The sequence below is a fragment of the Athene noctua genome, chromosome 28, assembly GCF_965140245.1.
Source record: "Athene noctua chromosome 28, bAthNoc1.hap1.1, whole genome shotgun sequence".
Taxonomy (NCBI): Eukaryota; Metazoa; Chordata; class Aves; order Strigiformes; family Strigidae; genus Athene; species Athene noctua.
The window spans coordinates 789643-1067954 of record NC_134064.1 but is presented as its reverse complement, the minus strand read 5'-3'; the positions used below and the strand labels follow the sequence as shown (position 1 = coordinate 1067954).

Sequence of the window (278312 nt, the reverse complement as noted above, 5' to 3'; positions counted from 1 at the left end):
ACGTGGCCAACTCCTTCGGCACGGCGGTGGGCTCGGGGGTGGTGACCCTCCGGCAAGCCTGCATCTTGGCCAGCGTCTTTGAGACAGTGGGCTCCGTCCTCCTGGGAGCCAAAGTCAGCGAGACCATCCGGAAGGGGCTGATCGATGTGAAGATGTACAACTCCACGCAGCAGCTGCTGATGGCGGGTTCGATCAGTGCCATGTTTGGTGAGGAATGGTGGGGGGGATTTAAATGGGGGGCGCTGTACCCCAGAGATGGCTTTCTGACCAGGATTTTCTTTCCAGGATCTGCTGTGTGGCAGCTAGTGGCTTCGTTCTTGAAGCTCCCCATTTCTGGTACCCACTGCATTGTTGGAGCAACCATTGGCTTTTCGCTGGTGGCCAGAGGCCAAGAAGGTGTCAAGTGGTCTGAGCTGCTAAAGATTGGTAAGTCTGGCTCTTGTGACCCCCCTGTGTGTGGCCTTCATGTGCCCCTGAGCTTCCTCTTGCAGCAGGGGGATGCTGATTGTGCCTCTTCTCTCCTAGTGTTGTCCTGGTTCATCTCACCCCTCCTTTCTGGCATCATGTCTGCTATCCTGTTCTTCCTTGTCCAGAGGTTCATCCTCCGTAAGGTAAGTGCTGTCCACCTCATTTTCTCATGCCCTGGGGCTCTCGGGTGCTCCCTTGTCTGCCTGTAGAGTGGTTGTTGATTTATGTGCACCAGGGCTTCTCCAGACACATCCATCCTTATGTTGACACTTGGATGAGCCCTTTGGGAGGAGCTGAACAGGTGGGACTGTGAGACTTTTAGCTGCTCCGCAAAGCAGAGCCTGGAAGGTGCAGAGGCATCATTTCACCTCCCCTAAAACATCTGGGCCAGGAGTGTCCTGTCTGGCCTCAGCAGAAACTGCTGCACTTTCCAAGTAGTGAAGTAGCCCAGAATTGATAGGAAAAGCCTGTCAAGCAGTTCTGATCTTAAATCCTGGTGCAAGGCTAGATCTCCTCTTATTCAGGCTGCAGATGGAAGCAATGACCAACAGTGGTGGCTGTTTTTAAGCCAGGAGGGCCAGGATTGTCACTGGTGCTGTAGAAACTGTGCCTTCCTCCCATCTGAGGCCCCAGGTAAAGTGGGGGCTGTTCAGGCTGGCTCTGGGGTTGTTCTCCCACTGTTGGGAGTGCCTGGAAGCCCAGGAAGAGGGGTTGCACACCCAAAGGTGCTCGAAATGGAGGTGCAGCTTTAGACCACATCTTTCAGAGATGATGATGGTGACCCTTGAGTGCAAGATGTGCTAGCCCAGAGCAGGGGGTATCTAGCCAGCTGTACAGAGAAACTCCAGCGTTTTCTTCTGCATATTTGTGGTTAACTTAAACTATTTGAGGTCTTAGCTCTAACTATTTCTGGTTTGAGAGATGTTAAGATATCACTGCTAGTTTCTACCTGGCAGCCCTTTAAAACAATTCAGCGTCACTGCTGTCAGAGTAACCTTGCATAACTGGCCTTTCAATGCTGGGCTGGCCCTATTGTGCTTCATTCCGGTACTGAATAGTCCCGTTGATCTGTCCTGCTCAGTGTTCGGTGAGGCTCAGTGTGTTTGTACCAATGCTAGACCCCCATTGCTGGGCAGCAGTGGAGATTAAGTGCTCCTGCTGCTCGGGTGAGGGCCTCTCTGTGCAGGTATGTGGTCATATAAGCTGCTTTTGTGAGTAACATACTTTTTAATTTCATCCAAGTCAGCTGGAAAGAGGTGAAAGCTTTGTCTGATAAATGGTTTAGTCTGAAAGCACCTGGGGATTTGAAAGAAAACATAGCTGGAGGCTGCAGAGGTCTGCAGGAGGGGTTCAAGAGCCAGGCAGCAGATGAGATACCCCAGCCTTGGGGGTGGTGGGACACTCGGCTGGTCCTGCCCTGGGGAGCCCTGTGGGAGCCACAGTGTTCTGCCACCTTCTCTGCGGGGCTCTGGCAGTGGCAGCCCTGTGAGTTATTCTCAAAAACTGTCGGGAGCTCTGGCTTTTGGCAGGGTTTGTGGGAGCATGGTATTTGACTTGCTCAGCAGTTAACTGAAGGCACAAACCCCCTTTTGCAAAGGGGCTGTTTCTTGGTTGCTCAGGGTCTGGCTTTCTGCAGCGCTGGTCCTTGTCTTGCAGGCAGATCCCATTCCCAACGGCTTGCGAGCTTTGCCCATCTTCTATGCCTGTACTGTGGGGATCAACCTCTTCTCAATCATGTATACCGGTGCACCTTGTAAGTAGGCATCAGAATACTTGAACCTGAATTTTTTAATTCTTTACAAAACCTCCATTAAATGCACGATTTACCCCTTTTTTGCTTTACAGGGCTGAAATCTTCTAGAAGGCGGCTGGCCTGTGCCGGTTACAGAAGGCTGCAGGCTAGCGTGCGCTGAGTTCTGGGCTAGGTAGTTGCCCAGCCAAAGAGACCTGCTCAAACTAAATCCCTCCAGACCTTTCTCCTTAGACTTCACAGGACTGGCAGATAACATGACTCCCCCTTCCCTTCTCTTACCTGTGCTAAAACTCAGGTACCTGGCTGCTGCTGAAGAGACTCCTGGGGCTGCCGGTAGCGAGGCTAGAAGCAGGGATGGAGGCTGTGCCTCCTGATTCACCTTGTCCCTATGAATAAATTAATTATCCCTGGCAAGAAGAGCTGGCACCTGTACTGAGAAGAGGAGTTTATTTCAGTTTGCAAAGCCAAATTGAAATGCTTGTTTGGCTGTTGTTGAGGGGGACAGGTCACAGACAGGAGTAGGAGAGGGCTTGGCAGGGGATGGTGGCTTTGCCTGTGGAGCTGGAGGCTCCGTAACCTCCATCCGCCGGGGTGACTCGGCATGAGCTGTTTTTGGTCTGAGCATGGGTTTCCTGTTGTGGAGGAGTCTCTGGAGGTGGGCTGAAGGGCAGTTGGTGCTGGCTCCACAGGGTTTTCTCTGTAAACAGTGGCTGGAAAAATTTTTGGAGGGCTGTCAGCTTCCCTTTCCCTTGCCTGTGCAGCCTGGGGGAGAAGGCAAGGTTGCTGTGGTGCTGCTGGAGTTATGGGGGCTGTGAAGCAGCAGCGCTGCTACTCCAAGATCACTTTATCACTTGGCACCCCTGAGGCGGATTCATGTTTATCCCGAGTCTGCAGCTGCAGGAGGGCTGGGTGAGCGCTGTGCCACTCAAGTACGGGGTTTGTAGCCTTCAGTGACCCAGGCTTGGCACAAGCAAATAGCCAAATGCGTGGGTAAAGCAGCTGCAGTGTTGCTGGTGGTGCATTAGGGGCCATAAGTTGTTGTCTGCAGCAGGAGTTGAGCAGTTGCAAGCACCTGATACCCTGACTGGGGGCTGCAGCAGGCTGTATCATGAAAAACCTCTGTGAAAAGTCACACTGCATGTGGGAATGCTTTTAACTAGGTCACATAACACCTCTCATGCCTTGAAACTTGATCTTAAGTTCCCAGGGACTCGAGGAGCAGGAGAAACATCTCCCCAGCAGCGGGAGGAGTGAATGGAGACGGGGGGGGGGGGGGGGGGGGCTCTGGTGGGAGCAGCCCAGGTCCTGCGTGTCCTCCCCAACTGGGGGAAGCGGCGCTGTCGCTGCAGCAGCTGTGCTGGGTGGTTTTTTTTTTCTTTGACATTGCAGCAAGTGAGGAGACAAGGGCTGTGAGGAGCCTTCCTTCTGTCCCTGCTCAGGGTACACACCAGCTCCTGGTCGGGTTTGGCTGCAGGAGGGAGGAGAAAGTGTCTGCACATGTGAAAGATTAGCTTTTGATGGGGGAGACTGTAACCTGGAGTGGGGGGAGGGCTGGGGGGGGGGAGGGCAGGGGGGAAAGGGCTTCTGTGTGGGTTAAGCTCTTGGTTTCCGTGCTGTCATTTCTCCCTGGCAGGCAAATTAGCTCAGGGATGTTGCAGGTGATGGAGTCCCTGTGCTGGGAGGAGCAAAGTCATACATTGAGGAGGCTTTTGCCCAGAGGTTTTGAAAGATCCATTGTTTTATTTCCTAGTGCTGGGCTTTGACAAACTTCCTCTGTGGGGTATCCTCCTAATTTTGGCGGGGAGTGCTGTTGTCTGTGCTCTCGTCGTCTGGTTCTTTGTATGTCCAAGAATGAAGAAGAAAATTGAACGTAAGTAATGCCTCTCTGCAATCCTTTGGGGAAGGGCATGCTCGGACTAACCAACTTCTTTTCCCCGCGGGAGATCTCATTAGCTGCAGGGCTGTTATTAGCAGGGATCCTCAGCTTCAGTTATCGCTTAAGCTGCTCTGAGTCACTGGGGCACATCTCATTGTGCTGGACCCTGTGTGCTCCTCACCTGCAGCAGTGCCAGAAAGCTGCTCCCTGGAACCCCAGAACACCCCTCGAAGTAGCTGTTGTGCTGCTGAGTGGTGTTTGGCAGCTGAATTCTGAGCAGGGTGATCTCTCCTTGAACTGCATGGGACAGCAGGCAATATTAAACAGCCCGATTTTACTATTTAATAGAGAAGAGAAGGCAGGAGAAAACCTGCCTGTTAACCAGTGTGTAACCTTTAATCCTCTGCATACCCGCTGATCAATCTTTGGCCTGGCAGATGCAGATCACAAGTTTAAAGCTGTGTAAGCTGATGAAATCCTTTCCCTGTAGCAAAAAAAAAAAAAAATCTCTATTGAAAGGCATCCAAAAGAGCAGTCCTGAGCTTTGCCTCCTGAAAAGTACAGGCAGCTCTCCTGGAGTTGTGTGTGGTCTTGCATATAAATTTTGTGTGCAGTCTGGGGCACTTAAGGAACTGGAGATGAGGGGATAACCAGTGTCCTTGTCAGACTGGTGTAATTGGGGTGTGACTAACAGCTTTATGGCTGCCCTTGACATTCTTCCAGCTGTTCAAGCTTTGGCTTAACTCCTGCCTGCAAGGCAGGCTCTCCTGCCTGCTAAGGAGCACTGCTGGGAGGACGTGGTGATGCAGGGGGAGAGGAGCTCTGCAGGAGCTTGATGCCACAGCCTGGCCCTTGTAGTGAGCAAACTCTGGGAAATGGTCATGTTTGTGACAAGGAGGTGGTTTTTGTTGTTGTCTGAAGGAGCTGACCTCATGTTTTCACCTGAAGAAAACATGCTTTTCCCGGTAGAGGGGGAGGAACAGTCTCAGCTTCCAGGGCTTGGTGCCACTGGCTTAGCTCTTCCAGTGGGACAGGAAACCAGGCTGCCCTCAGGAGGTGGAGACCAGCTCCTGTTTGGGTTTGTCACCCACCGGTGGGAGCTGGAGAGGAGCCCGGGTGGGCAAGTCCTCCCAGCAGGCTGGAGCTGATGGGCTGGTGGAGTAACTGGGCTCTGCTGGGCACCTTCTCATCAGCTTCAGGGGTCACAACCACCCCAGGAGCAGGTCCAGAGCATCCCACGGCCACTGGGAACAGGAATGGGACAAACATGGCTCGAAATGGAACCTCTGCCGTAGGAAGAACAGGCATAAAAGCCCCATAATGGTGCTCACCACACCCCGTGTGGGTGGGGGGAGTCTAAAAATAGGAGATGAGCTGGCTTGTGATGGTTTGGCTGTTGTGCCTGGTACAAGGTGCGACTGTAAGTTCAGGATGGGGAGGGGAAGCTGTAAATTTTTTATTTAGTTGCCATAAATCTGAGTGGTCAGGGGTGTGGGCTTGCTCTTGGTATTGGGTGTGGTGGTGGGAAGGGGTTTGATGGCAGCTTCCTCCCTTTGCAGGAGAGATCAAATCCAGCCCTTCAGAAAGCCCCTTGATGGAGAAGAACATCAGCCCGAAGGAGGACCACGAGGAGCCCAAGGTGCCCCTGGGCGATGCCAAGAGCCCCATTGCTGACGTGAGGTCAGCTGTGCCCCACCGGGCAGTGGTGGAGGAGAGGACTGTTTCCTTCAACCTGGGGGACCTGGAGGAGGCCCCGGAGCAGGAGCGGCTCCCCAGCCTTGACCTGAAGGAAACCAGCATTGACAGTGGTGAGTGGTGGACAGGGGGGGATATGGGGGTGCTGGGGTGGTCTCTCCCCCCACTCCGCGTGCTGAGCCCCTGCTGTCTCTCTTGACAGGACCTATGCCACTGCCCAATGGCAACCTTGTCCAGTTCAACCAGGCCGTGGGCCACCAGATGAATTCCAGTGGCCAGTACCAGTACCACACCGTGCACAAGGACTCCGGCCTCTACAAGGAGCTGCTGCATAAACTGCACCTGGCCAAGATGGGGGACTGCATGGGGGACTCGGGGGACAAGCCCCTGCGGCGCAACAACAGCTACACCTCCTACACCATGGCCATCTGCGGCATGCCCCTGGACTCCCTCCGGGCCAAGGAGGGCGAGGAGATGGAGAAGCTGACCTGGCCTGTGGCGGACACCAAGAAGAGGGTCCGCATGGACAGTTACACCAGCTACTGCAACGCGGTGGCGGACGCTCACCCAGCGGCTGACGTGGATCTGAACGCAGCGCAGGTGGAGATGGGTGGCAGTGAGCGTAAGGGCAGCAGTGGCTCCCTGGAAGAATGGCATGACCAGGACAAACCTGAGGTGTCCCTCCTCTTCCAGTTCCTGCAGATCCTCACAGCCTGCTTTGGCTCCTTTGCTCATGGTGGCAACGATGTCAGGTCAGTTGGGTCAGCGGGAGTGGTGGGCTCGCTTGCTGGGGCTGGTGCTCATCTTGCCCGGAGCTTCTGGCCCTCTAGTCCAGCTCTCCTTTCTCTTCCAGCAATGCCATTGGGCCCCTGGTTGCACTCTACCTGGTCTATCAGACCGGTGATGTGGCTACCAAGGCGGCAACTCCCATCTGGCTGCTGCTCTATGGAGGCGTGGGTATTTGCATCGGCTTGTGGGTCTGGGGAAGGAGAGTCATCCAGACGATGGGGAAGGACCTGACTCCCATCACACCATCGAGGTAAGGTCGGCCTTGCGGGAGGCTTCAGGTGGTCCTAAAGCTGCATCCTGCTCCTGGAGCCCTCTCCATGCTCTCCTTGGGGGTTTTGTTGCTTGGGTGGTGGAGTTGGGGTGGGTGTGGCCCCATAACTTATCCCTGTGTCCCTTGCGGGGGTCAGTCTGGGGCTGCTGGGGGTCTGCAAAGCCAGGTGAGGAGCTGACCTTGCTGTGCAGGGTGTGCCTGGGGAGAGCAGCCCCCCCGTCTGCCTTGGGCTGAGCCAGCCCGATGCCCCTGGAGTGCTGGAGCTCCCGTGCCCCTATTCTCACCCGCTTTCTGTCTCTGCAGCGGCTTCAGCATCGAGCTGGCATCTGCCCTGACGGTGGTGATCGCCTCCAACGTTGGCCTCCCCATCAGCACAACCCACTGCAAGGTAGGTGGGGGTGGTGGGAGGGGGACGGTGCTGGCTTGATGCAAGCTCAGGCCCCCCCAGATCCTGGTGCTGCCAAGGCCGAGCTCTGCGGGAGCTCCCAAGCACAACCTGCTCACTGGCTCCGAGTTTGTGTCTGTGGGTGGTACCCCAGGGCTGGGGGAGGGGGTACCTGAGGAGGTGATCGAAGAACAAAACCCCTTTGGGGGACCCTTGGCCTCTGCCCAGTGGCCGTGGGAACCTCCCTGTCCCCATTGCTGCTCTGGGGTGGCAGCTCCTCGCTCTGCTCTTTGCCTGGGGTCTGCTGGGTCCCCGGGGCTGGACCGAGCCCCACGGTGGAGGCTTTCCCTGGGCACCCCACCAAGAGCTGGGGGGTGGTGGGCACTGGGGGTGCCCCACACGGCTGCCATGCTGAGCCATGCCCCGGCTCCTCGGGCAGGTGGGCTCGGTGGTGTCGGTGGGCTGGCTGCGCTCCAGGAAGGCGGTGGACTGGCGCCTCTTCCGCAACATCTTCATGGCCTGGTTCGTTACCGTCCCCATCTCGGGCCTCATCAGCGCTGCCATCATGGCTGTCTTCAAGTACGCCGTGCTGAAGGTGTGAGGGCACCGGGGTCCTGCTGCTCCTGCTTCCCTGCTGCCACCCTCCCCTCCAGGAGCCGGGGAGGCTCATCCCACCACGGGGTGGGGGCTGCTGTCATCTCTGGGGCTTCCTCAGTTCTGCATAGTGTTGTCACTGAAGTACATATATTTTTTTTTAATATAAATGTCTTGGCGCTAAGTTCCTTGAGGGGGTGCAGCGCTGAGCCTGCACCTGCCCCGGGGGTGACTCCCCTGCTGCGCTGTAGCTTTAGATTAGCAGTTATGGGAGGCCACTTTTCTTATTTTTAATGACTTAATTAAGATCCTCTGGCAGTGATTCCTCCATGAGTAAGGACTGGGGCTGGTCTTTGCCCCTCCTCGGAGGGCTTGGGGGCTGTGGGGCAGCCCCCCAGCGCAGGCTCTGCTGCGTTCAGCTTTGCCTCCATTGCTGTAGTGGTGTGGACATCAGATGCTGCCCAACCATCCTGCTCGGGGGTCCCTGGGGGGCAGCCCCCACGCCCCCCCCCCCCCCCCCCCCCACTGCTGCTACCTCGGACTCAATAAAAATTTCCTTCGTACGCTGGTGCTGTCGGTGATTCTGGGGCTGGAGGGGGTGCTGGGGCGGCCCCCTCACCTGCTGCCCTGTGGCCTCTGCCCTGCTCCTCCATGGGGGTGGCTGATAAGAGCCTCACGTGTCCCCGTGTCACGGAACGCCTGTAAACAGCCCCGGGCTGCACCCCAGCCCTGCGTGGGGGGGTGCTATCACAGCCCCACATCTGGGGGGCAGCTCCTGGCCCTGTTACCAGCCCCTGGGGCCCCCGGAGGCAGGAGCTGTCCCTGCCCTGTTCCCGGCCCCGAGGTGCCCCAGCGATGCTCCCTCCCGTCCTGGGGGGGCCCGGCCCCGGTCAAGGCCGGGCGGGGGGACCCGCGTCAGTGCGTTGGCACCAGGGTGTTGCAAGATGTGCGGGCGATTGCAGCGGGGCCCGGGGCTGGCTCTGGGCCTGGGTGGGTGGGGGGCCGCTGGGACACCCGGGGCTCTGGGGGGGTGCAGAGCCCTGCCTGGGGGTAGAGGCATGGGGGGCGCGCGCCAGGGGGGGTCTGGGCTGTGCCTGGGGGAGCTGCGGGGGGATGTGACCCGCGGGGGGGGGGGCATTTCGCACCGGGACTGGGCTGTGTCCCACGGGACGTGGGTGCCCCCCCCTGTCCCCGTCCCTCCGGTGTGCGGTGCTGGGGGTGGCCCCCGGTGCTGGACCCCCCCATCTGCCGCGCAGCATCTGCCTCTCCGGGGGGGTTGGGGCGCCCATCGGGGTGGCGGCGGGGCCGGTCCTTGACCCCGGTTAATGATTCGCCGCCGGTCGCTCCCCGCTGCCAGCGGCCCCGCTGGGCAAACACCGGCCCCGGGGGCTCCGGGCCGGGCGCCCGCGGCCGCTCCTGGCGCCGTCGGGGCCGGGGCCGTGGGAGGCCGCTTCCTCCGGGGGGGGGCTGGGGCACCGCGGGGGGAAAGGGGGGGGCTGGAGGGCGCGGGGGGGCCCGGCCCGGGAGGGGCACGGGCTGGGGCGGGGGGGAGCCCCTTCGGGGGGGCACGGGGCAGCAGCGCCCCGTTTGAGGGTGTATGGGGCGGGCGCTGCCCCGCGGGGGGGGCACGGGGGGGGCCCTGCCCTATTTTGCGGGGGGAGGTACGGCGAGGGGGGCACTGCCCCGTTTTGGGGGTCACCACCACGGGGTGCCCCGAGTCCCGTCCCGGCTGTTCGCCCGGGGGGCCGGGCCGGTGCCGGGGGCCGGGGCGGGGCGGTCCCGCGGGGCCCCGTTAAAGCGGCGGCGGCCGGAGGCGGCGGCCGGAGGCGGCGGCGATGGGCAGCGAGGGGGAGCGGGGCCCGGCGGCGGCTCCGGGCCCGGGCCAGGGCGACCCGCGGGCACTGCGGAGGGACTGTCAGCACCGGTGGGACCGGGAGCAACAGGCCGGGGGGGCGACCGGGGGCAGCAGGACCTGAGGGTGCAGGGAGAGGGTTGGGGGGATCCGCTGGGGGAAGCGGGTCTTCGGGAAAGGACCCCCCGGGTGTGCGGGTATGGGGGAGGGCTCGGGGGGGCAGAGGCTCTGGGGTCACCCCTCATGTAGAGACGCCGGGGGGGTACTCACCATCCCCCCTCCCTGCCCTGTCGTCGTGCGTGTCCCGTGTGTCCTGTCTCCCCCCCTGCCCTGGCCCTGGCTCCATTTCCAGCTCAAAAGCCCATTTTTCTGCTCCAATAACTCTCTGTGGGGCCCCTGGGCCAGGGCGGGTGCAAAGGCCCCCCCCAGCCCCCCGTCCAGGGACAGAGGAAGTGGGGAGGGGTCCCCATCCCCTTCTCTATGCCACCCCCAGCCCTAGACACCCCATAACCCCCTCCCCGCTCATCCCCAGCATCTTTGTCAACCGGAGCCTGGCGCTGGAGAAGATCAAGTGCTTCGGCTTCGACATGGACTACACCTTGGCTAGTGCGTTTTTGGGGTGCGGGTGGGGGGACTGAGGCAGGGTGGGGGGCAGTGGGACCCCCCCAGCCCCTGCCCACGCCGCCCTTCTGCCCCCCCCCGCAGTGTACAAGTCCCCTGACTACGAGGAGCTGGCCTTTGCCCTGCTGCTGGAGCACCTCGTCTCCATCGGGTACCCCCACGAGATCCTCGCCTACAAGTATGATTCCACCTTCCCCACACGGTGAGTTTTGGGGTGAGGGGTGGGGGCACAGGGTGGAGGTGTCGGTGGGACCCCCCCATCCCCGCTGACAAGGTGTGCGGCGCAGGGGGCTGGTCTTCGATGCCCTGTACGGGAACCTGCTGAAGGTGGATTCCCATGGGAACCTGCTGGTCTGTGCCCACGGCTTTCGCTTTCTCAAGGGGTGAGTGTGGGACCCCCCCACCCCGGGGGCTGGGGGGGTGAAGGACGGGGGGGACCCTCGGAGTGGGGTACAGCTCCATGCTCCCTCCCCAGGGCGGAAATTCTCCACTATTACCCCAACAAGTTCATCCAACGGGACGACATGAAGCGCTTCCACATTCTCAACACCCTCTTCAACCTCACGGGTGAGTGAGATCCTGCCCTCCCCCGCCAGTGCCCCCCCCATCGTGGGGTGCTGTCCCCGTGCCCCCCTGCGTCCCCTCTCACAGCCCCCTCCCCGCCAGAGGCCCACCTCTACGCCTGTCTCGTGGACTTCTTCACCAACTGCTCCAGATACGTCAAGTAAGAGGGAGATGGTGGGTGAGGGCTGGGACCTGGTGGATCTGGGGGGGGGACTCTTCACCCCCATCACCCCCCTCCTTTTCCTGACTGTTATAGCTGCGACACCGGCTACAAGCACGGGAACCTCTTCATGTCCTTCCGCAGCATGTTCCAGGACGTGCGTGAGGCCATGGACCACGTCCACCTCTCGGTGGGTGCAGTGGGCAGGGGGCTGCGGGGAGGGGGGGATGCTGAGGGTGCTCCACCTTGGCGAGGTTTTAGCCAGCCCCACCCATCCCCTCTGCAGGGCTGCCTGAAGGAGAAGACGCTGGAGAACCTGGAGAAATATGTGGTGAAGGACGTGAGTGTCTGTGGACCTCCATGGACCCCCCACCCCTCCTAGCCCCCTTGGCCGGGTCCTGGTGGCCCCCTGCCCCGCCACACACTGACTTGCCCCTTGCCAGCCCCGTGTGCCGCTGCTGCTGAGCCGCATGAAGGAGGTGGGGAAGGTCTTTCTGGCCACCAACAGCGATTACAACTACACCGACGTGAGTAAGGGGTGTCTATGTCCATCCCCCCCACACCCTGGGTCCAGCCTGCCCTGGGTGGGGGGCACCTGGAGGGGGGGAGCGAAGAGCAGGCAGGGCTGTGCCCTCCCGGGGGACAGCGGTGACCCTGGTGTCCTTGCAGGCCATCATGTCCTACCTGTTTGACTTCAGCAATGGGGACAAGGTGAGTCTGCCCCTGGTGTGGGCTGGGTGGGGGGTGCTACTGGCAGCCCCTCACTGACACCCCCCACCCCGACACCCAGCAGACCACGACCCCGCAGCGCCCCTGGCGATCCTATTTCGACCTCATCGTGGTGGACACCCGCAAGCCACTCTTCTTCGCTGAGGGCACCGTCCTGCGCCAAGTCAACACGGTGGGAACCCCGTCACTGCTGTGGGGTCAACTGCGGCAGTGGGCACCGGTGGGGCACCACAGGGTGGATGTGCCGTTGGGTGGGCACTGAGCGGGCACAGTTAGCAGTAACTGTTGGTTGCCAGCTGGCTGAACAGGAGCCAGCAGTGTGCCCAGGTGGCCAAGAAGGCCAGTGGCATCCTGGCTTGTACCAGCCCTGGCGTGGCCAGCAGGGACAGGGAAGGGATCTGAGCCCTGGGCTCGGCACTGGTGAGGCCGCCCCTCGCTGAGTGGGTTCAGTTCTGGGCCCCTCACCCCAAAAAGGCCATTGAATGACTCGAGCGTGGCCAGAGAAGGGCAACGGAGCTGGGGCAGGGTCTGGAGCACAGGTCTGCTGGGGAGTGGCTGGGGGAACTGGGGGGGTTCAGTCTGGAGAAGAGGAGGCTGAGGGGAGACCTCCTGGCCCTCTGCAACTCCCTGCCAGGAGGGGGCAGAGAGGGGGGATGAGTCTCTGGAGCCAAGGCCCCAGCGCCAGGCCCCGAGGGAATGGCCTCAAGCTGCCCAGGGCAGGGTCAGGCTGGCTCTGAGGAAGGATTTCTGTGCAGAAGGGGCTGTTGGGCGTTGGAATGGGCTGCCCAGGGCAGGGGGGAGTCCCCGGGATCCCTGGGGGGGTTGAAGAGTCGGGCTGAGCCAGCGCTGAGGGATCTGGGGGAGTTGGGAACGGTCAGGGGGAGGGTCATGGTTGGGCTGGAGGAGCTGCAAGGGCTTTTCCAACCCTGATGGTTCTGTGATACCTGCTCCCACCCTGGGGTCTTTTTCTCCTGCAGGACACAGGGAAGCTGCGCATTGGCACGTACACCGGCCCGCTCCAGCACTGCGCCGTCTACTCTGGCGGTGAGCACCCGGCTGGGCTCTGCGGGCAGCGCAGGGGAACGTGCCCATGCAGTTCTCTTGACGTCTGGCTGTCGCAGGCTCCTCGGATGTGGTGTGTGACCTGCTGGGCGTGAAGGGCAAAGACATCCTCTACATGGGGGACCACATCTTCGGGGACATCCTCAAGTCTAAGAAGCGGCAGGGCTGGCGCACCTTCCTGGTGGTGCCCGAGCTGGCCCGGGAGCTGCAGGTCTGGACAGAGAAGAGTGGTGAGCAGCACCCGGCCAGGGACACGGGCCCTGCTCGGCCAGGGACAGAGCTGAGCCCAGCTGGGAGAGGTGGCCTGGAGCCTCCTGCCCCCGTCAGTGACAAAACTGTCCCCGGTGGGATGTGCCCCAACAGCCAGTGGTGGTGGTGCCAGGCAATGGGGGACGCTGCCTGCACTGAGCCGGCCCCATTGCACTTGCAGAGCTGTTTGAGGAGCTGCGGAGCCTGGATCTCTTCCTGGCAGAACTGTACCAGTGAGTTGTCACGGGATGGGGGGCAGTGTGTGCAGGCACCTGTGGGCGCCCCTCCCGGCGAGCCCCCAGCTGGGTCTCTCCCACTCCAGGCACTTGGACAGCGGCAGCAGCGAGCGCCCAGACATCAGCTCCATCAAGCGTCGGATCCAGGTGATGCCAGGGGCACCGACTCAGCTGGCACAGAGCTCAACCTACCCCCCAGATCCCCCCCACGGAGACACCCCGGGGTGTTGGGTGCCCTGACCATCCCGCTGCGCCCGCAGAAAGTCACACACGAGATGGACATGTGCTACGGGAAGATGGGCAGCCTCTTCCGCTGCGGCTCGCGCCAGACACTCTTCGCTAATCAGCTGATGCGCTATGCAGACCTCTATGCTGCTTCCTTCATCAACTTCCTCTACTACCCCTTCAGCTACCTCTTCCGAGCACCCCCTGTTCTGGTACGCAGCTCCCGTTCCTCCCCTCCACTCCATGCCTCCCCCCGCCTCAGTTTCCCTCCCTGGGTATGGGGCTGATGGAGGCATTTGGTGGGCACCCGATGCCTTGGCTGGCCGGTTCTGGCCCCTCTCTGCCAGCCCTCTCCCCACCACAGATGGCACATGAGTCGACGGTGGAGCACAGCCGCCTGGATGTGGGGGAGGCAGGCACAGCCCTGGCCCCCTGGCTGGCCCAGCACAGCCACCCCAGCCAGCAGGTGGGTGGCAGGGGACAGAAGCAGCTGGAGGCTCCAGGCATGGGAGTCCCAGCACTGGCCCCTTGATGCCGGTGGGGTCCTGAGCCCTCTGAGCCCCCCCCCCCTTCTATCTCACTTTGCTGGGGTCCCCCAGGACTCCAGCGGGGAGGAAGAGGATGATGGAGAAGCCTGAGCCCCCCCCAGCGCTAACAGCTGCTGAGCTGGCAGGTGCCACCCCCAGGACGGCGTTCGGTGACCCCAGACCACTTGCGCTGCCAGCAGCAGGCTGAAGCCACCCATGGTCACCCACCCCTCTAGTGGCCACAGGATGGCTGGTGGCCTTAGCTCATGGCCCAGGCCATGCCTCTGTCCCTGCAGTGGGGCCCTTCTCCTGGCTCCCGGCTCTGTCAGGAGAAGGGCCCCCCCAAGCTGCCTGTGCCCCCACTTTCACTCATGGCTCCCCCCGGCGTCAGCTGCTTCTCGCAGCCCCCTCACTGCCAGCCTGGGGCTGCCCGGGAGCGGGCAGAGCTGGCAGCACCGCTGCTCCGGGTACCACTGGAAACCCCCTATGCAGCGTCTGGTGGTCCCAGCAGCTGCTGCCCCCCAGCTCGGGTGCCCCAGGCTCCAGGTGGAGGGAGGTGGATGTTGGTTGCTCAAGCGTAGGAGGGTTCTGGAGGCAACTGCTGCTCCCTGGAAATCCCTTTTACCTGCTATTATTACTTTTCTATTTATAGAAGACACTCAAACTCCCGGCACCAGAGAGACAGAAAATTGGCTATTTTAAAGGAAAACTGCTTTGCCCTCGAGCCTGGGAAACGGGGGCAAAGGGCAGTTCCCAAATCCTCAGCCAGCACCAAGACCCCCCTCCCCACCTGCCAGCACTGTCCTGCACCCCAGAGAGGGCCGGGCCTGCCGTGCTCCCCAGACCCACACCAGGACTCCCAGCTACTGCTCTCAAGCCCTCCTCCAGCATCGAGGTTTCTCAATAAAGATGCTGAGCCAAGCCTGGTGGTGGCCATTTCGGGAGGAGGCAAAAGGGTGGGATGAGGCCAGCACTGCTGCTTGCTGGGAACAGCAGTGTGACAATAGGGCTCCCCACCTTCACGGCAGCCGCATCTCCTTCCTCCTCAGAGCAGCGAAGCCGGGCCGAGTGCCAGCTCCTCGTGCCGCTGCTTGCTCTGGGCAGCCCTTGAGGGAGCAGGAGAGGCTGCTGCAGGGCCCTGAGCGCAGTAATGGGGCTCAGCTGAGCCCACCGGCCTGTCCCAGACCCCCAGCCATGCCCAGGGCTGCACAAGCCCAGCCTGCTGCCTCCCAAGGGCTTCTGCACCCCCTGCGGGTGCCTCCTCAGGGCCCGTGTGGGAGCTGCTGGGCCCCGTGGGTACTCCAGCCCCTCGCCAGTCTGGCACAGACACGGGCTCTGCACATGGGGACCAGCCAGATGCTGGCTGAGCAGGGCACAACGCAGCAGCTCTGGAGGAAATCCCTGAGGCTGGCACTTCCGAAAGAGTGGAAGGTGCCTGGAGCACTGCAGAGCCTGACCGAGAGCATCCTACAGCAGGAAAATCGTGTCACAGCAGAGGAGCCAGGGGCGGGCCCAGGGGAACAGCCCACATCTCCAACCCCACACCTTGCCTGCTACATCTGGCTGCAAGTGTTTATACTTCTAAAACAGTACTTATATATTTGGAATAGGCTTATTTATTAAGTGCCACCCCTGCACATTCACATTTGGGAGGCAACAAGAGAAGTCGGGGAAGTGCATGCAAGGCAGCACAGGGGAGCAAGCAGCCCGTGCCCCACCAGGAATCCTTCAGTTGTCCTCTGGGGGATACACACTCAACCCCTCCAGCTCCACCACCTCTGGCAAAGCCTCATTTTTCCGGAAAAAGAACCGAGTCTGCTCTTCAACATCCAGGATTTCACTGAGGGATGACACCACAGGGTCATGGTCCTTCAGCATCTCCGGATAGCAGCTCCCAAAGTGCTCTATCCGCAGCGAGCGCCGCACCGGTGTCAGGAATTTCAGCTCCGGGCCCTCCAGCAACTCCTTTCCTCTGTGGACAGGACAAGAGTTTTTAGGTAAATCCTGCAGAGGAGAGCTGGCCCGGAGGGTGCTTGCTGCCAGGAGCAGGCAGCTCAGCCTTACCTGGCTGCAGACATAACTTGTAACTTGATTGAAACGGGCAGGCTGGTCATGGACCTCCCCGTCAGGCAGGGAGTCACCGCCGCGTGCTGCCTCTCACTTGGGCAAGGCGTTGCTGGCTCCCAAGGCACGGGCTGAGCAGCCTTTTCCCCTGATGGGAGAGGAAAAGGGCAGCGTGGTTGCAGAGAGGGCAGAGAGCAGCAGCCAAGAAGGGGTTACAACACCGCGGGGCTCAGACATGGGCGAGGGCGCCTTGCTGGGCCTGGACAGTGCCCAGCCCTGGCAGAGGGATCTCGCCCCATTTTTGAGGTCAGGATTCTGGACTTTAACAACACTCAGTCTCCATCAAAGTCAACAGGGACACGGGGTGCTGGGACACATTGCAAACCATGCTGCTTCCCTGCCTGCAGCAGCAGGGAACCCCAGCCTGCCCACACTTCCAGCCAGCCCCCCCCCCCTCCACATTACCCTCTGATGTTTTGTCTGTAGCCTTCAAAATATCAAGGACAACTTCTCTGAGCTCCTGTAGTGGCTGCCGGGAAAGCAGAGAACAAATCAAGGTAGGTCTGACTTGGGAATGGAGACTAGAGTTACAACTGAATATGAGAAAAGGGTTTTCCTGCATTGTGACACCCTGTGCTGGAGTCAGTGGCAAAAAGCTGCAGAATTTCCCTTCTCCAAGTCAGACCTCCCAGCACCCAGACACGGCTGGGCAGGCGTCCACCCCGACTGGGTAAACCCCAGCAGATGCTGCAGTTACGCAGAGCTGCCATCACGCTGCTTCCAGCTACAACTCTGACACAGCGCAGGGTGTGTGTGTCCTCCCCATCCTCCCCCGGCCCCATTCGTGCCCACACAGCACTGCCTGCTTGGCTGATTGGAGCCAAAGTCATTTCCACGTGACAAAAGTGGACTGGCAGCTCTAAAAGGCTTTTTTACCAGTGACTAGTGCTGCTAAACTCATCCCAAAATCCAACCCCTAGATCTTGAGGAAACTGGGGGGTACAGAGACAGGGAGCTGCTGAAGAGAAGCGTGCCTCACTCACCACAGCACCAGCACAGACTGCGGCTTTGTACAACCCCGTCACGTCAAAAGGGCCGCCCCGGGCCAGCAGTTTCGCTTTGCAAATCCAGAACTTGGCAAATTTCTCTGCCTGGGGCACTTGGGACAACACCGCAGAGAGGTCCTCTGTCTTGGCGCCCTACAAGAAGAAGGGCAATGTCCTAGAGAAAGGTGCAATTGCAAGGGCCAGAGGTGTGCACTGGAGAAGCTGTTGGTGTAACCGCTCTCCCAGCACTCTCTAGGAAAAGGAGGGTCTGAAGAGTCTGAGTTTTGTCTCCTACGTGACCCTGGACAGGTAACAGCTTTTCTGCCTCTATTTTCCCCTTGGTAAAACAAGTCTAGAGGGGTGTTGAGGGATAGACTCTTCAGTGCTGGCACCAGCAGAGCCACTAAGTCCTGGCACAGGGCTGGTGCTCAGCGTTCCTGGGATGATCCTCCCTGGCAGCTGTGAGGTCCACCAGGGACGTACCTCTCACTGGCTCCATCAGCCCGGGCTGCTGCTGCAGAAATTCCTGCTGCACACCACGCTGCCAGGTACCAGGACACCAGCGAGGACCCATGCGAGCCCTGTGACTGGGTATTGCTCTGTTTTCCCCCTTAGCACAGCTCACTGTGTGCCTTTGGCCTCTATGTAACTCCACGGGGACTTTTACTTTCCCTACATACGATGTTACCCCTCTGGCAACTGCAGCCAAGGGAGCAAGAACGCTCCCAACACCTCGGTGCTGCTTGGGAACATGGCCCTCAACTCCTGGGATGCTCCAGAAGGTTCAAGCAGCTCCTTTCCCATAATTACCTCCTCGATGAGCTTCAGGCACTCAGTTAATATGTTGTTGATCTTCTCCAGGCAGAGCTGCTCTGGTTTCTCTCGCTTCTCTTCCACCTTGACGTTTCTCCAGGACAGTTTCAGTGGCTTCTTCTGGAGCAGCGTCATAGGTGGCCGCTTGTATGTCTTGCCTTTGGATGCCAACCACTCCTCCAGCTGTTTCCTGTCAAAGCACCAAGGGATCACTGTTAACCGCCCCAGCAGACAGCCACCACTTGCCAGGCTGCTCTTTTCCCTTGCAATTTCCCTCTAGCCAACTTCCGCTGCTTGGGAAGAAAAAGTCTATCTATCCTAAAAACGCATCTGAGCTCTAGGCTGGGAAAGGAAAACCCCCTCAAGTTTAAGTGTGCCTTGAAGATAAAACATGAGAGTAGCTGCACACTCTCCTCCGACGTGCTGAATGGGTGGGAGAAGAACCCAAGGTACCACCAAATCGCATCCCCACCCTGCTCTTCTCTGGGGTATCAACCTCCAACAGGCATTCACTGATAAGGGGACTTTGGACCCTGTTTCCAGCAGGTTGGTGCTGGTTCACCCAGTTAAACAGTTTAAACTCTGCCGTCCCCTGGAGGCAAGGACAGAGTTGGCCAAAGCTGCTACTTACTTACGATCTGCAGCGGATGGGGTCTTGGGAACACGCCTAGCCTGTATGCCGCTTGCCTTTGGCAGCTCTGATTTAAGCCTATCTCTCCTACTTGTAAAATCACTCTTAATTGCTTGAGTTTCGGAGCTGTGTGTGCTGTGAGGGTGGTTTTGGGGGACTGTCGCTCGGGATGATGCTGTGCGTCCGACAGGTACCACCTTCACATCCTTCCTACCCGCCTCCCTGTTAGCCGTGGGCCTTTGCCCTTGCGTGGGGCCACACGGCTTCAGGCTGGGTTTCAGGTTTGTGGGCCCCTGGGGCCTGCTGGAGGGTGCAGGTTTTACAGGAGATCTTTTCATTTGGGGTGGCCGACTGTGGTGCTTAAGATTTCCCCCTGGAAGCATGCCGAGTGGCTTTCCTACGGGTTGCCTTGCCGGATTAGTTTTCTCCTGGTTTGCCCCTGGTTTTTTATGTAGCAAATTAGCAGAAGCAGTAAGTAACGGAGGGGGCTGCAACGGCTGAGTTTTGACACTTGGTTTTTGAGATGTGCTTTTTGAGCCTGGCAGAGTTTTCCTGAATTTATCCTGAATAGGCTCTTCCTTAGTCCGACAGCTATTAATTCTGTCCTTTGGGCCTGTGATGGTTCTTGACATCCTGGCTGAGCTTTGCCTGTGAGCCAAGAGTCTCTTGTTCCCAAGATTGTTTCCATCAGACTGAAAAACTGTGTTCAGCACAGGCTGTGCAGAGGCTTGTGCTTGGACGTTTTCTTTGTTACAGCCCGGCCTGTCCTGCAGGCCCTCAGTTAGGGAGCAAGGTGCCCCAGGAGGGGGGTGGTCACTGCTAGTCTGAGGTGCTGCAGCACTAACAGTCTCCTGTGCAGGCTTCCTGTTCATTGCTGGATTTTGGTGACCAGAGTTTGAAGTTGGGAGCCTTCCTCTGGCCTGTATAGTGTGGCTTGTTCTTGGCACAAGCCCCGTGGGAAGATTTGTCCTCTTTCTCGGCTGCTCAGGACGCACCACCACTGCTCTCTGGGAGGTACTTGAAGACTTCTGCTGAGCAGCGTGGCCAGTGTGCTGTGTGGATTTGGCAACAAGCTTGCCATCCCTCTGAGCATCCTTCGCCGTGTTTCTGAGAGCATCCTTCTTGTTCCTGTCAACCTGGAGAGACAAAGTGAACCTCAACGCTGAGGAGAGCTCAGCTTCCTCAAACCCTGGCAGCTGGCTCCTGCCCCAGCCCTGCTAGTCCAGGAGACATCCACGAGGGCCTGCAGTAACAAAGCAGCTGTCAACAGAATAATAACACAACACCCCCCAGCACATGGGCAGAGGATAAGTCTCCCACGCTAAGTTCTTCTGAAAAATAATTAGTTGACTTATTGACAACTATTTAGCAATCTGTTGACTGCACCCCATTTGGGGTCGGTGGAGGAGTCCATTAGACAGGAGTTAATGCAGACAGGTAGATTCAAGGCCGAAGGCAAAGCTAGCAAAAGAAGGAGTAGCTGTACAGATAGCAAAAACCAAACACCTGTGGTCAGCAAAAGCATACTAGTTTGAACAAAGCAAGATATGGGATGATGTAGTTTGGCAAGTTTGGGGCTTTTATATACAATTAACCAATACAAATGATTGTAGAATTTAATTGTATTTAATACAATTAACCAATGCAAATGCTTGTAGAAGCACGTGGACAGCATGTGTAGATAGCATGCAGCCTATTAGAGGACAGATAAGTGTGTGTACGGAACTTAAGAGTACTATAAATGTAACCAGAATCAGAGAATAAAGGGGATCTATCTGATCATCGTATTAGTGTTGTGTCATTCATGAGCCCGCATGAGAAAATAAAGATCCTGGCGGGGGTGGATAACAACGCCGGCAGGGTTGGGAACTCACTACCCTGATTTGGGTATCCTGTTCTGCTCAGACTCGCTTCAAGTGTGAAATACAAAACTAGACTCAAAAGATTTCTACTTACATGCCCTAGTTTAGAAGAGACTGGTTCTGCGGGTGGATTCAGGCAATTCGTCTTGTCCTTTAAACAGGGTCTGTAGGAAGCCAAACAATAGATCAGGTTATTTAACAGCTGTTGCATAAAAGGTTAAATATCTAAAACACTGCTGGGTGTCTCCGTCACAGGAGCTTATGAGCAGCTTTTGGAAATCAAAAAAAGCTGTCAAGGAAGTACCATGTAATATTAATTCTTTTTGTTTCGCATGACAACAGAAAAGCAACACAAACCACTGACATGCAGGTTTGTCGCAAAACTTAGGGCTTCCACTGACAACAGAAGTGACCAAAATGGTTCCTGCAGGCAGGGGGGCCTGGCAGGCAGGAGACTACAAGAGGTCTGGAGGGTCCTGACACTGCTGCCCCGGCCACCACCCCACCTTGCCCCGCATGCTGCAGACAGCCAAGGCGGCTCCTGCCGTGCTGCAGGTCGCAGGGGTGTCTTGGGGCACATCAGCCAGGGTTTACCCCGCCATGGTGAGCCCAGGCGGTGGCAGCAAAGCAGGGAGGTGGGGCAGCAGCCCTGGCTGTCAGCTCCACCCTGTCCTGTCATCCTCCTCCTCCTCTCTGAATTGGAGCCCTCTGACAGCAACCAGCTACAGGGTTCTCCCACCCCTCCACTCTGGAGCTAGCAGCTCAGCCATTAAGGAAGATTAATGCCTGTGCAGATATTTTTCTGCAATGAAGGAGCCCAGAGAATTAGGGTATTGTCCTCCATTCTACACAAGTGGTGTACTCTGCCATAAAGAAAGATCATGAATCTTCTCTCCTTATTGCTATGTGGTGTTTTCCAGAGCCTGGCACCAGGGACTGGTTGGCTCTTTCTGGTCTCTGATCCTGCTTCCCTTTATCTTCTCCCCATGGAGAGGTTTTATGGCTTCCTTTGCGCTATAATGTCATCAGAAATACTGAAACGGGGAGTCTTTCAAGCGTTCAGATTTGTCAAGTGCATGAGCAGTTTTAATTAAAAGCTTTGCAGAAAGGTGTCTCACTATCCGCAGCCTGCGAGCTGCATATCCACACACAGCCTGGCTCCAGAGGAACCGAGAAAGGCAGCGAAGGCATCCCACAGCCAGGTAACTCATTTAACATTTCTTTTAAATACACTGAAAATGCCCCTTCCTAATATTAACCTATCCCAGAATGCCACTGAAAGCTGCCATTAACAAGCAGCAGCAAGACTTGAACCACCTTTTCTTCAAGACCCAGTTAGGAAGCTGAGCTATTGGACCTGTTCTGCCAGAGCTGAGATGAGAAAGTTTCATAGAGACTCAGAAAATATCCAGAAGAAACAATATCAACCAGCAGGAAATGTCAACACTCAAACCATCCCTTTGCTCCTGCTGCCAGTAACTCCAGAGAGTGCTGCTGGGGCGCTGTGGGGGCAGAGCTGCCCCCAGTTGCTGCCTTGACAGAAGGATCCTGGCAAGAGGCAACTGTCTGTGCGTCAGTGAATCGCTGCAGAGAGAGGGCAGACACTGGCAAGCTGGGAAGTCAGCTTTACCTCAGAGAATCACTGAGTGATTTGGGTTGGAAGGAGCTTTTACAGATCCCAGAATCACTCAGGTTGGAAAAGCCCCTCGGGATCATCGAGTCCAACCCTCAGCCCGACTCTACAAAGTTCTCCCCTACCCCACATCCCCCACAGCTCATCCCAACGGCCCTGAAACCCCCCCAGGGATGGGGACTCCCCCCTCCCTGGGCAGCCTGTTCCACTTTTGCTGGGAAACATTTTCTCCTCATGCCCAGCCTGACCCTCCCCTGTGGCAGTTTAAAGCCAGATCATCTAGTCCAACCCCAGCATCCCCAGCATACTTTACAGTCGAGCATTTCAGCTTTTCTTTGCCCACTAGGTACTCCTGGAGCCATCTTCTTCGCTCTCCTGTGAAGGGAAGGTAGGAAAATGCAGTGCACACATCACAACCTTGGTATTTGAAATACCGACAAGAATGGATTTCTTTTACATTCACAGCAGTACCATATAGGTCTCCCGAGCTCCCTGGCCGAGTCTGGCAATGCTGTTCCCAGCATCCCAGAGTATTTTCATGAACGTGATACTTCCAAGGGGCTTATCGGCACATGGAGACCAGAACGCTCTGATGCTCACAGCATAATGCAACTCAGAACCTCAGTTGTGTGGGCCTTGGCCAGTTTGCAGAAGGAAAGGGGAGATGCTGCTGACAGCCCTGCCTTGGCAATGATCCCCTAAGCCTGTACCCTGCCGTGGCCAAGCCCTCTGCTAACACAGGCAAGCAGGAAAAGTGAGGAGCCTCTCAATAGAGGGGACAGGGGATACCTCTGACAGCCCCTGTTTGGCTGCAGTACTGGGGCATCCCGTGGCCGGACAGCCTGGCCTGGCTGGAGCCCAGCACCGCCCCGTCCCCAGGGCCTCACCCCTGTCCCACTCTCATCTGACAGCCCATGCCCAGGGCTCTGAGGGCACCTCAGTCCCACCCCCACCAGCCCCCCAAGCCACCCCCTTCCCTTGACACTGCCTCAAAGCTTCCACAGGGCCCCAAGAGCAGCGCAGCACCCATGGGTGCCCCCAGTCTCCCCAGCACGCCAAGGCCCCCCACAACTCCTGCCCTCCCAAACCGCATCAGTACACATTTTGTGCGTACCCCGTGTGCACCCTTTTGCGTACGCGACGCTCTCACCCCCCGAGACCGCCCCAACGCTCCTCCCAAAGACCCAGAGGCCACCCAGTCCCTCCCTGCCCCCTACTCCGCCGGGCCACCCAAGCCTGTCTCAGCTCACACCCAACGCAGCACCCCCCAGGTCACCTCCTGCCCCCCAGCACCCCGCAGGGTCCCCGCTGATCGCCGCCGGCCCACAGCGCCCTCCAACCCTCCGCCCCATACCAGCCCCTGCTCCCATCACCCCCCACCGGCGCCCAGACCTCCCTCCGCTCTCCCCCGACGTGCCCGCACCCCCCAGCACCCCCGCGGCCCCTCACCCTGCGCGGCCGCCCCTGCCCGCTCCATGCCGGCGGCTCCGCTCAGCGCGGCCAATGGCCCGCCCGCCGCTACCCAGCGCCGCGCCGCGTCCGTTGGCCACCGCCTTCTTCAAACCATCCAATGGAGAGCGAGAAACCGCCGGACCGGCGGGCGAGAGGAGCTCTGATTGGCTAGAGGCGGGCAGGGAGGCGGGGACAACGAGTCCACCTCGGCGTCCGCATTGAGGGACGGGACGAGGCGGGGAGAAGGGCCGAGAGGGGGCGGAGCTTACTGCGTGCTGGGGGCGTGTAGGGGGCGTGGCTGGTGTGGCGGGGGCGTGGCGAGGGCGGGCGGCGGTTGCCCCGTTAATTAGAGCCGATTTCCGTCAATTAGCGTGGGCCGGTGTAGCGTGGAATGCCGTGCCGTATGATGCCATGTCAGTCATGCCGAGTCATGTCATGCTACAGCCCACCGCAGCACACTGGGAGCTGGTGGTAGGGGCTGGGACAGCCGTGGCAGCCCCGGGGGGCTGCTGGGGGCTGTGGGTGACCCCCACTCCTGGGCCGCCCACCCCAGCCCCGGCCCCCAGCTGCAGGTTTGGGGGGGTCCTGTGGGTGTGGAGTGGGTCCCAGGGGTGTGAGGCCACCCTGTACCCCTTGGGCTTTGCACCCAGGCCTGGAGAGCCCCCAAACCAGCCGAAACAGCAGGATTTTCCCATCCGTAAGCTACCCCCACGTCACTTAACCCCTGTGAGAGCAACGAACTGAGCAACGCCATCCTGGGAAACCTTTTATTTTCATTATCAACAAATACCCCCATTCTCGATAACAATACCACAATATTTCCAGTAAAATTATATATATTAAAAGCAAGGGATAGACACAATAAATAGGGATAAGTTGGGGTACCTCAGACCCACAGGGCCCAGAGCTGCTATTTCACATGAAATAGATGGGGAGGATGGGGGTGCCAGTGCGGGGGTTTGTACTCGGTACATACAGCCTGAAAACCGGCAACTGCCGGTTGGGTTTGGTTGGGCACGGAGGCCCCTCAGTGCCCGCTCAGCTCATAGGTGGCAATGTTGACCTGGTCAGGCTGGTTGGTGATGCCAACGGGCTGGCGGGGCTGCAGGGAGGTGCAGATGAACCAGCCAGGGAAGGCAGCTGACTCGAAGCGCGTGGTCTTCTCGTTTGGGCTGTCCAAGCGGTAGAAGATGAAGCGGGTCAGCTCCACGCTCTCGATGTCCTTCCTGATGTCAGCTTCCTAAAGTTGGTGGGGCAAAACAGGGTTAAGGGTGGGATGGAGCCCCCCTCCCCATGGGCTATGGAGCCAGTGGGACCTCCAACTCACCTCCAGCTGCAGCACAGGCTCAGCACCACTCATCACACATGACATGTAGAGTTGGAAGCCCTTGATGCCCAGTGCAACTGGCATCCGCCCAGTCCCTGGGCCACCCTGTGATGTCCGGGGTCGGTACAGAGCGATGTTGAGCTTCACTGCAGAGAGAAGAGATGGGTTAATAAGTGATCTTGGGGCTGTGGGGTGTCTCCTGGGTGGTCCCGGGGTTGGGGATGGGGACATTGTGTAAGGACTGTGTCCCCTCACCTTTCCGCCCAGCATCAGGTCCTTGAAGGTGCAGGGCCACTAGCTGGGTGGGTGACTCCAGCACAAAGCACTTCTGGTCGATGTCAAGGATGTCAAAGGACTGGGAGCGGGTGTAGCGGTAGACGGGCGCCTTGGCATAGCTGCTCTCAACCCTCTGGAAGGAGACGGGCTCTGCAGGAAGGGAGACGGTCAGGGGGATGCTGATGCTCCCAGGTTCAAGTGCATCCCCAAGAGCTTCCCCCAGCTGCGGTAACACCCCAACCGCCACCCCCCCTTACCAAAAATATCATCCAGAAAGCCTGCAAGGTCACTGTCAGCAAAGTCCTTGTGCGTTGGCTGCTTCAGGAGCTTGGTCATGGCCACCACAAGGATGGCGGCCCGGCGAAAGTTCCTGGCAGGGTGTTCCTTGGTCACGGTGACCTGGATGCCCACTCCGGGTGATGTCACCTCTGACTCCAGGCGAGGTTTCTGGGAAGGAAAGGGGACGTGGGGTGAGAGCCCGTCTTCAGGATGTGGGGTGAGAGCCCAGCTTCCCCATCATGGGGACCTCACTGTTTCCACCACCCCTGTGTTACCTTCTGCAGGCAGACGCAGTCAGGGTCATAAAATGTCTCCTCGTTCAGGCTGAAAGGCAAAGGGAGATGGTGAAGCCAGGGCCACCATGGTACCAGGGAAACATCATGTCCCCAGCGTCCCTTCTGGCACAGCCACACTTACCTGCTGCTCTCCAGTGTGTCTAAATCGGGGACGAATGCCATTGCCGCTGCTGACTGGAAAAGCCCACGCAGAGACCTGTCGGTACCTGTTGAGTACTGTGGCACTTGGCTGCCTGCTCCTGCCTGTCCTGCCTGCAGCGTTACTTGGGCACTCTCTGAGTCTGGCGTCTGTGTGCTGGGTTTTCAAGAGTCTCTGGAAGGAAGCACTGTCAGGGCGGGATTTCCACCTTTCGCAATGGGTTTGCTCAGTTCCTCTAGTGAGACTGGGAGGGCTGGGGAGCTGGCTGCCCCCAAGCAGTGCTGTGGGGCTGTGGGAGGGGCTGTGTGTGGGGCAGAGCAGAGGCAATGCTTTGGGGTTGGTGTGTGAGGCAGAGTAGGGGGGATGCTTTGGGGTTGGTGTGTGGGGCAGAGAGCAGGGGTGATGCTTCAGGATGGGTGCGAGGGCAGAGAACAAGGGTGATATTTGGAGTCAGTGTGTGGGGCAGAGAGCAGGGGTGATGCTTGGGGTCAATGTGTGGGGCAGATGCTCGTGTTTCGGCCCTTGGCAGCCTGGCTGACCCAGCAGGAATTGCCCCAGCCACAGGCCCATCCCACCGGGGCCACAATGATGCCCATCCTCGTCAGAGCTGGGGACCGTGGCTGCCCCGGAAGGGGCCAGTGTTGCAAGCACTGCTGCTCTGCCATTTCCCCACAGCCTCCTCCTGCGCCACCTGGGCCCATGGCTCTGCAGCACTGTGGCCGTCGGGGCCCTCTCCATCAACCCTCCTGTCCCCACCATACCCATATCAGAGGCTGTAGGACCCCCCAGTCCCCCCAGTCCCTTGTGCCCACCCTGGGAGATGCGGTGCCTTTCGGGTCACACCTCGTCACCCCCCAGCAAGCAGCACACCCACTCCCCAGGATGCCGCACGTCCAGCTGGGCTGCCAGCGGTTGCACCATGCTGGCCGGGCCAGGGAAGTGCGTGGCTGGGCTTGCGTGGCCGCGGGCTGTTGGGGTGGTTTCCTGGGGCCAGTTTCGCTTCCCAGAAGTGCTGACCAGCCCTGCGTGGCTCCTCGACTCGGGGTGACTCACCCGGCAGGAAATTTCCAGAAACTCCGGAACTCCCCGGGGCACCTCCTGCCTGCCCAGTCCTGCTTGTGCCCCCAGCCAGCTCTGCCTGTCCCCCACGCAGGGGCGAGGTGCGCCGGCTGTCATCATGCTGAGATGCCCCTGAGGGCCTGAGGTCCCCAAGGCCAGGGTGTCCTTCACACCATGGCAGGGGTCCCCAGGTCATAGTGGGGACCCCAGGCCGTGGTGGGGATCCCCAGGGCACTGGGGGGATGTTGGGGGGTCCCCACAATGGAGGTCTCCAGGCTGTGGCAGAGGTCCCGAGGCCATACTAGTGGTCCCCAGGCCATAGTGGGGTCTCCAGGTTGGGGGGGGGGGGGGGGGGGGGGGGGGGGGCAGGGCGTACTAGGGGTCCCCAGACCGTGGTGAGGATCCCCCGGCCATGGTGGGGGTCCCCAAGCCATAGTGGGGTCCCCCGGCCATGGTGGGGGTCCCCAGGCTGTGGTGGGGGCCCCAGGGCGTATTAGGGGTCCGCAGGCCGAGGCCTGAGGCACGGGCCGCGCCGGGTAACCATGGCGACCACCCTCACCCCCGGCCCCGGCCCTGCCCCCGCCCCTGGGGGTTCCTCCCCGCCTGGCGCGCAGGCGCCTTGGCCGGGCTCGCGCGGGGCGTGGCGGCAGGCGGGGGCGTGGCGACGCGGTGACGCAGAATTCGGGGCGGGGCGGCGCGGGGCGGGGCGGCAGCCGGCGGTTGGGGGCCGCTGTCAGAGTCGGGGCCACGAGTGGGGCGGACGGACGCGCCGGTAGGTACCGCGGCGGGGCCGGGCGGCGGGGCGGGGCGGGGCCGGGGCGAGGGCCAGGGCCAGGGCCGGGGGGAGGGCGCGCCGGGCCGGCGGGGCCGGGGCAGCGCTCCGGTGTCCTTGGCGCCGCCGCCCGGGCGCCTCGGGGCGTGGGGGAGGCGGGACTGCTGCTAGAAGGGCAGCCCGGCGCGGCCAATGGGAAGGCGGCTCGGCGCCTCGCCACGCTCCTATAGGCGGGAAGGTCGCGAGGCCCGGGCGGTGGCGGCGGGCGCTGATTGGTGAGCATGCAGCGGGGGCGGGCCCGGCGCGCGCGCGCGTTCCTGTGTCCGTAAGGGCCGCGCGCGGCGGGCGGGGTGTCCCGCGCCCCCTTCCCGCGCCCGCCCGCACGTGGGGCCCCCCCGGCCCCCCTCTGCCCCGCCCAGGCTGCCCCGGCCCGGCCGGCGGGTGCATCCCCCGCTGCGAGCCGGCGGGGCCTTCCGCGGCGGCATCGGGGGGCTCCGGCGGGCGGGCGCCGTGAGACACCCCTTGGAGAGTGTGAGCGCCTGACTCCGGCTGCCCCGGGGGCCCTCGGCTACGCCGGGCCCGAAGCGCCCGGTGCTGGAGCAGCTGGGCCCGGAGCCCGCGGCCCTGGGACAGCGCTGGGCCCGCTGCTTCCTTTAACGCTGAATTTGTTCTGTTTTTAACCCCCCCAAAACAACCGGTTCCCAACTAGCTGCCTTTAGGGGCAGGTGTCACAAATCCCGGCTGCCAGAGGTCAAATTTAGTACCTTAATCTGCTTAACGGTACGTTCTCACCCGTCCCAGACGTTAATCTGTTACGAGTATTCCTGTTGTTTGACCTCTCGGTGAAATTTGGGCTGTGGTCCAGCTGTGCCCAGGAGGGCCTGGCCAGCAAGCCGGGGATTCCTCTCCTTACTCTCTCCTCAGCTGTAACTCTGTGCATGAACCTTGTGTTCATGCGTGACCCCTGTATCGGTTATCTTGGGTTTGGTTTCCTACGTTCTTGCTCCTGGTCGTTGTGTGCTGTTATGATTTACCTCGGAAACATTCCTGCTCCGAGCTCGCCCTGGTTTGTGGTGCGGCATGGGCTTGTGTGCCTTCAAAGCCAACCCTTTCTGTGAGAGACCCTCAAAAGACCGTCTGGTTCTGCTCCTTTTGGGTCAAACCTTGGCATTAACCCCCCTGTTTTCCAGAGAGGTCACCGGGACGCTGCTGAGCAGCAGCACCGAAACCAGACACCAAAGCCAGAGACACCGGCGACTCTTTCGTCCTAAAGCTTTTTCCCTGCCATGTGCATTCTTGTGCGCCGACACCCAATTCAGTCGGCTCTAAAATATCTGCCTGTGTTATGCTGCTTAAACCTGAGGAGGGTAAGCTGGGAAAACATCTTGTGCTGCCGCACTCTCTCTTCTGCTCCTGCCTGCCATTTCTTGCCTGATAATGGTCCAGGTTTGACTGCAGGCAGAAGGGAGCAAGCAGGGTGGAAGGGCCAAGTGGTCTTTACTTTTTCCTCGGGGTAAATCTGAAAACACTTTGGCTGAGTTAAAGTGATCCTAGGTCTTCCTCGGGCTATTTGGACCAAAATCTTGTGTTTTGAGGCAGGAAGTGTAGCTGCTGCCATGCCAAGTAGTCAGAACAGCAAAGAAAATCTGGAAGCGTGGCTGATGAAACACCAGTAATGAAGGTGTATTTTTTTTCTCTGCTCAGCTGTGAAACTTCATTTTAATACGGTGAACGCTTGATAGCTGCTTTGACATTGGGCTGCTGCTCATTAAACTGGTTGGGGATATGGAAACTGGCCAGTTGGGTCACCTCCAGCCTCGGGTCCTGCCTTTTGCGGGAGGAGCTGGGTGGAAAGGGCAGCTCCAAGAGGAGCTGGCTCTCTCCCTGAGATGATCTTGCTCCAGTGCTTTCCCTTGGGCTGCGGCTGATGGTTGGGTGTGTGTGACAAGGAGCATGGTTAACCCCAGGCCTCCCTGTCCATGTGGGGCTGCACCCCACCATGAGCTGCAAGGTGGACATTGCTGGTGGACCTCTGAGAGGTCCCACACTGGCTCTGGGTTGCTCTTCTGGGTTTTCTGGGCAGGGGAGAGCCCCTTTCTGGGTCCTTCCACCACGTTGGCCTTCTTGGATCTGAGCTTTTACAGAGAAGCTATGAAGTGGTCTGCCCTGGAGCCAACATGCCAAGTGCTTTACACCACCATACTTTATGAGGGGTCTTTCCCATAGATGGTTTCTTCCCAGCTTTATCCTGGTGCCTGTAACCCAAACAGGTGACTTGGCCAAGCAGAGTGGCTGTGGTGTGAGTAACACAGCAAAAATTGAGGCCAAGATCCTCCACCTGGGAGAGTGATGGAAAAGGCTTCCATGTTGGGTCAGCATGATGAGAGTTGTTCTGTGGCTTGCACAGAGCTGGAGGAGTGTACCCTGCTAGACTTGATCAGCTCTGTGTGAAGAAAAACCTGATGTTCAGTGTTAAAATCCATCTGGTAACAATTTTTTTATGCACCCTTCTGGGCATGGTGCTTTAAAGTACTTTTCTTTAAACTTGTACAGTGTCCCTGCAAACGGGACATTGAAGGGCCAAAGCGTCCAACTCCTGCTGGAATCTGAGTTTCATAGAGCGGATTTTCCTGTTTAAAACAAACAGAAAGAGGATTCCCAGAGGAAGAATTAAAAAATCGAAAGAAATCAAAGAATACTTTATGGATTTATTATTGGAAAAGTTGTAGATGTCGTTGCCTAAGAACTAAAGAGGAAAGCGCTGGGGGAACCTGATACCTTATACCATGAATCCAGGCTGTGTTTCACCATCAAGCTGCCTTATTTTGTACGGTGCAGATATAAAAAGGTGCAGGTGCCTTTGATGTGCAGCGGCTCATTTGAGGCTGGTGTTGGGAACCCCACTAAGCAAATCTACTTTTCACTGTTGCGTCGGGGAAGATGACGATGCCATGGAGCAGGGATGGGGGAGGCAGACCTGGCCGTGTTGAGCATCTTGAGCAAAAATAGTTTTCCAGCCATTGGGGACTTGGCTTCAGGACGAGGTGGATGGATTAATCTGATTTAAAACCAGATCCTAAATTCAGTTCTCCGTTCTTGGGGCTGACAGGGGGGTGGGTGGAGCAGGGGTAGTCTCTCTCTGTGCTCTCCTGCAGTAATTTTTAACCCACTTTTCCCTTCTCTCCCAACAGGAGCTTGTGTGGAGGCAACAGGACAAACATGCTTAACTTAAGGACTTGTGCAGCAAAGCTGAGGCCGTTGACGGCCTCACAGACTGTAAAGACAATTTCTCAACACAGGCCGGCAGCACCCAGGACGTTTAAACAGATCAGGTGCTACAGCGCACCGGTGGCTGCCGAGCCTTTTTTGAGTGGGACTAGTTCAAACTACGTGGAGGAAATGTATTATGCTTGGCTGGAAAATCCCAAAAGTGTACATAAGGTAAGGAGCAACCTTGCCAGGATATTGCCTTCGCTTCTCTCTCTGTGTGTCTGAGCAGTGGGTTCAGGTAAGTGCACACGTCCGAAGGATTGAATTCAGCCAGAGGGGCCGGCTGGTTGTGGATGGTCCTTCTGCCTTGTTTTGCCCGAAAGAAACATCAGCAATTCCTTGAGCAAGAGCCAAGAGGAGCTTCTCTGTTCAAGAGGGAATGCAGTGGGCTTGTGGGACGCAGGCAGCATCCTGGATCACAGCGGATACAAAGAATGCCTTCTGGAAATCCACCTTTAACCAACTCCTGATGCTTCATTTTTTCCAGCTCTGATGGCTCATCAAGAGGATTTATTCTGGAGTGGAGGGTGGGGTGGAGAGGGTATTTTCTACATCTTGACTGGTTTCCTTTTTGCTTCAGGCATGGGTGGTGTTACATGTTGGAGCTGTAGCTAAGCTTGACTCTGAGCTTGTGTTCATAAAGCCAGACTGCTGATCTGCAGCCTGAGGAAGGGAACTGGGTCTGGTGGCCAGAGGGATTTCCACCAGCTACTCCCTAACTTAAAACTGGGAAACCAACCTGGCTGTGGGCAGTATGCACAGAGGTCTGTTTGGATCTGAATTACTGAAGCTCCTCCAGTCAGAAGGCCAGCTCTAGTGTCGAGTCCATCAGGTGAGGGCTCAGCTGGGAAGAGGTTTTCTGAAACCTGACTGCATTTCTTCCCAACCCCAGTGTTTCACAAGGAAAATGTTCCTGTGGTGACTAAGTCTCAGCATTACCCAGGGGATTTTTAAGACAGTATTGTACATGTCCTGATGTAGAGCAGGGATTTTCTTTGCTCAGTAGCACGTGAGCAGTCTGCAAACTGTGATGGTTAAATGAGCAGTCAAGGGTGAGTAAGGAATCTCATGCCCCAACACCTGCATCAGTGTTGAGTGTATTTTCAATGGCGCGGTCCCATGCATCCAAAACGCAGAGCCTGTAGCATGCTGTAAAGGTATTAAGGTAGGCTCAAAGCTGGATTTTCACAATGTTGACTTTATGCTGCTTTTGAGGCAAATGGGTGGCTGAGCCAAGTAACACAGACTCAGAAAACACAAAGTGTATTGATTTGGGTTGTGCCCTTTGTCAGAGAGTGACTTGAGAGCTCCCCAAGTGCACATATGTGTGGTGCAACCGAGTCCTTCAGAGATGGGATATGGAATTAAAAGCCATGAATCTAAATGCTGTAATATAAATTAAAAACAAGTGAGGGTTACACCACACCTGTCCCAATGGCAGGCACAATTGTGTCTTTGGCAAAGAGGCTTTGTGGTTTGATACTGGCTTTTTAATCTACAGACCCTGCTCAGGCTTGAATGTTGCTCTGAGCAGATGTGAAAGTAAACTGAGATTAACAGGGGCAGTTGGCTGGGAGGTGTATTTGGGTCCTGAGGCCAGACCTCTGGATCTCTTCCGCTCTTGTCTCCTCTTTAACGTAGTCCCTATAGTTTCATCAGCTTGCTGGCAGGTAGGCAGTGAATGTGGTGCTGTACAGGAGTCCTCATGTATTCTCATCTGAAGAAATTGGGGGAGAAATTAGGATTAGAAGGAGCCTCTGGAGCCTCTGCTTTAGCGTGGCCATCTTGGAGGTGACATCTAGCTTCATGGCTAGACCAGGTCACTCAGGGCCTGTGTGGCCAAGTTTTGAGCACCTACAAGAGTGGAGCTCCCACCACCTCCACAGGCCCCCTGTGTTTATGGCGAAGAATTGCAAATGTGCATTAGTCACCCCTGGAAATCAGTGTCCCTTTTAAATTACTTCTAAGTGCTTAGAGAGCAGTGCAGGAGTTGATACAAGATTTTGCCTCCAGTGGGGCTGGGAATGGTTTCTGGCAGTAGGAGAAGCAGCATGAAAATGAAGTGGGGTCTTGTCATTGCCAGGAAGTGAGCCTGACACTGGTAGTGTCAAAAGCAAGTCTTAGGAACTGCTTTTTAAACAAAATCGAGCTGGTGTCCAGCTTGGCAGAAAGGGGGTTGGACCAGGGGGGTTGAACTAGATGATCTTTGTAAGTCCCTTCCAACCTGAATCATGCTGTGATCCTGCAAAATCCAGCTCCATGTCCCAGAACTTGAGGTGCGGCTGATACCTGAGGTTCGGTGCAGCCTTTGCTGTTGCTCTCTGATGCACTTGGCCTTGCTGTGGCTTCTGCTGTTGTTGCTGTTCACTCGTCTCTCCTGGATGGATCCCACCTCATTCTGGTGGGCTCACCAAGATCCATTCCCAGCTCCTAGCTTTGCCCCTGTCTTCTCTCTGCACTTTTTTGTAGCTCATCCCATCCTCGATGGGGACACCAAGCTGCTGTGGTAGGATCGGGGTTGTGGCTGTCCCTTGTCTTGGCTTGCGAGCGGTCTCTGCCAGCCTGTGTCCCCTCTGGCATGACGCTGCAGCAGCAGTGGATGGTGTCAGCCCTGTCCCTGATAAGTGTTGGCCTCCATCCCGTTAGATGCAGGGTCAGATCTGAGGGTGGAGTTCCCAAAAAAAGCCAGGCTGTCACACAGACCTGGCTGCGGCTTATCAGTTCCCTGCACAGAGCAGGGACGGGCTGCGCCTTGCCATGCTGCTTTGTGCTGGTGAGTGTGAGACCTTCTGCCAGGAGACAACTTTGCTGTTGTCACCAAAACCCCAGGAGCCTTCCAGCCAGCACGACCGTCCCAGCTGAGCAAAATTAATTCACTTCCTTTGTGCAGACACTGGTGGTGTAAGCTGTAAAATATACTTAATTGCTTGTTTAGAGTAGGGAAGACCTTTTTTTTTTTTTTTTTTTTTTAAAAAAAGCTATTTTAGACTTTTTTCTGCATGCAGTCCTTCAGCTGAACTCCACTTTCTGAGTCTGATGAGCAACCAAGAGTAGAGCTAGGGAAAAAGGAGCTGAGGAGGTGGAGGTCGCTGCTGGTGGGCTGCCGCAGGGTAAGGCTTGCTCCTGGGACCGTGTCCCGAGGGTGCAGGGACACGCTCCTCATGCCCCCTCTTCGCCACTCGGGTATGATGCTGGCTGCCAGCGGTGCTGGGCACAACCCCTGCCATGTCCCCAGCACCTGAAGTGACTCGCTGCCTGCAGGGCAGGTGGCCGAGAGCTCTGCGATGAGCTCAGTCTTCCTAAAGAGCATCCCTTGTGTTTGGGTTAAACTGCTGAAGGGATGCAGCTCTCCCCATATGTACGTACATCAGTCTTTAACGTGGATTTCTTAATATGCCGGTGTTTTGATTTTTATATCAAAGTGGTTTTGTGACCACAGTGTGTGTAGGCCGTGCTGTGTAACCCAGCTTCGCCAGCCCTACGGCAGGAACCTGCGGTCTGCAGTGAGGCCAGATCCCTGGCAGGTGCTTCTGCTGTGTCCTTTGCAGTCGTGCTCACAAACAGGGGCCCAGGCTGAATTTTGTAGTCATCTTGCTTGAGAGTTTGAAATGTTTGGGTTTCAACCCCCATCTTCAAAAGCGAGCACCCTGGAGAACCAAAGGGCCTTGTTTATGTTGACAAGGGACAAGGCAATGTGCAGAGCACGAACCCATCGATCGCTGCTTGGCCCCTTACTCTCAGCAAAGGTTGCCTGCTGTAAATTTTGTTCAGGCACCTCCTTTTCCAGCCTTAATCCCTGAATGTTCCTCCTCTTCTCCCTGCTAACGCAGGAGGTGATGCCTGGCCTGCCAGCCATGCGGAGCAGGTGTGGCTGGTGCTTTCTGTACCCTGGAGTCCGTGGCAGGAGAAGCAGCAGGGAGGCAGCCTGAGCTGGAGGTAGAGGCCATGTATCCTTTGTGCACCTCCCAGCCTGGAGCTGCCCCAGTCCAGTTTGAGGTGCCCTGCAGCAGGTGGAAGATGTCACCCCTCTCTCCTTGCCATGCATTCCTGACCTCTGAGCTGGCTTTGTGGCGGAGGCTGGGATGTAGCAGTCTGAGCCCACGCCCTTCTCTAGCAACCGAGTCAGATAAACGAAGTGAAAGATGCTGGTTTCACTGGGTGAGCTGGTTTTGGGGCTGTTGTCAACAGAGAAGCCCGTGGTGAGCTCTGCTCTCAGACTTGAGCTCAAAACCCCTCTAAAGCCTGGCCTATCCAGGCTTGCTGCAGTCAGCTGCCTCTCCTGTCCCACTTCGCTGGCACAGAGGAGTGCCAGGAAGGCTGCGCCGGGCTGACGCCTTGTGCTGTGGCCGTGGTGGGACACGTGGCCGTGGGACCATCCCAACAGGGACCTGGGGTTGGTGGTATTTAGTGCGCCGAGAGCTGAGGGCTGCCTACGCACTTGGGAGCAGGGACATACTGGCTTTGAGCCCTCTTGGTAAAAATGAGTGAAGCTGAGCTCTTTTATCTACTATATATATATATTTTATACCCTGTTATATATCTTATACCCTATATATATATATACTTGCAGCCTATGAGAGCTGGAGGAGTGCTTGTAGGGCTGCTCCGGGCATGGAGAGGGTCAGAGGGAAATAACCCAATGAGCTTTATTACTGCTGTTACCTTTGGTGAGTGCTGGATTAAGGTGAAGTCTTTCCTGTGATAACGCAGGATAACGCTGATGGGGCCCTGTCAGACTCTCCCACGGGATATGTGAACTCCAGGGGCACCTCCCTGGGTCACCAGAAACCCTGGAGTGGCCTTTGAATATTCTTGTATTCAAAACTACATCAACAACTTGAAAGCTGATGTTTTTGTAGTGCTTATCAGGGGCAAAGCCTGCAGTCAGGCAGTTTGAAATACTCTCTAATTACGTTGGGCAATAAAGCATTTAGCGAAGGTGCCTGAGCTGACCAAGCCGGTGCTGCACCTTGTTTGGAGAGCTTAAAAGGAACTTCTTTCAAAACAGAAGCAAATTGCATCTCCCAGAGGTTAATATTGTTGAATGTCAGAAGGGAGGAAGTCATAAAGGCAACACTGCTGCCTCCTGGCTCTGTTCCTGTTCCCCCAGCACTGCTGACAGCCCCCTCCCTAGGCTAGCAGATGCTCCCTTTCTCTTGCCTGCCTTTATTTTCCAGTACATTAAACAACCTTAAACCACTGAGCAAAGCTGCCAGCCAGATTCCTCCACATCCCAGGGTGCTCGGTCCTCCCGCTCTCAGGAGCTGATGGCTTCTGGGGCACCCATGATCTCTGTGAGTCTGGGGAAGGGTAGGGGCTTGGGCTGCTCTCACCAGTGCCCAGGAGTGAGGATCGTACAAAAAGCAGCTCTCCTTTTTTTCCTACTGAAATTTCCTTTAGCAGACAGCAATCAGAATGGGGTTGAACATTTTCTGGCTTTGCTCTTTTTTTAATTTTTTTTTTTTTTTTCTTTGAGGGAGCTATTGTTTATCAGTTATGGTGCCAAATTGTTCCAGATTTTATTTACGTTCCTTCAGTGTGACCTATTTCTAAATTTAATCACCTTGTGCAGCCATATGATGGGGCGTCTGGGTAAATCAGGGCTGGAAATAGCTTCCTGGGGCATGTGATGGGCTCTGCAGCCGGAGGAGCTACAGGGAAGGGGGAGAGCTGGTGCTCCTCTGGCAGAAGTCTGGTCTTCAGTCCTCTCCACCCTGCTACCACGGTGCAGAAGCTGCTTTTTCTTCCCCAAATCACCGCTGGAGCTGCTCTTATGGCTCTTTTCAACTTGGTTTAAACACGCTGGGGTTGGCTGGGCAGCACTTCGCCCGTCTCTGCATCACCAAGGTTGGGTTTGCTGCTCTCCGCAGACACGAGGCGTGCAGGGCGCTGAGCGCTGGGCTCTTGCTCCCAGTTAGTGGAGAGACCCTTGGGCTGAAACCAGAGTGCAAATCTGACAGGATTTGTTTGCTCTAGCTGGTGTCTCAGGTACGTGCAGGCGCGCAGACGCCTCCACCTTGCCTCTGTCATCTGCTATTGCTCTGTGGCACGAGGGCAAGGGCGGGAGCGTGCCAGGAGGACGTGGCTTGGACTTTGCTCTGCTGGTCGCTCCCCTTCTGCAGGTCCATTACTGCTTCTCCAAGTAGACAGGTTAACTTGGGTTTGGCCTGGGATGCCTCTGGGCTCTTCCAGCAGTGCTGTAACCACAAAATTACACCAAGTCTGTCGGCTTTTTTTGGGTGTTTTGCTTTGTTTTCCTAACACCTAGAAGCACCCATCTGCTGAGGGGAACAGGAACAGAGGTGATAACTGCTTTGTTAAGGGCATGGAGAACTGGCATGGGAGTTTCCACATAGTGCTGGCATTGGTGTCACCAAAAGGGTGGGGAAAAATTAGAGGGGACAGAAAAAGAAAAAAGTCGTTGCTGGTTGAGGGCTGGACAACATGGCTTATGCTGGGATTTGGGTCTCAGGACATTTAGATAACTGAAAAGAGAAAGAGGTGTATTTGATTAAGGGGCAAAAGTATTTTTCAGGAAGTATTGTGGGTATTTAGAGGGCAGTCTCTTGCCCTGGAGAGAAGGAAACAAGCTCCTGAAGACCAGGTTGGGGCTCATTGTGCAGAGTAGTGGTTTCAAGAGCCAAGCTGGGCGAGTGGTGTCATCTGTTCCTGTCCTAAGCACTGATGCCGAGGGAGGGAGCACTCTGGGGATGGTCTCATGCCAAAAGAAACAATCCAGATGGATGAGAAGTAGGATAACGGCATAACTGGGATAGTGGGAGAGCTTTAGTGCTCTCCTGTCCAAGGCAGGGGGGTGCTTTTGGAAGCAGCTACATGGAGCTGGGGTGCAAGGGAAGAGTCAGCTCTACCCACAGGGATTTTACTCCCTGCTGTGGCAATAATTGAGTTGGGACCCCAGTAACCTCGAGTGAGGAGATGTTTGGGTCGTGGGTAATGACCCTATCACCTCTCCTCTTTCCCTAGTCATGGGACATCTTCTTCCGCAACGCCAACGCTGGAGCTGCTCCAGGCACCGCTTACCAAAGCCCCCCTCCACTGAGTACCAGCCTTTCCACGCTGTCCCAAGCCCAGTTCCTGGTTCAAGCACAGCCCAACGTAGATAAACTGGTGGAGGACCATCTTGCAGTACAATCTCTCATCAGGGCGTATCAGGTAAGGAGATGGGCTTTGCGCCCGGGGGGGCATGGCTTCAGTAGAGGGGCATGCGGTGGCCGAGACTTTGTGCAGTTGATGCGTGTGTTTCGCATGGAGGGTGTGCAGGATGCGTGCTGGGCTGCCTGGTTTGTAACAGGAGTTGCTGATCTGTTGGGGCAGAAGCTCAGCTGATGCTTTGCTGGACAAAGGAAGATTAAAGCTATTCTCACCCAAACAGAGCCATTACAGTGGCAGGGAGGGGGAGGTCTTCTCTGCACAGGGTGGTTTGCTGGCTTCTGGAATGATGCTCCTGTGCTGTGGGCTCTTACCGTGCTCAGCAGCGGTGAGGGATGCTCATTCTGCTTCCCCCACGTTGCTGAGAGAATTTCTGAAATCCTGAAAATAAAAGCGCAGGAGACATTTCCTTGTGATTTGCAACCTGCAAGGGTGCTACTGGGTTGAAAATCAGACCAAAGTCAGCCTTCCAGGAGAAACAAGTTTTGAGCAGGAGGTGACCAACCAATATTTTAACTTGAGAGAACATTTAAATGTGTTTGTACATCTGTGTCATCCTTTCACCTTTGGTTGCACCCTGGTTTGTCAGCTGTGGGGGCTCTCGTGGGGGTTGTGGTGAGAAGGTAACAGACCCAGGTGCTGTGGAGGTGTGACCATGGTCACGTCACCTGTTCCTGTAAAGAAGTGCCCGCTGCACGTTGTGTTCCTGCTCAGGTATGGGGAAAATCCAATGTACAAGGCCACAGGTTAAGGAGAGAACTGCAGCACTGGGTGAGTCCAAAGGTGTGCCCAGCCTTGGACCTGCTCTCTGGCTTGAAGAAAGTGCCCCCGCCCTGCGCACCTCTGCAGCCGAGGTCCTGACGTCAACGCTGGGCACCGCCCGGCTTTTCTCTAAGAAGGGAAAGCTGGGACATGTTTGTGAGGACTTCAATCTTCCATCGTGGCTGATTTCATGGGAGGTGACCACCCTGCCAGCTCTCCAGTTCAGGTGGATCCTGGTGGGCCATTTCTAGAGGCCGTGCAGCTCTCCCTGGGGGAACAAGCAGGCAGATGCCAAGTTCAAACAAGCAGTGACTGGTGTAGTTGGAGGCAGCAGCTCTTAAGTCAGCGATTTGAACGCAAAATCCATGAGCTCTTCTGCATTCCCATCATTTCCTCAGTCTCTGAATGGCAGTGCTGGGAGGTGATTGCTCTTGGATGTATTTTTCTAAGCTATCTGCAGTGAGAAACCACCTCCCTCCCTACCCTGGTGTCGCCGTAGGGCTGTGGCTGCAGTGGGGTGTCCAGTGGGGGAAGCTGAGCACAGTGTGTGGAAGGTGAAAGAGTAGGAAGGCAGGAGGAGGCCCTGATGGGTAGTTTAAAACCATTACCCCTTGTCCTATTATTACAGGCCCTACTTAAAAGTTTGTCCCCATCTTTCTTCTAAGCTCCTTTAAGTACTGAAAGGCTGTGATAAGGTCTCCCTGGAGCCTTCTCCGGGCTGAACACCCCCAACTCTCTCAGCCTTTCTGCACAGGACAGGTGTTCCAGCCCTGGGATCATTTTTGTGGCCTCCTCTGGACCCACTCCAGCAGGACCACGTCTTTCTTGTGCTGGGGACCCCAGAGCTGGGTGCAGTGGTCCAGGTGGGGTCTCGGGAGAGCAGAGGGGCAGAATCGTCTCCCTGGACCTGCTGGGCACTCTGCTTTTGATGCAGCCCAGGGTATGGTTGACTTTCTGGGCTGTGAGTGCACGATGCTGACTCATATACAGTTTTTCATCCACTACTACCCCCAAGTCCTTCTCTGCTCTCAATCCAGTCATCCCCCAGCCTGTATCCATGTTTGGGATTGCCCCAACCCAGGTGCAGGACATTACACTTAGCCTTTTTGAACTTCATGAGGTGTGCATGCACTCACTTCTCCAGCCTGTCAGGGCCCCTCTGGATGCCATCCCTTCCCTCTGGAGTATCAACCACCCCACTTGGCTCAGTGTCATCTACAGACTTGCTGAGGGTAAACTCAATCCCATTGTCCATGTCCCCGACAGAGATATTAAACAGCACTGACTGCTGAGGACACCACTCACCACTTCTCTCCTCTTGTATATTGAGCCATTGGCCATGACTCTTTTGAGTGTGACCACTGAGCCAATTCCTTCTCCACAAAGTGGTCCATCTGTCAAATCCACGTGTCTCCAGTTTAGAGACAAGGATGTTGTGTGGGACAGTGTCAAACACTTTGCACAAGTCCAGGCAGATGATGTCAGTCGCTCTTCCCTTACCCACCAACGCTGTAACCCTGTTGTAGAAGGCCACAAAGTTTGTCAGGCACGGTTCGGCCTTAGTGAACCTGTGTTGGCTGTTACCAATCCCCTCTGGTGCCTCAGCAGAGTTTCCAGGAGGGATCACCATGATCTTGCTGGGCACAGAGGTGAGACGGACTGAACTGTAGTTTCCCAGGTCTTCCTTTTTTCCCTTTTTAAAAATGGGGTTGTTTCCCCTTTTCCAGTCACTGGGAACTTCCCACCAGTCTGCCACGACTTTTTGAATATGATGTGTAGTGGCTGAGCTGCTTCATCTGAAAGTTCCCTCAGGACCTGCAGATGCATGCCTCCAAGTGCCATGAACTCATGCACCTTCAGGTTCCTTGGATAGTCTTGACCCTGATCTTCTGCAGTGGGTGATACTTCATGGTCCCAGTCCCTGGCTTTGGATTCTGTGAATTCTCTGCTAGTGCACTTGCCAGTGAAGACCGAAGGAAGAAAGTTAAGTACCTCAGCCTTCTCCATTTCAGTTGTAGCCAGGTCTCCTGTTTTGCTTGTTGGGGGAGTACAGTTTCTTCTTTCATCTTCCTTTCTTGTGCCATGTACCTTAAGAAACCTTTCTTGTTATTTTTCACATTCTAGCCACATTCAGCTCCAGCTGTGCCCTGGATTTCCTGATCCCTGCCCTGCACTCTTGGGCCATATCCCTATAATCTCCCCAGGATGTGTGTCCCTGCCTCTTTCTGTGTTTCAGTTTGGATAAGAGGTCTTGACTTAGCCAAGCTGGCCTCCTGTCTCCCCTGCCTGACTCCTTGCATGTCGGGACTTAGAGCTCTCACACCCTAAGAAAAAGGTAAATATCTCTCAGCTTTTGTTCACTCCTTTTCCTCCGAGGGCAGTTTCCCAAGAGGTACCATGCACTAGTGCCCTAAACAGCTGAAAGTTTGCCTTTCTGAGGTTTAGGGTCCAGCCTCTACTTTTTACCCTTCCTCGACTGAGAATTCCACCAGGATGTGTTTGCTGCAGCCCAGGCTGCCTCCAGTCTTGACCCCTCTGATAAGTTCTTCTGAATTAGTGAGCAGCAGGTCCAGCAGTGCCTCTCCATCATCTCTATTAGGAAGTTGTCCTCAGCACACTTGTTTCCTGACTGCTTGCAGCTCACTGTGCCGCTTTGCCAGCAGATGTCCAGGTGGTTGAAGTCCGCTGTCAGGGTCAGGGCCTGCCAGCATGATGCTTCCTGCAAATATCTGCTGTGGTCTTGCTTTGGGTTGCAGGCTTCTTGTTTTGGCTTGTGTTGCATGTGGAGAATAACAAGCAGCATGACTCCAACGGGGGGAAAAGACCTTCTCCTTGCCCCAACACCGATTTGAGGAATTGCTGTGTACTTGCAAGCTGCCAAGTTGACCTCAAAGCCACTGGCTGATTGCCTGGTCCTGGTGAGAGCACCCTGGCCGTGGGGAGCAGTGTGGTGAGCTTATGTTCTGATGAAATGATGGGCTAGCCCCCGTGCTTTGTTGCAAGATGGACAAGTAAAAAGTTCCCAGACAAAGCTGGCCCAAAGAAGAGCTTTCCATGTGGCCACCAGTGCTCAGGGGCACATGGTCATCTGGCCCTGCAGAGAGCATGGGGGGGATCGGTGCTTTCTTAGCAATTTGCCTTAACGTTGGTGGCTGATTTCAGGCTCTTTGCCTGGTAAAACCACAAAAATCCTTTCCTGAAATCCCCTCGGGATACTCTGAATAGGAATTCCTTTCTGGTAAATAAGGTCAGATCAGTATGTCTGGTTTGTACAAGAGGTTTAGTAATCCCCTCATATTTGAGTGCTTTTTCTAGTTGATGGCTGGGAATATAATTTTCGCAGTGTAAAGAAGGCATTCCACCCCATACCATGGCAGGAGTGTTTCCTGTCCTGCTCCCAGCTGAGCCTGAAGCTTCAAGAGCAGCAGCTGTCAAGAAATAAACTGTGACTTGTCAATTGGAGGGTGCTGGCCACCGAGGTGAACTGAGTTTGCCCATCAAGATGTGCTGGGGTCCATCTGTGGGTATCTCCTCCTGTGAAAATCAAAACTCCTCATTACCTCTCGTTACTCTCTGTGGCTCCTGAAGTGGATCAAACGCAGCGTGGTGATTCCTGGCCTGACTGCTACCACCAGGAGCCATCAAGGCTCTCTTGGTGCCAAAGATCTTTGGTATTTCCACACCTGCCCTTTCCCCGCAGAGCAACATGAGTGACCCAGGTCCTGTTGCAGGTTCCTCTCTTCAAAGGATGCTGTGAGCTGCTGACCTCCGATAGCACAGACAGGCAGCTATTCCTCAGACACATTCCTCTGCCTTTCAGGAACTCCTGCTGCTGGTGGAAGTGTTTGTTTCCTCTGCCACGTTGGCAAGAGAGCACCTAGATCTGCGGAAATCTGGGAAACTGCCTCTTCATTTTCTATGATGCTTCGGAGGAAACCACCAGTGCGGAGTTACTGTGTCCATAGAGGGGAGGTTCTCGGGTTGGACACAGGGAAAGCAGTGGGAGACCCTTGGACCTCAATTCTGGAAGGGCTCTGCTGTGAAGGAGCTGGCCTTGCCCCACCGAAGCCTGTCTTGGGGCAGAGCAGAGCAATCCCTGTAGCTGGTGGCACTCACACCTACGTGCTGTAGTTGAAAGTAAACCCAACTTCTCCAGGCTGCAGCCAGAAACTGGGGTGGCTCTGCAGAAAATGTAAAGTGGGAAACTGTGCATAACTTTTTTTTTTTTTAAGGAATGTCTCTTCAATTAACTTGTTTTAATGACTAATTTGTGTTATTGCTTCCAGGTCAGGGGTCATCACATTGCAAAGCTTGATCCTCTCGGCATTAGTTGTGTAAATTTTGATGATGCGCCAGTAACTGTTTCTCCAAACGTCGGTGAGAATTACTCTGCAAATTAATTCTAATGTAATTTAACTTTTTTACCCCTCCCCTCTTTTGTTTCTCTCCCTTTCCCCTCTCTCTCTTGGTACCTGTTCTCCTTTCCATTCCTGGCCCATTTCATAGATTCGAGGGCATCATGTAGCACAACTCGACCCACTGGGCATCTTGGATGCAGATCTGGACTCCTCCCTTCCAGCTGATATTATCACATCCACAGACAAACTGGGTGAGGGCTTTGAGAGCAGTTAGTGCTGCATTGCTTGAGCTCCTCTCTTTCAGCTTTATAGGTAGATTGCTTCACCAGTAAGGGGGGAAAGGTCTTAAGTTTCCTTAGTAATGATCACTCTAAATTTATAGTCAACCAGCTGCTGCGGAGCAGTTCTGCCCCCCTCCGGCTGTCATGGCAAACGGGTCTTGTGCCAAAGCCCTGTTGCTCAGCTCATGTTTCTCCTCCAACCAGTGCCAATTAATTATGTCATTGAACTTGCTCATCCAGGGATGGAAGCAATTGCATCTCCTGGAAATGCAAAGCAGAGAGGTTTTGTGTTGGTGAGAGCTGGAGGTCTGTTCCCTCAGCTCCTCTTGCTGCTCTTGGGGACCCTGAAAGCTGGGGGGAATGGGCTGCTTTCATCTCTGTGGGGCTCAGAAGCACCTCTTGGGGTGCCCCTGTGACGATGCCCTGTCCTCCTTTGCTCCCAGCTTGCTGCAGCATCTGTAAATCTCTTTATTGCCCCTTTTTACTAAGACTGAGCTATGAGTCCCTGCCGGTGATCATAACAAGGAAGCTTTGGGATGTGTTCCCATCCAAGTAGAGAGGTGGAAATCCCAGTGCCTTCGAGTGAAAGATGCATGAGTGTTGCACAGAAGTGTGTGTGGTGCCTAGGACTTGAAATCCTAATCTGAAAGTGCTTAAACTCGGTACCTCTCAACGTGCTTTAGATTTGATCTCTAGTACGCTGCCATTCTTCTAGCTAGAATGAGGTTGCGGCGCTGAGCTCTGTCCCCTTGCTGGTGCTTTCCAAGGGTGGTTACCCCGGCACTGTGAGCGCTCAAGAGGCATGCTTCTAACTTAGAGTAGAGCAGCAGTAATGATTACTAACCTTGCACAACTGGAAGAGCTGATCAGAGTGTACAGTGCATGTGAATGATCTTGATTCCTTGTTCAGCTGCCAGCACAGGGATGCCAGCCCTGGACCTGCTGGACCTTCATACAGGGTTACATGTACTGGGAGTGGTTAGGGGAGGATTAGGTTCTAGTTGTCCCAGTTTACTGGGTGATGGAGAAGCTGCTCCATCCCAAGGTCTGGACTTCTGACGTGCTTGTCTGAAGGACCAAGCCCTGGCTGGGCCCTGGGATCCAGCTGGCTCTGGGTTGGAGCAAACCCTGTGCCTGGAAGATTTTGAAGGGGAAAGGTGGGGAGATGGTGGCCATGAACCCAGGCACAGGAGAGGACACAAGTGCTCATAGTCAGCACTGTGAGAGGAGCAGGGAGACTTTTTTAGGCGACTTTGAAGCCCCACCTAGAGGAAAGGGTGAGGAAAGCTTTTTCTAGCTCAGGGTTTTTGGCCTCTGCTATGGGCGCTACAGTCCCTTTGAAGCAGAAAGCAGAGGAGAGCCCTGAAGCCCTGTGCCTGGCAGATGTGTTACCCTTTGGAGAGAAGAGCAGGGTCTTGCATGAAAGCCAGAGCCGGGATGCTACAAATGGTTGCAGTGACTGCTCTTCCCTCACCAGAAAAGGGAGCCAGGTGTGGGGAGCAGAGTTATTGTGCTGCTCAGTAAGTCTCAGACTCAGAGAGCGGTCTGACCTTCAGAGGTCACCTAGTCCAACCCCCCTGCACAAGCAGGACACCTTCCACTAGCCCAGGTTGCCCAAAGCCCCATGGCTGTGAACCCTTCCAGGGAGGGGGCAGCCACAGCTTCTCTGGGCAACCTGTGCCAGGGCCTTGCCACCCTCAGAATAAAAAAACCCACTTTCTTCCTTATGTCCAATCTAAACCTCCCCTCTTCCACTTTAAAACTGTTGCCCCTTGTTCTGTCACTGCAGGCCCTGGTAAAGTCTCTCTCCATCTTACTCATAAGCCCCCTTTATACTCCAGAATGCCTCAGTAAGGTCTCCCTGGAGCCTTCTCCGGGCTGAACACCCCCAACTCTCTCAGCCTTTCTGCACAGGACAGGTGTTCCAGCCCTGGGATCATTTTTGTGGCCTCCTCTAGACCCACTCCAGCAGGACCACGTCTTTCTTGTGCTGGGGACCCCAGAGCTGGGTGCAGTGGTCCGGGTGGGGTCTCGGGAGAGCAGAGGGGCAGAATCGTCTCCCTGGACCTGCTGGGCACTCTGCTTTTGATGCAGCCCAGGGTATGGTTGACTTTCTGGGCTGGAAGTTCAAAGCTCATGTCCAGTTTGTCACCCACCAACATCTCCAAGTCCTTCTCTTCAGGGCTGCTCTCCATCCATCCATCTGTCCATCCCCCAGTCTGTGCTGGGACTAGGGATTGCCCTGACCCTTGCACTGGCCTTGTTGAACTTCATGAACTTCACATGGGCCCACTCCTCCAGCCTGTCAGGGTCCCTCTGGATGACATCCCTTCCCTTCAGCGTATCAGCTGCACCACTCAGCTTGGTGTCACCTGCAACCTAGCTGAGGGAGTCCTTGATCCCTCTGTCCGTGCCGTCGATGAAGGTACTAAGCCATATTGTCCCAGTACGGGCACTGCTGCTTACTGATTTCCACCTGGACACTGAACTCACAGGGCTGCTTCAGCGAGGAGGGTCAGTTCAAAGGGCTTTTCTTCTGCTTTGACCATGGCATTCCCCTGAAGCAAGGTGTGCTCCAGCAGTGCCCTTGCTTCAGAGGAAGATGAGCACGAAGCGATCCAAGAACAGGTCCTCCCTTGGAGCCCCAGCTGCAGAGCTGGGCTGACAGCGTCGTCACAGCTGTAACAGAACCTGGATAAAGCAGCATAAGCTCCATTTTTCCTGCTCCCCCAGGGTGAGCAGTCACGAGCCCAGCAGCGTGACCCAGCCTGGCTCGCTGTGGTGGAAAGTGTTCAAGCATGTCTGTAGGCATCAGCTGGAAGAGAATCTCAGCCTGTGATCTCCGTGTCTGAGCCAGGCGATAACTTTCATTTCTGTTTCTTCATGGCTTTCATACTAAGATATCTCTCATTGCGGTTCCTGGCGTTGATTTAATTACCAGGAACCCTTGAATTTGTAGGAAATAATGAGTCCTGTGAACAAGCTACGCTGGTATCAGCCCCGAGCTCATGCTGGGGTTGTGTTCCGTGGTAGGACCCCAGTCTCAGATGGCTGTGTCTAATTGAAGGAGGCTTTATTATCTTGCTGTAAGTATTATTTATACTGAATAGACTTTCCTCTGGTATCCTTATCCTGGAAAACCTCATCTGGTCAATCCTAAAATACAACTTGGCGAACATAGCTTGCGAACAAGGCTCAGCAAGAGGAGAGGAGAGCAGCGCTGGCGCAGAGCGTGGGCAGAGTTCTGGCCGAGCCCAAGATCGAATGTTGCTTGCTTGTGGCAGAGAAAGCCAATTTCTAAGCAGATCCTGCTGGCTTTTTTTGCTTTGAGAGAGTATTTCTTAACACTTGACAGAGCAGTTAATAACAGGAGTGGTTTTGAAACTTGGAAACAATATTGTTTCCTCTTTCTGAGCAGTAAAATCCTTAAAAGTCAGCCTTTGTGGTGTGAGCTCTGCTGCCAACATCTTAAACTGTGGCTGGGCAGTGCTGTAATTCAAAGGAGTTGCATGGTTAATCTCAGAAATGGATCTTTCTTCTCAATTGCCTTTTGTTTAGCAACTGGTTTGTGTCTGTTTTGGAAGCTCTCTTCGGATTAAGTAGTGTTAGTTCTGCAGAAAATGTAAAGGGGAGAAAGCCTGCCTGGGGGTACTTGGTCTGATGAGTGGTGGGGCTGGAGCCTCCAAATTCGTCTTTCTCTTGTCTTTTCTTTTAAAAAAACAAACTAATATCTTCCTGGTCTTCTACTGCAGCTGATCTGGCACGGTAAGTGGTGTAAAACAAGGACAAAGATGACCACAGGGACTTGATGTGACCTGTCCAGGAAATAATACGTTAGTGTGCTGAAATCCAGGTGGTGTGTCCAAACGAGTGTCCGTCTGTCCATGTCTTTCTGCGGAAGGCAGCTGCTGCTCAGGGGAATTGATGGAAATCGTTCCCTGCTCGGGAAGAGCCAGGCAAGCCCCTGCGGGGAGGTGGACTGGGAGTGCTGCCCCCTCCCCTTCCCCCAGTTTGAGGCCTTGCTAACTGAATGTCTCACTTAAACGTATGATTGTTCCCCGCTGACTAAAAGGAGAAGTGTTTCCAAAGCCTTTCTTGTAACCCAGGTGAGATTGAGGCACTCAGGTCACCTAACCTTGACTCTGGTGACGCACGCTGCCTGCTGCTCGGGCAGCCCTGCCTGCATCTGGCACGGCATCCCAGCGCTCCCACCTGCCTGTGCCTGCCTCACCGTTGGTCTTCCTCATTAACAGCCTGCTCATTAACACCCCGATCCCCCTTCTGCCTGTGTGTAGGTAGCAGCAGTGCCTCCTTGGGAGTGACCTTGAAATCCTCCCGGTAGCAACGAGCAGAGCAAAACCCTGCGGGAGCAGATGTGGGAGGCAGCTCCCTGCTCTGCAGAGGATAATGCTCCCCTTGATGCCGCTCGGTGGGAAGATGCCTTTTGGTCGTAGCAGGTGAAGATGCCGTGCCGGGAGGTCTCCCTCTCCCATGAGGTGTGCCCGTGAGAGGAGATCTCAAACCATGCAGCTCAACTGCTCCCCAGTGTCTGATGCCCTCCGCTCCCTCCCTGCTCCTCCCTCCTCTCACCAGACTTTCCACTGGGATTTCTTTTCCGCCTAGTGCGTAGTCATCCTCCATTCCAACCCTTTTGCCTCTGATGTTTTTTGACTGTATTTTAAATACTGTATTTTTTTGACTTGTGCTTTCCATGACTAGTTTTCACGGTTCCAGAGGTTTTTTTTTTTACTAACTTTGACTGCGTCTCTCTATCTTCTCCCTTTCTGCACCCCCCTCCCTGCCCACCCCAGATCTCGCAGTGTTCAAGGAGCGGCTGAGAGTGTTAACAGTAGGAGGTATGCAATTAATGAGCCTTTAACCCTCTGGAGTGCAGGACTCTCTTTGAATAGGTTATTCTGGGCATGAACCAAGCCGGTAAAGCGGTCCCCTCCCATCTCACACCACTCTAGAGTTTTGTAACATGTTTATTTTAAATTTGTCCCACTAGAAGTCTCAATGTAGGCGCATGGTTAGTGATGCTTCACCTGTAGTGATCCCAATTTAGAGCTTTGCTGGCCTTTTCCATACTGTGTGTTTGCATGCTTAGCTTGCTAGAGTACACGTTTTGTTGTGAAAATTAATTTTACGAGGCCTCAATCTCCCCGATGGGTTTGAGTCTCCTAAAAATCCAAGCTGTCTTTTCCTGACTCTCCCTTGGTTTTGTTGCGGTGAAAATTTGGCAGCTCATCCTTAGCCTTCCTCCCTATCTGATGGTATTGCTGCCTATAAATACTGAGCACTGTCAAAAAAAGCTGTCAGGCTGCAGCAAAGCAGAAGCAGAAATGCTTAGAGCCCTGAAAACTCCTTGTAAAATCTGATACCCCCAAAGTGTGCCTGTCTTCAAACCAGTGTGGCAGAGACAGCCGAAGCCCTGTGCCACGGGGCTGGGAGCTGCAGCAGATTAACAAGGCTTCCCTGAAACCTCCAGCCGGCAGTTTATCTGGGATACTGTGTACTAATGCTGCCTCTCTCCAGGACTTCTGTTTGGATAGGAACTACAGAGAAGTCCTGGAGACACGGAGGCCAAACCCTCAGCTCCTTCCATCTGTGGTTCAGTGCCCCCAGGCCTGGCCCTCGCACTCCCCTGGGTCTAGCTTAATTCCTTCTTGGGACTAGTGGCAACCAGGAGGGTGATGTGGGCAGAGGAGAGGATGAATGATGGTGGCACCCAGGAAAACCGAGCCTGCTCTTGGGTGTTCCCAGCCTCTGGCAAGCACCGTCCTTGGAAGTTGCACAGGGAGGAGTTGTGGCCAGCCCTGTTGTCAGCTTGTCTTCCATTCCTGACCAGAGAGCAAGGGTTAGACTCTTAAGATTAAGTTCAAGGAGGGCCAGCTCTGGAGAGGGGGCTATTTTTGCCTCCCTTTGCCTGGAGGAAGGTGGGTTACGCTGTTCTGCAGTGTTTAGGGGGGTGGCATCCCCCGAACCCTTCCTAGAAGAAACTCCAGCAGGGGCGTTGGGCTGGTTTGGAGGGAGCTGGAAGGGGTGGTGGTAACTCTGCCTCTTCTGTGGCTCCTGCCCTGGGTTAGAAAACACTGTGAAACCTGGCTCTGTTGGGAGTTTGGGAGGGATGAACAGGGAAGATGCTGGGACTCTAGGCTGGCAGTGGGCAGCTTCACTCCACCCTCTTTCCAGCCAAGCTCCTGCTTCAGAAGGGTCTTGGGACTCCCCAGTCCCCTCCCCAGCTCTGCTTCTGCCTTGCTGCATCAGTCCAGCGAGTTCATTGTCCCTCCTCCTCCGTGCCTCAGTTTCCCCAAAGAAAACCGTGAACTTCAGCAGGCCCTGAGGCACCTCCGATGGCTTTGAGGTACCGAGGAGCTACTGCGGGCCCTGGCAGGGACCTTGCCATGCTGTGACAGCAGCAGACGGTGGCAGCAGGGCTCATCTGCAGCAATTAAACCCGATGGTTGGCTCTGAGCCTGCTCGGCACCTTCTCCAGGCACAGCTCAGCTCCCCACAGCCCCACGTGCTGCAAGTAGGAGCTGCCTACGAACCGCGAGGTGCCAGCACCAAAAAGGAGGGGGTTTGCTGAGCAGAGCTAGGCTAAACCCCTAATTAAAAAGCTGTTAATTGGGGTAAGAGGGTATCTGGGCAGCAAAACCCCTGAGGGGCTGGCTGGCTGCCCTGCTCCGGGCTGAGCTATTCAGGAGAGTCCGTTGCAGAGCCCTGACGCTGTTTTCTCTTGCTTCTCTTTCTCTCCCTCTTTGGGGTTTGTCTGTTGTAACTGTTTCCTTCTCCACACTGACTCTTCATTTTTAATTCCCACCATGTGGTGACACCTCTGTTGTGCTCGGTGCTTCTCAATTCCTGTTTCTTTCCTCTCCCCTTCGTTATAATTTGTGGTGTATTTTTTGCGTTCTTGGGGCTACAAACTTCCTGACTCTCACCCTGGATTTTAATTGCCAATTTACATGTGTATATGTATTGCTTTGTGTTCTGTTTCCTGCGTTACCTTTTGTAATAACCTTGTTGTTCTGTGCTTAATGTCTTTTTGTTTAATTATGGCTTGGTTTTTATCCATATAAACCTCCTTCATGCTTATTTTTGGTTTTGTGCTGCTTTTTTTTTTTTTTTTTTTTTGTCCCTTCCCCACCTCTCCCAAATGTACCCGGTCCCTGCGTGACGGTGTCCCCCCATCCCCTTTCCTTCCTTCTCTCTCTTGCTTTCGCTTGTCCCACCCATGAAAAATCCTGCAGGCTTTTACGGGCTGGATGAATCTGACCTCGACAAGGTCTTCCACTTACCCACAACAACTTTCATTGGTGGAAATGAATCGGCTCTTCCACTCCGGGAAATCATCCGTCGGCTGGAGGTGAGGAGGGCAGGGAGGCCTGTTTGCAGGCTGGGTCAGGGGCAGAGCAGTTGCTTTTTGAAGGTCTTGGGCCGCTGCTGCCCGCAGCCTGGGCCAACCTGAAGATTTGAAGCTTTCCAGGTTGGGAGCTGCTCCTCAGCACTTGCCCCACTCGTAGCAGTGTGTTACCTGCTCATCTCTGTTTGCCTTCAGCTTCATGCTGCACTGGGGCAATGCATTGGGTCTACCCAAGGCGGAGCAAATCCCAGGCAACTAAATATTGCGGTTTTGGAAACTTCTCTGGCTGTGTTTTCCAGTTCAAAGCAGCAAATGGTGCTGGGAGATCCCAGGAGCAGGCTGGAGGCAGGTGATGCTCACCTCCAGGCACTGCAGTAGTGCTGCTGCCCTGTGTGGTGGCCCCTTGGAGGGTCTCTGTGCAGGAGCAGCACCAATCCGGGGCCGGGGCTTCCAGCTCATGCAGCTGGTTCCCCTTTCTTGCCAAATTTCATGCCCTGCTCTGCCTGGTCTCAGAGCACAGATGGCTCTCAGGGAGGCTGCAGGCTTGCTCAGAAGGTCTCTGCTGAGACAAGTTGACCTTGGGAAGAAGCAAAACTGTGTCAATGTCTTAGATAAGCTGCAGGAACAGGCTCCTTATTTGTTGGGGGAGGTTGTTTTGCTGATTCTCTTCCCACCATGTGAAGTGAGGTTTGTGGATCTGGTCACAGCTGATGCCACCAAGAGGGAAAATCTCGCCTCTGAGGTGGGTGCAAAGGGCTCCCCCCTGGGCCCTCAGGGAAAGGGAATTAAACATTTTGATGCTGGGTCATGTGCAGGGTCCAAGCTGCCCAGAAACATCCCAGGACATCCCCTGCAGTGTCCCCTTTCCTGGGAAGACAGCTCAAACCAGGGTCCCAGAACAGGGCTGAGAGAGGACCAGCTGCTGGGCACTGCTCACGCGTGTCCCCGGGCTGCCGGCACGGGCAGTGCTTGCCCACGTTCAGGCAGGGCAGCGTGGCTGCCAGGCAGGAGGGTTTGTCTCTGCCAGTGCAGGAGGGCTCTTTGTCCTGCTGAAAGGTTAGAGGGGAATGAAAGAACCCTGGCACGGTGGTCCCAGTACGATGCCTGTCTTCTTTACTGGGGGTGAGGAGGTGCTGAAGGCTCTTGTTTCATGGCCCTTCCTGTCCCTTCGGGGCAGATGGCGTACTGCCAGCACATCGGGGTGGAGTTCATGTTCATCAACGACTTGGAGCAGTGCCAGTGGATCCGGCAGAAGTTTGAGACCCCTGGCATCATGCAGTTCACCAATGAAGAGAAACGCACGCTGCTGGCCAGGCTGGTCCGCTCTACCAGGTACCCTGGGGGGTTCTTCACCTTCTCCTTATCTCCCCTTGCTGCCAGGGGTGGTTTGCTCACAGCCAGAGCGACGTGGTCGCCACCTGAGTCACATCTTGACGTCATCTGTCATGGCTGGCTGAATCAGCAGGGTGACGCCAGTGAGCTGCTGGGCTGGCAGGCTCAGGTGCTGGCAAAGAGCCTGAAAACATGGATGATCCTGAAAGAAAAGGTCTAAAAATAAGGTTTAAGTGCAACACAGTGTTGGGGTGGGGGAGCAGCCAGCTGGGCTCCGCAGGTGTGGACTGGGGTGGCCGGGAAGGCTGTCGGGCTGCTGCGTGATGCCTGTTTAAGCATCACTCAGTGTTCTGGCTCCCCTGGTGCACTCCTCATCCTTCCTCTGGTTTCTGCCCTCAGCTGTAGCCCTGGCACTGATCCCTCTCTCTCTTTGCCTTCCAGGTTTGAGGAGTTCCTCCATCGGAAATGGTCTTCGGAGAAGCGTTTTGGTCTGGAGGGCTGTGAAGTGCTGATCCCTGCCTTAAAGACCATTATTGATAAGTCGAGTGAGAAGGGAGTGGATTATGTTATCATGGGGATGCCCCACAGGTAACCTTGCCTCTCTCCAGGGCAGTGCTTGGGGTGTGGAGGAGAGGGATGCTGCTGGGGTGCGGTACTGGAGGGCACACCAGTTGCTGCCATCACCTAACTGGTCTTGGTTGTGGTGAACCTTAGCTGGAGAGCTCAGGCTTTGGCTGCTGTCTGCTCATTGCAGTGCTCTCAGCTTCATCTCATTTGTAAATTCACCTGGAGAGGGGTGGTGACTCAGGTGGCAGAGCTGGAATCCCAGAGCAGGATCCGGCCTGCCCGTGCCAGGGCAGCTGTTGGGATGGGGGTCTGCAGTCTCCTCAGGAGCCCACTCCCCTGGTGATCTGCTGTCACAGGAGGTGTGGGGTTGTTGCACCACCTCTTCATGACAGAGGGGATGGCAGGTCACCGTCAGCACTTGATGCTGGCCTGGTGCTGCTGGTTGCCCACAACGGTCTTGCTTTTGTAGGGGACGCCTGAATGTTCTCGCCAACGTCATCAGGAAAGAGCTGGAGCAGATCTTCTGCCAGTTCGACTCCAAGCTGGAGGCTGCTGATGAGGTGAGTCTCTTCCTCTGCCTGTAGCAGGTTGCTGTCCCCTGTCCCGGTGCGGTCCCTGAAGGCCGTGGCCTTGCAGCGTGAGCTGGATTGTGCCACCGCTTGTGGTGTCGCTCGGTGGCGTCAGTGTCACAAGGATTTCCACGTTGCACGAGCACCTGTGTGACTGAAGCTTTCGTGTTGGTGCCGGTGCGGGTCTGTTCTTGCCTGTCCTGCGGTGACCTGTGCCCTGGTCGCTGCCGGTGTCTTGAGTGCAGGTTGTGGGCAGTCAGCGATGCTCTTGGGGTGAGCAGCGAGGTGAGGGGAAGGGGCCTGGCGCAGAGGTTGGCCTGTCCCCTCGCAGCAGCCCCTGGTCCCCACGGGGCCTTAAAGCAGTTCCAAAAGCCCTGAGGCGTGAATCCCTTATGCTGCAGGCTCTGCCTCTGGGATGCTCTCATGCTCCAGAGCTTCCAGCATCATAAACCAGGGTGATTTGGCTTTTGGAAGGCTGGGCTGGCTTTATCCTGCTGTGCCCTTCAGGTGGGGTTTTGAGGGGGGGAAAGCAGCATCCTGGGGCATCGAGGTGCCCTGACTGGGAACCGCAGCGTCTCGCGAGCGGTGCCGGGGGTGGCTGCGCTGCTGCCGTGGGCACGGCTGGAGTGAGCGTCAGCTGTTTTCTGGTGTCTTCCCCAAACCCACCACATTTGCTTCTTCCCCTTCCCCTCCAATCATAGATGGGGCTGACGCGTGTCTGAGGCTTGCTGGCGGTTTGGCACCTGGAACAGGCTACTTTGGCTTTGCTGCGTGCCAGGTCACTCCTAAAGTGAGGGCCTGCTGCTTTCTGCCAGTGCCTCCAGAAAACGCCCCCTTTTTCCAGCCCCTGCGGTCAGCACTGCCCTGCCTCAGGTCTCCTTCCATGCCCCCCGTTCCCGGGGGTGACTCTCCTGTCCCCTCCGCCAGGGCTCCGGTGATGTGAAGTACCACCTGGGAATGTACCACCGGCGGATTAACCGCGTCACCGACAGGAACATCACCCTTTCCTTGGTGGCAAATCCTTCCCACTTGGAGGCAGCTGATCCTGTTGTTCAAGGCAAGACTAAAGCGGAGCAGTTTTACTGCGGGGACACGGAAGGGAAGAAGGTGAGTGATGCTGAGATCCCCACAGTGAAGTGGCCTGGGCTGGACAGGGTTTGGTGGGAGGCAGGTTGATGGCAGGGGGGGCACTCCTGTTTATTTGGGGCCAGTTCTGTTTAACATCTTTATTGATGATCTGGACAAGGGGATCAAGTGCCCCCTCAGTAAGTTCGCAGATGACACCCAGTTGGGTGGGAGTGTTGATCTGCTCGACGGTGGGGAGGCTGCAGAGAGACCTGGCCAGGCTGGAGCCATGGGCTGAGCCCAACTGGAGGAGTTTCACTGAGGGCAAATGCTGGGGGCTGCCCTTGGACCACAACAACCCCCAGCAGGGCTACAGGCTTGGGGAGGAGTGGCTGGAGAGCTGCCAGTCAGAGAGGGACCTGGGATGGGTGATTGACAGCTGGATGAACAGGAGCCAGCAGTGTGCCCAGGTGGCCAAGAAGGCCAGTGGCATCCTGGCTTGTACCAGCCCTGGCGTGGCCAGCAGGGACAGGGAAGGGATCTGAGCCCTGGGCTCGGCACTGGGGAGGCCGCCCCTCGCTGAGTGGGTTCAGTTTTGGGCCCCTCACCCCAAAAAGGCCATTGAATGACTCGAGCGTGGCCAGAGAAGGGCAACGGAGCTGGGGCAGGGTCTGGAGCACAGGTCTGCTGGGGAGCGGCTGGGGGAACTGGGGGGGTTCAGTCTGGAGAAGAGGAGGCTGAGGGGAGACCTCCTGGCCCTCTGCAACTCCCTGCCAGGAGGGGGCAGAGAGGGGGGATGAGTCTCTGGAGCCAAGGCCCCAGCGCCAGGCCCCGAGGGAATGGCCTCAAGCTGCCCAGGGCAGGGTCAGGCTGGCTCTGAGGAAGGATTTCTGTGCAGAAGGGGCTGTTGGGCGTTGGAATGGGCTGCCCAGGGCAGGGGGGAGTCCCCGGGATCCCTGGGGGGGTTGAAGAGTCGGGCTGAGCCAGCGCTGAGGGATCTGGGGGAGTTGGGAATGGTCAGGGGGAGGGTCATGGTTGGGCTGGAGGAGCTGCAAGGGCTTTTCCAACCCAGAGGGATCTGGGATTCTGTGAAAGTGAAGAAACACAGCTGGTTTTTGTTTGCTGTGCCCCTTCTCCTACCCTCACTCTGCCCTTACCCTGACTTTGTTCCCCCATCTGTCTTTGGGGATGACTTTGGTAGGGGCTCATCCTCCCCAGGCTCCCATTGCTGGTTCCTCCATCTCTGAACATATGGCTCAGCTGGGCTGCGGGGAGCAGCAGGTGCCCCAAGCTCTGGTCGGAAAGCAAGGAAATGAGGGGTGCTCCCAAAAGACAACCTGAGCATCACAGCTTGAGGGGCTCGGCAGGAGGAGCCGCAAGCTGAAGGATTTCAGCGTGACCAGGGAGAACCATTCCTGGGGCTGGAAAGCTGGAGCTGGCAGCAGGAGGCAGCTCTCCTCACCCGGGTGGGAGAGCAGGTGGGGAATGGGCTGCGGGGGGGGTTTATTTGTGGTCTGATTCATCACAGACCTGTCTCCAACACCAAGAAGTGGAAGGGTGAGATCAGAAGTGCTTCCCTTCCTCCTACACTCCAGGGGCTGGATATAAATAGATAAACTCTGTCCTCGTCTGACAGGCAGTGGCCTCAGCCAGCCCTGGCTATGACAGCAGAAGAACGTCACCGAAGCTGGAGTGAGCTCCTTGGCCCGGCTCCTCTGCAGAGGTCTTCTGGGGTGAAAGCGTGGGGGAAAGGGGCATTTTTCTCTTCCCCCTGTTAGAAAAAGGCTTTGCTTTGAGATACGTGTGTTTGGAAATGGGACTCGCCTCCCGGCTGCTGTGCACCAAGTGCCACCCCAGGGCCTGACCAAGGCACCCCGAGCATGCTGCCTTGGCTCAGGGGCAGAGCTGGTGGCCACGGCCTTCTACCCAGTGGTGGTTCCAACCACAGCTGGCTCTGCTCCGACCCCCGAGAAAGCATCAGATGCATTCACAAGCTACTCTGTGTTCTTCTGGGATGCCAAAAGCTCACAGGTCTGAGACCTGGGCCCTTTCCTGGCGCCCGCCATGCCCGCAGAGCCCCCCTGACTGCTGTGGCTTCGCCTCTCCCAGGTGATGTCCATCCTCCTGCACGGAGACGCCGCTTTCGCTGGGCAGGGCATCGTGTATGAGACGTTCCACCTGAGCGACCTGCCCTCCTACACCACCCACGGCACCGTCCACGTTGTGGTGAACAACCAGGTGAGGACCAAATCCCCTGCATCTGTGGGGTTCCTCGCAGAACAGCCACTGCAGGCTCAGGTCTGGATGGCAGTTGGCAGCAGGCAGTAGCTGTTTCCCAGCCAGTGTTCCCTGGCAGGAGCCGTAATCCTGGGGTCAGCAGAGGGTACTTCATACCTGGCTGCTCAACCACAGCAGCTTTTGAGTGCAGCCTGGCGCAGAGTTGGTGTGATGCGAGCTCGGCATGCGAGATCATGCAGGGCTGCTCCGTTTTGCCCCTGTGTAAACCAGAGACATTCCACTGGGACCAGCCCATCCCCACGGGTGCGCTGGGATGATGGCCTGGCCTCAGGGACTGGGACAGGCCGTGGCATCCAGGAGGCAGGAGATGGGCAGGTTGTGCTACGAGTGAGCAGTGCAGCTGTGGGGGAACCCCCAGCTCAGCCGCAGCAGCTGAGCCACCTGCGTGCTCTCCTGCTGCTTTCCTGAGCCAGTAAAATGCAGCTGCCCCACGCCGAGCCAGCTTTAACATCAGTATCTAAAGAAGGAGCTGCCTAGCAGAGCTGTTTTCCAAATCCTTACCCCTGTGCTGGTCCTGGTCCCTCTCAGATTGGCTTCACAACAGACCCCCGGATGGCCCGTTCCTCCCCATACCCGACTGACGTCGCTCGCGTGGTGAATGCGCCCATTTTCCACGTCAACGCAGACGACCCTGAGGCTGTTGTCTACGTGTGCAACGTGGCAGCGGAGTGGCGAAGCACCTTCCATAAGGACGTGGTGGTGGATTTGGTAAGTAACGTGGCATGAGGCTGTACCCTAAAGCTGTGGCTCTGCTGTGGGTGCTCACCAGTACCTCTTGGGGTGTATTTTCTGAAAGCTAAGGTTTCTCCTCAGGGCTTGTCTGGCCCTTTTGATGTGAGGAGGGGGAGGAGGTGGTGTAAAGCTGTAGTGGCACTTGGAGAGACAACGCTGTCTCTGTATGGAGCCTGCCCTCGCCTCCCACATCGGGAGCACACGCTTGAGTCCCTCCTGGGCTGTTTCAGACTCTTCCTAGCAGAGAGACCCAGGTACCTCCCACTGCTTTCGGAGCTGCGGGTTGCAGGCAGCTGCTTTCAAAGGCTCTTCCCGTTCCCCGCAGGTTTGTTACAGACGCAACGGTCACAATGAGATGGACGAGCCCATGTTCACGCAGCCCCTGATGTACAAACAGATCCGGAAACAGAAGCCAGTGCTGCAGAAATACGCAGAGCTGCTGATTTCCCAGGGGGTGGTGAATCAGCCGGAGTATGAGGTACTGTCCCACAGGGCCTGGGAGGAAAACTGCAGGCGGCATCTCCCAGGAGAATTGTTTGTTTGGTTCAGACCTGGGTGTGAATGATGTGATGGGGCCCGTTTCTGCTCGTGTTTGTCACCTGAAGGTGGCAAAGCTGTGCAAGGGTTGGGCAAGCGCTACAGACCTGGCAGTGACAGGATTAGGCGCTGAGATTTGTCCTTGAGCTGTGCCAGCTCTGAGCAGCACAGGAACATCTAGTTCAAGGATTGCCCCGTGATCAGCACAGCACAGGCCACACTGGGCCACCACAGCGTGGCTGGGACCCGCGGGAGAGCTGGGCTCTGCGGCACTCGGGCTCGTGGTGCCCTGGGGGTGTCTGGGGCAGGTTCCCCGCCCCGGTTCTGCTGCCCTGGCACCAAGCACTGCAGCAGCTCTGCTGGCTGCTCCTTGCCTTGGTACCGCTTTGCAGCGTCTTTAGGGTTGGATGCGAGTTGTCAGGGCTGTCCCTGGTGGGACAGGTGCTTCCAGCAGCAGCTCTGCTCTCTGAGGCTGAGCTGTGCAGCCCTGGGCCTCCCCTGCTCTGGGGACCTCATGCTGAGGCCCCCAGGGTTGGCACCCTTGTTTGGAGACCTCTCGTTAATGCTTTTCTGCCTCTCAGGAGGAAATTGCCAAGTATGATAAGATCTGCGAGGAGGCCCATGCGAGATCCAAGGATGAGAAGATCTTGCACATCAAACACTGGCTGGACTCACCCTGGCCTGGTAAGTCACTCACAACGTTTTGGAGGTCCCTAGCAGAAAACCTGGTTTCTCTAGAGCTGTGGCAGCTATTTTCTAGTAAATGGCTGGGGGAGACAGGGTAGTACTCTCCATTCCTGGCATCCCCACCGTTGCTTGAGGGTGTCTGTGAGCTGAGCTCATCCCATGGAGCTGGGCACGGCTCCCCCAGCACAGCGGACTGCTCCTCCTCCGGCAGGTTTCTTCACTCTGGACGGCCAGCCCCGAAGCATGACCTGCCCTTCCACTGGTCTGAACGAGGAGGACTTGACTCACATTGGTCAAGTGGCCAGCTCGGTGCCGGTGGAGGATTTCACTATCCATGGAGGTAAGAGCTTGTGGAAACTATTCCAGAGAAGATGTGGGATTGGGCTGGAATGTGACCTGGAAGGAAGGGACCTGCTACAGGGCTCCGATAGGTGTGGCCAGCAGGTTGAGGGAAGGGTTTCTTCCCCTCTGCTCCACTCCCCTGAGACCCCACCTGGAGCCCTGCATCCAGCTCTGAGGCCCCCAGTGAAGGAGGACGTGGACCTGTTGGAGTGGGTTCATGAAAATGATCAGAGGGCTGGAACACCTCTGCTGTGGAGAGAGGCTGAGAGAGGTGGGGGTGCTCAGCCTGGAGAAGAGGTGGCTTCAGGGAGACCTTACGGTGGCCTTTCACTATATAAAGGGGGCTTATGAGAAAGACAGAGAGAAAGACTTTACCAGGGCCTGTAGTGACAGGACAAAGAGCAATGGTTCTAAAGTGGAAGAGGGTAGGTTTAGATTGGACATAAGGAAGAAATGTTTTACAGTGAGGGTGATGAGACACTGGAACCTGTTTTCCAGAGAAGCTGAGGATGCCTCATCATTGGAAGTGTTCATTTGAGCAACCTGATCTAGTGCAAGATGTCCCTGCTCATGGCCCTAAGTGGCCTTTGACACTTCTTCCAATCCTAACCCTTCTGTGAGTCTACAAGAATTAGTTCACAAGGGAGCTGTGGTTAAGGGCAGTGAACTGAGCAGTAGCTCTTCTTTGGAGCTGATCCTTCCCTGCACGCTGATTCCTCATCCCTGGTTCATCCCCCTGGCAGAGGTGGATCCATTTCCCTGCCCCGGGCATTCGCAGTCTGTCCGTCCATGGGCAGGTTGTGGAACAAACACAGTGTCACTGGAGCCTCCTACGGTGTCACAGGTCTACGAACCATCTTCTGTCCTGGCAGGTTTGAGCCGTATTCTGAAAACCCGTGGGGAGATGGTGAAGAACCGGACGGTGGACTGGGCCCTGGCAGAGTACATGGCGTTTGGCTCCCTGCTCAAAGAGGGCATCCACATCCGTCTCAGCGGCCAGGACGTCGAGAGGGGCACGTTCAGGTAAAGCCGTGCTGCTGGAGGCCTTTCCAGGAGAGATCTGAAATTGAGGAGCAATTGAAGGAGCTGGGAGTGTTCAGTGTGAGGAGGAGGAGGCTGAGGGGAGCCCTCATCCCTCTCTGCAGCTCCTGAGAGGACATTGCAGAGAGGCTGGGGCTGGGCTCTGCTCCCAGGGGATCAGGGACAGGACAAGAGGGAACGGCTGGAAACTGCCACAGGGGAGGGTCAGGCTGGGCAGGAGGAGAAAATGTTTCCCAGCAAGAGTGGTCCGAGAGTGGAACAGGCTGCCCAGGGAGGGGGGAGTCCCCATCCCTGGGGGGGTTTCAGGGCCGTTGGGATGAGCTGTGGGGGATGTGGGGAGGGGAGAACTTTGTAGAGTCGGGCTGAGGGTTGGACTCGATGATCCCGAGGGGCTTTTCCAACCTGAACGATTCTGGGATTCTGTGAAATGTGACAGTGGACTAACACCTTCCCCTCTTCCAGCCATCGCCATCACGTCCTGCATGATCAGAATGTGGACAAGAGGACCTGTATCCCCATGAACCACCTCTGGCCCAACCAGGCTCCTTACACCGTCTGCAACAGCTCCCTGTCGGAGTACGGTGTCCTCGGTGAGTGAGCAGCTCCACACTTGCCTCTCGGGGGTGAGGCCACTCTGGGACTATAACCCCCTCGCTTCTCTCCCATCCCTCAGGCTTTGAGCTGGGCTTTGCCATGGCCAGCCCTAACGCCCTGGTGCTTTGGGAAGCCCAGTTCGGGGACTTCCACAACACAGCTCAGTGCATAATCGACCAGTTCATCTGTCCTGGGCAGGCCAAGTGGGTCAGACAGAACGGCATCGTCCTGCTGCTTCCCCACGGCATGGAGGGCATGGTAAGGGGTCCCCCAGCTTGTGGGCACCCAGGGGTGCCTGTTGCCCAGCAGCAGAGCTGAGGGCAGCAGCAGCAGGCAGCACTGCTGGCAGGGTGGGGCATCAGCCTCTTGCACCAGCCTTGCCCCCCCTGCTCACTGTCACTCCCTGCTTGCTCCCCGCAGGGCCCCGAGCACTCCTCCGCCCGCCCGGAGCGGTTCCTGCAGATGTGCAACGATGATCCCGATGTCTTCCCCGTGAGTGGCGGCCGTGCCGAGCTCAGCACGGCCCCTCCCGTGTCCGGATCCACCGCTGCCTTGAAATGGGGAGGGGGGGCAACCCCGCTGGGGTGGGCTTGGCAGGGGGGGTGTCGTGGGGCGGGTAGCAGGAGGTGTGGGATGCCCTGAGCTCGCGCTGGGGCCGGGAGGGTTTGGGGAAAGGGGCTGAACCCGGTGCCCAGGCTGCACCTCCACCACCCCTGGGGCTGCTGCAAAGTGCGAGGCAGAGGCGGCCCCAGGAGCAGCATGGGAGGGGGCTGCTGGCCCAAAGGGGGGGGCACAGACCTGCAGCCTCTCCCAGGTCTCAGTGTGCTCCGGAGCGGGAGGGGTGGGAGGGAGGGAGGCTGGGGGCCACTCTTATCCCCACTGCTGGAGCTACGAGGCCAAGAGGCACCTTGTGTTTCTTGAAATCCCCTCGACTGCCGAGGCAGAAACTGGACGACTTCGATGTGCGCCAGCTCTATGACTGCAACTGGATTGTGGTGAACTGCTCCACTCCGGCCAACTTCTTCCACGTCCTCCGGCGCCAGATCCTGCTGCCCTTCCGCAAACCGGTCAGTGCCGGCAGCTCCGCGCCCCGCTCGGTGCCAAGGCAGGGCAGCCCCTCGTGTCTGCCCGGCCTGGGGACGGGACTCGCAGGGGGCTGGTTCTTACCTTGGCAGCAAACACGGGCCGTGTGCCTCTGCCTGGGCCAGGGACCTCTTGGCACTCGGGGCTGGCTCAGTACGGGACGTGCTGCCAGGCAGCTCGTGCAGGCTGGGGCGGCCGCAGCCCCTCCCTGCGCGCTGTGGGGAGACGTGGGGGCCCATGATCAGTGAACAACCAGGTCCAGCCGCCTGCCTTCAGCTCCGGCTGTGGGACATGCAGGTCCCCAGCAGCACCTCAGCCTCTTCCCCACGGGAAAGACAGTGCTGTCTCAGAAACCAGCCGAGCACAGCGGCTGAGCGGGGAGCAGTTTCTTGCAGGGGAGGGCGCTGAGGACGGGCAGGTCGGTGCTCAGCTGCTGCTGGCAGCAGAGGTATTTCTGGTGAGGCTGACTGCCTTGCCCTGCCTCTTCTCCCCTCCTCCAGCTGATAATCTTCACTCCAAAGTCGTTGCTGCGCCACCCCGAAGCCCGCTCCAGCTTTGATGACATGCTGCCAGGTACGAGTGGCACGGAGGTGCCTGTTTGCCCCCGCGCCACTCTGTGGGATGAAGGGTGAAGGGCAGGAGCTGGCCACCATGGCTAAAGTCCACCTGGCAGCAGCTTCCCCGCGCCGGCGAGCGGCCGAGCGAGGCTGCTGCCAGCGGCATCGGGGCACGGCGGGCGGCCTGCACAGGCTGTGGGCTCCTCCCGCCCTCCCCGCTCCCCTCCGGCGCCGAGGTGGCGTGTTCGCCCCCGCCGCGGCCGGGCTGGGCCAGCTGCACCCATCTACCCAGCAAATTGGAGTCACCCCTTGTTAGCGCCGGGTCTGGCAGCCTGGAGAGACGTGGTTCAGCTTCCCGGGGTTTGCCACGGCTCTTCCTCCACCGCCAGCCCCCTCCTGCCGCAGCGGTGCAGCCGGGGGTTGGCAGCCCCCAGTGTCACAGAGCCCAGATGGTTTGTACTGGGAGCTGGACCCGGTACCAGCTGGTTTGTCTCTGCCTCTGGGCTTTGCCTGCCCAGGCTGGAGCCCCGGGAAGGTCTGGCGGGGGGGTGGGTGCAGGCAGCTGCCGGCGCAGTGCCCTGGGCCGCTGCGGCTGACGCTGCCGTCCTGTCCCTTGGCAGGCACCCACTTTCTCCGTGTCATCCCCGACGGCGGCCCCGCGGCCCAGAGCCCCGAGCAGGTGAAGCGGGTGCTGTTCTGCACCGGGAAGGTCTACTACGACCTGACCCGCGAGCGCAAGGCCCGGCAGATGGAGGCCGACGTGGCTATCACCAGGGTGGAGCAGGTGAGCAGGGTCCGAGCCCGTGAGCTGGGGGTGCCGTGTCCCCTGGGATGCCCGTGTGACGCCGCTCCGTGTCCCCCGCAGCTCTCCCCGTTCCCCTTCGACCTCCTTCAGCGGGAAGCCCAGAAGTACCCAGCTGCTGAGCTGGTGTGGTGCCAAGAGGAGCACAAGAACCAGGGCTACTACGACTACGTCAAACCCCGGCTCCGCACCACCATCAACCGCGCCAAGCCCGTCTGGTAGGGACACGGGGTGGGGAGGGGGCTGGGATGCTGGGGAGGGGGCTCGGGGGTGCAGAGGCCCCCTCACCGCCCACCTTTTACCCCGCAGGTACGCGGGGCGAGAGCCAGCCGCTGCCCCTGCCACTGGCAACAAGAAAACCCACCTGACGGAGCTGCAGCGGCTCCTGGACACGGCCTTCAATCTCGACGCCTTCAAGGACCTGGCCTGAGCGCCACCGCGGCGGCGGCAGCATGCGCCCGTCCGTCTGTCCGTCTGCCTGTCCCCTGCTCGCCCCCCCTCTCCTTAACTACAGACCTTGTAAAACCCCGTGCTGGCGCCTCGAGTCCTTGTCTGCCCGGCACCGGGGCCAGCGCTGGTGCAGCCGTCCCGGCGGGCGGGAGGGGATGCAAACTGCACCTTCCCCCCCCCAGATCTGTTCCCCGGGAGGGGCTGGTCCCCCGCGACGCTTCTCTTGGGGGGGGCGGTGCACTGCGTCCAGCCCTCTCCCAGTTTCTCCCAGTTTGATGCCACACTTGCCCCTGCAGCCTCTCTGGGGGAGTGAGTCGGGGGTGGGCTGCCCCCCTCGCAGGGCCCAGGCAGGGCTGAGGCTGCTGCCTCCCCCCCGGCCCCCCCTCCCCGCGGCTTCCAGCGCCCCCCTGGGGCCGTTTGCCCGTTCGCGGGAGCGCTGCCTGCACCCCCCGCGCCCCTCCCGGCCTTGAGCCTCCGCATCCGCCGCGCCGCGTACTCCCGGGGGGGCCCGCGAGCAGGGGGGGTGTCCCCGGCCGGCCAGGGCCGCCTTCGGCTTCCCCGATAAACACCGAGACCCCCCCCGCCGCCACCCGGGTCCCTCGGCCGCGGGGCAGGGGGCGCTTCCCCCCCCCCCCCCCCGAGTGCTGCCACAGGCGTGCGCGGCCTCCCCCAGCGCGGGGGGTGGGCCGGTGCGGGGGTGCTGCCGCAGCCGGTCGCACGCAGCCCGCCCCCCCCCGCCGCCTGTCGTGCCCCATCGCCCCGCACACGCCGTGTCGCGACACGGTCACGCGCTGCGTCCCGCTGCTCACGCGCAGGTTGTCGCGCGCGGTGCCCGTGTCCCGAGCACCCCCCCCGCCGCACGGCTGCGCCCCTCCCCACTGCCCCCCCCCCCCCCAGCTCAGCCGCTCGGCGCTCGGCTGGTCGCGCCTGGCGGGGCGGGGCGGCCCGCGCATACTGATGCGCTCGCGGCCCCATTGTGCGCGGCGGCGGCGGCGGCGGCGCGGGCTCGGCCCGGCCCGGTTCGGCTCGGCTCGGCCCCGCCCCGCCCCCGCGCGCCCCGCCCCGCCCCGCCCCCCCCGCGCCGCCGCCGCCGCCATGGAGCCGGGGCCGCGCGCGGGCTGAAAATCCCGCGCAGCTTCCGCGCAGCCGCGCGCGCCCGGCGCCGCCAGGGCCATTTTGGGCCGCTCGCGACGGTGAGTGCGGGCAGCGCCGGGGCGGGCAGGGACGGGCAGCGCCGCGCCGGACGGGTCCCTGCGCGCAGCCCCGCCGCGGCTGAAAATAGCTCCGCGACCCCCCCCTCCCCTTCCCCCCCGCCCCGTGCCCAGGGGCGGTTGCCATGGCAATGGGGGGGGCGGCCCGGCCCCCGGGCCTGTCTCCGCGGTGCCACCGGCCCCGCGGCCCGGGGGGGCGAGGGCTGTCACGACGGCGGGGGGGCGCCCGGGGCGGGGGGCCCGATGGTGGCACCTCCCGGAGGGCCGGGGCAGGCCCGGCGCGGCGCGGATGCCCCCCTGCCCCCCCCCCCCCCCCGGCCTGTGGCGGCCCCATCCCCGCCGCCCTCCCGCGGGGCCGGGAGGGAACCGAAAGCGCCGGGGTGACCCCGCGGGCCCCCCCTCGCCGGGCTGGAAATACCCCGGGCGGCGCCGGCGGCCCCCGGCGCGGGGCGATTCCACGGTGGGGGCCGCGTCGTGTGTGTGCGCGTGTCCCACCCCCCCCGCGGCCCGGAAAGTCCCCGCGGCTCCCCCCACCCGCAGGCGTGGGGGAAAGCCCACGGCAGCCGCGGCCCCGGGGCGGGGGGAGGTGTCTGTGCCCGCGGGGGTTTTTGGGGTGGGAGCGCGGGGGACCGGCACGGGGGGGAGGGGCGGGGCGGGGGGGCGCTTCCTGGGAGGGCCACAGACCCCCCCCGGGGGGCGGCCGCCTGCCGGCCGGGTCCCGGTGCCAGGCCCGGGCAGGACGCCGAGTCCCGGTGCCGGCGGCCGGGGGAGGCCGTGCGGGCTCGGGGCCTCCTCAGCCTCGGCCCCGCGGGGGTCCCCGGTGCCCTGCCCCTGCCGGGGGGGGGCCGTCCCCTAACCCGCCGTTTCCTCTGCCTCCCACAGCCCCGGGGACGGTGACGCCGTCCCGCAGCGCCCGCCACGGCCTCGGAAGACCCAGCGCGCGCCCGCCCGTTGCCGATGAACTCCATGAACCCCATGAAACCCTCCCTGCCGCCCACGCCCCACGGGTGAGCGCCCGCACCCCGGGGCTGCCCCGGCCCCGGCCCCTGTTCCTCTGTCCTTGTCTTAATTAATTTGTTTTTCTTTCTAGTGATGGTTCATTTGCATACGAGGCTGTTCCTTGGCAACCGAGCACCAATCAGCCGGCGGGATCCCTCTCCGTGGTAACCACCGTCTGGGGTGTCAGCAACACCTCCCAGAGCCAGGTACCCGCAGCATCCTCGTCCCCCACCCCGGGAACCCCCCCCGCAGACGGGCATGGCTGCGCCCTGCCTGACCCGCTGCCCGCCCCCCCACCCCCCACCGGCACCCCCCAGGTTTTCGGCAGCCCCATGGGCCCCGGGGGGAGCAGCTCCAGCACCCCGCTGCTGCCCGGCATGGCTGGCACTGGCTCAGGCATGAGCTCGCCGCCGTTCCTGCCGCAGCAGCCCTTCGCCGAGGGGGCACCCGGGAAGGGCTACGTGCAGCCGGGCGTCTATGGCCGCAGCACCTACCCCGGCGGGCCGGGCTTCGCTGCCAGGTAAGGCCGCCGCTGCCCGCCCTGTCCCGTCCCGTGCCCTGCCGCGGGGCCGCCGCACGCCCCTTCCCCTCATCTCTGTCCTCCAGCTACGCTGGCAGCCCCGGCGGCCCTGGCGGGATGGGGCTCCCCTCGCACGCCAGCCGGCCCCCTGCTGACTTCACCCAGGCGGCCGCTGCCGCCGCTGTGGCCGCCGCCGCTGCCACCGCCACGGCCACAGCTACGGCGACGGTGGCGGCGCTGCAGGAGAAGCAGAGCCAGGAGCTGAGCCAGTATGGCGCGGTAAGAGCCCGCCCGTGGCGGAGCTGGGGAGCCGGCGGCTGTCCCTGCCCCACCGTGACCCCCCGTTGTCTCCCTGCCGCAGATGGGCGCAGGGCAGCCCTTCAGCAGCCAGTTCCTGCCCCACGCTGGACCTCGCGGCCCCTCTGGCATGAGCCCGGCCGGCATGGCGGGCGTCATGGCTCCCTCCGGCGTCTCCCCCGTGAGCATGAGCCCTGCGCGGGCGCCCGGTACCAGCCCCCTGTATGGCGGGCAGCGGATGCCCCAGCACGCCTACCCTGGCCCCCCCCCGAGCCAGCAGCTCCCCCGGCAGGGCCTCAAGCGGGCGTACTCCAGCGAGGTGAGCATCGGTGCCGGCGGGGGCCATGGCGTGCCGCCGGCCCCCTCCTGCCAGCGCTGAGCCCTGTGTTCCCGCAGGGGTACCCGGCGCAGCAGTACCTCCAGGGCGGGCAGTACGCTGCGGCTGGCGCCCAGTACGCCCCCAGCGCCCCCCAGCCCTCTGCTCCGTCCCCCTCCTACCCTGGCCACAGGCTGCAGCAGGGTATGGGCCAGTACCTCTCTGCCTCGGGCAACTCCGGACCCTATTACAAGGTACCGCAGCAGGGCCGGGGCGGGGTGGCCAGGTGTCTGCTGTGCGCTGGTGCCAGCCCCTGGGGATCTCCCTCCTCCCGCAGCCGGCTGAGCAGTTCAACGGGCAGAGCGCCGCCTTCGGCACCTACAACCAAGCGGCCGTCAACGGGGTGAGTCCCAGCACCGGGGGGGGTGGGGGGGCAGTGCTGGCCTGGCTGGGCGCTGAGGGTGCGCGGTGCTTCTGCAGCCGGGCCGGTCGCTTCCGGGGTACCCCAGCTCGCCGCTGGCCGGGAACCCCACGCCGCCCATGACGCCGGGCAGCGGCATCCCCCCCTACGCATCCCCGGGTCAGGACGTCAAGTCACCCTTCCTGCCGGACATGAAGCCCAGCGTCACCTCCCTGCACCCGTCTCCCTCGGGTAGGTGCCCCCGGCAGGGGTGGGGAGGCTGCTGGGGTGGGGGGGCACGTCGGAGAGACCCCCCTGCCCCCGCCGCCGTGCCCTGAGGCCCCGCATGAGCGGCACTGCTGGTACCTTGTGGCCGTTGCCCCTTTAAGGACAAGGTGCTGTGGGGAGGGGCTTAGCGCAGGGGGCGTGGTCAGTGCCGGTGGGGGGTTTGCGGGGGGGGTGGGGGTGGGTGTGGCATTGCAGGCACTGCCCAATGAGAGGGCAGCTGGACGAAGTGACAGGGACTTCTGGGGGGGGGGCAGGACGATGAGTAGTGGGGGGTTGTGCAAAGGGCTCAGGGGGAGGGGCTTCACTGCGAGGGTGGGGCCTCCTGGAGTGGGCAGGGCCTCTTGGGTAGTGGGAGGGGCATCTCAGAGGGCGGGGCTTCTCAGGTGGGGCCTCCCATATAGTTGGAGGGACCTATTGCCTAGTAGGTGGGGCCTCTGGGGTAGTGGGCGGGGCTTTCAGAGGGGTGGGTTACCCGCAGGGATGGGGGGTGGCTGTGTGGGGTGGGCCCTGGCAGAGCAGGAGGGGCCGGTGGGGTAGGGGTGGGCGCTCCGGGTGGGCCAGGCTCCCGGGGGTCGCAGGGTGCTGCACTGGGGAGGTTGAGGGGCTCCAAGTGGGAGGAGCTGCCTGTATGGGTGGGGCTGGCCAGTGGGAGGAGCTTCTGTTGAGCCATGGGGTACCATGGGGCGGGGCTTGTAGCTAGGGGGCAGGGCTTGCCAGGGCGTGGCCAGGGCAGGGGGGTCCCTGCTGACAGCGTCCCTGGCAGGGCCGGCCCCCGGGGAGGAGCTGCGGCTGACCTTCCCGGTGCGGGACGGCGTGGTGCTGGAGCCCTTCCGCCTGCAGCACAACCTGGCCGTCAGCAACCACGTCTTCCAGCTGCGCGACTCCGTCTACAAGACCCTCATGATGAGGTGGGGGGGCGGCGGGGGGCAGAGGGCTGCGCGGGGTCGCACGGGACGGCGTGGCGTGGCACGCCGCGGTCTGGCGTGGCCGTAGTGGCGCGGCGTAGCTCGGCCCGGCGCTGCGGCGTGTCCCGGCGTGCGCTGTGGCACGCGGTGTGGCTCGGCCCGGCGGGGCCTGGGGCAGTGTGGTGCGGTGGTACCTGGCGTGGTGGCTCGCGTGGGACCCTCCCCCCTGCTCGCGCCCCTGCCCACACCCCTGCCTGCCCCGCCAGGCCCGACCTGGAGCTGCAGTTCAAGTGCTACCACCACGAGGACCGGCAGATGAACACCAACTGGCCGGCCTCAGTGCAGGTGAGCGTCAACGCCACGCCGCTCACCATCGAGCGCGGCGACAACAAGACGTCCCACAAGCCGCTCTACCTGAAGCACGTCTGCCAGCCTGGCAGGAACACCATCCAGATCACCGTCACTGCCTGCTGCTGCGTGAGTCACCGAGGCGGGGGCCCGGGGTTGGGGGTGAGCAACGGCAGCTGGGGCCGTGGCTCAGCGCCCCCCCACCCCGTCTCTCCGCAGTCCCACCTCTTCGTCCTGCAGCTGGTGCACCGGCCCTCGGTGCGCTCGGTGCTGCAGGGTCTCATCAAGAAGCGCCTGCTCCCCGCTGAGCACTGCATCACCAAAAGTGAGCGCTGTGCCTGGTCCCCCGGCCCCCCCCGGGCCCTGGGGGGGCTGCAGCATGGTGGGGGGGACACACACACCCAGATGATGCCACCCCCATCCCAGCGTTCAAGTTCTGACCCTTGGTGCTTGTGTGTCCGTCCCCCCCTCCCCAAGTCAAGCGCAACTTCAGCAGCGGGACCATCCCGGGGACCCCGGGGCCCAACGGCGAGGACGGTGTGGAGCAGACGGCCATCAAGGTGTCCCTCAAGTGCCCCATCACCTTCCGCAGGATTCAGCTCCCGGCCAGGGGCCACGACTGCCGGCACATACAGGTGGGGGTGGTGGTGGCCAGGGGCTGTCAGGTGCTCCCCACCCTGTGCCCGGCTGCTCCCCCTCCGGCCCAGCTCAGCCACCGCTTTCCCCACAGTGCTTCGACCTGGAGTCCTACCTGCAGCTCAACTGCGAGAGGGGGACGTGGCGGTGTCCTGTCTGCAAGTGAGTGGGCTCCCAGCGGGGCCGTGCCCGCTTTCCCTGCCTGTGGCGGGGTTTTCCCTGCCCTCACCCTGCCTCTTCCTGCCTGTGGGGAGGTTTTCCCTGCCCTCACCCTGCCTCTTCCTGCCTGTGGGGAGGTTTTCCCTGCCCTCACCCTGCCTCTCCGTGCCTGCAGTAAGACAGCCCTGTTGGAGGGGCTGGAGGTGGACCAGTACATGCTGGGCATCCTGATCTACATCCAGAAGTAAGTGTCCCCACTCCATCTGTCCATGGCCAGCGCTGTGCCACTCCCAGGGGGGCTGTGCAGCTAACACCCCCCCCAGCCCCAACCTGAGCCTCCCCCCCCTCCTGCCACCCCCAGCTCGGAGCACGAGGAGATCACCATCGACCCGACCTGCAGCTGGAAACCCGTCCCGGTCAAACCCGACGTCCACATCAAGGAGGAGCCGGAGGGGCCAGCGCTGAAGCGGTGCCGGACCCTCAGCCCCACGCACATGGTGCTGCCCAACATCATGGAGATGATCGCGGCCCTGGGGCCCGGCTCCGCGCCCTTCCCGGCCCTGCCGCCACCGCCGGCGGGCGCCACTGCCGACTACGGCGCCCCGGGTACGGGGGAGCCCACGGGGGACGGGGATGGGCCCTGTCCCTGCCGTCTCCGATCCCCCCTGCCCCAATCGCCTCTTTTTCTCCCGCAGGTTCCAGCTTTCCGGGACCCGGGGGCTTCCCAGAGCCATTCCCTGCCCCCGGTGCCCCCGGCACGCCGACGCTGAGCGACTTCGCCCCGGGACCCCCCCCCATCTCCTACCAGTCTGACATCCCCGGTGGCCTCCTGGCCCCTGAGAAACCCCCCGCACCCCCTCTCCCTGCACAGGTTAGCTGGTCTGTGGGTGGGGGGGCTCCCCCCCCAGCACCCACGTCTCCCTCCAGGGGGACCAGGGGTGTCCCGGTGGGGGGTGGGTCTCACCACCGCACTTTCCCCCCACCAGCTGCCCCCGCCGGGGCGGATGGAGCCGTCCCACCCCCCGATGCAGCCCCCGGGCAGCCAGCCAGCGCAGCCGCTGCACCACCGGAGCGTGCCAGCACGGCCCCCCCTGGGCCCCCCCGGCCCAGCCCACGCCGCGGAGCTCACCTTCCCCCCTGCGCCCGGCATGGCCGGGACGGGCGATGGCTCAGAGCCTGCCCTCGACGTGAGTACCCTGGGCGGGGGCGGCCGGGGCTCCTGCTGCTGGTTTGGGACCCTGGCCGCCGTGGAGTGGGGGGGGCAGGAGCTGGGGGGGGGAGCTGGTCGTCACATGCTGCCACCCCCCAGCTCCTGCCCGAGCTGACGAACCCCGACGAGCTGCTCTCCTACCTGGGCCCCCCCGACCTCCCCAGCAGCAGCAACGATGATCTTCTCTCCCTCTTCGAGAACAACTGAGCCATCCTTGCCCTCCTCACTGGACCCCCCACCCCCCCTCCACGGGGCCGGGGGGGCAGCACTGGTGTGCCCCTGCCCGCCGCAGAGCCGGGATCCCCCCCCAAGGGGGCTTCCTCTGAAAGGATGCCACGGGACAGACGGACAGATGGGCTTGGCCCCCCCAGAAGCACAAAGCTGTACATAGTGTAGAAACACTACTGCCCCCCCCTTCACCAAGACCCCCCCCTCCCCGTATTTAAAGGCAAGTGCGTCGCTGCGGGGCTGGCCCGCACCCCCCCCTGTATAAATGTGCATACGCTTCTCCCTGGAACACACGCGCCCGGCCGGGGCTGCAGGGTGCGGGGCTCAGCCCCCGCCTGCCCCGCGCCCCCCCGCTGTCGGGCTCCCTGTACCGTCTCCATATCGCTATTAAAGGATTTCGTTTCGGCGGCGCTCACGCGTGTCACTGGCCGGGGGTGCTCCCCGCGGGCCCCCCCCCGGGCCTTCGTCACCCTGCAGCGGGGCCGGGACAGCCGGTGGGGGCTGGCGGGGCCTGACCCTCCCCGGGGCGGCAGCGGCCAGCGCGGGCGGCGAGCCGTGCCCGCCGCCGTCAATCATTAACCGCGGGCAGGGCAGGCAGCGCTGCCCGCAGGCCCCGCGCGGCATGGCGGGGGGGCGCCCGCCCCCGGGGGTTCCCTCGCGGCGGGAGCGGGGCTCGGCGGCGGCGCGGAGCTGTCCGGGCCCGGCCGCCGCACAGCCCGCGGCGGGGCGCCCCAAGGAGAGGCCGCGGCCGCCGGCCCGCACCGCCGGGCGCTGGAGCCGCCCCGGCCCCCCCGGCCCCCGCCCGGCGCCGCGGCCCCCGTCGCCCCCATCCCCCGCCCGCCGCACCGCGCATGCGCGCCCCGCCCTGCCCAGCCGCCAGACCCGCGCGCCCCCCGCCCCCGCCTTTTTTTTTTTCCCCCCTCTTTCAAACGCGGCGCCGCCGATTGGCCGCCCGCCCCGTCACTCCGCCACAAGACGGGCGCCTGTTGGCCGGCACCGCGGGAGAGGCGGGTCCTCCGCGACCGTATATAAAGGGCGGCGGGCAGCCCCTCTCCTTCTGCTGCGCCGCGCCCGCCACACGGAGCCGTCGCCGCCGCCTCGCTCCCGCCTCGCCATGGCCAACCCCGTCGTCTTCTTCGATATCGCCGCCAGCGGCGAACCCCTGGGCCGCGTCACCTTCGAGGTGGGGGGGGTGGGGGGCCGGGCAGGCCGGAGGGCGGCGGCGGGCGGCAGCGCTTGAGGGGGAGGGGGCGCCGCCATTTCCTCGCCGGGGCGCGCGGGGCCGCTCCGGGGGGAGGGGCGGGGGGCGCTGCGCCTGCGCGGCCCGGGGGGGGGTTGGGGGGCGGCGGGGGCCCGCGCCGCCTCCACGTGGCCGCGACTCTCTTGGGGAGGGGGTGGGGGGTGGGAAATGTTAACGGCGCCCCGGGCTGCTCGGCCCCGGCGGGGAGGGAACAAAGGACCCGGCGCAGCCCCCGGTGCCGCCGCCCCCGCTGCGTGCTGAGCGCGGCGGAGGATGCGGCTGGGCTCGCCCGGAGGGCGGCGGCGGTGCGGGGCCAGCCCAGGGTTTGCCGCCGCCCTGCACCTCCCGCCCTCCGCCGCAGCGTCTGCTCCGCCTCGCGGCCGGCCCCGGCCCCTCCGCACCTGCCGGCCCGTTAGCGCAGGCCCCCGTTGGCCTTGCCGTCAGCCGCATTCCTGCCCCGCCGAGGAGGCTCCGCGCCTGTCTGCTCCGCCCCGGGGAGCGGCGCGGGGGGGGGGCGGCGGCGGCGGCGGCTTCCCCAGCTGCGGGATCGGGGCCGCGGCTGCCCGCGCCGCCATTTTGTCCCAGTCCCCCCCGAAACGGGGCCGCCCTTCAGCGGGCGGCAGCGGCCTCCGGAGCCGCTCGGTGCATCGGGGCGAGTCGCGTCCCCCATCCCGGGAGATGCACTTCTTAGGGCGCCGGTTGTGCTGTCCGTTCTTGGAAAGCCGGCGGAGCGCGCGATCGGGAGCAACCCGATCGCTGCGGGATTGTCACGGCCAGAGCGAAGCATTTAGCGCCCCGCGAAGCGGCCCCCGGGGGTGCGAAGCATCTCTGGCACGGCCGGGCACTGCGCTGCGGCTGTCGCAGAGCCCGCGGGGAGCGCGCTCCCTCCCCGCCTGGCAGCGCCTTGCTCTGCAGATGGCTGCTCCCTGCCCAAAATCCTCCTCAAGTCATTGGGAGGTGGCGTGTGCTCTGCCTGCGAAGGCTCGAGTCAAAGAGGTTTTTAATTTAATCCCAGCCAGCGGAACGAATGCACATCTGCCCCGCTGCTGAGGCGTGTGGCGGATTTAAACTCGTTTGGATGCTGTGTCTGTTCAGTTCCCAGATGAAAGCACCAAGTGGGGAGTGCCCTGCAGGTGCGGGCACGGCTGGGATCCACCTTCCGGAGGCTGCGAGCAGCGAGGGGGGGAGCCCCACAGGCCTGGGGGTGCCCCCCCGAGGGGGAGGGGGGCGGTGGCCAGTCTTCACCCCAACCTGACTGATGGCCTCTTCTCTCTTTGCAGCTGTTTGCAGACAAGGTCCCCAAGACAGCAGGTTGGTAAAGTGGCACTGGCCATGCTGTGGCTACACCAGACTCTGATGCTCTCCCGAACTCTGGACAAAATGAGCCATTCATGGTGGTTTTCCTCTTCCTTTGCAGAAAACTTCCGTGCCCTGAGCACCGGCGAGAAGGGATTCGGTTACAAGGGATCCTGCTTCCACAGAATCATTCCTGGGTTCATGTGCCAGGTGCGTGGTGCTCCTGCTGCAGCAGGGAGGTGGGCGGGTGAGGAGATTGGCGTTCGCATGGGTTTAGGAGTTGGGTGCTGGCAGATTTGGGGTGGGAGGATGGTTCTGCCTCTTGCCTGCAGCCTCTGCAGGGCCGCCACGCCTGCTTGGAGAGTTTTCTCTTGTGCCTGTGACCTGAAACGCTGCTTCTTTGCAGGGTGGCGACTTCACACGCCACAATGGCACTGGCGGCAAATCCATCTATGGGGAGAAGTTCCCTGATGAGAACTTCATCCTGAAGCACACGGGCCCTGGCATCCTGTCCATGGCCAATGCCGGCCCCAACACGAACGGCTCCCAGTTCTTCATCTGCACTGCCAAGACCGAGTGGTGAGTTGGGGGCTGTGGGAGGGCAAGTTTGGGGGTCCCTGGCTGGGGAGGTGACAGCCCAGCCGTGGGGATGGCACACGCCAGCCGTGACCAGTGCTTCTCCTACAGGTTGGATGGCAAGCACGTTGTCTTCGGCCGTGTCAAGGAGGGGATGAACGTGGTGGAGGCCATGGAGCGTTGTGGCTCGAAAGATGGCAAAACAAGCAAGAAGATCACCATTACCGACTGCGGGCAGCTCTCGTAAACTCTCCGTCAACTGACCATTCCTCGGCAGCCTGGGCGCTGCACCTCACTGCAGCTCACCCCATCCCACCCCGCTCCTGACTTACTGCTGCGTTTCTACTGGGTCTCAGCCCCATGTGCATGGTCCAGCTGGGCCGCAGTTACCTTTATGAGTCTAAATAAAACGAGTTAAACCACAGTGCCCTGTTTCTTTTTCCCCTTACTGGGGTGGGTGGTGTGTGGGGGTGGAAGGGGGGGATTCTGGAGAGGGGGCATGAGGACCCTTGCAATGGGGCTATGCCAGGCTCTCAGTAGGGTCCAGAGTGAACCAGGCAGCTGGTCCTGGCACAGAGTCAATCCTTGGGGGCCTCTGCTGCGAACTGGAGAGACACATTCCTGCCCCTGCTCAGGCTGCCATGGACCCCTGCCGCTGGGGGACTGCCCCCCCTGCCCCCGGCTGCTGGGCTGTTGTGGGAACTTGGACCCCAGTGGTCCCAGTAATTGAGGGTCCACGTCTAGGAGGATCCACTTGCTCCCGGTTGTCCCTGGGGGGGGCAGTGGGCCTGTTGGGGGGTGCCCAGCTCTGTTAAGGGTCCCAGTTTGGGGCCGGGCTCTGGGATGAGGGGTCCGCCTGTGCCCCCTGCCTGAACTTCCGCCCGTACTGAGAGCTGCGCCCCAGCCGCCCCATTCCTCTCCCCTGGCGCTGCGGGGGGCCCCGCTTCGGGGCCGAGCTCTGCCGTGGGGGAGGAGGCGGGGGGGCCGCGCTCGGGCCGCAGGGGGGCGCCGGGCGCTGCTTTCGGCCCCGGCCCCGCCCGGGAGGAGGCCCGCGGCGGCGGCCCCGGCCCGCGGGCGCTGCCGGGCGGGGCGGCGCGGGGGGGCGGTTTCCGCGGTGCACCGGGGCGGGAGGGGGAGGCGATTCTCCGCAGCACCCGGGCGGGAGGGAAGCGGGCGGTGTGGCAGCGGGTCCGCGCCGGGGCGGCTTGTGGAGCACCAGGGCGGGGGGGCGGGCGCCTCCTCGCCCCCCCGATGTTTTCCCCTCCCTCGGCGGGTCAGAGGGGGCCGCTCTCTTCCCGCATCTCCCCGTCACGGCGCTGGAGCTCCGGGCCGGGGCTCTGGGAGCTCCTGCCGAGCTCCGGCTCCCTCTGACCCCTCTTCTCTTTCTTGGCCTCCTTCGGGCTCGGAGCGTTCGCCGGGGTCGCTCCCAGGGACCGGCCGAGCCGGGCCGTGGCGGGGGCTCCCGCAGCCCTCGCTGACCGTGGGTGTACGGACGCCCCCCGCTGCCAGACCCGGCAGGGCCCGCTGCCCGCCGCCCTGCCGCTGGCTCGGGACGGCGCCTGGTACACGGAAACGATCCCCGGCTGCGCGACGTACAGTGATTTCTGAATGTTGCTTAATAATCCTGCTCGCCCTGACTGCTCTGTGAAAGCTGACCAAGGGCCACTGTCTTCAGCAAAAATAAGAGATGTCCTTGGAAAGCAGATGTGCTTTAACAAGTCTGGTTTTGTAGTGGATAGGTAGCCATGAGCCAGCAGTGTGCCCAGGTGGCCAAGAAGGCCAGTGGCATCCTGGCTTGTACCAGCCCTGGCGTGGCCAGCAGGGACAGGGAAGGGATCTGAGCCCTGTGCTCGGCACTGGTGAGGCCGCCCCTCGCTGAGTGGGTTCAGTGTTGGGCCCCTCACCCCAAAAAGGCCATTGAATGACTCGAGCGTGGCCAGAGAAGGGCAATGGAGCTGGGGCAGGGTCTGGAGCACAGGTCTGCTGGGGAGCGGCTGGGGGAACTGGGGGGGTTCAGTCTGGAGAAGAGGAGGCTGAGGGGAGACCTCCTGGCCCTCTGCAACTCCCTGCCAGGAGGGGGCAGAGAGGGGGGATGAGTCTCTGGAGCCAAGGCCCCAGCGCCAGGCCCCGCGGGAATGGCCTCAAGCTGCCCAGGGCAGGGTCAGGCTGGCTCTGAGGAAGGATTTCTGTGCAGAAGGGGCTGTTGGGCGTTGGAATGGGCTGCCCAGGGCAGGGGGGAGTCCCCGGGATCCCTGGGGGGGTTGAAGAGTCGGGGAGTTGGGAAGGGTCAGGGGGAGGGTCATGGTTGGGCTGGAGGAGCTCCAAGGGCTTTTCCAACCCAGAGGATTCTGTGAAAGTGAACTACCCAGACCACGCCAGCATCCCAGCCCCTCTGGCACCTCAGTGAAACCGTTCCCTTATCTGGCATCAGAGATAAGGAACGGCAGCAAGACCTGCTCCAGTGATGCCTGGATCAAGAAAGAAGCAGATGGATCATGATGCCACAGATTTAGAGTTGTGTGTGTGCGTGTCAAGCGGCAATCAGTCAAATTGTGCTGGACCTGAATGCTTGAAAGGTGCAAGAACCATGTATGAGATCACGCTCAGGATGCCCCAGTTTGAATGGGACACTTCATGCACATGAATGCAAGAATTCCTCTTGTAATGCTATACTTTGTGTCCCAGCCTCTCTCCTTGGACGGCAGAATTTTGGTGACAGCTCGCCATCATGGCCACATGGTACTGCTGGTTCCACCACAGCTGGGAGCAGCAGTTGCCCCTCGGGGCAGAGACGGGGAGGACAAAAACAACCCAAAAGCACCCCAAGTGCCCACCTCCAGGGTGGGATGGGGCCACACACATGTTGGCATTGCAGGGCCACCAGTGCTGGCCTCATCCCTTCCCTTTGGACAGAAAGTTACCGCCCCACAAAGGTCAAGCCTGGGATGGGAAATCGTGAGGGTGGGAGACCGTTGGGACAGGAAATGATCACGAGGCTGAGAAATCATTACTAGGATGGGAAACCATCATTGTGATGGGAGATCATCATTGGGAGAGAAATCTGTTGGGATGGGAAACCATCGCGGGTATGGGAAACCATCACTGAGGACAGTAGGACGGGAAATTATTGAGATTTCTCATGGGAAGTTGTGGTGTGAAAACTCAAAGCCTCGCAAGGCTGGCCGGAGCCGGTGCTGGCAGAGCGGTGGCGGTGGGGAGGGATCCCCCAGAACGCTGTTCGCCCCCCAAAACCCCACCCTGCCCGCCCGCCGTGGCCGGTACAGCAGCAGGCTCCTGTCCCCCCGGGGCTCCTGCCCCCCGGGGCTCCTGCCCTGCGGGTGACGCCCCAGCCAGCTCTGCCCCCCGATATCTCACCCCGTCGCCCCCGTCACTTCCCCAACAGAGGTTCCCTCTCCGTCTGCTGACGGTGTTGGCGGTGCCTGGTGTGAGCTTCACCGCCCCGGCCGTGCCCCCCCCGTCACTGCTGCCATGCTGCACTCTGTCCCGGGGCTGCCGGTGGCCTCTGAGCCTGCCCAGCTGCCCCCCATCACCTACCAGCTGCCCCAGGCCAGTGTCTGGCAGAGGAGGGCAGGGCCCGTGGGGGCCCCAGGGCAGCTAGTGCAGCTTCCCCCTTTGGTTATGTCTAAAATTTAATACCTAAGATTAATTTTTAGTAATTCAGCCTGACTGGGTTTTAAGCCAGCCGTGGTGAGGGGCTGTACAGGGCACCAATGAGCAGCATTGGCACTGAACTGTCAGTGTGGTTCCTCGAGCACCTGTGCTCTATGAATTAAACCTATAAACCAATATCTAATTATTACTTATTCCTGCTATTAATAATATCCTGAGAAAAGAGTTTTTTTAAAAGCTGTTCGTTTTACAGTGCAGTTCCGCCCTGTGCCCCTGCCCATGGCTGGGGACAGCAGGTGGTGGTGGTGACACTGGTGTCCCCCCAGCTGATGGGGGGCTGTGGTCTAGGGGGATCCCCTCTACCCCACAGGCTGCATGTTGCTGCCTGCCCTGCCTCCCCCCCCCCCAATCTCAGCACTGGGTGCAGGGCCCCCCCTGTGCTCCGCACTGTCCCTATCAGTGCCCAGAAGCCTTTGGAAACCTCCAAAAAGGAAGCAGTGGCCATCGAGGACAGCGTCCCCGCTGCCAGCCCCCGCCAGCCTGCTCTGGCTCTGCTGACCGGCAGAATCACGACAAAGCCCAAAGGTGAATTTTAGGGGGTGTGGCAGAGCCCACAGGTGGGTGGCCAAGCTCCGCATCCATCCCCATGGCCCCACGGTTTGTTGCTTTGTCAGCAGCTGTGACCACCCTGATGGCCCCTGGGGAAGCCTACAGCTCTGCCCAAGCAGGGGCCGGCCACCTTCACTGAGGCCTTTCCTGAGCAGGCACAGGACACCACTGTCAACTAGCTGCTCACCTGGCTCAACACCGTGGATGGCAGAACACTGTCCCCAATGTCCCTGACAGCCCCAGCTTGATTGCCCTCTTCCATGAGCTCCCCAATCTCTCTGACTCTGTGGCAGAGGGCGGCTGCCCCAAGGAGTGAGCAGGGGCTGTGATGCTGGGGGACAGGATGGACACCATCCCCGATGTCTCTGACATCCCTGGTGTCCCTGAGGTCCCCAACAGCACCTCCTTCCTCAACCAGCTCCCTGCCTTCTCGGAGCACAGGGTCGAGGGCGACTGCCCTGAGAGTCAAGTTGTGGTAGTAATGCTGGGGGATCCTAAAACCCCTCCTGGAGAGGAGTGGGTTGCGGGTGGTGATGTCCCCCTTGCTGGACCCCCAAAAGAAGCAGGGTGGGGTGGTGATTGTCCTCCCCACCTGGCTGCCAGAGAGTACTGGGGACCCTTCTCAGGGGAGTCTTACAGAGTCCCATAGAGAGTTCAGAGATTCTGGTGGAGACTCCTGTGGAGGGTCCCTGGAAGGGTCCTCTGGAGAGTCCCCTACAGATCCCCCTGTGGATCCCTGGCCAGACCCCAGCTGCTCCCCAGCATCATCCACCCCACACGGCCCAACTGGTGGAGGAGGCCCTGCTTAAGCAGCTCCGGGTGGTTTTGACCTGCTTGCTGCCACTGTCTCCTGGCAGGTGATCCCAGAGCGGGCAAAGTGGGTGGCATGCAGGTCAGACGGCACCCCCAAGGTGTAAGAAACCTCCTGGCAGGACAAGATCCCACCAAAGAAGATGGTGGTGTGCGGGGTGGCAAAACACTCAAAAACCCTGCGGGAGGGGAAGCTGGACAGGGATGGCATGGCAGCAGGCAGCAGCAGGCAGCAGCAGGCAACAAGTGGGTGGCAGTGAGCATGGGGCATCTGAGGACACCAGTGTGCCCTGGGGACAGCGGGGGCCCTGCGCCCGCTGGCCTCCCATCCCCACAACACGCAGCCCCAGGACAGGCTGATGCGCAAAAGTCTGGGGCTGAGGGTGCCCCACACAGACCCGAAGGAGCACTCGATGAGCTCCCGCAGAGTTTCCACCCTCTGGGGTAGTGTGAGGGTGCTGGGGCTGGGGTGCTGATGCCCAACCAGAGGCCAGGCTGGCCCTGGCATGACCCCACATCCTCAATCCCCAGCTGATGGCCCCGAGCCCCCAGGAGGGGCTGCCACTGCCGCTGCCATGCCCTCCTGATGACTCCGTGCTACCCTTTGGTGCCTGGGGGAGCCTTACAGCTGCCCCCACCCTGCTGGTGGAGCAGGAGGGGTCAGTGCCCATCACACTTGAGCAGAGGCCTGAGTGGGAGCGCAGGAAGGAGCTGCCCAGAAGGAGCAGGTGGCCCTGACTGGGCCATCTGCAGTTTTTTGTGCAGAGGGAGACTGACACAGAGATAGCCAATGAGTACAGTCACCCACAGCATCATGCCCCATAGCACCCACCTGCAGAGGAGATGTGGAGGCAGAGACCCACCCACCCACTCCAGCCCCAGCCCTCTCTCAGATCCCTGTTCCTTGCTTAATTCATTGAAAGAGTTGGGTCTTTGCTTCGCAGCACCTCTCTCTGCCTGCGGTTGTTTGCACAGTGGGAAGGGCTGTGAGGGGGTTAATTCAGCCTCTGCCCATCCCATGGAGGGGCTGAGGAAGGCCACCGAGAAGACGGGTACCCAGGGCACCGCTCTGGGTGGCAGGTCCCCTTGGGAGAAACCATGCTGAGTAGTATCAATGCCAGGAGGATGGAGGCCCCGGTACCAGCATCACTGTCATGGCCTCAGCACCAGATCACTGTTGGTGAGCTGGATTCGGCCCTGGGAAGGAGCCGCAGATGCCCCAGGGTGACCAGGCAGGGACTGGCTGAATGTGGAAAACTTAGCTCGCAGCTGGCTTGGGGCTGGCGGTCTCAGATCCTGGAGCGGGCGCTGTGCTGACTGCCCAGCCCGCTCTACCCCCTCTATGGCCTCATCTGGCGCTGCTTGGACCTCACCCAGAAAAAAACCCTGTCCATGGGTGAGCCCTGAGCCAGTGTCATGAAAAATTCACACCTGGCCCTTGCTGACCGAGGCGAGGGGCTGGGACACAATTACAGAATTACAGGGCAAATATTTTTTCATGCACATGCCATGTCTCAGCCCAGTTGGGGCACCCCGAATGTGCCTTTACACAGGGTTCTTCAACTTCAATTGTTCAGGTACAAGACGACTGGACTAATCGCTAACACCCTCACTACTGATTACTCCTCATAGTCGAACTTTGCAAAGCAACTCTGTTTTTTCACCATTCTTGCTGCCTGAGGCAGGCAAGTGCCCTGTGTCAGCTGGCACCCACAGCGCAGAAGAGACTTCCCCTCAGGACAATATTCCAAGGCCAAGGAGAAGAAGGTGGTGGTGTGCCAGGTGGTAAAACAATGGAAAACACTGTGGGAGGAGAAGCCAGATGGGGACAGTCAGGCAGCTGCAGGCAATGAGCAGGCAGCAGTGGGCAGCAAGTGGAGGGCATCTGACAACACCAATGTGCCCAGGAAGCGGGAGAGAGCCCAGGGGACGCAGGGGGGCAAAGTGCCCTGTGCCCCCCCTGACTGCTGTTGATAGGGAAGGTGTGGACATGCATCCCCATGACATGTGGACACCTGGACCCACCAACCCTGGCCACAGTCCTCTGCCATGTCTCTATTTATTGCTTAATTCATTGAAAGTTTGGTGTTTATTTTGCAATGCCTCTGCTTTGGGCATTTGCACAGCAGGAGGCAGGAGGGTTAACGCAGCCCCTGCTGCATGCGTAGATCTGCCCCCCGACCTCTTCACCCTGGTATATGGGGAACCCCTGATGATTCCAGATGGAGAAGTTTAATCAGAACCTTAATTCTCAGACTTGCGGTAAATGAACTAGAAAGAGGTCTTATAAATCTACCTGCTACTACGGAAAACACAGACAGTCGCACAGAGACACAGAATCCCAGAATCATTCCGGTTGGAAAAGCCCCTCGGGATCATCGAATCCAACCCTCAGCCCGACTCTACAAAGTTCTCCCCTACCCTACATCCCCCACAGCTCATCCCAACGGCCCTGAAACCCCCCCAGGGATGGGGACTCCCCCCTCCCTGGGCAGCCTGTTCCACTCTCTGACCACTCTTGCTGGGAAACATTTTCTCCTCCTGCCCAGCCTGACCCTCCCCTGTGGCAGTTTCCAGCCGTTCCCTCTTGTCCTGTCCCTGATCCCCTGGGAGCAGAGCCCAGCCCCAGCCTCTCTGCAATGTCCTCTCAGGAGCTGCAGAGAGGGATGAGGGCTCCCCTCAGCCTCCTCCTCCTCACACTGAACACTCCCAGCTCCTTCCCTGCCTCCTCACAGCATTGATTCTCCAGCCCCTCACCAGCCTCGCTGCCCTCCTCTGCCCTCGCTCCAGCCCCTCCAGATCTCTCTCGTACTGAGGTGCCCAAACCTGGACACAACCTCCAGGTGTGGCCTCCCCAGTGCAGAGCACAGGGGGACTGTCACCTCCCTGCTCCTGCTGGTCACACTAGTGCTGATACAAGCCAGGAGGCCGTTGGCTTTCTTGGCCACCTGGGCACACTGCTGGCTCCTGGTCAGCCACACAGGAGATGCCATTTGAGCCTTGTAACAAGAAGTTTCTTCTTTGGCATTATAGTAGAACAAAATTGCCTGGTACTTACAATGCTTACCCTGCAACAAGGAGGCATCTGTGCACTCATGAGTTCCATCTGCTGCACTGATGTTAACAAATCTTAACAAATTGAACATGATGTCAGTGTTATTTCCAAACATTTACAGTCATTAAATCAAATCACAGTATCTCCTGATGGATTTTCACTTTCTGAACTTCTTAGTTTCTTTAAATTTCCAAAAAATATTAATGAAAGCTCTTATTATTGTAATATTATTTATCTTTTTTTTTTTTTTTTTGAATGTGGTTTAGCTTTGCGTTGACATATGACAGAACCAAACAATCCAACACACCGATAGTGATTATCCTCGCATCTGTCCCCCGCTTGGGAAAGTCCTTCTCTTCCGCCATCTCTGTGTTCATGCCCAGCCATTTCCCACGCTCTCACCCTCACTCTGCAGGGCTGTTAGCCCAACACCCCGAGGAGACCCAGGAGGGCCAGATTAAATGTTCAGAGCTACCAACACAGAATGGGGAAATGAAGAGGTTATTATATAAAGTAATTTGTACAAGGAAAGAAACCACATGTACCAAATCTAACGGAGCAAAAATTCAGCCTTTCAGTGATTATCACAACTTTGATGTTTCTTTCATAAAAAGATGGGAATGAGGAAGAAGAAACCTACCTAGGTTGAGGGTAGAACATGACTAGTTAAGGGATGACTAGGGATTACTCTGTCCAGAGAGGGCAGGAAAGACATCCCAGGATGAGGGTGAATTTTACTTCTGATGAAATGGCATCACCCTGGCAGCGTGAAGGTTACAAAGACTACTGAGAAGGCTGCAGTCGCAGGATTTTTGTGAGACCGTTATCCTGGAAGGGGCTTTGCCTTGCCAAAGCAACCACAAACCAAACATTTCAACTGGAGCACTTGAACTACAACATCAACTACAACTACAAGGCCAAAATGCTTTTATTACTCACTGTACATCCATTCCAAAATACCACATAAATCACTACAAGGTCAATTATTTTTATGACTCTATTACAGAAATGTGTGCGCTTTCTTAGAGGTAAACAATTTCTCTCTTACAGCCAAGGTCCTGCCCTTATTTCTCCTCTGCCAAGTGTTCTTGTACATATATCATGGAAATTAAGGAACATAGCAGCTCTGTCTCTTGGGAGCCTGATTGCTATCCATTCCTAATCCTTCATAAGATTTATTGATAGGGGGCTTAATTAAACAAGAAATACCTGAAGATGTTTGCAGAGTTCTACAGCAGGGAGCTCTCCAGAAACTCATTTACTCTTCTGAGAAACCAAAGAGCTTCTGGTACCTGTGTTAGCTCAGTCATTCTACACTGCACTGGAGCTTGTAACGTAGGCATTGCTTGTACATGTGCAAGGGTGGCGGAAACAACTGAGGGTCCCTGTTAAAACCAGCGTGAACTTACATTACAAGGGCAGTGTCGATGTGGTGATTCTGGGGATGACAGTGGCTTTGTAAAGCTACAAAGAGAGCCTCCATCCTTAGAGCAGAAACTCTCCTCACCCATTTCTGGGGACATAGATTACCTTTCACTAAGGAAGGACGAGCTTTTGTCCTTTGAGCTGAGCTGTTAGATGAGAAACATGGGTGCAGTTCTTGAGCCTCCCGTGTTCCTTGGACAGGTCATACCCATCTGCTGAGTCTCACTTTCCCCACTCATAAGACGGAGCTGAGGATGCTGTGATTTGCTCCTACAGCCCTGTGAGAGGTGAAGGAGGCATTGAGAGCTCCTGTTACTGTAACATGAAATACCCACTTGTAGAGCTGGAACCTTGGAGATGGGCAAAAACAGAGGATGGAAATGTGGTCGTGGTGTGCTGGTGTTCCTGGGGGACTGAGGAATAATTTTCCTCTATGACTGATGAGGACCTTTGCCGGTTTTTGTTTGCCTGTTTGGCTTTCTGCATCTGGGATGAAGATGTTGGAAATACCTTTGACCTCCCCTTTCTTTTCCTGGTGGACACAACAGCTCTGTGGTCTTTGAGTCTGTGCTCTTGAGTGTGTTACATGGTGCAGAGGAGCATGTGCTCCCTGGTTGTCTCTTACACGGTGCCCCGAAGCTGTAGCCATGGCAGTCCTGGCTGTGTTTTCCTCCCCTGCCTTTCTCGCTGATCTCCTGTGGGTGATGCATGACCCATGTGACCTGTAGGAAGCCTGAGCCTCCGAGCGCCCCAACACAAACAGGAGAGCAGGCATGAGGACGCTGGTTATTTCTCCCAGGCCTTCACTTGCTTGTCCCTGTGGGACAGCTCAGACTCCAGTCCAGCAATTTGCTTTGCTTAAAGCAGACTTTGCCTCACTTACGGCACAGTGGTCTTGGCACTATGGCACTTATGGCAAGTGGTCACAGCTCCTGGACTTGCTTTGAGTTTACGCTCCAATGTCTGCTATTCAGAAGGCTTTCAAAAATTTCTGAAGTTGTGCCACATCCTCTCAGAGTCTGAGAGTTGTATTGATGTAGTAATGCCCTCAGGTCATCTGTAACCAGCAGCCAGCGCTTGATTGGGTTAGTCAGCAGCTGCAGCAGAGCGAAGGGGCAGAGCCCCCACCTCCATTAACAGCAGTCAAGATCGAGTTGGAAAGCAGAATGATTGCCTTCTCCTTCCGGGGAGTCAGGGCTGTGTAAGGAGGGGTCACTGTGTCCTACAGCATTACTTCAAGGCAGAGAGCTGCAAGCCAAATCATTAATTTTTCTCCTTACTTTGCTGGAAAGATCCAGACATATTTGGGGCTTGCAGTGTGGAGTGGGGATTAGCTGATGGAGGACACAGCTACAAAATTAAAGGAAGCAAAACACCAGTATTTTGGGCACTTCTCTGGTGCCAGTGACAGCACAGTAAGATGCAGGAAGCACCAGTGAGCGCTGCTCATGTTTGGCTGCTGTGCTCACCTGTACTTCTGCGTCATGAGAAAGCAGCACAAAAGACACTATTTCAGGGAGGAACGTGCTGGTGTTTCTATGAGTGCACAAGCAGCTGGGTGACCCCTTTACAGGCCACAAGCACCGTGTGCATGACTGGGGACTGCACGGTTACCTTACTGTAATGCCACATAAAATCAGGGTGGCAGGCGGAAACTATGGCCAAACAGTGATGGGAAAAAAAAATCTACCAAATTTTCAAATGAGACTGGAGACTTGCGTGCCTCAGGGCTCAGTTAGATACACCTTGACAGAGCTGATGTTTGGCAGAAGTCAACCCATATCTCTGCCACGCGGGCAGCTCTGCATGCTCCCTCCCTGTTTAGGGGCAGTCACTTCTGAAATCGTAAGTCACTCCTGAACGCTGGAGCCAGGAAAGCCAAAGAGCTCTTTCAAAGTGCAGGGCAAGCTTTAGTCACTTCATGCACAAACCTCTGTATGAATAATAGATGTGAAAAACACAGCTGCCTTTTCTGCTCGTGACATGTAAGGAAAGAGGTGGCCAATCCTTCATACGTGTCCATTCGTAAAAAGTATTCTGTACCTTTGTCACCTCCTCTACCTCCTACCTATCTGCCACCAAGTGTTCTCCAAATCACTTGCCACGCTGAGCTACGTGTTAAAGGATTTCACCAGACAGCGGTACCTCCGGGCTGGCTTATTAACAACTCAGAGCCCGGCCATCACCTCAGGGGGTCTCAGCGACTAACAAAAAGCGCCCTCTCTCTCTCTCTGTGATTCTACATAACATTATGCAATACAAAAAGTCTTTGGTGTTTTCCCAGGAACTCTCAGCTCTTAATTCTTCCCCAATTTCAGAAGTCCATTATGTTCCAAGAGCTTCAGCTAGTTCTCATCGTTCCATTCCAATTCTTCTTCTGATGCCACTGCTCACTGATACAGTCTTTGGTCATCACGGTTACTTCTCTTCTTAAACAATCTTCATCATAATTCACCTTTAAACTTCTGAGAAAAAAACCTCAAGGTGTTCTGTTTACCATATACTTAATCTATGTCTAGCTGTTAATCACTTAGCCTTTCTAATTTGCTTACTCCAATTGAGTCACTTATTTCTTATCTTTTCTTATGTCTAAAACTTAATACCAAAGACTGAGTTTTGGTGATTCATCTTGACTGGGTTTTAAACCAGCCGTGATGAGGGGCTGTACAGGGGACAAATGAGCAGTATTGGCATCGAACTGTCAGTGTTGTTCTTAGAGCACCTGTATCCTATTAATTAAATCTATTTTTAAAAAATCTATTTATCAATTACCCCTGCTATTAATAATATCCTTAAAAAGTCTTCTAAAAGCTTCTTCCTTTTACAAATTCCCTCTTTGTTTTTCCATCGCATTCCTGTGATCCTTCTTATTTCTAATTCCACATCTCTCTCTATCTTCTGAATTATAAAAGAACAACAACTGATACAACATTGCAATAAATCAGTCACACAGACTATTATGGCTATAATCATTAAAACAGTAACCATTAATGTATTTAACCAAGTCGTTAAGTTCAGAAACCAGAATGCCAACCAAGAAAAAGTGTAAGTAAATCCCCAAGAAGTATCATCTCTCCGAATTTGCTGCATAGTTGAACTTACTTCCCAGATTTTATGGACATCAGTTAATTCTCCAGATCGCTCTGTATCCATACAACAGCTAACACTGAAAATAGAACAGACTCCTCCTTGTGAAGCTAAAATCATGTCCAGTGCCATTCTATTTTGAATAGTCAGTTTTGAAAGTTCTGTCACCTCCTTGTGCAGGGTAAGCAATCCATGAGCAGTAGAGTTTGCCAATTTCTCAGTCTCCCCAGAAACATTTAAAATTGCTTTTTCCATTTCACTAACTCCTAAAGAGGGGATAAGCCATCTAACAAATGAATTAAATCCAGTTGGTCTTTCAGTTAGGGGATTGTTTGTTCTTTGAGTTCGAGTTAGGTTCTGTGCCATGTTGAACCTGCAATAGTTTTTGGATGAATTTCTAAATCAGTGGACATCATTCTAAAGTACAAATACCTCCCCAGTTCAGTGGTAAGGCTTTATAGGCCTTGTTTCCACATAACTAAAATATTCCTGGATCTTCAGGTGCTCGCCAGCTTAAATGCAATCCTGTAGTAACAGAAGTAGTATTTTGACATTGAGTCCAATTTCCTACAGAAGAATGATTTTTACATAAACGCTGATTATCAACACTTGGGGGATAACATCCCTGCACACAATGGGGCTGTGAGTAATCTCCTGAATCAGATAAACCTGTTTCCCAAATTTGTTCCTCCTAAGTCTCAGAGAAGGTGTTGTTATACCAATATTTGTTCCAATTTGCATTTTGGGGAATTGGAATTCCCACTAATTGAAACCCTTGAGTCACTGTTTTAGGTAAGGCTACACAAATCCAACAGTCACTTAGATTCAAATTGTTAGTAAAAGATCTTGTTGAAGACACATGCACATGTTCTTCCCACATATTCGCTGGATTAACTTGGTTAACATCCCTAGGTTTTTGAATGGATCGCTTACTTTGATATAAATTTGAACAATAGTCTGGATGATTTACACGAGCTGTGGCATGCCTAAACTCATTAGTCCAAAAAGAAGAATTTAATTGTGGTCCCCACATCACGTTATGAATCACAATCCTAAATTTAAAAGTGAAATGATTGCCCGTGATACAGAGAAATGATTACTTGTTTTGAGATTTATTTCCTTATTTATTATAGAAAACTGCTTAGCAACTTATTTACTTATTATAACAAGTTATAGTATTTTTTTTATATTGCTCAGAATCCTGCTTGCCCAGACTGTTCTGTGGAATTTTACCAAGGACTACTGTGTCCATCAAAACAAAGCAGTTCACTGTGACAATCTACCGAGGATTACAATGTTCAGCAAAATATTATACTTTTGGCTTTGGTGGCTCTAACTAGTTGGAATTTTGCTAATGAGTAAAGATAGCCATATACGGATGGTGGAAGTTCTGTTGGTTCTCTTAGATAAGATAGAAAGTAAACTGTCTGAAAAACAGTCCTGTTATTCAGGAAATTGGCCAAGAGAATCTGCGCATGCTCTGGGGAAAAAAACAAAGTGAGAAAGACTACGAGCCTTCCTCCCAAAGACCCCCGAAGACGGCCACCAGGAGGCAATGTGCAGGTGCAAAGATAACATAAACGGTTGACATCAGCCTTTTGAACTGTCCTGGTTCAGCTGGGATAGGGTTAAGTTTTCTCCCAAGCAGGGGGAAGGGATCTCCAGACGGGTTATTCATACCACGCTGACGTCAGGTCTGGTGCGGCAGCGCGGGAAGCTTTCCTTTGTGGCTTTGGTCGTGGGAAGCACATGCGACACGCTAGCTGTATCCTTGTGGTATTTCTCTGCATATCTTTTGTCTTGTTTACTGTTATTACTGTTTGTCGTTGTTATTATCGCTATTGTTGCTCTTCAGATTGTTTTATTACACTGTTGTATTAAATTTCTTCTTATTTTTAAGCCAGGGTTTGTGCCCTACTTGTGTCCGAGGCTGGGGGAGGGACAATGGCAATGTGGTCTCTGGTCCCGGCGGGGCTTAAAACCATCGCAGCCTTTTTGGCACCCAACACGGGGCACAAGAGAGTTGAAATAAGAATCAAAACGGGACAGACCCTGACCAGAGTGTGTTAGAGCAATCTGTTGGGTGTGATTTTTCTGTTTGTATTTGTACTGTTTGATAAGAAAATGTTTGCAATGCTGGCCCACTTGCTTGCATGGTGGGGCTGGATTAATCCTTATATCCAGTGTATGATCCCAGTGCTGGTGTTTGTTGTCGGTGGAAAATTTATAAAGGGTCTTATGTTGATGTACTGGCTATTGACTGCTTATAATGCTTTTGTATCGCTGTGTGGGGGTGGGCCGGTACCTGTTTGCTGCCTGGGCTTTTGTTAGGGGTCTCACCCCCTCTATGGGTGAGCCAGGGGAAGAGATCCTCTCGGGTTTTGAGAGTTTCAATTATCCTTGGAGCCTGCAGGCCAGTGTGATTGCGGCACTGTGCTTTCTGGGTGTCTGCCAGATCTTGTTCGGGGCCATGTGGCACTTCTAACAATAGCAGCACCTGGAAACCTGCCCCGAGGTCAGATAATAGTGAGTGGCAAGGGGTGTGGGAAAAAGGCAAAGGCCTGAGTCGGTGGGCACCTCCAATGCTTTGGAACTTCACTCCCAAACAAATGCAGAGCCCTGAGAAGCTGATGGAGTGCTTAGAAAGGGTGTGTTACCAAACTGGCAAAACCCAGGAGACACAAATCGCTGCAATGTGTTGGGGACTTGCCCATGCCTACCGTGTCCTCTTTAATACCACCTGCTGCCCTCAAGGGGAGAAAGGCCTGCAGGAGCTGAGAGTGAACTTACTGTACAGCAGCTGGGCCGGGGGAACAGGCAGAGCCAGCATCAGTCGCCTCCACCAGCACAGCAGCTGAGCCAGAGAGCCAGCCAGGGCCGGGATCAGTCGCCCCGATACAGAAAACCAAATATACCAGAAAGTCAGTTCGCAAAGTGGGGGATGAGGATGAGCCAGGCCCATCAGGGGAACAGGAGGAAAGGCCAGAGGTGACTGTCCGATCTCTGTCCCCGACTGAGCTGCGAGATATGCGGAGAGATTTCGGCCGCCTGGGAGGCGAGCAGATTTGCACCTGGCTGCTCCGATGCTGGGACAATGGAGCCAGTGCTTTTGAGATGGAGGGGAGAGAGGCCGGGCAGCTGGGATCTTTGGCCAAGGATGCTGGCATTGACAGGGAAATAGGGAAACAGACTCAAACCCTCAGCCTTTGGAGGCGACTCCTGCTCAGTGTAAGGGAGAGGCTCCCCTACAAGGGTGATCTCCTATGTCAGCTAGGCAAATGGACCAGCATTGAGAAAGGCATCCAGAACCTCAGGGAACTGGCTGTGTTTGAGATGATCTATGGTGATCTGAATGATGAGCAGTCACCCATGGACCCAGATCAGGCCCGTTGCACACACCTGATGTGGCGACAGTTCCTGAAGAGTTCACCAGAAGCGCACTCAAAAGCATTGGCAATAGTGTCCTGGTGGACAGACACCTGACTCTAACAGTGGATGGAGTGGTTGGCAAGCTCCGGCAATATGAGGGAAATCTCCCCTCATCTCAGCATTCCTGGGTCTCAGCTGTGGAGGAACTGTCTCAGAGGCTCCAGAAAGTGGAAGAAGACATGTCCTACGTTCCACCTGCACGGGCTGATGTCTCAGCCATTAGAGGTAAACGTTTCTCCACCCAAGAGAAAGGCAGCAGAAGGCACGCACCATGAGGTACTCAGTGGTTTTTCCTCCTTGACCATGGAGAAAACATGAGGAGGTGGGATGGACATCCCACTGCTGCCCTAGCTGCACAAGTAGAGCAGCTGAAAGGGAAGACCATCACAAAAGAGGAGTCCTCTAAGAAAAGCGTAGCTCCAATGTCCAGTCAGAAATCCCCCAGGCAGAATAGAATGGTGAACATTATGTCTGACCCTCTTGAGGGGATGTCACGTCCCGCTCAGACGAGGGGGACAAGTGACTCAGATTCGCAAATCCCCAATTGGAGCTGACAACAAGTCTCCAAGTTCAAGCATTTATTAACTACCTACAATGTACTAATTGAACACACGATAATTGGCTAAGTACAGAGCAAGTTGTGGTGAGCAATATAATATACTTTGCATTTCTTAATAGAAAAAGGAAAAGAGGGAGATAGAGGGAATGGGGGAATACAGATCAGCGGTCTGGGTTCCTGCGCTGATCCTGCCGGCGAGGGTTCCAGGAGATGGCCGTCTTCTTCGCTGGCATCTGTCTTCTTCGCTTCACTGCTCTCTCCAGATGGCCGGGGGGGGGGGGGGGGGGGGGCGGGGGGCAGGGAGAGGGGCAGAGAGAGAGCGAGCCCTTTCTTCCCCCCTTTGATTTATACCCACTTTCCTTGGGTCCGTCCCCTAGGTTGACCCACATAGCTATGTATCCCATGTACAGGGAGGGGTAAGGTGTTTCATGGGGTGATGTCATTAGCATGATCATGACAACTCTTGTTAGCATATTGAGGGGGGTCAACTTTAATATGCATTTTGTGGATAATGAAGCAAAGTTCATTCACTGGACACATGGCCCTTGAAATTTGCCCAGGTGCCCCAGGGCAGAGCCGTCCTGTCTCCACAGGGCTCTCTCCCTCAGCTACATCGGGCAGCGTTATCAGCTTCGGCCTCCACAGCATGCACCCTGTGACTCAGAGTTTGGTCTTGCGAGTGTTTGAGGCATTTCTTCAATCAGCCTCAACTTTTGCTTTCCCAGGCTGTATGTCTTAGTTTCTCACAGGCCTGGTTTCTTGTCTCTCACAGGGGACCAGTAAATCATTCTTGCAAGAAGTGAGTGATGCTGAGCAGGATTAGAGGGGCCCTGCCTCCAGCCAGGTGGAGGAACGGGATAATGGGATTTACTGGACAGTGTGGATCCCATGGCCTGGCACGTCAGACCCACAAGAGTATAAGGCTTTGGTGGACACTGGCGCTCAGTGCACCCTGATGCCATCGAGCTACAGTGGGGTTGAATCCATCTGCATCTCCGGAGTGACAGGGGGATCCCAGCAGCTGACCCTACTGGAAGCTGAAGTGAGCCTGACTGGGAGGGACTGGCATAAGCACCCCACTGTGACTGGCCCAGATGCCCCGTGCATCCTGGGCATAGACTACCTCAGGAGAGGGCACTTCAGAGACCCAAAAGGGTACCGGTGGGCTTTTGGTGTAGCTGCCCTGGAGGAGGTGGAACAGTTTTCCACCTTACCCGGCCTCTCAGAGGATCCCTCAGTGGTGGGGCGGCTTAAGGTTGAGGAGCAGCGAGTGCCGATTGCTACCAGGACGGTGCACCGGTGGCAGTACCGCACCAACCGAGATTCCCTGGTCCCCATCCATCAGCTGATTGTCGCGGATGAAAGTATTGACACGGTAATGATTTAGAAAAATAATTTAGATTTATTAATAACTAACAACTATTTGTCAATACAAAATAACTCAGACAGAAAAGCGACTTACTCAGATTCTAAAATGACAAGATTCACTCTAACTTACTTAACGGTACCTTAATTTATACACATATGTACATGCACATACACAAACCAGACATATACATACAGGAACAAAGGGGTTTGGGTTCCGTAAAATGAACACAAAAGGGACAAGCACACAGGAACAAGGGTAAGGGTACGTACCCACACACACACACCCACCAATAAACAGGTGAAAGAGAAGCTAGCGCAAAGAAAATTTCCCTCTCGAGTTTAGAGCAAATATTCCCAATGCCTTGGCATTCCTCAACGGGCGATAATGGAGACTCGAGCGGGGGGACTTCGCCCTGGCCTTCCGTCTGGAGCAGACGATACCTGAGAGGCGTCCCAGCTCAGGGGAGATGCTGGTCACAGGCCGCTGCGATCCAGGAGAGCTCAAAGGGCCTCTCTGGTGGTCGCAGTTTATAGGGTCCAAGATGATTGACTTTTGTCAAATGCTATCTGGTGCCTTCTGGCAGTTGCACAAGAATTTGAATAACATGCAACCCTGTTATTGTTCCATCTGACCACATCCCAGGCACAGGGGTGTCAGGCCATCAGGAGATGATGGGCCATTATAACCTTTTCCGAGCAATCAGAGGGGGGCAGGAGCCAGGCTCCTCAAGGTTATCAGTCCTTATCTCCACAGATTGGTGTATGGCTCGGGGGAATGTGGATGGAATCACACCTGGCACCAAGCAGCCCAACAAGGACGGCAGGGAGGGGTAGGAATTGCACCACCACAATCCACCCCGTGACTAAAGTCAATTTATCTTGTCCATAGAGTGGCAGTGTGGTTGCCTCTTGCCTCTATGCCTATAAACTGAGGATGCCATAATCTAGTTATAATTGAAGGAAATTTTGTGTTTGATTAGCTTCAAAAAAAAAAAATTATTTTGTGATAGTATACACATGGGGATACTTTTGTAACTGAGCAATTTGTTGAACCATTCTCCAAACCTTAATATACAACACAATTATGAGCAGTAAACATACTAAAATTAGAATTAAGAAAAACATGACCGGGTAGAACATGGAATTAAACAGTCCTGTTGTGGTTGGTGACCATCCAAATAAGCTTTCCCACCATCGATGTTCTCCATCCCTTTTGACTCTTGTTAGCACCTGATGTATTTCTTCTATATCATGCTGGACCATGATAAGAGTCTTTTGTCCAGTTTTCCGTACATATAGCATGTAAATGGGTAGGCACAATGCTGCAGAGGTTCTTATATTGAAGATGAGGGTTGTTTCCACAGTGCTGCTGACAGGCTTGCTGGATGTGGTGTTTGTTTCCACGATGTCGTTGGTGGAGTTGGTTATTTCTGAAAAGGAAAGAAAAGAGAACTCTCGGGGGGGGGGGGGGGGGGGGGGGGAGACTGAGCAGGTTATGTTTTGTTGATTAGGGATATCAATTAGACTCAGACCCCAGAGTGAAAAAGTAGGTGTATCTACTACTACTACTACTACTACTACTACTACTACTACTACTACTACTACTACTATAAAAATAACAATAATATCATAACATAGAAAATATACGATAAGACAGAATAGTGCACTTAAACAATTAGGAACACACAGGGTAATGCATCAAATCGCTACTGCCAGGGAGAGAATAGTGATTAAGAAAGATCCATCACCACTTGCCTACTTTACTATCATCCAGATCCGCAGTTGCTGGTAGCCCCAGTCGCAGGGAGGATTTGGGGAGCCTTTCCCTGCAGTTGGGAAGTCCTACGTGGTGCCTCCACCCATAGGTGAGGCTGCCAAAGTCACTGTGAGCGGGTCCAGCCTTGGTACACCCAAGCGGAAACATCTGGTTTCAGTCTCACATTAGGTTCCCCCCAGAGCCTGGCCAGGGCTCAAGGAAGAAGCCAAAGGAGTTTCTCTGCTCATCTGATGGGATTATGTGCAAGGTCTCACATCAGGTCTCTGTGACAGACACCTGCCTCCATGACTCTGCTGCTCTATTCCCATACAAAGGGAAGGAAAGATACATCCCAGACATCCTCTATGCATGGTCATTAAGGATTACATTCTAAGTTAACAGTTTTGGTTCAGGGCCTGTTGCCCAGGCTTCAGCACTTCCACCCTTTACATCAGGATAGGTGGTTTATTATAACTTAGTATAATACCTGTTAGCATGTTGGTTATCAGTTATAAAATATACAGAATTCATCTACAGATCAGCTCTGACTTGGGCCTATTGTCCAAGCCTTAGCACTTCAGGTTACCCCTTAGGATGCTGGATAAATCCATCTAGTACTGATTTTATGTTTTATTCCATTATCATCAATAGCATCCCATGCTAGAAATCCTCGTGGCTTGACCAGGGTTACTGGTATTGTTCCTACAGATGGGATTTTTGCCGCCACAGGCTGTCCTGCTTTCACTGAGGACCAGGTGTGCTCATTGTTCAGGGTTTTTCTGAAGAAGGTGTTAAGCAGGCTCGAGTAATTGGACTTCCATAGGGACCATACCGATTATTTAACTGCTGTATAATCTCAGAAAGACGGCTGTCCCATTGTCCTCCATGTGGTTTAAGATATTTTTTTAGCAGTCCATTGGCCCCCTCAACTATACCATTAGATTGTGGGTAATAAGGTGTATGAAATACCCACTTTATTTCTCTTTGCTTTGCCCATTCTTGTACTTCTTTACTGGTAAAGTGCGAGCCATTGTCACTCTGGATAGAATCAGGGACAGGTAAAATTGAGAACCATGAGGAAAGGCCTCGAATAGTATTCTGTCCATTAGCCTTCTGGCACTTGGTAGCTGCAAGAAGTCCAGATATTATCTCTACACCTGTTAAAATATATTTGTACCCAGCAGAGGATTTTAAAGGACCAATGTAATCAGTTTGCCAAGTGGACCACAAAGTTTTCCCCTCTTTAATGTGTAAAGGTGGTGCTTTGGCAGGGTGGTCCATCTGCAATTTTAATTTACACTGGGGACACTCAGTGAGTATGGTTTCACATGTTTTTCTACTGAGGGGCCATCCCCGGCTTTGAGTCAAAAAGTAAAGTGCTTCTCGACCTGTGTGGCCTAATTTTTGATGTAACCATTCTCCTAATCGATACCATGTGTAGTTTGAGGAATTTTCAATGCCTATTTTCCTAATTTTTGTCAATTCATCCACCCTTTGGTTCCAATTTGTAGCTGGTTTATTGTCATTAGCATGGGCTTTTACCCATCCTATTTGGAATGGCGTTTTTCTGGCCATGGTTAATGGTAACTGCCAGTCTGCAGTCTCCAGATTGGTGATTTATTCATCTCCCAGTTTAGGGCTTCCCACTGACAAAGCCACTGTGTGGCACCTGCCCAGACAGCATAAGAGTCTACAGAAATGGGTTTTGCTTCATTTTGTGCTGCCAAAACAACTGCTCTTAACTCTCCTACTTGAGCACTGCCTTCACCCTCTTCAATAACTTGTTTGCCTGTTTTGATTTCTAATGCAACAGCTTTATATTGCCATTTACTATCCACTCTTTTTGCTGAGGCACCGGTAAACCAGACACCCTCTGTTGGTGAATCTGCAGTGAAGGGGGGTGCGTCTAAAATTGGTGAAGGTTTAAATGGTTGTTGTAATGCTAGCGGGTCAGTATTAACAGGCATTTGTAATTTAGAAACTTTTGTGTGTCCTTCGGTTAATTGCATTTCATCTGCCACGCCCACTAGATAGGCACACCATTTCCTAATTGTAGGTTTTTGTGCAATTCCCTCTGGGGGAGCAGTCCCTTTTAGGATTGTGTCCAATAAATTAAAGGGACCTCTGGTCTGAACAGCTTGTTCTTGACGAATTTTCTCGACTTGTTTAACTGCACGGACTAAAGACAGAAGACCCTTTTCCCACTCTGAATCTCTTTGCTCTGTCTCTTTAAATGCAGTTGAGCTGAACAGTAAGGGTCTCTTTGGCCCCTCAGGGCCCATTTGAAATAAGTTGCAGTCGGTACCATGTTCTGCAAAACCCCATTCCGCTATAATAGGATCATGAGGATGAACAGGTCCTAGGGATTGATATGTTTTTAATTCCAGTAGCAGAGTTTTAATTGCTTCTTCGTGTTCTGAGTCCCATCTCCATGATTTTCCTTTTCGTAAAAGTGAATACAGTGGACGGGCAATGATGGAGAATCCAGGTACATGTTTTCTCCAATATCCTAAAGTACCCATTAGCTGTTGTAATTCTTTTCTAGATTGTGGCATTTCTGATTGTTCTATTTTATTTAGAGTATCTGGTGGGATTGCCGCACTTCCAGCAATCCACCAAGTGCCCAGGAACTTCACTTCTTTACTTGGTCCCTGACATTTTTCAGGTGGAATTTCAATTTGTGCCTCATGCAGTGCTTGCCAAACTGTTGGTGCCACCTCCCCCACCTGGTTAGGAGAGGTTCCTCCGATTAGAATATCGTCTATGTACTGATACAGTTTTACCTCTTCAGGGAGTGAAACTGTAAAAGTTCAGCAAGTGCAGCATGAGCCATTGTGGGTGAGTGTTTGTATCCCTGTGGGAGTCTGTTAAAGGTGTATTGGATACCCTCCCACGTAAAGGCAAATTGTTCTTTATCTTCTTCCCTTAAGGGGACCATGAAGAACATGTCTTTTACATCTAGCACTGCCATCCCAGGGTGTGCGGGGCTTGCAGTGTAGCGGTTAAAGTTGCAATGTTGGGGACTGCCGCTGTCAGTGGGGCTGTATTAGCATTTAAACGCCGATAATCGGCTGTTAACCGCCACCTCCCGTCTGGTTTACGGACTGGCCAAACAGGAGAATGGTATGGGGAGTGAGTTCGGGAAATAACCTGTCGTTTTTCTAAATCTACAATTACTTTAGAAATCCCAGTTCGTGCTGCAGCAGAAACAGGGTACTGTGGGACATTAGTAATTTTTGATTCGGGAAGGGCTGGAGCTGCACGGAGCACACGCACTGTGGCAGTTTGTTTTTTGTTAGGGTGAGGGTTGGCAATTGAACCGAAGGACCACAGGCTGCCGTCTGGCAAACGCCAGGTCCGGCCGTTCAATGCGTCAAAACCCAGGAGGTTTTCATAGTGCTCCTTCATCGCAAAGCGAAGAGGAGTTACCTGTTTTTCGCCAGGGAGCCGCAAATGAAGTTTTGCTGTCTGGCAGACAGTGCTAGTTCCTGTAACTCCGGTGATTTTAACCTTTCGCCGGCTAGGTCGTATGCCTGGCTTATCGGCATGTCGCTTTGTAATTATTGAAATTTGTGCACCAGTATCAATCACAAATTTTATTAACTGTTGTTGAGGACCAACTGGAATTAGAATGTAAGGGCCGTTCTCATTTATCCACTGATAAGCTTTTACTTGCCGGACTGGCAGGCCCAATTGCCGTCCGGACCTTATCATTTTTTTGATCTTGTGTTTTGCAACTGATCCTCTTGAGGGAGGAAAGGATTCACTTTTTTCCTGGGGGCTGGCGAGGGGGAAGTTGGAGTATTTGGAGCGTTACATCTTTGAAATGCCTGAATTAGGCTCCGAATGACGCCAGTAGGCTGCCTCTGAATGGCGGCTCTAGGAATTCCTAGTGACAGTGCTTGCTTCCATAGCTCATTTCTCCACTCCTGGCCCCTGGATTGTCGGTCAGGAGGGTTTTGTTCCTGAGAATTATTTTGATGTGATTGTTTAATTTGCCTGACAGTGCGACCTGTATTTTTTGTTTCATTGGGAATTTCATCCCATCCCATTTCTCAGGCATGGTTTATAGTTTCATGCACTAATGTTGCCCAAGTGGGTAATCCTTTTAATTCTAAGTCTACTTCCTCACCAGTATCAACAGTTCGTTAGATTTATCAATTCGTTATAATTTAAGTCTCTCTGGATCTCATCCCATTTTCCAATGAGGAAAGGTTTGAGCATGGCAGGGGCTCCTTTTATCAGCAGTTTGAGTATAGCAGGAGCTACTGGTGCCGAAAGAGGAACATCAGTAGGATTACGCTGATGCATGGCTTGGATACAGGCAGCTTTTGTAAAAGCTGCGGAGAGGTCATTTAGAGATTTGATAGGTATCACCAGAGGTTCTCCTCTCTCTAACACATCAGTGCCACCAGCCCAATAGGCCACTCTGCTTGTTAGCGAGTGGGGGTCAGTCGGGGGGTTGGGACCAGCATCCAAGAAGACACCAGGACCCCAATAACCACTGGCTTCATCGCCATCTAGTAAAATTCTATCTCCCCCGTTTAGAGACACTCTCCATAGGTACTCAGTTTCAGTTTCTCCCGGCTTACGGCCGAAACGATCTTGTAAATTGGCTATTTGAACTGGATCAAAAGGGGTTGTTTTGCTGATGTGGCTTCTCACACCACCCCGAGATCCTGTTGTTAGTTCTGTTTTAATAATTGGTCTGACTGCAAGTGGAGGAGACTCAGGCGGTTGAAAATTATTTTTGTCTGAGTCGTCATTATGTGTATCGCTCCAAATATTACCATCCCAATCTTCAGGGGACACAATCAATTTTCTGATTTGAACGATATCAGGGGGGGTCGGACACTGCATTAGCATCATTTCAACGCGTTCCCCCAGTTTTTGTTGTTTCAATTGGGATTCCTTAAGTTGCCCTTGCAGCTGCTCTATTTTAATTGACAACAGCAGATTGGTGGATTTCTGCTCTGTAATCTCATTTTGTAAATTTTGTATTTTACGATTAAACTTCTGTCGTTCATGACAGGCAGCTTCCAGGCACACTCCCAACATTTTACAAAACATACCTTTATTTTTTCCAAATTTAGTTGCGCCTCTGGCATTAGTTAACTGTTTTTCTACCTCTTCCTAGTTGTGCAAATTATTATAAGCCCAATCCTCTGGGAAGGTGGGATTTGGTTGGATACCGTGTTTTTGTAAGTATTCGGTGATTTTGCTTGTCATCCTGCCGACTACACCAATTTGTCGCGGATGAAAGTATTGACACGGTAAAGATTTAGAAAAATAATCTAGATTTATTAATAACTAACAACTATTTGTCAATACAAAATAACTCAGACAGAAAAGCGACTTACTCAGATTCTAAAATGACAAGATTCACTCTAACTTACTTAACGGTACCTTAATTTATACACATATGTACATGCGCATACACAAACCAGACATATACATACAGGAACAAAGGGGTTTGGGTTCGGTAAAATGAACACAAAAGGGACAAACACACAGGAACAAGGGTAAGGGTACGTACCCACACACACACACACCCACCAATAAACAGGTGAAACAGAAGCGAGCGCAAAGAAAATTTCCCTCTTGAGTTTAGAGCAAATACTCCCAATGCCTTGGCATTCCTCAACGGGCGATAATGGAGACTCGAGCGGGGGGACTTCGCCCTGGCCTTCCGTCTGGAGCAGACGATACCTGAGAGGCGTCCCAGCTCAGGGGAGATGCTGGTCACAGGCCGCTGCGATCCAGGAGAGCTCAAAGGGCCTCTCTGGTGGTCGCAGTTTATAGGGTCCAAGATGATTGACTTTTGTCAAATACTATCTGGTGCCTTCCGGCAGCTGCACAAGAATTTGAATAACATGCAACCCTGTTATTGTTCCATCTGACCACATCCCAGGCACAGGGGTGTCAGGCCATCAGGAGATGATGGGCCATTATAACCTTTTCTGAGCAATCAGAGGGGGGCAGGAGCCAGGCTCCTCAAGGTTATCAGTCCTTATCTCCACAGATTGGTGTATGGCTCGGGGGAATGTGGATGGAATCACACCTGGCACCAAGCAGCCCAACAAGGACGGCAGGGAGGGGTAGAAATTGTACCACCACACTGATCCGCCAACTAGAAAGCCAGAAGGTGATCAGCAAAACTCACTCACCCTTCCACAGCCCTATATGGCCAGTGAGAAAGCCTAATGGTGAATGGAGGCTAACTGTGGACTACCGTGGCCTGAATGAAGTTACACCAGCGATGAGTGCTGCAGTGCCGGACATGCTGGAGCTCCAGTATGAACTGGAGTCGAAGGCAGCCAAGTGGTACGCCACGATTGACATTGCTAACGCGTTCTTCTACATTCCGATAGCACCAGAGTGCAGGCCGCAGTCTGCGTTCACTTGGAGAGGCATCCAGTACACCTGGAATCGATTGCCCCAGGGGTGGAACCACAGCTCCACTATTTGCCACGGACTGGTCCATACTGCACTGGAGAAAGGTGGGGCTCCAGAACACCTGCAGTACATTGATGACATCATTGTATGGGGGGACACAGCCGAAGAGGTCTTTGAGAAAGGGAAGAAGATAATTGAATTCCTCCTGAAGGCTGGCTTTGCCATTAAGCAAAAGAAAGTTAAGGGGCCTGCAAGGGAAATTCAATTCCTAGGGATAAAATGGCAAGACGGGCGTCGCCACATCCCAATGGAGGTGATAAACAAGATCACAGCCATGGCCCCACCAACCTCTAAAAAGGAGCCTCAGTCTTTCCTGGGTGCTGTGGGGTTCTGGAGGATGCACATCCCGAACTACAGCCTGATTGTGAGCCCTCTCTACCATGTAACCCGCAAGAAGAATGATTTTGAATGGGGCCCTGAGCAACAACAATCCTTTGAACAAATTAATGGGAGATTGCCCAAGCAGTAGCCCTCAGGCCAGTCTGGGAAGGGCAGGAGGTTAAGAACATGTTCTACACCACAGCCGGGGAGAATGGCCCTACCTGGAGCCTCTGGCAGAGAGCACCTGGGGAAACTCGAGGCCAACCTCTAGGCTTTTGGAGCCGGGGATACAAAGGCTCTGAAGCTAATTACACACCAACTGACAAGGAGATACTGGCAGCGTACGAAGGAGTTTGGGCTGCCTCAGAAGTGGTCGGCACTGAAACACAGCTCCTCCTGGCACCCCGACTGCCGGTGCTGGGGTGGATGTTCAAAGGAAAGGCCTCCTCCACGCATCATGCAACCGATGCCACGTGGAGTAAATGGGTTGCGCTGATAACACAACGGGCTTGAATAGGGAACCCCAGCCGCCCAGGGATACGAGAGGTGATCACGAACTGGCCAGAGAGCAAAGATTCCGGGATGTCACCAGAACAGGAGGTGACACGTGCTAAGGAGGCCCCACCATATAACGAGCTGCCCGATGAGGAGAAGCGATATGCCCTGTTCACTGACGGGTCTTGTCATATTGTGGGAAAACATCGACGGTGGAAGGCTGCTGTGTGGAGTCCCACACGACGGGTCACTGAAGCTGCTGAGGGACAGGGGGAATCGAGCCAGTTTGCAGAGGTGAAAGCCGTTCAGCTTGCTTTGGATATTGCTGAGCGGGAAAAGTGGCCGAGGCTCTGCCTCTACACCAACTCATGGGCAATGGCGAATACCCTGTGGAAATGGCTGCAGTAATGGAAGCAGAACAACTGGCAACGTAAGGGTAAGGCCGTCTGGGCTGCTGAAGTATGGCAGGACATTGCAGCCCGTGTGGAAAACCTCGCTGTGAAGGTGAGCCATGTGGATGCCCACGTACCCAAGAGTCGGGCCACTGAGGAACATCGACACAACAGCAGGCAGACCAAGCTGCTAAGATTAGAGTGGCTCAGGTGGACTTGGACTGGCAGCGCAAAGGGGAACTGTTCATAGCCCGGTGGGCCCACGAGACCTCGGGCCACCAAGGTAGAGACGCAACATACAGGTGGGCTCGAGATCGAGGGGTGGACCTCACCATTGACACCATTGCAGAGATCATCCACGGATGTGAGACGTGTGCTGCAATCAAACATGCCAAGCGGGTGAAGCCCCGCGAAATGGAGAGCGATGGCTGAAATATAGATATGGAGAGGCCTGGCAGATCGACTGCATCACACTGCCACAGACCCGCCACAGGAAGCGCCACGTGCTCACAATGGTGGAAGTAACCACTGGATGGCTGGAAGCTTACCCAGCGCCCCACGCCACCGCCCGGAACAGCATCCTGGGCCTTGAGACCCAAGTCCTGTGGCGACACGGCACCCCAGAGAGAATTGAGTCAGACAACGGGACCCACTTCCGAAACAACCTCATAAATGCCTGGGCAGAAGAACACGGCATCGAGTGGGTCTGCCATATCCCCTACCACGCACCAGCCTCTGGGAAGATCGAGCGCTACAATGGACTGTTAAAAACCACATTGAAAGCACTGGGAGGTGGGACCTTCAGAGACTGGGACATGCGTCTAGCAAAGGCCACCTGGCTTGTCAACACAAGAGGGTCTGCCAGTCGAGCTGGCCCGGCTCAGTCAAAACCTCCACGTGCTGTAGATGGGGATAAAGTCCCTGTGGTGCGCATGAGGAATATATTGGGAAAAATGGTCTGGTTTAGTCCTGCGCCAGGCAAAGGTAAAGGCAAACCCATCCATGGGATTGCTTTTGCCCAAGGACCGGGGTGCACCTGGTGGGTGATGCAGGACAATGGAGAGGTCCGATGCGTACCACAGGGGGACTTGATTCTGGGTGAGAACATGCCCTGAATTATGCTGTGCCTTTGTAAATTGTTGTTTTGTTATTGTTAACTGCTGAATGGCAGCTGGACATGACGCAGTTGGTATAGAATAAAGGGGTGGATTATGTCCTGGTTCAGCTGGGATAGGGTTAAGTTTTCTCCCAAGCAGGGGGAAGAGATCTCCAGACGGGTTATTCATACCATGCTGACGTCAGGTCTGACATGGCAGCACGGGAAGCTTTCCTTTGTGGCTTCGGTCGCAGAAAGCACGCGCCACGACGGGCTAGCTGTATCCTTGTGGTATTTCTCTGTATATCTTTAGTCTTGTTTACTGTTAATACTGTTTGTTGTTGTTACTATCGCTATCGTTGCTGTTCAGATTGTTTATCACACTGTTGTATTGAATTTCTTCTTATTTTAACATGGGGTTTGTGCCCTACTTGTGTCCGAGGCTGGGGGAGGGACAACGGCAATGTGGTCTCCGGTCCCTGCAGGGCTTAAAACCATCGCACTAACTAACCCAGCCTTACTCATGCATATGTATGTTTGTGTGATGTAATCCAATGAATATGGATATCCACACTCTATAAGTTCTTGATAAAATGTGCTGCTGATGTGCAAGCTTTGTGGAGAAATCCCCTCGCACCCTGGCGCTGGAGTAAACATCCCTGCTGTGTAGCACTATTCGAGTTGTAGAGTCTTTTTTCTGCAAATCACCCGATATATTAAATCCTCGACAGCACCAATCTCCATTCTCACCAGTTCCCCACATCTGATGGTCAGAGCACCGTGTCCCACCTCCCCATGTTGGTTCCTCTATCTGAATGCGATACAAAAACCAAGATCTGAGAACCCAACCGTTTAGACTTGCCACAGCCCTCGGTCCAAGTATTCCATGGATCAAGTCTACATCTAACATTTGCACAGAATTCGAGAAAATTATTAGACAGATAAATGGGGTCTCTCTTGGCTGGTCTTCAGATAACTGGATGAAAAAATGATTTTGCCAGCCTCTGCTTGGTGACCTGTAATCCGACCCGTAAGCTCTCAAGAACAGTCACTCTATACAATCACAGTTCTGTTGGTATCGGCATCCCGATAGTGCAGCACAAACTCTGTCCACAAGGTGTAGCCCCAGGAAAAGATACAGATCAGCACAGGCCAGACTAACGCTTTACAGCAGCCCCTTATGCTTCGGGTTCTTCGCAGACACGAGAATGATGGATCCAAGCCTCTTTCCCAGATACCTTAATAGTATAAAAAGAAGTTAACAAAACAGTACAAGAACCTTCCCATTTTGGTTCGAATCTTCTTTTCCTTTTAAAATTCTTTATGTAAACTGTGTCTCCTGGTTGGATGTCGCGAACCTGAATCTCAGGGGTAACTCCGTGGTACCAATAAGCATGATTGCGCATTTGAAAAAAAATAATTTTGCACATATAAAAGATATTGTGTAGCCTGTTCACCTCCACCCAAAAGACCTGTTTTTGCTGGCATGTACGTACCTGGCACAGCAAGTATGCTTCCAAATAAAATTTCAGCCAGGGAAATTCCAATCAGCTGGCTTGGCGTAGTCCTTATATCCCGTAACACTAAATTTAAAGCATCAGGTCACTTTACAAACCTTAACTAGTTTTTCTTTTAAGGTTCTATTCATTCATTCTGCTTGGATTCGGGGTGACTTGAGTATGAAATTGACTAAAAATTCCTAAAGAATTATAAATTGAAATTAAAACTGAAGCTGTGAAATGGGTTCCTTGATCAGAATCAATAACTTCAGGAACTCCGTATCTTGGAATTATTTCCTTCAGTAAAATTTTTACTACTGCTTTTGAATCATTTTTCCTAGTAGGAGAAGCTCCTACCCATCCTGTTAGCTGATCAACTATCACTAACACGTCAGAGCACCCCATTGTTTTTGGCATTTCAGCATAATCAGTTTGAAGTTTTTGAAAAGGAAAGGTGGCTGGAGGCCTTTTTTTCACTGGGAGCCTTAATTCATACAGAAGCACATTGTCTGCAGAGTTTACATCCTTCACAGATTCTTTTGGCTGCTGCATAAATTCCCAGGGCAGCCCAAAGTCTTTGAATCGGGAGTGCTAAGGTCTCTGGCCCCCCGGGAGATTTATCATGATGGCATCACATAACTGCTAATAAACATTTTTTAGAAGAAGAGGCTTATTATTGAGCATCCATTGTCCTCCTCACCCTTGGTGTCCAAGTTGGATCCACTGCTCTTTTTCTTCATCAGGGAGGTCTTCATATAATTACTTATATCTATTTATCAGTTACTCCTGCTATTAATAATATCCTGAAAAAGAGTCTCTAAAAGCCTGTTCCTTTCACACACTGCCAGTGAGCTGTGGCTGGTGGGATAAGCTGGCTAGTGTGGCTTTCTTCCAGTCCGGGTGACAGCACAAGCACGTCCAGCACAGGTCCTTCTGTCTGGTGCAGTTGAATATACAACCTCATGAGAATGTCCAGGCAGGTGATTTGAAAAATTCACCTTTCATGTGCACTTGGATGCTCATCTTTGAATGTACTTGGAAAGCAGACAGCAAAGGGGACCTAGCACACTCCACAGCACCGGTAGGCAATTCCTGCAGGAATTAGCGCCACTAGGAAATAGTCTCATTTGTCCTCTCAGCGTAAGGCTGCCAGGTGACAGCAGCCTGGGAGGGTCGCATCCCAGTGCTTTGTGCAGCTGTTTCTCTGCACAGGGACACTAAATCCTCCTGTGCGAGGAGTGGAGACCCACCAGCACCTGCCCGGAAGATGCAGCTCTCGCAGCATTGCTGGTCCTGCCCAGGACTCGCTGCCTGCAAATTCACTGGAATCAGGAATATCCTTGTTCTTCCAGAACTGTTGAACAAAGGGGAGGTTTCACTCCATGTCTGTGTGTGTGGTGTTGTTGGGGAGCTGCTGTGCCAGATGGAAAGGGGCTGTGTTTTTCTAGACCACCTGCCTGTGTTACTCAGGGAGGGAAAATTAAGACATAGACTTAGTTCCAGTGTTCAGACTAAGTGGAGAGCATGCAAACAATCACAGTTCTAATTAGCTAAATTGCTTCAGAGGTCTGCTTTCCCCAGGAACTTTTGCTCCATTGCAGATCAGCTGAGGCCGCGCATCCCCAGGAGATGCAGAGAGAGCCAAGGAGGTACAGGACCACCTCCCCGCTGAGCACATCCAGCACCAGGAATGGCTCTCGTGGAGGCTGTGCCCTCTCTGCTGCTTGGTGGGAAAAAGCACTGGTCCTGGGGACAAGGGAAGTTACAAGGCCTCACCAGGGAAGCTGTGTGGGCCATTTAACTCTCCCCTCTCCGGCAAGGGTATGAAGGGGATTTAAATCAAGGGAACTTGTGTAGACAATCAGGAAACAGCAAGATGTCAGCATGCTGGATGAATCAGCCGTGGGTAACTGCCCTTGCACCGACGCCTCTGCTGCCCTTGCACCGACAGTCCAACCTTGCTCCTGCATCCGTGTGCACTTTTTGAGGTGACCAGTCCCTGCCCTCCTGCCCTGGTTTGTGCTCTGGAGCTCTGGGCAGATTTTTGGGGGAGTCTGGCCCTTGCATTTTGCTCCTTAAAGTATGTTTCCTTTCCACAAGATTTCCAGCCTGTCACTGCCACAGGGACAGCCCAGTTCAGCACCTGTCACCAGGCACCACACTGCCGGGTCACTCCTGCTCACAGCAGCTCTAACACAACCTGCTTTCAGAGCTGCAATGCTGTCCTCAGCCCAGGACTGTTGGCTGCAGCCCATGTCAGCAGAGGAACTCTGGGAACATAAAATTATTGCCCTGTGTTTGCTGCAAGAGGCAAAAAATGTTAGCAGCCCCAGACTTCTCCAAGGAAGCTACCTGAGCAGTTTTGTGTATGCTGGAGAGAGGTCAATGCCCAGTAGCTCCCTGAGCCTCCTCCCAGGCTTCTCCCAGAGTGTTCTGTCCTCCCACTGTAAGGAGCAAAAATTACAGCAACATCGAATGGTTTAGGCTGGAAAGGACCTTCAAAGATCATCTAGTCTATCTTGCCCCCGCCATCAGCAGGGACATCTCCCAGTAGATCAGGTTGCTCAAACTCCCGTCCAACCTGACCGTGAACATTTTCAGTGATGGGGCATCTACAACTTCTCTGGACAACCCGTTCCAGTGTCTCACCACCGTTACCATAAAACATTTTTTCCTTATTTCCAACCTAAACCTACCCTCTTTCAGGTTAAAACCCTCACCCCTTCTCCTGTCACTGCAGACCCTGCTAAAAAGTCTCCCTGCACCTTTCTTTTTGCAGTAAGGTCTCCGTGGAGCCTTGTCTTCTCCGGGCTGAACCTCAACTCTCTCTGCCTTTCTGCACAGAAGAGGTGTTCCAGCCCTGGGATAACTTTCGAGGCCTCTTCTGGACCTGTTCCAACAGGACCACGTCTTTCTTGTGCTGGGGACCCCGAGCTGGATGCAGTGGTCCAGGCAGAATCATCTCCCTGGACCTGCTGGCCATGCTGCTTTTGATGCAGCCCAGGACACATTCGGCTTTCAGGCCTGCAAGTGCACAGTGCTTACATATGTCCAGTTTTTTATCCATCAGTGCACCCCCAGATTACTTGCTGGCAGGGCAGCATGTGAACAGAGGAAGCCTTGGTGCTGTGTTCAGCAATAGCTAAACCATGGGTGTCCTGCCAACACTGGTTAGGTCACAGTTCCAACACTCAGCAACATATGGGCTGCTAGGAAGAAAATTAACTCCATCCCAGTCAAAACGACAACAGACGGTATATCCATTATGGCTTGACAGCAGCTTTGTACCACTCTGTTTTATTTATTTATTTTATTTATGGTGCATTTGGTGTGCAAACAACATAGTGGCTGGGTCTGGTATTGCCCTACAGAGTATCACCTCCTGTGCACCTGGGGACGGAGCTGGCACAGGGAGCAGAGGTGAGGTGATGACTTGTTAACAAGCCCCATCAGTGCCTCTGCGGCTCAGAATTTATCAGGTTGGTAACACCAGGGAAGCTGAGTTCCCACAGCCCGCACCATGGTCCCATGCCCAGTTTCCTGCCTGCTGACACATGTCTCTGCTTGTCCCGAGATGAAGTTCAGCACAGAATTGGTGAATTCCTGGGTTTGCTGTCATGATGACCTGGACAGTTGTGCTCCTGATCTGTATTTACTGCTATGCAGTTATCCTGAAATAAATGGTCGGTCCCTGGAGCTCTCATTGCACACCAAACCCGAGCCCTGGCGGGGCTGACTCTGGCCCTTGCAGGGGGTCCAGGGCAATGGGCTCAGAAGACAGGGCTCTGGATTCCATTACTCCGGGGCAGGAGGGTTCTGGGCTGCTCCCACAGTGGTTGGCTGCCTGTGCTGGCCCGACACGGAGGCCGGGCTGAAGGCAGGCGGGCCGGCGTTTGTCTGGGCTAGCCAGGGGCAGGACCCTGGATCTCTGTGGCAGAAGGGACAGGATTTCATCACAGGTGACAGCGGCTGCTGGTGTCTGTCCCAGCTCGCAGGGTGCTGGGGTGGATGGTCCGGCTGTTCAGGTGCTGGTGGTTGGGATCCCAAAGTTTTGTCGAGGCGCCTGCAGAGAGAGGAGACTGGTGAGGCCCCATTGAGGGTGGGTGCTGGGGTGTGGGGCAGCACTGGGCACCCTGTGGAGTGTGGGCCCCCGGCTGCACGTGGGAGCCGTGGGCACAGAGAGCTCTGTGCAGAAAATGGGGTGCCCCCCACCCCTCGGCTGGGGCTCTGCTCGCCTCCCCTGGGCTCATCTCCTCTCGGCCCTCACACTCCTGACCTGCCTGCTCTGCGAGTGCCAGGAAGGAGACCTGAGCCCAGCAGAGCGAGGGGAGCAGAGCTGGGCACGGCCCTGCGGGGCCAGGAGAGCCTCCTGTTCTCCTGGCTCCTGGTGCTGCCCGAGACCAGCACTCGGCTCCCCTGCCCGTCCCTGCCCAGACAAGGGGCAGCCTCGGCTCTCGGGGAGCAGAGGGGCCCTCCGTCCGCTCTTCAGAGCACTTATCCAAAGAGATGCAGACCTCTGCACAGACAAAGCCCCCGGGAGCCTGCGCTGAGCACACGCACGCTGGCAGCGTTTGGGCACAGATGGGACAGAGCGACTGTCCTGCTCCAGCGCCAGGCTGAGGGCTGGGAAGGTTCATCATCACGGTCTGAGCTGCCGGGACACCCTGGCCGAGGGGAACACATGGAGTTTACAGCTTCGCCTAACAGGGTGATTTCTGCCGGGAGGTTCGCTGGGAGGGAGATGTCCCTATTGTGCTGCTCCCTCTCCATGGCAACGCCCTTCCTCACCATTCTTCTTCCTGACCTTGCCCTGCCGACCTCTGTCACTGGGTCTGCTCTTGGTGGGGCAGGGTCGCTTTTAAGTAACACTTGCAACAGGGAGAAGGATTTCAGAAAAGAGTGCCCATGAATTGAGAGGGCAGTTCCAACTTCTTGCAGCAGAAATCTCCGTAGACTTTGGCCAGCGACTAACTCGGCACTCCAGAACACCCCACCTCTACATGCTTCACGGCTAATAGAACAGCCCTCTGAGACAGAAGTTTGGCAACACTCACCATTTTGACCGCCTGCACACACAGATCACACACCAGCAGATCGCGGAAACCAGAATGTAGCCCAGGAATGCCAGGAAGCCTTCTATGATGTACCTCCAGTAATTTTTAGGAGTCACAGCATCTGATCTTCTCTTGCCGTCCCTTCCTAGAGGAACAAGTCTGTGCGTTAGTGTGTCCTGCACACAACTGGTAATCTCACAGGTCTGACATGGCCAGGGCCAGTTCCTTCTCCCTTTGTCAGCAACTCTGAGCCAGTGACTGCCCTGGGGCTGTGATGTTTCCTTGGTTTGAGCAGGAGAAAGGCAACTCCCAAAGCCATTGCACATCAATGCACTCTGGAGCGCCCCTTTCTCCTCTCAGCTTTGCTTATGCTCTGGGGTGGCCATAATTGAGTTTTCCCAGTGTCAGGGGTTCCTCCCCCTTCTTGGTCACCCTTCCCATCTGTGCACAATTCCTTTGGCGCTTGCCCACTGTCAGTCTCCAAGGGGACAGACTCAGGTCCTCTCGGGAGAGGCCTGAACCTCGCTCTCCCTCTTCCCCTTTTCCCCAGTGTGGGCACTGCTCGTGTGCCTCCAGTTTTCAGAACTCGTCTCCCACTTACGTCCCCTTGCAATACTGCTCAGTACCTGATTCGTACTGAAGAACTCTGTCAATCCTGGCATGGTCGGCTTCCCCGGGGTTGGACAGCACTGCCAAGAGTCAGAGAAAGGTAATGCCTCAGAGAAATGTCATGGCTCAGGCACAGATGGTGCGGAAGGATGGTGCAGGTTCCCTCTAAGCCTGTGCCCGATCTGTCAGTGCACCCCTTTGGCCCTCAGGTCACAGGAGGGATCCTCCTCTGCTGTGCCTGGGGCCTCCAGGCACCCACCGCAAGCTCTGGGATGCAGGTGTTGCTGGAGGCCCATTCAGTTGAGTCACATTGCCCGCTGTCTGCGTGATGCTCTTGTTCCCCAACTGGCAAAGTCCTGAAATTCCTGTGATGGGCTGTGCTGGGAGGTGAGCGACTTTCTGAATCCACAAAGGGTTACAAGTGTGTGTGTAAAAAACTCCACCTCCCAGAGGTGAAGGTCCTCCTCAAGAGAGCCCTTCCCAGCTTCTTTTAAAACACTTGCTCTGCACTAACAGCTGTGGGCTGTGCTGCTGACAGGGTGTGCAGTCGCGGGCACTGCGGGCAGAGCCTGCAGACAGGGAGACGTTTGGATGTGTGACACTGGGAGACCGAAGGACAGCAATTACCTGGCATGCCCGTTGATTGAATTGCCCCTGTTGTTTCATCAGAGGCTGGCGTCACCTGGCTGCCGCCTTCCCGAAATGCCTCCTTCTCCACAGTCTCATTGTCCATCCCTTTAGAAAGAAAGAAGGTCAGATTAAGTCGAAGGAACTGTTCCCCTTCAGGAAGATGACGTCTTCAGAGGGCAGTACTTCTCAAAATACATTCACAATGCTAAGTAACAAAGCATGCACATTTGGGGACGCACCTAGCCACTAGTCCAAACAAGGTGTCATTCATGGAGAAAAGTTTCAGCGCTAGACCCTTTCCAGTTTAGCAGTAGACAGCAAATCCTGATTGCCCAGAGACTAGGAGACTGCACGTGGTCTTGTTCACATTCCACTTAGTACATTTTTGGCAAACTGCAAGGTGATGGCAGGCTACGTCCTTCAGAGAGGACAGAAAGGTGCAGTAGCCAGCGGAGCAGGGGAAAGCTTTTGAGCAGCACTTCCCACAGTCCGCTGAAACAAGTGGAAAACCAGCAGCCAGTTTTCTCAAGCAGAATTAGAAGGAGGATGCTAAAGCACCCTAGAATGAATTCACAGTCCTTCCTTTTTGCTGCCTTAAGGTCAGGTGTTGAAGTGCTAAGGCTTGGACAAATGGCCCAAGCCAGAGTTGACCTATAGGTGAATCCTGTATATTTTATAACTGAAACCATTGTGCTAGTAGGTATCATACTAAGTTATAACAATGCACTTATGCTGATGTAAAAAGTGCTAAAGCGCTGAAGTACTGAAGCCTGAACAACAGGCCCCAAGCCGAAGCTGCTTAGTGTGTAATCATTAACAAAGTACGTAAACTCACTAGTGAAAGAGGCAGCTTAGACACAATAGAATCAGGAGTGAGGAGAGAATGTATCCAACTTCCCTTGTTCAGCCTGTTCAAGGCTGAGAACCCAAGTATTCGGCCTTGTTAGAAACTCCCTTGGTTTCCCCCCCTGAGCCCTGGCCAGGCTTTGGGTGGAATCCAACAGGAGGATGAAACCAGAAATTTCCCGCTCAAAACAAAGGTGCTGGCTGTTGTGGCCTGTCGATCTCGGGTATCTAAGGCTGGGCCCGTTTGCAGCGACTTTGGAAGCCTCAGCTACGGGTGGACGCACCGCGTAGGATTTCCCCCTTGCCGGGACAGGCTCTGCAAACTCTCGCTGTGACCGGGGCTGCCCAGCCTCTGCGGATCTGGATGATGATGATATATGCAAGTGGTGATGTATTTTTCTTAATCTCCATTCTCTCTCTCGTGTAAGTAATGATTTAATGCATTACTCTGTTTTTTGCTGTTTGCTGCTTTAAGTGCACTGTTCTGCTTTTTCTTACTGCATGTATTCTGTATTACACTGTTATCACTAGTAAAATACGCCTGCTCTTTTCACTCTGGTGTCTGAGTTTAATTGGTATCCTTAATCAGCAGAACATAAATTGGTGTCAGAAGTGGGATCCGACAAAAATGCCATTATTTAAGTTCAAAGGTAATTTGTCTCAAGTCCACCAGATACTCCCGATTGGAAAAAATCCTCCCTAGTTCACTGGCTCAGGACTGGGCTCAGGTCAGAGGACCGTGCAAACAATGGGAGAGATGGCTGAAAGAAGCCAAAGAATTAGATGTTTTAAATTATAGGAAAAGGATACCTATTGGAAAAGGAAAATAAACTACAGATTCAAGCACACAAGGATGGATTTTGTTACCTGCATATAGAAAACAAAACCAGAGTAAAGAGAGGCTGTTGTTGGAGCGCTCCCAGATGGAGTGATAGATATGTGATTTACGGAGTCAAATAGTGATGGTGTAATGTTGGAGAACAGTTTGCAGAGAGCAAGGCCATGGGTCTCTGCAGGAGCTGATTGCAGCCATCTGAGGTAAACAAAGGAAAAACCCAGGGTACAGTTATGCCTACAAAGGACTGTTATGTTAACAAAGAGAGAAACTGAGGTACACAATGGCCTTGAGTGTGATGGTAAACAACCTTGGGAAAGAAGGCAGGCCAGAAGAGGGAAGATGTTGTGACATGCCTGAGATGCCACAGGGGGCTGGGATATTATAATGTAGCCTTTTACATGTATCCAATAGATCTGTGAGTAGTATGCATGGTTATTGTAGAGTGCTTATATAAGGGGTGATTCCTTTCAATAAAGCTGAAGCTTGCTCTATCATTCACATTGAATCGGCTGCTTGCTTCCTCCGCCCGCTGCAAGTGGCGCACCGAACAGGGTTACCCGAACTCTGCTTTTCCACCGAACGGAACCTGGGAAGCGGCGGAACGGATTTCGGAGCAGGAAGGCGATAAGGTCGCTGCCGGGGGCAGTAGATGTGTGCCATCTCCTAAAGTGTCGGGATTTATAAGTCTGACATCAGAGTAGCTGATCCACAATATTGCTTCAGGAGATATTGCGCACTGAGAAGGGCTACCCCGGAATAGGCCGCAATAGGGATTACCCAGGAAAGGCCACAAGGAATAAAAGGCTGAATCGGGATTACCCAGGAAAAGCCTTCACTGGTCATTGGCTACTTGATCGGACTTTAAGGAAGGTCGTCAAGCTGCACCAGGAATTTAAGAAATTTTCGCCCGGGCAGGAATATGGAACGAGAGGTAGTCCTAAAATTTTTTGCGTTTAAGAAAAGCGGGGAATAAGTCCGATAAAAGACTTAGCCGCGCTGATTGGTCTGGGCAAGGCTAAGGGACACTTTAAAGAGCCAAATTTATTGTTTGAAGAAGCAGAATGGTGTGATAATCTTTTAGACCCTGATGCTGTAAATCCTGAAAAAGAATCTGGACTGTTTGGTCTGTGTCCTCCCTTAACTGAGAATGATCCGTAGGTAAAAGTGAGGCGAAAAAAAAAAAACACATAAAAGTGAGGCGAAAAAAACCTTGGCGCAAGGGAATATGGACATGGCAAGAAAAATTCTTACTCCTGTAAGCTATGAGCCGAGTCATCAGCCACGTTGGCAAGAACGGCATTTTTCTGTTATTAAAGATTTAGAGAAAAGCGTTAATAAGAACGGGCTGCAAAATCTCAGACTACAACAGCTGTACTGGAGGCGATGGCTCAGGGATATCGATTGGCCCCATAAAAATTGGCTTTTTAAGAAAAAAATGGCATTCACGCCGACACAGTACCCTACCTGGAAAACCGACCGTGTGGATCTCCATGCTTAACGTTCGGAGCTGGTGGCGGCGGCCCGGGGCCTCCCCGACCCCCCCGCGGAGCGGCCGCCTGCGGCTGAGCCCGGCACTGCGCGCTCGGCACCCCGCCAAAAGCGGCAGGGGTATGCAGCACAGGCTTTAGTGTTCTTAATGGAATCTTTGTATTTGTATTATTTGTCACTTTATGTTGTGAGTGATGAGTGTCAGGAGCTCCTCTGTGTGTGCGTGCGTGTGCGTGTGTGAGAGCGGCCGCTGCAGCCGCGGAGTTCTCCGGCCAGGGAAGCGGCCGGCCAGGAACTGCAGGGTCCTAGTGCCCGCCCGCTGGGGCATCGGTGCGGCGGTTTGTTTGGTCTCAGTGTTCTAACTGTTACAGGTGAAATACCTCCTCTAGCAGGAGGCAGTCATTCTGTGTTCATTGTTGTCTTGAATTTAGGTGCATACTCTGTGGGGAGAGTGCACCTCTGAACCATCTGCCTAATGAAAATATTGTTAAAAAATCATCTGCAACCTTACAGAGGTTGTTTGTTTTACCAGGGGTTGTAGATGCTGATTATGAAGAGAAAAATCAATATTATGGTCTGCACCCCTGTGTTCAGTAACAAAAGGATCAAAAAATTATTTAGCTTGTTAATTTTACTGCGGCTCCCCCTAATATTATGCCAAGAAGCCGCAATTACTCAGGATTTGGATCAGCAGGTACCCCTTAAATATTTTTGGACTAAAACAGTAACACAAGGTTAACTTCTGGTAAAATGTACTCTTGTTTAAGCTAAAAAATCTGTCGAGCTGACAGGCATTTTAGATACTGGTGCAGATGTGACCATAATATCTGTGAGCAGATTGGCTGTTAGCCCTGGTACCTCAAATGCTTTTCAGGGTTGGTGTCATGCTGTAACAATTTAAAGCAAGGATCTCCTTCATGTAAGGGGCCCAGAAAATTGGGTAGCAAATATTCATCCATTTATATTGGAAAACCCCTATTGCATTTTGGGGTCATAACTGTATGACTCAATGAGGAACTCAAATTGGATTAAATTTGTCTTAATCACCACTGTAGCACAACCCACCCTGAAACCCACCCTGACACTCACCTTGTAAACTGAATCACCTGTGTGTATTGTCCTGCAACAACTTAAAACTGTTATTAAGACTTTAAAAGATTTACAGACACTGTTAGGAACCATAAATTAGATACAGCCGTCGTGGGCCTAACTCATGATGATCTGCATAGCTTATTTGATATTTTGTGAAAAGATCCTTCACTGACATCACCCAAAGTACTCACAGAGAAGGCAAAACAAGATCTTCACCGCATAGCTAACACCGTCTCAAACAGACAAGCATCACAAGTACACTGCATTCCCCCACAGGACAAACCATCGTAGAAAGAGCATGCCAGATCTTGAAAGTGCTTTTGCAAAAACAAAAGGGGGGAGAGATCTTGGCTCCAGGTCAACCATTTGCTCTGCTGTAAAACACATGCATTTTTCCACCAGAATGCCAGAGCAACACAAAACCAGTTTTCTTTATCAAGGCATCCAGCTAAAAACATCACTGCAACTTGCCCTGAATACCAGACAGACTCCATCTCTTCAAACCTTTTAAACATCTCCCCTGTGTTACAGGTGTCACCAGTATTGTGTCATTTCTCATCACAGATACCAGATCAACAAGAAGTCCAGAGCAAAGCTCAAGTGTTAACAAAAACCTAGAAAGGGGTAACTGGGAAGGACCATTTTCTTTAATAACCTGGGGAAGAGGTTATGCTTGTGTCTCCACAGGTCTCATCTCCAGTGGTCACCGACAGGGTGTGTGCAACCACAGCTGAGGGTGAGAGGCAGCCAGCACTCAGGATCCAGCTGTGGGTGCTGTGGGTGCCCCTGTGCCGACAGTTTGCGGTCTCTTCGACTGATCATTTAAGCAGAATGTCTGGGTAATGTTTGCTACTACAACAGAACAAATTAACACTACAGTTGCCAATTCTTTTAAGAGAAAATGCTAACAGTAATTGTAACTCCTTGATGAAATATATAGGCTGACTAGTCACTAGCGAAAGATGTAGTTTAGATAAAATATAGTTATTAATAAGGATAAGATGCTGTAAGAATGTGTGTATTCCACTTTCTTTGTTTAGTAATATTAAGAATTAAGAGCTCAAGTGTTTAACCTTATTTAGAAACTCCCTTGGTATTCGCCCTGGAGTACTGGCCAGGCTCCAGGTGGAACCCAACAGGAGAATGAAATCAGATGTTCCCGCTCAAAGGAAGTTGCCAGTTATTTTGGCCTGTTGATTTAGAGGCTGGACCTGCCTGCAGCGACGTTGGATGCCTCACCTACGGATGGACGCATCACGTAGAGTTTCCAGTTTGTGAGGAAGGGCACTGTGAATTCTCGCTGTATCCAGGGTTCCCTAGCAGTTGCGGATCTGAATGTTAGTACTTCTATTAATTAAGTGTGCTATTCCGTATTTTCCTCACTGTTTATTTTGTAGTATTTAGTCATATCCCTTTAATATGGGTAGTATGGGATGCTTTGTACTTAATAGGGTACCTTTAACAGTTTATTGCATGGTTAGGAATAGTACTATTGATTGTAGTAATTATTAAAATAGCATATAGTTGTATAATGACAAATATTAGTAAATCTATGCTTGTGCAGCCTGCACAAAAAGAAAAAGGGGGAATTGTTGGAGAACGGCTTGCAGAGAGCAAGGCCATGGGTCTGTGCAGGAGCTGATTGCAGCCATCTGAGGTAAACAAAGGAAAAACCCAGGGCACAGTTATGCCTACAAAGGACTGTTATGTTAACAAAGAGAAAAACTGAGGTACACAATGGCCTTGAGTGTGATGGTAAACAACCTTGGGAAAGAAGGCAGGCCAGAAGAGGGAAGATGTTGTGACATGCCTGAAGTGCTGGGGGGGGCTGGGATATTATAATGTAGCTTTTTACATGTATCCAATAGATCTGTGGGTAGTATGCATGGTTATTGTAGAGTGCTTATATAAGGGGTGATTCCTTTCAATAAAGTTGAAGCTTGCTCTATCATTCACATTGAATCGGCTGCTTGCTTCCTCCGCCCACTGCAGTGTGATGCTGGAATAAGTTGCTTGCTGATAAGCTGCATACTTGTCAGACAGTGGCAGAGAAAGCCACAGTGCGAGTAGCATGATATAAGTATAGTAAAAGAAGAGGTCTGGATTCGCTGTGTACTTTGACCACTGGCACTAATATTGACTCTGAGACTTGGAGCTTGTATATTGTATGTATGGTGTTAAATTTGGATTTGTTTTTTGTCATAATTGTCCTAGTGGTACTTGTGGTTAAACTGTGTTGTTTGTGTGAATGGTGTAAGGGAGCTCCTTGTGTGGTAATATAAGATCGATCTGTTGAATCTAAGAGTGTGTGTGAGATGCAGTACTACTGTGAAAATGTTATCATGACTCTTGTGATTACTGAGATAGGAAATTCCCTTTGTGATGCGATAGAAAAATAAAGTAGCTGGGTGACCTTGGGGAGTGGGACCCCCGAAGGAGTGCAGGGAATCGAGATACTCGAGACCGCCCTAAAGACAATGAAAATAGGATTTCTCATAAGGGAAAGTTTATGGCTTTGCTAAAAGACAGCATGTCTCATGAAAAAAAAAAAAAATCCACAGTGTTCCAAGTAATGAGCTGTGCTGAATATATACACAGAGAGGGCTGAATAAACCTATCATGAGAGTGCAGAGTTCTAAAACTAGGAATTCAGGGACAGCTCAGCCTGTGGCACCCCTTCTCGAACCTCAACGGGACCCTGCATCTGCCCGCAGAGGACGCCCCCCCGCTGCCTGCCCCCCCCCCCCTCCCCCCCGCCCCGGTAAGTGGTTCAGCACAGTTGAAAGACGATCAGGCACCGTTTTCTGACTTGCACCCTTTGCATGAGGCAACGGAGGTGAATCAACATTATGATCAGTACAAATGAATTAATGGCCAAGCTCCAGGGCAGTGGGTGCAGAAGGACCGATGATCCCATGTGGAGCTTAAATTTTTTGGGTTTTTTTGTTTCGGAACAAGCAGTCCCTGCAAACTGTAAGAGCCCTGATTGACTCTGGAGCAGAGGCCTCCTTAATATACTGGAATCCCAAGAAGTATAGAGGAAAACCTGTGGGAGTTAGGGTCTGGTGCTCGTAAGATATCGCGTTGTACGGGAAGATAAAACATAGGCAGACGGATGTGATGTCATAAACCCAGGGTATAAAAAGCGGTGTTATACCATAATAAATGCCATTTGCCATCCATCACATTGATGTCTGTGTGCAGATGGACCGAGCGGCCTGGGGTTGGCCGCCGTGTTGTTTTTCCCTGAGCCAGGTCGTTAAGCATCATTAGGCAACAACAACCTGTAGGTATTACTGGGTTGGGAGGAAAACAAATTAAAGCTGTACAAACACGAATAGAAATGAAAATAAGAAACCTCCCCAAATGATTATATTCAGTCATTATTGTTCCCATTCCTGGACATATAAAAGGTATGGAGATTCTAAAAGGACTAACTTTAAATCTTTCTGATGGTCAATATTGTGCTGGTTTAAGCCCTACCGGGACCGGAGAGCACGTTGCTGTTGCCCCTTCCCCACCCTCAGCTGGGCGGGCTGGAAGTTAAGCACAGACCCCGGTCTAAAATAAGAAGAAATTTAATACAACAGTGTGATAAAACAATCTGAACAGCAGCAGTGGCAATGTTAACAACAATAAACAGCAATAACAATGAACAAGACAAAAGATTACAGAGAAATACCGTAAAATGGTCAGGGAACAAGCCCGCCGCGTGTGTGTGCGCAACCCCAAAACCAAAAGCGAAAGTAAAAAGGCTCCGCCCCTGGACCTGACGTCAGCATGGTATGAATAACCTGGCTGGAGATCCCTTCCCCCTCTCTCTCTGCTGGGGAAACTTGACCCTATCCTAGCTGAACCAGGACAAATATCAATTTGGAGTTAAACCCTGTATTAATGCCAGACCTGTTACCGTCAGTAAAGTAAAAGTGCCTCCTGTGCAGATCCCGGCTGCAACTAAGTTAGTCACAGTGAAGCAGTGTAGAATTCCAGGAGGACATGAAGAGGTATCACAGACAATTAGAGATGTATTAGATGTAGGAGCTTTAAAGCCGACCCCGACAGTGTGGGACAATCAGATATGGCCTGTCAAGAAATGTGACGGATCCTGAAGAATGACAGTGGATTTTAGAGAACTAAACAAACACACTCCACCACTTGCAGCAGCCGTGCCAGACACTGTCACTTTAATAGAAAAAGTTCAGAAACATCCAGAAACTGGGTATGCTGTAATAGATTTGGCTAATGCATTTTTTAACATCCCGATTGCAGAAGACCACAGGGATGGTTGCATAGCCCCTCTATCTGTCATGGATTTGTAGTTGAACACTTAGAAGAAATACAGCTGCCCCCTCACACACAATTAAGCCACTATATAGATGATGTTTTGATCCAAGGAAATGATTAGGAGGAGGTACAACAAGTCTTGAATTACTGGTAAATCACATGAAACAGAAGGGTTGGGAATTTAACCCGGAAAAAAATTTAAAAAAAAATCCAAGGACCGTCTCAGACAGTGAAGTTTCTAGGAATTCAATGGCACTGTGGGCATTGAGAAATACTGCCTAAACCCTGACAAACAAAAATTTTTTTTAGATTTTAGATCCATTGAGCTATTCGATTTCTGGAGGCAACATATTCCCTGCTTGGGATAAATGTCAACCCTTTGGTATAAGGTGACAAGGAAAAAATATGAATTTGAATGGGGAAATGAACAGCAAGCTGCTTTTGAATTAGCTAAAGAAACCATCAAAAGGCTTTAGATTGATGGCCTCTGCAGAAAGGACAAGTGGAGTTAAATGTGTCAGTAAATGGATGCCCAAAGCTCACAGCATTCTGTCCAAAGGCTCCAACAATCATGCCAGCCCCACATAGCCTTGACCACCCCAGAAATCCATCTCATTTTCTAGAACAACCTGTCTTAGTTGAACTCCCCACAGTGGGAGCAGCACCACTGGTATTGGATACCCCAATAAACAAGTACACCTGGAAAGCCAAAGATGCTCATGGAAAGGAGCACAAAATTAATACAAGGTAGATTATCCCATCCTTCTAATTATAACCCACCTCCGGTTCTCAAAATGAACCGAGAAGCTTTTCTTTCCTTTTTCTTGCAGGTAAACCACCCGGCGACAGATATCCTGAGTCACGACGGGGGATCCTTATGTGGATTTAAATTGTTTCATGGTGTTGATATAGTCTTATTAATGTTTTTAGGATGTATTGTCTGTCAATGCAAAATTGCTTTGGGTGACCGTTCTCTTCTCCCTTGGCTCCAGGGGAAGCTCTGGCTTCCGAAGTATTAACCAAGAATGGGAGGAGAGCGAATTTGTGGTTTTAGGTCATTCTGTTGCCAGTATTACGATCAAAGAACAGACACCAAATCAGGAGAAGGTCCTTTTGCTAATGGGGCCTGGACTTTAAAGGTCATTATTGAGCCCGTGAAGGCGAGATGGAAATACCAAGGCCTAAACTATCGATTGTGTAGGCAGATCCCAGCTCCAGCGAGCAGGACCACCATCTTCAGCTCCACAATTGACAACAACAACCAGAATTTATCCCCTTTTGACAATTTTGTGGAGGTTGCTCTGTTGGTTCTTGCTATATTTTCTCTTGTGGGATGTATGTGTTCATCTTGTCAGTGTCCATGTAAACCGTCTTGCAATTGTACTTATCCATGTAGACAATCATGTCCTTCCACCAATTCCCAAGGACCTGGAGCACATCCTTAGGCCCAGCCTCAGACTCATTTTGGTTAAATATGTTTAGTTAAAATATTATTAACTGACATGGTTATTGTTACTGTTACCTTTATTATATGTTTGGTTATAATGTTGTTAAGCATTGTTAGTGTTAATATTGTTTTATTTGTTAGTTGTAGTGTTATTACTAATTTATCTTTTTTTGAATCTGGGATAGAAGTTTCTAGGCCCCGATGACATAAGTGCTTTAGGATAAGGGGGCATGATAACCGATTTCTCTGCTACGTATGCTGACCCCGACTCTGGCAGAGCAGGGCAGCAGACCGCATGGACTGCCAGAGCTGCAAACACTCAGTGGTACATTGCCAGAACCATGGAAAAATAATGGATCACATGTTAGTGGTGATTCCAATTTACTATATAGCCTTATAAAATGTTTTGGTTAGATAATTTTGAGCATGACATATTTGTTAGGGATGTTGTTAGATATATGCTTGTTTACTGAAGATATTCATATTTGTTAAAGATATTATTAGTTACATATTTATTAACGGAAAATTTATATATATCCGTTAAAAATGTTATTAGTTATATGTTAGCCAAAAGTATTATTAGTTATCATGTTGCGTGCTATTTCTATCCTTTCTGTCTTTATATATCTATGCTTCGTGCCACCACGAGGACAGCAATGTTGAGCCATGAGTTGGTGTAAAAGACTGTGTTAGACTGTGCTTGTCCCAACATTGCTGCTGCATCACTACCACTACCTGGCCTCAACATTCTGTTGCCATGAAGAATTATGCTCTGAAGGAGATAAACTGTTCCCGAAGAAACTACCATGTCTGCCCGAAGCCAGAACAACGACATCCTTGGCAGTGCCTGTCAAGCTGCGCTTGTATGTGAGGCAAGTGAAGACCACCGTGAACACCCGGGCATGCGCACATGGAAGAACACAGGGTGGCACATATGACAATGAACTCTGTGGAAATGGGTGGATTCTTTAGAGAAATTGTGGGGACTGGAACAATAAAAGGACTACGTAGTCTTTTCTCGGGGCTTGGAGCTGGGATTTCGACATCATCTCTCTCTCAGCAGAGCTTGGAGCTTGGAGCAACCTTATCACCTGCACTGAGACTGAGACAACGGGACATTGCTGGATTCGTGGTGGTAGTAACTGATCTTGCTGCATCTCTTCCATTTGCTTGCTTGGGTATTCTGTCTTTTTCTTCTTCTCTCTGTCCTATCGCTGTTATTACTTGTTATGAGAAATAGAGCTTACAAGGTTGTAGGGCATTTAACCTCATTTGTGTCTTCAGTTCACTCCTAGGATCATTGAAAAACCCTCCCTGATATTGGATCGGGACATGCCTGACGAGACATCATCAACTAATGAATGAAGACTAATGTCAATAGCCATAAAAATGGTTTGAGAGCCATGATTCACCTATAGGTCAAAGGACCGAAGGAAGTGCTAAGGCTTGGACAACTGGCCCAAGCCAGAGTTGACCTATAGGTGAATCCTGTATATTTTATAACTGAAACCATTGTGTTAGTAGGTATCATACTAAGTTATAACAATGCACTTATGCTGATGTAAAAAGTGCTGAAGCACTGAAGTACTGAAGCCTGAACAACAGGCCCCAAGCCGAAGCTGCTTAGTGTGTAATCATTAACAAAGTACATAAACTCACTAGTGAAAGAGGCAGCTTAGACACAATAGAATCAGGAGTGAGGAGAGAATGTATCCAACTTCCCTTGTTCAGCCTGTTCAAGGCTGAGAACCCAAGTATTCGGCCTTGTTAGAAACTCCCTTGGTTTCCCCCCCTGAGCCCTGGCCAGGCTTTGGGTGGAATCCAACAGGAGGATGAAACCAGAAATTTCCCGCTCAAAACAAAGGTGCTGGCTGTTCTGGCCTGTCGATCTCGGGTATCTAAGGCTGGGCCCGTTTGCAGCGACTTTGGAAGCCTCAGCTATGGGTGGACGCACACGTAGGATTTCCCCCTTGCCGGGACAGGCTCTGCAAACTCTCGCTGTGACCGGGGCTGCCCAGCCTCTGCGGATCTGGATGATGATGATATATGCAAGTGGTGATGTATTTTTCTTAATCTCCATTCTCTCTCTCGTGTAAGTAATGATTTAATGCATTACTCTGTTTTTTGCTGTTTGCTGCTTTGAGTGCACTATTCTGCTTTTTCTTACTGCATGTATTCTGTATTACACTGTTATCACTAGTAAAATACGTCTAGTCCTCCTTCAGGATGAAATGCAAACAGGCCCAGGGCCCTGAGGAGCAAAAGGCACCTCTAGAGAATAAATTCCGCAAACGCCGCGTGCTCTGGCTCTGAGCTCTGCGTCATGTCTGCATAGCCTGTGACTGATCTGGCTGTTTTGGCAGCAGGGAGCATTAAGTAGAAAGTGCCAGCAAATTCTTGGAGAAAGGATCGTGCCCATCACAATACAGAGCAAATGCAGGAGGGAGCTATTCGGCCAGTGTCTGCCAGGCAGTGGTCACAGCCCCATTCCAAAACACCCCAGTCCCGTGGAACTCCTAACACAAAACCAATTACATCATGTTTTTCTAGGACAGAAGTCCAAATCGCACCTGAAAGTAACTGTGTATGTACCAAGATCATGTCTGGCTACTCCAAAAAGCTCTCATTCTCTGAACCTGACAGTGTGACTTAGCAGGAGGAATGGTAAAAATAAATAAAGGAGGTTTTTTGCTACTTTGCAGCTGTAGATGAAGAGGAAAACTTGGAAGGCTGTGTGAAAATATTCCCGAGTTCTTGGTGTTAACCAGGTGGCTGCCTGCCTCTCTACATAACAGATAGTCTATGTGGAGGGAGAAAATGATGCATGCAGAGGTTTTATACTAAAAAAGTCTCCACATTTTTCCTCACTGTGATCAAGAACTGGGCATTAGACCAGTAAGTCAATGTCTTGAAAATTAAGGGGAAGTTTGAAAGGAGAGCTTAATAAAAAGCTGATCACCCTTTGGAAGGCATGTTGCCTGCAGTATACAGTTCTGGGAGCTGTAGTACTAAAGCAGTGTTATAAAGCTGTCCCTACAATTACATTATTTTCAGAATGAAATATGGCCTCACCCTGCCGGCAGGCTGTTGACTGACTTGAGGTGCCGGGCACTTCTTTTTAGCTGTGGAAGTATTGACAGCCCCCGCTGCAGCACAGAAGGGAAGTGGTGGGAAATGGAGTGAGTGCTGCAGATCCCCTGGCGCTGCATGTGGTCGCCTGGAAGTCTAGAAAAGGAAAAAGAAAACAGCCACAAAATCTCAGTGTATAGTTTCCAGTGCAGAGCAGCACCATAAGTAAAAAAAAAAAATAAATAAAAATAAAGCATTGATTGTGATATTTGGAAGTGATGAGTGGTTCTCAGGTACCTTCAGGATATTACATTTTCTCGTCTGCCTCTGAAGAGCCAGGCCCCTTTAGGCATCTCTCACTGAGCATCCAAATACTGGAGCATCCAGAATAACTCTTGACCATAAATCCAGGTTTTGCTACTGTCTCTTCACAGTGCAGCCTTGAAGCAAACACGTGAGCTCACAGGCACGCCCAGGAACGCAGCCGGGTGCTGCCTTTTGGTGCCTTCAGCACACGCACGCTGAGAGAACGCACCACCAAAGCAGACCTACTTTTGTTCAATACTCTGCATTTTTATCACGTTATTAGTTCATCTTTTCCTTGTATACCCTTCAGAACACCAAGTCAAAAAGCTGTTCATCTGAGTTAACTTGCTGCCTTACAACAGGCAGACTCCCTGGATCGGTGCTGATGCGATGATGTCCACCATCACACATAACCACAGGCCCAAGTGTCCTCTTCCTGGAGAGGAGGTTACCCAGGACTGAAAATCTCACTTCAGTCTGCACCCACGATCATCACTGGAATCGAGAACCAGTCAAAACTGAGCCATATATTTGACCTTTGACCTTAGACGTTCGTATCATTATTTTTCCAGAGTACATTAACATTCCTTCTCTGCCTGTTAACAGAGAGGAAGAGGTTTCTGAGCCAGAGCTCCGAAGCACGGCCTTCTGGATGAGCTTTAGCCTTACTTCACCCCTTCACCTCTGTTTTCTAAGAGGCCTCCATTGCTCTCAGGGTTTTAGAACGCGCCTACAGCCGTAGCACCCATAACAATCCTTAATGTACTGACACCGGCCTAGGCTTGGGCGACAAGGCAGAGAAAAGGGAAGGATTAAAGCAGATTTATCACAAAGATTTTTGTTTCCTCCGTTCTGATGTGCCATTCCTGCAGCATCGGCTTCTGCAGACTTCTCTTTAATGACACAACCCTGCAAACAGGAGGTCGGCCCCAGGGGATGGCGGATGGGGCAGTCAGAGCTCTAGACTAAGCCCAGACCTCACAGGCCTACGTGCACGCCTGCGCTGTGTGTGCTCACGCCAGCGCCTTCGGGGTGGCTGCTAAAACTCACCTGTTGTCGGGAGCGACCAGCGGCTTCTCTGCCAAGGGGAGGGAAGAGCCCACGATGATTTCTTGTACCGGCTGGTGGGTGCGGGAAGTGCCTAAAGCTGGCTGGTTCCGCCTAAAAGAAGAGAAATGTACGTCTCTGAGGTACTAAATTGTGGGCAAGAAGCAAATCAACATTGGCCTGCCAGCCCTAACAGCCATGTCTGAGCCTGCCTGCCAGCTGTCTCTCACTGGACAGCTGTGACACTGGGACGCCTGCTTAAGGAAGGAAAGGAAATCACGGGGAGAAGGAGAGAGACAAGGGAAAAGACCTGTTCCCACCTCTGACTCATTTCCCTGCAGCCCTCTCCAGCTGCTGATCCTCCCAAATGCAATTCATCTGCCTGTTTATGCGGATCTCCTGATTCTTGGCTTGGCTGAAGCGCATCTGCCACTTCCTTGCTCTGGCTGATGCCCCTCCCTCCCTTTTCTTTCCAAAAGCCCCACGTTGGGCTGACGACCCTTCTGCAGACAGACAGCTCTGTCTCCCATCCTCCCTTGCTCAGTCATCTGTCTTTCTCCTTTTCTTTCAGGTTAGCTACTCAGCCGAATTCACTGAACGTATGAGCTGAGGGTTAAATTACACTGCCAATTGCAGCCAGGTTCCTGTGTCCCGGCGTGGTACCGCAGCAGAGACACAGATCACCCATCTGCAGGTGTGTCGTGGTTCGAGCCCGCCGGCAGGCAAACGCCAGGCAGCCGCTCACTCACCCCCCGCTCCTTGGGCACGGGAGAGGGAATTGGAGGGGTAGAGGTGGGGAGACTCAGCGGTTGAGATAAAAACAGTTTACCAATTGAAATGAAACAAAACAACAATAATAGAAAGTAGAAATGGGAAATGCACAACCACCTGCCACCGCCCGCTGACTGATACCCAGCCTGTTCCCAGCTGGTGATCCCGGAGAAGCCAAGATCCTGAAAAAGCAGTCCTGGAAGCGAGAGAGAACAAACCCCTTCCCAGCCAACCCTCCTTTACATCCTGAGCGTGACGTTACACAATGAGGAATGTTCTCCTGACCAGTTTGGGTCTGCTGCTCTGGCCATGGCCCCTCACAGTATCTTCTGCACCCGCCCATGGCAGGACAGGGGGAGTTGGAATGTCCTTGATCTCCTGGCAGCAACTGCACACATCCCTGTGCTATCAGCATTCTTCTGATACCAAATCGCACACTGAATCCAAACACAGCACTACTCTAGCTACTAAGAAGAAAAATTAACGCTGTCCCAGCCAAAGCCAGGACAGCAGGCGTCTCCCCTATGCTCCTCACTGAAGGAAGCAGTTTGGGGTTTTGTTCCAAAATCACCCAAGTCCAGACTCCCTTCACAGGCTGCCTTAGTCACGGCTTCCACTGGGGTGACTCTGCCAGCAGGACTTCAGTCAGTAAACAGTGCAAGTACCACAGCCATCGCTGTCTGTCATGAAAATCTCCTCCTTCCTTTACCTCATAAAGGTATTATTTAAAATCAGAAAGATTTGACATTGGTTTTCAGCTGCTCCAAGCAGCAGCTAGCTTCACAATGCATTCTTCGCGATGGACACAGGCTCCTAATAAAGAAAAAAGATGCTGAGTATATCTCAGCCAGAATGAGAACAACTTTTCCCATGTGAGTCCAAGTGACTTCATGGGGAGAAGAACTTCTGACTTCTGTGGGACTTCCGTGACTCTAACAACTACAGAACCAAGCCCTGCCTACGTGGCACCAAAGCAAAGGCTTCTGAAACCTCTTTTCATTACTTACATGATGGTTCTGCTAAATAGGGTGTGATATGAGCTCAGTGTGCAGCTGCAGTCAAGAGCAGATAGTGTCTAGAATTACTAGAAGAACTGCAACGTGTATCCTCAATTATTCATCCTCTTCTGGTTCCCCGTTTCGAAACAGAAAGAGTAGAACTAGAAACGGTTGAAAAATGGCAACAGCAATGAGAAGAGAAGCCTGGAATGGCTCATGGGCGAAAGCCTCAATAGACTGAGAGTCTTCAGCTTGGAAAACTGAGAAGGAATATGAAAAAGGTGTGTAAAACTACAAATGCCTTGGAAAAGAACAGGTATTAACTCTTTTCATAAGGAGAACAATGGAGCACCAAATTGCTCCAATTATCAGACAGCAGATACATTAATTATTGTGCAGAAATGCAAGAAAGTGCCATTTCCTACAACTCGTAATTAAATTCCACAACCAAGAACACTGCAGAACCAAAATAATAAGTAGATTCCAAAGGAATTAGGGTGTGAATTGAAGTTCCTGAACTGCTGGCTAGAGGAAGGAGATGGAACCTGGGGCAGGATCATCCTCTACTTATCTGTTTCTTGTACTTTTTCCATAAACATCAGAGACAAAGCCGTTGGCTCAGCGAGCCTCTGGCCTGACCCACGGCTGTGGTTTAACCCAGGGCAAAGCTGCCGCGTCCCCCCAGCGCTGGGGAGCACTCCAGCCTTACCTTGACTTTCTGCGCCTTCTCCTTCCTGCCATTCTCCGCAGGTTTCTTCTCTGCTCCTGGCTGATGATGACGCTATCAATGTAAGAGAGAAACCTCGTTAATGGACGTTATGAGATGTCAGTGAAGGTAATAACGCTTCTGCTCTGCTTATCACCTGCCTGCTCCCTGGTTGTTTTCCTCACCGAGCCCTATTACAAAACCACTATTGATTCAACCCATTTGCATGACACCTCTGTAAGTTAACATCGGCAATTAACAACTGAGCATTTGTAAAGTTGTAGGGACCAACTCCATTCTTGAGACGTAACAGGAACGTGCCCAAACTTTGTGTTCAGGTGAGATATATGACCATGTTCCAACTACTGTTTCGACTGGAATTCTTTTAAGCCAGCTAGCCCTGTGCATATCATCCCACAACCTGATGAGAGCCGAAGGGCAGCACGAGAGCCAGGACAGCGTACGCTCTGATGAATGACGCTGCGGGCTGACAACCAGAGGCCAGCGGAGGTTTCACGCGGGGATGTCAAGCACAACGACTGTCCTTTTCCCAGCAGGACAGAGCCTTTCAGGGCACCGCCAGGGCGCAGCTACCACAAACAGTTCAGTATGAGTCCACAGCCCCTGGCTCTCAGCAGGGGAGTACCTGACATGGCTCACACGGCGCTGGTAAATGCATACCTCTCTGTCAGGGGCCTTATTAAACACGGTGCCAGCCAGGTACTCCTGTACGTATTTCAGGCGCTCCTCCAGTAGAGTATTTAGCCGGTATTCCTTCTCGGGTATTATTCTGCCACTTCTTGAGATCTGCCATAAACAAATATAATGTAACTGAGAAGGACATGACAGAACAAGGTACGTTTTTAAAGGGAGCCCAATTTCCCAGAAAGGCTACCTTCTCTTCCCAGTTAGTTACCACCTCTGCTTCTGTCACAGTGGTGGAAATCACCTTCCGAGCACAGAATTGTCGTTTCTTTGATCCCGGGGACCCCATCAGCCAACCGAAGAGGGCAGGAGAGCCCCAGTCACATTTCCTAAAAGCTGTGGGCTCAGCCTTGCTCTTCAGGGGCCGCTGCCCAAGTCAGTGGAGGGCAATTAAATACTTGCCTTCCTACTGCACAGGGGTGGCATCTGCCTGTGCTAGACAGAGTCACACCCAGGAGTGCATAAGTATTTTTTAAAATGTTCAGCACATTCACCTTTACCAAATCCTGCAGCTTTCCATTAAAGTCTTTTAAAAACATAACACTGAAGCTATTTAAATAGCTATTAGAGTCAAAGATGCTTAGATTTCACATTTTAAAACCTCTGAGAATCGATAACCTAAGAGAATCAATGCTGCTGGGGGATATGGTGTGGGGGAGAACTTTGTAGAGTAGGGCTGAGGGTTGGACTTGATGATCCCAAGAGTCTTTTCCAACCGGAACGATTCTGTGATTCTGTAATAGGATTCTGTGTATTTGCAAACGGAAAGATTTTGCAGAGGCAAACTCCAATGAGCAAAGATATGTACGCAGCAAAAACATAAAACCATTCTGAATTTACCAAGACCTCTCCATGAAATATCTTCTTCTGCCGGGGTGTGAAATACAAGCAGACTGACAGACATTCTCACACAGCCCCAATCGTGCAGCAATACAGCGACGTGTGCAATAACTTCCTGGAACTGCACTGCTGAGCAGCTCGGGGCTGAGCCACGGCTCTCCAGTATTTACCCCGCCTCAATCCGTTCAGCCCCTGTTCCCAGATCACACAGACAAGCGTCACGACTGCTGCATGACAGAGGTGTGCTGGGAGCGGGAGCGTGATCCTCCACGGAGCGTGGCCTCGACCCGACGGTCAGCACGGCACTCCTGGCGTGACACCCTCACCCACCAGCAGCCGCGGGCCAGCGCCTTCACAGCCCCAGGCGGCCCCTAGGCCCGAGACGTGCCCAGCGCCACCTACAGCATCTCCTCAGCTGTCACCAGTCTCTTCAAAAACCGCTCAGCTCATGGAGCTGAGCCCCAAGCCCCGCTTTACCCCTCCTTCTGCCTTTCTGACTCCAGTAGTGCAGCCGTGAGCGCCACAGCCCCGTGTTGCTGCGACATCCAGCTGAACAACGGCAGAGAACAACGGAGTGGGGAATGCTCTGACTAAACACCCCACCCTCGGTCACAGTGTGATCGTGTGGCTTTGATCTGGCACAGCAGAATTGCACGTGTTTGGCTGGTCAAATTCTTACCAGTGACAACACACACCTCTAACAAATCAGCAACAGGACTATCAGTGATTTGACTTGCACAATATTAAGAGAAACAAATAATTCTTTTCGTTTTTTCTCAGAAAAAGAAATTTTTCAGTCTCACCAGTCCTGATCTCTGAAGATGTTGTCTTATCCGGGTATTTTTGAAGTATTCACCCAAGTGTTTGTCTCTCAGGCTATCGTAGCTTTCCAGTAATCTGAAATAAAAGCAATAATACAGATTCATATAAGCCCCTTGACAGCCAGATTATTACAGCTTCATTTACAGAGACCTGCGCAATAGCTTGCTGCACAAAATGCTGTCTTGTTGAATCATGCCCAACAGTTTGTCAGGTAAATGCCCATCAGATTATGTAAAAGCAACATCTTACAGCCTCTGGAAGATTCCTATCAGAAAGAAGAGATGTCTACAGCAGACAGAGCAGCTCCGCACCGAACGGCGTAGCACCACCAAGGCACAGGCTCCAGCAGAGCCCAGCCCTGGAGGTCTCCTCCGAGACCAACCCCCACAACAGCCTCCGCAGATAACAGACTCTTCCGAGATTTCAGAGCGCGCTTCCGAGGCTTGAGAGAGACCGACCAGACAGCACCGCCACGGCTCTGAAGGGCTGTTTGGTCCAGCGGACTCCCGGGACTGCCCTGCTGTAGAGGCCAGAAGGGTTGGGCCGGGCTCCTCTCTGCTGGGCTCTTCCCCTTCCCAGAGCCCTGGCACAGGGGTGCCAAGTCCTCCTCTGAATCCAGAGCAATAAAAATGAATGCAAGGCCTCCTCAAGTCTCTTCCAGTTCCCGAGTCAATATGCTAAAGGTTCTCTAATGCGTACCTTGAACAATCCAAAGTGAACAAATTGATCTCTCTCCTATTTATTGGTGAGAAGCTGTAAGACCAACAAAGGAAGAACCGGACCACGCAGCCCATCCAAGCAGGACCCTCCCCTGCTCTACCCAAGGCACGTCCTGCATCCCTGGAAACCCAACAGAGGGGAATCATCACAGCTACCTCAGAGCAGAGGTTCCAAAAGCTGAACCTCAGGTATGAGTTGAACACAAAAACTGAAGCATCCGTAATCAGCAGACACAGTTTTAAATAGTTCTCAGCACAACCTTATCCGACTTCACCCTCTGGAAGACAGGAGCAATAACAAAGGAAGTGACAGTAGGCTTCAGTTTTTAATACTCTAAGTCCACTCACATTTGTGAGCGCATAAATTTATTGCATAATACGTTCAGCCTGACCCTTGGGCTCTCTAGGCAGGTTGTGTTTTAATTACACAACAAGAGATTCAACTCCTTTGCTTCCTTTGGCTTTACATTTAAATGCCACCGTACCTGTATTCCACATCCTTCAATAGGATAATTCAAGATACATGTCTGTTGCTAGGCTGAATTACCTCACACAAAGGCGTACTCAACAAAACAACGAACGCTTTTTAAAAAAGAAAAAGAAATCAAAAAACCCAAAGAGATCATGGATTTACAGCAATTTTATCTGGGGTTTCACAAGAAACTCACAGGTAGCCTACCAACAATAAATTAAACTTGAGACAAATGATTTAGCTCACCCGGTTATGCACGTTGGTGAAACACCAGTACTACAGCAACTGTTCTACGTTATTTTTTTAATCCACTGTTTGCATTTGCTTTTGAAACCACCAGATTACATCAGTTGTGCTGAGGATTGACTCATGCTATCACCTGGCAGCTGCACACAGTGGCAGAGGAGAAAGTCAATCCAATTCCTTTTCATTGACTTCCTTCCATCTAACATTTCATGGACCAAACAAGCAGCTAAAATGCAACTCCCACTGGAGCAGAGGGATGTAGCAACTTCAGTTTCAAAGAAGTCTGTACATGTATTTTCTCATATAAATGATGAACAGGCTGGTCCTCAAAAATGCTGAATTAAATTCAAGGTTCAAAAGGGTACTGGAGGGAATGAGGAAATGTTTTGGGCCTGAACCAAGACCCATTAAACCACGGGAAAGAAGGCAGCTGGATGCCCTGGGCTTCGGCAGAGGCACGGTGCGGCGGGCAGCCCGAGCTCTCTGCCGGGGGAAGGCCCCTCTCGCCCAGGAGAGCGGCACAGGGCTGTAAGGGACTTTTTGAACTTTATTTGTCTCAACGTTGCTGCTTCACGACTACCACTTCCTGGCCTCAGCACCCTGTTGTTGCGAAGGAGTACGCCTTGAGGGAGATGGAAAGTGCCCAATGAATCCACAACGTCCGCCCGAGGCTGGAACAACAGCGGCCTTGGTAGCGCCCACCAAGCTACACCTGCGCGCGGGCCGGGTAGGCGGTGTGAGACGGTAGGCAGTGAGGAAGCAGGTCGACCCCCGCCAGCAAGACCACCGTGACCACCTGGGCATGCACGCATGGAGGACCATGGGGCGGCACACATCACAACAAGCCCCCGTGGAAACGGGCAGACTTTTGGAGAAATCGTGGGGACGGGCCACTATAAAAGGACTGTGTACTCCTCTCTCAGGATGCTGATGCTTCTTGGGAACTCCGACGGAGCCAGGAATGTGGAACATCATCATCGGCACCGAGAACGAGCCGACGGAACATCGCTGGATCCCTGGTCGTGGTGGTGGTAATTGCACCTCGACCGCTTTCTTGCTTCAGAATTCTGACTTTCTCCTCTCTTTTGCTCTGTCCTATCGCTCTTATCAGTTGTTATAAAAAATAAAGTTCATAAGGTTGTACGGCATCTGACCTCGCTTGTGTCTTAATCTTGCTCTTGGGATCGTTTAAGAACCCTCCCCGATATCGGATCGGGACAAGGGCCACCGCACAGAACATGCCGGGCACTGGCGCCGGCACAGCATGGACCTGGGCTCATTGCTGGCTCCACAGAGCAACGCAGCCTGAGGCTTGTGCAGCACCTCCCCAAGAGCAAGTTATCTGAGAAACGTCACGAGTTTCCTAACTCGATGACTGTCAGAAACAAGCTCTTGAGCAAAGCAGACCCCTGGTCTCATTTAGTCCTCTGCTCCTGCACGTGTTACCAACAAAAGGATAACAGAAGCTCACGTCTGAGAAGTTTTCTTCCAGAGATTTAAATATTTAAGAACTATATACAAATGTCACCCTTGGATGTACACTGTTTGTTCCTGATGTTTTTTTTGGTTTTTTTTTTTTTTTTTACTTTGCTCAAAATCCTTCTTCACTTGCATCTAAATTTGAGTAGAGTTCTCCAAATTCATGCCAAATCCAGACTGATTCAAGTGAAGCAATCTCCTCAAAATTCTTCAGCAGGGATGTTCCAGATGTGGCACTTTTACTACGGAGTCGCTGAGAAATGGTGACATCCCATTTTAACAATGCCTTTTCAATGGGCATCCACTTTTTTTTTTTTAATAAATGTTTGTCCTGGGTTGCAGTGTATTCTATTACCATCCTCATGAGCTGTTGAAATCAGGTGGGGCAGTGTTTCCTTGCTTCCCTCCCCCCGCCCCTCCAGACTATCTTTCTGCTAATGGCCCATCAATGCCATGCAGCGTGACTCATTATCCCGTTGGGAGATGCTCCAGCAGAGGGAGAACACCAGCATTCCATCCTGGATATAATCTGAGATTCTAAATACCAGAGACTCTTTTCCACTGGATTTCCAGAGGACAGGAGCTACTTAGACACCACTGGACTTTTCTGAGGAAGAGCAGATTTTTTTTTCTACGGGATCACTGCTTCGCGGGGACTGCAGCCACCATTCCACCAGACTGCTACCACCACCCTGATTAACAGGGTGTCAGGTTGTATCCTGACTCTCTTAGTTTAACCCAGTGTTATCTGCCTTTTTTTTTTTTTTTTTTTTTCCTTATTACATTGTTATTCTGACTTGTTGCCTCCCACTAGTTTGTTTTCAAACTAGCAGAATGTTCTTTACCTTGCTGACTATCATAGATGAGAATATACTTTACATTATATTAAAGATTAGATTTTTGGAGTTTCAAAGGGAAAGGTCACCATCAAAAATCTCTCTGCTTCTCACCTGTCTAGAATTTTAAATTGAGGGACCATATACCATGGGAAAAAAGAATATTCCCCAATTTACATATCCCTTGCATTAACTAGCCATTCTACCGAAACAGAGCAAATCGGGATTACAAAACCAAACACAAACCAGAGCAGAGCTGATGACCAGGATTTTAGTCAGTTAAGGAACTGTCCACTTGGAACTCCGCATTCAGCAGGATTTTCGTTGTAGTGTCACTGCCGCTACTATTTATTAACAGTATCTAGTTTCTCTCAGCTTGCGGTGCACAGCGCACTGTACTCAGGGCCAGGGCTGTGTATCACAATGATTTTTAAGACCGCTCTTTTTCATTTGAAAGGATTTTGAGACAAAGTCACAGCAGGCATCCTGCATCAGTTTGGTAAAGCAAATCTTTGCAGTAAACAATTTACAGTGCAATTAAATCAGTGACTGCTCCCCAAAGACATAATCTAAGAGAACCCCAAAGCTGTAGCTCCGCACTGCTGGAGCCACGGGGAGCCGGAGCCCCGGTGTCGCACACCCCAGCTGGAGCTTTCTGCCCCTCAGCCAGCCAGCCCTGCCCTGGGGGAGACCACTCCTCACCCCAGCAACCTGCTGGATCTCGCACCGTGTCTGCTGGGGACACGAACAAGAAAGGCTCGTCCGGCTTTCAGGCAGGACAAGTCTCACCACAGGCTGTCAACCACAAACGGCAAGTTCAACACCCCCAAGGCAGGGGCACCGGCCCAGCGCGTTCCGCTGGGGAACAAAGACTCCTCTGAGGAGACGTCCCAGGCACCCGGCACCTGAGTGCCATTCCCTCCCGAAGAAAATCTTCAGCCACCGTCATGCATGTCCCACTTCCACAAAGAGATGCTGTCAGGGTCTCCAGAGAGGGAAGCAGATGCTGGCAAAGCAGTTTTCTGCAGAACTGGGATTTGGCATTAAATCCTGACAGTAAGGACTTTGTGAGTCCCCGCTGGGAATGGCCGAACAGGCCCGTGTGGGCCTAGGACTCAAAAGATGGTGCAAGTCCGTCACAGAGAACGGGATTTTGCCATCTATGTGCCAGTACAGGCATCCAGAAGGTAACTGCTGCCTTTATGACACTACTCAGCAAAAATGTTTACTTTTATTTGGGGCCTCCAAGCTTATGCCAGGCGAATACAGCCAGTGGGTTCCTCTCTCTCCGAGGCCATCTGTTCAGAAGATGAAAAGCCAGGAAAACAATGCCCCATCTCCGCAGAAGGAGGCTGTTGCTGTGTGAGGAGCCAGGGCTCTGACACATGTACACTGACCCTCCTGCTCCGAGGGGGAGCCGCTGCCCGCAGCTGGGCCACCCGCCGCCCCGCACTGTGCCTCAGGGACTTCACCTGGAGGAACTGCCCTGGCTTCCACAGTTATTAACCTCAACTACTACTGCCGTGCTTGTCAGAAACCACACCGTGATACAGCTACCGAACAAACTGACCCGAGTCAGCAGGCGACATTTAGATGGGGCTTCGGAGCCCAACAATAAATAATTGGTCTCTTCCAAGCCCACCAAACCCTTAAGCACACGTACTGTTTCACTCAGGTGATAGCCACGGGAGGGAGAGGCCACAGTCTCTCCAAATCACCTCGTATCTTTGCTGAAAAATCTGCAGGATCCCTTCAACCCTGGACATCTGGCATCAGTGAGACCACCGCTCACCTTGCCCCATGGAGGCACCGCTCACGTTCCCCTGGGTTTTGTCTCAAAAGCGTCACACTACTTCCTTTAGTCTTTGTTTCACCTGGCTGTTGAACCTTTGTCTAACCTCACTGTTTGGCTGTTCTCAAACTCACAACCTGCAGCTCTGAAGCTGGACAACAAAAGGGAAAGGCCTGAGGCCACGGCCCCGCTCCCAGCACACGCTGTCACCGCAGCCAGGGGCCCGGGATGCGCAGAGGAGCCGGGTTCAAGGCGCTGACCTGCGCCCGACGGCTCCCACCGGCCAAACCCCGTACCCAGAACCACCGCTCTGCCTGCGCCGAGCGCCGGGAAACACCTTCAGGGCTTCCAGCTGTTTGTGGTGCAAATTCCGCATCGTTATTCTTACAGAATCGAAAGGCCAGGGCCGTGAAACGAGTGCAGCCACCCAGTTCACCCCGTTCACGTGCAAGGGGTGACCCCGACTGCACCGTGTCCCCCATGGCCCCCCTGCTGCCACTGCCTGGGACCGCACGGGAGGGACAGTGACCGGATTGGCCCCAGCCCCCCCCCTGCTCTCCAGAGCCTGACCGAACTGGCCCTGGGCCCTCCAGAGACCCTCGCAAGCACCCCCCAGCCCCCAGAGCCTGACCAGACCAGCCCTGGGCTCTCCAGAGCCCTCCTGAGCACTCCGCCTGGAGCCCCTCAACACCATCTCCAGTCCCCTGGGGCCCCCCTGGGCCCCACTCACTGCGGCGGTGCGCAGCTCAGGTCAAAGGGCTCCTGGTGTGGCGAGGGGCAGCTCTGCCGAGGAGACTGTTGGGTCTGGGTCTGGCTCCGGCCATGCCTGGGAGCTGCTGGTGGCACTGGTCGCCATGTCCCGATGCTGCTCGCCATGGCCATGATGTTGTTCGCCGCCTCCTCCTCCTCCCTGATCGCCTGCACTCATTGCCGCAATCCTCCTCCTCCTCATCACTTCACGTCTCACGTTGTGGCAGCTGGATCGGCTCAGTGTTACTTTACCAACAAACGACGCTGCCCTGCCGCTGCCCCAGCAGTGGGGGTACCTCTCCCCCAGCTCTCGAGCTGCCTTTCTGCTCAGCTGGAGCATCCCACCGATGGCCACGCTGGCGCCGGAGGTTTGCTACTGCAGCGGGGCTCACCTGAGGAAGGTGTCCAGCCAGAGCTCTTTCCTCCCGTGGGACCTGCAGAGACAGGAGAACCAGTATCACACCCCGCTGCCACCAACCTGGGGTCGGGCTGTTTCCCCCCACACACACAGTGGGAAAACCCTGACCTCTGGGGTCAAGTTCGCTTCTCAAGGGGCGAAGCGGTTTCCTAGCCGAAGCAGAAAGCATCAGGCTGATGCTTCTGCTTCCCCTCACTCCTGAGGGCCCCTCTCTGCAGCTGTGCTCCTGTCCCAGCAGCTGGAGCACACGGACTGCAGGCTGTTCCTCCCCAGAGCAGCCGGGAGCGGGGCGGGAGGCAGGGGCCAGGACCTCAGGCCACTCCGACACCAGCAGGACCTGGCCAAAAAGCAGCTCTCCCCTTGTTCTTGGGCCTTCCCAGAAAGAGGCTCCCACTGCACCCAGCAGCTTAGGGACTGACAGCAGCTGAGCAGCGGGAGGAGGGAAAAGCAAGTCTTTCTGCTCTCCTGGGCAGATGGAGAACAGAGAAGGTCAAAGCCAAGGAGGCTCTGCTCCTCACCGAGCCGTGTCTCTCCAGGAGCCCCTTTTGATCCTGCAACTCTGCAGCCTTTGGGATCCCCCTGGGCTGAGGAGCACTGTCACAGACACGGGGCTTCTCCAGAGCCAGGAGCAACAGCCCAGCTCTGCCAGAACTGCACGTGGGGCTTCCTGGGACCAAACGGGATCGACTGCCTACACACAGCCCCCCCTCAGCCCACGCCTTGCCTCACCCCTTTGACAGTGCACAGCTTGAGCAAGGGCTGTGTCCAGAGGGCAGAGGGCCAGCTCTGAAAATAAGCCGAGTTGCAAAATGCTGCACAAGCAAAGCGGTGCCTCTGCTTCCCCCCGACCCCGTGACGCGAGCCTGAGGAGCCAGCTGGGCTCTGAGGGAGAGCTCCGGCCCAGACAGCCCAACGCCTGGGTGACACATCACCGCCACTCACCAGAAAGTGACCACGCAGAAGCTGCTGGCCCAGACAAGGATGAGGGTGCTGCAGCAGTCCAGGCCCAGTACTTGCACATTTCTGCCTCAGGAGAAGCCATCTGGGCCAAAAAGATTTTACTGAAGCAAAGGGTGGGAAAAAGTCACTTCCCCTAATAGCCAATATCCTGATAGAGACGCAGGTTTTGATTCCAGAAAGAACCTTCATTCTACACCCAGGTAAAAGTCAGATGAAACTGGTACCTGTTGGCCGCCTTTCTGTCTTTGTTGACTGAAAAATCACAATGATGAATGAAGCAGCCTACTGAGTTCCTAACCTGACCAATCCTAACAAAGTCTGGCACTCGCAAGTACTGAGAGCTGTAAACTCCATTCACAGTAAAAGCTGAGGAGAAAGTCACGAATCATCTCCCATTCTGCAAGTCAGATTCTTGGCTGTTTTCTCACTACTGCTGATTTAACTGTAAATTGCTTCAAAATAACACCTAAAATTCTAAACTTTTCATACCAGTAAGCTCTTGCTGCCATTAGAGAATCATTGTGCTGAGAGGCACTAGGAACACACAGCAATATTTAGATATATACATTCTGTCTTCCCTTAGATGAAGTTATTTTGTAATTTGAAACCTTAGTGGAAGGATTTTTGCTTTCATCCTGATCAGACATTTAAGTGCCAGCCCTCTGCTACAGCTGCAGCAGAAGTATTCAAGCTGCTGCAGCACCAAATTAAACTTTTCACTTTCCAATTAGCTGTTGTTTTTTCCCTTTCTCTTAATTGTTCTATTTGAACAAGCAGCTTAAGTATTTGCTCACTTGGGGAAAAACACTGCTATCCTTCTTCTGTTATGATAAGCCACTGATCTGAAGGGCAGAAGGCTGAGACCCCCACAAAGCTATTTAGAAGAGTGGGAAGAATTTGAGAGTCCTAAGTTGGACGTTCTTTGGCTGGTCAAAACTGAGGAGGGGGAAGACGAACTACAGGGAGCTCAAGGGAAGCACAAGAGGGCATCCGGGAGCCAACAGCCTGATGGGGGCATAAGGCCGCGCTGCAGCGCCGTGTGTCAGGCACAGTGTTTTCAGGAGCTGCAGAGGGGAGTTAATGCCCCCGACGAGAGCACAGCTCGTCTGACGTGGTGGCCCTGCTGGTCCTGCACGTCCTGGAAAGATGAACTGTCCCTGGGAGAACTGGCGAGGAGAGCTGCGGGGATCGCTGGGACATGGCAGACGGACGTGCGGGCTGACGTCAGGAGTGCGGGATTTGCTCGGGCCAGCAAAGCAAGTGGGAGAAGAATGGGGTGACTCCTGTCAATGCAGAAGAGGGAAATACCGCTTAGGGAGGAGAGTTACTAAGATTGAAGGGTGGGAGCGCCAGAAAAAATGTGTACTGCCTGGCCCTGAGTAACTTTAAGCTGCAAACTGGAAGAAAACACTTTAATGCTTAGAAGATTTGGGTTCTGCAACAGCCTTCCAAGGGAAATAAAGAAAGGAGGTGATCGAAGGAAATGATCACCTGCTTTGCAACTTATTTACTTAGAGCAATTTATAATGATTTCTGAATGTTGCTTAATAATCCTGCTTGCCCTGACTGCTCTGTGAAAGCTGACCAAGGGCCACTGTCTTCAGCAAAAATAAGAGACATGTCCTTGGAAAGCAGATGTGCTTTAACAAGTCTGGTTTTGTAGTGGATAGGTAGCCATGTAAGGTTGGTAGAAACTAGTATACTGGTGGTTTTAGATAAGATAGAGGTGGTAAACCTTCTGGAACCACTCCTGTTGCTCAAGAAACTGGCTAAGAGAATCTGTGTGTGGTCCGAGGAAAAGTGAGACAAGGTGAGGAGGACTGTGAGCCTTCCTCCAACAGACCCTGGAGACGCCCACCAGGAGGCAACGGGCAGATGCAAAGAGAACATCGACTGCTGACACCAGCCTCTAGAGCTAACCCAGCCTCACTTACGCATATGGATATTTGTGTTATGCCATCCAATGAATACGTAGATCCCCACTCTATAAGTATTTGTTCAAATGTGCTGTTGGTGTGCAACCTTTTGGAGAAATCCCCTTGCACCCAGGTGCTGGAGGAAACACGCCTGCTGTGTAACTCTCCGCGTTGTAGAGTCTGAGTCCGTGAATCAGAGGAAGCAACCAGCCAACCCCTCATCGCTTACTATGGAGGTCAGTAAGCTTTTGATGGGCCTGGAGATCTCTTCCAGTCTCTCCTTCCTCCAAATTAACTGCCTCTTCAGGCATTGTCTTGCAAGATACATGTTCCCTTTTTAATTGCTCCGATGTCTTCTTGTTTGAAATACTGAACTATTGGTGCTCAAAAAGCGCTATGCTGGCAGGATCATTTCTCTTATGAATTGTGCTTAGGTACCAATCCAGATAATGCGGTTTCATATAGCAAGAATTACATTTTTTAATCACTTAACAAGCACAGGAAGGACTTTACCATGTTCGAACTCCTCTCCTGTTACTGCTGGCAGGGATGCAGATCCCTTGTGTGCAGAGTTCTGCTGGGGAGAGGCCGGGGCGAGGATCCCCATTACACGGTACCGGTCTGAGGGGTTCACCTGGGATGTTAAAACAACTGTGCTTATGTTTACACACCCTAGGGTCCTACAGTGGTAAATTAAGATTACTGTCTCTGGGTTGTGTCAGCAGTTCAGGATTTGGCCATTCCCTATATAAGCAAGCCAGTAACTGTCCATCTAAACTCTGCCATGCAATTCAGGGAGGACTGAAGGTTGACAACCTACATCTTAGACGAAGAACTACTCCAGAAGTGTTACTTCTTTCTGCAAATTAGAATAAACAATAGCTCTTACCATTTCGGGGGGGGGGGGAAAAAAAAGCCACCAAAAAAAAAAAGAACAACAACTTGTTCACAAGAGCAGAAGCCAAAGCCTTTGGATAGAGTGGACAGGTGCTTGCTACCAGCATTGCCCAGGAAACCCCACCAAGAAATCCCAGCAGGCTGGAGTAAATGCCATGTCCTGGAGCACATACACTGCAGTTCGCCTGCAGTCTTTCAATACCCAAGGATATTCCTTCAGATCTGCAGCACCGACTTCACAAACTATAGAATACTCAGTACACCTCAACCTCAAAAGTCCCGTTGTTATTGCAGTGCCATGAGGCCAAAACTGTTGGTCCTTAACAGCGATGAGAAAAAGGATCATTCCCACACCACTCCCCAAAATACTGCTACTCTGAAATTTGCCTACACTGCTACAGCTACTGCTTCACTCCAACTTCCCTTAAGAAAAAAGTTCTGCCATTCTTCTAGCACTTGCTCTAGCCACATGTGCAAACAATGCTTTCTTATTCCTTATGGATCAGGCTTTTATACTTAACTTGGCTTTTTTATCGTCTGCAGTCAGGTTCCTGATAAGCAATAAAGCACCTTGTCTTGTAGGCACTCCCCTCTTCTCCCCACTCTACCCCCATTAAAAGACACACCCACTCCACCCCACGCACAGACCTTGAATCTAAACTAAAGAACAGGTATTCGCTTGAAAACTGTCACTTAAATGGCTATCCAAAGCTGAAGTACTTCCAATGGTCTTATTTTTTCAGCGTGAGGTGTCTCTGAAAAGCTTAAAGATGATGAACAATCACCTTATTCATGTTTTGCCCACAGTTTAATTGCACGGAGCGTGAGCAGGAAGTTCTCTTCCTTTGGCACTAGATGTAGCATTTCATCGGTAACTCCGAGAAAAAAGTTCAAGTACAGCAGCTCCGAGTAACAGGTGCAGGTCTGTTTTATGCTACGCTGGATCAAGAGCTTACGGTTTATCGTTCAAATCTGTGAAAACAAGTTTGGATTACTCGCTCTGTAGTACATTAAAAATTATAGATTACACACAACATTCAGTATCCCTGCAGGCAACTGGCACCCTCAACAGCTTCGCCACAGTTTACAGACGTGATACAGCCTGTTGCTAGTTTCTTCCTTTCTCCACATCTCTCTCCCTCCCCCTGTCCTTCTCTTTTTTTCTGTCACCACGTGCTGCTTCCTGGCCTTATTTTTCCTCTGTCTCCTGCAGCCTGTCCCCTCTCTCCCCACTGTCTCCCCTGCTCAGCTGCCTGGGCCCTCTCTCTGGGCCTCTGTCCTGCCCCCCATCCCCTTCCGCTCTTCCTCCGTCTCCATCCCGGAGGCCATCGCTGTTCTGTCCTTCTCTGCCCCTTGTCCTGACCCACACCCTGTTTCTCGGTCTCTAGGGACAGTTTCCATCTTGTCTTGCTCTGTGCCCTGCTCTCTGCCCCTGCCTCTCCCTTGCTCTTCCCTCTCACCCTTTCCCCTCCGTCCCTCTCTGCTGCTCCCCGTCCCCTGTCTCTGTCCCTCCACTCTCCTGGTGCCTTCGCTGTCTCTCGCCCCCCGGCCCGCTCACTCGCCCTGCGAGTCTGTCCGTCCCTCTGTCCTCCTTCCTGCCCTTCTCCTCTCTCTGTCCCTCCGTCCTGAGGCTCACCACTCTCTTTCTTCCTGCCCCCGCTGTCCCCTTCCCCTCCACCCTCCTCCCGCTCTGCCCCTCTGCCCGGCTCCTCACCAGCATTTCTCACTGCGGAGCAGCCCGGGGAGGCGGCCATGGGGCTGGGGGGCGGGGCCGGGCCGGGGGACGGTGTCCCCGCAGGGTCAGACCGCGGGAACCGGCGCCCCGGGGCATGCTGGGAGCTGCAGTGCTGGGCACGGGGCTGCCGGGCGGCCATGTTGGTTCCCGGGGCATGCTGGGAGCTGCAGTGCTGGGCACAGGGCTGTCGGGCGGCCATGTTGGTCTCTGGAGGTGCAGCCTCTGCTCCAGCTGGGGCCCGGCTGAGGTCAGTACTGGGGTCACCCGTGAGGAGTGAGGCCCTTGGGCAGGTGTTGGGGTTTCTCCTGCCCGCTGGATGCCCGGGGGGTTGTGTGTGTGCTCCTGGCCAGCTGGAGCTGGGCCTGGCCAGGGCCGGCCCAGGAGTAAAGTGAGAGCTGGGGAGGGGAGGGGGAAGGAGACAGACTCCCTGGGCACGGGCACCGGGCAGCCCTACCTCCAGAGCCCCCAGGACACCCCCCCAGCACCTTGAGTTACTACAGTAATGGGAGTAGTGTGTTCTTCTGTTAACTCTTACAGGGCTTTTGTTGTCCTTCAACGCACAGTGTCCAAGGCATGAGTCAGGCTCACATCGCCCTGCAGCTGCGCTGTGCCAAGCAGCTGCCCGTGGCATTGCCAGCGTGTCCAAAAGGGAGGAAAAAGGTGAATACGTGAGCGGGGGGAAACCGTCTGGTATGGCAGAGGGGTGAGCTCTCAGGGTGGAGTCCGGGTGGTTTCTGCCTGTATCCATCCTGTAAATGTGGCTGTCAGAAGGAAGCATGAGAGAAAACATGATTTCACCAATACAGTATGAGCTCAGAAATTGTGGAGTGTTCTTGGGAAATCTGATCTTTTTTTTTCCCGATCTCTATATAAAACCAGAGTATTTGAAATGTGGTTTTTAGAGCAATACAAGAACTTGTATGAGTCAATCCGTTCCTAAACAAAGGATTGATTTCCCAAATTGCTAAATTCGTATGCACAAGTGCCATATAAGTACTTTAAATAAGGAATTGTCAGCTTTCCAGTTCCCTCCAGCCACTACTGCACCGTCCATCTGGGCCTTGCCTGGTGCTCCGGGTCTCCTGCAGCCCGAGCGCCTCAGCAGATCGGCTGCCTCGTGGTTCCCCACTCGCCTGCTCTCCCCCAAGGCCGAGCGGCACTAGTGAAGCTGTCTGCTGCCGCTGCCAACCCACCCGCCCCTCCAGCCCCTCCAGCACGCTCCCAGTGCCGGGGTTCTCTAAAGGTGTCTCTACCCCCAAAAAGCCCTGGGCCCTGGAAGGGAAGGACCGGGGCTCAGCCGCAGCCCTGGGGACATGGGAAGGGGCCACTCGGGGCTCCTGGGGGGCTGCGGCTCCCGGGCACAGCACGTAGCCCGGCTGGAGCTGGGACCCCTCTCCCGGTTTGTAGAGCGAGAGGATTGTCTGAGCGCGCGCAGAGGCCGTGCAGATGGCTCCGGCACTGGCCTGCACCGGGGGAATCAACCCTCCCACCTCGAGCATATTCTTCCTGCGCTCAGTGAAGCTGCTCAGATGAGCCAGTGCAGCTCGGGGCCTGCCTAAGCGCAGCCTCAGCTTTAATCCTGACCCTCCCGGGGACTCCCTGCCAAGGCAGAGTCCTGTGCTCCCCCCTCTGCCACCGGTCACCCGTGGCCCCTGAACTGCATCACCCACGTGCACTGGCCAGCGGCTTCCGCACAGTCATGCCCACAAGCCAGAGGCATTTGCTTTGCAGGGGATCTGTGTGACACGGCGTCAGCAGCACAAATATTCAGTTAGAAAGCAGAGATAAACTCTGGACTGAAAACACAAATGCAACCGTCTTCAGCACAGGAGGGAACAAACATCGATTACTTGATCACATTGAAAGTTCCTCTCCCATGTAGACTGATCCTCAGTGACTTCGTGTCAAATCCACCCAAAATCCCGCTCGTTTCAGCCCCGTTGCCCAACCTGCACACACGGTGACGGCCCCGCCGTGCCGGGGCAGAGCATCCTGCAGCCACCGAGCAACGCCTGCCAGGTGCCAGGGGCTGGAGGGGTCTCGCGGGGGCCCCGGGGCTGCGCGAGAGCTGGGGGGGCTCCGGCAGCGGAGATCACAGCCAGCGCTGGGCTGGAACCCTTTACACCGACCACCCCTCCTGCAGAGCCCGCACTGACTCCGTGGGCCCGGGGAGCTATTCCCGCCTGAGCCCAGCAGAAGCAAAAGGCTGGGCTTGAACCATTTATAAATGTGAACCGGAGTTGTTCGGATTTAAGAGCTCTCAACGATTCCAAGTCCCGGGCGGTCCCTGGAGTGTGGCCAGCGACACGCCCGGGTCCCCGAGGAGAGCACAGCCCTCCGGCACACGCCCGAGGGTCGCTTGCCTGCAGCGTGGGGTGGAGGCAGCCCCCAACCTAAAGACCCCCGGGCAAGGGCACTGCCGCCCCCGGGACCGGCCGTCCCCCATCTCTGCTGAGCTGCCCCCGATGCGCTCGTCGGAAGCAAAGCACCAACGTGTGCCGGGGCCCTGCGCTGCAGCGAAGACAGCCCCGGCTCTCAGCAAAACGTCCGCAGACGAGACGCAGATGACGGACAGAACAATGCAGTCAGCACGCAGACACGGATGGACACAAACGTGAAACCTCTTATTCCACAACAACACAAGCACAGAAAGCACATCTACCCTCACCCCCCCACCCAACAGCCGGCAGAAGCAAGCGGTGCCCAGGGAAGGAAGGGAGGTTCAGCCAGTCCAACATTCCTGTGTTTTAGGAAAGCGAGCCTGACAGCTGTGGAATAATCCTTGCAGTTATGGTCTTCATGAGCACGAGGGAGTGATGGTTCGTGGGTTGGCTCATTTCAGTTGTCTGCTCCACACCGAGAAGCTGCTCCCGACCGGCACAAATATGCAGCATTTTGTGTAAATGTTGCGGGACAGAGCACTGAGGCAGCAGCAGAAGAAGCTTAGGGGAGAGTTTCTTCCCCATCCTGGGCCTGTACTGAGGGCGCGACAACCGCGTCTGGGCTTCTAACATCCTACAAAACGACGAGAAAAACATTAGCTTTACAAAAAACACGCTAAGCTTTGAGCTACTGATACACCACTGTAAGAGATTTACTAAGAGCAGCTGCCAGAGCAAGCAGAGGAGCCGGTGCTGCCCTTGACCTGGGGCTGCACTGCTGGGTGGCGGGAGCTGCTCCGCAAGGGGCGAGGGGCTGAGGGGCCGCCAGCGTAGCACCAGAACTAAGGCATTTGCAAGGAGATTTTGGGAACAGGGAAGGGGGTAGAAGCTGCCACTCCAAGGGATTTACCATCCCCTACCCAGTGGCCAGTAGCAGATACTTAAGGGAAGTGTAAGGAACGGGACCAAGTGCTGCACCCGCTGCCTCTGGCAGGGACGAGCCCGGGGACTCGACCGGGCGCGGGGCAGCAGCTGACCCACGCAGGACTCACCTCACGGGGCTGCTGCTCCTCTGGCCCTGCCAGCAGCTCCCAGGGCATCTGGGTTGCCTCCAGGGGACTGTCCTTACTGTGCTCGTGTTCTCAGCAGCTCTCCCTGCACTACCCCCCTCTCCCCTGTTGTCACAGAGGTCTGGCTGATCCCCCTCAGCTTTCACCCCGCCCGCTCTGGCCTCGGCTCCCCCTCGGCTCTGGCTCAGGGATGTTTCTGCCATCGGCTGCTCTCCAAAGGACGTTGCTCCACACAGCTCTCCCCCACAAATTCTCCCTCTTCTGTGTCCTCTCACTCAGACAGAGCTCCTACCACAACCTCTTTCCCTTCAAATCCTCCCTCCTCCAGGTCCTCCTCTCTCTCAGACACAGCACCAGCCACAACATCCTTCCCTGAACATACTCCATCTGCATGGTCATCTCCCCCCGACACCAGAATCATCACAACGTCCTTCCCGGAAAAAATTCCCTTGCTCCCTCCTCCTCTCCCTCAGGGGCTCCACCCAACATGAACTGCCTTCTGAAACCTCTGTCCTGCATGTCCTCCTCTTCATCAGAAAGCTCAATCGGTACTAAGTCTATCCCTACAAATGCTCCCTCCTCTGGGTCCCGCTCTCCCTCAGACACAGCACTGCCCACATCTTTCCCTTCAAATTCTCCCTCCTCCAGCTTCTCCTCTGCCTCAGACATAACACCAGTCACGTCTTTGCCTTCAAATTCTCTCTCCTCCAGCTTCGCCTCTCCTTCAGACAGAACACTCCCCATGTCTATATCTTCAAATTCTCTCTTTCCCAGCTTCTCCTCTCCCTCAAACACAGCACTCCCCATGACTTTGCCTTCAAATTCTCCCTTTTCAAGCTTTTCTTCTCTTTCAGACACAGCACTCCCCATGTCTTTCACTTCAAATTTTCTCTCTTCCAGGTTCTCCTCTTGCTCAGACACAGCACTCCCCATGTCTATCACTACAGATTCTTCCATCTCCATGTCACCCTCTCCCTGAGACACAGCACTGACCATGTCTCTCCCTTCGAACTGTGCCTCCTGCAGCTCCTCCTGTCCCTCAGACACAGCACTCCCCATGTCTTTCCCAAATTTTCCCTCCTCCAGCTTCTCCTCTCTCTCAGACACATCACTCCCCATGTCATTCCCTTCAAATTCTCCCTCGTCCACGTTCTCCTCTCCAGCAGACACAACACCTCTCACGTTTTTCTCTTCTAGTTCTCCCTCCTCTAGGTCCCCCTGTCCCTCAAACACAGCACTGCCCATGTCATTCACTTCTAATTCTTCCTCCTTCAGGTCCCCCTCACCCACAGACACAGCACTGTCTATGTCTTTATCTTCAAATTCTCCCTTTTCAAGCTGCTCTTTTCCCTCAGACAGAGCACTGCCCATGTCTTTCACTACAGATTCCTCCTCCTCCATGTTCCCATCTCTTGTAGACACAGCACTGCCCATGTCTTTATCTTCAAATTCTCCCTTTTCAAGCTTCTCCTCTCCCTCAGACACAGCACTGCCCATGTCTTTCACTACAGATTCCTCCTCCTCCATGTCGCCATCTCTTGTAGACACAGCACTGCCCATGACTTTCCCTTCAAATTTGCCCTTTTCCACCTTCTCCTGTCCCTCAGACACAGCACTCCCAATGTCTTTCCCAAATTCTCCCTCCTCCAGCTTCTCCTCTCTCTCAGACACATCACTCCCCATGTCTTTCCCTTCAAATTCTCCCTCCTCCAGGTTCTCCTCTCCTGCACAAACAGCACTGCCCATGTCTTTCACTTCAGATTCTCCCTCCTCCAGCCTCTCCTCTCCTGCAGAAACAACACATGTCAGATGTTTCTCTTCTAGTTTTCCCTCCTCTAGGTCCTGCTCTACCTCAGACGTATCACTGCCCATGTCTTTCGCAAATTTTCCCTCCTCCAGCTTCTCCTCTCCTGCAGACACAATACTGCCCATGTCTTTATCTTCAAATTCTCTGTTTTCCAGCTTCTCCTCTCCCTCAAAGACAGCACTCCCCATGACTTTGCCTTCAAATTCTCCCTTTTCAAGCTTTTCTTCTCTTTGAGACACAGCACTCCCCATGTCTTTCACTTCAAATTTTCTCTCTTCCAGGTTCTCCTCTTGCTCAGACACAGCACTCCCCACGTCTATCACTACAGATTCTTCCATCTCCATGTCACCCTCTCCCTGAGACACAGCACTGACCATGTCTCTCCCTTCGAACTGTGCCTCCTGCAGCTCCTCCTGTCCCTCAGACACAGCACTCCCCATGTCTTTCCCAAATTCTCCCTCCTCCAGCTTCTCCTCTCCTGCAGACACAACACCTCTCACGTCTTTCTCTTCTAGTTCTCGCTCCTCTAGTTCCTCCTGTACCTCAAACACAGCACTGCCCACGTCTTTCACTTCTAATCCTTCCTCCTTCAGGTCCCCCTCACCCACAGACACAGCACTGTCCATGTCTTTATCTTCAAATTCTCCCTTTTCAAGCTGCTCTTTTCCCTCAGACTTAGCACTGCCCATGTCTTTCACTACAGATTCCTCCTCCTCCATGTCGCCATCTCTTGTAGACACAGCACTGCCCATGACTTTCCCTTCAAATTCGCCCTTTTCCACCTTCTCCTCTCCTTCAGACACAGCACTCCCCATATCTTTCATGTCATATTCTCCCTCCTCCACGTTCTCCTCTCCAGCAGACACAACACCTCTCACGTCTTTCTCTTCAAGTTCTCCCTCCTCTAGGTCCTTCTCTCCCTCAAAGAGAGCAGTCCCCATGTCTTTCTCAAATTCTTCCTCCTCCAGGTTCTCCTCTCCCTCAGACACAGCACTGCCCATGTCTTTCACTACAGATTCTTCCTCCTCCATGTCACCCTCTCCCTGAGACACCGCACTGACCATGTCTTTCCCTTCGAATTCTGCCTCCTCCAGATTCTCCTGTCCCTCAGACACTGAACTGCCCATGTCTACAACTTCACATTCTTCCTCCTTTAGGTCCCCCTCTCTCGCAGACACAGCACTGCCCATCACTTCTCCTTCAAATTCTTCCTCCTCCAGCTTCTCCTCTCCCTCACACAGAGTACTCCCCAAATCTTCCCCAAGTTCTTCCTTCTCCAGCTTCTCCTCTCCCTCAGACACATCACTCCCCATGTCTTTCCCTTCAAATTCTCCCTCCTCTAGGTTCTCTTCTCCTGCACACACAGCACTGCGCATGTCTTTCACTTCAGATTCTTCCTCCTTCAGGTCCCCCTCACCCGCAGACACAGCACTGCCCATGTCTTTATCTTCAAATTCTCCCTTTTCAAGCTTCTCCTCCCCATCAAACACAGCACTCCCCATTATTTTCCCTTCAAATTCTCCCTCTTCCAGGTTCTCCTCTCCCTCAGACACATCACTCCCCATGTCTTTCCCTTTAAATTCTCCCTCCTCCAGGTTCTCCTCTCCCTCAGACACAGCACTTCCCATGTGTTTCTCCTCAAATTCTCCCTCCTTCAGCTTCTCTCCTGCAGGCACAACACCTCTCACGTCTTTCTCTTCAAGTTCTCCCTCCTCTAGGTCCTTCTCTCCCTCAAAGAGAGCAGTCCCCATGTCTTTCTCAAATTCTTCCTCCTCCACGTTCTCCTGTCCCTCTGACACAGCAGTGCCCACGTCTTTCCCAAATTCTCCCTCCTCCAGCTTCTCCTCTCTCTCAGACACATCACTCCCCATGTCTTTCCCTTCAAATTCTCCCTCCTCCATGTTCTCCTCTCCCTCAGACACAGCACTTCCCATGACTTTTCCTTCAAATTCTCCTTCTTCCAGGTTCTCCTCTCCCTCAGACAAAGCACTCCCCATGTATTTCACTTCAAATTCTACCTCCTGAAGATCCCACTCTCCCTCAGACACATCACTCCCCATGTCTTTCACTACAGATTCTTCCTCCTCCATGTCACCCTCTCCCTCTGACACAGCACTGACCATGTCTTTCCCTTCGAATTCTGCCTCCTCCAGATTCTCCTGTCCCTCAGACACTGAACTGCCCGTGTCTACAACTTCACATTCTTCCTCCTTTAGGTCCCCCTCTCTCGCAGACACAGCACTGCCCATCACTTCTCCTTCAAATTCTTCCTCCTCCAGATTCTCCTCTCCCTCACAGACAGTACTCCCCAAATCTTTCCCAAGTTCTTCCTTCTCCAGCTTCTCCTCTCCCTCAGACACATCACTCCCCATGTCTTTCCCTTCAAATTCTCCCTCCTCCAGGTTCTCCTCTCCTGCACACACAGCACTGCCCATGTCTTTCACTTCAGATTCTTCCTCCTTCAGGTCCCCCTCACCCGCAGACACAGCACTGCCCATGTCTTTATCATCAAATTCTCCCTCTTCAAGCTTCTCCTCTCCATCAAACACAGCACTCCCCATTATTTTCCCTTCAAATTCTCCCTCTTCCAGGTTCTCGTCTCCCTCACACACAGCAGTCCTCATAACTTTCACTTCAAATTCTACCTCCTGAAGTTCCCCCTCTCCCTCAAACACATCACTCCCCATGACTTTCCCTTCAAATTCTCCTTCTTCCAGGTTCTCCTCTCCCTCAGACACAGCACCCACCATGTCTTTCACTACAGATTCTTCCTCCTCCATGTCACCCTCTCCCTGAGACACCGCACTGACCATGTCTTTCCCTTCGAATTCTGCTTCCTCCAGATTCTCCTGTCCCTCAGACACTGAACTGCCCATGTCTACAACTTCAGATTCTTCCTCCTTTAGGTCCCCCTCACCCGCAGACACAGCTCTGCCCATTCCTTTATCTTCAAATTCTCCCTCCTTCAGCTTCTTCTCTCCTGCAGACACAACACCTCTCACGTCTTTCTCTTCAAGTTCTCCCTCCTCTAGGTCCCCCTGTCCCTCAAACACAGCACTGCCCACGTCTTTCCCAAATTTTCCCTCCTCCAGCTTCTCCTCTCTCTCAGACACATCACTCCCCATGTCTTTCCCTTCAAATTCTCCCTCCTCCAGGTTCTCCTCTCCTGCACACACAGCACTGCCCATGTCTTTCACTTCAGATTCTTCCTCCTTCAGGTCCCCCTCACCCGCAGACACAGCACTGCCCATGTCTTTATCTTCAAATTCTCCCTTTTCAAGCTTCTCCTCTCCCTCAAACACTGCACTCCCCATGTCTTTCCCTTTAAATTCTCCCTCTTCCAGGTTCTCCTCTCCGTCAGACACAGCACTCCCCATGTGTTTCTCCTCAAATTCTCCCTCCTTCAGCTTCTCCTCTCCTGCAGGCACAACACCTCTCACGTCTTTCTCTTCAAGTTCTCCCTCCTCTAAGTCCTTCTCTCCCTCAAAGTGAGCAGTCCCCACGTCTTTCTCAAATTCTTCCTCCTCCAGCTTCTCCTCTCCGTCAGACACAGCACTGACCATGTCTTTCCCTTCGAATTCTGCCTCCTCCAGCTCCTCCTGTCCCTCAGACACAGCACTCCCAATATCTTTCATGTCATATTCTCCCTCCTCCAGCTTCTCCTCTCCTGCAGACACAGCACTGCCCATGTCTTTATCTTCTAATTCTCTGTTATCCAGCTTCTCCTCTCCCTCAAACACATCACTCCCCTTGTCTTTCCCTTCAAATTCTCCCTCCTCCGCATTCTCCTCTCCTGCACAGACAGCACTGCCCATGTCTTTCACTTCAAATTTTCTCTCTTCCAGCTTCTCCTCTCCCTCAGACACAGTACTCCCTATATCTTTCACGTCAAATTCTTCCATCTCCAAGTTCTCCTCTCCTGCAGACACAACATTTCTCACATCTTTCTCTTCAAGTTCTCCCTCCTCTAGTTCCTTCTCTCCCTCAAAGAGAGCAGTCCCCAGCTCTTTCTCAAATTCTTCCTCCTCCATGTTCTCCTCTCCCTCAGACACTGCACTGCCCATATCTTTTGCTTCAAATTCTCCCTTATCCAGGTTTTCCTCTCTCTCAGACACAGCACTCCCCACAACTTTCCCACGTTCTCCCTCCTCCAGGTTCTCGTCTCCTGCAGACACAGCACCTCTCACGTCTTTCTCTTCAAGTTCTCCCTCCTCCAGCTTCTCCTCACCCTCTGACTCTTCTATCTCAGTGTCCTCGTCATCACTCTCAGAGAGGTCCTCAGCTCCCCCCAGCCCCTCGGGCTGCATTCTGCCTTCCTCCCGGCCAAGGTTATCCCCTCCCCCTGACAGCTCCTCTTCCCCAGTTTCCTGCTCTTCGAGATCTGCCTCGCTCTCCATCCCCTCCTCCAGAACATCCTGTTCCCCACGTGCCAGCTCTGTGCCAAGCTCCCTTCCTTTCCCTGTCACCTGTCTTTTAGGATGTCCTTCTGCCATGGCACTCTCTTCAGGAGCAGATTCCTCCACCACAAGCTGACCCTCTGCCTGCAGCACAGCCAGGATTTCCTCCTGCGGCAGCAAATCTCCCACCCATTCTACTTCTTCTCCTGCCTCTTTGGTGCAAAATTCTCCTTCCTCTTCAATAAAATCTGCCTCCTCAAGTGCTTGAGTTTCCTCTACCCTCTGCCCTTCTTGTGACACTTTTTCTTCTGCTTCCTGCACATCAAGTGTTCTTGTTCCTTCTGCCAAGAATGTTCCATCTGGTGCTATTAAAAAATAATAAAAACAATAGTTTAATTGAGAATTGTGTTAGTGTTAAGGCTGTTTTACAGGGTTATTATTAAAGAGGCTACCTCTCCCAAGCAATGAGGGGACATCAGCATGGTGACAAGAAGAAAGCTTGCTGTGCTACTTCTCATCATGCACCTTTGCTCTGACTACATTTCTAGTGCTGCTGTTCTGACGCCTGGCATAACTAGTTTAAGCCAAAATGCCGACGCATGACCATCTTTCAACTCTGACAGCTCTGCCTGCCCTCTGAACTATCCCCAGAGACGAGAAGGAACCTCCAGCCTCCTGTATACACTCTCCAGATGAAAGACAACACACCTTACAAGAGTGTGCTCTTAGGCTACATAGAGGAAGGAGGTCAAAAGGCTCCCAGCTGACCAGAAAAACAAACTTAGAACACCCTGGATTCATGTGCCAAAGTAAAGAACGTGCACAACTAGCAATTTAAAAACAATAGAGATGGCCTGTTCCTGCCAGCTGCTAGACCCTTAGAGGATGGCAGAAGGAAAAGGAAGAGCAGCAGTGCAGACTGAAGTCAGTTTTAACCTGTGGGTTTCTTCGCTTTTCAGACTCACTGCTGCTGGGGAGTAGAAGCTTAAGGTGACCTTCCAGGACGGCTCCCAGCAATGAACGGCTCAGGGTGCAGGGACCAGAAAGGTTCTTGGAGGGAACCAAGACCAAGCTCACTGCCGATTAGGCCAACTGCTCACCGGGGGATGAGCTTGGGAGACAAACGGGGCACAGCACGGAGATGGAGGCTGCAGCTCAGCTTCCCTCCTCATCTGCCAGTCCCACCCTGCCTGTCCTGGACATTTGCCTCCCCAGGAGCCCCCAAACTCCCTGCAAGCAAAGGGAAACTTGCTAGGCTCCTGCCTTCCACAGCTGTTTTCTTGACTGGCAGCCAGTTTTTCATGGCCTGCATTCTTTACCTAGGACCATTACAGCTACCAACAAAGCAGTTATTTACTGTGATACAGGTTAACTACACATGACTACAGAAGCCAGCGAGTCAACACCAAATTTTATACGAGTTAGGAAAGAGCAGACGTAGCGTTTGATAGACTAGAAAGGAAAGGGAAAGGGCAAGCACTTCTAGAAAAAGACTTCAGATTAATTAGATTTCATCCCTGCTCAACAGCCAACCTCACCTTCACTGGCATCATACTCCCCACTTGATACGACCTCTTCTTCCACATCTGGACAGGAGTCATCAGGTTCGGAATTCATGTGATCACCATGTCCAGCTGCCGTTGCTGTTTTCACCCGGACTGGACTGCAATCTTCAAGAACTACCACAAAGTTACAAAAGAGGAAGCCGGAAAGAGAAGCCATTAAAAAGCGAAAGGGGAGCAGAACTCATCCAGCTGCCTCAGCTTGGTTTAAAATTTGAAATGTTAGGGCAGACCCGATTGGAGCCATGTCAATCTTCACCAGCAATAATTCAGGTAGATTAAAACCAGATGGAGACAACCACGAAAAATCCAAGGGAAAATTCATGCAGGGGCATCTACTGAACCGTAGAGCAGCAGTCTTCCACAACATTTTCACAACGGTGAGATTGCTTTTGTCAGGCGGTCTGAAGGGGGGTTCAACATGGGAGCAACAATATTGTTTTATAGACATAAATTTGTTACTGTTCTATCAATACTTTTTCTTAAAAAAAAGGTCTATGTTAAGCTCCCAACTACAGTTCTGATGGTTCCTCAGTTCCCCAACTTCAGTGTGTGAAGACCTACACTTATCTAAAAATAAGTGGAGAAGTATTTTCTGCTCTGTAAATGCAATGCTTGTGATACTTCACAGTCAAGTCATACATCTGACAAAACAGAACTGGCAGTCTTTCGAAACACCGAGCCTAGGGCAGGGTGACAAACACCGCTGACAATAATTCTCTCTCTTGGGACTGGCAATATCTCCTTGTCACAAAGAGTGCAGCGAGATCAGAAAATGCGCAGCAGGAGCCCACCCCAGGTACTTCCACGCTTCTGACAGACCCTGTCACACCACCCGTCGTGATCTGCCTGGACTCAGCCTACATCTGAACCACCCCAGAGGAGCACTCTGCACCTTTTGCTTTCTTCAGCGTATACAATTTTCTCCAATAAATTAGTTCTGCACTGCTAATGACAGCACCGGTTAGGAAAAACCCTGTCAGATGGGTCTCAGCAGGACAAAACAGAACAGTGCCTATCATCCTCCTCTCAACACCACCCTGAGAATGACCCTTGGAGGCTCAAGAATGGACTGAGAGCCAATTCTTTCATTGCTCTACACTCTGTTTCTTGACAATTCTTTCCTTGCTATAGAATTTACCTAGATAACCCCCAGGTAGACGGGGACAAATCACTATGCAAATTAGGAGGTCGTTCCTATCTATCATTTTTAGGATTCAATGGTTTTTCTTGTCCTTCCTTGACCTGCACCATCCCTGAATCTCAGGTAGTCTCCTGGCAGCAGAGGTGAACAGGACTGGACTAAGGATCAAACGCCGTTACCTACTTACCATTCGGACTATCTGTCTGGATTGGATAGAGGATCTCTGTTCAAGCCTAGAGCCATGAAACCGTGTGTGTTGGATGTAAGCACACAGGAATCGTGCTAATAAAGAACAACACTCTTTTCTTAGGCCAGCTCAGGACCAGATCACTAGCTTGACACATTCCATTGATACAGCATAACATTCTGTCCTCTAGGTTTGTAAGGTTCTTCTTCAGTAGTCCTTGCTCAACTCTAGTGTTGAAGAGCCTAGTGGTGAAAGTGCCTAAACTGAAGTTTCTTTCACACAAGAGAGGGGTTCCGGAGCCAAACATCTTTGGAGGCTTCAGCATTATTCAATGAACAGCACGTTACTGTCTTTACTGTCTCAATTCTGAATGCAAACCAAAACAAAAGCAACGCACAAGACAGTCAAAGTAACCCAGCAGCAACTGCCTTGCAGAGCACTAAGCAGCAGCATTCCAATTGTTTATGCCACACAAGACTATCTTAGATGCACTGCAGTGAACTGAAAGCAACAGAAACAGAACCAAAGCCTTCTGTTAAAATAAAGGGAATGCATTCTGCATTCCACTGCAAATCCAGCACACAAAGAGACAACTGAAAATTTCATCTACCATGGCCTGTGGCTCTCCTGTACGCCAGCACCAGTGCAGACAGCTGTTCTTTTATGCTGCCTGATTTAACAGCACCCAGGACATTCCCCTGTGACCTGGATGACATCGCAAAGCAAGGGCTTACATTTTTTCCCCTTCCAGATACAATAAGGCAAAGCCTTGCTCTTGTGGCCAACCTTTTATTAATTGCCCCTTACCCATACAGGTAAGGATGAAACTGCAAGATGCCCATTTTATCAACAGTAAAAATGAGGCCTCGCACAACCATTTGATTTGCTCCTCCCCAAAAAATCCACGACACAGTGAAGCAACACAACCATGGATCAACTGACACAGTTTTGATCTTCATCTGCTGCACTGTGATTCACACAGTAATTTTTGGTTTCTTTTTGGATCATTATCAACAGATTCCCCCAACCTGGCATACAGACTCTCCTACAGGTAATCAATCACGTTTGGATTTCATAATAATTGCATGACATGCGAAACCCAGCTACTGGAGTGAAAAACAACGGTCAAAGCCTTACGCTGGAAACACTAGAAAAGAAACAATAAGGCAAGGCCACGTTCTGGGTGGGTGTTTAGCTCACAGCCAAGAGAGTATTCTAGCAGCCTGGAAACAGCCCAGAACTGCCTCCCCCGTGCTGCGCCAGGACCTGCTGTGAAGGCAGACAGGCACCCTGGCGTGCACTGGTCACCCACAGCCGGGCAGAGGGTCTGTACTCACCGCTCCCCTCGTCACTGTCAGGACCCTCCTCATCGCTGTCAGCTGCTTCCAACACGCTGCTTTCCGATGGCCTGAGATCCTCCCCATTGTCCCCCCTACTGCTTGCATCCCTTTCCTTGTCTTCCTCGAGCAGACTTGCTACTGCCACAGCCTGTTTGAGCTCCCCAGGAACTTCAGGAACCTGACGCTGTACTGATGTTGTATCTTCATCAAGAGTTCCAGCGTCTTCCCTCGCTGTTAGATCTTCTGGGTTTGTCTTTTCTTCTTCATCTGCTTCAGCCTCAGAAAGGCTCGCTGCAATTTTTGGTAATATTTTAAAATATCCAACTCATCTGCAGTGCATTACAATAACTTTGCAGGACTGCTTTTAAAAAAACCTCAAACATGGAAGCTAAAAATTCCCTAAAATATGTCAACGACTCCCATTAATTAATTAAAACAAGAACAAAGAAGCTGTGTTTGAATGGGAACTGCCATTCTAAATCAGTGGACTGCCCTGTATAGGGCCAGACCAGCAAATCAATAAAACTCCGCAATTTTCCTTAGAATTAGCAAAGGGGGAGGTGCGGAGCCCTCGCCCCCTGCCAGCTCGCTGCAGCGGTGCTGTGAGGATGCTGCCTCGCCCTGAGAAGCCGCGGAGGCGCACGCTCATTCCACAGCCACGGGCAGCAGAGCAGCGCGCGGGGCCACGGGCGGTGGAGGTTCGGCCTCCAGCATCTGCTGCCACGGACCTGAGGCACAAACGACTAGGCAGCCACCGCCTGGCAACGACTCTGGCACCTCCAGCCTGCCCCGGACTCGCGCCTCTGTTCTGACGGGAGGTACGTTTAGAGTCCCGGGAAACACCATCGCTCCCAGGCGCTGACAGGAGTACAAACAGTTCAGAGACAGAACCACTCCAACGTGCAGATTACACACTGCACCAGGGGAACTGTCAGCCATTCTCCCCAATTCACTCACTGGCTTATGGTCCACAGGGATTTGAATGCCAAGGTCCCTCTTACACGCTCTTTATTTATGTCCAACTCATAATATTGGATGCAAAAGTCACATCTGTGGCACCTCGGCTATCTGGATTTCATTCTCAGCTCTGTATGCTGGCTGAACTGACCCAAGGGGCCCAACAGCTTCAGACCCTCTTGAACACGTGTCATGATATGCTGAACTAAGGTGAGACAAAATCTGTCCACAGCACGTACTCATAAAGATCCAGATCCCATTACTATTAGCGTGTTATTTCTGCCAAAGCAGCACTCAGAGCTCACAAGAGGATTCGTGTACTGATTGCTGAAACACAGAAACATAGCATCCATGCCCAAAAGCTTGCTATCCAAAATCCTGGTCTACCAACTCTGACACACACATGCTTAAGTTGAAGCGAGTTCTTCTTTGAAAAAACTACAGGTGCAAGGCTCGGCAGATGATCTCAAAGCACAATAAATGTACAGAGCATGTGGAATTTCAGCACACAAGCAGATGAAAGCTGAAGCTAGCAACAATGAAATGGGGTCATGTTGTCTTGGAGAATTTGTAAATACGAAGAACGGAAAAGACCAGCTTAAGGATGTGCAAAAAGGCATAACTAAAAACAGTGGTGTGGAATTAAAGAAAAACGTTTTCAATCATGAATATCCAGAAACATCTTCCACTGTGGAGAGCTATTAGGCACTTTACCAATCGCCTAAAAAAATGGAACTAGTAGTTGCTGCTAATGTTGCTTGAAATATTTCCACCTATAGTATTTCCAGAGAGTCCTTCATTCAAGCAGAAAGCTCTTCTTGCCCTCAAAATTACCAATTAATACTTATTTTTCATAAATTTATTATTACATCTCAGTTGGGAGAAACCCACATCTTTTTCATCCCTTCTCTCCACCTCTTCTGTTCAGTGGTGGGGAAAAAAAAAGTAGCAAGATTTCATTACAAAGGGGGAAATATCAAAAATGAACAAATAGGAAAGAGGAATGAATGATCATCACACACTGCTAGAGCTTGAGAGGCAGCTGAGTGAAGTCACAGAGAAGTTCATAATGCCATGCACTAACAAGCAGAAAAGAATGCTTAATTGTACTGATTATTCCTGAATCACAAGCTATTTCTGATTATCATGAGAGAACAAAAATTAAGATTCTTTTTGATCGCTGCAATGCGTTTATAAGCAAGGATGTTTCAAACCTAACTGGAATTTCTGGTGGACTTTTTACTTTCTATAAAAAGACTGGATCTTTCTTGCAGCTGCAACCTTTTCACAAAGAGCTGTATTGCTTAATATTACCATTGCTTAATTCACCTAGAAATACAAATGTGAAAGTAATGTTTCCATTTAACTCGAGAAACGGTTTGCACATTAGGACGGTCAAATGTAAGGAATATGAAGTAATTGATTTTGAAAGAGCAGGAAATGGAGAAATCCTGGTACATGATGACAAGCGAGAGGCACAGAAGTCAGCTCAGGATCTAACAAAGCCATAGAGGAGAAAAGTTAAGAGAGAACTAAAACACTGCCACAAGGAAAAGGCAGATCAGTTCCGACTTACTCACGACATGGTGAATGGAATGCTGCTGTTCACTGAAGACATGAGAAATTGCCTGCGAGTTTTCCATGGGATTATTGATGAAGATAATCCCACGCAGGCAGCAGGGAGAGCTGAGCTGACGGCATCTCCTCCCTCGGCCAGCACGGGCCAGCGGTGCGCCAGGGGACGCCGCCGAGGTTCTGGCTGCTCAGGGCCATTAAAGACAGCACTGCTAAACCACCAGGAGGCACATCGGGTGTGCCGGGGGCTTCTCAGATAAAAGGGCGTATCCTCAGAAGGTGTCAGTGGTCTCGGACGTCAGTGACCGCTGACACAAAGTGCTGATCTGCCCAAGTATTTAGAGCTAATTTGCCAACTGGCTCCATCTCCATTTCTGCACCTCAATAGTTCAGCAAAGTCTGCTGTGAGCTGCCACACCCTTACACTGCCCGTGGGTTTTGCCGTATTTCAGTGATGGATGGTCGAATTAACCACAGATAAAACAGCTACCTTTTTCCAGTTCAGAAGGAATTGCATGTGTTTTCCTGTGTTTTCCCCTTAACACATGTACCAGGCACGTACAAGATGTAAAACATGCACAAAATGTAAAACATGCATCAGGTCAACTTCTCTAAGCCTCAGTATGAAATAAACTAACCTTGTTCATCGTCCTGGAAGTCACTGTCAGAGTATCCATCATCTTCATCCTTCTCACTGTCAGAGACCTCCAATGCCTTCTCTGATGCGGTTTCACTCTCCTCTGCAATGTCCAAGTCGGGTTTTTTATCACCTGAGGGTGACTCTGATGTTCCATTCGTTTGACCATCAATCTGTCTCTCTTCTGCTTCAATATCTTCATCATACTCTAAAATACAAGAATCATACGGTGAGACGGAATTCACAACTAATAAAGTTCTATTTAAGCAGGCAGAGCTTAACTTCATCAATCTCCTTTTGCCTTTGCATTTGCTCAGTCTTTTTAACGCCATGAGAGAATCTACGACCACCGACAGGAAGAATAAGAGCACATTATCATAAAAAAGCATCGTATTCCTCATAAATAGCATAGCAAAAATGCAGTAAAGCTACTGAATGATGCATCAAGTATGATCAATACATTAAAAACAACAATCAGAACGATTAGCCACTGACAGGAGTAGAAAAAACGAGAACTGGGCAAACTCGGAAATAAAATGCAAGACAGTCTCTTATGACAGGAGAAAATCCTCTTGCAACGAATAAAAAATGCAAGCAACAGAGAAAGCTGGAGAAAGGTAATCTACTGCAGCACAAAAAAAGACACATGTGGATTGACGTGGCTAATCAGCAAAGAAGTGGCTTACAAACTGAATGAATTAAATCAATCCAGCCAAAGGGTGCTGCGGAGGAACATTCTGTCATGGCACTGCTCTGGTACCTCCTTCAGCTCCCAGGTGAAATCCTCAGACAAATGAAGCTGACAACAGAATTGCCATTTTCACCCCAACACGGTCTGGATTCCGTCCCAGGCCACGAGCCTGACAAGCTGTAGTAGCTGACAGACAGCTCTGCTCACATCTGTAGTAAAGACTGGCCCCACGCGTACGCATTACAGAATCCTCCCCTGCCCAGCCAAGCTGCAGCGGCTGCAACCCCAGGCACCAGCGCGTAGCGATGTCAGTGATTTCCCTGTGAAATTCAGTAATTCCTCTGCCACCACCAGCTCACTGCGCGTGCAGCAGAGAGGCAACAAACCCAACTGTGCCGGAGAGCTGCCACCGCTGACACACCAGCTGTCTGTCCCTCGTGGCCATCACTTCTCACCTTTCCCATTTTATTGCCCACCCCTTCTTCTTTCGATCGGTGCTTTTAAAATACTGAAGGGACAGATGCCAGGGACAGAAATCAAGAGTACCTGATGCAGAACCAATTAGGCAGATAAACGGTTACCCAGACAATGAGAATTAAGGGAATAAGGAGATTTTTTTTTTTCTGTGTTCAAAATCACTTGCGATTCCAACTGCATTGTTGGAAGTGAGGCCTCCTTAGGCAACTGTCAGAAAGGTGCCCCCCTGCTGAAGGAAAAAGGCTTGATTAATGCCAAACACAGATCCAGGGGGACTAATGAGGAAGCTGAGTAGCAGCAGCACTGCAGAATTATGAAAGTAAAAATAGGAATAGGAAGTAGGAATTTAGATCCCTCTCTAAATCTGACTCACTCTGAAGAAGCCTTTATCATAAGAGCTGAGCCCACCGCCTCTCCCGCGGGGGCAGGCAGAGTCCCCGACAGCAACAGGGACCGGCCCGAGGTGGCACATCCTGGGCGTGCAGGTGGAGCTGCCACGCACCGTTTGATACCAGAAATATTGCATTGGCCTGCCACAAGAAACGCCCCTCGGGCAGACTTTCAGCAAGGGCAGCCTCTCTCCGGTCTTTCTTTTTAAATCTGCCGACAGAAAGGAGGTGGGCCTCAAGCAGAGGGGGAAGGTCAGCTAGCTACAACAGGCAAGGGGAGCGGTCAGTAAGGGGAAAGGACGATGGTCCGGGGGGGTCGGAGCAGAGGAGGCACGAAAGGAGGGCTGGTAGGCCTGGGGCAGAGGAACAAAGGCTCAGACAAGCCAGGACCTGGAGGTTGGGGCAGGTGTCCCCTGAGCGGTGCCTGGGGCACTGTGGTGGAGAGGGGGCGGGAAAGAGCCTTAGGGAACAGAGCCCTGCACGGCCCCTGGCAACAGAGGAGAGGAGACCAGAACACTTCAGCTAGCGCTGCATCTTGCTGACCTTTGGCTGCTACGTGCTCTTCCCACCTTCCCTCCCCTCCTGCGCCCAGCACTGAGCCTCCCCCCTCCCCAGTCCGTCCTCCCCTGCCACCCACCTCGGAGCAGGCAGCAGCACCTTGCCCACGGCCTGCCCCTGCAGCCGCCATCTTCTCTCCACTCCCCCGCACTGGAGCTCCCCTCAGACTGGCCGTCTCCCTGCCCACACCCACCCCGGTCCCTCCTCCTGCTCTACCTGTCCTCGCCTGCTGCCATTCTCCCCCCTCACGGCTGTCCCTGCGCTGTGCCCCACTTCCCTCCTGCTTTCCCATCGCCCTCAGGCTCCTGTTGCAGCCTCTCAGACCTTCCTTACTCACTTCCTTGGCTCCGGCAAAACCCTCTCGTCCTGGTGCTTGGCCCAAAGAAGCCCCACTGACTTTATCACCCAGACACAGGCATCGCCACACTCCTCGCACCAGGTGTCCTCAGAGAGGAAGCCCCAGGCAAAGGCCGAGGCCCGCAATCCCAGACCCACAGAATCCTACTCTCCCGTTTTTCATCCCCTGCTTCTCTTTTTGTCCTCCATAGTTTGGACATTTGCTTCCACACATGGTGAGATCACTAACACTGAATCTTTCTGTTCAATGCTGCTCTTTACCTGGCTCAATGCACACTCCATCTCCAATGCACACTCCATCTGCCCCGGAACCCACAGGATTTTCCTCACGGTCCTCCTCCATCTTTTTCTTGGGAGGCACTGGCTTGTTGTCCAGGCCCATTGCAATAATGCACCTATAAAACAACAAGGAGAATGGGAAGGTATCATGTTTTTCTTGGTGTGAACAATGGAAGGGCAGCAGGCAGTCAGCTGTTCAGCTCATTATCAGCACTGAAACCGGGTACCCATCTGCCTCTGTGTTGCCACTCAGACCCCACGGTTACTGATAACCACTCCCTTGGAGAAGCACCCTGAAGTTCTCAAGAGCTCCACGACCACAGGTACAGTTCTTCCTTGAAGGAGAGTGACACTGTCCCCACTTAAAGGTGACGGTTGAAGTATAAACTGACTAAAATCAAAATGATCAAAGTGTCCATTCATTCCAAGCTACGCCAACAATGATCTGTGAAGATACAACCACTGAGAAGGGCAGGCAAGTGCCAAGGCAGACCCGTGCTGGATCCTGATCCTGCTGCAACACCCAGTACAGTGATAACTCTCGTTTTGGTTTTTAATTTGTCGGCTCGGTCTAATAATGGCGGGGCAAGAGGCAGATTGAAACTGAATTCTTTTCACTTTCTGTTCTGGTTTTCCTACCCAACAGAAACCCAAACAGTTGGAAAACAAAGCATTTTGAGTGACCTGTGAGACTGCTCCTCTTGTATAAAGAGGAGTGGCAGCCTCTGTCTCATGGTTGGGAGGCTCATCTGAGAGACCAGGGCTCCTGCTCCTGATTTCACGTTACCCGCAGACACGGAGAGCCACCCTACACCACCCACGAGGGTCGGGACACTGTGCTCTATGGAGTGTGTCGATGCAATTCTGCAAGCAGAGGGTGACATTGAAACCAGAACTTTCACCGTAGCTAACCACAAGTCTCTGGAAAACCATGTTTTCTTCACAGACAAGGGTGTCTTAAAATCTTTCCCTCCCCCAAAACTGCTGTTTAAAAATAAATTACCCCGTTCTCACAATCACAAAGAAAACGCCCAAAACGACAGTTAAGTCAGCAGCGCTCTGCGTACTTATTTCACCAGCACTTTCACGAGAGGCAGGCAAGGGGTGTAAGTGTGGCACCCCCTGGCCACCGCTCTGCTCAGGGATGAGGAAGAGCTGCAGGGTGCCAGAAAGATGACCAAAGAGGAAACAAGGGATAAATTCAAACTACTGGGCTGCGAGGTCCTTGTGAGCAAAGCACACTCGTCTCCATACCTGTAGCAGGGAGATGCTCCCTCCACACTGACAAATCTGAAGTATCCATGTCTGCCTCCCACCGTGGAGGGCCTCCGGTGTCTGTACTCACAGCAGCAGCTCAATCTGTCCACTGTCAGCCCGTTGAGAATAAAGGTGAGGCTGAAGGGGAAACCTCGGTGCCTCCTTGAGATGAACTGAAAGGTCTCTGCGGTCACAGAAGGGATTCAAAGAAGAGAGGTTATGCTTTGCTGCCAGGCTGTTGCAATCGTCGTATCTCACCTGCATCACCACCAGAGCACCCAGCCCTCTGAGGTCAGGCACTCTGGTTCTCGGGTACATTAATTAGTCGGTAATACCCCACCTCCTCCCCACACAACAGCCGCGTCTCTCTCCAACCCCAGAGTGCCAAGCTGGACACCCCTGTGACAAGCCACTCCGTTTGGGCGCTCACAGCCACAGCAGAACAGAGAGCAGAGCCTCCCATCTCCACAAAATTAACTCCGCCCGTGCCTTACAGGAGTGGGCATCGTGCACAGGAGGTTTAGGATTCCTGGCACGGGCCCACCCGGTGCAGGGCAGCAGCATGTCAGAGCCCCCGCAGTGGGACACACCTGGCAGGGGCAGCCGAGGCTCCAGATGAGCACAGCTCAGCACCAGCGGCTCTGGGCCCGCACGGATGCGGCTGGGCTCAGGGAACACCGGGCACCGGAAAGATGCTGCTTCTGGAGCCGTTCCAGCTGCTCTGCAAGGCACTGCTTGGCATCCAGGCGGGAGGGCACCGAGGCGGCCACCCTGCTCCCTGCCGGGGGGACGGGGTTGTACCCCCTCTACACCGGTCACTCCCTCAGGCCTGTGAGTGGGGCTGGGGACAAGAGGGGCAGGCACAGAGGACACAGCGGGGAGCCAGCCCAGCAGCCCCGTGAGCTGATCCGCGGGCACGCCGCGGTGCTCCCACAGCCTCGGGGACGAGCGGGAGCGCAGGGAGCTCTGCACCATCTTCCCACGCCCGCTGAAAACGCCAGCACAGGGGTTCTGTGAGCTGGAATGAGGGGGTCATCGGTGGAATCACTCCTCCTCACAAGTGACAATGTCCCAGCCATTGCCTCTTCCCAGGTTCCCAGAACACAATTCACCTTCCACTGGTGCTATGGAATTGCACTCACGTCAGAGAGATGGGAGTTGGGCTCCCCTTATCTACTTTTCCTTCTGGAGTAATAAGCAACATGCACCGATGTACTGTGTAAAGCCAGAAACAGATAACCCCTATTTAAGGACAATCTGCTCCTACTACTACTTTATTAACCACACAGCTCTATATGAAATTAACCTAAGCTACAGTATTTTGCTAAATTAGTTCTCTAAGTTTCTTCCACCATAATTTGCAGAAGTCATTCTAACCTCACTTTCAATCATGAAACAGTAGATCCAGATTTAGTGTGGAGGTAGATGGTATAGAAATCCCTGGATGCATATACCTTGACTGAGCTCAGCTGAAGTAATTTTGATACCACACCAACTTTTTAGCAAAAAAAAAATACATGATGTCACCAGAATTGATATGAATTCTTTGACTCTTCACCCTCACCTCCTTCCAATAGGTTGCCTTTGTAGACACAAAGGTTTTCTCCTCCACAGTGCTGCTGATAGACTGTGATTTCACTCCTCTTATCAGCATCCTTGCCCAATAAATGCAGATTTCTTCCCAGAAAGGCCATGGTGATACATGGGCCGCTGTGTACCCCGGACCTGAAGACTACTCCAGAATTCTGCAGCAGGAAAGACACAAAAAATGCATTCAGCTTCCAACTCTAACAAAAGGTGAACACAAAGAGCATGTACGTGTGGCGTACACTTGAGGCTTCCAGTCTTTTAAGATGAGCCTTGGGCTGCTTAAATTGGAAAGTGCTTTGTAACATGCAGAAGGGGAGGAAAATGTTTCAAACTGAAAATCCACTGCATCTAATTGCCCAAAATTGCAGGAACCGTGACCCGTATGGTCCCCCCTAATCCAGGGTTCCTACAATTCCCTTTTACAGGAGTCAAAACTGGCTGGAGATGTAGTATAACAGATGAAGTTTTCACACCCTCAAGGCATTTCCTATATCCCTCTGAAGTTATGGTACCAGATATGGTCACAGACAGGATCGGATCGACTAAACCAGAAGGCTTTAAGTAAGAGTTCCCATGGTTTTTCTGCTCAAGCACCCTTTTTTCCCCCAGCTGATGAAAAACACCAAATGTTTTAGTATATAGAGAGATGGGTGGCACTTACATTATATATATTCTATATATTAACTTTATATATATATTTATAATATATATATTTTAGTTATGAATTTTATTTCTTTCAAAAATTTGGTGAATATTTATGCAAACTAGGTAAACACGTCTTTCAACATTAGGCAAATACACCAACAAGGAAGATTATATACCTGTCCATAAACAGAGAAGTAGAGAGAGCTGACTTACCATCCTTGGAGGTACCTCTGCCTCACTGGGTACAGCGACGGGACGCAATTGTCTCCCTCTGGTCACCCCAGTTCTCACTGTTTTTCCACTTTTTTGCTGGGGTGGAGGTGGTGTTGGTATCAGACCGGTGTTAATGATGGAAGATATATTGGTCACGTATTTTACTGTATTTGGTCCTTTTATTTCACTCCTCTCCTCCTGTGAAAACATTTTAACAAGGTTAAATAGGTTATGCAAAACCAGCCACCGAGCGCATTGAACCAACCATGGTTTGACGGCTCTTTACACCTCGTAAGACACACACTTCTACAACAGTTCCGTAACTCGGTGCATGCACTTTTGTTCATGAAAAGATTTATGTGCTAAACATTAGGCAAATACACCAACAGGGAAGATTATATACCTGTCCATAAACAGAGAAGTAGAGAGAGCTAACTTACCATCCTTGGAGGTACCTCTGCCTCACTGGGTACAGCGACGGGACGCAATTGTCTCCCTCTGGTCACCCCAGTTCTCACTGTTTTTCCACTTTTTTGCTGGGGTGGAGGTGGTGTTGGTATCAGACCGGTGTTGTTGATGGAAGATATATTGGTCACGTATTTTACTGTATTTGGTCCTTTTATTTCACTCCTCTCCTCCTGTGAAAACATTTTAACCAGGTTAAATAGGTTATGCAAAACCAGCCACCGAGCGCATTGAACCAACCATGGTTTGACGGCTCTTTACACCTCGTAAGACACACACTTCTACAACAGTTCCGTAACTCGGTGCATGCACTTTTGTTCATGAAAAGATTTCTGTGCTAAAACCCTTTCTTTTAATTTGCAAAGCAACCGGCAGCTGCTTGGGAGCGTCACCCCCATAGGTATATACAGCACTGTGAGCCGGGTACTGCTTGTAACCGTGCAGGGTTCTGATCCCCAGCAGACGGAACCCCACGGCACTGCTGCGCTCCCTCCGCTGGCAAGCAAGTTCCAAAGCATCCCAAAGAGTCTCCCGACAGTAACATCATTTGGCATCAATTACACAAGATGTGGTTCAAAACGCTTCTCTCCCATTTGTAGTGGAGGTCTAGTCCTCCTTCAGGATGAAATGCAAACAGGCCCAGGGCCCTGAGGAGCAAAAGGCACCTCTAGAGAATAAATTCCGCAAACGCCGCGTGCTCTGGCTCTGAGCTCTGCGTCATGTCTGCATAGCCTGTGACTGATCTGGCTGTTTTGGCAGCAGGGAGCATTAAGTAGAAAGTGCCAGCAAATTCTTGGAGAAAGGATCGTGCCCATCACAATACAGAGCAAATGCAGGAGGGAGCTATTCGGCCAGTGTCTGCCAGGCAGTGGTCACAGCCCCATTCCAAAACACCCCAGTCCCGTGGAACTCCTAACACAAAACCAATTACATCATGTTTTTCTAGGACAGAAGTCCAAATCGCACCTGAAAGAAACTGTGTATGTACCAAGATCATGTCTGGCTACTCCAAAAAGCTCTCATTCTCTGAACCTGACAGTGTGACTTAGCAGGAGGAATGGTAAAAATAAATAAAGGAGGTTTTTTGCTACTTTGCAGCTGTAGATGAAGAGGAAAACTTGGAAGGCTGTGTGAAAATATTCCCGAGTTCTTGGTGTTAACCAGGTGGCTGCCTGCCTCTCTACATAACAGATAGTCTATGTGGAGGGAGAAAATGATGCATGCAGAGGTTTTATACTAAAAAAGTCTCCACATTTTTCCTCACTGTGATCAAGAACTGGGCATTAGACCAGTAAGTCAATGTCTTGAAAATTAAGGGGAAGTTTGAAAGGAGAGCTTAATAAAAAGCTGATCACCCTTTGGAAGGCATGTTGCCTGCAGTATACAGTTCTGGGAGCTGTAGTACTAAAGCAGTGTTATAAAGCTGTCCCTACAATTACATTATTTTCAGAATGAAATATGGCCTCACCCTGCCGGCAGGCTGTTGACTGACTTGAGGTGCCGGGCACTTCTTTTTAGCTGTGGAAGTATTGACAGCCCCCGCTGCAGCACAGAAGGGAAGTGGTGGGAAATGGAGTGAGTGCTGCAGATCCCCTGGCGCTGCATGTGGTCGCCTGGAAGTCTAGAAAAGGAAAAAGAAAACAGCCACAAAATCTCAGTGTATAGTTTCCAGTGCAGAGCAGCACCATAAGTAAAAAAAAAAAATAAATAAAAATAAAGCATTGATTGTGATATTTGGAAGTGATGAGTGGTTCTCAGGTACCTTCAGGATATTACATTTTCTCGTCTGCCTCTGAAGAGCCAGGCCCCTTTAGGCATCTCTCACTGAGCATCCAAATACTGGAGCATCCAGAATAACTCTTGACCATAAATCCAGGTTTTGCTACTGTCTCTTCACAGTGCAGCCTTGAAGCAAACACGTGAGCTCGCAGGCACGCCCAGGAACGCAGCCGGGTGCTGCCTTTTGGTGCCTTCAGCACACGCACGCTGAGAGAACGCACCACCAAAGCAGACCTACTTTTGTTCAATACTCTGCATTTTTATCACGTTATTAGTTCATCTTTTCCTTGTATACCCTTCAGAACACCAAGTCAAAAAGCTGTTCATCTGAGTTAACTTGCTGCCTTACAACAGGCAGACTCCCTGGATCGGTGCTGATGCGATGATGTCCACCATCACACATAACCACAGGCCCAAGTGTCCTCTTCCTGGAGAGGAGGTTACCCAGGACTGAAAATCTCACTTCAGTCTGCACCCACGATCATCACTGGAATCGAGAACCAGTCAAAACTGAGCCATATATTTGACCTTTGACCTTAGACGTTCGTATCATTATTTTTCCAGAGTACATTAACATTCCTTCTCTGCCTGTTAACAGAGAGGAAGAGGTTTCTGAGCCAGAGCTCCGAAGCACGGCCTTCTGGATGAGCTTTAGCCTTACTTCACCCCTTCACCTCTGTTTTCTAAGAGGCCTCCATTGCTCTCAGGGTTTTAGAACGCGCCTACAGCCGTAGCACCCATTAACAATCCTTAATGTACTGACACCGGCCTAGGCTTGGGCGACAAGGCAGAGAAAAGGGAAGGATTAAAGCAGATTTATCACAAAGATTTTTGTTTCCTCCGTTCTGATGTGCCATTCCTGCAGCATCGGCTTCTGCAGACTTCTCTTTAATGACACAACCCTGCAAACAGGAGGTCGGCCCCAGGGGATGGCGGATGGGGCAGTCAGAGCTCTAGACTAAGCCCAGACCTCACAGGCCTACGTGCACGCCTGCGCTGTGTGTGCTCACGCCAGCGCCTTCGGGGTGGCTGCTAAAACTCACCTGTTGTCGGGAGCGACCAGCGGCTTCTCTGCCAAGGGGAGGGAAGAGCCCACGATGATTTCTTGTACCGGCTGGTGGGTGCGGGAAGTGCCTAAAGCTGGCTGGTTCCGCCTAAAAGAAGAGAAATGTACGTCTCTGAGGTACTAAATTGTGGGCAAGAAGCAAATCAACATTGGCCTGCCAGCCCTAACAGCCATGTCTGAGCCTGCCTGCCAGCTGTCTCTCACTGGACAGCTGTGACACTGGGACGCCTGCTTAAGGAAGGAAAGGAAATCACGGGGAGAAGGAGAGAGACAAGGGAAAAGACCTGTTCCCACCTCTGACTCATTTCCCTGCAGCCCTCTCCAGCTGCTGATCCTCCCAAATGCAATTCATCTGCCTGTTTATGCGGATCTCCTGATTCTTGGCTTGGCTGAAGCGCATCTGCCACTTCCTTGCTCTGGCTGATGCCCCTCCCTCCCTTTTCTTTCCAAAAGCCCCACGTTGGGCTGACGACCCTTCTGGAGACAGACAGCTCTGTCTCCCATCCTCCCTTGCTCAGTCATCTGTCTTTCTCCTTTTCTTTCAGGTTAGCTACTCAGCCGAATTCACTGAACGTATGAGCTGAGGGTTAAATTACACTGCCAATTGCAGCCAGGTTCCTGTGTCCCGGCGTGGTACCGCAGCAGAGACACAGATCACCCATCTGCAGGTGTGTCGTGGTTCGAGCCCGCCGGCAGGCAAACGCCAGGCAGCCGCTCACTCACCCCCCGCTCCTTGGGCACGGGAGAGGGAATTGGAGGGGTAGAGGTGGGGAGACTCAGCGGTTGAGACAAAAACAGTTTACCAATTGAAATGAAACAAAACAACAATAATAGAAAGTAGAAATGGGAAATGCACAACCACCTGCCACCGCCCGCTGACTGATACCCAGCCTGTTCCCAGCTGGTGATCCCGGAGAAGCCAAGATCCTGAAAAAGCAGTCCTGGAAGCGAGAGAGAACAAACCCCTTCCCAGCCAACCCTCCTTTACATCCTGAGCGTGACGTTGCACAATGAGGAATGTTCTCCTGACCAGTTTGGGTCTGCTGCTCTGGCCATGGCCCCTCACAGTATCTTCTGCACCCGCCCATGGCAGGACAGGGGGAGTTGGAATGTCCTTGATCTCCTGGCAGCAACTGCACACATCCCTGTGCTATCAGCATTCTTCTGATACCAAATCGCACACTGAATCCAAACACAGCACTACTCTAGCTACTAAGAAGAAAAATTAACGCTGTCCCAGCCAAAGCCAGGACAGCAGGCGTCTCCCCTATGCTCCTCACTGAAGGAAGCAGTTTGGGGTTTTGTTCCAAAATCACCCAAGTCCAGACTCCCTTCACAGGCTGCCTTAGTCACGGCTTCCACTGGGGTGACTCTGCCAGCAGGACTTCAGTCAGTAAACAGTGCAAGTACCACAGCCATCGCTGTCTGTCATGAAAATCTCCTCCTTCCTTTACCTCATAAAGGTATTATTTAAAATCAGAAAGATTTGACATTGGTTTTCAGCTGCTCCAAGCAGCAGCTAGCTTCACAATGCATTCTTCGCGATGGACACAGGCTCCTAATAAAGAAAAAAGATGCTGAGTATATCTCAGCCAGAATGAGAACAACTTTTCCCATGTGAGTCCAAGTGACTTCATGGGGAGAAGAACTTCTGACTTCTGTGGGACTTCCGTGACTCTAACAACTACAGAACCAAGCCCTGCCTACGTGACACCAAAGCAAAGGCTTCTGAAACCTCTTTTCATTACTTACATGCTGGTTCTGCTAAATAGGGTGTGATATGAGCTCAGTGTGCAGCTGCAGTCAAGAGCAGATAGTGTCTAGAATTACTAGAAGAACTGCAACGTGTATCCTCAATTATTCATCCTCTTCTGGTTCCCCGTTTCGAAACAGAAAGAGTAGAACTAGAAACGGTTGAAAAATGGCAACAGCAATGAGAAGAGAAGCCTGGAATGGCTCATGGGCGAAAGCCTCAATAGACTGAGAGTCTTCAGCTTGGAAAACTGAGAAGGAATATGAAAAAGGTGTGTAAAACTACAAATGCCTTGGAAAAGAACAGGTATTAACTCTTTTCATAAGGAGAACAATGGAGCACCAAATTGCTCCAATTATCAGACAGCAGATACATTAATTATTGTGCAGAAATGCAAGAAAGTGCCATTTCCTACAACTCGTAATTAAATTCCACAACCAAGAACACTGCAGAACCAAAAAAATAAGTAGATTCCAAAGGAATTAGGGGTGTGAATTGAAGTTCCTGAACTGCTGGCTAGAGGAAGGAGATGGAACCTGGGGCAGGATCATCCTCTACTTATCTGTTTCTTGTACTTTTTCCGTAAACATCAGAGACAAAGCCGTTGGCTCAGCGAGCCTCTGGCCTGACCCACGGCTGTGGTTTAACCCAGGGCAAAGCTGCCGCGTCCCCCCAGCGCTGGGGAGCACTCCAGCCTTACCTTGACTTTCTGCGCCTTCTCCTTCCTGCCATTCTCCGCAGGTTTCTTCTCTGCTCCTGGCTGATGATGACGCTATCAATGTAAGAGAGAAACCTCGTTAATGGACGTTATGAGATGTCAGTGAAGGTAATAACGCTTCTGCTCTGCTTATCACCTGCCTGCTCCCTGGTTGTTTTCCTCACCGAGCCCTATTACAAAACCACTATTGATTCAACCCATTTGCATGACACCTCTGTAAGTTAACATCGGCAATTAACAACTGAGCATTTGTAAAGTTGTAGGGACCAACTCCATTCTTGAGACGTAACAGGAACGTGCCCAAACTTTGTGTTCAGGTGAGATATATGACCATGTTCCAACTACTGTTTCGACTGGAATTCTTTTAAGCCAGCTAGCCCTGTGCATATCATCCCACAACCTGATGAGAGCCGAAGGGCAGCACGAGAGCCAGGACAGCGTACGCTCTGATGAATGACGCTGCGGGCTGACAACCAGAGGCCAGCGGAGGTTTCACGCGGGGATGTCAAGCACAACGACTGTCCTTTTCCCAGCAGGACAGAGCCTTTCAGGGCACCGCCAGGGCGCAGCTACCACAAACAGTTCAGTATGAGTCCACAGCCCCTGGCTCTCAGCAGGGGAGTACCTGACATGGCTCACACGGCGCTGGTAAATGCATACCTCTCTGTCAGGGGCCTTATTAAACACGGTGCCAGCCAGGTACTCCTGTACGTATTTCAGGCGCTCCTCCAGTAGAGTATTTAGCCGGTATTCCTTCTCGGGTATTATTCTGCCACTTCTTGAGATCTGCCATAAACAAATATAATGTAACTGAGAAGGACATGACAGAACAAGGTACGTTTTTAAAGGGAGCCCAATTTCCCAGAAAGGCTACCTTCTCTTCCCAGTTAGTTACCACCTCTGCTTCTGTCACAGTGGTGGAAATCACCTTCCGAGCACAGAATTGTCGTTTCTTTGATCCCGGGGACCCCATCAGCCAACCGAAGAGGGCAGGAGAGCCCCAGTCACATTTCCTAAAAGCTGTGGGCTCAGCCTTGCTCTTCAGGGGCCGCTGCCCAAGTCAGTGGAGGGCAATTAAATACTTGCCTTCCTACTGCACAGGGGTGGCATCTGCCTGTGCTAGACAGAGTCACACCCAGCCGTGCATAAGTATTTTTTAAAATGTTCAGCACATTCACCTTTACCAAATCCTGCAGCTTTCCATTAAAGTCTTTTAAAAACATAACACTGAAGCTATTTAAATAGCTATTAGAGTCAAAGATGCTTAGATTTCACATTTTAAAAACCTCTGAGAATCGATAACCTAAGAGAATCAATGCTGCTGGGGGATATGGTGTGGGGGAGAACTTTGTAGAGTAGGGCTGAGGGTTGGACTTGATGATCCCAAGAGTCTTTTCCAACCGGAACGATTCTGTGATTCTGTAATAGGATTCTGTGTATTTGCAAACGGAAAGATTTTGCAGAGGCAAACTCCAATGAGCAAAGATATGTACGCAGCAAAAACATAAAACCATTCTGAATTTACCAAGACCTCTCCATGAAATATCTTCTTCTGCCGGGGTGTGAAATACAAGCAGACTGACAGACATTCTCACACAGCCCCAATCGTGCAGCAATACAGCGACGTGTGCAATAACTTCCTGGAACTGCACTGCTGAGCAGCTCGGGGCTGAGCCACGGCTCTCCAGTATTTACCCCGCCTCAATCCGTTCAGCCCCTGTTCCCAGATCACACAGACAAGCGTCGCGACTGCTGCATGACAGAGGTGTGCTGGGAGCGGGAGCGTGATCCTCCACGGAGCGTGGCCTCGACCCGACGGTCAGCACGGCACTCCTGGCGTGACACCCTCACCCACCAGCAGCCGCGGGCCAGCGCCTTCACAGCCCCAGGCGGCCCCTAGGCCCGAGACGTGCCCAGCGCCACCTACAGCATCTCCTCAGCTGTCACCAGTCTCTTCAAAAACCGCTCAGCTCATGGAGCTGAGCCCCAAGCCCCGCTTTACCCCTCCTTCTGCCTTTCTGACTCCAGTAGTGCAGCCGTGAGCGCCACAGCCCCGTGTTGCTGCGACATCCAGCTGACCAATGGCAGAGAACAACGGAGTGGGGAATGCTCTGACTAAACACCCCACCCTCGGTCACAGTGTGATCGTGTGGCTTTGATCTGGCACAGCAGAATTGCACGTGTTTGGCTGGTCAAATTCTTACCAGTGACAACACACACCTCTAACAAATCAGCAACAGGACTATCAGTGATTTGACTTGCACAATATTAAGAGAAACAAATAATTCTTTTCGTTTTTTCTCAGAAAAAGAAATTTTTCAGTCTCACCAGTCCTGATCTCTGAAGATGTCGTCTTATCCGGGTATTTTTGAAGTATTCACCCAAGTGTTTGTCTCTCAGGCTATCGTAGCTTTCCAGTAATCTGAAATAAAAGCAATAATACAGATTCATATAAGCCCCTTGACAGCCAGATTATTACAGCTTCATTTACAGAGACCTGTGCAATAGCTTGCTGCACAAAATGCTGTCTTGTTGAATCATGCCCAACAGTTTGTCAGGTAAATGCCCATCAGATTATGTAAAAGCAACATCTTACAGCCTCTGGAAGATTCCTATCAGAAAGAAGAGACGTCTACAGCAGACAGAGCAGCTCCGCACCGAACGGCGTAGCACCACCAAGGCACAGGCTCCAGCAGAGCCCAGCCCTGGAGGTCTCCTCCGAGACCAACCCCCACAACAGCCTCCGCAGATAACAGACTCTTCCGAGATTTCAGAGCGCGCTTCCGAGGCTTGAGAGAGACCGACCAGACAGCACCGCCACGGCTCTGAAGTGCTGTTTGGTCCAGCGGACTCCCGGGACTGCCCTGCTCTAGAGGCCAGAAGGGTTGGGCCGGGCTCCTCTCTGCTGGGCTCTTCCCCTTCCCAGAGCCCTGGCACAGGGGTGCCAAGTCCTCCTCTGAATCCAGAGCAATAAAAATGAATGCAAGGCCTCCTCAAGTCTCTTCCAGTTCCTGAGTCAATACGCTAAAGGTTCTCTAATGCGTACCTTGAACAATCCAAAGTGAACAAATTGATCTCTCTCCTATTTATTGGTGAGAAGCTGTAAGACCAACAAAGGAAGAACCAGACCACGCAGCCCATCCAAGCAGGACCCTCCCCTGCTCTACCCAAGGCACGTCCTGCATCCCTGGAAACCCAACAGAGGGGAATCATCACAGCTACCTCAGAGCAGAGGTTCCAAAAGCTGAACCTCAGGTATGAGTTGAACACAAAAACTGAAGCATCCGTAATCAGCAGACACAGTTTTAAATAGTTCTCAGCACAACCTTATCCGACTTCACCCTCTGGAAGACAGGAGCAATAACAAAGGAAGTGACAGTAGGCTTCAGTTTTTAATACTCTAAGTCCACTCACATTTGTGAGCGCATGAATTTATTGCATAATACGTTCAGCCTGACCCTTGGGCTCTCTAGGCAGGTTGTGTTTTAATTACACAACAAGAGATTCAACTCCTTTGCTTCCTTTGGCTTTACATTTAAATGCCACCGTACCTGTATGCCACATCCTTCAATAGGATAATTCAAGATACATGTCTGTTGCTAGGCTGAATTACCTCACACAAAGGCGTACTCAACAAAACAACGAACGCTTTTTAAAAAAGAAAAAGAAATCAAAAAACCCAAAGAGATCATGGATTTACAGCAATTTTATCTGGGGTTTCACAAGAAACTCACAGGTAGCCTACCAACAATAAATTAAACTTGAGACAAATGATTTAGCTCACCCGGTTATGCACGTTGGTGAAACACCAGTACTACAGCAACTGTTCTACGTTATTTTTTAAATCCACTGTTTGCATTTGCTTTTGAAACCACCAGATTACATCAGTTGTGCTGAGGATTGACTCATGCTATCACCTGGCAGCTGCACACAGTGGCAGAGGAGAAAGTCAATCCAATTCCTTTTCATTGACTTCCTTCCATCTAACATTTCATGGACCAAACAAGCAGCTAAAATGCAACTCCCACTGGAGCAGAGGGATGTAGCAACTTCAGTTTCAAAGAAGTCTGTACATGTATTTTCTCATATAAATGATGAACAGGCTGGTCCTCAAAAATGCTGAATTAAATTCAAGGTTCAAAAGGGTACTGGAGGGAATGAGGAAATGTTTTGGGCCTGAACCAAGACCCATTAAACCACGGGAAAGAAGGCAGCTGGATGCCCTGGGCTTCGGCAGAGGCACGGTGCGGCGGGCAGCCCGAGCTCTCTGCCGGGGGAAGGCCCCTCTCGCCCAGGAGAGCGGCACAGGGCTGTAAGGGACTTTTTGAACTTTATTTGTCTCAACGTTGCTGCTTCACGACTACCACTTCCTGGCCTCAGCACCCTGTTGTTGCGAAGGAGTACGCCTTGAGGGAGATGGAAAGTGCCCAATGAATCCACAACGTCCGCCCGAGGCTGGAACAACAGCGGCCTTGGTAGCGCCCACCAAGCTACACCTGCGCGCAGGCCGGGTAGGCGGCGTGAGACGGTAGGCAGTGAGGAAGCAGGTCGACCCCCGCCAGCAAGACCACCGTGACCACCTGGGCATGCACGCATGGAGGACCATGGGGCGGCACACATCACAACAAGCCCCCGTGGAAACGGGCAGACTTTTGGAGAAATCGTGGGGACGGGCCACTATAAAAGGACTGTGTACTCCTCTCTCAGGATGCTGATGCTTCTTGGGAACTCCGACGGAGCCAGGAATGTGGAACATCATCATCGGCACTGAGAACGAGCCGACGGAACATCGCTGGATCCCTGGTCGTGGTGGTGGTAATTAGTTGCACCTCGACCGCTTTCTTGCTTCAGAATTCTGACTTTCTCCTCTCTTTTGCTCTCTGTCCTATCGCTCTTATCAGTTGTTATAAAAAATATAGTTCATAAGGTTGTACGGCATCTGACCTCGCTTGTGTCTTAATCTTGCTCTTGGGATCGTTTAAGAACCCTCCCCGATATCGGATCGGGACAAGGGCCACCGCACAGAACATGCCGGGCACTGGCGCCGGCACAGCATGGACCTGGGCTCATTGCTGGCTCCACAGAGCAACGCAGCCTGAGGCTTGTGCAGCACCTCCCCAAGAGCAAGTTATCTGAGAAACGTCACGAGTTTCCTAACTCGATGACTGTCAGAAACAAGCTCTTGAGCAAAGCAGACCCCTGGTCTCATTTAGTCCTCTGCTCCTGCACGTGTTACCAACAAAAGGATAACAGAAGCTCACGTCTGAGAAGTTTTCTTCCAGAGATTTAAATATTTAAGAACTATATACAAATGTCACCCTTGGATGTACACTGTTTGTTCCTGATGTTTTTTGTTGTTTGTTTTTTTTTTTTACTTTGCTCAAAATCCTCCTTCACTTGCATCTAAATTTGAGTAGAGTTCTCCAAATTCATGCCAAATCCAGACTGATTCAAGTGAAGCAATCTCCTCAAAATTCTTCAGCAGGGATGTTCCAGATGTGGCACTTTTACTACGGAGTCGCTGAGAAATGGTGACATCCCATTTTAACAATGCCTTTTCAATGGGCATCCACTTTTTTTTTTTTAATAAATGTTTGTCCTGGGTTGCAGTGTATTCTATTACCATCCTCATGAGCTGTTGAAATCAGGTGGAGCAGTGTTTCCTTGCTTCCCTCCCCCCGCCCCTCCAGACTATCTTTCTGCTAATGGCCCATCAATGCCATGCAGCGTGACTCATTATCCCGTTGGGAGATGCTCCAGCAGAGGGAGAACACCAGCATTCCATCCTGGATATAACCTGAGATTCTAAATACCAGAGACTCTCTTCTTTTCCACTGGATTTCCAGAGGACAGGAGCTACTTAGACACCACTGGACTTTTCTGAGGAAGAGCAGATTTTTTTTTCTACGGGATCACTGCTTCGCGGGGACTGCAGCCACCATTCCACCAGACTGCTACCACCACCCTGATTAACAGGGTGTCAGGTTGTATCCTGACTCTCTTAGTTTAACCCAGTGTTATCTGCCTTTTTTTTTTTTTTTTTCCTTATTACATTGTTATTCTGACTTGTTGCCTCCCACTAGTTTGTTTTCAAACTAGCAGAATGTTCTTTACCTTGCTGACTATCATAGATGAGAATATACTTTACATTATATTAAAGATTAGATTTTTGGAGTTTCAAAGGGAAAGGTCACCATCAAAAATCTCTCTGCTTCTCACCTGTCTAGAATTTTAAATTGAGGGACCATATACCATGGGAAAAAAGAATATTCCCCAATTTACATATCCCTTGCATTAACTAGCCATTCTACCGAAACAGAGCAAATCGGGATTACAAAACCAAACACAAACCAGAGCAGAGCTGATGACCAGGATTTTAGTCAGTTAAGGAACTGTCCACTTGGAACTCCGCATTCAGCAGGATTTTCGTTGTAGTGTCACTGCCGCTACTATTTATTAACAGTATCTAGTTTCTCTCAGCTTGCGGTGCACAGCGCACTGTACTCAGGGCCAGGGCTGTGTATCACAATGATTTTTAAGACCGCTCTTTTTCATTTGAAAGGATTTTGAGACAAAGTCACAGCAGGCATCCTGCATCAGTTTGGTAAAGCAAATCTTTGCAGTAAACAATTTACAGTGCAATTAAATCAGTGACTGCTCCCCAAAGACATAATCTAAGAGAACCCCAAAGCTGTAGCTCCGCACTGCTGGAGCCACGGGGAGCCGGAGCCCCGGTGTCGCACACCCCAGCTGGAGCTTTCTGCCCCTCAGCCAGCCAGCCCTGCTCTGGGGGAGACCACTCCTCACCCCAGCAACCTGCTGGATCTCGCACCGTGTCTGCTGGGGACACGAACAAGAAAGGCTCGTCCGGCTTTCAGGCAGGACAAGTCTCACCACAGGCTGTCAACCACAAACGGCAAGTTCAACACCCCCAAGGCAGGGGCACCGGCCCAGCGCGTTCCGCTGGGGAACAAAGACTCCTCTGAGGAGACGTCCCAGGCACCCGGCACCTGAGTGCCATTCCCTCCCGAAGAAAATCTTCAGCCACCGTCATGCATGTCCCACTTCCACAAAGAGATGCTGTCAGGGTCTCCAGAGAGGGAAGCAGATGCTGGCAAAGCAGTTTTCTGCAGAACTGGGATTTGGCATTAAATCCTGACAGTAAGGACTTTGTGAGTCCCCGCTGGGAATGGCCGAACAGGCCCGTGTGGGCCTAGGACTCAAAAGATGGTGCAAGTCCGTCACAGAGAACGGGATTTTGCCATCTATGTGCCAGTACAGGCATCCAGAAGGTAACTGCTGCCTTTATGACACTACTCAGCAAAAATGTTTACTGTTATTTGGGGCCTCCAAGCTTATGCCAGGCGAATACAGCCAGTGGGTTCCTCTCTCTCCGAGGCCATCTGTTCAGAAGATGAAAAGCCAGGAAAACAATGCCCCATCTCCGCAGAAGGAGGCTGTTGCTGTGTGAGGAGCCAGGGCTCTGACACATGTACACTGACCCTCCTGCTCCGAGGGGGAGCCGCTGCCCGCAGCTGGGCCACCTGCCGCCCCGCACTGTGCCTCAGGGACTTCACCTGGAGGAACTGCCCTGGCTTCCACAGTTATTAACCGCAACTACTACTGCCGTGCTTGTCAGAAACCACACCGTGATACAGCTACCGAACAAACTGACCCGAGTCAGCAGGCGACATTTAGATGGGGCATTTTGATCAGCTCTGAAGCCGGACAACAACAAGAGAAAGGCCTGAGGCCACGGCCCCGCTCCCAGCACACGCTGTCACCGCAGCCAGGGGCCCGGGATGCGCAGAGGAGCCGGGTTCAAGGCGCCGACCTGCAACCGACGGCTCCCACCGGCCAAACCCCGTACCCAGAACCACCGCTCTGCCTGCGCCGAGCGCCGGGAAACACCTTCAGGGCTTCCAGCTGTTTGCGGTGCTCAATTCCGCATCGTTATTCTTACAGAATCGAAAGGCCAGGGCCATGAAACGAGTGCAGCCACCCAGTTCACCCCGTTCACGTGCAAGGGGTGACCCTGACTGCACCGTGTCCCCCATGGCCCCCCTGTCACCACCACCCGGGCCTGCACGGGAGGGACAGTGACCAGACTGGCACCCAGACCCCCCCCCTGCTCTCCGGAGCCTGCCTGAACTGGCCCTGGGCCCTCCAGAGCCCTCCTGAGCACCCCACCCGGAGCCCCCCAACACCATCCCCGGGCCCCCCAGGCTCCACTCACTGCGGCGGTGCGCAGCTCAGGTCAAAGGGCCGGCGCTCCTGGTGTGGCGAGGGGCAGCTCTGCCGAGGAGCCTGTCGGGTCTGGGTCTGGCTCCGGCCACGCCTGGGAACTGCTGGTGGCACTGGTCGCCATGTCCCGACGCTGCTTGCCATGGCCATGATGTTGTTCGCCGCCTCCTCCTCCTCCCTGATCGCCTGCACTGGTCGCCGCAATCCTCCTCCTCCTCCTCACTACACGACTCCTCCTCGCTACTCAACACCTCCTCACTATTCGCTTTCTCCTCCTCAAATGATCGCTGCTGCTGGTCGCATCCCGGGCATTATTAGGACATAGAGGGGGCGGGGCTTCACTTGGCCAATGGCGGCAGTGCTGCCAATGGTCGCTAGGAAACCGAGTGGGGGCGGGGCTTCACTCGGCCAATGGCAGCAGCGATGTCTGGGTTGCTAGGAGACGGGTGGGGGCAGGGCTTCACTTGGCCGATGGCGGCAGCGATGCCAATGGTCGCTAGGAAACCGGGTGGGGGCGGGGCTTCGCTCGGCCAATGGCGGCAGTGCTGCCAATGGTCGCTAGGAAACCGGGTGGGGGCGGGGCTTCGCTCGGCCAATGGCGGCAGTGCTGCCCGGGTCGCTGGGAGCCTCGTTTGCGTCTCAGTCTGGCTCTCAGGATGGTTTCAGAACCCTCCCCGGTGTTGGATCGGGACAGCCCCGTGGGGGTGTTTGCTCCCCAGGCCTGTGCCACACCCAGCTCCTCGGGACCTGCCCCACAGGGCCCTGCCCCAGCACCCTTCCCGGCTGCCGCGTGGGCCACAACAGCCGCAGCCGGGCACAGGGCACCGGCGTGAGCACAGGGAACACAGGCTGCCCCTCTGTGCTCTCACCCCGGCACTGGAGACTTCCACCCCAACTCCTCCAGGGAGGAAGAGGCCTGTGTCCCGATGGCTTCCCACCCCAGAAAGGCCGACCTTCCTCTCCTGGGGCCCTCCCACCCATACACAACGCCAAGGAGGAGAAATGTAGCCACTGCTTACTTTTGCCTGGCACTGAACCAAAGCCTTGACGGTCGGGGCAGTTAACGTCAGCACCTAGAAAAGAGAACAAAGGCCAAGTGGGAGAAACTCCTCTAATAGTCTGTGCTAGAAAGCAGAGTCACTCCCTTGACCCAGCTGGAACCCCAGAGACACTTACAGAGCCACTGAGGCCCAAGACTTTCATGAGTAGACCAATCAAGGGCAACGGGGTCACCGGCATTTCCTGGGCTCTGCTCCTTTGCCTGTGCACAGGGAATGGACAAAGGAAGAGCTCTGTATCACTGAACCCGGCTTTGCTCTCTCCCCTGCCAGCCCCTCCAGCACCATTTACATCAGAAGAAATCCAGGCACAGAAGGAGCAAGTGGCGGCAGCCGGATCGGCTCAGTGTTACTTTACCAACGCAAGGCTGAGCAATTCGGCCAGCGCTGCCCTGCCGCTGCCCCAGCAGTGGGGGTACCTCTCCCCCAGCTCTCGAGCTGCCTTTCAGCTCAGCTGGAGCATCCCACCGATGGCCACGCTGGCGCCGGAGGTTTGCTACTGCAGCGGGGCTCACCTGAGGAAGGTGTCCAGCCAGAGCTCTTTCCTCCCGTGGGACCTGCAGAGACAGGAGAACCAGTATCACACCCCGCTGCCACCAACCTGGGGTCGGGCTGTTTCCCCCCACACACACAGTGGGAAAACCCTGACCTCTGGGGTCAAGTTCGCTTCTCAAGGGGCGAAGCGGTTTCCTAGCCGAAGCAGAAAGCATCAGGCTGATGCTTCTGCTTCCCCTCACTCCTGAGGGCCCCTCTCTGCAGCTGTGCTCCTGTCCCAGCAGCTGGAGCACACGGACTGCAGGCTGTTCCTCCCCAGAGCAGCCGGGAGCGGGGCGGGAGGCAGGGGCCAGGACCTCAGGCCACTCCGACACCAGCAGGACCTGGCCAAAAAGCAGCTCTCCCCTTGTTCTTGGGCCTTCCCAGAAAGAGGCTCCCACTGCACCCAGCAGCTTAGGGACTGACAGCAGCTGAGCAGCGGGAGGAGGGAAAAGCAAGTCTTTCTGCTCTCCTGGGCAGATGGAGAACAGAGAAGGTCAAAGCCAAGGAGGCTCTGCTCCTCACCGAGCCGTGTCTCTCCAGGAGCCCCTTTTGATCCTGCAACTCTGCAGCCTTTGGGATCCCCCTGGGCTGAGGAGCACTGTCACAGACACGGGGCTTCTCCAGAGCCAGGAGCAACAGCCCAGCTCTGCCAGAACTGCACGTGGGGCTTCCTGGGACCAAACGGGATCGACTGCCTACACACAGCCCCCCCTCAGCCCACGCCCTGCCTCACCCCTTTGACAGTGCACAGCTTGAGCGAGGGCTGTGTCCAGAGGGCAGAGGGCCAGCTCTGAAAATAAGCCGAGTTGCAAAATGCTGCACAAGCAAAGCGGTGCCTCTGCTTCCCCCCGACCCCATGACGCGAGCCTGAGGAGCCAGCTGGGCTCTGAGGGAGAGCTCCGGCCCAGACAGCCCAACGCCTGGGTGACACATCACCGCCACTCACCAGAAAGTGACCACGCAGAAGCTGCTGGCCCAGACAAGGATGAGGGTGCTGCAGCAGTCCAGGCCCAGTACTTGCACATTTCTGCCTCAGGAGAAGCCATCTGGGCCAAAAAGATTTTACTGAAGCAAAGGGTGGGAAAAAGTCACTTCCCCTAATAGCCAATATCCTGATAGAGACGCAGGTTTTGATTCCAGAAAGAACCTTCATTCTGCACCCAGGTAAAAGTCAGATGAAACTGGTACCTGTTGGCCGCCTTTCTGTCTTTGTTGACTGAAAAATCACAATGATGAATGAAGCAGCCTGCTGAGTTCCTAACCTGACCAATCCTAACAAAGTCTGGCACTCGCAAGTACTGAGAGCTGTAAACTCCATTCACAGTAAAAGCTGAGGAGAAAGTCACGAATCATCTCCCATTCTGCAAGTCAGATTCTTGGCTGTTTTCTCACTACTGCTGATTTAACTGTAAATTGCTTCAAAATAACACCTAAAATTCTAAACTTTTCATACCAGTAAGCTCTTGCTGCCATTAGAGAATCATTGTGCTGAGAGGCACTAGGAACACACAGCAATATTTAGATATATACATTCTGTCTTCCCTTAGATGAAGTTATTTTGTAATTTGAAACCTTAGTGGAAGGATTTTTGCTTTCATCCTGATCAGACATTTAAGTGCCAGCCCTCTGCTACAGCTGCAGCAGAAGTATTCAAGCTGCTGCAGCACCAAATTAAACTTTCCACTTTCCAATTAGCTGTTGTTTTTTTCCCTTTCTCTTAATTGTTCTATTTGAACAAGCAGCTTAAGTATTTACTCACTTGGGGAAAAACACTGCTATCCTTCTTCTGTTATGATAAGCCACTGATCTGAAGGGCAGAAGGCTGAGACCCCCACAAAGCTATTTAGAAGAGTGGGAAGAATTTGAGAGTCCTAAGTTGGACGTTCTTTGGCTGGTCAAAACAGGAGGGGGAAGACGAACTACAGGGAGCTCAAGGGAAGCACAAGAGGGCATCCGGGAGCCAACAGCCTGATGGGGGCATAAGGCCGCGCTGCAGCGCCGTGTGTCAGGCACAGTGTTTTCAGGAGCTGCAGAGGGGAGTTAATGCCCCCGACGAGAGCACAGCTCGTCTGACGTGGTGGCCCTGCTGGTCCTGCACGTCCTGGAAAGATGAACTGTCCCTGGGAGAACTGGCGAGGAGAGCTGCGGGGATCGCTGGGACATGGCAGACGGACGTGCGGGCTGACGTCAGGAGTGCGGGATTTGCTCGGGCCAGCAAAGCAAGTGGGAGAAGAATGGGGTGACTCCTGTCAATGCAGAAGAGGGAAATACCGCTTAGGGAGGAGAGTTACTAAGATTGAAGGGTGGGAGCACCAGAAAAAATGTGTACTGCCTGGCCCTGAGTAACTTTAAGCTGCAAACTGGAAGAAAACACTTTAATGCTTAGAAGATTTGGGTTCTGCAACAGCCTTCCAAGGGAAATAAAGAAAGGAGGTGATCGAAGGAAATGATCACCTGCTTTGCAACTTATTTACTTAGAGCAATTTATAATGATTTCTGAATGTTGCTTAATAATCCTGCTTGCCCTGACTGCTCTGTGAAAGCTGACCAAGGGCCACTGTCTTCAGCAAAAATAAGAGACATGTCCTTGGAAAGCAGATGTGCTTTAACAAGTCTGGTTTTGTAGTGGATAGGTAGCCATGTAAGGTTGGTAGAAACTAGTATACTGGTGGTTTTAGATAAGATAGAGGTGGTAAACCTTCTGGAACCACTCCTGTTGCTCAAGAAACTGGCTAAGAGAATCTGTGTGTGGTCCGAGGAAAAGTGAGACAAGGTGAGGAGGACTGTGAGCCTTCCTCCAACAGACCCTGGAGACGCCCACCAGGAGGCAACGGGCAGATGCAAAGAGAACATCGACTGCTGACACCAGCCTCTAGAGCTAACCCAGCCTCACTTACGCATATGGATATTTGTGTTATGCCATCCAATGAATACGTAGATCCCCACTCTATAAGTATTTGTTCAAATGTGCTGTTGGTGTGCAACCTTTTGGAGAAATCCCCTTGCACCCAGGCGCTGGAGGAAACACGCCTGCTGTGTAACTCTCCGCGTTGTAGAGTCTGAGTCCGTGAATCAGAGGAAGCAACCAGCCAACCCCTCATCGCTTACTATGGAGGTCAGTAAGCTTTTGATGGGCCTGGAGATCTCTTCCAGTCTCTCCTTCCTCCAAATTAACTGCCTCTTCAGGCATTGTCTTGCAAGATACATGTTCCCTTTTTAATTGCTCCGATGTCTTCTTGTTTGAAATACTGAACTATTGGTGCTCAAAAAGCGCTATGCTGGCAGGATCATTTCTCTTATGAATTGTGCTTAGGTACCAATCCAGATAATGCGGTTTCATATAGCAAGAATTACATTTTTTAATCACTTAACAAGCACAGGAAGGACTTTACCATGTTCGAACTCCTCTCCTGTTACTGCTGGCAGGGATGCAGATCCCTTGTGTGCAGAGTTCTGCTGGGGAGAGGCCGGGGCGAGGATCCCCATTACACGGTACCGGTCTGAGGGGTTCACCTGGGATGTTAAAACAACTGTGCTTATGTTTACACACCCTAGGGTCCTACAGTGGTAAATTAAGATTACTGTCTCTGGGTTGTGTCAGCAGTTCAGGATTTGGCCATTCCCTATATAAGCAAGCCAGTAACTGTCCATCTAAACTCTGCCATGCAATTCAGGGAGGACTGAAGGTTGACAACCTACATCTTAGACGAAGAACTACTCCAGAAGTGTTACTTCTTTCTGCAAATTAGAATAAACAATAGCTCTTACCATTTCGGGGGGGGGGAAAAAAAAGCCACCAAAAAAAAAAAGAACAACAACTTGTTCACAAGAGCAGAAGCCAAAGCCTTTGGATAGAGTGGACAGGTGCTTGCTACCAGCATTGCCCAGGAAACCCCACCAAGAAATCCCAGCAGGCTGGAGTAAATGCCATGTCCTGGAGCACATACACTGCAGTTCGCCTGCAGTCTTTCAATACCCAAGGATATTCCTTCAGATCTGCAGCACCGACTTCACAAACTATAGAATACTCAGTACACCTCAGCCTCAAAAGTCCAGTTGTTATTGCAGTGCCATGAGGCCAAAACTGTTGGTCCTTAACAGCGATGAGAAAAAGGATCATTCCCACACCACTCCCCAAAATACTGCTACTCTGAAATTTGCCTACACTGCTACAGCTACTGCTTCACTCCAACTTCCCTTAAGAAAAAAGTTCTGCCATTCTTCTAGCACTTGCTCTAGCCACATGTGCAAACAATGCTTTCTTATTCCTTATGGATCAGGCTTTTATACTTAACTTGGCTTTTTTATCGTCTGCAGTCAGGTTCCTGATAAGCAATAAAGCACCTTGTCTTGTAGGCACTCCCCTCTTCTCCCCACTCTACCCCCATTAAAAGACACACCCACTCCACCCCACGCACAGACCTTGAATCTAAACTAAAGAACAGGTATTCGCTTGAAAACTGTCACTTAAATGGCTATCCAAAGCTGAAGTACTTCCAATGGTCTTATTTTTTCAGCGTGAGGTGTCTCTGAAAAGCTTAAAGATGATGAACAATCACCTTATTCATGTTTTGCCCACAGTTTAATTGCACGGAGCGTGAGCAGGAAGTTCTCTTCCTTTGGCACTAGATGTAGCATTTCATCGGTAACTCCGAGAAAAAAGTTCAAGTACAGCAGCTCCGAGTAACAGGTGCAGGTCTGTTTTATGCTACGCTGGATCAAGAGCTTACGGTTTATCGTTCAAATCTGTGAAAACAAGTTTGGATTACTCGCTCTGTAGTACATTAAAAATTATAGATTACACACAACATTCAGTATCCCTGCAGGCAACTGGCACCCTCAACAGCTTCGCCACAGTTTACAGACGTGATACAGCCTGTTGCTAGTTTCTTCCTTTCTCCACATCTCTCTCCCTCCCCCTGTCCTTCTCTTTTTTTCTGTCACCACGTGCTGCTTCCTGGCCTTATTTTTCCTCTGTCTCCTGCAGCCTGTCCCCTCTCTCCCCACTGTCTCCCCTGCTCAGCTGCCTGGGCCCTCTCTCTGGGCCTCTGTCCTGCCCCCCATCCCCTTCCGCTCTTCCTCCGTCTCCATCCCGGAGGCCATCGCTGTTCTGTCCTTCTCTGCCCCTTGTCCTGACCCACACCCTGTTTCTCGGTCTCTAGGGACAGTTTCCATCTTGTCTTGCTCTGTGCCCTGCTCTCTGCCCCTGCCTCTCCCTTGCTCTTCCCTCTCACCCTTTCCCCTCCGTCCCTCTCTGCTGCTCCCCGTCCCCTGTCTCTGTCCCTCCACTCTCCTGGTGCCTTCGCTGTCTCTCGCCCCCCGGCCCGCTCACTCGCCCTGCGAGTCTGTCCGTCCCTCTGTCCTCCTTCCTGCCCTTCTCCTCTCTCTGTCCCTCCGTCCTGAGGCTCACCACTCTCTTTCTTCCTGCCCCCGCTGTCCCCTTCCCCTCCACCCTCCTCCCGCTCTGCCCCTCTGCTCGGCTCCTCACCAGCATTTCTCACTGCGGAGCAGCCCGGGGAGGCGGCCATGGGGCTGGGGGGTGGGGCCGGGCCGGGGGACGGTGTCCCCGCAGGGTCAGACCGCGGGAACCGGCGCCCCGGGGCATGCTGGGAGCTGCAGTGCTGGGCACGGGGCTGCTGGGCGGCCATGTTGGTTCCCGGGGCATGCTGGGAGCTGCAGTGCTGGGCACGGGGCTGCCGGGCGGCCATGTTGGTTCCCGGGGCATGCTGGGAGCTGCAGTGCTGGGCACGGGGCTGCCGGGCGGCCATGTTGGTCTCTGGAGGTGCAGCCTCTGCTCCAGCTGGGGCCCGGCTGAGGTCAGTACTGGGGTCACCCGTGAGGAGTGAGGCCCTTGGGCAGGTGTTGGGGTTTCTCCTGCCCGCTGGATGCCCGGGGGGTTGTGTGTGTGCTCCTGGCCAGCTGGAGCTGGGCCTGGCCAGGGCCGGCCCAGGAGTAAAGTGAGAGCTGGGGAGGGGAGGGGGAAGGAGACAGACTCCCTGGGCACGGGCACCGGGCAGCCCTACCTCCAGAGCCCCCAGGACACCCCCCCAGCACCTTGAGTTACTACAGTAATGGGAGTAGTGTGTTCTTCTGTTAACTCTTACAGGGCTTTTGTTGTCCTTCAACGCACAGTGTCCAAGGCATGAGTCAGGCTCACATCGCCCTGCAGCTGCGCTGTGCCAAGCAGCTGCCCGTGGCATTGCCAGCGTGTCCAAAAGGGAGGAAAAAGGTGAATACGTGAGCGGGGGGAAACCGTCTGGTATGGCAGAGGGGTGAGCTCTCAGGGTGGAGTCCGGGTGGTTTCTGCCTGTATCCATCCTGTAAATGTGGCTGTCAGAAGGAAGCATGAGAGAAAACATGATTTCACCAATACAGTATGAGCTCAGAAATTGTGGAGTGTTCTTGGGAAATCTGATCTTTTTTTTTCCCGATCTCTATATAAAACCAGAGTATTTGAAATGTGGTTTTTAGAGCAATACAAGAACTTGTATGAGTCAATCCGTTCCTAAACAAAGGATTGATTTCCCAAATTGCTAAATTCGTATGCACAAGTGCCATATAAGTACTTTAAATAAGGAATTGTCAGCTTTCCAGTTCCCTCCAGCCACTACTGCACCGTCCATCTGGGCCTTGCCTGGTGCTCCGGGGCTCCTGCAGCCCGAGCGCCTCAGCAGATCGGCTGCCTCGTGGTTCCCCACTCGCCTGCTCTCCCCCAAGGCCGAGCGGCACTAGTGAAGCTGTCTGCTGCCGCTGCCAACCCACCCGCCCCTCCAGCCCCTCCAGCACGCTCCCAGTGCCGGGGTTCTCTAAAGGTGTCTCTACCCCCAAAAAGAGCCCTGGGCCCTGGAAGGGAAGGACCGGGGCTCAGCCGCAGCCCTGGGGACATGGGACGGGGCCACTCGGGGCTCCTGGGGGGCTGCGGCTCCCGGGCACAGCACGTAGCCCGGCTGGAGCTGGGACCCCTCTCCCGGTTTGTAGAGCGAGAGGATTGTCTGAGCGCGCGCAGAGGCCGTGCAGATGGCTCCGGCACTGGCCTGCACCGGGGGAATCAACCCTCCCACCTCGAGCATATTCTTCCTGCGCTCAGTGAAGCCGCTCAGATGAGCCAGTGCAGCTCGGGGCCTGCCTAAGCGCAGCCTCAGCTTTAATCCTGACCCTCCCGGGGACTCCCTGCCAAGGCAGAGTCCTGTGCTCCCCCCTCTGCCACCGGTCACCCGTGGCCCCTGAACTGCATCACCCACGTGCACTGGCCAGCGGCTTCCGCACAGTCATGCCCACAAGCCAGAGGCATTTGCTTTGCAGGGGATCTGTGTGACACGGCGTCAGCAGCACAAATATTCAGTTAGAAAGCAGAGATAAACTCTGGACTGAAAACACAAATGCAACCGTCTTCAGCACAGGAGGGAACAAACATCGATTACTTGATCACATTGAAAGTTCCTCTCCCATGTAGACTGATCCTCAGTGACTTCGTGTCAAATCCACCCAAAATCCCGCTCGTTTCAGCCCCGTTGCCCAACCTGCACACACGGTGACGGCCCCGCCGTGCCGGGGCAGAGCATCCTGCAGCCACCGAGCAACGCCTGCCAGGTGCCAGGGGCTGGAGGGGTCTCGCGGGGGCCCCGGGGCTGCGCGAGAGCTGGGGGGGCTCCGGCAGCGGAGATCACAGCCAGCGCTGGGCTGGAACCCTTTACACCGACCACCCCTCCTGCAGAGCCCGCACTGACTCCGTGGGCCCGGGGAGCTATTCCCGCCTGAGCCCAGCAGAAGCAAAAGGCTGGGCTTGAACCATTTATAAATGTGAACCGGAGTTGTTCGGATTTAAGAGCTCTCAACGATTCCAAGTCCCGGGCGGTCCCTGGAGTGTGGCCAGCGACACGCCCGGGTCCCCGAGGAGAGCACAGCCCTCCGGCACACGCCCGAGGGTCGCTTGCCTGCAGCGTGGGGTGGAGGCAGCCCCCAACCTAAAGACCCCCGGGCAAGGGCACTGCCGCCCCCGGGACCGGCCGTCCCCCATCTCTGCTGAGCTGCCCCCGATGCGCTCGTCGGAAGCAAAGCACCAACGTGTGCCGGGGCCCTGCGCTGCAGCGAAGACAGCCCCGGCTCTCAGCAAAACGTCCGCAGACGAGACGCAGATGACGGACAGAACAATGCAGTCAGCACGCAGACACGGATGGACACAAACGTGAAACCTCTTATTCCACAACAACACAAGCACAGAAAGCACATCTACCCTCACCCCCCCACCCAACAGCCGGCAGAAGCAAGCGGTGCCCAGGGAAGGAAGGGAGGTTCAGCCAGTCCAACATTCCTGTGTTTTAGGAAAGCGAGCCTGACAGCTGTGGAATAATCCTTGCAGTTATGGTCTTCATGAGCACGAGGGAGTGATGGTTCGTGGGTTGGCTCATTTCAGTTGTCTGCTCCACACCGAGAAGCTGCTCCCGACCGGCACAAATATGCAGCATTTTGTGTAAATGTTGCGGGACAGAGCACTGAGGCAGCAGCAGAAGAAGCTTAGGGGAGAGTTTCTTCCCCATCCTGGGCCTGTACTGAGGGCGCGACAACCGCGTCTGGGCTTCTAACATCCTACAAAACGACGAGAAAAACATTAGCTTTACAAAAAACACGCTAAGCTTTGAGCTACTGATACACCACTGTAAGAGATTTACTAAGAGCAGCTGCCAGAGCAAGCAGAGGAGCCGGTGCTGCCCTTGACCTGGGGCTGCACTGCTGGGTGGCGGGAGCTGCTCCGCAAGGGGCGAGGGGCTGAGGGGCCGCCAGCGTAGCACCAGAACTAAGGCATTTGCAAGGAGATTTTGGGAACAGGGAAGGGGGTAGAAGCTGCCACTCCAAGGGATTTACCATCCCCTACCCAGTGGCCAGTAGCAGATACTTAAGGGAAGTGTAAGGAACGGGACCAAGTGCTGCACCCGCTGCCTCTGGCAGGGACGAGCCCGGGGACTCGACCGGGCGCGGGGCAGCAGCTGACCCACGCAGGACTCACCTCACGGGGCTGCTGCTCCTCTGGCCCTGCCAGCAGCTCCCAGGGCATCTGGGTTGCCTCCAGGGGACTGTCCTTACTGTGCTCGTGTTCTCAGCAGCTCTCCCTGCACTACCCCCCTCTCCCCTGTTGTCACAGAGGTCTGGCTGATCCCCCTCAGCTTTCACCCCGCCCGCTCTGGCCTCGGCTCCCCCTCGGCTCTGGCTCAGGGATGTTTCTGCCATCGGCTGCTCTCCAAAGGACGTTGCTCCACACAGCTCTCCCCCACAAATTCTCCCTCTTCTGTGTCCTCTCACTCAGACAGAGCTCCTACCACAACCTCTTTCCCTTCAAATCCTCCCTCCTCCAGGTCCTCCTCTCTCTCAGACACAGCACCAGCCACAACATCCTTCCCTGAACATACTCCATCTGCATGGTCATCTCCCCCCGACACCAGAATCATCACAACGTCCTTCCCGGAAAAAATTCCCTTGCTCCCTCCTCCTCTCCCTCAGGGGCTCCACCCAACATGAACTGCCTTCTGAAACCTCTGTCCTGCATGTCCTCCTCTTCATCAGAAAGCTCAATCGGTACTAAGTCTATCCCTACAAATGCTCCCTCCTCTGGGTCCCGCTCTCCCTCAGACACAGCACTGCCCACATCTTTCCCTTCAAATTCTCCCTCCTCCAGCTTCTCCTCTGCCTCAGACATAACACCAGTCACGTCTTTGCCTTCAAATTCTCTCTCCTCCAGCTTCGCCTCTCCTTCAGACAGAACACTCCCCATGTCTATATCTTCAAATTCTCTCTTTCCCAGCTTCTCCTCTCCCTCAAACACAGCACTCCCCATGACTTTGCCTTCAAATTCTCCCTTTTCAAGCTTTTCTTCTCTTTCAGACACAGCACTCCCCATGTCTTTCACTTCAAATTTTCTCTCTTCCAGGTTCTCCTCTTGCTCAGACACAGCACTCCCCATGTCTATCACTACAGATTCTTCCATCTCCATGTCACCCTCTCCCTGAGACACAGCACTGACCATGTCTCTCCCTTCGAACTGTGCCTCCTGCAGCTCCTCCTGTCCCTCAAACACAGCACTGCCCACGTCTTTCCCAAATTCTCCCTCCTCCACCTTCTCTTCTCCTGCAGGCACAACACCTCTCACGTCGTTCTCTTCAAGTTCTCCCTCCTCTAGGTCCTTCTCTCCCTCAAAGAGAGCAGTCCCCATGTCTTTCTCAAATTCTTCCTCCTCCAGGTTCTCCTCTCCCTCAGACACAGCACTCCCCATGTCTTTCACTACAGATTCTTCCTCCTCCATGTCACCCTCTCCCTGAGACACAGCACTGACCATGTCTTTCCCTTCGAATTCTGCCTCCTCCAGATTCTCCTGTCCCTCAGACACTGAACTGCCCATGTCTACAACTTCACATTCTTCCTCCTTTAGGTCCCCCTCTCTCGCAGACACAGCACTGCCCATCACTTCTCCTTCAAATTCTTCCTCCTCCAGATTCTCCTCTCCCTCACACAGAGTACTCCCCAAATCTTCCCCAAGTTCTTCCTTCTCCAGCTTCTCCTCTCCCTCAGACACATCACTCCCCATGTCTTTCCCTTCAAATTCTCCCTCCTCCAGGTTCTCTTCTCCTGCACACACAGCACTGCCCATGTCTTTCACTTCAGATTCTTCCTCCTTCAGGTCCCCCTCACCCGCAGACACAGCACTGCCCATGTCTTTATCTTCAAATTCTCCCTTTTCAAGCTTCTCCTCCCCATCAAACACAGCACTCCCCATTACTTTCCCTTCAAATTCTCCCTCTTCCAGGTTCTCCTCTCCCTCAGACAAAGCACTCCTCATATCTTTCACTTCAAATTCTACCTCCTGAAGTTCCCCCTCTCCCTCAGACACAGCACTCCCCATGTCTTTCACTACAGATTCTTCCTCCTCCATGTCACCCTCTCCCTGAGACACAGCACTGACCATGTCTTTCCCTTCTAATTCTGCCTCCTCCAGCTCCTCCTGTCCCTCAGACACAGCACTCCCCATGTCTTTCCCAAATTCTCCCTCCTCCAATTTCTCCTCTCCTGCAGACACAACACCTCTCACATCTTTCTCTTCGAGTTCTCCCTCCTCAAGGTCCCCCTGTACCTCAAATACATTAATGCCCACGTCTTTCCCAAATTTTCCCTCCTCCAGCTTCTCTCTCTCAGACACATCACTCCCCATGTCTTTCCCTTCAAATTCTCCCTCCTCCAGGTTCTCCTCTCCTGCACACACAGCACTGCCCATGTATTTATCATCAAATTCGCCCTTTTCAATCTTCTCCTCTCCCTCAAACACATCACTCCCCATGACTTTCCCTTCAAATTCTCCTTCTTCCAGGTTCTCCTCTCTCTCAGACACAGCACTCCCCATGTGTTTCTCCTCAAATTCTCCCTCCTTCAGCTTCTCCTCTCCTACAGGCACAACACCTCTCACGTCTTTCTCTTCAAGTTCTCTCTGCTCTAGGTCCTTCTCTCCCTCAAAGAGAGCAGTCCCCATGTCTTTCTCAAATTCTCCCTTTTCAAGCTTCTCCTCTCCCTCAGACACAGCACTGCCCATGTCTTTCACTAGAGATACTTCTTCCTCCATGTCACCCTCTCCCTCTGACACAGCACTGACCATGTCTTTCCCTTCGAATTCTGCCTCCTCCAGATTCTCCTGTCCCTCAGACACTGAACTGCCCATGTCTACAACTTCACATTCTTCCTCCTTTAGGTCCCCCTCTCTCGCAGACACAGGACTGCCCATCACTTCTCCTTCAAATTCTTCCTCCTCCAGATTCTCCTCTCCCTCACAGACAGTACTCCCCAAATCTTTCCCAAGTTCTTCCTTCTCCAGCTTCTCCTCTCCCTCAGACACAGCACTCCCCATGTCTTTCACTACAGATTCTTCCTCCTCCATGTCACCCTCTCCCTGAGACACCGCACTGACCGTGTCTTTCTCTTCGAATTCTGCCTCCTCCAGATTCTCCTGTCCCTCAGACACTGAACTGCCCATGTCTACAACTTCAGATTCTTCCTCCTTTAGGTCCCCCTCACCCGCAGACACAGCTCTGCCCATTCCTTTATCTTCAAATTCTCCCTCCTTCAGCTTCTCCTCTCCTGCAGACACAACACCTCTCACGTCTTTCTCTTCAAGTTCTCCCTCCTCTAGGTCCCCCTGTCCCTCAAACACAGCACTGCCCACGTCTTTCCCAAATTTTCCCTCCTCCAGCTTCTCCTCTCTCTCAGACACATCACTCCCCATGTCTTTCCCTTCAAATTCTGCCTCCTCCAGGTTCTCTTCTCCTGCACACACAGCACTGCGCATGTCTTTCAATTCAGATTCTTCCTCCTTCAGGTCCCCCTCACCCGCAGACACAGCACTGCCCATGTCTTTATCTTCAAATTCTCCCTTTTCAAGCTTCTCCTCCCCATCAAACAGAGTACTCCCCATTACTTTCCCTTCAAATTCTCCCTCTTCCAGGTTCTCCTCTCCCTCAGACAAAGCACTCCTCATATCTTTCACTTCAAATTCTACCTCCTGAAGTTCCCCCTCTCCCTCAGACACAGCACTGCCCATGTCTTTCACTTCAGATTCTTCCTCCTTCAGGTCCCCCTCACCCGCAGACACAGCACTGCCCATGTCTTTATCTTCAAATTCTCCCTTTTCCAGGTTCTCCTCTCCCTCAGACACAGCACTGCCCATGTATTTCACTACAGATTCTTCCTCCTCCATGTTCCCATCTCTTGTAGACACAGCACTGCCCATGACTTTCCCTTCAAATTCGCACTTTTCCACCTTCTCCTGTCCCTCAAACACAGCACTGCCCATGTCATTCACTTCTAATTCTTCCTCCTTCAGGTCCCCCTCACCCACAGACACAGCACTGTCCATGTCTTTATCTTCAAATTCTCCCTTTTCAAGCTGCTCTTTTCCCTCAGACAGAGCACTGCCCATGTCTTTCACTACAGATTCCTCCTCCTCCATGTTCCCATCTCTTGTAGACACAGCACTGCCCATGTCTTTATCTTCAAATTCTCCCTTTTCAAGCTTCTCCTCTCCCTCAGACACAGCACTGCCCATGTCTTTCACTACAGATTCCTCCTCCTCCATGTCGCCATCTCTTGTAGACACAGCACTGCCCATGACTTTCCCTTCAAATTTGCCCTTTTCCACCTTCTCCTGTCCCTCAGACACAGCACTCCCAATGTCTTTCCCAAATTCTCCCTCCTCCAGCTTCTCCTCTCTCTCAGACACATCACTCCCCATGTCTTTCCCTTCAAATTCTCCCTCCTCCAGGTTCTCCTCTCCTGCACAAACAGCACTGCCCATGTCTTTCACTTCAGATTCTCCCTCCTCCAGCCTCTCCTCTCCTGCAGAAACAACACATGTCAGATGTTTCTCTTCTAGTTTTCCCTCCTCTAGGTCCTGCTCTACCTCAGACGTATCACTGCCCATGTCTTTCGCAAATTTTCCCTCCTCCAGCTTCTCCTCTCCTGCAGACACAATACTGCCCATGTCTTTATCTTCAAATTCTCTGTTTTCCAGCTTCTCCTCTCCCTCAAAGACAGCACTCCCCATGACTTTGCCTTCAAATTCTCCCTTTTCAAGCTTTTCTTCTCTTTGAGACACAGCACTCCCCATGTCTTTCACTTCAAATTTTCTCTCTTCCAGGTTCTCCTCTTGCTCAGACACAGCACTCCCCACGTCTATCACTACAGATTCTTCCATCTCCATGTCACCCTCTCCCTGAGACACAGCACTGACCATGTCTCTCCCTTCGAACTGTGCCTCCTGCAGCTCCTCCTGTCCCTCAGACACAGCACTCCCCATGTCTTTCCCAAATTCTCCCTCCTCCAGCTTCTCCTCTCCTGCAGACACAACACCTCTCACGTCTTTCTCTTCTAGTTCTCGCTCCTCTAGTTCCTCCTGTACCTCAAACACAGCACTGCCCACGTCTTTCACTTCTAATCCTTCCTCCTTCAGGTCCCCCTCACCCACAGACACAGCACTGTCCATGTCTTTATCTTCAAATTCTCCCTTTTCAAGCTGCTCTTTTCCCTCAGACTTAGCACTGCCCATGTCTTTCACTACAGATTCCTCCTCCTCCATGTCGCCATCTCTTGTAGACACAGCACTGCCCATGACTTTCCCTTCAAATTCGCCCTTTTCCACCTTCTCCTCTCCTTCAGACACAGCACTCCCCATATCTTTCATGTCATATTCTCCCTCCTCCACGTTCTCCTCTCCAGCAGACACAACACCTCTCACGTCTTTCTCTTCAAGTTCTCCCTCCTCTAGGTCCTTCTCTCCCTCAAAGAGAGCAGTCCCCATGTCTTTCTCAAATTCTTCCTCCTCCAGGTTCTCCTCTCCCTCAGACACAGCACTGCCCATGTCTTTCACTACAGATTCTTCCTCCTCCATGTCACCCTCTCCCTGAGACACCGCACTGACCATGTCTTTCCCTTCGAATTCTGCCTCCTCCAGATTCTCCTGTCCCTCAGACACTGAACTGCCCATGTCTACAACTTCACATTCTTCCTCCTTTAGGTCCCCCTCTCTCGCAGACACAGCACTGCCCATCACTTCTCCTTCAAATTCTTCCTCCTCCAGCTTCTCCTCTCCCTCACACAGAGTACTCCCCAAATCTTCCCCAAGTTCTTCCTTCTCCAGCTTCTCCTCTCCCTCAGACACATCACTCCCCATGTCTTTCCCTTCAAATTCTCCCTCCTCTAGGTTCTCTTCTCCTGCACACACAGCACTGCCCATGTCTTTCACTTCAGATTCTTCCTCCTTCAGGTCCCCCTCACCCGCAGACACAGCACTGCCCATGTCTTTATCTTCAAATTCTCCCTTTTCCAGGTTCTCCTCTCCCTCAGACACAGCACTGCCCATGTATTTCACTACAGATTCTTCCTCCTCCATTTCACCCTCTCCCTGAGACACAGCACTGACCATGTCTTTCCCTTCGAATTCTGCCTCCTCCAGATTCTCCTGTCCCTCAGACACTGAACTGCCCGTGTCTACAACTTCACATTCTTCCTCCTTTAGGTCCCCCTCTCTCGCAGACACAGCACTGCCCATCACTTCTCCTTCATATTCTTCCTCCTCCAGCTTCTCCTCTCCCTCACACACAGTACTCCCCAAATCTTCCCCAAGTTCTTCCTTCTCCAGCTTCTCCTCTCCCTCAGACACATCACTCCCCATGTGTTTCTCCTCAAATTCTCCCTCCTCCAGGTTCTCCTCTCCTGCACACACAGCACTGCGCATGTCTTTCACTTCAGATTCTTCCTCCTTCAGGTCCCCCTCACCCGTAGACACCGCACTGACCATGTCTTTCCCTTCGAATTCTGCCTCCTCCAGATTCTCCTGTCCCTCAGACACTGAACTGCCCATGTCTACAACTTCAGATTCTTCCTCCTTTAGGTCCCCCTCACCCGCAGACACAGCTCTGCCCATTCCTTTATCTTCAAATTCTCCCTCCTTCAGCTTCTCCTCTCCTGCAGTCAAAACACCTCTCACGTCTTTCTCTTCAAGTTCCCCCTCCTCTAGGTCCCCCTGTCCCTCAAACACAGCACTGCCCACGTCTTTCCCAAATTTTCCCTCCTCCAGCTTCTCCTCTCTCTCAGACACATCACTCCCCATGTCTTTCCCTTCAAATTCTCCCTCCTCCAGGTTCTCCTCTCCTGCACACACAGCACTGCCCATGTCTTTCACTTCAGATTCTTCCTCCTTCAGGTCACCCTCACCCGCAGACACAGCACTGCCCATGTCTTTATCTTCAAATTCTCCCTTTTCAAGCTTCTCCTCTCCCTCAAACACTGCACTCCCCATGTCTTTCCCTTTAAATTCTCCCTCTTCCAGGTTCTCCTCTCCGTCAGACACAGCACTCCCCATGTGTTTCTCCTCAAATTCTCCCTCCTTCAGCTTCTCCTCTCCTGCAGGCACAACACCTCTCACGTCTTTCTCTTCAAGTTCTCCCTCCTCTAGGTCCTTCTCTCCCTCAAAGTGAGCAGTCCCCACATCTTTCTCAAATTCTTCCTCCTCCAGCTTCTTCTCTCCGTCAGACACAGCACTGACCATGTCTTTCCCTTTGAATTCTGCCTCCTCCAGCTCCTCCTGTCCCTCAGACACAGCACTCCCAATATCTTTCATGTCATATTCTCCCTCCTCCAGGTTCTCCTCTCCTGCAGACACAGCACTGCCCATGTCTTTATCTTCTAATTCTCTGTTATCCAGCTTCTCCTCTCCCTCAAACACATCACTCCCCATGACTTTCCCTTCAAATTCTCCCTCCTCCGCATTCTCCTCTCCTGCACAGACAGCACTGCCCATGTCTTTCACTTCAAAATTTCTCTCTTCCAGCTTCTCCTCTCCCTCAGACACAGTACTCCCTATATCTTTCACGTCAAATTCTTCCACCTCCAAGTTCTCCTCTCCTGCAGACACAACATTTCTCACATCTTTCTCTTCAAGTTCTCCCTCCTCTAGTTCCTTCTCTCCCTCAAAGAGAGCAGTCCCCAGCTCTTTCTCAAATTCTTCCTCCTCCATGTTCTCCTCTCCCTCAGACACTGCACTGCCCATATCTTTTGCTTCAAATTCTCCCTTATCCAGGTTTTCCTCTCTCTCAGACACAGCACTCCCCACAACTTTCCCACGTTCTCCCTCCTCCAGGTTCTCGTCTCCTGCAGACACAGCACCTCTCACGTCTTTCTCTTCAAGTTCTCCCTCCTCCAGCTTCTCCTCACCCTCTGACTCTTCTATCTCAGTGTCCTCGTCATCACTCTCAGAGAGGTCTTCAGCTCCCCCCAGCCCCTCGGGCTGCATTCTGCCTTCCTCCCGGCCAAGGTTATCCCCTCCCCCTGACAGCTCCTCTTCCCCAGTTTCCTGCTCTTCGAGATCTGCCTCGCTCTCCATCCCCTCCACCAGAACATCCTGTTCCCCACGTGCCAGCTCTGTGCCAAGCTCCCTTCCTTTCCCTGTCACCTGTCTTTTAGGATGTCCTTCTGCCATGGCACTCTCTTCAGGAGCAGATTCCTCCACCACAAGCTGACCCTCTGCCTGCAGCACAGCCAGGATTTCCTCCTGCGGCAGCAAATCTCCCACCCATTCTACTTCTTCTCCTGCCTCTTTGGTGCAAAATTCTCCTTCCTCTTCAATAAAATCTGCCTTCTCAAGTGCTTGAGTTTCCTCTACCCTCTGCCCTTCTTGTGACACTTTTTCTTCTGCTTCCTGCACATCAAGTGTTCTTGTTCCTTCTGCCAAGAATGTTCCATCTGGTGCTATTAAAAAATAATAAAAACAATAGTTTAATTGAGAATTGTGTTAGTGTTAAGGCTGTTTTACAGGGTTATTATTAAAGAGGCTACCTCTCCCAAGCAATGAGGGGACATCAGCATGGTGACAAGAAGAAAGCTTGCTGTGCTACTTCTCATCATGCACCTTTGCTCTGACTACATTTCTAGTGCTGCTGTTCTGACGCCTGGCATAACTAGTTTAAGCCAAAATGCCGACGCATGACCATCTTTCAACTCTGACAGCTCTGCCTGCCCTCTGAACTATCCCCAGAGACGAGAAGGAACCTCCAGCCTCCTGTATACACTCTCCAGATGAAAGACAACACACCTTACAAGAGTGTGCTCTTAGGCTACATAGAGGAAGGAGGTCAAAAGGCTCCCAGCTGACCAGAAAAACAAACTTTGAACACCCTGGATTCATGTGCCAAAGTAAAGAACGTGCACAACTAGCAATTTAAAAACAATAGAGATGGCCTGTTCCTGCCAGCTGCTAGACCCTTAGAGGATGGCAGAAGGAAAAGGAAGAGCAGCAGTGCAGACTGAAGTCAGTTTTAACCTGTGGGTTTCTTCGCTTTTCAGACTCACTGCTGCTGGGGAGTAGAAGCTTAAGGTGACCTTCCAGGACGGCTCCCAGCAATGAACGGCTCAGGGTGCAGGGACCAGAAAGGTTCTTGGAGGGAACCAAGACCAAGCTCACTGCCGATTAGGCCAACTGCTCACCGGGGGATGAGCTTGGGAGACAAACGGGGCACAGCACGGAGATGGAGGCTGCAGCTCAGCTTCCCTCCTCATCTGCCAGTCCCACCCTGCCTGTCCTGGACATTTGCCTCCCCAGGAGCCCCCAAACTCCCTGCAAGCAAAGGGAAACTTGCTAGGCTCCTGCCTTCCACAGCTGTTTTCTTGACTGGCAGCCAGTTTTTCATGGCCTGCATTCTTTACCTAGGACCATTACAGCTACCAACAAAGCAGTTATTTACTGTGATACAGGTTAACTACACATGACTACAGAAGCCAGCGAGTCAACACCAAATTTTATACGAGTTAGGAAAGAGCAGACGTAGCGTTTGATAGACTAGAAAGGAAAGGGAAAGGGCAAGCACTTCTAGAAAAAGACTTCAGATTAATTAGATTTCATCCCTGCTCAACAGCCAACCTCACCTTCACTGGCATCATACTCCCCACTTGATATGACCTCTTCTTCCACATCTGGACAGGAGTCATCAGGTTCAGAATTCATGTGATCACCATGTCCAGCTGCCGTTGCTGTTTTCACCCGGACTGGACTGCAATCTTCAAGAACTACCACAAAGTTACAAAAGAGGAAGCCGGAAAGAGAAGCCATTAAAAAGCGAAAGGGGAGCAGAACTCATCCAGCTGCCTCAGCTTGGTTTAAAATTTGAAATGTTAGGGCAGACCCGATTGGAGCCATGTCAATCTTCACCAGCAATAATTCAGGTAGATTAAAACCAAATGGAGACAACCACGAAAAATCCAAGGGAAAATTCATGCAGGGGCATCTACTGAACCGTAGAGCAGCAGTCTTCCACAACATTTTCACAACGGTGAGATTGCTTTTGTCAGGCGGTCTGAAGGGGGGTTCAACATGGGAGCAACAATATTGTTTTATAGACATAAATTTGTTACTGTTCTATCAATACTTTTTCTTAAAAAAAAGGTCTATGTTAAGCTCCCAACTACAGTTCTGATGGTTCCTCAGTTCCCCAACTTCAGTGTGTGAAGACCTACACTTATCTAAAAATAAGTGGAGAAGTATTTTCTGCTCTGTAAATGCAATGCTTGTGATGCTTCACAGTCAAGTCATACATCTGACAAAACAGAACTGGCAGTCTTTCGAAACACCGAGCCTAGGGCAGGGTGACAAACACCGCTGACAATAATTCTCTCTCTTGGGACTGGCAATATCTCCTTGTCACAAAGAGTGCAGCGAGATCAGAAAATGCGCAGCAGGAGCCCACCCCAGGTACTTCCACGCTTCTGACAGACCCTGTCACACCACCCGTCGTGATCTGCCTGGACTCAGCCTACATCTGAACCACCCCAGAGGAGCACTCTGCACCTTTTGCTTTCTTCAGCGTATACAATTTTCTCCAATAAATTAGTTCTGCACTGCTAATGACAGCACCGGTTAGGAAAAACCCTGTCAGATGGGTCTCAGCAGGACAAAACAGAACAGTGCCTATCATCCTCCTCTCAACACCACCCTGAGAATGACCCTTGGAGGCTCAAGAATGGACTGAGAGCCAATTCTTTCATTGCTCTACACTCTGTTTCTTGACAATTCTTTCCTTGCTATAGAATTTACCTAGATAACCCCCAGGTAGACAGGGACAAATCACTATGCAAATTAGGAGGTCGTTCCTATCTATCATTTTTAGGATTCAATGGTTTTTCTTGTCCTTCCTTGACCTGCACCATCCCTGAATCTCAGGTAGTCTCCTGGCAGCAGAGGTGAACAGGACTGGACTAAGGATCAAACGCCGTTACCTACTTACCATTCGGACTATCTGTCTGTACTGGATAGAGGATCTCTGTTCAAGCCTAGAGCCATGAAACCGTGTGTGTTGGATGTAAGCACACAGGAATCGTGCTAATAAAGAACAACACTCTTTTCTTAGGCCAGCTCAGGACCAGATCACTAGCTTGACACATTCCATTGATACAGCATAACATTCTGTCCTCTAGGTTTGTAAGGTTCTTCTTCAGTAGTCCTTGCTCAACTCTAGTGTTGAAGAGCCTAGTGGTGAAAGTGCCTAAACTGAAGTTTCTTTCACACAAGAGAGGGGTTCCGGAGCCAAACATCTTTGGAGGCTTCAGCATTACTCAATGAACAGCACGTTACTGTCTTTACTGTCTCAATTCTGAATGCAAACCAAAACAAAAGCAACGCACAAGACAGTCAAAGTAACCCAGCAGCAACTGCCTTGCAGAGCACTAAGCAGCAGCATTCCAATTGTTTATGCCACACAAGACTATCTTAGATGCACTGCAGTGAACTGAAAGCAACAGAAACAGAACCAAAGCCTTCTGTTAAAATAAAGGGAATGCATTCTGCATTCCACTGCAAATCCAGCACACAAAGAGACAACTGAAAATTTCATCTACCATGGCCTGTGGCTCTCCTGTACGCCAGCACCAGTGCAGACAGCTGTTCTTTTATGCTGCCTGATTTAACAGCACCCAGGACATTCCCCTGTGACCTGGATGACATCGCAAAGCAAGGGCTTACATTTTTTCCCCTTCCAGATACAATAAGGCAAAGCCTTGCTCTTGTGGCCAACCTTTTATTAATTGCCCCTTACCCATACAGGTAAGGATGAAACTGCAAGATGCCCATTTTATCAACAGTAAAAATGAGGCCTCGCACAACCATTTGATTTGCTCCTCCCCAAAAAATCCACGACACAGTGAAGCAACACAACCATGGATCAACTGACACAGTTTTGATCTTCATCTGCTGCACTGTGATTCACACAGTAATTTTTGGTTTCTTTTTGGATCATTATCAACAGATTCCCCCAACCTGGCATACAGACTCTCCTACAGGTAATCAATCACGTTTGGATTTCATAATAATTGCATGACATGCGAAACCCAGCTACTGGAGTGAAAAACAACGGTCAAAGCCTTACGCTGGAAACACTAGAAAAGAAACAATAAGGCAAGGCCACGTTCTGGGTGGGTGTTTAGCTCACAGCCAAGAGAGTATTCTAGCAGCCTGGAAACAGCCCAGAACTGCCTCCCCCGTGCTGCGCCAGGACCTGCTGTGAAGGCAGACAGGCACCCTGGCGTGCACTGGTCACCCACAGCCGGGCAGAGGGTCTGTACTCACCGCTCCCCTCGTCACTGTCAGGACCCTCCTCATCGCTGTCAGCTGCTTCCAACACGCTGCTTTCCGATGGCCTGAGATCCTCCCCATTGTCCCCCCTACTGCTTGCATCCCTTTCCTTGTCTTCCTCGAGCAGACTTGCTACTGCCACAGCCTGTTTGAGCTCCCCAGGAACTTCAGGAACCTGACGCTGTACTGATGTTGTATCTTCATCAAGAGTTCCAGCGTCTTCCCTCGCTGTTAGATCTTCTGGGTTTGTCTTTTCTTCTTCATCTGCTTCAGCCTCAGAAAGGCTCGCTGCAATTTTTGGTAATATTTTAAAATATCCAACTCATCTGCAGTGCATTACAATAACTTTGCAGGACTGCTTTTAAAAAAACCTCAAACATGGAAGCTAAAAATTCCCTAAAATATGTCAACGACTCCCATTAATTAATTAAAACAAGAACAAAGAAGCTGTGTTTGAATGGGAACTGCCATTCTAAATCAGTGGACTGCCCTGTATAGGGCCAGACCAGCAAATCAATAAAACTCCGCAATTTTCCTTAGAATTAGCAAAGGGGGAGGCGCAGAGCCCTCGCCCCCTGCCAGCTCGCTGCAGCGGTGCTGTGAGGATGCTGCCTCGCCCTGAGAAGCCGCGGAGGCGCACGCTCATTCCACAGCCACGGGCAGCAGAGCAGCGCGCGGGGCCACGGGCGGTGGAGGTTCGGCCTCCAGCATCTGCTGCCACGGACCTGAGGCACAAACGACTGGGCAGCCACCGCCTGGCAACGACTCTGGCACCTCCAGCCTGCCCCGGACTCGCGCCTCTGTTCTGACGGGAGGTACGTTTAGAGTCCCGGGAAACACCATCGCTCCCAGGCGCTGACAGGAGTACAAACAGTTCAGAGACAGAACCACTCCAACGTGCAGATTACACACTGCACCAGGGGAACTGTCAGCCATTCTCCCCAATTCACTCACTGGCTTATGGTCCACAGGGATTTGAATGCCAAGGTCCCTCTTACACGCTCTTTATTTATGTCCAACTCATAATATTGGATGCAAAAGTCACATCTGTGGCACCTCGGCTATCTGGATTTCATTCTCAGCTCTGTATGCTGGCTGAACTGACCCAAGGGGCCCAACAGCTTCAGACCCTCTTGAACACGTGTCATGATATGCTGAACTAAGGTGAGACAAAATCTGTCCACAGCACGTACTCATAAAGATCCAGATCCCATTACTATTAGCGTGTTATTTCTGCCAAAGCAGCACTCAGAGCTCACAAGAGGATTCGGGTACTGATTGCTGAAACACAGAAACATAGCATCCATGCCCAAAAGCTTGCTATCCAAAATCCTGGTCTACCAACTCTAACACACACATGCTTAAGTTGAAGCGAGTTCTCTTTGAAAAAACTACAGGTGCAAGGCTCGGCAGATGATCTCAAAGCACAATAAATGTACAGAGCATGTGGAATTTCAGCACACAAGCAGATGAAAGCTGAAGCTAGCAACAATGAAATGGGGTCATGTTGTCTTGGAGAATTTGTAAATATGAAGAACGGAAAAGACCAGCTTAAGGATGTGCAAAAAGGCATAACTAAAAACAGTGGTGTGGAATTAAAGAAAAACGTTTTCAATCATGAATATCCAGAAACATCTTCCACTGTGGAGAGCTATTAGGCACTTTACCAATCGCCTAAAAAAATGGAACTAGTAGTTGCTGCTAATGTTGCTTGAAATATTTCCACCTATAGTATTTTCAGAGAGTCCTTCATTCAAGCAGAAAGCTCTTCTTGCCCTCAAAATTACCAATTAATACTTATTTTTCATAAATTTATTATTACATCTCAGTTGGGAGAAACCCACATCTTTTTCATCCCTTCTCTCCACCTCTTCTGTTCAGTGGTGGGGAAAAAAAAAGTAGCAAGATTTCATTACAAAGGGGAAAATATCAAAAATGAACAAATAGGAAAGAGGAATGAATGATCATCACACACTGCTAGAGCTTGAGAGGCAGCTGAGTGAAGTCACAGAGAAGTTCATAATGCCATGCACTAACAAGCAGAAAAGAATGCTTAATTGTACTGATTATTCCTGAATCACAAGCTATTTCTGATTATCATGAGAGAACAAAAATTAAGATTCTTTTTGATCGCTGCAATGCGTTTATAAGCAAGGATGTTTCAAACCTAACTGGAATTTCTGGTGGACTTTTTACTTTCTATAAAAAGACTGGATCTTTCTTGCAGCTGCAACCTTTTCACAAAGAGCTGTATTGCTTAATATTACCATTGCTTAATTCACCTAGAAATACAAATGTGAAAGTAATGTTTCCATTTAACTCGAGAAACGGTTTGCACATTAGGACGGTCAAATGTAAGGAATATGAAGTAATTGATTTTGAAAGAGCAGGAAATGGAGAAATCCTGGTACATGATGACAAGCGAGAGGCACAGAAGTCAGCTCAGGATCTAACAAAGCCATAGAGGAGAAAAGTTAAGAGAGAACTAAAACACTGCCACAAGGAAAAGGCAGATCAGTTCCGACTTACTCACGACATGGTGAATGGAATGCTGCTGTTCACTGAAGACATGAGAAATTGCCTGCGAGTTTTCCATGGGATTATTGATGAAGATAATCCCACGCAGGCAGCAGGGAGAGCTGAGCTGACGGCATCTCCTCCCTCGGCCAGCACGGGCCAGCGGTGCGCCAGGGGACGCCGCCGAGGTTCTGGCTGCTCAGGGCCATTAAAGACAGCACTGCTAAACCACCAGGAGGCACATCGGGTGTGCCGGGGGCTTCTCAGATAAAAGGGCGTATCCTCAGAAGGTGTCAGTGGTCTCGGACGTCAGTGACCGCTGACACAAAGTGCTGATCTGCCCAAGTATTTAGAGCTAATTTGCCAACTGGCTCCATCTCCATTTCTGCACCTCAATAGTTCAGCAAAGTCTGCTGTGAGCTGCCACACCCTTACACTGCCCGTGGGTTTTGCCGTATTTCAGTGATGGATGGTCGAATTAACCACAGATAAAACAGCTACCTTTTTCCAGTTCAGAAGGAATTGCATGTGTTTTCCTGTCTTTTCCCCTTAACATATGTACCAGGCACGCACAAGATGTAAAACATGCACAAAATGTAAAACATGCATCAGGTCAACTTCTCTAAGCCTCAGTATGAAATAAACTAACCTTGTTCATCGTCCTGGAAGTCACTGTCAGAGTATCCATCATCTTCATCCTTCTCACTGTCAGAGACTTCCAATGCCTTCTCTGATGCGGTTTCACTCTCCTTTGCAATGTCCAAGTCGGGTTTTTTATCACCTGAGGGTGACTCTGATGTTCCATTCATTTGACCATCAATCTGTCTCTCTTCTGCTTCAATATCTTCATCATACTCTAAAATACAAGAATCATACGGTGAGACGGAATTCACAACTAATAAAGTTCTATTTAAGCAGGCAGAGCTTAACTTCATCAATCTCCTTTTGCCTTTGCATTTGCTCAGTCTTTTTAACGCCATGAGAGAATCTACGACCACCGACAGGAAGAATAAGAGCACATTATCATAAAAAAGCATCGTATTCCTCATAAATAGCATAGCAAAAATGCAGTAAAGCTACTGAATGATGCATCAAGTATGATCAATACATTAAAAACAACAATCAGAACGATTAGCCACTGACAGGAGTAGAAAAACTGAGAACTGGGCAAACTCGGAAATAAAATGCAAGACAGTCTCTTATGACAGGAGAAAATCCTCTTGCAACGAATGAAAAATGCAAGCAACAGAGAAAGCTGGAGAAAGGTAATCTACTGCAGCACAAAAAAAGACACATGTGGATTGACGTGGCTAATCAGCAAAGAAGTGGCTTACAAACTGAATGAATTAAATCAATCCAGCCAAAGGGTGCTGCGGAGGAACATTCTGTCATGGCACTGCTCTGGTACCTCCTTCAGCTCCCAGGTGAAATCCTCAGACAAATGAAGCTGACAACAGAATTGCCATTTTCACCCCAACACGGTCTGGATTCCGTCCCAGGCCACGAGCCTGACAAGCTGTAGTAGCTGACAGACAGCTCTGCTCACATCTGTAGTAAAGACTGGCCCCACGCGTACGCATTACAGAATCCTCCCCTGCCCAGCCAAGCTGCAGCGGCTGCAACCCCAGGCACCAGCGCGTAGCGATGTCAGTGATTTCCCTGTGAAATTCAGTAATTCCTCTGCCACCACCAGCTCACTGCGCGTGCAGCAGAGAGGCAACAAACCCAACTGTGCCGGAGAGCTGCCACCGCTGACACACCAGCTGTCTGTCCCTCGTGGCCATCACTTCTCACCTTTCCCATTTTATTGCCCACCCCTTCTTCTTTCGATCGGTGCTTTTAAAATACTGAAGGGACAGATGCCAGGGACAGAAATCAAGAGTACCTGATGCAGAACCAATTAGGCAGATAAACGGTTACCCAGACAATGAGAATTAAGGGAATAAGGAGATTTTTTTTTTTCTGTGTTCAAAATCACTTGCGATTCCAACTGCATTGTTGGAAGTGAGGCCTCCTTAGGCAACTGTCAGAAAGGTGCCCCCCTGCTGAAGGAAAAAGGCTTGATTAATGCCAAACACAGATCCAGGGGGACTAATGAGGAAGCTGAGTAGCAGCAGCACTGCGGAATTATGAAAGTAAAAATAGGAATAGGAAGTAGGAATTTAGATCCCTCTCTAAATCTGACTCACTCTGAAGAAGGCTTTATCATAAGAGCTGAGCCCACCGCCTCTCCCGCGGGGGCAGGCAGAGTCCCCGACAGCAACAGGGACCGGCCCGAGGTGGCACATCCTGGGCGTGCAGGTGGAGCTGCCACGCACCGTTTGATACCAGAAATATTGCATTGGCCTGCCACAAGAAACGCCCCTCGGGCAGACTTTCAGCAAGGGCAGCCTCTCTCCGGTCTTTCTTTTTAAATCTGCCGACAGAAAGGAGGTGGGCCTCAAGCAGAGGGGGAAGGTCAGCTAGCTACAACAGGCAAGGGGAGCGGTCAGTAAGGGGAAAGGACGATGGTCCGGGGGGGTCGGAGCAGAGGAGGCACGAAAGGAGGGCTGGTAGGCCTGGGGCAGAGGAACAAAGGCTCAGACAAGCCAGGACCTGGAGGTTGGGGCAGGTGTCCCCTGAGCGGTGCCTGGGGCACTGTGGTGGAGAGGGGGCGGGAAAGAGCCTTAGGGAACAGAGCCCTGCACGGCCCCTGGCAACAGAGGAGAGGAGACCAGAACACTTCAGCTAGCGCTGCATCTTGCTGACCTTTTGCTGCTACGTGCTCTTCCCACCTTCCCTCCCCTCCTGCGCCCAGCACTGAGCCTCCCCCCTCCCCAGTCCGTCCTCCCCTGCCACCCACCTCGGAGCAGGCAGCAGCACCTTGCCCACGGCCTGCCCCTGCAGCCGCCATCTTCTCTTCACTCCCCCGCACTGGAGCTCCCCTCAGACTGGCCGTCTCCCTGCCCACACCCACCCCGGTCCCTCCTCCTGCTCTACCTGTCCTCGCCTGCTGCCATTCTCCCCCCTCACGGCTGTCCCTGCGCTGTGCCCCACTTCCCTCCTGCTTTCCCATCGCCCTCAGGCTCCTGTTGCAGCCTCTCAGACCTTCCTTACTCACTTCCTTGGCTCCGGCAAAACCCTCTCGTCCTGGTGCTTGGCCCAAAGAAGCCCCACTGATTTTATCACCCAGACACAGGCATCGCCACACTCCTCGCACCAGGTGTCCTCAGAGAGGAAGCCCCAGGCAAAGGCCGAGGCCCGCAATCCCAGACCCACAGAATCCTACTCTCCCGTTTTTCATCCCCTGCTTCTCTTTTTGTCCTCCATAGTTTGGACATTTGCTTCCACACATGGTGAGATCACTAACACTGAATCTTTCTGTTCAATGCTGCTCTTTACCTGGCTCAATGCACACTCCATCTCCAATGCACACTCCATCTGCCCCGGAACCCACAGGATTTTCCTCACGGTCCTCCTCCATCTTTTTCTTGGGAGGCACTGGCTTGTTGTCCAGGCCCATTGCAATAATGCACCTATAAAACAACAAGGAGAATGGGAAGGTATCATGTTTTTCTTGGTGTGAACAATGGAAGGGCAGCAGGCAGTCAGCTGTTCAGCTCATTATCAGCACTGAAACCGGGTACCCATCTGCCTCTGTGTTGCCACTCAGACCCCACGGTTACTGATAACCACTCCCTTGGAGAAGCACCCTGAAGTTCTCAAGAGCTCCACGACCACAGGTACAGTTCTTCCTTGAAGGAGAGTGACACTGTCCCCACTTAAAGGTGACGGTTGAAGTATAAACTGACTAAAATCAAAATGATCAAAGTGTCCATTCATTCCAAGCTACGCCAACAATGATCTGTGAAGATACAACCACTGAGAAGGGCAGGCAAGTGCCAAGGCAGACCCGTGCTGGATCCTGATCCTGCTGCAACACCCAGTACAGTGATAACTCTCGTTTTGGTTTTTAATTTGTCGGCTCGGTCTAATAATGGCGGGGCAAGAGGCAGATTGAAACTGAATTCTTTTCACTTTCTGTTCTGGTTTTCCTACCCAACAGAAACCCAAACAGTTGGAAAACAAAGCATTTTGAGTGACCTGTGAGACTGCTCCTCTTGTATAAAGAGGAGTGGCAGCCTCTGTCTCATGGTTGGGAGGCTCATCTGAGAGACCAGGGCTCCTGCTCCTGATTTCACGTTACCCGCAGACACGGAGAGCCACCCTACACCACCCACGAGGGTCGGGACACTGTGCTCTATGGAGTGTGTCGATGCAATTCTGCAAGCAGGGGGTGACATTGAAACCAGAACTTTCACCGTAGCTAACCACAAGTCTCTGGAAAACCATGTTTTCTTCACAGACAAGGGTGTCTTAAAATCTTTCCCTCCCCCAAAACTGCTGTTTAAAAATAAATTACCCCGTTCTCACAATCACAAAGAAAACGCCCAAAACGACAGTTAAGTCAGCAGCGCTCTGCGTACTTATTTCACCAGCACTTTCACGAGAGGCAGGCAAGGGGTGTAAGTGTGGCACCCCCTGGCCACCGCTCTGCTCAGGGATGAGGAAGAGCTGCAGGGTGCCAGAAAGATGACCAAAGAGGAAACAAGGGATAAATTCAAACTACTGGGCTGCGAGGTCCTTGTGAGCAAAGCACACTCGTCTCCATACCTGTAGCAGGGAGATGCTCCCTCCACACTGACAAATCTGAAGTATCCATGTCTGCCTCCCACTGTGGAGGGCCTCCGGTGTCTGTACTCACAGCAGCAGCTCAATCTGTCCACTGTCAGCCCGTTGAGAATAAAGGTGAGGCTGAAGGGGAAACCTCGGTGCCTCCTTGAGATGAACTGAAAGGTCTCTGCGGTCACAGAAGGGATTCAAAGAAGAGAGGTTATGCTTTGCTGCCAGGCTGTTGCAATCGTCGTATCTCACCTGCATCACCACCAGAGCACCCAGCCCTCTGAGGTCAGGCACTCTGGTTCTCGGGTACATTAATTAGTCGGTAATACCCCACCTCCTCCCCACACAACAGCCGCGTCTCTCTCCAACCCCAGAGTGCCAAGCTGGACACCCCTGTGACAAGCCACTCCATTTGGGCGCTCACAGCCACAGCAGAACAGAGAGCAGAGCCTCCCATCTCCACAAAATTAACTCCGCCCGTGCCTTACAGGAGTGGGCATCGTGCACAGGAGGTTTAGGATTCCTGGCACGGGCCCACCCGGTGCAGGGCAGCAGCATGTCAGAGCCCCCGCAGTGGGACACCCCTGGCAGGGGCAGCCGAGGCTCCAGATGAGCACAGCTCAGCACCAGCGGCTCTGGGCCCGCACGGACGCGGCTGGGCTCAGGGAACACCGGGCACTGGAAAGATGCTGCTTCTGGAGCCGTTCCAGCTGCTCTGCAAGGCACTGCTTGGCATCCAGGCGGGAGGGCACAGAGGCGGCCACCCCGCTCCCTGCCGGGGGGACGGGGTTGTACCCCCTCTACACCGGTCACCCCCTCAGGCCTGTGAGCGGGGCTGGGGACAAGAGGGGCAGGCACAGAGGACACAGCGGGGAGCCAGCCCAGCAGCCCCGTGAGCTGATCCGCGGGCACGCCGCGGTGCTCCCACAGCCTCGGGGACGAGCGGGAGCGCAGGGAGCTCTGCACCATCTTCCCACGCCCGCTGAAAACGCCAGCACAGGGGTTCTGTGAGCTGGAATGAGGGGGTCATCGGTGGAATCACTCCTCCTCACAAGTGACAATGTCCCAGCCATTGCCTCTTCCCAGGTTCCCAGAACACAATTCACCTTCCACTGGTGCTATGGAATTGCACTCACGTCAGAGAGATGGGAGTTGGGCTCCCCTTATCTACTTTTCCTTCTGGAGTAATAAGCAACATGCACCGATGTACTGTGTAAAGCCAGAAACAGATAACCCCTATTTAAGGACAATCTGCTCCTACTACTACTTTATTAACCACACAGCTCTATATGAAATTAACCTAAGCTACAGTATTTTGCTAAATTAGTTCTCTAAGTTTCTTCCACCATAATTTGCAGAAGTCATTCTAACCTCACTTTCAATCATGAAACAGTAGATCCAGATTTAGTGTGGAGGTAGATGGTATAGAAATCCCTGGATGCATATACCTTGACTGAGCTCAGCTGAAGTAATTTTGATACCACACCAACTTTTTAGCAAAAAAAAAATACATGATGTCACCAGAATTGATATGAATTCTTTGACTCTTCACCCTCACCTCCTTCCAATAGGTTGCCTTTGTAGACACAAAGGTTTTCTCCTCCACAGTGCTGCTGATAGACTGTGATTTCACTCCTCTTATCAGCATCCTTGCCCAATAAATGCAGATTTCTTCCCAGAAAGGCCATGGTGATACATGGGCCGCTGTGTACCCCGGACCTGAAGACTACTCCAGAATTCTGCAGCAGGAAAGACACAAAAAATGCATTCAGCTTCCAACTCTAACAAAAGGTGAACACAAAGAGCATGTACGTGTGGCGTACACTTGAGGCTTCAAGTCTTTTAAGATGAGCCTTGGGCTGCTTAAATTGGAAAGTGCTTTGTAACATGCAGAAGGGGAGGAAAATGTTTCAAACTGAAAATCCACTGCATCTAATTGCCCAAAATTGCAGGAACCGTGACCCGTATGGTCCCCCCTAATCCAGGGTTCCTACAATTCCCTTTTACAGGAGTCAAAACTGGCTGGAGATATAGTATAACAGATGAAGTTTTCACACACTCAAGGCATTTCCTATATCCCTCTGAAGTTATGGTACCAGATATGGTCACAGACAGGATCGGATCGACTAAACCAGAAGGCTTTAAGTAAGAGTTCCCATGGTTTTTCTGCTCAAGCACCCTTTTTTCCCCCAGCTGATGAAAAACACCAAATGTTTTAGTATATAGAGAGATGGGTGGCACTTACATTATATATATTCTATATATTAACTTTATATATATATTTATAATATATATATTTTAGTTATGAATTTTATTTCTTTCAAAAATTTGGTGAATATTTATGCAAACTAGGTAAACACGTCTTTCAACATTAGGCAAATACACCAACAAGGAAGATTATATACCTGTCCATAAACAGAGAAGTAGAGAGAGCTGACTTACCATCCTTGGAGGTACCTCTGCCTCACTGGGTACAGCGACGGGACGCAATTGTCTCCCTCTGGTCACCCCAGTTCTCACTGTTTTTCCACTTTTTTGCTGGGGTGGAGGTGGTGTTGGTATCAGACCGGTGTTAATGATGGAAGATATATTGGTCACGTATTTTACTGTATTTGGTCCTTTTATTTCACTCCTCTCCTCCTGTGAAAACATTTTAACAAGGTTAAATAGGTTATGCAAAACCAGCCACCGAGCGCATTGAACCAACCATGGTTTGACGGCTCTTTACACCTCGTAAGACACACACTTCTACAACAGTTCCGTAACTCGGTGCATGCACTTTTGTTCATGAAAAGATTTATGTGCTAAACATTAGGCAAATACACCAACAGGGAAGATTATATACCTGTCCATAAACAGAGAAGTAGAGAGAGCTAACTTACCATCCTTGGAGGTACCTCTGCCTCACTGGGTACAGCGACGGGACGCAATTGTCTCCCTCTGGTCACCCCAGTTCTCACTGTTTTTCCACTTTTTTGCTGGGGTGGAGGTGGTGTTGGTATCAGACCGGTGTTGTTGATGGAAGATATATTGGTCACGTATTTTACTGTATTTGGTCCTTTTATTTCACTCCTCTCCTCCTGTGAAAACATTTTAACCAGGTTAAATAGGTTATGCAAAACCAGCCACCGAGCGCATTGAACCAACCATGGTTTGACGGCTCTTTACACCTCGTAAGACACACACTTCTACAACAGTTCCGTAACTCGGTGCATGCACTTTTGTTCATGAAAAGATTTCTGTGCTAAAACCCTTTCTTTTAATTTGCAAAGCAACCGGCAGCTGCTTGGGAGCGTCACCCCCATAGGTATATACAGCACTGTGAGCCGGGTACTGCTTGTAACCGTGCAGGGTTCTGATCCCCAGCAGACGGAACCCCACGGCACTGCTGCGCTCCCTCCGCTGGCAAGCAAGTTCCAAAGCATCCCAAAGAGTCTCCCGACAGTAACATCATTTGGCATCAATTACACAAGATGTGGTTCAAAACGCTTCTCTCCCATTTGTAGTGGAGGTCTAGTCCTCCTTCAGGATGAAATGCAAACAGGCCCAGGGCCCTGAGGAGCAAAAGGCACCTCTAGAGAATAAATTCCGCAAACGCCGCGTGCTCTGGCTCTGAGCTCTGCGTCATGTCTGCATAGCCTGTGACTGATCTGGCTGTTTTGGCAGCAGGGAGCATTAAGTAGAAAGTGCCAGCAAATTCTTGGAGAAAGGATCGTGCCCATCACAATACAGAGCAAATGCAGGAGGGAGCTATTCGGCCAGTGTCTGCCAGGCAGTGGTCACAGCCCCATTCCAAAACACCCCAGTCCCGTGGAACTCCTAACACAAAACCAATTACATCATGTTTTTCTAGGACAGAAGTCCAAATCGCACCTGAAAGAAACTGTGTATGTACCAAGATCATGTCTGGCTACTCCAAAAAGCTCTCATTCTCTGAACCTGACAGTGTGACTTAGCAGGAGGAATGGTAAAAATAAATAAAGGAGGTTTTTTGCTACTTTGCAGCTGTAGATGAAGAGGAAAACTTGGAAGGCTGTGTGAAAATATTCCCGAGTTCTTGGTGTTAACCAGGTGGCTGCCTGCCTCTCTACATAACAGATAGTCTATGTGGAGGGAGAAAATGATGCATGCAGAGGTTTTATACTAAAAAAGTCTCCACATTTTTCCTCACTGTGATCAAGAACTGGGCATTAGACCAGTAAGTCAATGTCTTGAAAATTAAGGGGAAGTTTGAAAGGAGAGCTTAATAAAAAGCTGATCACCCTTTGGAAGGCATGTTGCCTGCAGTATACAGTTCTGGGAGCTGTAGTACTAAAGCAGTGTTATAAAGCTGTCCCTACAATTACATTATTTTCAGAATGAAATATGGCCTCACCCTGCCGGCAGGCTGTTGACTGACTTGAGGTGCCGGGCACTTCTTTTTAGCTGTGGAAGTATTGACAGCCCCCGCTGCAGCACAGAAGGGAAGTGGTGGGAAATGGAGTGAGTGCTGCAGATCCCCTGGCGCTGCATGTGGTCGCCTGGAAGTCTAGAAAAGGAAAAAGAAAACAGCCACAAAATCTCAGTGTATAGTTTCCAGTGCAGAGCAGCACCATAAGTAAAAAAAAAAAATAAATAAAAATAAAGCATTGATTGTGATATTTGGAAGTGATGAGTGGTTCTCAGGTACCTTCAGGATATTACATTTTCTCGTCTGCCTCTGAAGAGCCAGGCCCCTTTAGGCATCTCTCACTGAGCATCCAAATACTGGAGCATCCAGAATAACTCTTGACCATAAATCCAGGTTTTGCTACTGTCTCTTCACAGTGCAGCCTTGAAGCAAACACGTGAGCTCGCAGGCACGCCCAGGAACGCAGCCGGGTGCTGCCTTTTGGTGCCTTCAGCACACGCACGCTGAGAGAACGCACCACCAAAGCAGACCTACTTTTGTTCAATACTCTGCATTTTTATCACGTTATTAGTTCATCTTTTCCTTGTATACCCTTCAGAACACCAAGTCAAAAAGCTGTTCATCTGAGTTAACTTGCTGCCTTACAACAGGCAGACTCCCTGGATCGGTGCTGATGCGATGATGTCCACCATCACACATAACCACAGGCCCAAGTGTCCTCTTCCTGGAGAGGAGGTTACCCAGGACTGAAAATCTCACTTCAGTCTGCACCCACGATCATCACTGGAATCGAGAACCAGTCAAAACTGAGCCATATATTTGACCTTTGACCTTAGACGTTCGTATCATTATTTTTCCAGAGTACATTAACATTCCTTCTCTGCCTGTTAACAGAGAGGAAGAGGTTTCTGAGCCAGAGCTCCGAAGCACGGCCTTCTGGATGAGCTTTAGCCTTACTTCACCCCTTCACCTCTGTTTTCTAAGAGGCCTCCATTGCTCTCAGGGTTTTAGAACGCGCCTACAGCCGTAGCACCCATTAACAATCCTTAATGTACTGACACCGGCCTAGGCTTGGGCGACAAGGCAGAGAAAAGGGAAGGATTAAAGCAGATTTATCACAAAGATTTTTGTTTCCTCCGTTCTGATGTGCCATTCCTGCAGCATCGGCTTCTGCAGACTTCTCTTTAATGACACAACCCTGCAAACAGGAGGTCGGCCCCAGGGGATGGCGGATGGGGCAGTCAGAGCTCTAGACTAAGCCCAGACCTCACAGGCCTACGTGCACGCCTGCGCTGTGTGTGCTCACGCCAGCGCCTTCGGGGTGGCTGCTAAAACTCACCTGTTGTCGGGAGCGACCAGCGGCTTCTCTGCCAAGGGGAGGGAAGAGCCCACGATGATTTCTTGTACCGGCTGGTGGGTGCGGGAAGTGCCTAAAGCTGGCTGGTTCCGCCTAAAAGAAGAGAAATGTACGTCTCTGAGGTACTAAATTGTGGGCAAGAAGCAAACCAACATTGGCCTGCCAGCCCTAACAGCCATGTCTGAGCCTGCCTGCCAGCTGTCTCTCACTGGACAGCTGTGACACTGGGACGCCTGCTTAAGGAAGGAAAGGAAATCACGGGGAGAAGGAGAGAGACAAGGGAAAAGACCTGTTCCCACCTCTGACTCATTTCCCTGCAGCCCTCTCCAGCTGCTGATCCTCCCAAATGCAATTCATCTGCCTGTTTATGCGGATCTCCTGATTCTTGGCTTGGCTGAAGCGCATCTGCCACTTCCTTGCTCTGGCTGATGCCCCTCCCTCCCTTTTCTTTCCAAAAGCCCCACGTTGGGCTGACGACCCTTCTGGAGACAGACAGCTCTGTCTCCCATCCTCCCTTGCTCAGTCATCTGTCTTTCTCCTTTTCTTTCAGGTTAGCTACTCAGCCGAATTCACTGAACGTATGAGCTGAGGGTTAAATTACACTGCCAATTGCAGCCAGGTTCCTGTGTCCCGGCGTGGTACCGCAGCAGAGACACAGATCACCCATCTGCAGGTGTGTCGTGGTTCGAGCCCGCCGGCAGGCAAACGCCAGGCAGCCGCTCACTCACCCCCCGCTCCTTGGGCACGGGAGAGGGAATTGGAGGGGTAGAGGTGGGGAGACTCAGCGGTTGAGACAAAAACAGTTTACCAATTGAAATGAAACAAAACAACAATAATAGAAAGTAGAAATGGGAAATGCACAACCACCTGCCACCGCCCGCTGACTGATACCCAGCCTGTTCCCAGCTGGTGATCCCGGAGAAGCCAAGATCCTGAAAAAGCAGTCCTGGAAGCGAGAGAGAACAAACCCCTTCCCAGCCAACCCTCCTTTACATCCTGAGCGTGACGTTGCACAATGAGGAATGTTCTCCTGACCAGTTTGGGTCTGCTGCTCTGGCCATGGCCCCTCACAGTATCTTCTGCACCCGCCCATGGCAGGACAGGGGGAGTTGGAATGTCCTTGATCTCCTGGCAGCAACTGCACACATCCCTGTGCTATCAGCATTCTTCTGATACCAAATCGCACACTGAATCCAAACACAGCACTACTCTAGCTACTAAGAAGAAAAATTAACGCTGTCCCAGCCAAAGCCAGGACAGCAGGCGTCTCCCCTATGCTCCTCACTGAAGGAAGCAGTTTGGGGTTTTGTTCCAAAATCACCCAAGTCCAGACTCCCTTCACAGGCTGCCTTAGTCACGGCTTCCACTGGGGTGACTCTGCCAGCAGGACTTCAGTCAGTAAACAGTGCAAGTACCACAGCCATCGCTGTCTGTCATGAAAATCTCCTCCTTCCTTTACCTCATAAAGGTATTATTTAAAATCAGAAAGATTTGACATTGGTTTTCAGCTGCTCCAAGCAGCAGCTAGCTTCACAATGCATTCTTCGCGATGGACACAGGCTCCTAATAAAGAAAAAAGATGCTGAGTATATCTCAGCCAGAATGAGAACAACTTTTCCCATGTGAGTCCAAGTGACTTCATGGGGAGAAGAACTTCTGACTTCTGTGGGACTTCCGTGACTCTAACAACTACAGAACCAAGCCCTGCCTACGTGACACCAAAGCAAAGGCTTCTGAAACCTCTTTTCATTACTTACATGCTGGTTCTGCTAAATAGGGTGTGATATGAGCTCAGTGTGCAGCTGCAGTCAAGAGCAGATAGTGTCTAGAATTACTAGAAGAACTGCAACGTGTATCCTCAATTATTCATCCTCTTCTGGTTCCCCGTTTCGAAACAGAAAGAGTAGAACTAGAAACGGTTGAAAAATGGCAACAGCAATGAGAAGAGAAGCCTGGAATGGCTCATGGGCGAAAGCCTCAATAGACTGAGAGTCTTCAGCTTGGAAAACTGAGAAGGAATATGAAAAAGGTGTGTAAAACTACAAATGCCTTGGAAAAGAACAGGTATTAACTCTTTTCATAAGGAGAACAATGGAGCACCAAATTGCTCCAATTATCAGACAGCAGATACATTAATTATTGTGCAGAAATGCAAGAAAGTGCCATTTCCTACAACTCGTAATTAAATTCCACAACCAAGAACACTGCAGAACCAAAAAAATAAGTAGATTCCAAAGGAATTAGGGGTGTGAATTGAAGTTCCTGAACTGCTGGCTAGAGGAAGGAGATGGAACCTGGGGCAGGATCATCCTCTACTTATCTGTTTCTTGTACTTTTTCCGTAAACATCAGAGACAAAGCCGTTGGCTCAGCGAGCCTCTGGCCTGACCCACGGCTGTGGTTTAACCCAGGGCAAAGCTGCCGCGTCCCCCCAGCGCTGGGGAGCACTCCAGCCTTACCTTGACTTTCTGCGCCTTCTCCTTCCTGCCATTCTCCGCAGGTTTCTTCTCTGCTCCTGGCTGATGATGACGCTATCAATGTAAGAGAGAAACCTCGTTAATGGACGTTATGAGATGTCAGTGAAGGTAATAACGCTTCTGCTCTGCTTATCACCTGCCTGCTCCCTGGTTGTTTTCCTCACCGAGCCCTATTACAAAACCACTATTGATTCAACCCATTTGCATGACACCTCTGTAAGTTAACATCGGCAATTAACAACTGAGCATTTGTAAAGTTGTAGGGACCAACTCCATTCTTGAGACGTAACAGGAACGTGCCCAAACTTTGTGTTCAGGTGAGATATATGACCATGTTCCAACTACTGTTTCGACTGGAATTCTTTTAAGCCAGCTAGCCCTGTGCATATCATCCCACAACCTGATGAGAGCCGAAGGGCAGCACGAGAGCCAGGACAGCGTACGCTCTGATGAATGACGCTGCGGGCTGACAACCAGAGGCCAGCGGAGGTTTCACGCGGGGATGTCAAGCACAACGACTGTCCTTTTCCCAGCAGGACAGAGCCTTTCAGGGCACCGCCAGGGCGCAGCTACCACAAACAGTTCAGTATGAGTCCACAGCCCCTGGCTCTCAGCAGGGGAGTACCTGACATGGCTCACACGGCGCTGGTAAATGCATACCTCTCTGTCAGGGGCCTTATTAAACACGGTGCCAGCCAGGTACTCCTGTACGTATTTCAGGCGCTCCTCCAGTAGAGTATTTAGCCGGTATTCCTTCTCGGGTATTATTCTGCCACTTCTTGAGATCTGCCATAAACAAATATAATGTAACTGAGAAGGACATGACAGAACAAGGTACGTTTTTAAAGGGAGCCCAATTTCCCAGAAAGGCTACCTTCTCTTCCCAGTTAGTTACCACCTCTGCTTCTGTCACAGTGGTGGAAATCACCTTCCGAGCACAGAATTGTCGTTTCTTTGATCCCGGGGACCCCATCAGCCAACCGAAGAGGGCAGGAGAGCCCCAGTCACATTTCCTAAAAGCTGTGGGCTCAGCCTTGCTCTTCAGGGGCCGCTGCCCAAGTCAGTGGAGGGCAATTAAATACTTGCCTTCCTACTGCACAGGGGTGGCATCTGCCTGTGCTAGACAGAGTCACACCCAGCCGTGCATAAGTATTTTTTAAAATGTTCAGCACATTCACCTTTACCAAATCCTGCAGCTTTCCATTAAAGTCTTTTAAAAACATAACACTGAAGCTATTTAAATAGCTATTAGAGTCAAAGATGCTTAGATTTCACATTTTAAAAACCTCTGAGAATCGATAACCTAAGAGAATCAATGCTGCTGGGGGATATGGTGTGGGGGAGAACTTTGTAGAGTAGGGCTGAGGGTTGGACTTGATGATCCCAAGAGTCTTTTCCAACCGGAACGATTCTGTGATTCTGTAATAGGATTCTGTGTATTTGCAAACGGAAAGATTTTGCAGAGGCAAACTCCAATGAGCAAAGATATGTACGCAGCAAAAACATAAAACCATTCTGAATTTACCAAGACCTCTCCATGAAATATCTTCTTCTGCCGGGGTGTGAAATACAAGCAGACTGACAGACATTCTCACACAGCCCCAATCGTGCAGCAATACAGCGACGTGTGCAATAACTTCCTGGAACTGCACTGCTGAGCAGCTCGGGGCTGAGCCACGGCTCTCCAGTATTTACCCCGCCTCAATCCGTTCAGCCCCTGTTCCCAGATCACACAGACAAGCGTCGCGACTGCTGCATGACAGAGGTGTGCTGGGAGCGGGAGCGTGATCCTCCACGGAGCGTGGCCTCGACCCGACGGTCAGCACGGCACTCCTGGCGTGACACCCTCACCCACCAGCAGCCGCGGGCCAGCGCCTTCACAGCCCCAGGCGGCCCCTAGGCCCGAGACGTGCCCAGCGCCACCTACAGCATCTCCTCAGCTGTCACCAGTCTCTTCAAAAACCGCTCAGCTCATGGAGCTGAGCCCCAAGCCCCGCTTTACCCCTCCTTCTGCCTTTCTGACTCCAGTAGTGCAGCCGTGAGCGCCACAGCCCCGTGTTGCTGCGACATCCAGCTGACCAATGGCAGAGAACAACGGAGTGGGGAATGCTCTGACTAAACACCCCACCCTCGGTCACAGTGTGATCGTGTGGCTTTGATCTGGCACAGCAGAATTGCACGTGTTTGGCTGGTCAAATTCTTACCAGTGACAACACATACCTCTAACAAATCAGCAACAGGACTATCAGTGATTTGACTTGCACAATATTAAGAGAAACAAATAATTCTTTTCGTTTTTTCTCAGAAAAAGAAATTTTTCAGTCTCACCAGTCCTGATCTCTGAAGATGTCGTCTTATCCGGGTATTTTTGAAGTATTCACCCAAGTGTTTGTCTCTCAGGCTATCGTAGCTTTCCAGTAATCTGAAATAAAAGCAATAATACAGATTCATATAAGCCCCTTGACAGCCAGATTATTACAGCTTCATTTACAGAGACCTGTGCAATAGCTTGCTGCACAAAATGCTGTCTTGTTGAATCATGCCCAACAGTTTGTCAGGTAAATGCCCATCAGATTATGTAAAAGCAACATCTTACAGCCTCTGGAAGATTCCTATCAGAAAGAAGAGACGTCTACAGCAGACAGAGCAGCTCCGCACCGAACGGCGTAGCACCACCAAGGCACAGGCTCCAGCAGAGCCCAGCCCTGGAGGTCTCCTCCGAGACCAACCCCCACAACAGCCTCCGCAGATAACAGACTCTTCCGAGATTTCAGAGCGCGCTTCCGAGGCTTGAGAGAGACCGACCAGACAGCACCGCCACGGCTCTGAAGTGCTGTTTGGTCCAGCGGACTCCCGGGACTGCCCTGCTCTAGAGGCCAGAAGGGTTGGGCCGGGCTCCTCTCTGCTGGGCTCTTCCCCTTCCCAGAGCCCTGGCACAGGGGTGCCAAGTCCTCCTCTGAATCCAGAGCAATAAAAATGAATGCAAGGCCTCCTCAAGTCTCTTCCAGTTCCTGAGTCAATACGCTAAAGGTTCTCTAATGCGTACCTTGAACAATCCAAAGTGAACAAATTGATCTCTCTCCTATTTATTGGTGAGAAGCTGTAAGACCAACAAAGGAAGAACCAGACCACGCAGCCCATCCAAGCAGGACCCTCCCCTGCTCTACCCAAGGCACGTCCTGCATCCCTGGAAACCCAACAGAGGGGAATCATCACAGCTACCTCAGAGCAGAGGTTCCAAAAGCTGAACCTCAGGTATGAGTTGAACACAAAAACTGAAGCATCCGTAATCAGCAGACACAGTTTTAAATAGTTCTCAGCACAACCTTATCCGACTTCACCCTCTGGAAGACAGGAGCAATAACAAAGGAAGTGACAGTAGGCTTCAGTTTTTAATACTCTAAGTCCACTCACATTTGTGAGCGCATGAATTTATTGCATAATACGTTCAGCCTGACCCTTGGGCTCTCTAGGCAGGTTGTGTTTTAATTACACAACAAGAGATTCAACTCCTTTGCTTCCTTTGGCTTTACATTTAAATGCCACCGTACCTGTATGCCACATCCTTCAATAGGATAATTCAAGATACATGTCTGTTGCTAGGCTGAATTACCTCACACAAAGGCGTACTCAACAAAACAACGAACGCTTTTTAAAAAAGAAAAAGAAATCAAAAAACCCAAAGAGATCATGGATTTACAGCAATTTTATCTGGGGTTTCACAAGAAACTCACAGGTAGCCTACCAACAATAAATTAAACTTGAGACAAATGATTTAGCTCACCCGGTTATGCACGTTGGTGAAACACCAGTACTACAGCAACTGTTCTACGTTATTTTTTAAATCCACTGTTTGCATTTGCTTTTGAAACCACCAGATTACATCAGTTGTGCTGAGGATTGACTCATGCTATCACCTGGCAGCTGCACACAGTGGCAGAGGAGAAAGTCAATCCAATTCCTTTTCATTGACTTCCTTCCATCTAACATTTCATGGACCAAACAAGCAGCTAAAATGCAACTCCCACTGGAGCAGAGGGATGTAGCAACTTCAGTTTCAAAGAAGTCTGTACATGTATTTTCTCATATAAATGATGAACAGGCTGGTCCTCAAAAATGCTGAATTAAATTCAAGGTTCAAAAGGGTACTGGAGGGAATGAGGAAATGTTTTGGGCCTGAACCAAGACCCATTAAACCACGGGAAAGAAGGCAGCTGGATGCCCTGGGCTTCGGCAGAGGCACGGTGCGGCGGGCAGCCCGAGCTCTCTGCCGGGGGAAGGCCCCTCTCGCCCAGGAGAGCGGCACAGGGCTGTAAGGGACTTTTTGAACTTTATTTGTCTCAACGTTGCTGCTTCACGACTACCACTTCCTGGCCTCAGCACCCTGTTGTTGCGAAGGAGTACGCCTTGAGGGAGATGGAAAGTGCCCAATGAATCCACAACGTCCGCCCGAGGCTGGAACAACAGCGGCCTTGGTAGCGCCCACCAAGCTACACCTGCGCGCAGGCCGGGTAGGCGGCGTGAGACGGTAGGCAGTGAGGAAGCAGGTCGACCCCCGCCAGCAAGACCACCGTGACCACCTGGGCATGCACGCATGGAGGACCATGGGGCGGCACACATCACAACAAGCCCCCGTGGAAACGGGCAGACTTTTGGAGAAATCGTGGGGACGGGCCACTATAAAAGGACTGTGTACTCCTCTCTCAGGATGCTGATGCTTCTTGGGAACTCCGACGGAGCCAGGAATGTGGAACATCATCATCGGCACTGAGAACGAGCCGACGGAACATCGCTGGATCCCTGGTCGTGGTGGTGGTAATTAGTTGCACCTCGACCGCTTTCTTGCTTCAGAATTCTGACTTTCTCCTCTCTTTTGCTCTCTGTCCTATCGCTCTTATCAGTTGTTATAAAAAATATAGTTCATAAGGTTGTACGGCATCTGACCTCGCTTGTGTCTTAATCTTGCTCTTGGGATCGTTTAAGAACCCTCCCCGATATCGGATCGGGACAAGGGCCACCGCACAGAACATGCCGGGCACTGGCGCCGGCACAGCATGGACCTGGGCTCATTGCTGGCTCCACAGAGCAACGCAGCCTGAGGCTTGTGCAGCACCTCCCCAAGAGCAAGTTATCTGAGAAACGTCACGAGTTTCCTAACTCGATGACTGTCAGAAACAAGCTCTTGAGCAAAGCAGACCCCTGGTCTCATTTAGTCCTCTGCTCCTGCACGTGTTACCAACAAAAGGATAACAGAAGCTCACGTCTGAGAAGTTTTCTTCCAGAGATTTAAATATTTAAGAACTATATACAAATGTCACCCTTGGATGTACACTGTTTGTTCCTGATGTTTTTTGTTGTTTGTTTTTTTTTTTTACTTTGCTCAAAATCCTCCTTCACTTGCATCTAAATTTGAGTAGAGTTCTCCAAATTCATGCCAAATCCAGACTGATTCAAGTGAAGCAATCTCCTCAAAATTCTTCAGCAGGGATGTTCCAGATGTGGCACTTTTACTACGGAGTCGCTGAGAAATGGTGACATCCCATTTTAACAATGCCTTTTCAATGGGCATCCACTTTTTTTTTTTTAATAAATGTTTGTCCTGGGTTGCAGTGTATTCTATTACCATCCTCATGAGCTGTTGAAATCAGGTGGAGCAGTGTTTCCTTGCTTCCCTCCCCCCGCCCCTCCAGACTATCTTTCTGCTAATGGCCCATCAATGCCATGCAGCGTGACTCATTATCCCGTTGGGAGATGCTCCAGCAGAGGGAGAACACCAGCATTCCATCCTGGATATAATCTGAGATTCTAAATACCAGAGACTCTCTTCTTTTCCACTGGATTTCCAGAGGACAGGAGCTACTTAGACACCACTGGACTTTTCTGAGGAAGAGCAGATTTTTTTTTCTACGGGATCACTGCTTCGCGGGGACTGCAGCCACCATTCCACCAGACTGCTACCACCACCCTGATTAACAGGGTGTCAGGTTGTATCCTGACTCTCTTAGTTTAACCCAGTGTTATCTGCCTTTTTTTTTTTTTTTTTCCTTATTACATTGTTATTCTGACTTGTTGCCTCCCACTAGTTTGTTTTCAAACTAGCAGAATGTTCTTTACCTTGCTGACTATCATAGATGAGAATATACTTTACATTATATTAAAGATTAGATTTTTGGAGTTTCAAAGGGAAAGGTCACCATCAAAAATCTCTCTGCTTCTCACCTGTCTAGAATTTTAAATTGAGGGACCATATACCATGGGAAAAAAGAATATTCCCCAATTTACATATCCCTTGCATTAACTAGCCATTCTACCGAAACAGAGCAAATCGGGATTACAAAACCAAACACAAACCAGAGCAGAGCTGATGACCAGGATTTTAGTCAGTTAAGGAACTGTCCACTTGGAACTCCGCATTCAGCAGGATTTTCGTTGTAGTGTCACTGCCGCTACTATTTATTAACAGTATCTAGTTTCTCTCAGCTTGCGGTGCACAGCGCACTGTACTCAGGGCCAGGGCTGTGTATCACAATGATTTTTAAGACCGCTCTTTTTCATTTGAAAGGATTTTGAGACAAAGTCACAGCAGGCATCCTGCATCAGTTTGGTAAAGCAAATCTTTGCAGTAAACAATTTACAGTGCAATTAAATCAGTGACTGCTCCCCAAAGACATAATCTAAGAGAACCCCAAAGCTGTAGCTCCGCACTGCTGGAGCCACGGGGAGCCGGAGCCCCGGTGTCGCACACCCCAGCTGGAGCTTTCTGCCCCTCAGCCAGCCAGCCCTGCCCTGGGGGAGACCACTCCTCACCCCAGCAACCTGCTGGATCTCGCACCGTGTCTGCTGGGGACACGAACAAGAAAGGCTCGTCCGGCTTTCAGGCAGGACAAGTCTCACCACAGGCTGTCAACCACAAACGGCAAGTTCAACACCCCCAAGGCAGGGGCACCGGCCCAGCGCGTTCCGCTGGGGAACAAAGACTCCTCTGAGGAGACGTCCCAGGCACCCGGCACCTGAGTGCCATTCCCTCCCGAAGAAAATCTTCAGCCACCGTCATGCATGTCCCACTTCCACAAAGAGATGCTGTCAGGGTCTCCAGAGAGGGAAGCAGATGCTGGCAAAGCAGTTTTCTGCAGAACTGGGATTTGGCATTAAATCCTGACAGTAAGGACTTTGTGAGTCCCCGCTGGGAATGGCCGAACAGGCCCGTGTGGGCCTAGGACTCAAAAGATGGTGCAAGTCCGTCACAGAGAACGGGATTTTGCCATCTATGTGCCAGTACAGGCATCCAGAAGGTAACTGCTGCCTTTATGACACTACTCAGCAAAAATGTTTACTTTTATTTGGGGCCTCCAAGCTTATGCCAGGCGAATACAGCCAGTGGGTTCCTCTCTCTCCGAGGCCATCTGTTCAGAAGATGAAAAGCCAGGAAAACAATGCCCCATCTCCGCAGAAGGAGGCTGTTGCTGTGTGAGGAGCCAGGGCTCTGACACATGTACACTGACCCTCCTGCTCCGAGGGGGAGCCGCTGCCCGCAGCTGGGCCACCCGCCGCCCCGCACTGTGCCTCAGGGACTTCACCTGGAGGAACTGCCCTGGCTTCCACAGTTATTAACCGCAACTACTACTGCCGTGCTTGTCAGAAACCACACCGTGATACAGCTACCGAACAAACTGACCCGAGTCAGCAGGCGACATTTAGATGGGGCATTTTGATCAGCTCTGAAGCCGGACAACAACAAGAGAAAGGCCTGAGGCCACGGCCCCGCTCCCAGCACACGCTGTCACCGCAGCCAGGGGCCCGGGATGCGCAGAGGAGCCGGGTTCAAGGCGCCGACCTGCAACCGACGGCTCCCACCGGCCAAACCCCGTACCCAGAACCACCGCTCTGCCTGCGCCGAGCGCCGGGAAACACCTTCAGGGCTTCCAGCTGTTTGCGGTGCTCAATTCCGCATCGTTATTCTTACAGAATCGAAAGGCCAGGGCCATGAAACGAGTGCAGCCACCCAGTTCACCCCGTTCACGTGCAAGGGGTGACCCTGACTGCACCGTGTCCCCCATGGCCCCCCTGTCACCACCACCCGGGCCTGCACGGGAGGGACAGTGACCAGACTGGCACCCAGACCCCCCCCCCTGCTCTCCGGAGCCTGCCTGAACTGGCCCTGGGCCCTCCAGAGCCCTCCTGAGCACCCCACCCGGAGCCCCCCAACACCATCCCCGGGCCCCCCAGGCTCCACTCACTGCGGCGGTGCGCAGCTCAGGTCAAAGGGCCGGCGCTCCTGGTGTGGCGAGGGGCAGCTCTGCCGAGGAGCCTGTCGGGTCTGGGTCTGGCTCCGGCCACGCCTGGGAACTGCTGGTGGCACTGGTCGCCATGTCCCGACGCTGCTTGCCATGGCCATGATGTTGTTCGCCGCCTCCTCCTCCTCCCTGATCGCCTGCACTGGTCGCCGCAATCCTCCTCCTCCTCCTCACTACACGACTCCTCCTCGCTACTCAACACCTCCTCACTATTCGCTTTCTCCTCCTCAAATGATCGCTGCTGCTGGTCGCATCCCGGGCATTATTAGGACATAGAGGGGGCGGGGCTTCACTTGGCCAATGGCGGCAGTGCTGCCAATGGTCGCTAGGAAACCGAGTGGGGGCGGGGCTTCACTCGGCCAATGGCAGCAGCGATGTCTGGGTTGCTAGGAGACGGGTGGGGGCAGGGCTTCACTTGGCCGATGGCGGCAGCGATGCCAATGGTCGCTAGGAAACCGGGTGGGGGCGGGGCTTCGCTCGGCCAATGGCGGCAGTGCTGCCAATGGTCGCTAGGAAACCGGGTGGGGGCGGGGCTTCGCTCGGCCAATGGCGGCAGTGCTGCCCGGGTCGCTGGGAGCCTCGTTTGCGTCTCAGTCTGGCTCTCAGGATGGTTTCAGAACCCTCCCCGGTGTTGGATCGGGACAGCCCCGTGGGGGTGTTTGCTCCCCAGGCCTGTGCCACACCCAGCTCCTCGGGACCTGCCCCACAGGGCCCTGCCCCAGCACCCTTCCCGGCTGCCGCGTGGGCCACAACAGCCGCAGCCGGGCACAGGGCACCGGCGTGAGCACAGGGAACACAGGCTGCCCCTCTGTGCTCTCACCCCGGCACTGGAGACTTCCACCCCAACTCCTCCAGGGAGGAAGAGGCCTGTGTCCCGATGGCTTCCCAGCCCAGAAAGGCCGACCTTCCTCTCCTGGGGCCCTCCCACCCATACACAACGCCAAGGAGGAGAAATGTAGCCACTGCTTACTTTTGCCTGGCACTGAACCAAAGCCTTGACGGTCGGGGCAGTTAACGTCAGCACCTAGAAAAGAGAACAAAGGCCAAGTGGGAGAAACTCCTCTAATAGTCTGTGCTAGAAAGCAGAGTCACTCCCTTGACCCAGCTGGAACCCCAGAGACACTTACAGAGCCACTGAGGCCCAAGACTTTCATGAGTAGACCAATCAAGGGCAACGGGGTCACCGGCATTTCCTGGGCTCTGCTCCTTTGCCTGTGCACAGGGAATGGACAAAGGAAGAGCTCTGTATCACTGAACCCGGCTTTGCTCTCTCCCCTGCCAGCCCCTCCAGCACCATTTACATCAGAAGAAATCCAGGCACAGAAGGAGCAAGTGGCGGCAGCCGGATGGGCTCAGTGTTACTTTACCAACGCAAGGCTGAGCAATTCGGCCAGCGCTGCCCTGCCGCTGCCCCAGCAGTGGGGGTACCTCTCCCCCAGCTCTCGAGCTGCCTTTCAGCTCAGCTGGAGCATCCCACCGATGGCCACGCTGGCGCCGGAGGTTTGCTACTGCAGCGGGGCTCACCTGAGGAAGGTGTCCAGCCAGAGCTCTTTCCTCCCGTGGGACCTGCAGAGACAGGAGAACCAGTATCACACCCCGCTGCCACCAACCTGGGGTCGGGCTGTTTCCCCCCACACACACAGTGGGAAAACCCTGACCTCTGGGGTCAAGTTCGCTTCTCAAGGGGCGAAGCGGTTTCCTAGCCGAAGCAGAAAGCATCAGGCTGATGCTTCTGCTTCCCCTCACTCCTGAGGGCCCCTCTCTGCAGCTGTGCTCCTGTCCCAGCAGCTGGAGCACACGGACTGCAGGCTGTTCCTCCCCAGAGCAGCCGGGAGCGGGGCGGGAGGCAGGGGCCAGGACCTCAGGCCACTCCGACACCAGCAGGACCTGGCCAAAAAGCAGCTCTCCCCTTGTTCTTGGGCCTTCCCAGAAAGAGGCTCCCACTGCACCCAGCAGCTTAGGGACTGACAGCAGCTGAGCAGCGGGAGGAGGGAAAAGCAAGTCTTTCTGCTCTCCTGGGCAGATGGAGAACAGAGAAGGTCAAAGCCAAGGAGGCTCTGCTCCTCACCGAGCCGTGTCTCTCCAGGAGCCCCTTTTGATCCTGCAACTCTGCAGCCTTTGGGATCCCCCTGGGCTGAGGAGCACTGTCACAGACACGGGGCTTCTCCAGAGCCAGGAGCAACAGCCCAGCTCTGCCAGAACTGCACGTGGGGCTTCCTGGGACCAAACGGGATCGACTGCCTACACACAGCCCCCCCTCAGCCCACGCCCTGCCTCACCCCTTTGACAGTGCACAGCTTGAGCGAGGGCTGTGTCCAGAGGGCAGAGGGCCAGCTCTGAAAATAAGCCGAGTTGCAAAATGCTGCACAAGCAAAGCGGTGCCTCTGCTTCCCCCCGACCCCATGACGCGAGCCTGAGGAGCCAGCTGGGCTCTGAGGGAGAGCTCCGGCCCAGACAGCCCAACGCCTGGGTGACACATCACCGCCACTCACCAGAAAGTGACCACGCAGAAGCTGCTGGCCCAGACAAGGATGAGGGTGCTGCAGCAGTCCAGGCCCAGTACTTGCACATTTCTGCCTCAGGAGAAGCCATCTGGGCCAAAAAGATTTTACTGAAGCAAAGGGTGGGAAAAAGTCACTTCCCCTAATAGCCAATATCCTGATAGAGACGCAGGTTTTGATTCCAGAAAGAACCTTCATTCTGCACCCAGGTAAAAGTCAGATGAAACTGGTACCTGTTGGCCGCCTTTCTGTCTTTGTTGACTGAAAAATCACAATGATGAATGAAGCAGCCTGCTGAGTTCCTAACCTGACCAATCCTAACAAAGTCTGGCACTCGCAAGTACTGAGAGCTGTAAACTCCATTCACAGTAAAAGCTGAGGAGAAAGTCACGAATCATCTCCCATTCTGCAAGTCAGATTCTTGGCTGTTTTCTCACTACTGCTGATTTAACTGTAAATTGCTTCAAAATAACACCTAAAATTCTAAACTTTTCATACCAGTAAGCTCTTGCTGCCATTAGAGAATCATTGTGCTGAGAGGCACTAGGAACACACAGCAATATTTAGATATATACATTCTGTCTTCCCTTAGATGAAGTTATTTTGTAATTTGAAACCTTAGTGGAAGGATTTTTGCTTTCATCCTGATCAGACATTTAAGTGCCAGCCCTCTGCTACAGCTGCAGCAGAAGTATTCAAGCTGCTGCAGCACCAAATTAAACTTTCCACTTTCCAATTAGCTGTTGTTTTTTTCCCTTTCTCTTAATTGTTCTATTTGAACAAGCAGCTTAAGTATTTGCTCACTTGGGGAAAAACACTGCTATCCTTCTTCTGTTATGATAAGCCACTGATCTGAAGGGCAGAAGGCTGAGACCCCCACAAAGCTATTTAGAAGAGTGGGAAGAATTTGAGAGTCCTAAGTTGGACGTTCTTTGGCTGGTCAAAACTGAGGAGGGGGAAGACGAACTACAGGGAGCTCAAGGGAAGCACAAGAGGGCATCCGGGAGCCAACAGCCTGATGGGGGCATAAGGCCGCGCTGCAGCGCCGTGTGTCAGGCACAGTGTTTTCAGGAGCTGCAGAGGGGAGTTAATGCCCCCGACGAGAGCACAGCTCGTCTGACGTGGTGGCCCTGCTGGTCCTGCACGTCCTGGAAAGATGAACTGTCCCTGGGAGAACTGGCGAGGAGAGCTGCGGGGATCGCTGGGACATGGCAGACGGACGTGCGGGCTGACGTCAGGAGTGCGGGATTTGCTCGGGCCAGCAAAGCAAGTGGGAGAAGAATGGGGTGACTCCTGTCAATGCAGAAGAGGGAAATACCGCTTAGGGAGGAGAGTTACTAAGATTGAAGGGTGGGAGCACCAGAAAAAATGTGTACTGCCTGGCCCTGAGTAACTTTAAGCTGCAAACTGGAAGAAAACACTTTAATGCTTAGAAGATTTGGGTTCTGCAACAGCCTTCCAAGGGAAATAAAGAAAGGAGGTGATCGAAGGAAATGATCACCTGCTTTGCAACTTATTTACTTAGAGCAATTTATAATGATTTCTGAATGTTGCTTAATAATCCTGCTTGCCCTGACTGCTCTGTGAAAGCTGACCAAGGGCCACTGTCTTCAGCAAAAATAAGAGACATGTCCTTGGAAAGCAGATGTGCTTTAACAAGTCTGGTTTTGTAGTGGATAGGTAGCCATGTAAGGTTGGTAGAAACTAGTATACTGGTGGTTTTAGATAAGATAGAGGTGGTAAACCTTCTGGAACCACTCCTGTTGCTCAAGAAACTGGCTAAGAGAATCTGTGTGTGGTCCGAGGAAAAGTGAGACAAGGTGAGGAGGACTGTGAGCCTTCCTCCAACAGACCCTGGAGACGCCCACCAGGAGGCAACGGGCAGATGCAAAGAGAACATCGACTGCTGACACCAGCCTCTAGAGCTAACCCAGCCTCACTTACGCATATGGATATTTGTGTTATGCCATCCAATGAATACGTAGATCCCCACTCTATAAGTATTTGTTCAAATGTGCTGTTGGTGTGCAACCTTTTGGAGAAATCCCCTTGCACCCAGGCGCTGGAGGAAACACGCCTGCTGTGTAACTCTCCGCGTTGTAGAGTCTGAGTCCGTGAATCAGAGGAAGCAACCAGCCAACCCCTCATCGCTTACTATGGAGGTCAGTAAGCTTTTGATGGGCCTGGAGATCTCTTCCAGTCTCTCCTTCCTCCAAATTAACTGCCTCTTCAGGCATTGTCTTGCAAGATACATGTTCCCTTTTTAATTGCTCCGATGTCTTCTTGTTTGAAATACTGAACTATTGGTGCTCAAAAAGCGCTATGCTGGCAGGATCATTTCTCTTATGAATTGTGCTTAGGTACCAATCCAGATAATGCGGTTTCATATAGCAAGAATTACATTTTTTAATCACTTAACAAGCACAGGAAGGACTTTACCATGTTTGAACTCCTCTCCTGTTACTGCTGGCAGGGATGCAGATCCCTTGTGTGCAGAGTTCTGCTGGGGAGAGGCCGGGGCGAGGATCCCCATTACACGGTACCGGTCTGAGGGGTTCACCTGGGATGTTAAAACAACTGTGCTTATGTTTACACACCCTAGGGTCCTACAGTGGTAAATTAAGATTACTGTCTCTGGGTTGTGTCAGCAGTTCAGGATTTGGCCATTCCCTATATAAGCAAGCCAGTAACTGTCCATCTAAACTCTGCCATGCAATTCAGGGAGGACTGAAGGTTGACAACCTACATCTTAGACGAAGAACTACTCCAGAAGTGTTACTTCTTTCTGCAAATTAGAATAAACAATAGCTCTTACCATTTCGGGGGGGGGGAAAAAAAAGCCACCAAAAAAAAAAAGAACAACAACTTGTTCACAAGAGCAGAAGCCAAAGCCTTTGGATAGAGTGGACAGGTGCTTGCTACCAGCATTGCCCAGGAAACCCCACCAAGAAATCCCAGCAGGCTGGAGTAAATGCCATGTCCTGGAGCACATACACTACAGTTCGCCTGCAGTCTTTCAATACCCAAGGATATTCCTTCAGATCTGCAGCACCGACTTCACAAACTATAGAATACTCAGTACACCTCAGCCTCAAAAGTCCCGTTGTTATTGCAGTGCCATGAGGCCAAAACTGTTGGTCCTTAACAGCGATGAGAAAAAGGATCATTCCCACACCACTCCCCAAAATACTGCTACTCTGAAATTTGCCTACACTGCTACAGCTACTGCTTCACTCCAACTTCCCTTAAGAAAAAAGTTCTGCCATTCTTCTAGCACTTGCTCTAGCCACATGTGCAAACAATGCTTTCTTATTCCTTATGGATCAGGCTTTTATACTTAACTTGGCTTTTTTATCGTCTGCAGTCAGGTTCCTGATAAGCAATAAAGCACCTTGTCTTGTAGGCACTCCCCTCTTCTCCCCACTCTACCCCCATTAAAAGACACACCCACTCCACCCCACGCACAGACCTTGAATCTAAACTAAAGAACAGGTATTCGCTTGAAAACTGTCACTTAAATGGCTATCCAAAGCTGAAGTACTTCCAATGGTCTTATTTTTTCAGCGTGAGGTGTCTCTGAAAAGCTTAAAGATGATGAACAATCACCTTATTCATGTTTTGCCCACAGTTTAATTGCACGGAGCGTGAGCAGGAAGTTCTCTTCCTTTGGCACTAGATGTAGCATTTCATCGGTAACTCCGAGAAAAAAGTTCAAGTACAGCAGCTCCGAGTAACAGGTGCAGGTCTGTTTTATGCTACGCTGGATCAAGAGCTTACGGTTTATCGTTCAAATCTGTGAAAACAAGTTTGGATTACTCGCTCTGTAGTACATTAAAAATTATAGATTACACACAACATTCAGTATCCCTGCAGGCAACTGGCACCCTCAACAGCTTCGCCACAGTTTACAGACGTGATACAGCCTGTTGCTAGTTTCTTCCTTTCTCCACATCTCTCTCCCTCCCCCTGTCCTTCTCTTTTTTTCTGTCACCACGTGCTGCTTCCTGGCCTTATTTTTCCTCTGTCTCCTGCAGCCTGTCCCCTCTCTCCCCACTGTCTCCCCTGCTCAGCTGCCTGGGCCCTCTCTCTGGGCCTCTGTCCTGCTCCCCATCCCCTTCCGCTCTTCCTCCGTCTCCATCCCGGAGGCCATCGCTGTTCTGTCCTTCTCTGCCCCTTGTCCTGACCCACACCCTGTTTCTCGGTCTCTAGGGACAGTTTCCATCTTGTCTTGCTCTGTGCCCTGCTCTCTGCCCCTGCCTCTCCCTTGCTCTTCCCTCTCACCCTTTCCCCTCCGTCCCTCTCTGCTGCTCCCCGTCCCCTGTCTCTGTCCCTCCACTCTCCTGGTGCCTTCGCTGTCTCTCGCCCCCCGGCCCGCTCACTCGCCCTGCGAGTCTGTCCGTCCCTCTGTCCTCCTTCCTGCCCTTCTCCTCTCTCTGTCCCTCCGTCCTGAGGCTCACCACTCTCTTTCTTCCTGCCCCCGCTGTCCCCTTCCCCTCCACCCTCCTCCCGCTCTGCCCCTCTGCCCGGCTCCTCACCAGCATTTCTCACTGCGGAGCAGCCCGGGGAGGCGGCCATGGGGCTGGGGGGCGGGGCCGGGCCGGGGGACGGTGTCCCCGCAGGGTCAGACCGCGGGAACCGGCGCCCCGGGGCATGCTGGGAGCTGCAGTGCTGGGCACGGGGCTGCTGGGCGGCCATGTTGGTTCCCGGGGCATGCTGGGAGCTGCAGTGCTGGGCACGGGGCTGCTGGGCGGCCATGTTGGTTCCCGGGGCATGCTGGGAGCTGCAGTGCTTGGCACAGGGCTGTCGGGCGGCCATGTTGGTCTCTGGAGGTGCAGCCTCTGCTCCAGCTAGGGCCCGGCTGAGGTCAGTACTGGGGTCACCCGTGAGGAGTGAGGCCCTTGGGCAGGTGTTGGGGTTTCTCCTGCCCGCTGGATGCCCGGGGGGTTGTGTGTGTGCTCCTGGCCAGCTGGAGCTGGGCCTGGCCAGGGCCGGCCCAGGAGTAAAGTGAGAGCTGGGGAGGGGAGGGGGAAGGAGACAGACTCCCTGGGCACGGGCACCGGGCAGCCCTACCTCCAGAGCCCCCAGGACACCCCCCCAGCACCTTGAGTTACTACAGTAATGGGAGTAGTGTGTTCTTCTGTTAACTCTTACAGGGCTTTTGTTGTCCTTCAACGCACAGTGTCCAAGGCATGAGTCAGGCTCACATCGCCCTGCAGCTGCGCTGTGCCAAGCAGCTGCCCGTGGCATTGCCAGCGTGTCCAAAAGGGAGGAAAAAGGTGAATACGTGAGCGGGGGGAAACCGTCTGGTATGGCAGAGGGGTGAGCTCTCAGGGTGGAGTCCGGGTGGTTTCTGCCTGTATCCATCCTGTAAATGTGGCTGTCAGAAGGAAGCATGAGAGAAAACATGATTTCACCAATACAGTATGAGCTCAGAAATTGTGGAGTGTTCTTGGGAAATCTGATCTTTTTTTTTCCCGATCTCTATATAAAACCAGAGTATTTGAAATGTGGTTTTTAGAGCAATACAAGAACTTGTATGAGTCAATCCGTTCCTAAACAAAGGATTGATTTCCCAAATTGCTAAATTCGTATGCACAAGTGCCATATAAGTACTTTAAATAAGGAATTGTCAGCTTTCCAGTTCCCTCCAGCCACTACTGCACCGTCCATCTGGGCCTTGCCTGGTGCTCCGGGTCTCCTGCAGCCCGAGCGCCTCAGCAGATCGGCTGCCTCGTGGTTCCCCACTCGCCTGCTCTCCCCCAAGGCCGAGCGGCACTAGTGAAGCTGTCTGCTGCCGCTGCCAACCCACCCGCCCCTCCAGCCCCTCCAGCACGCTCCCAGTGCCGGGGTTCTCTAAAGGTGTCTCTACCCCCAAAAAGAGCCCTGGGCCCTGGAAGGGAAGGACCGGGGCTCAGCCGCAGCCCTGGGGACATGGGACGGGGCCACTCGGGGCTCCTGGGGGGCTGCGGCTCCCGGGCACAGCACGTAGCCCGGCTGGAGCTGGGACCCCTCTCCCGGTTTGTAGAGCGAGAGGATTGTCTGAGCGCGCGCAGAGGCCGTGCAGATGGCTCCGGCACTGGCCTGCACCGGGGGAATCAACCCTCCCACCTCGAGCATATTCTTCCTGCGCTCAGTGAAGCCGCTCAGATGAGCCAGTGCAGCTCGGGGCCTGCCTAAGCGCAGCCTCAGCTTTAATCCTGACCCTCCCGGGGACTCCCTGCCAAGGCAGAGTCCTGTGCTCCCCCCTCTGCCACCGGTCACCCGTGGCCCCTGAACTGCATCACCCACGTGCACTGGCCAGCGGCTTCCGCACAGTCATGCCCACAAGCCAGAGGCATTTGCTTTGCAGGGGATCTGTGTGACACGGCGTCAGCAGCACAAATATTCAGTTAGAAAGCAGAGATAAACTCTGGACTGAAAACACAAATGCAACCGTCTTCAGCACAGGAGGGAACAAACATCGATTACTTGATCACATTGAAAGTTCCTCTCCCATGTAGACTGATCCTCAGTGACTTCGTGTCAAATCCACCCAAAATCCCGCTCGTTTCAGCCCCGTTGCCCAACCTGCACACACGGTGACGGCCCCGCCGTGCCGGGGCAGAGCATCCTGCAGCCACCGAGCAACGCCTGCCAGGTGCCAGGGGCTGGAGGGGTCTCGCGGGGGCCCCGGGGCTGCGCGAGAGCTGGGGGGGCTCCGGCAGCGGAGATCACAGCCAGCGCTGGGCTGGAACCCTTTACACCGACCACCCCTCCTGCAGAGCCCGCACTGACTCCGTGGGCCCGGGGAGCTATTCCCGCCTGAGCCCAGCAGAAGCAAAAGGCTGGGCTTGAACCATTTATAAATGTGAACCGGAGTTGTTCGGATTTAAGAGCTCTCAACGATTCCAAGTCCCGGGCGGTCCCTGGAGTGTGGCCAGCGACACGCCCGGGTCCCCGAGGAGAGCACAGCCCTCCGGCACACGCCCGAGGGTCGCTTGCCTGCAGCGTGGGGTGGAGGCAGCCCCCAACCTAAAGACCCCCGGGCAAGGGCACTGCCGCCCCCGGGACCGGCCGTCCCCCATCTCTGCTGAGCTGCCCCCGATGCGCTCGTCGGAAGCAAAGCACCAACGTGTGCCGGGGCCCTGCGCTGCAGCGAAGACAGCCCCGGCTCTCAGCAAAACGTCCGCAGACGAGACGCAGATGACGGACAGAACAATGCAGTCAGCACGCAGACACGGATGGACACAAACGTGAAACCTCTTATTCCACAACAACACAAGCACAGAAAGCACATCTACCCTCACCCCCCCACCCAACAGCCGGCAGAAGCAAGCGGTGCCCAGGGAAGGAAGGGAGGTTCAGCCAGTCCAACATTCCTGTGTTTTAGGAAAGCGAGCCTGACAGCTGTGGAATAATCCTTGCAGTTATGGTCTTCATGAGCACGAGGGAGTGATGGTTCGTGGGTTGGCTCATTTCAGTTGTCTGCTCCACACCGAGAAGCTGCTCCCGACCGGCACAAATATGCAGCATTTTGTGTAAATGTTGCGGGACAGAGCACTGAGGCAGCAGCAGAAGAAGCTTAGGGGAGAGTTTCTTCCCCATCCTGGGCCTGTACTGAGGGCGCGACAACCGCGTCTGGGCTTCTAACATCCTACAAAACGACGAGAAAAACATTAGCTTTACAAAAAACACGCTAAGCTTTGAGCTACTGATACACCACTGTAAGAGATTTACTAAGAGCAGCTGCCAGAGCAAGCAGAGGAGCCGGTGCTGCCCTTGACCTGGGGCTGCACTGCTGGGTGGCGGGAGCTGCTCCGCAAGGGGCGAGGGGCTGAGGGGCCGCCAGCGTAGCACCAGAACTAAGGCATTTGCAAGGAGATTTTGGGAACAGGGAAGGGGGTAGAAGCTGCCACTCCAAGGGATTTACCATCCCCTACCCAGTGGCCAGTAGCAGATACTTAAGGGAAGTGTAAGGAACGGGACCAAGTGCTGCACCCGCTGCCTCTGGCAGGGACGAGCCCGGGGACTCGACCGGGCGCGGGGCAGCAGCTGACCCACGCAGGACTCACCTCACGGGGCTGCTGCTCCTCTGGCCCTGCCAGCAGCTCCCAGGGCATCTGGGTTGCCTCCAGGGGACTGTCCTTACTGTGCTCGTGTTCTCAGCAGCTCTCCCTGCACTACCCCCCTCTCCCCTGTTGTCACAGAGGTCTGGCTGATCCCCCTCAGCTTTCACCCCGCCCGCTCTGGCCTCGGCTCCCCCTCGGCTCTGGCTCAGGGATGTTTCTGCCATCGGCTGCTCTCCAAAGGACGTTGCTCCACACAGCTCTCCCCCACAAATTCTCCCTCTTCTGTGTCCTCTCACTCAGACAGAGCTCCTACCACAACCTCTTTCCCTTCAAATCCTCCCTCCTCCAGGCCCTCCTCTCTCTCAGACACAGCACCAGCCACAACATCCTTCCCTGAACATACTCCATCTGCATGGTCATCTCCCCCCGACACCAGAATCATCACAACGTCCTTCCCGGAAAAAATTCCCTTGCTCCCTCCTCCTCTCCCTCAGGGGCTCCACCCAACATGAACTGCCTTCTGAAACCTCTGTCCTGCATGTCCTCCTCTTCATCAGAAAGCTCAATCGGTACTAAGTCTATCCCTACAAATGCTCCCTCCTCTGGGTCCCGCTCTCCCTCAGACACAGCACTGCCCACATCTTTCCCTTCAAATTCTCCCTCCTCCAGCTTCTCCTCTGCCTCAGACATAACACCAGTCACGTCTTTGCCTTCAAATTCTCTCTCCTCCAGCTTCGCCTCTCCTTCAGACAGAACACTCCCCATGTCTATATCTTCAAATTCTCTCTTTCCCAGCTTCTCCTCTCCCTCAAACACAGCACTCCCCATGACTTTGCCTTCAAATTCTCCCTTTTCAAGCTTTTCTTCTCTTTCAGACACAGCACTCCCCATGTCTTTCACTTCAAATTTTCTCTCTTCCAGGTTCTCCTCTTGCTCAGACACAGCACTCCCCATGTCTATCACTACAGATTCTTCCATCTCCATGTCACCCTCTCCCTGAGACACAGCACTGACCATGTCTCTCCCTTCGAACTGTGCCTCCTGCAGCTCCTCCTGTCCCTCAAACACAGCACTGCCCACGTCTTTCCCAAATTCTCCCTCCTCCACCTTCTCTTCTCCTGCAGGCACAACACCTCTCACGTCGTTCTCTTCAAGTTCTCCCTCCTCTAGGTCCTTCTCTCCCTCAAAGAGAGCAGTCCCCATGTCTTTCTCAAATTCTTCCTCCTCCAGGTTCTCCTCTCCCTCAGACACAGCACTCCCCATGTCTTTCACTACAGATTCTTCCTCCTCCATGTCACCCTCTCCCTGAGACACAGCACTGACCATGTCTTTCCCTTCGAATTCTGCCTCCTCCAGATTCTCCTGTCCCTCAGACACTGAACTGCCCATGTCTACAACTTCACATTCTTCCTCCTTTAGGTCCCCCTCTCTCGCAGACACAGCACTGCCCATCACTTCTCCTTCAAATTCTTCCTCCTCCAGATTCTCCTCTCCCTCATACACAGTACTCCCCAAATCTTCCCCAAGTTCTTCCTTCTCCAGCTTCTCCTCTCCCTCAGACACATCACTCCCCATGTCTTTCCCTTCAAATTCTCCCTCCTCCAGGTTCTCTTCTCCTGCACACACAGCACTGCCCATGTCTTTCAATTCAGATTCTTCCTCCTTCAGGTCCCCCTCACCCGCAGACACAGCACTGCCCATGTCTTTATCTTCAAATTCTCCCTTTTCAAGCTTCTCCTCCCCATCAAACAGAGTACTCCCCATTACTTTCCCTTCAAATTCTCCCTCTTCCAGGTTCTCCTCTCCCTCAGACAAAGCACTCCTCATATCTTTCACTTCAAATTCTACCTCCTGAAGTTCCCCCTCTCCCTCAGACACAGCACTCCCCATGTCTTTCACTACAGATTCTTCCTCCTCCATGTCACCCTCTCCCTGAGACACAGCACTGACCATGTCTCTCCCTTCGAACTGTGCCTCCTGCAGCTCCTCCTGTCCCTCAGACACAGCACTCCCCATGTCTTTCCCAAATTCTCCCTCCTCCAGCTTCTCCTCTCTCTCAGACACATCACTCCCCATGTCATTCCCTTCAAATTCTCCCTCCTCCAGCTTCTCCTCTCCTGCAGACACAACACCTCTCACGTCTTTCTCTTCAAGTTCTCCCTCCTCTAGGTCCCCCTGTCCCTCAAACACAGCACTGCCCATGTCATTCACTTCTAATTCTTCCTCCTTCAGGTCCCCCTCACCCACAGACACAGCACTGTCCATGTCTTTATCTTCAAATTCTCCCTTTTCAAGCTGCTCTTTTCCCTCAGACTTAGCACTGCCCATGTATTTCACTACAGATTCCTCCTCCTCCATGTCGCCATCTCTTGTAGACACAGCACTGCCCATGACTTTCCCTTCAAATTCGCCCTTTTCCACCTTCTCCTCTCCTTCAGACACAGCACTCCCCATATCTTTCATGTCATATTCTCCCTCCTCCACGTTCTCCTCTCCAGCAGACACAACACCTCTCACGTCTTTCTCTTCAAGTTCTCCCTCCTCTAGGTCCTTCTCTCCCTCAAAGAGAGCAGTCCCCATGTCTTTCTCAAATTCTTCCTCCTCCAGGCTCTCCTCTCCCTCAGACACAGCACTGCCCATGTCTTTCACTACAGATTCTTCCTCCTCCATGTCACCCTCTCCCTGAGACACAGCACTGACCATGTCTTTCCCTTCGAATTCTGCCTCCTCCAGATTCTCCTGTCCCTCAGACACTGAACTGCCCATGTCTACAACTTCACATTCTTCCTCCTTTAGGTCCCCCTCTCTCGCAGACACAGCACTGCCCATCACTTCTCCTTCAAATTCTTCCTCCTCCAGCTTCTCCTCTCCCTCACACAGAGTACTCCCCAAATCTTCCCCAAGTTCTTCCTTCTCCAGCTTCTCCTCTCCCTCAGACACATCACTCCCCATGTCTTTCCCTTCAAATTCTCCCTCCTCCAGGTTCTCTTCTCCTGCACACACAGCACTGCCCATGTCTTTCAATTCAGATTCTTCCTCCTTCAGGTCCCCCTCACCCGCAGACACAGCACTGCCCATGTCTTTATCTTCAAATTCTCCCTTTTCAAGCTTCTCCTCCCCATCAAACAGAGTACTCCCCATTACTTTCCCTTCAAATTCTCCCTCTTCCAGGTTCTCCTCTCCCTCAGACAAAGCACTCCTCATATCTTTCACTTCAAATTCTACCTCCTGAAGGTGCCCCTCTCCCTCAGAAACAGCACTCCCCATGTCTTTCACTAGAGATTCTTCCTCCTCCATGTCACCCTCTCCCTGAGACACAGCACTGACCATGTCTTTCCCTTCTAATTCTGCCTCCTCCAGCTCCTCCTGTCCCTCAGACACAGCACTCCCCATGTCTTTCCCAAATTCTCCCTCCTCCAATTTCTCCTCTCCTGCAGACACAACACCTCTCACATCTTTCTCTTCGAGTTCTCCCTCCTCAAGGTCCCCCTGTACCTCAAATACATTAATGCCCACGTCTTTCCCAAATTTTCCCTCCTCCAGCTTCTCTCTCTCAGACACATCACTCCCCATGTCTTTCCCTTCAAATTCTCCCTCCTCCAGGTTCTCCTCTCCTGCACACACAGCACTGCCCATGTCTTTCACTTCAAATTCTTCCTCCTTCACGTCCCCCTCACCCGCAGACACAGCACTGCCCATGTCTTTATCATCAAATTCGCCCTTTTCAATCTTCTCCTCTCCCTCAAACACATCACTCCCCATGACTTTCCCTTCAAATTCTCCTTCTTCCAGGTTCTCCTCTCTCTCAGACACAGCACTCCCCATGTGTTTCTCCTCAAATTCTCCCTCCTTCAGCTTCTCCTCTCCTACAGGCACAACACCTCTCACGTCTTTCTCTTCAAGTTCTCTCTGCTCTAGGTCCTTCTCTCCCTCAAAGAGAGCAGTCCCCATGTCTTTCTCAAATTCTCCCTTTTCAAGCTTCTCCTCTCCCTCAGACACAGCACTGCCCATGTCTTTCACTAGAGATACTTCTTCCTCCATGTCACCCTCTCCCTGAGACACAGCACTGACCATGTCTTTCCCTTCGAATTCTGCCTCCTCCAGATTCTCCTGTCCCTCAGACACTGAACTGCCCATGTCTACAACTTCACATTCTTCCTCCTTTAGGTCCCCCTCTCTCGCAGACACAGCACTGCCCATCACTTCTCCTTCATATTCTTCCTCCTCCAGCTTCTCCTCTCCCTCACACAGAGTACTCCCCAAATCTTCCCCAAGTTCTTCCTTCTCCAGCTTCTCCTCTCCCTCAGACACATCACTCCCCATGTGTTTCTCCTCAAATTCTCCCTCCTCCAGCTTCTCTTCTCCTGCACACACAGCTCTGCCCATGTCTTTATCTTCAAATTCTCCCTTTTCAAGCTTCTCCTCCCCATCAAACACAGCACTCCCCATTATTTTCCCTTCAAATTCTCCCTCTTCCAGGTTCTCCTCTCCCTCAGACACATCACTCCCCATGTCTTTCCCTTTAAATTCTCCCTCCTCCAGGTTCTCCTCTCCCTCAGACACAGCACTTCCCATGTGTTTCTCCTCAAATTCTCCCTCCTTCAGCTTCTCTCCTGCAGGCACAACACCTCTCACGTCTTTCTCTTCAAGTTCTCCCTCCTCTAGGTCCTTCTCTCCCTCAAAGAGAGCAGTCCCCATGTCTTTCTCAAATTCTTCCTCCTCCACGTTCTCCTGTCCCTCTGACACAGCAGTGCCCACGTCTTTCCCAAATTCTCCCTCCTCCAGCTTCTCTCTCTCAGACACATCACTCCCCATGTCTTTCCCTTCAAGTTCTCCCTCCTCCATGTTCTCCTCTCCCTCAGACACAGCACTTCCCATGACTTTTCCTTCAAATTCTCCTTCTTCCAGGTTCTCCTCTCCCTCAGACAAAGCACTCCCCATGTATTTCACTTCAAATTCTACCTCCTGAAGGTCCCACTCTCCCTCAGACACATCACTCCCCATGTCTTTCACTACAGATTCCTCCTCCTCCATGTCACCCTCTCCCTCTGACACAGCACTGACCATGTCTTTCCCTTCGAATTCTGCCTCCTCCAGATTCTCCTGTCCCTCAGACACTGAACTGCCCATGTCTACAACTTCACATTCTTCCTCCTTTAGGTCCCCCTCTCTCGCAGACACAGCACTGCCCATCACTTCTCCTTCAAATTCTTCCTCCTCCAGATTCTCCTCTCCCTCACAGACAGTACTCCCCAAATCTTTCCCAAGTTCTTCCTTCTCCAGCTTCTCCTCTCCCTCAGACACATCACTCCCCATGTCTTTCCCTTCAAATTCTCCCTCCTCCAGGTTCTCCTCTCCTGCACACACAGCACTGCCCATGTCTTTCACTTCAGATTCTTCCTCCTTCAGGTCCCCCTCACCCGCAGACACAGCACTGCCCATGTCTTTATCATCAAATTCTCCCTTTTCAAGCTTCTCCTCTCCATCAAACACAGCACTCCCCATTATTTTCCCTTCAAATTCTCCCTCTTCCAGGTTCTCGTCTCCCTCACACACAGCACTCCTCATATCTTTCACTTCAAATTCTACCTCCTGAAGTTCCCCCTCTCCCTCAAACACATCACTCCCCATGACTTTCCCTTCAAATTCTCCTTCTTCCAGGTTCTCCTCTCCCTCAGACACAGCACCCACCATGTCTTTCACTACAGATTCTTCCTCCTCCATGTCACCCTCTCCCTGAGACACCGCACTGACCGTGTCTTTCTCTTCGAATTCTGCCTCCTCCAGATTCTCCTGTCCCTCAGACACTGAACTGCCCATGTCTACAACTTCAGATTCTTCCTCCTTTAGGTCCCCCTCACCCGCAGACACAGCTCTGCCCATTCCTTTATCTTCAAATTCTCCCTCCTTCAGCTTCTCCTCTCCTGCAGACACAACACCTCTCACGTCTTTCTCTACAAGTTCTCCCTCCTCTAGGTCCTCCTGTCCCTCAAACACAGCACTGCCCACGTCTTTCCCAAATTTTCCCTCCTCCAGCTTCTCTCTCTCAGACACATCACTCCCCATGTCTTTCCCTTCAAATTCTCCCTCCTCCAGGTTCTCCTCTCCTGCACACACAGCACTGCCCATGTCTTTCACTTCAGATTCTTCCTCCTTCAGGTCCCCCTCACCCGCAGACACAGCACTGCCCATGTCTTTATCTTCAAATTCTCCCTTTTCCAGGTTCTCCTCTCCCTCAGACACAGCACTGCCCATGTATTTCACTACAGATTCTTCCTCCTCCATTTCACCCTCTCCCTGAGACACAGCACTGACCATGTCTTTCCCTTCGAATTCTGCCTCCTCCAGATTCTCCTGTCCCTCAGACACTGAACTGCCCGTGTCTACAACTTCACATTCTTCCTCCTTTAGGTCCCCCTCTCTTGCAGACACAGCACTGCCCATCACTTCTCCTTCATATTCTTCCTCCTCCAGCTTCTCCTCTCCCTCACACACAGTACTCCCCAAATCTTCCCCAAGTTCTTCCTTCTCCAGCTTCTCCTCTCCCTCAGACACATCACTCCCCATGTGTTTCTCCTCAAATTCTCCCTCCTCCAGGTTCTCCTCTCCTGCACACACAGCACTGCCCATGTCTTTCACTTCAGATTCTTCCTCCTTCAGGTCCCCCTCACCCGTAGACACAGCACTGCCCATGTCTTTATCTTCAAATTCTCCCTTTTCAAGCTTCTCTTCCCCATCAAACACAGCACTCCCCATTATTTTCCCTTCAAATTCTCCCTCTTCCAGGTTCTCCTCTCCCTCAGACACAGCACTGCCCATGTGTTTCTCCTCAAATTCTCCCTCCTTCAGCTTCTCTCCTGCAGGCACAACACCTCTCACGTCTTTCTCTTCAAGTTCTCCCTCCTCTAGGTCCTTCTCTCCCTCAAAGAGAGCAGTCCCCATGTCTTTCTCAAATTCTTCCTCCTCCACGTTCTCCTGTCCCTCTGACACAGCACTGCCCACGTCTTTCCCAAATTCTCCCTCCTCCAGCTTCTCCTCTCTCTCAGACACATCACTCCCCATGTCTTTCCCTTCAAATTCTCCCTCCTCCAGGTTCTCCTCTCCTGCACACACAGCACTTCCCATGACTTTTCCTTCAAATTCTCCTTCTTCCAGGTTCTCCTCTCCCTCAGACAAAGCACTCCCCATGTATTTCACTTCAAATTCTACCTCCTGAAGATCCCACTCTCCCTCAGACACATCACTCCCCATGTCTTTCACTACAGATTCTTCCTCCTCCATGTTACCCTCTCCCTCTGACACAGCACTGACCATGTCTTTCCCTTCGAATTCTGCCTCCTCCAGATTCTCCTGTCCCTCAGACACTGAACTGCCCGTGTCTACAACTTCAGATTCTTCCTCCTTTAGGTCCCCCTCTCTCGCAGACACAGCACTGCCCATCACTTCTCCTTCAAATTCTTCCTCCTCCAGATTCTCCTCTCCCTCACAGACAGTACTCCCCAAATCTTTCCCAAGTTCTTCCTTCTCCAGCTTCTCCTCTCCCTCAGACACATCACTCCCCATGTCTTTCCCTTCAAATTCTCCCTCCTCCAGGTTCTCCTCTCCTGCACACACAGCACTGCCCATGTCTTTCACTTCAGATTCTTCCTCCTTCAGGTCCCCCTCACCCGCAGACACAGCACTGCCCATGTCTTTATCATCAAATTCTCCCTCTTCAAGCTTCTCCTCCCCATCAAACACAGCACTCCCCATTATTTTCCCTTCAAATTCTCCCTCTTCCAGGTTCTCGTCTCCCTCACACACAGCACTCCTCATATCTTTCACTTCAAATTCTACCTCCTGAAGTTCCCCCTCTCCCTCAAACACATCACTCCCCATGACTTTCCCTTCAAATTCTCCTTCTTCCAGGTTCTCCTCTCCCTCAGACACAGCACCCACCATGTCTTTCACTACAGATTCTTCCTCCTCCATGTCACCCTCTCCCTGAGACACCGCACTGACCGTGTCTTTCCCTTCGAATTCTGCCTCCTCCAGATTCTCCTGTCCCTCAGACACTGAACTGCCCATGTCTACAACTTCACATTCTTCCTCCTTTAGGTCCCCCTCACCCGCAGACACAGCTCTGCCCATTCCTTTATCTTCAAATTCTCCCTCCTTCAGCTTCTCCTCTCCTGCAGACACAACACCTCTCACGTCTTTCTCTTCAAGTTCCCCCTCCTCTAGGTCCCCCTGTCCCTCAAACACAGCACTGCCCACGTCTTTCCCAAATTTTCCCTCCTCCAGCTTCTCCTCTCTCTCAGACACATCACTCCCCATGTCTTTCCCTTCAAATTCTCCCTCCTCCAGGTTCTCCTCTCCTGCACACACAGCACTGCCCATGTCTTTCACTTCAGATTCTTCCTCCTTCAGGTCACCCTCACCCGCAGACACAGCACTGCCCATGTCTTTATCTTCAAATTCTCCCTTTTCAAGCTTCTCCTCTCCCTCAAACACTGCACTCCCCATGTCTTTCCCTTTAAATTCTCCCTCTTCCAGGTTCTCCTCTCCATCAGACACAGCACTCCCCATGTGTTTCTCCTCAAATTCTCCCTCCTTCAGCTTCTCCTCTCCTGCAGGCACAACACCTCTCACGTCTTTCTCTTCAAGTTCTCCCTCCTCTAGGTCCTTCTCTCCCTCAAAGTGAGCAGTCCCCACATCTTTCTCAAATTCTTCCTCCTCCAGCTTCTCCTCTCCGTCAGACACAGCACTGACCATGTCTTTCCCTTCGAATTCTGCCTCCTCCAGCTCCTCCTGTCCCTCAGACACAGCACTCCCAATATCTTTCATGTCATATTCTCCCTCCTCCAGGTTCTCCTCTCCTGCAGACACAGCACTGCCCATGTCTTTATCTTCTAATTCTCTGTTATCCAGCTTCTCCTCTCCCTCAAACACATCACTCCCCATGACTTTCCCTTCAAATTCTCCCTCCTCCGCATTCTCCTCTCCTGCACAGACAGCACTGCCCATGTCTTTCACTTCAAATTTTCTCTCTTCCAGCTTCTCCTCTCCCTCAGACACAGTACTCCCTATATCTTTCACGTCAAATTCTTCCACCTCCAAGTTCTCCTCTCCTGCAGACACAACATTTCTCACATCTTTCTCTTCAAGTTCTCCCTCCTCTAGTTCCTTCTCTCCCTCAAAGAGAGCAGTCCCCAGCTCTTTCTCAAATTCTTCCTCCTCCATGTTCTCCTCTCCCTCAGACACTGCACTGCCCATATCTTTTGCTTCAAATTCTCCCTTATCCAGGTTTTCCTCTCTCTCAGACACAGCACTCCCCACAACTTTCCCACGTTCTCCCTCCTCCAGGTTCTCGTCTCCTGCAGACACAGCACCTCTCACGTCTTTCTCTTCAAGTTCTCCCTCCTCCAGCTTCTCCTCACCCTCTGACTCTTCTATCTCAGTGTCCTCGTCATCACTCTCAGAGAGGTCCTCAGCTCCCCCCAGCCCCTCGGGCTGCATTCTGCCTTCCTCCCGGCCAAGGTTATCCCCTCCCCCTGACAGCTCCTCTTCCCCAGTTTCCTGCTCTTCGAGATCTGCCTCGCTCTCCATCCCCTCCACCAGAACATCCTGTTCCCCACGTGCCAGCTCTGTGCCAAGCTCCCTTCCTTTCCCTGTCACCTGTCTTTTAGGATGTCCTTCTGCCATGGCACTCTCTTCAGGAGCAGATTCCTCCACCACAAGCTGACCCTCTGCCTGCAGCACAGCCAGGATTTCCTCCTGCGGCAGCAAATCTCCCACCCATTCTACTTCTTCTCCTGCCTCTTTGGTGCAAAATTCTCCTTCCTCTTCAATAAAATCTGCCTTCTCAAGTGCTTGAGTTTCCTCTACCCTCTGCCCTTCTTGTGACACTTTTTCTTCTGCTTCCTGCACATCAAGTGTTCTTGTTCCTTCTGCCAAGAATGTTCCATCTGGTGCTATTAAAAAATAATAAAAACAATAGTTTAATTGAGAATTGTGTTAGTGTTAAGGCTGTTTTACAGGGTTATTATTAAAGAGGCTACCTCTCCCAAGCAATGAGGGGACATCAGCATGGTGACAAGAAGAAAGCTTGCTGTGCTACTTCTCATCATGCACCTTTGCTCTGACTACATTTCTAGTGCTGCTGTTCTGACGCCTGGCATAACTAGTTTAAGCCAAAATGCCGACGCATGACCATCTTTCAACTCTGACAGCTCTGCCTGCCCTCTGAACTATCCCCAGAGACGAGAAGGAACCTCCAGCCTCCTGTATACACTCTCCAGATGAAAGACAACACACCTTACAAGAGTGTGCTCTTAGGCTACATAGAGGAAGGAGGTCAAAAGGCTCCCAGCTGACCAGAAAAACAAACTTAGAACACCCTGGATTCATGTGCCAAAGTAAAGAACGTGCACAACTAGCAATTTAAAAACAATAGAGATGGCCTGTTCCTGCCAGCTGCTAGACCCTTAGAGGATGGCAGAAGGAAAAGGAAGAGCAGCAGTGCAGACTGAAGTCAGTTTTAACCTGTGGGTTTCTTCGCTTTTCAGACTCACTGCTGCTGGGGAGTAGAAGCTTAAGGTGACCTTCCAGGACGGCTCCCAGCAATGAACGGCTCAGGGTGCAGGGACCAGAAAGGTTCTTGGAGGGAACCAAGACCAAGCTCACTGCCGATTAGGCCAACTGCTCACCGGGGGATGAGCTTGGGAGACAAACGGGGCACAGCACGGAGATGGAGGCTGCAGCTCAGCTTCCCTCCTCATCTGCCAGTCCCACCCTGCCTGTCCTGGACATTTGCCTCCCCAGGAGCCCCCAAACTCCCTGCAAGCAAAGGGAAACTTGCTAGGCTCCTGCCTTCCACAGCTGTTTTCTTGACTGGCAGCCAGTTTTTCATGGCCTGCATTCTTTACCTAGGACCATTACAGCTACCAACAAAGCAGTTATTTACTGTGATACAGGTTAACTACACATGACTACAGAAGCCAGCGAGTCAACACCAAATTTTATACGAGTTAGGAAAGAGCAGACGTAGCGTTTGATAGACTAGAAAGGAAAGGGAAAGGGCAAGCACTTCTAGAAAAAGACTTCAGATTAATTAGATTTCATCCCTGCTCAACAGCCAACCTCACCTTCACTGGCATCATACTCCCCACTTGATACGACCTCTTCTTCCACATCTGGACAGGAGTCATCAGGTTCGGAATTCATGTGATCACCATGTCCAGCTGCCGTTGCTGTTTTCACCCGGACTGGACTGCAATCTTCAAGAACTACCACAAAGTTACAAAAGAGGAAGCCGGAAAGAGAAGCCATTAAAAAGCGAAAGGGGAGCAGAACTCATCCAGCTGCCTCAGCTTGGTTTAAAATTTGAAATGTTAGGGCAGACCCGATTGGAGCCATGTCAATCTTCACCAGCAATAATTCAGGTAGATTAAAACCAGATGGAGACAACCACGAAAAATCCAAGGGAAAATTCATGCAGGGGCATCTACTGAACCGTAGAGCAGCAGTCTTCCACAACATTTTCACAACGGTGAGATTGCTTTTGTCAGGCGGTCTGAAGGGGGGTTCAACATGGGAGCAACAATATTGTTTTATAGACATAAATTTGTTACTGTTCTATCAATACTTTTTCTTAAAAAAAAGGTCTATGTTAAGCTCCCAACTACAGTTCTGATGGTTCCTCAGTTCCCCAACTTCAGTGTGTGAAGACCTACACTTATCTAAAAATAAGTGGAGAAGTATTTTCTGCTCTGTAAATGCAATGCTTGTGATGCTTCACAGTCAAGTCATACATCTGACAAAACAGAACTGGCAGTCTTTCGAAACACCGAGCCTAGGGCAGGGTGACAAACACCGCTGACAATAATTCTCTCTCTTGGGACTGGCAATATCTCCTTGTCACAAAGAGTGCAGCGAGATCAGAAAATGCGCAGCAGGAGCCCACCCCAGGTACTTCCACGCTTCTGACAGACCCTGTCACACCACCCGTCGTGATCTGCCTGGACTCAGCCTACATCTGAACCACCCCAGAGGAGCACTCTGCACCTTTTGCTTTCTTCAGCGTATACAATTTTCTCCAATAAATTAGTTCTGCACTGCTAATGACAGCACCGGTTAGGAAAAACCCTGTCAGATGGGTCTCAGCAGGACAAAACAGAACAGTGCCTATCATCCTCCTCTCAACACCACCCTGAGAATGACCCTTGGAGGCTCAAGAATGGACTGAGAGCCAATTCTTTCATTGCTCTACACTCTGTTTCTTGACAATTCTTTCCTTGCTATAGAATTTACCTAGATAACCCCCAGGTAGACGGGGACAAATCACTATGCAAATTAGGAGGTCGTTCCTATCTATCATTTTTAGGATTCAATGGTTTTTCTTGTCCTTCCTTGACCTGCACCATCCCTGAATCTCAGGTAGTCTCCTGGCAGCAGAGGTGAACAGGACTGGACTAAGGATCAAACGCCGTTACCTACTTACCATTCGGACTATCTGTCTGTACTGGATAGAGGATCTCTGTTCAAGCCTAGAGCCATGAAACCGTGTGTGTTGGATGTAAGCACACAGGAATCGTGCTAATAAAGAACAACACTCTTTTCTTAGGCCAGCTCAGGACCAGATCACTAGCTTGACACATTCCATTGATACAGCATAACATTCTGTCCTCTAGGTTTGTAAGGTTCTTCTTCAGTAGTCCTTGCTCAACTCTAGTGTTGAAGAGCCTAGTGGTGAAAGTGCCTAAACTGAAGTTTCTTTCACACAAGAGAGGGGTTCCGGAGCCAAACATCTTTGGAGGCTTCAGCATTATTCAATGAACAGCACGTTACTGTCTTTACTGTCTCAATTCTGAATGCAAACCAAAACAAAAGCAACGCACAAGACAGTCAAAGTAACCCAGCAGCAACTGCCTTGCAGAGCACTAAGCAGCAGCATTCCAATTGTTTATGCCACACAAGACTATCTTAGATGCACTGCAGTGAACTGAAAGCAACAGAAACAGAACCAAAGCCTTCTGTTAAAATAAAGGGAATGCATTCTGCATTCCACTGCAAATCCAGCACACAAAGAGACAACTGAAAATTTCATCTACCATGGCCTGTGGCTCTCCTGTACGCCAGCACCAGTGCAGACAGCTGTTCTTTTATGCTGCCTGATTTAACAGCACCCAGGACATTCCCCTGTGACCTGGATGACATCGCAAAGCAAGGGCTTACATTTTTTCCCCTTCCAGATACAATAAGGCAAAGCCTTGCTCTTGTGGCCAACCTTTTATTAATTGCCCCTTACCCATACAGGTAAGGATGAAACTGCAAGATGCCCATTTTATCAACAGTAAAAATGAGGCCTCGCACAACCATTCGATTTGCTCCTCCCCAAAAAATCCACGACACAGTGAAGCAACACAACCATGGATCAACTGACACAGTTTTGATCTTCATCTGCTGCACTGTGATTCACACAGTAATTTTTGGTTTCTTTTTGGATCATTATCAACAGATTCCCCCAACCTGGCATACAGACTCTCCTACAGGTAATCAATCACGTTTGGATTTCATAATAATTGCATGACATGCGAAACCCAGCTACTGGAGTGAAAAACAACGGTCAAAGCCTTACGCTGGAAACACTAGAAAAGAAACAATAAGGCAAGGCCACGTTCTGGGTGGGTGTTTAGCTCACAGCCAAGAGAGTATTCTAGCAGCCTGGAAACAGCCCAGAACTGCCTCCCCCGTGCTGCGCCAGGACCTGCTGTGAAGGCAGACAGGCACCCTGGCGTGCACTGGTCACCCACAGCCGGGCAGAGGGTCTGTACTCACCGCTCCCCTCGTCACTGTCAGGACCCTCCTCATCGCTGTCAGCTGCTTCCAACACGCTGCTTTCCGATGGCCTGAGATCCTCCCCATTGTCCCCCCTACTGCTTGCATCCCTTTCCTTGTCTTTCTCGAGCAGACTTGCTACTGCCACAGCCTGTTTGAGCTCCCCAGGAACTTCAGGAACCTGACGCTGTACTGATGTTGTATCTTCATCAAGAGTTCCAGCGTCTTCCCTCGCTGTTAGATCTTCTGGGTTTGTCTTTTCTTCTTCATCTGCTTCAGCCTCAGAAAGGCTCGCTGCAATTTTTGGTAATATTTTAAAATATCCTACTCATCTGCAGTGCATTACAATAACTTTGCAGGACTGCTTTTAAAAAAACCTCAAACATGGAAGCTAAAAATTCCCTAAAATATGTCAACGACTCCCATTAATTAATTAAAACAAGAACAAAGAAGCTGTGTTTGAATGGGAACTGCCATTCTAAATCAGTGGACTGCCCTGTATAGGGCCAGACCAGCAAATCAATAAAACTCCGCAATTTTCCTTAGAATTAGCAAAGGGGGAGGCGCAGAGCCCTCGCCCCCTGCCAGCTCGCTGCAGCGGTGCTGTGAGGATGCTGCCTCGCCCTGAGAAGCCGCGGAGGCGCACGCTCATTCCACAGCCACGGGCAGCAGAGCAGCGCGCGGGGCCACGGGCGGTGGAGGTTCGGCCTCCAGCATCTGCTGCCACGGACCTGAGGCACAAACGACTGGGCAGCCACCGCCTGGCAACGACTCTGGCACCTCCAGCCTGCCCCGGACTCGCGCCTCTGTTCTGACGGGAGGTACGTTTAGAGTCCCGGGAAACACCATCGCTCCCAGGCGCTGACAGGAGTACAAACAGTTCAGAGACAGAACCACTCCAACGTGCAGATTACACACTGCACCAGGGGAACTGTCAGCCATTCTCCCCAATTCACTCACTGGCTTATGGTCCACAGGGATTTGAATGCCAAGGTCCCTCTTACACGCTCTTTATTTATGTCCAACTCATAATATTGGATGCAAAAGTCACATCTGTGGCACCTCGGCTATCTGGATTTCATTCTCAGCTCTGTATGCTGGCTGAACTGACCCAAGGGGCCCAACAGCTTCAGACCCTCTTGAACACGTGTCATGATATGCTGAACTAAGGTGAGACAAAATCTGTCCACAGCACGTACTCATAAAGATCCAGATCCCATTACTATTAGCGTGTTATTTCTGCCAAAGCAGCACTCAGAGCTCACAAGAGGATTCGGGTACTGATTGCTGAAACACAGAAACATAGCATCCATGCCCAAAAGCTTGCTACCCAAAATCCTGGTCTACCAACTCTAACACACACATGCTTAAGTTGAAGCGAGTTCTCTTTGAAAAAACTACAGGTGCAAGGCTTGGCAGATGATCTCAAAGCACAATAAATGTACAGAGCATGTGGAATTTCAGCACACAAGCAGATGAAAGCTGAAGCTAGCAACAATGAAATGGGGTCATGTTGTCTTGGAGAATTTGTAAATATGAAGAACGGAAAAGACCAGCTTAAGGATGTGCAAAAAGGCATAACTAAAAACAGTGGTGTGGAATTAAAGAAAAACGTTTTCAATCATGAATATCCAGAAACATCTTCCACTGTGGAGAGCTATTAGGCACTTTACCAATCGCCTAAAAAAATGGAACTAGTAGTTGCTGCTAATGTTGCTTGAAATATTTCCACCTATAGTATTTTCAGAGAGTCCTTCATTCAAGCAGAAAGCTCTTCTTGCCCTCAAAATTACCAATTAATACTTATTTTTCATAAATTTATTATTACATCTCAGTTGGGAGAAACCCACATCTTTTTCATCCCTTCTCTCCACCTCTTCTGTTCAGTGGTGGGGAAAAAAAAAGTAGCAAGATTTCATTACAAAGGGGAAAATATCAAAAATGAACAAATAGGAAAGAGGAATGAATGATCATCACACACTGCTAGAGCTTGAGAGGCAGCTGAGTGAAGTCACAGAGAAGTTCATAATGCCATGCACTAACAAGCAGAAAAGAATGCTTAATTGTACTGATTATTCCTGAATCACAAGCTATTTCTGATTATCATGAGAGAACAAAAATTAAGATTCTTTTTGATCGCTGCAATGCGTTTATAAGCAAGGATGTTTCAAACCTAACTGGAATTTCTGGTGGACTTTTTACTTTCTATAAAAAGACTGGATCTTTCTTGCAGCTGCAACCTTTTCACAAAGAGCTGTATTGCTTAATATTACCATTGCTTAATTCACCTAGAAATACAAATGTGAAAGTAATGTTTCCATTTAACTCGAGAAACGGTTTGCACATTAGGACGGTCAAATGTAAGGAATATGAAGTAATTGATTTTGAAAGAGCAGGAAATGGAGAAATCCTGGTACATGATGACAAGCGAGAGGCACAGAAGTCAGCTCAGGATCTAACAAAGCCATAGAGGAGAAAAGTTAAGAGAGAACTAAAACACTGCCACAAGGAAAAGGCAGATCAGTTCCGACTTACTCACGACATGGTGAATGGAATGCTGCTGTTCACTGAAGACATGAGAAATTGCCTGCGAGTTTTCCATGGGATTATTGATGAAGATAATCCCACGCAGGCAGCAGGGAGAGCTGAGCTGACGGCATCTCCTCCCTCGGCCAGCACGGGCCAGCGGTGCGCCAGGGGACACCGCCGAGGTTCTGGCTGCTCAGGGCCATTAAAGACAGCACTGCTAAACCACCAGGAGGCACATCGGGTGTGCCGGGGGCTTCTCAGATAAAAGGGCGTATCCTCAGAAGGTGTCAGTGGTCTCGGACGTCAGTGACCGCTGACACAAAGTGCTGATCTGCCCAAGTATTTAGAGCTAATTTGCCAACTGGCTCCATCTCCATTTCTGCACCTCAATAGTTCAGCAAAGTCTGCTGTGAGCTGCCACACCCTTACACTGCCCGTGGGTTTTGCCGTATTTCAGTGATGGATGGTCGAATTAACCACAGATAAAACAGCTACCTTTTTCCAGTTCAGAAGGAATTGCATGTGTTTTCCTGTGTTTTCCCCTTAACACATGTACCAGGCACGCACAAGATGTAAAACATGCACAAAATGTAAAACATGCATCAGGTCAACTTCTCTAAGCCTCAGTATGAAATAAACTAACCTTGTTCATCGTCCTGGAAGTCACTGTCAGAGTATCCATCATCTTCATCCTTCTCACTGTCAGAGACCTCCAATGCCTTCTCTGATGCGGTTTCACTCTCCTTTGCAATGTCCAAGTCGGGTTTTTTATCACCTGAAGGTGACTCTGATGTTCCATTCGTTTGACCATCAATCTGTCTCTCTTCTGCTTCAATATCTTCATCATACTCTAAAATACAAGAATCATACGGTGAGACGGAATTCACAACTAATAAAGTTCTATTTAAGCAGGCAGAGCTTAACTTCATCAATCTCCTTTTGCCTTTGCATTTGCTCAGTCTTTTTAACGCCATGAGAGAATCTACGACCACCGACAGGAAGAATAAGAGCACATTATCATAAAAAAGCATCGTATTCCTCATAAATAGCATAGCAAAAATGCAGTAAAGCTACTGAATGATGCATCAAGTATGATCAATACATTAAAAACAACAATCAGAACGATTAGCCACTGACAGGAGTAGAAAAAACGAGAACTGGGCAAACTCGGAAATAAAATGCAAGACAGTCTCTTATGACAGGAGAAAATCCTCTTGCAACGAATAAAAAATGCAAGCAACAGAGAAAGCTGGAGAAAGGTAATCTACTGCAGCACAAAAAAAGACACATGTGGATTGACGTGGCTAATCAGCAAAGAAGTGGCTTACAAACTGAATGAATTAAATCAATCCAGCCAAAAGGTGCTGCGGAGGAACATTCTGTCACGGCACTGCTCTGGTACCTCCTTCAGCTCCCAGGTGAAATCCTCAGACAAATGAAGCTGACAACAGAATTGCCATTTTCACCCCAACACGGTCTGGATTCCGTCCCAGGCCACGAGCCTGACAAGCTGTAGTAGCTGACAGCTCTGCTCACATCTGTAGTAAAGACTGGCCCCACGCGTACGCATTACAGAATCCTCCCCTGCCCAGCCAAGCTGCAGCGGCTGCAACCCCAGGCACCAGCGCGTAGCGATGTCAGTGATTTCCCTGTGAAATTCAGTAATTCCTCTGCCACCACCAGCTCACTGCGCGTGCAGCAGAGAGGCAACAAACCCAACTGTGCCGGAGAGCTGCCACCGCTGACACACCAGCTGTCTGTCCCTCGTGGCCATCACTTCTCACCTTTCCCATTTTATTGCCCACCCCTTCTTCTTTCGATCGGTGCTTTTAAAATACTGAAGGGACAGATGCCAGGGACAGAAATCAAGAGTACCTGATGCAGAACCAATTAGGCAGATAAACGGTTACCCAGACAATGAGAATTAAGGGAATAAGGAGATTTTTTTTTTTCTGTGTTCAAAATCACTTGCGATTCCAACTGCATTGTTGGAAGTGAGGCCTCCTTAGGCAACTGTCAGAAAGGTGCCCCCCTGCTGAAGGAAAAAGGCTTGATTAATGCCAAACACAGATCCAGGGGGACTAATGAGGAAGCTGAGTAGCAGCAGCACTGCGGAATTATGAAAGTAAAAATAGGAATAGGAAGTAGGAATTTAGATCCCTCTCTAAATCTGACTCACTCTGAAGAAGGCTTTATCATAAGAGCTGAGCCCACCGCCTCTCCCGCGGGGGCAGGCAGAGTCCCCGACAGCAACAGGGACCGGCCCGAGGTGGCACATCCTGGGCGTGCAGGTGGAGCTGCCACGCACCGTTTGATACCAGAAATATTGCATTGGCCTGCCACAAGAAACGCCCCTCGGGCAGACTTTCAGCAAGGGCAGCCTCTCTCCGGTCTTTCTTTTTAAATCTGCCGACAGAAAGGAGGTGGGCCTCAAGCAGAGGGGGAAGGTCAGCTAGCTACAACAGGCAAGGGGAGCGGTCAGTAAGGGGAAAGGACGATGGTCCGGGGGGGTCGGAGCAGAGGAGGCACGAAAGGAGGGCTGGTAGGCCTGGGGCAGAGGAACAAAGGCTCAGACAAGCCAGGACCTGGAGGTTGGGGCAGGTGTCCCCTGAGCGGTGCCTGGGGCACTGTGGTGGAGAGGGGGCGGGAAAGAGCCTTAGGGAACAGAGCCCTGCACGGCCCCTGGCAACAGAGGAGAGGAGACCAGAACACTTCAGCTAGCGCTGCATCTTGCTGACCTTTTGCTGCTACGTGCTCTTCCCACCTTCCCTCCCCTCCTGCGCCCAGCACTGAGCCTCCCCCCTCCCCAGTCCGTCCTCCCCAGCCACCCACCTCGGAGCAGGCAGCAGCACCTTGCCCACGGCCTGCCCCTGCAGCCGCCATCTTCTCTTCACTCCCCCGCACTGGAGCTCCCCTCAGACTGGCCGTCTCCCTGCCCACACCCACCCCGGTCCCTCCTCCTGCTCTACCTGTCCTCGCCTGCTGCCATTCTCCCCCCTCACGGCTGTCCCTGCGCTGTGCCCCACTTCCCTCCTGCTTTCCCATCGCCCTCAGGCTCCTGTTGCAGCCTCTCAGACCTTCCTTACTCACTTCCTTGGCTCCGGCAAAACCCTCTCGTCCTGGTGCTTGGCCCAAAGAAGCCCCACTGACTTTATCACCCAGACACAGGCATCGCCACACTCCTCGCACCAGGTGTCCTCAGAGAGGAAGCCCCAGGCAAAGGCCGAGGCCCGCAATCCCAGACCCACAGAATCCTACTCTCCCGTTTTTCATCCCCTGCTTCTCTTTTTGTCCTCCATAGTTTGGACATTTGCTTCCACACATGGTGAGATCACTAACACTGAATCTTTCTGTTCAATGCTGCTCTTTACCTGGCTCAATGCACACTCCATCTCCAATGCACACTCCATCTGCCCCGGAACCCACAGGATTTTCCTCACGGTCCTCCTCCATCTTTTTCTTGGGAGGCACTGGCTTGTTGTCCAGGCCCATTGCAATAATGCACCTATAAAACAACAAGGAGAATGGGAAGGTATCATGTTTTTCTTGGTGTGAACAATGGAAGGGCAGCAGGCAGTCAGCTGTTCAGCTCATTATCAGCACTGAAACCGGGTACCCATCTGCCTCTGTGTTGCCACTCAGACCCCACGGTTACTGATAACCACTCCCTTGGAGAAGCACCCTGAAGTTCTCAAGAGCTCCACGACCACAGGTACAGTTCTTCCTTGAAGGAGAGTGACACTGTCCCCACTTAAAGGTGACGGTTGAAGTATAAACTGACTAAAATCAAAATGATCAAAGTGTCCATTCATTCCAAGCTACGCCAACAATGATCTGTGAAGATACAACCACTGAGAAGGGCAGGCAAGTGCCAAGGCAGACCCGTGCTGGATCCTGATCCTGCTGCAACACCCAGTACAGTGATAACTCTCGTTTTGGTTTTTAATTTGTCGGCTCGGTCTAATAATGGCGGGGCAAGAGGCAGATTGAAACTGAATTCTTTTCACTTTCTGTTCTGGTTTTCCTACCCAACAGAAACCCAAACAGTTGGAAAACAAAGCATTTTGAGTGACCTGTGAGACTGCTCCTCTTGTATAAAGAGGAGTGGCAGCCTCTGTCTCATGGTTGGGAGGCTCATCTGAGAGACCAGGGCTCCTGCTCCTGATTTCACGTTACCCGCAGACACGGAGAGCCACCCTACACCACCCACGAGGGTCGGGACACTGTGCTCTATGGAGTGTGTCGATGCAATTCTGCAAGCAGGGGGTGACATTGAAACCAGAACTTTCACCGTAGCTAACCACAAGTCTCTGGAAAACCATGTTTTCTTCACAGACAAGGGTGTCTTAAAATCTTTCCCTCCCCCAAAACTGCTGTTTAAAAATAAATTACCCCGTTCTCACAATCACAAAGAAAACGCCCAAAACGACAGTTAAGTCAGCAGCGCTCTGCGTACTTATTTCACCAGCACTTTCACGAGAGGCAGGCAAGGGGTGTAAGTGTGGCACCCCCTGGCCACCGCTCTGCTCAGGGATGAGGAAGAGCTGCAGGGTGCCAGAAAGATGACCAAAGAGGAAACAAGGGATAAATTCAAACTACTGGGCTGCGAGGTCCTTGTGAGCAAAGCACACTCGTCTCCATACCTGTAGCAGGGAGATGCTCCCTCCACACTGACAAATCTGAAGTATCCATGTCTGCCTCCCACCGTGGAGGGCCTCCGGTGTCTGTACTCACAGCAGCAGCTCAATCTGTCCACTGTCAGCCCGTTGAGAATAAAGGTGAGGCTGAAGGGGAAACCTCGGTGCCTCCTTGAGATGAACTGAAAGGTCTCTGCGGTCACAGAAGGGATTCAAAGAAGAGAGGTTATGCTTTGCTGCCAGGCTGTTGCAATCGTCGTATCTCACCTGCATCACCACCAGAGCACCCAGCCCTCTGAGGTCAGGCACTCTGGTTCTCGGGTACATTAATTAGTCGGTAATACCCCACCTCCTCCCCACACAACAGCCGCGTCTCTCTCCAACCCCAGAGTGCCAAGCTGGACACCCCTGTGACAAGCCACTCCATTTGGGCGCTCACAGCCACAGCAGAACAGAGAGCAGAGCCTCCCATCTCCACAAAATTAACTCCGCCCGTGCCTTACAGGAGTGGGCATCGTGCACAGGAGGTTTAGGATTCCTGGCACGGGCCCACCCGGTGCAGGGCAGCAGCATGTCAGAGCCCCCGCAGTGGGACACCCCTGGCAGGGGCAGCCGAGGCTCCAGATGAGCACAGCTCAGCACCAGCGGCTCTGGGCCCGCACGGACGCGGCTGGGCTCAGGGAACACCGGGCACTGGAAAGATGCTGCTTCTGGAGCCGTTCCAGCTGCTCTGCAAGGCACTGCTTGGCATCCAGGCGGGAGGGCACAGAGGCGGCCACCCCGCTCCCTGCCGGGGGGACGGGGTTGTACCCCCTCTACACCGGTCACCCCCTCAGGCCTGTGAGCGGGGCTGGGGACAAGAGGGGCAGGCACAGAGGACACAGCGGGGAGCCAGCCCAGCAGCCCCGTGAGCTGATCCGCGGGCACGCCGCGGTGCTCCCACAGCCTCGGGGACGAGCGGGAGCGCAGGGAGCTCTGCACCATCTTCCCACGCCCGCTGAAAACGCCAGCACAGGGGTTCTGTGAGCTGGAATGAGGGGGTCATCGGTGGAATCACTCCTCCTCACAAGTGACAATGTCCCAGCCATTGCCTCTTCCCAGGTTCCCAGAACACAATTCACCTTCCACTGGTGCTATGGAATTGCACTCACGTCAGAGAGATGGGAGTTGGGCTCCCCTTATCTACTTTTCCTTCTGGAGTAATAAGCAACATGCACCGATGTACTGTGTAAAGCCAGAAACAGATAACCCCTATTTAAGGACAATCTGCTCCTACTACTACTTTATTAACCACACAGCTCTATATGAAATTAACCTAAGCTACAGTATTTTGCTAAATTAGTTCTCTAAGTTTCTTCCACCATAATTTGCAGAAGTCATTCTAACCTCACTTTCAATCATGAAACAGTAGATCCAGATTTAGTGTGGAGGTAGATGGTATAGAAATCCCTGGATGCATATACCTTGACTGAGCTCAGCTGAAGTAATTTTGATACCACACCAACTTTTTAGCAAAAAAAAAATACATGATGTCACCAGAATTGATATGAATTCTTTGACTCTTCACCCTCACCTCCTTCCAATAGGTTGCCTTTGTAGACACAAAGGTTTTCTCCTCCACAGTGCTGCTGATAGACTGTGATTTCACTCCTCTTATCAGCATCCTTGCCCAATAAATGCAGATTTCTTCCCAGAAAGGCCATGGTGATACATGGGCCGCTGTGTACCCCGGACCTGAAGACTACTCCAGAATTCTGCAGCAGGAAAGACACAAAAAATGCATTCAGCTTCCAACTCTAACAAAAGGTGAACACAAAGAGCATGTACGTGTGGCGTACACTTGAGGCTTCAAGTCTTTTAAGATGAGCCTTGGGCTGCTTAAATTGGAAAGTGCTTTGTAACATGCAGAAGGGGAGGAAAATGTTTCAAACTGAAAATCCACTGCATCTAATTGCCCAAAATTGCAGGAACCGTGAACCGTATGGTCCCCCCTAATCCAGGGTTCCTACAATTCCCTTTTACAGGAGTCAAAACTGGCTGGAGATATAGTATAACAGATGAAGTTTTCACACCCTCAAGGCATTTCCTATATCCCTCTGAAGTTATGGTACCAGATATGGTCACAGACAGGATCGGATCGACTAAACCAGAAGGCTTTAAGTAAGAGTTCCCATGGTTTTTCTGCTCAAGCACCCTTTTTTCCCCCAGCTGATGAAAAACACCAAATGTTTTAGTATATAGAGAGATGGGTGGCACTTACATTATATATATTCTATATATTAACTTTATATATATATTTATAATATATATATTTTAGTTATGAATTTTATTTCTTTCAAAAATTTGGTGAATATTTATGCAAACTAGGTAAACACGTCTTTCAACATTAGGCAAATACACCAACAAGGAAGATTATATACCTGTCCATAAACAGAGAAGTAGAGAGAGCTGACTTACCATCCTTGGAGGTACCTCTGCCTCACTGGGTACAGCGACGGGACGCAATTGTCTCCCTCTGGTCACCCCAGTTCTCACTGTTTTTCCACTTTTTTGCTGGGGTGGAGGTGGTGTTGGTATCAGACCGGTGTTAATGATGGAAGACATATTGGTCACGTATTTTACTGTATTTGGTCCTTTTATTTCACTCCTCTCCTCCTGTGAAAACATTTTAACAAGGTTAAATAGGTTATGCAAAACCAGCCACCGAGCGCATTGAACCAACCATGGTTTGACGGCTCTTTACACCTCGTAAGACACACACTTCTACAACAGTTCCGTAACTCGGTGCATGCACTTTTGTTCATGAAAAGATTTATGTGCTAAACATTAGGCAAATACACCAACAGGGAAGATTATATACCTGTCCATAAACAGAGAAGTAGAGAGAGCTAACTTACCATCCTTGGAGGTACCTCTGCCTCACTGGGTACAGCGACGGGACGCAATTGTCTCCCTCTGGTCACCCCAGTTCTCACTGTTTTTCCACTTTTTTGCTGGGGTGGAGGTGGTGTTGGTATCAGACCGGTGTTGTTGATGGAAGATATATTGGTCACGTATTTTACTGTATTTGGTCCTTTTATTTCACTCCTCTCCTCCTGTGAAAACATTTTAACCAGGTTAAATAGGTTATGCAAAACCAGCCACCGAGCGCATTGAACCAACCATGGTTTGACGGCTCTTTACACCTCGTAAGACACACACTTCTACAACAGTTCCGTAACTCGGTGCATGCACTTTTGTTCATGAAAAGATTTCTGTGCTAAAACCCTTTCTTTTAATTTGCAAAGCAACCGGCAGCTGCTTGGGAGCGTCACCCCCATAGGTATATACAGCACTGTGAGCCGGGTACTGCTTGTAACCGTGCAGGGTTCTGATCCCCAGCAGACGGAACCCCACGGCACTGCTGCGCTCCCTCCGCTGGCAAGCAAGTTCCAAAGCATCCCAAAGAGTCTCCCGACAGTAACATCATTTGGCATCAATTACACAAGATGTGGTTCAAAACGCTTCTCTCCCATTTGTAGTGGAGGTCTAGTCCTCCTTCAGGATGAAATGCAAACAGGCCCAGGGCCCTGAGGAGCAAAAGGCACCTCTAGAGAATAAATTCCGCAAACGCCGCGTGCTCTGGCTCTGAGCTCTGCGTCATGTCTGCATAGCCTGTGACTGATCTGGCTGTTTTGGCAGCAGGGAGCATTAAGTAGAAAGTGCCAGCAAATTCTTGGAGAAAGGATCGTGCCCATCACAATACAGAGCAAATGCAGGAGGGAGCTATTCGGCCAGTGTCTGCCAGGCAGTGGTCACAGCCCCATTCCAAAACACCCCAGTCCCGTGGAACTCCTAACACAAAACCAATTACATCATGTTTTTCTAGGACAGAAGTCCAAATCGCACCTGAAAGAAACTGTGTATGTACCAAGATCATGTCTGGCTACTCCAAAAAGCTCTCATTCTCTGAACCTGACAGTGTGACTTAGCAGGAGGAATGGTAAAAATAAATAAAGGAGGTTTTTTGCTACTTTGCAGCTGTAGATGAAGAGGAAAACTTGGAAGGCTGTGTGAAAATATTCCCGAGTTCTTGGTGTTAACCAGGTGGCTGCCTGCCTCTCTACATAACAGATAGTCTATGTGGAGGGAGAAAATGATGCATGCAGAGGTTTTATACTAAAAAAGTCTCCACATTTTTCCTCACTGTGATCAAGAACTGGGCATTAGACCAGTAAGTCAATGTCTTGAAAATTAAGGGGAAGTTTGAAAGGAGAGCTTAATAAAAAGCTGATCACCCTTTGGAAGGCATGTTGCCTGCAGTATACAGTTCTGGGAGCTGTAGTACTAAAGCAGTGTTATAAAGCTGTCCCTACAATTACATTATTTTCAGAATGAAATATGGCCTCACCCTGCCGGCAGGCTGTTGACTGACTTGAGGTGCCGGGCACTTCTTTTTAGCTGTGGAAGTATTGACAGCCCCCGCTGCAGCACAGAAGGGAAGTGGTGGGAAATGGAGTGAGTGCTGCAGATCCCCTGGCGCTGCATGTGGTCGCCTGGAAGTCTAGAAAAGGAAAAAGAAAACAGCCACAAAATCTCAGTGTATAGTTTCCAGTGCAGAGCAGCACCATAAGTAAAAAAAAAAAATAAATAAAAATAAAGCATTGATTGTGATATTTGGAAGTGATGAGTGGTTCTCAGGTACCTTCAGGATATTACATTTTCTCGTCTGCCTCTGAAGAGCCAGGCCCCTTTAGGCATCTCTCACTGAGCATCCAAATACTGGAGCATCCAGAATAACTCTTGACCATAAATCCAGGTTTTGCTACTGTCTCTTCACAGTGCAGCCTTGAAGCAAACACGTGAGCTCGCAGGCACGCCCAGGAACGCAGCCGGGTGCTGCCTTTTGGTGCCTTCAGCACACGCACGCTGAGAGAACGCACCACCAAAGCAGACCTACTTTTGTTCAATACTCTGCATTTTTATCACGTTATTAGTTCATCTTTTCCTTGTATACCCTTCAGAACACCAAGTCAAAAAGCTGTTCATCTGAGTTAACTTGCTGCCTTACAACAGGCAGACTCCCTGGATCGGTGCTGATGCGATGATGTCCACCATCACACATAACCACAGGCCCAAGTGTCCTCTTCCTGGAGAGGAGGTTACCCAGGACTGAAAATCTCACTTCAGTCTGCACCCACGATCATCACTGGAATCGAGAACCAGTCAAAACTGAGCCATATATTTGACCTTTGACCTTAGACGTTCGTATCATTATTTTTCCAGAGTACATTAACATTCCTTCTCTGCCTGTTAACAGAGAGGAAGAGGTTTCTGAGCCAGAGCTCCGAAGCACGGCCTTCTGGATGAGCTTTAGCCTTACTTCACCCCTTCACCTCTGTTTTCTAAGAGGCCTCCATTGCTCTCAGGGTTTTAGAACGCGCCTACAGCCGTAGCACCCATTAACAATCCTTAATGTACTGACACCGGCCTAGGCTTGGGCGACAAGGCAGAGAAAAGGGAAGGATTAAAGCAGATTTATCACAAAGATTTTTGTTTCCTCCGTTCTGATGTGCCATTCCTGCAGCATCGGCTTCTGCAGACTTCTCTTTAATGACACAACCCTGCAAACAGGAGGTCGGCCCCAGGGGATGGCGGATGGGGCAGTCAGAGCTCTAGACTAAGCCCAGACCTCACAGGCCTACGTGCACGCCTGCGCTGTGTGTGCTCACGCCAGCGCCTTCGGGGTGGCTGCTAAAACTCACCTGTTGTCGGGAGCGACCAGCGGCTTCTCTGCCAAGGGGAGGGAAGAGCCCACGATGATTTCTTGTACCGGCTGGTGGGTGCGGGAAGTGCCTAAAGCTGGCTGGTTCCGCCTAAAAGAAGAGAAATGTACGTCTCTGAGGTACTAAATTGTGGGCAAGAAGCAAACCAACATTGGCCTGCCAGCCCTAACAGCCATGTCTGAGCCTGCCTGCCAGCTGTCTCTCACTGGACAGCTGTGACACTGGGACGCCTGCTTAAGGAAGGAAAGGAAATCACGGGGAGAAGGAGAGAGACAAGGGAAAAGACCTGTTCCCACCTCTGACTCATTTCCCTGCAGCCCTCTCCAGCTGCTGATCCTCCCAAATGCAATTCATCTGCCTGTTTATGCGGATCTCCTGATTCTTGGCTTGGCTGAAGCGCATCTGCCACTTCCTTGCTCTGGCTGATGCCCCTCCCTCCCTTTTCTTTCCAAAAGCCCCACGTTGGGCTGACGACCCTTCTGGAGACAGACAGCTCTGTCTCCCATCCTCCCTTGCTCAGTCATCTGTCTTTCTCCTTTTCTTTCAGGTTAGCTACTCAGCCGAATTCACTGAACGTATGAGCTGAGGGTTAAATTACACTGCCAATTGCAGCCAGGTTCCTGTGTCCCGGCGTGGTACCGCAGCAGAGACACAGATCACCCATCTGCAGGTGTGTCGTGGTTCGAGCCCGCCGGCAGGCAAACGCCAGGCAGCCGCTCACTCACCCCCCGCTCCTTGGGCACGGGAGAGGGAATTGGAGGGGTAGAGGTGGGGAGACTCAGCGGTTGAGACAAAAACAGTTTACCAATTGAAATGAAACAAAACAACAATAATAGAAAGTAGAAATGGGAAATGCACAACCACCTGCCACCGCCCGCTGACTGATACCCAGCCTGTTCCCAGCTGGTGATCCCGGAGAAGCCAAGATCCTGAAAAAGCAGTCCTGGAAGCGAGAGAGAACAAACCCCTTCCCAGCCAACCCTCCTTTACATCCTGAGCGTGACGTTGCACAATGAGGAATGTTCTCCTGACCAGTTTGGGTCTGCTGCTCTGGCCATGGCCCCTCACAGTATCTTCTGCACCCGCCCATGGCAGGACAGGGGGAGTTGGAATGTCCTTGATCTCCTGGCAGCAACTGCACACATCCCTGTGCTATCAGCATTCTTCTGATACCAAATCGCACACTGAATCCAAACACAGCACTACTCTAGCTACTAAGAAGAAAAATTAACGCTGTCCCAGCCAAAGCCAGGACAGCAGGCGTCTCCCCTATGCTCCTCACTGAAGGAAGCAGTTTGGGGTTTTGTTCCAAAATCACCCAAGTCCAGACTCCCTTCACAGGCTGCCTTAGTCACGGCTTCCACTGGGGTGACTCTGCCAGCAGGACTTCAGTCAGTAAACAGTGCAAGTACCACAGCCATCGCTGTCTGTCATGAAAATCTCCTCCTTCCTTTACCTCATAAAGGTATTATTTAAAATCAGAAAGATTTGACATTGGTTTTCAGCTGCTCCAAGCAGCAGCTAGCTTCACAATGCATTCTTCGCGATGGACACAGGCTCCTAATAAAGAAAAAAGATGCTGAGTATATCTCAGCCAGAATGAGAACAACTTTTCCCATGTGAGTCCAAGTGACTTCATGGGGAGAAGAACTTCTGACTTCTGTGGGACTTCCGTGACTCTAACAACTACAGAACCAAGCCCTGCCTACGTGACACCAAAGCAAAGGCTTCTGAAACCTCTTTTCATTACTTACATGCTGGTTCTGCTAAATAGGGTGTGATATGAGCTCAGTGTGCAGCTGCAGTCAAGAGCAGATAGTGTCTAGAATTACTAGAAGAACTGCAACGTGTATCCTCAATTATTCATCCTCTTCTGGTTCCCCGTTTCGAAACAGAAAGAGTAGAACTAGAAACGGTTGAAAAATGGCAACAGCAATGAGAAGAGAAGCCTGGAATGGCTCATGGGCGAAAGCCTCAATAGACTGAGAGTCTTCAGCTTGGAAAACTGAGAAGGAATATGAAAAAGGTGTGTAAAACTACAAATGCCTTGGAAAAGAACAGGTATTAACTCTTTTCATAAGGAGAACAATGGAGCACCAAATTGCTCCAATTATCAGACAGCAGATACATTAATTATTGTGCAGAAATGCAAGAAAGTGCCATTTCCTACAACTCGTAATTAAATTCCACAACCAAGAACACTGCAGAACCAAAAAAATAAGTAGATTCCAAAGGAATTAGGGGTGTGAATTGAAGTTCCTGAACTGCTGGCTAGAGGAAGGAGATGGAACCTGGGGCAGGATCATCCTCTACTTATCTGTTTCTTGTACTTTTTCCGTAAACATCAGAGACAAAGCCGTTGGCTCAGCGAGCCTCTGGCCTGACCCACGGCTGTGGTTTAACCCAGGGCAAAGCTGCCGCGTCCCCCCAGCGCTGGGGAGCACTCCAGCCTTACCTTGACTTTCTGCGCCTTCTCCTTCCTGCCATTCTCCGCAGGTTTCTTCTCTGCTCCTGGCTGATGATGACGCTATCAATGTAAGAGAGAAACCTCGTTAATGGACGTTATGAGATGTCAGTGAAGGTAATAACGCTTCTGCTCTGCTTATCACCTGCCTGCTCCCTGGTTGTTTTCCTCACCGAGCCCTATTACAAAACCACTATTGATTCAACCCATTTGCATGACACCTCTGTAAGTTAACATCGGCAATTAACAACTGAGCATTTGTAAAGTTGTAGGGACCAACTCCATTCTTGAGACGTAACAGGAACGTGCCCAAACTTTGTGTTCAGGTGAGATATATGACCATGTTCCAACTACTGTTTCGACTGGAATTCTTTTAAGCCAGCTAGCCCTGTGCATATCATCCCACAACCTGATGAGAGCCGAAGGGCAGCACGAGAGCCAGGACAGCGTACGCTCTGATGAATGACGCTGCGGGCTGACAACCAGAGGCCAGCGGAGGTTTCACGCGGGGATGTCAAGCACAACGACTGTCCTTTTCCCAGCAGGACAGAGCCTTTCAGGGCACCGCCAGGGCGCAGCTACCACAAACAGTTCAGTATGAGTCCACAGCCCCTGGCTCTCAGCAGGGGAGTACCTGACATGGCTCACACGGCGCTGGTAAATGCATACCTCTCTGTCAGGGGCCTTATTAAACACGGTGCCAGCCAGGTACTCCTGTACGTATTTCAGGCGCTCCTCCAGTAGAGTATTTAGCCGGTATTCCTTCTCGGGTATTATTCTGCCACTTCTTGAGATCTGCCATAAACAAATATAATGTAACTGAGAAGGACATGACAGAACAAGGTACGTTTTTAAAGGGAGCCCAATTTCCCAGAAAGGCTACCTTCTCTTCCCAGTTAGTTACCACCTCTGCTTCTGTCACAGTGGTGGAAATCACCTTCCGAGCACAGAATTGTCGTTTCTTTGATCCCGGGGACCCCATCAGCCAACCGAAGAGGGCAGGAGAGCCCCAGTCACATTTCCTAAAAGCTGTGGGCTCAGCCTTGCTCTTCAGGGGCCGCTGCCCAAGTCAGTGGAGGGCAATTAAATACTTGCCTTCCTACTGCACAGGGGTGGCATCTGCCTGTGCTAGACAGAGTCACACCCAGCCGTGCAGAAGTATTTTTTAAAATGTTCAGCACATTCACCTTTACCAAATCCTGCAGCTTTCCATTAAAGTCTTTTAAAAACATAACACTGAAGCTATTTAAATAGCTATTAGAGTCAAAGATGCTTAGATTTCACATTTTAAAAACCTCTGAGAATCGATAACCTAAGAGAATCAATGCTGCTGGGGGATATGGTGTGGGGGAGAACTTTGTAGAGTAGGGCTGAGGGTTGGACTTGATGATCCCAAGAGTCTTTTCCAACCGGAACGATTCTGTGATTCTGTAATAGGATTCTGTGTATTTGCAAACGGAAAGATTTTGCAGAGGCAAACTCCAATGAGCAAAGATATGTACGCAGCAAAAACATAAAACCATTCTGAATTTACCAAGACCTCTCCATGAAATATCTTCTTCTGCCGGGGTGTGAAATACAAGCAGACTGACAGACATTCTCACACAGCCCCAATCGTGCAGCAATACAGCGACGTGTGCAATAACTTCCTGGAACTGCACTGCTGAGCAGCTCGGGGCTGAGCCACGGCTCTCCAGTATTTACCCCGCCTCAATCCGTTCAGCCCCTGTTCCCAGATCACACAGACAAGCGTCGCGACTGCTGCATGACAGAGGTGTGCTGGGAGCGGGAGCGTGATCCTCCACGGAGCGTGGCCTCGACCCGACGGTCAGCACGGCACTCCTGGCGTGACACCCTCACCCACCAGCAGCCGCGGGCCAGCGCCTTCACAGCCCCAGGCGGCCCCTAGGCCCGAGACGTGCCCAGCGCCACCTACAGCATCTCCTCAGCTGTCACCAGTCTCTTCAAAAACCGCTCAGCTCATGGAGCTGAGCCCCAAGCCCCGCTTTACCCCTCCTTCTGCCTTTCTGACTCCAGTAGTGCAGCCGTGAGCGCCACAGCCCCGTGTTGCTGCGACATCCAGCTGACCAATGGCAGAGAACAACGGAGTGGGGAATGCTCTGACTAAACACCCCACCCTCGGTCACAGTGTGATCGTGTGGCTTTGATCTGGCACAGCAGAATTGCACGTGTTTGGCTGGTCAAATTCTTACCAGTGACAACACATACCTCTAACAAATCAGCAACAGGACTATCAGTGATTTGACTTGCACAATATTAAGAGAAACAAATAATTCTTTTCGTTTTTTCTCAGAAAAAGAAATTTTTCAGTCTCACCAGTCCTGATCTCTGAAGATGTCGTCTTATCCGGGTATTTTTGAAGTATTCACCCAAGTGTTTGTCTCTCAGGCTATCGTAGCTTTCCAGTAATCTGAAATAAAAGCAATAATACAGATTCATATAAGCCCCTTGACAGCCAGATTATTACAGCTTCATTTACAGAGACCTGTGCAATAGCTTGCTGCACAAAATGCTGTCTTGTTGAATCATGCCCAACAGTTTGTCAGGTAAATGCCCATCAGATTATGTAAAAGCAACATCTTACAGCCTCTGGAAGATTCCTATCAGAAAGAAGAGACGTCTACAGCAGACAGAGCAGCTCCGCACCGAACGGCGTAGCACCACCAAGGCACAGGCTCCAGCAGAGCCCAGCCCTGGAGGTCTCCTCCGAGACCAACCCCCACAACAGCCTCCGCAGATAACAGACTCTTCCGAGATTTCAGAGCGCGCTTCCGAGGCTTGAGAGAGACCGACCAGACAGCACCGCCACGGCTCTGAAGTGCTGTTTGGTCCAGCGGACTCCCGGGACTGCCCTGCTCTAGAGGCCAGAAGGGTTGGGCCGGGCTCCTCTCTGCTGGGCTCTTCCCCTTCCCAGAGCCCTGGCACAGGGGTGCCAAGTCCTCCTCTGAATCCAGAGCAATAAAAATGAATGCAAGGCCTCCTCAAGTCTCTTCCAGTTCCTGAGTCAATACGCTAAAGGTTCTCTAATGCGTACCTTGAACAATCCAAAGTGAACAAATTGATCTCTCTCCTATTTATTGGTGAGAAGCTGTAAGACCAACAAAGGAAGAACCAGACCACGCAGCCCATCCAAGCAGGACCCTCCCCTGCTCTACCCAAGGCACGTCCTGCATCCCTGGAAACCCAACAGAGGGGAATCATCACAGCTACCTCAGAGCAGAGGTTCCAAAAGCTGAACCTCAGGTATGAGTTGAACACAAAAACTGAAGCATCCGTAATCAGCAGACACAGTTTTAAATAGTTCTCAGCACAACCTTATCCGACTTCACCCTCTGGAAGACAGGAGCAATAACAAAGGAAGTGACAGTAGGCTTCAGTTTTTAATACTCTAAGTCCACTCACATTTGTGAGCGCATGAATTTATTGCATAATACGTTCAGCCTGACCCTTGGGCTCTCTAGGCAGGTTGTGTTTTAATTACACAACAAGAGATTCAACTCCTTTGCTTCCTTTGGCTTTACATTTAAATGCCACCGTACCTGTATGCCACATCCTTCAATAGGATAATTCAAGATACATGTCTGTTGCTAGGCTGAATTACCTCACACAAAGGCGTACTCAACAAAACAACGAACGCTTTTTAAAAAAGAAAAAGAAATCAAAAAACCCAAAGAGATCATGGATTTACAGCAATTTTATCTGGGGTTTCACAAGAAACTCACAGGTAGCCTACCAACAATAAATTAAACTTGAGACAAATGATTTAGCTCACCCGGTTATGCACGTTGGTGAAACACCAGTACTACAGCAACTGTTCTACGTTATTTTTTAAATCCACTGTTTGCATTTGCTTTTGAAACCACCAGATTACATCAGTTGTGCTGAGGATTGACTCATGCTATCACCTGGCAGCTGCACACAGTGGCAGAGGAGAAAGTCAATCCAATTCCTTTTCATTGACTTCCTTCCATCTAACATTTCATGGACCAAACAAGCAGCTAAAATGCAACTCCCACTGGAGCAGAGGGATGTAGCAACTTCAGTTTCAAAGAAGTCTGTACATGTATTTTCTCATATAAATGATGAACAGGCTGGTCCTCAAAAATGCTGAATTAAATTCAAGGTTCAAAAGGGTACTGGAGGGAATGAGGAAATGTTTTGGGCCTGAACCAAGACCCATTAAACCACGGGAAAGAAGGCAGCTGGATGCCCTGGGCTTCGGCAGAGGCACGGTGCGGCGGGCAGCCCGAGCTCTCTGCCGGGGGAAGGCCCCTCTCGCCCAGGAGAGCGGCACAGGGCTGTAAGGGACTTTTTGAACTTTATTTGTCTCAATGTTGCTGCTTCACGACTACCACTTCCTGGCCTCAGCACCCTGTTGTTGCGAAGGAGTACGCCTTGAGGGAGATGGAAAGTGCCCAATGAATCCACAACGTCCGCCCGAGGCTGGAACAACAGCGGCCTTGGTAGCGCCCACCAAGCTACACCTGCGCGCAGGCCGGGTAGGCGGCGTGAGACGGTAGGCAGTGAGGAAGCAGGTCGACCCCCGCCAGCAAGACCACCGTGACCACCTGGGCATGCACGCATGGAGGACCATGGGGCGGCACACATCACAACAAGCCCCCGTGGAAACGGGCAGACTTTTGGAGAAATCGTGGGGACGGGCCACTATAAAAGGACTGTGTACTCCTCTCTCAGGATGCTGATGCTTCTTGGGAACTCCGACGGAGCCAGGAATGTGGAACATCATCATCGGCACTGAGAACGAGCCGACGGAACATCGCTGGATCCCTGGTCGTGGTGGTGGTAATTAGTTGCACCTCGACCGCTTTCTTGCTTCAGAATTCTGACTTTCTCCTCTCTTTTGCTCTCTGTCCTATCGCTCTTATCAGTTGTTATAAAAAATATAGTTCATAAGGTTGTACGGCATCTGACCTCGCTTGTGTCTTAATCTTGCTCTTGGGATCGTTTAAGAACCCTCCCCAATATCGGATCGGGACAAGGGCCACCGCACAGAACATGCCGGGCACTGGCGCCGGCACAGCATGGACCTGGGCTCATTGCTGGCTCCACAGAGCAACGCAGCCTGAGGCTTGTGCAGCACCTCCCCAAGAGCAAGTTATCTGAGAAACGTCACGAGTTTCCTAACTCGATGACTGTCAGAAACAAGCTCTTGAGCAAAGCAGACCCCTGGTCTCATTTAGTCCTCTGCTCCTGCACGTGTTACCAACAAAAGGATAACAGAAGCTCACGTCTGAGAAGTTTTCTTCCAGAGATTTAAATATTTAAGAACTATATACAAATGTCACCCTTGGATGTACACTGTTTGTTCCTGATGTTTTTTGTTGTTTGTTTTTTTTTTTTACTTTGCTCAAAATCCTCCTTCACTTGCATCTAAATTTGAGTAGAGTTCTCCAAATTCATGCCAAATCCAGACTGATTCAAGTGAAGCAATCTCCTCAAAATTCTTCAGCAGGGATGTTCCAGATGTGGCACTTTTACTACGGAGTCGCTGAGAAATGGTGACATCCCATTTTAACAATGCCTTTTCAATGGGCATCCACTTTTTTTTTTTTAATAAATGTTTGTCCTGGGTTGCAGTGTATTCTATTACCATCCTCATGAGCTGTTGAAATCAGGTGGAGCAGTGTTTCCTTGCTTCCCTCCCCCCGCCCCTCCAGACTATCTTTCTGCTAATGGCCCATCAATGCCATGCAGCGTGACTCATTATCCCGTTGGGAGATGCTCCAGCAGAGGGAGAACACCAGCATTCCATCCTGGATATAACCTGAGATTCTAAATACCAGAGACTCTCTTCTTTTCCACTGGATTTCCAGAGGACAGGAGCTACTTAGACACCACTGGACTTTTCTGAGGAAGAGCAGATTTTTTTTTCTACGGGATCACTGCTTCGCGGGGACTGCAGCCACCATTCCACCAGACTGCTACCACCACCCTGATTAACAGGGTGTCAGGTTGTATCCTGACTCTCTTAGTTTAACCCAGTGTTATCTGCCTTTTTTTTTTTTTTTTTCCTTATTACATTGTTATTCTGACTTGTTGCCTCCCACTAGTTTGTTTTCAAACTAGCAGAATGTTCTTTACCTTGCTGACTATCATAGATGAGAATATACTTTACATTATATTAAAGATTAGATTTTTGGAGTTTCAAAGGGAAAGGTCACCATCAAAAATCTCTCTGCTTCTCACCTGTCTAGAATTTTAAATTGAGGGACCATATACCATGGGAAAAAAGAATATTCCCCAATTTACATATCCCTTGCATTAACTAGCCATTCTACCGAAACAGAGCAAATCGGGATTACAAAACCAAACACAAACCAGAGCAGAGCTGATGACCAGGATTTTAGTCAGTTAAGGAACTGTCCACTTGGAACTCCGCATTCAGCAGGATTTTCGTTGTAGTGTCACTGCCGCTACTATTTATTAACAGTATCTAGTTTCTCTCAGCTTGCGGTGCACAGCGCACTGTACTCAGGGCCAGGGCTGTGTATCACAATGATTTTTAAGACCGCTCTTTTTCATTTGAAAGGATTTTGAGACAAAGTCACAGCAGGCATCCTGCATCAGTTTGGTAAAGCAAATCTTTGCAGTAAACAATTTACAGTGCAATTAAATCAGTGACTGCTCCCCAAAGACATAATCTAAGAGAACCCCAAAGCTGTAGCTCCGCACTGCTGGAGCCACGGGGAGCCGGAGCCCCGGTGTCGCACACCCCAGCTGGAGCTTTCTGCCCCTCAGCCAGCCAGCCCTGCCCTGGGGGAGACCACTCCTCACCCCAGCAACCTGCTGGATCTCGCACCGTGTCTGCTGGGGACACGAACAAGAAAGGCTCGTCCGGCTTTCAGGCAGGACAAGTCTCACCACAGGCTGTCAACCACAAACGGCAAGTTCAACACCCCCAAGGCAGGGGCACCGGCCCAGCGCGTTCCGCTGGGGAACAAAGACTCCTCTGAGGAGACGTCCCAGGCACCCGGCACCTGAGTGCCATTCCCTCCCGAAGAAAATCTTCAGCCACCGTCATGCATGTCCCACTTCCACAAAGAGATGCTGTCAGGGTCTCCAGAGAGGGAAGCAGATGCTGGCAAAGCAGTTTTCTGCAGAACTGGGATTTGGCATTAAATCCTGACAGTAAGGACTTTGTGAGTCCCCGCTGGGAATGGCCGAACAGGCCCGTGTGGGCCTAGGACTCAAAAGATGGTGCAAGTCCGTCACAGAGAACGGGATTTTGCCATCTATGTGCCAGTACAGGCATCCAGAAGGTAACTGCTGCCTTTATGACACTACTCAGCAAAAATGTTTACTTTTATTTGGGGCCTCCAAGCTTATGCCAGGCGAATACAGCCAGTGGGTTCCTCTCTCTCCGAGGCCATCTGTTCAGAAGATGAAAAGCCAGGAAAACAATGCCCCATCTCCGCAGAAGGAGGCTGTTGCTGTGTGAGGAGCCAGGGCTCTGACACATGTACACTGACCCTCCTGCTCCGAGGGGGAGCCGCTGCCCGCAGCTGGGCCACCCGCCGCCCCGCACTGTGCCTCAGGGACTTCACCTGGAGGAACTGCCCTGGCTTCCACAGTTATTAACCGCAACTACTACTGCCGTGCTTGTCAGAAACCACACCGTGATACAGCTACCGAACAAACTGACCCGAGTCAGCAGGCGACATTTAGATGGGGCATTTTGATCAGCTCTGAAGCCGGACAACAACAAGAGAAAGGCCTGAGGCCACGGCCCCGCTCCCAGCACACGCTGTCACCGCAGCCAGGGGCCCGGGATGCGCAGAGGAGCCGGGTTCAAGGCGCCGACCTGCAACCGACGGCTCCCACCGGCCAAACCCCGTACCCAGAACCACCGCTCTGCCTGCGCCGAGCGCCGGGAAACACCTTCAGGGCTTCCAGCTGTTTGCGGTGCTCAATTCCGCATCGTTATTCTTACAGAATCGAAAGGCCAGGGCCATGAAACGAGTGCAGCCACCCAGTTCACCCCGTTCACGTGCAAGGGGTGACCCTGACTGCACCGTGTCCCCCATGGCCCCCCTGTCACCACCACCCGGGCCTGCACGGGAGGGACAGTGACCAGACTGGCACCCAGACCCCCCCCCTGCTCTCCGGAGCCTGCCTGAACTGGCCCTGGGCCCTCCAGAGCCCTCCTGAGCACCCCACCCGGAGCCCCCCAACACCATCCCCGGGCCCCCCAGGCTCCACTCACTGCGGCGGTGCGCAGTTCAGGTCAAAGGGCCGGCGCTCCTGGTGTGGCGAGGGGCAGCTCTGCCGAGGAGCCTGTCGGGTCTGGGTCTGGCTCCGGCCACGCCTGGGAACTGCTGGTGGCACTGGTCGCCATGTCCCGACGCTGCTTGCCATGGCCATGATGTTGTTCGCCGCCTCCTCCTCCTCCCTGATCGCCTGCACTGGTCGCCGCAATCCTCCTCCTCCTCCTCACTACACGACTCCTCCTCGCTACTCAACACCTCCTCACTATTCGCTTTCTCCTCCTCAAATGATCGCTGCTGCTGGTCGCATCCCGGGCATTATTAGGACATAGAGGGGGCGGGGCTTCACTTGGCCAATGGCGGCAGTGCTGCCAATGGTCGCTAGGAAACCGAGTGGGGGCGGGGCTTCACTCGGCCAATGGCAGCAGCGATGTCTGGGTTGCTAGGAGACGGGTGGGGGCAGGGCTTCACTTGGCCGATGGCGGCAGCGATGCCAATGGTCGCTAGGAAACCGGGTGGGGGCGGGGCTTCGCTCGGCCAATGGCGGCAGTGCTGCCAATGGTCGCTAGGAAACCGGGTGGGGGCGGGGCTTCGCTCGGCCAATGGCGGCAGTGCTGCCCGGGTCGCTGGGAGCCTCGTTTGCGTCTCAGTCTGGCTCTCAGGATGGTTTCAGAACCCTCCCCGGTGTTGGATCGGGACAGCCCCGTGGGGGTGTTTGCTCCCCAGGCCTGTGCCACACCCAGCTCCTCGGGACCTGCCCCACAGGGCCCTGCCCCAGCACCCTTCCCGGCTGCCGCGTGGGCCACAACAGCCGCAGCCGGGCACAGGGCACCGGCGTGAGCACAGGGAACACAGGCTGCCCCTCTGTGCTCTCACCCCGGCACTGGAGACTTCCACCCCAACTCCTCCAGGGAGGAAGAGGCCTGTGTCCCGATGGCTTCCCACCCCAGAAAGGCCGACCTTCCTCTCCTGGGGCCCTCCCACCCATACACAACGCCAAGGAGGAGAAATGTAGCCACTGCTTACTTTTGCCTGGCACTGAACCAAAGCCTTGACGGTCGGGGCAGTTAACGTCAGCACCTAGAAAAGAGAACAAAGGCCAAGTGGGAGAAACTCCTCTAATAGTCTGTGCTAGAAAGCAGAGTCACTCCCTTGACCCAGCTGGAACCCCAGAGACACTTACAGAGCCACTGAGGCCCAAGACTTTCATGAGTAGACCAATCAAGGGCAACGGGGTCACCGGCATTTCCTGGGCTCTGCTCCTTTGCCTGTGCACAGGGAATGGACAAAGGAAGAGCTCTGTATCACTGAACCCGGCTTTGCTCTCTCCCCTGCCAGCCCCTCCAGCACCATTTACATCAGAAGAAATCCAGGCACAGAAGGAGCAAGTGGCGGCAGCCGGATCGGCTCAGTGTTACTTTACCAACGCAAGGCTGAGCAATTCGGCCAGCGCTGCCCTGCCGCTGCCCCAGCAGTGGGGGTACCTCTCCCCCAGCTCTCGAGCTGCCTTTCAGCTCAGCTGGAGCATCCCACCGATGGCCACGCTGGCGCCGGAGGTTTGCTACTGCAGCGGGGCTCACCTGAGGAAGGTGTCCAGCCAGAGCTCTTTCCTCCCGTGGGACCTGCAGAGACAGGAGAACCAGTATCACACCCCGCTGCCACCAACCTGGGGTCGGGCTGTTTCCCCCCACACACACAGTGGGAAAACCCTGACCTCTGGGGTCAAGTTCGCTTCTCAAGGGGCGAAGCGGTTTCCTAGCCGAAGCAGAAAGCATCAGGCTGATGCTTCTGCTTCCCCTCACTCCTGAGGGCCCCTCTCTGCAGCTGTGCTCCTGTCCCAGCAGCTGGAGCACACGGACTGCAGGCTGTTCCTCCCCAGAGCAGCCGGGAGCGGGGCGGGAGGCAGGGGCCAGGACCTCAGGCCACTCCGACACCAGCAGGACCTGGCCAAAAAGCAGCTCTCCCCTTGTTCTTGGGCCTTCCCAGAAAGAGGCTCCCACTGCACCCAGCAGCTTAGGGACTGACAGCAGCTGAGCAGCGGGAGGAGGGAAAAGCAAGTCTTTCTGCTCTCCTGGGCAGATGGAGAACAGAGAAGGTCAAAGCCAAGGAGGCTCTGCTCCTCACCGAGCCGTGTCTCTCCAGGAGCCCCTTTTGATCCTGCAACTCTGCAGCCTTTGGGATCCCCCTGGGCTGAGGAGCACTGTCACAGACACGGGGCTTCTCCAGAGCCAGGAGCAACAGCCCAGCTCTGCCAGAACTGCACGTGGGGCTTCCTGGGACCAAACGGGATCGACTGCCTACACACAGCCCCCCCTCAGCCCACGCCCTGCCTCACCCCTTTGACAGTGCACAGCTTGAGCGAGGGCTGTGTCCAGAGGGCAGAGGGCCAGCTCTGAAAATAAGCCGAGTTGCAAAATGCTGCACAAGCAAAGCGGTGCCTCTGCTTCCCCCCGACCCCATGACGCGAGCCTGAGGAGCCAGCTGGGCTCTGAGGGAGAGCTCCGGCCCAGACAGCCCAACGCCTGGGTGACACATCACCGCCACTCACCAGAAAGTGACCACGCAGAAGCTGCTGGCCCAGACAAGGATGAGGGTGCTGCAGCAGTCCAGGCCCAGTACTTGCACATTTCTGCCTCAGGAGAAGCCATCTGGGCCAAAAAGATTTTACTGAAGCAAAGGGTGGGAAAAAGTCACTTCCCCTAATAGCCAATATCCTGATAGAGACGCAGGTTTTGATTCCAGAAAGAACCTTCATTCTGCACCCAGGTAAAAGCCAGATGAAACTGGTACCTGTTGGCCGCCTTTCTGTCTTTGTTGACTGAAAAATCACAATGATGAATGAAGCAGCCTGCTGAGTTCCTAACCTGACCAATCCTAACAAAGTCTGGCACTCGCAAGTACTGAGAGCTGTAAACTCCATTCACAGTAAAAGCTGAGGAGAAAGTCACGAATCATCTCCCATTCTGCAAGTCAGATTCTTGGCTGTTTTCTCACTACTGCTGATTTAACTGTAAATTGCTTCAAAATAACACCTAAAATTCTAAACTTTTCATACCAGTAAGCTCTTGCTGCCATTAGAGAATCATTGTGCTGAGAGGCACTAGGAACACACAGCAATATTTAGATATATACATTCTGTCTTCCCTTAGATGAAGTTATTTTGTAATTTGAAACCTTAGTGGAAGGATTTTTGCTTTCATCCTGATCAGACATTTAAGTGCCAGCCCTCTGCTACAGCTGCAGCAGAAGTATTCAAGCTGCTGCAGCACCAAATTAAACTTTCCACTTTCCAATTAGCTGTTGTTTTTTTCCCTTTCTCTTAATTGTTCTATTTGAACAAGCAGCTTAAGTATTTGCTCACTTGGGGAAAAACACTGCTATCCTTCTTCTGTTATGATAAGCCACTGATCTGAAGGGCAGAAGGCTGAGACCCCCACAAAGCTATTTAGAAGAGTGGGAAGAATTTGAGAGTCCTAAGTTGGACGTTCTTTGGCTGGTCAAAACTGAGGAGGGGGAAGACGAACTACAGGGAGCTCAAGGGAAGCACAAGAGGGCATCCGGGAGCCAACAGCCTGATGGGGGCATAAGGCCGCGCTGCAGCGCCGTGTGTCAGGCACAGTGTTTTCAGGAGCTGCAGAGGGGAGTTAATGCCCCCGACGAGAGCACAGCTCGTCTGACGTGGTGGCCCTGCTGGTCCTGCACGTCCTGGAAAGATGAACTGTCCCTGGGAGAACTGGCGAGGAGAGCTGCGGGGATCGCTGGGACATGGCAGACGGACGTGCGGGCTGACGTCAGGAGTGCGGGATTTGCTCGGGCCAGCAAAGCAAGTGGGAGAAGAATGGGGTGACTCCTGTCAATGCAGAAGAGGGAAATACCGCTTAGGGAGGAGAGTTACTAAGATTGAAGGGTGGGAGCACCAGAAAAAATGTGTACTGCCTGGCCCTGAGTAACTTTAAGCTGCAAACTGGAAGAAAACACTTTAATGCTTAGAAGATTTGGGTTCTGCAACAGCCTTCCAAGGGAAATAAAGAAAGGAGGTGATCGAAGGAAATGATCACCTGCTTTGCAACTTATTTACTTAGAGCAATTTATAATGATTTCTGAATGTTGCTTAATAATCCTGCTTGCCCTGACTGCTCTGTGAAAGCTGACCAAGGGCCACTGTCTTCAGCAAAAATAAGAGACATGTCCTTGGAAAGCAGATGTGCTTTAACAAGTCTGGTTTTGTAGTGGATAGGTAGCCATGTAAGGTTGGTAGAAACTAGTATACTGGTGGTTTTAGATAAGATAGAGGTGGTAAACCTTCTGGAACCACTCCTGTTGCTCAAGAAACTGGCTAAGAGAATCTGTGTGTGGTCCGAGGAAAAGTGA

The 278312-nt window shown here is 52.7% G+C and overlaps 10 protein-coding genes across 14 annotated transcripts in view; 5 read left to right on the top strand and 5 right to left on the bottom strand.

Annotated features, from left to right (window-relative positions):
• The window catches only part of SLC20A1 (solute carrier family 20 member 1), an 8991-nt gene extending 647 nt beyond the window's left edge, over positions 1-8344 (top strand). The window contains exons 2-11 of one of the 2 annotated variants that reach the window (XM_074928523.1): positions 1-207; positions 286-426; positions 526-611; positions 2125-2221; positions 3972-4091; positions 5657-5902; positions 5995-6544; positions 6646-6831; positions 7156-7240; positions 7677-8344. The exon at positions 1-207 is cut by the window's left edge and continues 280 nt beyond it. In XM_074928523.1, coding sequence (XP_074784624.1) covers positions 1-207; positions 286-426; positions 526-611; positions 2125-2221; positions 3972-4091; positions 5657-5902; positions 5995-6544; positions 6646-6831; positions 7156-7240; positions 7677-7838 — 1880 coding nt within the window. In that variant the 3' untranslated portion in view covers positions 7839-8344. Of the gene's footprint in view, positions 208-285; positions 427-525; positions 612-2124; positions 2222-3971; positions 4092-5656; positions 5906-5994; positions 6545-6645; positions 6832-7155; positions 7241-7676 lie in introns of both variants that reach the window. The other variant, XM_074928522.1, reaches the window with a different exon arrangement.
• A 1230-nt stretch (positions 8345-9574) lies between these two features.
• LOC141971208 (cytosolic purine 5'-nucleotidase-like) lies at positions 9575-14946 on the top strand. 2 transcript variants are annotated; one of them, XM_074928376.1, is made up of 18 exons: positions 9575-9755; positions 10216-10289; positions 10389-10506; positions 10592-10687; positions 10780-10871; positions 10971-11028; positions 11125-11218; positions 11315-11368; positions 11472-11555; positions 11698-11739; positions 11819-11929; positions 12735-12801; positions 12879-13049; positions 13250-13301; positions 13391-13451; positions 13565-13741; positions 13894-13995; positions 14129-14946. In XM_074928376.1, the coding sequence occupies exons 1-18, from the start codon at positions 9667-9669 to the stop codon at positions 14165-14167; spliced, it is 1581 nt and encodes a 526-aa protein (XP_074784477.1). In that variant the 5' UTR covers positions 9575-9666; the 3' UTR covers positions 14168-14946. The 2 variants fall into 2 exon arrangements, with proteins under 2 accessions (XP_074784477.1, XP_074784478.1); XM_074928377.1 differs by having other exon boundaries at positions 9576-9755; positions 11822-11929.
• A 727-nt stretch (positions 14947-15673) lies between these two features.
• Positions 15674-23613, bottom strand: CKAP2L (cytoskeleton associated protein 2 like). The gene is made up of 9 exons (XM_074928539.1): positions 23555-23613; positions 22414-22480; positions 20567-20636; positions 18611-19746; positions 17977-18169; positions 17164-17319; positions 16586-16649; positions 16121-16268; positions 15674-16028 (listed from the first exon to the last, which is right to left on the bottom strand). Exons 1-9 carry the CDS (start codon positions 23580-23582, stop codon positions 15785-15787), a joined length of 2106 nt encoding a protein of 701 aa, XP_074784640.1. The 5' UTR covers positions 23583-23613; the 3' UTR covers positions 15674-15784.
• A 774-nt stretch (positions 23614-24387) lies between these two features.
• LOC141971380 (interleukin-1 receptor antagonist protein-like) lies at positions 24388-25991 on the bottom strand. The gene is made up of 6 exons (XM_074928702.1): positions 25857-25991; positions 25715-25763; positions 25418-25607; positions 25140-25310; positions 24885-25030; positions 24388-24797 (listed from the first exon to the last, which is right to left on the bottom strand). Exons 1-6 carry the CDS (start codon positions 25895-25897, stop codon positions 24585-24587), a joined length of 810 nt encoding a protein of 269 aa, XP_074784803.1. The 5' UTR covers positions 25898-25991; the 3' UTR covers positions 24388-24584.
• A 1631-nt stretch (positions 25992-27622) lies between these two features.
• Positions 27623-63650, top strand: OGDH (oxoglutarate dehydrogenase). 3 transcript variants are annotated; one of them, XM_074928699.1, is made up of 24 exons: positions 27623-27705; positions 30897-31146; positions 37960-38148; positions 43414-43516; positions 48358-48402; positions 50800-50915; positions 52090-52244; positions 52686-52832; positions 53281-53371; positions 54308-54487; positions 56555-56683; positions 57272-57451; positions 57801-57953; positions 58594-58696; positions 58911-59039; positions 59914-60064; positions 60545-60672; positions 60756-60934; positions 61097-61168; positions 61621-61743; positions 62260-62332; positions 62937-63100; positions 63182-63336; positions 63428-63650. In XM_074928699.1, the coding sequence occupies exons 2-24, from the start codon at positions 30925-30927 to the stop codon at positions 63546-63548; spliced, it is 3108 nt and encodes a 1035-aa protein (XP_074784800.1). In that variant the 5' UTR covers positions 27623-27705; positions 30897-30924; the 3' UTR covers positions 63549-63650. The 3 variants fall into 3 exon arrangements, with proteins under 3 accessions (XP_074784800.1, XP_074784801.1, XP_074784802.1); XM_074928700.1 differs by lacking the exon at positions 43414-43516 and adding an exon at positions 43194-43284; XM_074928701.1 differs by lacking the exon at positions 48358-48402.
• Positions 63651-65721: 2071 nt separating this feature from the next.
• On the top strand, positions 65722-71489 carry ZMIZ2 (zinc finger MIZ-type containing 2). Its single transcript, XM_074928652.1, has 18 exons — positions 65722-65786; positions 65870-65984; positions 66096-66298; positions 66385-66577; positions 66660-66914; positions 66992-67165; positions 67249-67314; positions 67392-67563; positions 68363-68507; positions 68771-68981; positions 69072-69177; positions 69330-69487; positions 69583-69650; positions 69823-69891; positions 70009-70253; positions 70343-70518; positions 70634-70834; positions 70957-71489. Exons 1-18 carry the CDS (start codon positions 65737-65739, stop codon positions 71062-71064), a joined length of 2715 nt encoding a protein of 904 aa, XP_074784753.1. The 5' UTR covers positions 65722-65736; the 3' UTR covers positions 71065-71489.
• Positions 71490-72136: 647 nt separating this feature from the next.
• On the top strand, positions 72137-74621 carry LOC141971214 (peptidyl-prolyl cis-trans isomerase A). Its single transcript, XM_074928387.1, has 5 exons — positions 72137-72268; positions 73606-73636; positions 73743-73831; positions 74028-74200; positions 74309-74621. Exons 1-5 carry the CDS (start codon positions 72200-72202, stop codon positions 74442-74444), a joined length of 498 nt encoding a protein of 165 aa, XP_074784488.1. The 5' UTR covers positions 72137-72199; the 3' UTR covers positions 74445-74621.
• Positions 74622-135486: 60865 nt separating this feature from the next.
• LOC141971176 (uncharacterized) lies at positions 135487-170238 on the bottom strand. The gene is made up of 9 exons (XM_074928338.1): positions 170234-170238; positions 168757-168867; positions 167403-167555; positions 161747-161880; positions 159015-159221; positions 155842-156135; positions 153150-153290; positions 151443-151976; positions 135487-135782 (listed from the first exon to the last, which is right to left on the bottom strand). The coding sequence occupies exons 1-9, from the start codon at positions 170236-170238 to the stop codon at positions 135487-135489; spliced, it is 1875 nt and encodes a 624-aa protein (XP_074784439.1).
• A 66-nt stretch (positions 170239-170304) lies between these two features.
• On the bottom strand, positions 170305-216627 carry LOC141971175 (uncharacterized). The gene is made up of 14 exons (XM_074928337.1): positions 216623-216627; positions 215146-215256; positions 213792-213944; positions 208136-208269; positions 205404-205610; positions 202232-202525; positions 199540-199680; positions 197833-198366; positions 182352-182419; positions 181068-181109; positions 180514-180567; positions 171911-172036; positions 171233-171304; positions 170305-170337 (listed from the first exon to the last, which is right to left on the bottom strand). The coding sequence occupies exons 1-14, from the start codon at positions 216625-216627 to the stop codon at positions 170305-170307; spliced, it is 1974 nt and encodes a 657-aa protein (XP_074784438.1).
• Positions 216628-216693: 66 nt separating this feature from the next.
• LOC141971174 (uncharacterized) lies at positions 216694-264692 on the bottom strand. Its single transcript, XM_074928336.1, has 14 exons — positions 264688-264692; positions 263211-263321; positions 261857-262009; positions 256201-256334; positions 253473-253679; positions 250301-250594; positions 247609-247749; positions 245902-246435; positions 228742-228809; positions 227458-227499; positions 226904-226957; positions 218300-218425; positions 217622-217693; positions 216694-216726 (listed from the first exon to the last, which is right to left on the bottom strand). The coding sequence occupies exons 1-14, from the start codon at positions 264690-264692 to the stop codon at positions 216694-216696; spliced, it is 1974 nt and encodes a 657-aa protein (XP_074784437.1).
• Between the last annotated feature and the right edge of the window lie 13620 nt (positions 264693-278312).

Bases quoted from the DNA above. Each gene is read 5' to 3' on its own strand.
- LOC141971208 (XM_074928376.1), top strand. From the start codon at position 9,667: ATGGGCAGCGAGGGGGAGCGGGGCCCGGCGGCGGCTCCGGGCCCGGGC. The intron at 10,688-10,779 runs GTGAGTGTGGGA...CTCCCTCCCCAG, and splicing joins GGCTTTCGCTTTCTCAAGGG to GGCGGAAATTCTCCACTATT. The intron at 11,369-11,471 runs GTGAGTGTCTGT...GCCCCTTGCCAG, and splicing joins AGAAATATGTGGTGAAGGAC to CCCCGTGTGCCGCTGCTGCT.
- CKAP2L (XM_074928539.1), bottom strand. From the start codon at position 23,582: ATGGAGCGGGCAGGGGCGGCCGCGCAGG. The intron at 22,481-23,554 runs GTGAGGGGCCGC...TTCCCTTCACAG, and splicing joins GGCAGGGGCGGCCGCGCAGG to GAGAGCGAAGAAGATGGCTC. The intron at 19,747-20,566 runs GTAAGTAGAAAT...TTGTCTCTCCAG, and splicing joins TCTCTTCTAAACTAGGGCAT to GTTGACAGGAACAAGAAGGA.
- LOC141971380 (XM_074928702.1), bottom strand. From the start codon at position 25,897: ATGGCATTCGTCCCCGATTTAGACACACTGGAGAGCAGCAG. The intron at 25,764-25,856 runs GTAAGTGTGGCT...TTTGCCTTTCAG, and splicing joins GACACACTGGAGAGCAGCAG to CCTGAACGAGGAGACATTTT. The intron at 24,798-24,884 runs GTGAGTTGGAGG...CACCAACTTTAG, and splicing joins AGCCTGTGCTGCAGCTGGAG to GAAGCTGACATCAGGAAGGA.
- OGDH (XM_074928699.1), top strand. From the start codon at position 30,925: ATGCTTAACTTAAGGACTTGTGCAGCAAAGCTGAGGCCGTTGACGGCC. The intron at 60,673-60,755 runs GTGAGTGAGCAG...CCCATCCCTCAG, and splicing joins GTCGGAGTACGGTGTCCTCG to GCTTTGAGCTGGGCTTTGCC. The intron at 60,935-61,096 runs GTAAGGGGTCCC...TGCTCCCCGCAG, and splicing joins CCCACGGCATGGAGGGCATG to GGCCCCGAGCACTCCTCCGC.
- ZMIZ2 (XM_074928652.1), top strand. From the start codon at position 65,737: ATGAACTCCATGAACCCCATGAAACCCTCCCTGCCGCCCACGCCCCAC. The intron at 66,299-66,384 runs GTAAGGCCGCCG...TCTGTCCTCCAG, and splicing joins GGGCCGGGCTTCGCTGCCAG to CTACGCTGGCAGCCCCGGCG. The intron at 66,915-66,991 runs GTGAGCATCGGT...GTGTTCCCGCAG, and splicing joins AGCGGGCGTACTCCAGCGAG to GGGTACCCGGCGCAGCAGTA.
- LOC141971214 (XM_074928387.1), top strand. From the start codon at position 72,200: ATGGCCAACCCCGTCGTCTTCTTCGATATCGCCGCCAGCGGCGAACCC. The intron at 73,637-73,742 runs GTTGGTAAAGTG...CTTCCTTTGCAG, and splicing joins CAAGGTCCCCAAGACAGCAG to AAAACTTCCGTGCCCTGAGC. The intron at 74,201-74,308 runs GTGAGTTGGGGG...CTTCTCCTACAG, and splicing joins TGCACTGCCAAGACCGAGTG to GTTGGATGGCAAGCACGTTG.
- LOC141971176 (XM_074928338.1), bottom strand. The intron at 161,881-167,402 runs GTGAGGCCATAT...GTTGTTTTATAG, and splicing joins GTCAACAGCCTGCCGGCAGG to GTGCATTATTGCAATGGGCC. The intron at 159,222-161,746 runs GTAAAGAGCAGC...CTTGTATTTTAG, and splicing joins TGGAGTGTGCATTGAGCCAG to AGTATGATGAAGATATTGAA.
- LOC141971175 (XM_074928337.1), bottom strand. The intron at 182,420-197,832 runs GTGAGGAGAAGC...CTTTCTCCTCAG, and splicing joins TGAGATAGAAGAGTCAGAGG to CTTTTACTGTGAATGGAGTT. The intron at 171,305-171,910 runs GTATGCATTTAC...TTACATTGATAG, and splicing joins ATAAGGCCCCTGACAGAGAG to CGTCATCATCAGCCAGGAGC.
- LOC141971174 (XM_074928336.1), bottom strand. The intron at 256,335-261,856 runs GTGAGGCCATAT...GTTGTTTTATAG, and splicing joins GTCAACAGCCTGCCGGCAGG to GTGCATTATTGCAATGGGCC. The intron at 246,436-247,608 runs GTGAGGTTGGCT...ATTTTTTAATAG, and splicing joins GGAGTATGATGCCAGTGAAG to CACCAGATGGAACATTCTTG.